The sequence below is a fragment of the Gavia stellata genome, chromosome Z, assembly GCF_030936135.1.
Source record: "Gavia stellata isolate bGavSte3 chromosome Z, bGavSte3.hap2, whole genome shotgun sequence".
NCBI classification, from domain to species: Eukaryota; Metazoa; Chordata; class Aves; order Gaviiformes; family Gaviidae; genus Gavia; species Gavia stellata.
This window is the reverse complement of record NC_082637.1, coordinates 27499743-27737591: the sequence shown is the minus strand read 5'-3', so window position 1 is coordinate 27737591 and position 237849 is coordinate 27499743. Positions and strand designations below refer to the sequence as shown.

Below are 237849 nucleotides of genomic sequence, written 5' to 3'. Positions count from 1 at the left end.
TTTAAAATGCAAACATTCATATTATTTAAAAATACATGCTAGATTTGGCCATGGCATTGTGAGCTTTTGTAACACTACAGACATGCAAGTCAATTACTTAGCAGTACTGGTGCAGAGAATGTTAGTATTACATGTATCAATGCATGCAGCATTAATTGGGAAACGCTACAGACCGCATCAGTCCTGAGAATACTGACCTACTGCGGGTGTGTTTAGATGATAAATACTTGTGGCAATGCAGCTTCCTTGGGAAACCTTTTTAGGTAGATTCAACCTAAAGTAAAGTTTAACAACCACATTCCATATTTAGTGAGGAGAAGGCAACAGCTCTGCAGGGAGATGAAGAGCCCATATAGGTGAGCAGCAAAGAGAGTAACAAAATAAACACTTTCACTCTTTGCTGCTGATGCTCCAGAAAAAAATTGTTTTCTTCTCACTTGTGGTATCTGGAATATTTTTGCCATTTTAAAACAATGAGTTTGTCTTAATCCAGGGGTGAATCAATGCAAATATTTATGTTGTTATAAGTATGAATAAAGGAAAAATCAGGCCAGTGAACTATATGAAAAGTAAGATGCTTTCAGAAAATTTGTTTGGTATTTACATTTCTAATACATTTTTCTTTTTCATAGAATGGTTGTAACAATATGTGGCTGCAGAATGCCACCTAGTAAATTTAGTCAGGTCATAACTTCAATATAGACTATAATGTAATTAAAACATCTCAAAAGATTTTTTTTTTTTTAAATAATATCAAAACAAAGAAAAGCAATAATAAAAAACACCTTAATTATTTTCACAGCTTATACACTTCTTTATATAACCATTTTCTCAGCTGATTTTTAATCATTCTAGAGATATCTCACCATTTAACACTTTCAAATATCTCTTTGAAAGGCCATTAAGAAAGAAGCCTTGGCAAGGCTGCAGGGAGTTGTTATGTCTTTATTAGACCAAGTGCAAGGATGGAGAGTAAATGGTAGTAAATATATTCCTTCTAAGCCATATGCTGTGGACTGTTCTGGATTACAGTAAAGAGTTCCGCACCAGTCCTACTGCTCTGCAAAAGGCTATGGGATCTCTTTAAAATGTTAGCATTAAAAATTACATAGAAATACATCTATAAAATTAGCAGACAAAAGGGGCAGATCCTTTGATGACAGAAACTGGCATTGCTTTCAGTGGAGTCAGCTGATGAACTATCTGCAGTTTCAAGTTTCAAAGAACAAATTGGGTATAAAACATAAGGGAAAATTTATCAGTATTTTTTCTAATTACGTCTGACAGTTTTTAGGTGGTTGAATCATTGCCAAAGAAATTAGCCTTTCCATCATGTAGTAGGATAGATTTTTTTTTTCGTTAATTTTTCTCTTGCTTATATATGTGAACTTAGCTTGGGTAGTAATATCTCTGACTGCATTCTATGTCAGTCATGATCTTAGAAGTATTGAAAGAGTCAGTAAAGTCCACATAAGAAGATAATTCATTACTTCTAAAGTTCACTGTTTAATTTACTATTTCTAGAAGTAACATTTTTTCAGTTATTAACATATGCCTGTGCTGCACATTGCAGCACCAAAATGTTAGCCCAAGATGTGGGTTTCTGCTATTAACAAATGAGAAAAGTGTCTGAATTAAAAAGAGCATGAGTATAGAAAACTAGTGGACATTTTCTTATGTTGATAATTTAAATATGATATAGGAAGAAACAAAGTTTAGAAAGTGTGTTTATTTTGCAATATAAACTGTCAAGATATTTGAGATGAAATATTTTATATTTAAAACTGACTTAAACATGTCTTTCAAATTTCTAAACTATGTTAAAAAAAGGAGGAAGAATTATTTTCCACCAAGTTCCAGATTAAGAACAAAATGCTGGCCTTAGTTTTGCATCTGTGGCTTTTGTCCACAGATATAATTTCAAGGCTGTTTTCTACAATGAAAATTATATTTGAGCCCTGTTTCTCTGTGCCATTCATTAGTAGCGTGTGTCTACCTCCTTGTACTTACTGCACAACTTATTCTGAAATCTGAAGCCTCTGTCCATGTTTGGAGTAAACATCAACAGCAATGGTAAAATATTACATTGTCTTGCTATGCACTGTCTACTTAAAAGTACTATATTCTGTCCATGTCTGTATGTAATTCTGAAGAACATCCAGATCCAACAGTTCATGCAACCTGACCAGCATGGAGGAAATGGGCCAGAGGAAAATAAGGTTCAACTTTCGAGGGCTACAGTTCAAGGCTAACACACTAAAACCTCATTACATGTAATATTATGCTGATTTCAATGCTGGTTCTTATCCTAAGTCCTGACTATATTGTAAGTATATGATTAAGTCTGGATGAAGTGGAATATAGCAGCAACAGGAATTAGTAAAGACGAACAAAATTCCCAACTACATGGACCTTGCACAGTCTGGGATTAGAGTGAAAGTTCTAAGGCAGGAAAAGGAAAAAAGAAGAATAGTGGGTAGGAAAGGGGAGAAAAAGTAAATGGAAGAGATGAATGAAGAAAAAAATGCACAAAAGTTTCCAACATATTGACCAAAACCTAAAGCTAGAATCGCCCTAGCTGGTGAGCCAGTTGGCTCAACAGATTTGAACTAGTAAACAAGCCAGTATCAAAGCTCTTTGAACAGTCGGTTGTTTGGGCTTTAGTGCAGTAAAGATTTATGTCATAAGGACAAAAGAAGCAAATGCAATTTCAAGCTATAAATAGTTGGTTAGATAGGTACAATCCACAGGCTGGAACAGAAATACTTAATCTATGGAGATTCGGACACAAATGTTACTTATGTTATAAGCAAAGTAAGTTGGCTGGTCTTTGGTGAATGTGTCTTATTTTGCAGCTTCCAAAGCAATCTCAGGTAATAAATATTGGATGGTAGGAATTGCACTTCCTTTCTGTGTCTATTCACTTATATATCACACACAGAGTCACTTAGTGGCCTATTTAGAACACTGATATACCACAGAGAACCGAACTCGATAACATTTGTCTATCAGAGCTATCAAACACGTATAATCAAAACTGATTATTTGCCTGGTTTGGTCACTGAACTGACTGAACAATAATTGGAAACTCTTTTCAGTCTAAATTGAAGTAGGATATAAGGTCTAGTGCTCTTCCCCTGTAAAGCTGAAAGGCTCATCCCAACGACAGCAATGACAAAAAGTACAATGGCCCCTGAAGACAGAGAAGACTGACAGCATTTAGAATAGTATTAACCATGATGGTCAACTACTTTAAAATTTGAAAACTGTCTACAACAGAGACCACATGTTTTCATTTTTGGCAAAGAAATTTTATTTTAATTAATTTTACTCCTTACAGGTTGTCTGATAACACAGCTTGACTTAGCAGACTCTTATTTCTTGAAAGCACCTTATTCATTGTGTTTGTAAGTTTTAACCAGATTGGCTACATTCATGTTAGTACCTTGTTGGTTGGAAGCATGCACTACAACATTTGGTATGCATTGCATTGATTGCTGAGTATGGACTCCTAGCAAGGGAACCAGGACCATGGTTTCTGGATTGCTGAAGGGGGTTGCTAATGAATGATATATTAGGAAATCTTCCTCCATGCTTCATTTTAGCCAGTGCCCTTCCAGAGGTGTATACTACAAAACTTTGGCACAGGTGAAAAAAGTGTTAGCCCTCCTTCCTGATGGCTCCAGTAGTCTAATCTTTGTTCATCATCTTAGAAAAGTGGGGCAAAGTAAGATTACTAACTCGAGCTCTGCTCTTTTTCTCTTCATGCCACTCCATTAATTGCATCCCAAATTGCTTTTCTTACCAGAAGGCCAATCTTAAAGAAAGTCAAAACTCACTGCTCCTGCTCTCCCTTGCTTCTGACTTCATAGTAACATTCAGTAAGAAGGTTTGCCACATATCTTCTGCAATTTGGCCATCCCTTTTTAAACCGAGATGGAAAGCAAACTCAGAAGTCCTTCAGACAATCTCACCCTTTTAAGGCAGCCAGACTCCACATTTCCCTACATATCCAGAAGGCTGAACTAATGCAAGGAGCCATCTCCTGTCAGAACAGCCCTTGTTGGGTTCCTTCTGCTGTGGGTGCAGATATGAGGGAATCTTCTTGTCTGCACCTAGCTCAGCTCCATTTGGAGGAAATTCTCTGTTCTGGTTTTCTTTTTCTACAACTATGGAGCCTTATCTTCATGTAACTGCTTTTGAGGCATAACTGCTGATTCCAATTCTTAGCAATATAATACACTTCTCAGCCCCACATATGGACAGCTTCTGTGTGCTGGGCTTTAGCTCTCTTCCCCATTGTGAGTTTTAAAATGATCTTCATTAGTCAGAGAAAGATGTTTACATCTAGTCACACCTCTTTACCTAAACAAGATAATATCATGCTAATACAACCGACAAGCCATGTTTCCTGTTTAATAACCTGGAAATGCAATTGAAATTTCAATCACAATGTTAAAAAATGAATCCTTGCACTCAGGGGGTCAAAGACACAAGAAGTGAAAACAGAAATGCGCCACTTCCTTTGGAGCCTTGAAAGAAAACATATGTTTGGTAATCATATTCCAGAAGAAAACATGTCTGAGAGACTGCTTTTCTTCTGTGTTTCCTGCCTTCTTGTTCATTAAACTCAGAGTAAAATACTAGGTATTTGTCTGAATTAGTACTTTCCAATGCTGCTAGTTCAGGAAACGCAGCATGAAAAGACAGACTTTTGCCTGCAGTTTGGCGGCAAGACAGGGATCAGGCAGTTATGTGGAATTAGCAGAGACATGTCAACCAGAAAATCTGGAACTCAGTTCAGAACCTGAATTCAACAGAAAGCATCAATTTATAATGCTACTTGCAGATGTCTCTTACCTTCACTTACGCTCATCCAGTCTACAACCAGTCCATATGCTGAAATCAGCCTCATTTGCTTTCTTCTAACTTTGATGATTTCAGAAAACCAAGTGATGCAAAATATTTTTGGAGGCATTATCATTACCTGCATTCTTTATTGCAGTGGTGAATAACATACTTCTTCCTGCAAATGAAGGATCCTTCAGTATTTAGTACAAGTCTAGATGTGCAAGATTATTATATGGAACTTCATTCACATTTAGGACCTTTCTTTGATGCAGTGACTTAGCATGTCAGAAACAGGAAAAAGACAAAGTGAGCCTGATTGATTTGCTTTTCTTATTTGATAGTATGTTGAATTATCTCCAGAGACGCTGGCCTGTAGCCATGCTTTCTAGCCCTTGAAGTATATCCTGTCCAATTAAAAATGAATAAAGCAGTAATTATTGGCAGTATCCTCCCACAACATACACACAAGCTACATTTACTAGGACCAAAACACTTAGGAAAAAAGTGGGGACAAATACAGGTGTAATTGCTTTCTGGCATAAGCAATCTTCCCTGCTTGACAAAGGTCTAGAACGTATTGCTTGCTTCTGACCAGTACACAGTTCTATAACTAAATATTGGAGATGACTGAACAACAAAAATATTAGGATGAGGATGACCTGATACAAAAGTATTGTCCTTTCCACCCAGGATATACATGAATATATACTTTAATGCCACATAACCAAAAAGATCTTGTCCCTCCTCTGGCCATCAACACTTCTGAGCTGTAGCCAGGCACATCAGACTGCAAGTGAGAGAGAGAAATCGCTGGCAGGCTGGCTTTCATCACTCTCTCCACAGCTAGCCACCTAAGCTCGTTTCTCTTGGATCCTAAGGGTCTGCTTTTTTGCTTAGCGTCCTACTTTCTAATTTTGGACATCTACCACCTGCCACTCAGTTTTCACCAGTAGTCCTGACCAAGCAAGTTGAAGCTACTTGCTGCTAATGGACAGCACTCATACCTCATCGCAAGCACAGTAGTCTGCAAGAGTCCAATGTCTTATGTGTTCTAGTTTCATCCGTTGTCCAGAGCTAGAGTTGTCACCTAGCATTTCTCTCTGATAATACTGCATGTTTTCTAACTTACAATAGATGTCTTCTATCCTGTTATTGTCTGCCTTGTAACTATATGCCTGTCCCCCATTGGCTATGTGATAAAAGTAATTTGTGAATCTCATGTAGGCCTGTCTTACCCACTTGAAAGGTGATCCTTCAAAAGAAGAGGGTCAGAAAAAAAAGAATCAAATGGAATCAAATTAAATGCAAACCATGAAGAGTAAGATTTCAAGGCCTAGGTTTCAATTACTTTTATTTTTTTCAGCTGTTTTCCTTAAATCCTAGCCTGCAGCTATATAATACTGTATATTTTAAAGAAGTATTACAGAGTTAGAGGTGAATATGTATACAGACACACATGTGGGTGAGTATACACACATATATACACACACAGCTCCCTATAACACAGGTGGATGTAAGACTTACAAACCATATTCTCAACTCATTCTCAATCGTACTGTTACTTTCTGCATTATGCATTATGCCTTGAACACACATAACATCCTGCTCCATTCCTTGTGCAGAACCCTTTATTTATTCATGTGCAAAATCGTTTAGATGCCAAGATTCATCTTAGCTGGCCATTAGCTTTTAATCGTTGGAAGGGTACTCCTGAAATGGTCTGAAAAATGAGCTCTGACTTAGATGTAGCCTTCCCCCCACTGCTGCACTGTGCCAAGCAGCCAAACAGCACACCGTGCAAAGGCACTGGTCATGTTCCAGTGGCTAGGAGGCATAACACTCTCGGATACATAAAATCCTAAAAGCTATGAATTTTGTCTTATTCAACTAGAAGTCCTTCAAAATGTTCCATGTGGATCTCAACATGTTAACTTCTGTGTAACGTGTGAGAAAATGTCTGTGTCTTGCTATGTTGCATGTTTTTCATTGTTTCTGCATACACAGCTGCTGTCATTGTAGTAACGAGGCTAAGCAATAGTTTGCTGCTGTTCTTATCAGCAATCTTTGACCAGCCTGAAACAGAGCCATTGCCAGGGTGTCTTTCAATTAATGATTAACATCCACAAAGATCTTCTACAGTAATTAGTCCTGTATGAAGTAATTGCGGCTACAATTTGAGCAAATCCAGGCTGAAAATAGCAGCACATGCACATAGAGCAGTGAGGGTGGAGAGAGTTCTTTCAAAAGCTCTGGTATCCACTACATTTAACCTTCCCTCTTTGCAGGACGGCCACTCTTTCCAGTGTGCTTCCTCGGGTGAGGGACATGCGCACATGCTACAGATCTAAGAAATCAGCAGAAGAAAAAGCGTATTCCTTCCACAGGACTTAATAATGTATATTTGCTATAGTAAAGCCAACTCTATACTAAGACTAAAACAAACAAACACACAAACCCAAACAGCCTGCTGTTCTTTTTTTTCCCCCATGTGTTCCGTGAGTTGATAAACTGAATACCAGTCTATACCAAACCTTTGGGAGCAGACTATGAAAGGGTAGCAATGCTCACATAATAGTACTTTTGGAAAGTAGTGGGTCTTTCCAAAAGGAAAACATACTCACAGAGTGAGACTGTAGCATATAGTTACTAATTGTGATCATGAATAGAGAGTTTAAAGCAGAAAACTGCCGCTCAGATTCAAAGTATCAGTAGATAATACTATCTTCTATTTTGAAATTTGTAAACATAGGTTAAAACCAATAGTTTAGAAGGAAAAAGAGAATACTAAAATTTGGAGAGTGATCTTACAAAACACAACCTCCCACCATCATTTTTGGACAAACCTTACAGCTCTCTCCTGTTTCTTCCTACCACAGGTCCCTTCTGATATGGTGACTGATTTCATTAGGGCTTCACTACTTAAATGGAAGTTTTTACTGACATTTGCAACAAAAATGAGAGCAGGCATGAAATTAGCTCTGTAGGAAAGCTGGTTCGTTTATAAAGACTGAAAAAAAAATGCACCAGGCTGCTAGTGACTGCATTTATTGTCTTGTTAACGGTTTAGGATCCTACAAAGTTTTACATGAAACTAGTATTGTATGCGTAAACTGATCCCTGTTTAAATCACTGAAGCAATTTGCAGGATAGGGATCTTAGCTTTCTCTCCCAAAAAATATTAAATACATGATTATGTATACTGTCATGCTGGAATTGCTGGTGTGAGAGAAATATGTTCATTTAGCCCTTCTTTTTAACACGAATAATTTTAGCCTGGCTTTTTCCTATGAATGTAACGTTTCCCAAACAATACAAGGATTTTTAATAGCATCATATGCTGCAAGCCTAATGAATCAACTGACAGCGTATTTTAGCTATTTCTATAGAATATTGTATTAAAAAAAACTATTAAAAATTTAAAAAAAATTGCTGTACTACCCTCAGCTGCATAACATTGTGACAACTAAATTGCATCTCATACTTGGCCTCAAATATATGTAACAATGTACTTTACATAATTAGATTTTTTTTTAAAGTGAGCAGTTTCCTTTGCAGTGTAATGACATATGTGCAGAAGTCAGGCATCAAGGATGAGGTACTGAAAGTAGAGCTCTTTGCCTTCACTGTAATTTATTGGCATTGTCAGGTCACTGATTTTCTTAAAAACTTATTAGCATTTTCTAATGTTGAGCAACAGAAGGAAAACATGTATTCTTCCCTAGTTTTCAGTGAGCTATTTTCTGTTCCTGGTTTCGCCTACTAAACTTCCACTTAAATTGCCAACTGCTCTGAGCCAACTGGCAGTACAATTTTTCAAACTGTCTTTAGTGTACAAAAGCGCAGGTGTGTTAGTGTGCATATGTTGTCAAGAAAATCATAACCATTTCTGACAGTCTCCATTTCCTGATGCGAGGAAACATGTACAAATTGTATATACGGTAATGAGCTACTTTGAAGTCAAATTCCCATTTATACATGTTTACTTCCAGATCTGCTAATCTGCAACAAGATCTTGGCAATGGTCCTGACCTCTCTGTTTCTTTCTTTGTTTGTTTTCTTTACTGCTGTGTGTGATCTCCTGTAAGGCAGGTTACAGTCATCACTATTGTATATATGTGTTTGCATGTGTGTGCCTTGATAAATTCTCTCTTTTGGAGTTCTGAATTTTTCATTTCAAGTCCAGCTGGTACAATTGTGAACTCATCTTTCCAGTATGCTCCTCCGTGTCAGATTGCCAACTTCCAAAATGTTTGACCAAGTGTTTTGATTAAGTCCCCTGAGGAAAGCTGTCTGTATACTTGTGAAAGGGCATGCTCTGTGTAGGATGACTGTGTACAGTATAAATCTATAAAACGTGGAAGTGTTTATAAATTTATCTGCCAAATATTTATCATCTATGTAACAAATGCAAAGTTACTTAGTGTACATCAGATTAATAAAGGGGCATTTTTTGCTCCACTATATTAAAATAAAGATTTGTTCTCTGCAATGAATACATATCAGGTGTGATGCTAGCCAGAACATCATTCTTTGCTACCCACAGAATACTGAAAACAGTTCTTTTACCTTAATTAATTCTTTTACAAATGCTCTCTATGTCTCCCATCTTTAGTGCCTGTAAGAGAGGTTGAACATGTATTAAAATAAAACATGGAACAAGTTAATAAAGTTAAAGAAATGTAAATAACCATAAAAAAAGACAGAGTAAATGTTGGTATGGTTGCAAGAGACAGAGTTCTTCAGTTAACCATCTGGGATTCATATTTTTATGGTACATAATTGCACAAAATAGATATCTGGCCTTTCACAATGTAACTGCACTGCAGGGGTGTGTTATCACCCAAAGGGTCTAATCTAACTCTGTGTGAAAAGCATATTGCTGCAAGGTATGATGATCCATGCATCCAAAAGGCCAATGGGAATTTATACAATAGACTGTAGTTCCACAAGAACTTCGTATTCACAAAAAAAAAAAAAAACCCACACCAAACCCCCAAAACTGAAGCAGCACTGCAACAACATCAGTTCTTCATTGCATTTGTGCACTAAGGGCCTCCGAAAATCTTCAACAGATCAAATGTGGTAGCTTTAAAATAACAAAAACCTGAGTTATTTATATTCTGCCATCTCCATGGCTGGGTTGGAAATACATTTCCAAATACAGGTTATTCCAAGCAGACGAGGGACTAACCAAAACACATGAGCCTCTTCAGCTGTGTCACCAACAGGGAAAAGTTAAGCTACATGTGAATTGAAGAGTTTTTCAGCTCATGCAAGAGCACTGTCTGCAAAACCCAACAACCAAGGACATGTATGATTTTGTGACTGTCCTTTGGCAACTGGAGTTTTATGTGGTACAGTACAGAAAAAACTTTCTCTGTTTATTAAGTACAACCAACAGAAGTACTAACCCATATTTTAAGTCTCCTTAGATGTACACCCTCATTGACCTGAATTTGAAGGGCATTGGTAGTATAACTACACTGCCCTCATCCTCTAGTGGAGATGAAGCTTTTGTGCTTGTGTCTCCTAGTCCCATTCTGGGAAGAAATCAATCATCTCTTTTGTGCAGAAGATAAGATAAGAATCCAAAGGGAGCATGGGAGAAGATTTGCACATATTCTTCATAGCTACCTTTCAGAAACTTCACCTAATCTCTAGAAAACCTTCAGTAGCAGGGAATCTTGTGTTGGAGAACATCAACCTGCAAAAAGGACACCAGCTTGTAGGACTGCATTTCTCCAAAGAATTTTGCAAGCATATGTGTATATACTCCTGGCTGACACAGTAATGCTAGCAAAAACGTGATTCTTAATTCAGAGCACTGTGTGTGTGTATATGTGTCTATATATTGTGTGAGACAAGACAAGTACATGGAGACTGTGGATGCAAATGTAAGAGGAAGAGGCATTTTGTGGTATCTGGCACTGGGTATACCTGAGACCAAATGTTAAAATAGATCATGTGCATCCTCCATATGCTTTGCTTTCCCCTAGGATACCACCTAGGCTATGACTATTATTTAATCCATTGCAATTGTAAAGTTACACGAGATATATTAGGCTGATGTGAGACCAGTATCTACCTGAACCGCTCCCCACCCTGTTTAGTCATCTCTGGAACTTTTTTATAGCGCTTTACATTGACAGCAGAGAAAAGAAACATTGGCTTAAAGTTCCTCATAGACTTTCCTGGAAGTATGAAGCTGAACTGGAAATCACCATTCTATATGTTTTCTGGTGGCACCATACGGAAACTTGCACAGTATACAGGTGAATCCACTCTTTCTGCAGAAATCATACAGATGCATTTCACATCATGTTACTTCTGGCTTTCAGAGTGGACCTAACTGGTCTGATTAGGACTGCAGTAATGATTTTTGTATTACTACAGCAGACTAAAGTTGTATGTGCAAAATAGCTTAGGAAGACACCAAAAGCCATATTACAGAGAATTCCTGGGAGGATAGAGCTTGGAGTAAGAGCCTGACCACATCAGTTGCTGAATTATGCAAACACAAAGGTCTGTCAGCTGTCATCTGTGTACCACTGTTGACTGCACTAGGGTACACCGCGCTCTTCAAAGTGCTGTATGACTTCTGCTCCGAAAGCCAAAAGCTGTCCCTACGTTTAGACCTAGAGGCAGGAGCTGCAGCTGCTGCCATCAATGGTAATGCCTGAAAAACTGCATCTGGAAATGCTTACACTAGTCAATCCAGGCAATATTTCCAGCTTTGAAAATGAGAAGACAAACCAGTGTCAGCCTTATCAATACCTGAGTAACTTTTGTTATCCTTCAGAAAAGCCAAACTGTGGCACTACTAGCCACAGAATGGGAAATTGTCAAAGTATTCCTCAAACACACTGTCCAATGCTGAAAAAAAATAGGTACTTAAGAATTGTTAGCTACAAGAACGAAGTGTGAAATGCCTACTGTAACCACTTAAAACATTGGTTGGATAGCCAGATAGTTTGGCTGAATTCTGATCAGACACAGCCTAGGCTACAAATTTAATCTCAATTCTCCCACAGGCAAATGGCACTTTAATTAAAAAAGTTTCATGATGATGCACAGACTTGGATTATTGCAGAACAACAGTGGTTTTGTCAGTGGTTACAATAGCTCTGAACTGTGCATTTTATAACAGGATGTATCATAATGTATTTAATTGTGTTGTGTGCCCATACAGACTGCAAACCACTTAACCCCAAGAATCTCAGGGGGTTCCTGACTTTAAATAAAAACATCCTTTGCTTTGCAGTCAGACTGGACTTCACAGAGACTAGGAATGAGAAATCAGATAAAACTAAGAGTAATCCACCTTCTCCAGCACCCTGGAAGTGAAGCCATTAGTGGACTCACATTTGCTACATCATTTATCTTTGAGTGATTGTCCTTGCACACAGTCGCCCAAGGACTCTCTTGCAAACTCCAGGTTCTGCTTACAAACAGCGTTGCAGCATTGGTGGTAGAGCTAGATTATCTAAAAGGCAAACCTCGTGGTATGTAGGATTACATAGCAGTTAGAATCTTTTTTCCCAGGTTTATTTCCCATCCAGCAGGTCTGGGCCCTTGGTGAACAGCTGCCTATGAATATGTTCCACCCTCCCTCCCATTCTGCCCATAAGGAGTTATAGAAATGATTGTTTTGTTACTGTCTGGTAAAATTATATGGAAAATAAGTTCAGGCTACTTGAGAACAATTACTCAGCAGCCCAATTCTCAGTATGCAGGAGGAGTTTGACTTCGTCCTTTCAGTCTTTAGCTAAAATCAGAGCTTTTTGAATTTGAATAAAATGGTGAATCTGTTCAGAATAAAAGAGTTTGCTAGCTATTAGTAAATATATTGGAGTAGGACCAAGTAACAGTAAGATATTGCTATACTCTTGAGTTACAGCATTATCAGTATTACACTGCTAGCGTGAACTCCAGACAGTCTTTGGTAGTGCTGTCATACCATGTGTTGTGAGCGAAAATACGTATAAAATTCATAGTTGTTAAAGACCGGAATACATGGGCAATACAGAGCCCAATTTGCAGAGAAAAACTCTGGATTTTGCCTGGCAAAAGCATATCAGAACTACTGACTGATCATAAACCAAAAGAAAAAAAGGTGGATAAGAGCATACATCTGTTTAAGAAGTCATCTGTAATTAAAGATGTTACTTTGCATTGTTATTGTTACAGGAATGTTGAAACCAAGGAAAAAAATCTGTTCACTACGACACAGGACCCTTCATACATGGAAACATTAATGCTGGCCATGTCAGGGGAGCATATTCTACTGCCCTAATCTGGTTATACAAAATAAACAGGTCCACGTTGAAACAGTGCAATTGCCAATCTGACCTACAGGTGGGGTAGGAAAAATAGCTAATGGAAAGGATCAGGAAAGACCTTATTAATATAAAGCTCACCCAGAGTTTCAGCTGTCACTGCCCAGCAGCAGTCTGAGATCCTTCGCTTGCGGGTAAACCCACTGCCCAGGTACCGCGCGCCTCGTGAGATGGGTGAGCAAAGTGTCCTGAGCCGGGGACTGGCTCACATCTGCCACTGGTTTTCGTGAGACAAGTCTCAAGAGGAGGGCAGCTCTGGGCCTCTCTGCAAGTGGTGCTGCTATAACCCAATGAACCAGTGTCCGGATCCCAGCGCTCCCCAACCTACGCAGGCTTCTGATTCAGTTTTACCTGGAATTTCACATACTGATTTTAATGCTACAGCCATAACAGATTTGGTATCTGGTTATCTGAGGAATACCATTTTTCCCTTAGAAAAACAGCAAAGCCGCTTCCAAGGAGTGTAATTCAAACTGAAGCCATTTTGATTTAAGTAAGAGGAGGCTGCTGACACTGTGTTCCCTGGGAAGGGTCCTGGATGCTGGAATTAGCTCTCCTCGCCAAGCCTCCCGGAGCCTGAATTTGTCAGTCTTTTAGACACATTCTTCATTTTTTTACACTAATGTGAATAATGAGGAGCTTTTCAAAAGGCTGGAGCCGTGCCAGTGAAAAAGTAGTGGAAATAAGAAGGCCAGAATTAGTCTAGTGGAAATCCATGGGAGTTCAGCCTGTGCTTTATCTGTGGGGCAACTGTTGGCAGGCAAGAAATAGTTGTAGGGTTGCCTTAGCTGTCACTCGGTACACTGTAAATGTAAAGTTCCTAGCGCTCTGCCTTGAGAGTAAGAAATAAATAATACATTAATGAGTGAATAATGCATAGACTTTTAGCAGAGTGGAAACATTGCTAAGCACATGCAATCACAAGGAAGCACACAGATGCTGTATTACAAAACCAAAAATACCCCATCCCAATTCCCGCCCCCCCCCCCCAAAAAAAAAAAAAAAAAAAAAAACTCGAAAAAGAAACAGTGCCACAAGCAGGCTACTTATAGATTGTGGATAACATATAAGGGAACAATCAAGATTTTACTTTTGCTACATCCAACTCGATAAAGCATGCCTCTTTGCAGAATCTGCAAGCTGCAGCCGGGCACAGATGTTGCCTGCTTTCAAACAGTTCTGAATTCATTTTTATGGTCATTCATTATGTCTAGGCAAGGAGGATCACTCCACTCTGAAGCACTCTGTTAAATGAATAAATATTTATTCCAGCAGACAAATGGAAAAAGCTCTTTTCTGGCAGAGTTCTTGCAGAAAGATTTCCACCTCTGTCTTGCTAAACTCTTGCCACTTTTACAGGAACCAGGGCATTTGTCCAAGACATTTTGAACAAATACTTTTTTTTTAAACCTGTTCAAGCAGAGAAACTGGTTTCTTAGGTACCTTGGCAAGCAGAATTTAACCAAGTGTTGCCAGGAAGGGAAAAGTGGAGGGACCCCTCACCTGATAGGAAAGGACATACAAAAGTACACCTTAGAAATGCACCTTTGGTAAGGCTAGGATGCATAACATGAAGCAACTAGAGGTAGACACAGCAAGGTATAGTATATCTTGGTATTCCAACCCCACCACTGCTTCTCACTTTCAGCACAAGACACATCACTCACCCCTTTTTTTATAACTAAGCAGCTCTTCGGGAGCTGAGCTGGCTTCTGAAAAAAAAATCACAGCTTTTGGGCAGGGAAGAGGAACGTTAAGTCAGCTCAGTCCCATGACTGACGTAACGGTGTGACCCTACAGATAGCCCCACGAGCACAACAGCTTTTCCCTCAAAACACAAGGTCTAGTAGAGCTCTCCTCCTCAGAACAACTTCAGTGAAGGTGTTTAAGCATTCTTACTTTGGTAGCTGCACCTTTAAGGTGAACAACATGAGATTTGCAAGCGGTAGAAAGGTGACAGGTTTCTGACACTGAAGTAATTTTTCTAATTATGTTCTTCTTCAGGTGTCAGTGCTATACAAATCCACTCTTCCATGCGCATTTTAACACACATCTTCTGGTTTCTTTCTCTGAAAGCTTGGCTCAAAGTTACCCATGTTTGTTTTCCCTTCATCCCACAAACTGTTTCTTTTGTTTTTAAAAACCAGCGTTTCAATTTCAAGATAAATAACAACATAATTATTATTTTTTATTTAGGTTAATGCCCAACAGAACTCATTTAGGTGTATTTCCGATTATCTTAGCTCGCTCTAGCAGTCGTTATAAAATCTGAGGAATGTGTTCCTCTAAATACTGAGTTTTGGTATTCTGTGTTGCCTCTGACTGTATGCCAGGACAGTTCAGAAGCTAAAATCACTTCCTCAATGAGAAGGAACTGTTGCTGCTGAGAGAGAAAAGCACTTCAGCATTTCTGTTCCGGGTGTCTGTTTTACCCACCCATTCAGTTTGCCACGGTACTTTGAATTTGTGAAATCTCACATTTCTTTAGGATGCTTTGACTGACATAGCTCCGGTCTAGCTTGAGCTTAATATACTTTTTTAATTAGAGTTTCTGCTGTGACCACAGGCCATTGCTCATTGGAAGAGAAGAGCTGAGAGGGGAATCAGGGAAGGGGAGTGCGGGGTTGTGCCATCGCCTCTCCCCTCTGGGAGCACAAGGCAGGGAGCAGAGGCAAGTGATGTCTCCCACTTGCTTTTCCTGAGCAGGGGAGTTACAGCCTCCCCACTGATGCTAGCTGTATTTTTTTCAGAGATCCCTGTGGCCAATTATGTGATGACATATTTGTTTACTTACCTCACGACAATAAATAATGCATAACGTGAATACCATGCAGAAGGGGAGGCTGTAACTCAGCCTGGTTCCCAGTGTTGATCCCAGCAGCTGATCCCCTTCCCTGTGGAGGCACCCGCTTGCAGGACCCACGGCAGACGGTAGAAGCAGCTGCACTGGGAGGGCACTTCCAGATTTTGTGTTTCCTAATGATGCCTTGAGTATCTCTTAACCTTTGGGTTGGATTCATAAATACAGCAGTCATGGCCTTTTCACTGCAATTTATGCAAAATTATTAATCTGGGTTCACCTGGCATTCCCGCTGAAATCCTTGCTACCATACAGGGGGACCAGCTCTGCCACCATGGCCCCTGTAAGTCACCATCCCTTTGGCCACCCCTTATGCCCAGCAGGGCTGAGGGGGCCCTCCCACCATGCTGAGACACCCAGGGTCCATTCCACTGGTCAGGGAAAGATCTGATGGCCACACAGGGAGTGTAAAGGATGACTGGACATTTTTGGTCACAACACACTGTTACTGGGTCTGCACAAGCACCAGTGTGGCAAGTCCAGCTTAAGCTTGTCAGTCTTTAATCAGCTGTGTGAAGGAAACAATCAGAAAGGTCCTTGACGTAACTGGGAGCCTGCCTGGAGCTAATCTCCTTCCGTATTGTGCTGCAGAGATTCAAGCTGACCCACCCAAGGAGCAGCTGCTCCTGCTTGCCAGGGTCATCTCTCCAGCCCAGGCTTTCTCTCCTATGAAAATAAAATGGAGAAGGTCTTTCTCTGCAATACCTAACAGAAAAAAAAAAAACAAACCCCAAACCTCTTTTAAGTTAGCAAATGCAGTTTTCCTTTTTTCTGTAGAGAAACGCAGCCAGCCAAGGCATACTATTTACCAATAAAATAAAGGTATTGTCACAGAAAAAGTGACATTAAAGCTGCTGTTCCCAACAAAAAGCCTAGTGTCTCTAATTACCTGCATGTACTTGCGTCACTGCTACATAAGCCACCCAAGAATTTCAAATATCAATATCCTTCACCATATAAAATCCCTTTGCACACAACAGGACTGTCAGGAAACATGAAGTAACAGAGGCCTTTGCAGTATTTTTGATCCAAGTGCAGGCAGTGAGATGTAGGAAGGGTACATTTTCATTCCACCCTCCCTTCAGTTTTCTGTCAGCTTGTTTACCTGTTAGATCTGGAGCAGTCCGTAGCTGCCTCTGGAAATACAGTCAGTGTATTTAAATATAGCCTGTTCACCCTAAGCTTGCTCCCATGTTCACTCCCTATGGGGGTGCACTGCTTCGCTCATGGGCAGGTGCGGAGGCTGGAGCTGGACTGTTGGCAAGAATGCAATGGGAAACGTGTTATCCAAAGAACAATGTCCTTGATAATATGGTGAGGACATTGATCTTAAGCTCCATTAAAGTACCCAGAGTGCAAAGCAGGAAATGATCACATTCAAACATTTACTCTAGATAGCTGACTACACTGATTTCTTAAGCGTGTGCTTCTTAGTAACTATAAAAGCGGAGCGCTTGAGTACTTAAAAGAGAATATGGTCCCCAGTCTTAGGTCTGCTGTAGGCTGACTAAAAGTCTGTGGTTGATTTTACATCATTTACTGCAATCAGGTTCCTGTAAGATGGTGGGAGAACGCATGGTGTGTTGCTTTTCTTGCAGGGAAACTTTCCAGCCAGCTGAGCGGGTGCTGGGTGCAGCTGTGGCAGCGCTTCGGAATGGGGAGAAGGAGGAAGGAGAGGAGGGAGGTGCAGAGGGGCTGGTCCCTCACCTGACGTGGAGCACCCAGCAGCTTGCAGGGACAGGCTGCCACCCCTCAGCCTGGTTCCTGCCAGAGGTGTCTGAATCTTCTTGTCACGAACAGCTGATGGAGCTTGCCTTTCAAGGCAAGGGATTAACAAATCTAATGCAAAAGGTCGTGAGCAGACCCACGTGGCTGCTGCTTATTACTCCAATATTCTTTTACCTGTCTCATCTCCCGCTGAGAGCATTTGGTTCCTGTCATTCCTGTTGTTCTGCAAGCATTACGGAGATTACCACTGCCAAAAAAACACTCTCACTTCTCCCTACCCTGGCCTTTCATTCCTCCCCCCAGGCTGCCCCCTGCTCTGTGCTGGCACTCGCATTTGAGAGGCAGCTGGGTGAAAGTGATGGAGGAACTGCTGGCCTGAGAAATAACCCTACCAAAAGAAAAATTTAGATTTTCATCTGGGTCAGTTAGCTGAGTCCCCATGCAGTGACAAAAACGCTGGTGCCAGTCCAGGGCAAGGAGACCCATGGGGGAGAGGAGGGAGAGAACATGGTGCAGGTACAGGGTCTGAGAGATGAGGATGAACATTTTCCTAGCACCGGTGTCAATGTGTGTGCATGTGACACCACGGCTGCACACACCCTTGTCTTTCCAGCCACAGAGAGTGAGGGAGCAAGAAAACACAGCAGAGACTGGCACCATCTCACAGAGACCAGCACCATCTTGCAGAGACCCTCCAGGGCTTTGCCAGGTGGTTCTGCCAGGAGAGAGACCCCCCCTGCCACCATGTCACACCAGATCTAAGCACCTGCAGACCAGGCTGAGTGCTTTTCAAGAGGCAAGTGTTATTTAAAATGTGATCCAGCTCTGTCAAAAATAAGCTTTTCAGGGGCACAAGGCCACTCGATTTTAGGCAGGAAAAATATTTTAAAGAAAACTTTGAAGTGTCTGCTTTTTACTAAAGAATAAAAGAAATGGAGGGAGAAAGTGTTCTTCACTATTTTCTTGACTTAGGCTAAGTATAACAGTATAAAGGCAGTAAAAATGGTCATTTAAGCAAATGTAATGTTTTCAATCAACTCAAATGCACTTTAAACTGTGGAAGCTAATTTCTTAATTTCCATGTTGGGTTTGGTCGCCCACTTTCTTTCTTTTATAAGAGGAGAAACAAGTAAATGAGTGATTGTTTCAAATTCAGGAAAGCATTTAGAAAGCCAAGTGTGGGCTGCGGCTCTACCAGTGCTTGCATGACACACCTTTACAGTAGGTCATCATCCATGGGCCCTAGGGTTGGAGGAAAAGGGAACAGAGAAAATCAAAATGACCTCAAGAAAAGTTAGGCGTCATTTTTCTCCTGTACCCTTTCAGTTGTTTCCTCCTGAATAATCCATGTTTTAATTACTATGAGGAGTGTCTTCCCCCCCCCCCCCCCCCAGCACGTTTTCAACCCGTGAGCCATACCCACCACAGCCAGAGACAGGGAATGAGCAAAATGAAGGCCTTGTAAACAATCTACAGACATCCTCCAACTTGTGGAAAACCACAGAGGAGGCTCTATAGATCCAGCACTATTTTATTTTGAAACAGAAATGACTGAAATCTTCCAGACAATCTGCAAACACCCAACAAGAGTCACCTGGCACCTGGCTATGCATTAAACCACAAGCATGTTCAGGTGCGTCGTGTCCCACGGGCTCTGCGAGGCAGGTTGTGGCTGTGCACAGACATTGTTTCACACTCTGTTTTCCAGCAAACTTCATGTCAGGGGCTTGGAGACTGCCAGGAAGATACAGTGCTGCCCTATAATACACCTCCATTTGAACAAACCCTGCCCCTGCCCATCTCCAGGTGCCTTTCAGATGTCACCTGGGAGCCCGTGGCCGCAAAACATGAACCTTTGATCCACGGATTTGTTGCTCTGCTGTCTGAAATCAAGCCCTCTCTGAGGATACCAGGGACACCCTGCAGGGAAGGCACAAATGTAGGCACACCCCCCACTCCCTCACAAACCCCCTTGGAAAGGGGCACCAACATGGGACAGGCCTGCGTGGGCGCACCTCACTCCAAAGGTGCCCCGCAGATTGCAGCGGTGGCTTCCCGGCCCAGCAAAAACGCTGCTTGTGGAGGGTGAGAGTTTTTCAAAAGAGCAAAATTGCAGGTGGGAGTCCTGGGCTTGGTTTTTCAGTCCTCTTCACAACCTTGCACTGCCAGAATGCCAGAGGGGAGGCGTCTTGGCCTTTCCCATTGTGGGGCTGGGGTTTTTTTTGTTGCTTTGGGTTTTTTACTTCTTTGGGGGGAGGGGTGTCTCTTTTTTTTTCTTTTCGGTTTTAGGGGTTTTGCTCTTTAGATTTTTTTTTTTTTTGCTTTTCTTTGTTATTTTTGCCCTCTTTTTCGGCTGTTTGGTCGTAGGGTTTTTTGCTCTTTATTGCCTTTTTTTTCCTCCTCCTCCTCCTTTTGCCTCCTTCCTTTCTTTTCTTTCTTCCTTCCCTTTTTCTTTGTTTTCCTCCCTTTCTTTTTCTGTTCCCGCCGGCCGCGCCGCGCCTCGCCGCGCCTCGCCTCGCCCGCGGCACACGCGCGTCTCCCGGTCGGCGTTGCCCCGCGGCCCTGCGCGGAGCCGCCCCGGGTGGCCTCGGCCCCGCGCGGGGCGGTCGCGGCCGCGGGCGGCAGCAAATCAGCGGGGCCCGGGCCGCGCATAAGAAGGGCGGGCGGCAGCCGGCGCCGTCCCTCCCGGCGGCGGCAGGATGCACCATGAGGAGCTGGCGCCCCTGCAGCGGCCCCGCTACGGCTGTGAGTGGGGTCGGGGGGAGCGGGGGGCGCTTCAGGCCTTCTCTTTTCCCCTGTGTCCCCCTCCCGTGCCGGCTTTCTTCGGTTTAACGTTAAAAGCGGGGCTGGAGGGAAAATACAACCCGCCCAGCAGACTCCGTGGCAGCGCGCAGCGCTCCGGCTTGTTTTAGGCTAGCTGGCAGCGCGCTGCGGCTGGGTTTTGAACAGGTTTTCGTGGGGCTGGGTTTTGTTCCGAAAGCGTCCGAAGGGATCGCAGCTGTAATTCTGCGTTGCAGCGTGGGAGTTTTAGGTCAGTTTAGTTTAAAGGTTTTAACTTCATAACTTGGTGTTACAGGTATCGCTGTGGGTTGTAACTTTATAACTTGAGATTGTGGCTATAGCTTCGGGTTGTAACTCTGTAACCTTTGGATGATCGCCTCGGAATTTCGGATTAGAAAATTAAAACTTTGCTTTCCAGTTCTATAACTTCGGCTTAGAACTTTGTAACTTTAAATAATAACTGGGGTGAGGCGAGAAGGAGTGCAGGTACCAGGCATCTCTTTTCAGAGGACGAGTATTTGCTTCCCAAACCCGTGTTTCAGAAAAGCCCTGAAGCACCTTCCCTCCTCCTGCCGCAGGGCTCTTTCAGCCTTGCTGTGCCGTGCTGGGATCCTGCACCGGGCTGAGCTTTCTCCGGGTTCCTGTGGGCAGAGCAGCACGAGCCCTCGGCTTTGCCAGCCCTGTAAGAAATGCCTCTGATATTTCAGACATCGCAAAATGTGAACATGCAAATTATTTGCAAAGCTCACAACAACCCTGGCATCCTGTGGTCTGAGGAGCAGCTTCCCAGCTCTTAGCACAGCAGCTTTGTTTAAAACCGGTTCTGAAACCTCTTTTTTGAAAGAAGCACAAAAACCCTTGACAATGTTAGTGGTCACCTCGCTTCCACCCAGGGCAGGCAGAAAGGGTGGCGCTTGGCAGCGAGACCTTCAGCTTGGAGGATGCTGTGCCCTCCTAAGCATTTTCTTCCACCGATGCCTGCCAGTTTGGGCAGTCTATGGACCCTGCCTGTAGGTTTCGTTTTTCATTTGCACTACCTAGTAGGTGGATGAGAGACTTCTGGTGGTGTTTTCATGGTTGCCAGTACTGATAAAATTTTTTGGTGTGGTTACTAGAGACGTAGGCTGTGTGCCCATGCTAGCAAAGGTGAATATTTTGCCTGTGAAGCCAACCTCCCAGTCATTTCAGTTTGCTGTGCCATTGGTAGGGCTGTGTCCAGGCATTGTGCCACATCGTCATCCAGACTCAGGTTGGCGCTTTGTCCGCTTGCCTAATATGCAGAAACTCCTCAAACATACGTGGTGTGCCCATCAGGGCCCCAGCAACAGGGGCTTTTTTGTGCAGATCTGGTCTGGCTGGTATCAGAACATGTGGTTCTGGGCATGTGGCACTTGCTAGTCTGCCGTAAAGTCCAATATGATCCCAGACGAGGATTTGACTCAAAGCAAAAGTCTCAGCCTTTGTGCCTTGATTCCTGCTTGGGCACTGAGGATGATTTACCTTATTGCCAGAGGTGCTCAGAGTATGTTAAGAATCTCAGGCCTTTTTTGTTGTGGGGAAAGAATGACCACATTAAGGATGCTGAATATAGTTTGAAGACATGGTCTGTCCTCTCAGTATTTATGCTTTCCTATGATAGTTCAGAGCTTTTTGCTGCAGTGACCAGGCAGAAGTTGGTGTTTTGAGTTGTAGCAACTCTCCTGGTGTTTGGCCTTCTGTCCCAGGGACAGGGGTAGAGGAGAACGTCCTTCTTGGTTGATGCCGACTGCTTGCTCAGGCTCCAGTGGCTATTCTGGCCCACCCTGAGTGAGAGGTTGTAGCTGCTGTACCACACTGCATCCTTTTTTTTAGGACGGATTTTTTTGCTGCAGGAACCTTTGAGATAACACCCCTTTCAAGCGACTGGGCAAAGGCCCCTCAAATATGCCACGCTGATGCATATATTTCTAAAAAGTTAGACCAAAAAACTCCTTAGAGAACTCCATACACCAAGGAACAAACAATATCCTGTCTGTAGTGATATCACAAGTACGGGTGCATATTTGGTTTTTTAGTCTGTCTAGAAAACCAAATATGCTTTATCTACACTGTATTTGCCTGCCATTTTGGGTGGAGGAGAGAAGCAGTATCTTAAAAAGACAGAGAAAGAAAAGGGTCCCTAACTAGAAAACTTACACCAGCATTATCTGAGTTCTTATGAAGCCCATCGTAAGTTGTAGTTTCTCTGTATAACTAAAACTGCACTTTGGATCACTAGCAAACAGTTCTCTATGTTGAACACCACATCTATGCTGGATTTCCTAGAAGAGTTAATAAGTTCATCACATTGCTAAGACTCCTTGCTTTAGTAACCAAGCACTGTTTTAAACATTTAACTTGGACTTTTGACTTTGGCTTCAAGCTCCTGGCAGAGTTTCTGTGTTGCTTTGAAGAAGGTTAGCATTTTTCTATGATAATTCTCTGCTAGGAAATATATGAACTGTGTGTGGTTATCAGTAGCAATTCATTTTGACAACTAGAGAGGAAGATGTATGCAAAACTTGGCCACGTTCTGTAGCCTGATGGATACCACTGGGGTAAAAAAGTGTCCCTGGGCATAAGATCTTGTAGCACAAAGTGAGTAACTGGGAAGGCATATCCCTAACTTAAAAACTAGCTTTGTGTTACAGGTTTTGCTGATGTAGTAACCCAGAGATATACATCTAGAAAAAATTCTTAGAGATGATCATTTTCACCTTTAAAGTCAGGAAATAGCTGAATGAAACAAAACAAGAGGATGACTTTCTGGGTGGGTGCTAGTTCAGGATGAACATGGTTCATAGGAGAAATAGGAGCTCAGAGCAAAGTCTTTGAGCCTTCTCTTAGCCTGTTGGGCCCAAAGCCTTGTGGCTTTCATGGACCGCTTATTGAAAGGTGCCTCCAACTCTGCGTGCTGTCAATAGCTTAAAAAAGATGCAGAAGAGATTTCTCTTGGTGCTCCATCAAGTCTTTCAGATATTAGTCTCCAGCACCAACTCAAGTGAGATCGTACAAGTACAAGGAAGCAGTTTATACAGCAGAAACCACATTAACAGGCACACTGCAACTGAACTTAGGTAGCTGGTTTCCAGTCTGGCTACAGCTGTTGCCTGGTTTATTTCTCAATCCCAGCACAATCAGATGCAGAATTACAGAGAAATTGGGACTTGTATCACAACTCGAGGTATGACCCATTTTTATGACCCAAATGCTTGGTGCTGTTGAAGATTACGAAGAGAAAAACTATAAATCTTGGATGTGCCTCACAGATTAAATATGAAGCTTTGAACATAGGAAGATAGTGAATCAGGCAGCAGTGTATCTTTGAGAATGCCTTTTTCCTAACGCTCTCAGGTCCTTTATAGCTAGGTCTCCCTGAAACCCGTGTGCAGAAATGAATACTTAAGTTTTGTACAAAATGTCTGAATGGCCTCACCACACTTCCAGGAATGTAATAAAGCTACAGTGAGTGAGGCCATGAGTGTCTGGATTTGCAAAGGATTTCAGGCATTTCCATGCTCAGAGAAGCTGAATTAATGTACGCCCCAGGTCCCTGTATACAGAGTGGGAGAGAAACTAGATTCTTCAGCATCATCAAACACATCCCTTGGAGACAAGCAGCTAAAGAAGTCTTCATCTTCCCTGCAGAAGCTGGAAGGCTAGCTTCCCTGGGCATAGATGGGTAAATATGGGGGAAACTTGACTTCCGAATCCAGTGATGAGGGTGCTGCTTGTGCTTCTGGTCCTGGCTCCCAGGACTGCTTCTGTTTGGCACTAGGAGTTAGGAGACGAGAGAAATAAGCAGCATGAAGCTTTGTAAAGGAGAGCTGCCCTGCCTGTGCAGGCACACAGGGCAAACCTAAAGTGAAACACAGCCTACGCCTCTCTATGAAACTGCACCTAGTTTCTTTCTTTGCCAGGATATGAAAGCTTGCAAACCAATGGCTTTTCAAAGAGCGTTTAACTTCAGAAACTATAAATTTGTCTGCATGTCCATTAAGTGTAGGGAAACAAATGGCTATTTTTCAGTTGAAGAGGGGAAAAAAATGTTTTGGTAAAAGTTTCATAGGATTTTTCTAAGTGAAAACAGGTGGAGTTTTTAAAGCTAAAAAAAAAAAAGCTTAACTGTATCCTATGCATATATATTCTTTTGGGTGTATACTTTTTTGTCGTACTTGTGGCTTATGAGAACGCTTTTCTTCTTTATTGATGGGTGTAATTTGGCAACCAAATACACTGTTTATCTCTTCCACCCTTTTGTAGGTTGCTAATAATTAAACTGCTGAATGAGAACTTGAAAAGTTTAACTGCTTTGTTTAACCAAGTGCACATCATTCATTTGGTAGGAGTGGTGCTCTGTGTGCTTTTTGTACAAAGCAGGCTCATCTCCCCTAAAGTCTCTTGATAAAGGACAGAGCTATGTTACAGCATGCTTAAAGCTACTTGAACATTGTTGAAACAGGAAATATTAATACAGTGCTGGAAATGGGATTTATAGCACATGTGAGTGTGCTAGATCAAGTCCAATACTCAAGGCAGGGAATAGGAAGTATGCAGATTTGCAGCTCGCCTCTTCTGTTAAGTGGTGTTTCAGCTACGTAGTTGTTCTAACTCAAGATTTGCTTGATACTGCTGCTGATTCAAGCTGACTATGATTTACTAGGAATAATCTTACATGTACGGTGGAAAAAAAAAATGCCTGGCAGTGACAGGCAGGACTGGTGGGTCATATTTCAGTGGGATGATAAGCGAGTGTGCTCTCCTGTGCTCCACTCCTTGCAGGAAATTATTAACCTGCTGTGTTTGCTTCACTTGTTCAGGCTGTTTTGGTGATTTTTTGGAACAGGTATCCTTGAACTGCTGCGTATTGTGGAATGAAAGCGCAGGTGCTGGACAGGGGAGGACCAATGCCCACCCTGTCCAGGGGAGCAGGATCAGGGAGGGCAGGGGCCGGGTGCCCACACCGTGGGGAGGGGAGGCAATGCCTGCTGCCGGCATTGCGTTTGCCAGTCCTTGGTGAGATGGGCTGGGACACGAACTGTGCCCTGCAGAGCTCATTCGTGGGTCAGCATTTCCTGCACCTCCACACTTGAGTTCACCTTCAGAAAACAACAATGTCCTCTTCAGCCTCGTGCCAGCTGGGCTTTGAAGAGGGTTGTCTGCAAGACACGTACTGCCTTATCTTCACAGCTGGGGGGGACAAGGGGCCTGCTGAGCGCTTGGCACAAGGGTAGGTTTGTGCTGGTGACCAACACCTTGCTGCTGGCACTGCTCCAGTTGTGTGTTGCCAGCTGCTATGGCACTGGCCAAGGATACCCTAGTCCGTGGCGGTGGTAGGCTGGTGGGGGGGCAGGCAGTGCATGCAGTGTACTGTGTGGTGGCCAAGGGGCTTGGTAGGGTGTCGAGGTGGGCCACGTGGCAGGAGAGGGAGGGAATGGGGCCATGGTCCTTGCATGGGGGTCTTTGGAGAGGAGAAAAAGGATGTTTTGGCTTGGAGATCAACTTCCCTGCTACCCATCAAGGGAGATTCTGAATCAGGTGGTGTTCATACAAACTCTGCAGGGCTCCTAAATACCTTTTGAAATGCATAAGCAAATAAACAGCCATTAAGAACCTGTGCTGGTGGCCGATTTCACTGTTAAATTACTGTTTTGTTCAAATGAGTATGCAGTAGCAAGAAACACTTACCTGGAGGAATTATGTCAGTCTTTGTTATCATTTATTGCCCAAGTTAAGAGGTCGTCCAGGTACAAATTCTTCAGGAGTCAGATTCAAGTTGCACCTTACAGCTCTGACTCACAACTGCTGGCAAACCGCTGCCAGCCCCTAAGGACCTGCTGCCTCAGGTGTGGTGCCCACCCTGCCTGCCAGCCAGGCTCCAGAGCTGGCAGAAACTACTGTCCTCATCCTAGGTGCTTCCTTTGGCTGGGTGTACCAGGCTAAGCAGTTTGCGGTTTCAGCTAAAATGGATGATGAATTTGTGGTATCTGCCAGTCCTTCCCTGTGGACTCTCACCCACTTCTTTCAAAGTGTGGTAAAAGCTCTCATGGCATCTAGCAAGGTGTTTAAACTGATTCTTACCAGGCTCCAAAGTCTGCTGGGAAACATGTAGTCATGCATGCTATCCATCCTCTACTGACTGTTCCTCCTGAAAATTAAGGGTATCCTCCTGCATTTGTGCTTGATTTGTAAAGCTGCTCTGTATACCAGTTATATTTGCAGGATCAGAGCCTCAAAGCTTCTAGGAGCACAGCACAGATTAATTCAGGGGCAGTTGAAACGGGAAATGCCCAAACTCTGTACAGAAATGTGCTTCATTAAGGCAACCACTCTTTCACAGTGTTGTAATACCAAACTATAGGCCAGTAAATATTTCACTTGTGTTTTTAAAGGGGTTTTTCAAAGGTGTTTTGGGGAATCATAGGTAAGTACAGGGGATATCTGTGTCTAATAGTCTGGTTGAAGTGATTAGGAACAAGGTAAAAAGCTTAAAAACTAAACAAGGACACAGGTTTGCTTTGCTGAAAATGTGATCCTCTATCTAGGGTCATCTTCTTTCATGAGAGAAGCTGCTGTTTTTAACTGGTGTTAATTACACTGGGATCCCAGCTCCCACCTTGCTGCAGACTGTTGCAACTGGTGAGGTTTCAGGAGCTTGAACTTACCGAGGTGACTTCAGCTGCTCTGTCAGGCTGCTCTGGTCTTCACCTCTCGCCAATGTTCGTATGATGGCACCGAAGACCTAATCTGCCAGGAAGCTAATCTCTCCTTGCAGAGCTGATTTGCATTGCTGGATCTGCAGTGACCTCAGGCAGGGGCTGGCTGCAGATCTCACAGCTGTGCCTGCTGGCCCGAGGCAGGGGGGGCTTTCTGGCCAGGTGGAACAGTGGCAGCCAGAATTTAAATGTGTTTAAATTGCTCTGGAACAGCACCCTGAAGCTGTGGTTTCGCATGTGCTTTCAGTCAGCTCTGCTGGTGGAAGAAGCAACTTCAGCTCCTTCCATAGGATTATTTTTGGCTGGATTAGGTCCCTGGGCTGGCTCACAGCATGAGCCCACAGGCAGGTTTACCAACATGATGTAGTAGCTGGAGCAGGGATGAGCACAAGCAGTTGGGGGAATGGCAGGTCGAGCTGATTTAAGTTGTGTTACTGCTACACATATAGATCTGGAAAGCATATGTGTGGTAGGGCAGCAAAAATGTGCAGGCAGCACACAAGTGTGGACTGGGGCACACAGGAAGGAGCAGTGTGTGTCACCGTGGTGTCCCCCCTGGTGCCTCTGCTGCAGTGCCACTACCACCCCAGTGCCCTGCTGCCTGCCAGGGCTGGGGCTCCTCTCAGCTCCCCTGCCGCCCAGGGGGTTTTGAGTTACAGAAATTATTTTGAGGGAATTTTGTTTCTAGTGCTGCTGTAGTTTCACAAAGCCGTAAGTGTCTGTAAAGGCACTGCAGTGTTCGCCAGGCAATGCCGCCGTGGTAAGAAAATTCTAAGAAACTGTCTAAATATTAGACTACTTGAACAAGAAAGAAAAATAAATGCTTTTTTGTACATAAACTAAGATTCAAGATGCTTTTCCAACCCTTTTCTGCTGGTAAAATTACTCCTCATTTGCAGGGCCTCAGAACTATAAGGATGAGATGTGACTTGCAGTATGTGCTGCTCATTTCTAGGATTTTCAGTTTTTCAAGCCCAACTGATTTATCCAATCAATAGCTGACTGGCCTCTGTTCAGTGGTAAACAAGTCTTAAATGCCATATGTTCTCAATACAGTATAGCAGAATAATAATGCATTGAAATATCAGCATGGTTATGTGGTGGTGTAAGTGAAAAGAAACACGAAGGAGTCCTGGGGAGAGCAGGGATTATGTTTACATGAATTTGGGACAGAGCTTTTACCAAGGAAAAAAGGTCAGCTGTTTTTACAAAACCAGGCACACAGTAAATGTGATTTCACCGAATCTGAGCTCAGAGTTGTTTTGAATACTGCTTTTTGGACCACAGCAGAGCACAGATTTCTTCACTGTGATTTAGTGGAGGCTGGGAGATGCACCAGCCTTGGTTTGGCATTTGAAGTTGCATGGCAGCTGACTACTGAAGGTGGTTAGACAGCTTACCTGCAAGGATTGGACATGACTGCCTGCCACTTTGAATTTATATCACCTCTGACTATGGTAATGATGTTGAAAAAATGGGTTAGAATGCTCCAGAAAATATAGGGGTTTTGTCACATGTAAATCAAGTTCCTTGCTTGTGCTCCAATTTCTATCTTCATACAGATCACAAGAAGTAAGACCACATGGTTTTGCTGAAGATTTCACTGATGTGAGTTATTTTAGAACAAAATGAATCAAATTTCTTAGTATTGTTGGTAGTAACAGACAAAACAAGGGCTGGTGTTTCCTATAACACTGAACTATGGCAATAACACTCAGCAGTTTCCCCTTTTTTTGCCACACTTAAGCAAAATTAAATATCTCCATATATGTTTACAGAGGCTTCTGATAAAAATAGAGGTGGATTTCTGTAACATTCATTTGTATCTTTTTCCTAAAACTATGGTGGGAGGGTGCTGACTGGTAGGCTGCTTCTGTCCAGGCTGCAAATGCTGCCCATTGACAGGCTTATCTGGACTCCCCAAAAGCACGAAGAAATGACAGCTGAGATTTTGGGGCTCCTATATCAGTAGCAGAATTGGTCTGCACTAGCTTCTTGGGCACATTTGAGATGCAAATTTACATCTGATTAAGTTATTTCAATTTAATTTCCTCAAGTTATACGGCATAGACTGTCTTGGAAGTTGACCATTTGCGTGAAAACTGTTACCAATTAGGTAGAGTATTTTACTTGTGCTCACTCTTGACAGCCTTTAGTGTGCAGGCCAGGAGAAGCGGAAATACTGCTGATGAACAAGGCTTGTTGCGACACTGGGTCTCTACAGAAATGGTTCCAATATAGAACAGGAATGGCAGACACTCACCTGGACAAGGTACGGCTGATGGAATAGCTATTTTTTCAGACTTCTCTGCTCCTGTAGCAGCTGTAAATGCCTTATAATAAGGAGGCTGACCATAAGGCATGAGCTGGAAACCAGGGCAAAGCTTGGAGGAAGAACCATTACAAGTCCTAGCAGAAGTCTTGATTTTTGAAGTAGTGCTTCAACAAAGGAAACAGACTGCGGCTACGCAAAAGACGATAAAAGTCAGTGCTCAGCCCTTGAGGATGTGAAATTCCTTGTTGATTAGAGACTTCAAAACTTGCAAACACATAGCTTAATTTGATGTTAGGTTTATGTGCGTTGCTTGTACTATGGTTGCCATAACAGTGATTGAAAGCTAGTTACACTTCCTTTATTTTAGTGGTCTTGGTATTGCTATCTCAAGCAGAACGCTTGTTTTAAGGTGTTTACGCAATGCTTCTGATATGCTCCTGGTATTTTATTCACAATTGATATTTAGTGTTGTCACTGTGGTGCTTTCATTAGTGAAAATTAATTCAAGGCAGCAAGGAGGCTGTTCTGTGGTCAGTACTTGCTGCATTAATCCAAACTTACTTTTTGGAGTGGGCTATGGAGTAGACAGAAGCAACTAACCTGAAAAATTAAAGTTCTTCAAGATGAGATTGACAAAGTTTTGTGTCAGTTTAAAGGAAATATAAATTTAGTAGAACTAGTACAGTCATACTTAGAAACTTGTGAGTGTATTATTTGGGTGAAAACTTATCTTGTGAGTGCAGCTTTCAGTGACTTATTCTGGAAATGGAAGTACTTGTTTTTTTGATAAGTTAGGAGGAACATCTGGCTCACTCCGTATCTGATGATTTTGCAGTGATATGCACAATGGTAGATGTGTCATTGTCACTCAGAGCCGTTTTGACTCTCAATATTTCGGTACTGAATGTACTGAGTGAAAGGGTGGGGTTTTGTCTGTTCTTTACAAGCCTTGCTCAAAGGTCTTGTGATTAGACACTTAATCTTTTGTGCTTTTGTTCTCTCCTACAGTTCTAACTCCTGATGATGAAGGAAAAAATAATTCTTATTACTGGGTATGTATGTAAATGAGAAATAAGGATCAGAGTTGTCCACAAGCAGTGTGGGCAATTTCCTCACAAGCAACATCTGCCTGTCTGTGCGGTGTGCTCCCAAAGTGACCTAGCAGGGAGCACCGGATGAGGTTACCCTGGAGCCAGTGGTGCCAGCTCCAAAAACTCTGCAAGCACTTGCTTGCCTACTGTGGAGTAGAGGCAGCCAAGCAGGCTTTAAGGGATAACTGAGGTCATTGCTGACATGGAACCACCTCTGAACTGGTTACCTGCATGGACACACTGAGTTTGCCTTCTTCCTGCAAGAATATATCATCTTGCCCATGAAGCAGGAACGAAGAAGGTGCACCTCCATCCCCTGTGTCTTTCTGCACCTGTGTGGACCAGCAAGGTCAAGAGGTTGTAGGGTGAGATCCTAGCTTGTGAGCCTGGTGCTGCACTTCCATCCTTTTTTGTGGTTCTGGCTTGTGCTGGGCCATCTAGGCTGAAGAAACAGCTGCTGAGTGCACAGCAGTTGTGGTAGTTGTTTCACAACCAGCTGAGCTGCCTTCCCAGGGGAGCTGGGAATGTCAGAGGGAAGGCAGGAACTGCCATGGCTCTGTTCAGTCTCTGCCTCTGGGTGCCCAGGCATCCTGCTCATCACCTAAAATTACCATACCTACATGTTGATGTTCTGCATCATGTAGCATTTCTTGACATTCTTGTGAATTTTAAGCTGTTTTTTGTATTAAAATTGTTCAGTCTCATTCTATGAGATTGCATCTGTAGATGCAAACTAAATTTTCAGATGTATTATCCCTAATGCTTAAGTTTTTTTCTTCCCACTAAGATTAAAAAAAGCCATTGTGCCTGTAAATCAATGAATTTTAATTATAAACCTCAGAGATATTGTGACTGTAATAATTATTTAGGCATTAAAAGCAAGGCAGTCTGAGGGAAAACTGTTCTCCAAGTTTAAGGGTGCAAACCTCATGGCATACATAGTTGTCTTTTTTATTCACATGCTTGTGTTTGTTACTTGAGGGGAAAAATGTGCTGCAACATTTCAGGTGTTTTCTGGAGCTCCTTTCAGAGTATGGAGAGACTGAAGCAGGTGATTTGTTTGAACATGTTGGTAGAAGAAGGATTCTGCAACAGACTGGCTGGGGAAGGAGCAGGGGATGATGAATTGTCGAAGAATTAAGACCAGATGTCAGGGCTGAAGGTTTCCACACTGTATTCTTTCTCATGGTGATTTCAAGTTTACTCAGTGCTTAAGTGATGCTCTTGCTTATGGCTTTTCCTAGACAGGTGTTTCAGCTCTCCTGAGTCTTACGGTTCAGACCCTGAGACTCATGTAGCTCTTTTCTGAGTTACTCAGTGGCACTCAGACACAGCTTTGTCATCAGGTTCTCATTGCCTTTTACTCCAGTTTTGCTGCTTGTCATCCTCCTTTTCCGTTCTTTAAGCTATACTTTACCACATTTCTTCCAGCTGGTTACTGTACTGTGAGTTTGCTGGTAGGAAGCTTTTTGATGTCAGCCTCCCAATGACCTGAATATTGAATCCATTTGGCAACTGTTCCTTCCCAAACAGAATACTCTGCTGGACTTCTTTCAGGAAGTGTGAGGGGCTCTTCCCTTCCCCTCTGTCTCACTCCCCCTGTCCCTGTTGTTCTTGTCTTCCTCCTTTCTCACAGCCAACAGTAGACTCCAGGTACTAGGGGTTTACTACAAGTCTATCTATATATCACTGTTCTGGTCTCAGACTATAATGCAGATGAGTTTTTTTGACCCTTTCAAGGTTGAAAAAGAAATTGGACAAGGTTCTGATTTAGCCAAAAATCCTGTGCAGCATTTGCAGGTTGTTATCTTAATTGGTTACTGTTTAAATGGCCACCAGTCTTTTGAATTTCTACCAAAGAATGACAGTGACTGAAAACCTTAGTGTTATGCTCTTCCCTGCGGACTTCAACTAGTTTGCCTTTTGGTGAAGCATCAGTGGCTCTTGTGAGACATACTCAGCTTCTTCAGTCCCTAGGGTTGCCTTTTGCCACAGTAAGCCTCATACTTTATTCTGATCCTGCATGTTGGCTAAGATGTCTCAAACAACTTATTTAGGGTGACCTCAGCTGCTGTTTGCACAGCAGAGCATCTGAACTAGCAGCAGTAGGAGTGCAATAGAGCCATGGGTCAACACAAACGTGTGTGAACAAATGAGGGGTGGACAAACATGAATTTGGGTTTCCTGCTGCCCTGTGGTGAGTTCAGCCTGTGCCCTGCCCTTCCTCCTGATGGTCTCCAGCCCCTCTTTCCTGTTCTTCCACTCCACTTCTGCAGTGGCTTTCTGCCCTACTTGATCCACAAATGTTTATGGGTGGGGTTGTGGCCACAGGCAGTGGTGGTGTGACTACATGTAATGAAAGTTGCATTTGGGGTTCAGCAGAAGGCTGCAGGCTCGTCTCCTTTTGCTGTTTGTTAACTTGTTGTGCCTCTGCTTCCAGCTCCTCATGCAGAGATGAATGCGTTTCAGATGAGCTTTTCACCCTTTTTGGGTAATCATCAAAGTATTTTACCCTCCACAAGTCACTCCCCTCCTTTTATGTGTGTATGCATTTGACTTATTGATATACCTGCAATTTGTTTCAGAGAAAAATGAAGTATAAACTTTACAATGCTAGAGATAAACTTGATGGCATTTGTAGGCAAGAGACTTAGCATTTTTCTTCTGACTAAACCCAAGTACAGGGTTGATACTGAGGCGGGCTGCAGATGCTAACTTTTTTCTATGTGTTTCATAGTTGAGTAGTGTATTTTACTAGCCTGGCAATATTGAACTGTCCTTTTCATTATTTCATTTACATTCTGCTTGTGTTAAGTTGAACTGAGGTCACAGTAGGTAAAGTGTAAGGGAATGGAATCCATATGGCAAGATTTTGGCTCTTTTATTGAAGATTGTTAATGTATATTGCTAATAAAAAGCAAACAGGTTAAAGTAATTCCAGTGAAATGAACAGAGCAAATGGTAAAAGTGTCAAAATACACAGAATTCAAATGACAAGTCCTTTATTTAAGAAAGCAGTGAACATATAAAGCTGACAGAGGAACCTTTCACGCTTTACTGTTTGTTTCCTCATGAATTAACCTCTGGAGAAGGAAAGCCTGTTGGAAATTCCTGCTGGAATGTGCAATATTATTTTGAATGCCTCAAGCTTCCAGTGATGTGCTAATCTGACCAATCAGCTTTTTTAAAAAATTGCTTTTCTTAAAGCCCACATGAAAAATGTTATTCTTGCTGTAAGCATGTAGAAACGAAGCAAACCTTCCAAACAGAGGGACTACTTACCTGTGTAGCCTTTTTCAAGCTGTCTTCAAGCTTGACCATGTTAATGGCTTTTGGACTAGGCAAGTGAGGATAGGATGGCCTGTAAGGGAAAGAAATAACTTGTAATTGGTGTTCACTGCCTCTTCAGGATCCTTCAGTCTGAGTGCTTCCTTAAGCTTGCAACTTTTTCAGGAACATAGACTGAGGCCTTATTAGCAAGGAGTTTTAAGGTCAGCTGGGGAGTTTGTAGAAAGGAGTTAGAATTTTCAAGGTGTGCTTTGAGCACCTGAACAGGGAAACCTGTTGTGCCTTGAGGTGACCAGCTAGCTCAGTATACAAAGATAAACAGTTACAATTTTATTAAGGAGTTACATGAAATATTGCTGGAAACAGTGAGACTGGCAGTTAAATGTAGGTGGAAGTGGTTGGGCAATAGGCTGATAAATTGCATTTCGTGTATGTAATTGTAGATGGCAACACTTGAAGCTAATGGAAATTGTTTGGAGTAGGATTTTCATATGCTTCCTGCAACTCATTGCTCTGTCTCCTTGTTCTTCCAAATATACAGAACGATTACACTGAAGTTAAGATGAAATGATCCATGTTATTTTTCTCCACCAGGTTAAAGGACTCTGTTAGAAAAGAGATGGCCATGCTCTGGTATCATTATACAATAAGATAATGTCAGAACTACTTAATGTCTTTTAATGTATTGCCTCTACTGAAGTCTCACTTGATGCTACTGTAGAAAGCCTGAGGTTTAAAGTAGAGTAAAGGATGTGTATACCTATAAGCAGAAAAATAAATGTTAAATGTTCTGGCAGCTCATGTGGTTACTTGCTGAATGCCAAAGCTATCTTGTGTCTGTGTGGTTAAACCAGAATTTCTTATAAACTTTGTGGGAATTCAGATATCTTGAGGAGTCCTACAGCCTTCTGCCAGTGTTGACACTTGACAGACTGTGAAATCAAGTAGTTTTGACACTTGGCTCCAGGAGTACGGGTTGTGGTTGCTGTTGCATCACCGTCCCCTTGGTATGATAGTTGCAAGGTCCATGCATTGTAATAGTGCTCAGTCTCTGTAAATGGATGTGGTTGGACTTGTGGTAGCAGATACGTAAGACTGAAATAAGACCTTTTTCAAGGAAATGGGGGGAGAAGAACATGGGAGAGTGAATATACAGGAATGAGGCTCTATGAGAAACCTCATGGGAAAGACTGGTTTAGCAAATGTCTTTAACTTTACATCAGGATGTCTTTTTACTGGACTTCTGTTGTCAACACTCCCATGCTAATGGTGTTTGGTTTTTTCCCTGTTAGTGCAGTGTCTGGTAGTGAGATCTGGTCCAGAACAGTGGCCCTTTAGATCCTGTGTGATCCTTGTGAGAATGGATAATGTCTGTCCAGAAGATGCGTGTGTATTTCTGTATGAAAATCTGAGCCTGCATGCTTTGGACAATGTAATAATTAGATTAGGAGATACATAGCCATTTTTAAGGGAGGGGGAGAGTAGTTCAATGTTGGAAAGATTTGAAAAATGCCATATTGACGAGCCTCATAATTTAATAAAGTGTATTAGACTACTGTCTCAAGTGAATATGCCCTCCAAGTTCAGAGCTATGGTAGGTTTTTGAGTACTTACAGTGTTTGCCTTTGTTCAGAGCCCTTTCCTGGAGCACATGTTCAGGGAATGGACTAAATTCCCTTAACTGGAGCTGTAGAAAAAGGCTCAGGCCATCTGGTTTTATTGTTGTGGGACATGTGCTAGCTGCTTGTGACTGTGCTCTTTGACAGAGGAAGTCTATAGAAACCTGTTTTGATGGAAGCCTTAAATTTTTCACCCAAAGATAAATGTCTTCCAGCCTAACAATAGACCTGTACTAAATACCTTAATAACAGAACACGTATAATAAGCGTTTGATGCTGTAATGCCATTTTTTCTTAGTAGCCTATTGAATTATTTCTGTTAACATAGTTGAAGTTGGCACGATTTCTTCTGCATATTCAATAAACTGTTGCATTAGACACCTGTGGGTCAATATCGGGAGTGGAGGCTCAGGAGGGAACTCCTTCTGCCTCTGCAGCTTTGAGCAGTGTTTTTCTGATATCTGTACACGTAATCCTGCCCATATATTTTTTTAGCTGCCTGGCAGCGCCATAAGCTCCTGTCCCACTGCAGTGAGGGTAGCAGTGAGCCTGCTGGTGCTGTGTTGGTGCAGTAGCAGCAGCTGAATTGCCAACTTAGGAGTGACCACAGAGGTCAACTGCCCTGGGCAGGCACTTCTGGTGTGCTGGGTACCTGAACATGCAAATTTTATCAGGGATAAAATATGACACTGAATTTATTGGCCTCTTTCACACTAGGACAAAATAGTTATATGCTCTCTTATAACCTAAGGTTTTAAGTACCTTTACCATCTAAAATGCAACTAGCTTTTTCTTGAAACTACAGCACTGAAGTTTGATGGCAAATGCTTCATGTTTGCAGCTTGTCCTCATGGTACAGGCAGACATAAATGGGATGCTGCCTGCAGCCTGTTGTACTGGGCTCAGCTTTCACCAGGGCTGGCTATGGCCAGCAAAGTGTCAGTCAGGAGTTTTTGTGCAAGAGGGGCTCAGCTTTTGTTTTTGTGTTTTCAGCTGTTGCAGCATGGCTCTGTTAAATGCTTTTCAGTGTGCTAATACTGGGGATGTGGGGATGGGCTTTGGTGGAGGAGGCAGGAAGGTGTGAAGGGGGAGATGCAGAATTTGCAGAATTTCTCACCAGCGGACTGGAGCACTGCCTTGCCTTGCCTACTGCGTGGCCAGGGTGGCACACATCTGGGACTGCCCAATGTGGTTTAGCTAATGTTTAATTCAAATACTCTGTCAAAAACTTTTATTTCAGCATTTTACAGTATTCGCTCATGTATCTCTCTTCCTCTCCCTCAATCCTGACTTTACAAATTCTATTCTGTCACCATAAGAGGATTTTCTTCTCTCTGTCCTCTGTTATGTCCTGTGTATTGAGCTTCCCTGTTGTGGTGCCAAAAGAGCTGCCTTCCTCCTTGCTCACGTCTCACTTTCCGTGGGAAAAAGTCTCTGGTGGCAGGAAATTGAGGGGGATTGGCCCCGGGGAAATAAAAGCCTCTGTTCCTTTCTTTGCCTTCTTCAGTATAAGAAGTCTTTTGGTATGTCTGTGGCAAATGCCTTCTTAAAGGGTCTGCCTGCTAGAAGCAGCCACGTGCTGTTCTTGAGCTATTGCAGATAGTCATATGTCTGAGTGCAAACAAATAACTAGGAAGCCTTAAATGCTGCTATAGGTTTTGCAGGGTTTTCTCCAGCCTTAGTTTTTTAAGATAACAAAACTGTCTGTTTGGGGAATTGTTATCCCTGAATAAGTTGGAATTATGCCTTGTAAAGTGTTCCATAAATTCGCATTCAGGAATTAAAACAAATGTTACTTTTTTCTTGCATGCTCTTAGGTATTATAGAAGTTTCAAGTTTAGCTTCATTTAAAAATACAATCCACGGATCCATGGGCTCAGATGAAAACTGTTGCAAATTAGACCTGTAAAACTCCTCTTACTTAATGTCATCTCAAGTATAAACATATTAATGGGAGAGATCCAGCAAGCTCAGTGTTGATGTGGATTATCTCTGTGACCCTGGGACCTCCAAAATCCTTGCCATGGTTGTGATAAGAGGGTTAACTCTGAACTTGGGCAACATTTACACAGCCAGCACTTGTTCTTAAAATTCTTGTGTAAACTGAGCATATCTTATGTGAACCTGAAGTTTTGAATCTCTTTCCAGACACTGTTAGTAAGGTCAAGGGTCCAGTGGCTCTTGCACACCTGGGCCGATTACTAGTTTCAGTAATTATATTGCAGCTTCAGAAGTGGTGGCCCTATTTCTGAAAACTTACTCAAATCCAGAAGGTTGAAATGCTTTTATGTTGTCTACTAGTGCTGAATCAGACTCAGTAAATGCTGCTTGTGCCATGCTAACTGTAAGCGCATGGAGTGCCTTGGATTGCGTTGGCAGCCCTGTGGTCAGCAGCTGACAGAGCTCCAAGTATTTGCCAACAACTGGCATGGCTGTCTTGGATCAGGGTACATCAGAAATTTTTTGCAATCCATAACCAAACGTAAACATCCACTAGTTCCAGCTACTGCCTTGCCTGTTCTTCTGCTTCTTCCGTGATGGTGGTACACAGGACAAATATTTCAGACAAAGATGAGGGTGGATGTAAGCGCAATACTGACGGAAGTCAGCTGATGGAAGATGCTCAAGTCTCTCAATTTATGAACACTCCCTGGGAAACAAATATTTTTGTGAGAAATATGTGGAATGAGAATATGTAGGAAGTTGCTAGTAGAATGTGACTTGACAATTGAATCAATTGTGGGAAGAATTTACTTAGACAATTGTTGGACCACACTGAGTGCCAGAATAAGTCTGTTCTTGTGTTTGTTCAAAATTAGGTGTGGCAATTTAAGCTTTAGTACCGCTCACTGTTCCATGCAGTGTTTCTTACACACTCTTCCTTCAGTGTTTTTCCATGAAGGAATATCTATAATGAGGGAACTTGCCTTAGCATACATGCTTTGTATGTATTGACTGTTGGCTAACAGGGAGGCAACGTCTAAAATGAATTGAAATTGAGAACTTTTAGGATAGCTACACTGGCATTTTTATTAGTTCTTGTCAGTAGTCCAGACACACTCTTAACCTTCTCGTTTTGAGGGAATGTTTGATATTTTTCCTCTTAATTCTAAATCAAAAGTAAAAAAATTGATGAATTGAATCATAAGATGTTATTTTAGATGCCTTTTGTTTTTCCTGTATAGCTTCTATGTAGTGTGCATATGCCCTGTTCTTTGGCATTTGGATCTTTTCAGCTGCAACATTTTGTGTCTGCCTGGATCCTACTTGGCCTTACTAGTGGGCTGGAGGTGTTCAGGTGAAGCCCAGCCCTGCTTACTCTGACCTGTAACATCCTTTATCGCAGCATTCTCTTCCCTTGTGAGCTGAGCACTATCAAGAAGTTACTGACACAGCAGAGATGTGTTTATTCTTTCATCCATCTCCCAGTCTTCTGACTAACACTTGCCCTGTTAAGCAGAAAGACTGAGCTTTCTGTCTTCAGACGAAGCTCGTTTGTGTGTTGAACTTGGTGCGGCTGGATTGATGGATGCACTTATAGGGTGTTTGTCTGAAGTTGTGGAAAGCTATATGCAGAGCTCTAGTCAAAGACTAATGCCTTTGCCAAAATATATTATACTAGACTAGACTTTAAGGACCCAAGTCTTCAAAGTAGTTTCCTCTGCAGCTCAGTCCTGGGGCCACCTCTATCCTGTAGGTTGCCATTGCTGTTTCTAAAAGTGTCTGTAGCTGCTTATTTGATGTGATAGCACTGTCGCTTTGAAGCCAGTATGTGCTGGAGGGGTAAAGCGTGTAATCAGCCTCATCAGAAGCCAGTGTTGCAAGAAACTCCTCCCAGCATAAGCAGTGTAATAGTTGGCACTCCCTGTGCTCTGCCTTTTTGGTGCTCAGATATTCACCCCAGAAACAGCTGCTTTGGCCCTGGCAGGAAAGAAGCCTAATTTCCTACCTATGAACTGCTGATACAGTATCTCTTCTAGAAAGGATCTGGGTTTTCCATTTTTCGGTGTCTGCAGGTTACTTGTTCTTGCCTCTTGCCCTTTTCCTTCATCATTGGAGGGCTTCCTAAACAGAACAACTATTACAATCCCACAATATCCATCAGTGCCTTCATCCACCCTCTGAATCAATCTTTGCAAATAATTTTAATGAGGGATTTGAGGCTGGCCAGGGCTGCTCGATCTGGGATGTCCTTGTTGAGAATGGGAGGGACCTGTGGATGTGTAGATCGAGGACTAGATTGTAAAGCATTAGTGTTATTCAGGTAAATGCCTAGGCTGATACTTATCAAATAGGTTGTGAGGTTTTCTTACTCCTACTTTCACACAAGCTGCCTTTCTTGCTGCTTCGCTTATGGCTGTGGTCAGTTTGGAAGGCAGGAGTAAATGGATGTTTAATGAGCTAAGAGGAGCAGGACATGGGAGATGTGTTGTGGGGGATGAAGGCTTGGTCTGTTACTGGCTGTCCCATCCTGGCTGACCGGGCCATAGCCCACTAGGATGGTCAGCTGGGCTCCTCTTACGGCACTTGTCTTCATCTGTGGGGCTCTCATAGCTGAGGGAGAACTATGACGTTTGAAAAGTGGCCCTAGAGCTCAATGTCACAAGTAATAAAGCGAAATATTAAATTTCAGTGTGGTGGCTCATCAATACTTCTTCCTTGCTCTGGGGAGCCAGGACCCCTCCACAGCAGAGGAGCTGTGTCAGGGAGTGGGAGAAGCCTGTCCTGGAGATGCTGATGGTGGCATGGACTAGAGCAGCCTCCACAGTCATTTTGCCAGTCTGAGTGTTTTACCACCTGCATCTCATGTTTGCCTCCAAATGAACGTTTTGGTTCATAGCAAGTGATGACCTGATTATAGTATCTGAGAGCTCATTTTAGAGTGAGTCACAGTTATTGGAGCTACCAGACTTAAAAGGGGCTCAGAGCAAGACATGTATTTGTTTTATTGGTGTATGAAACTTCTGGGCAATTAGGTAGAGCAATCTCAAAAGCAAAGGAAGACGAGAGATATCAATTCTTGTGGTGATTAAAACTGAAACTACAAAGCTTAAAGCAGCTATATGATATGTTAACAAGTGTGTGGTAGCATCAGTCCAAAACGTGGGTGAGTAGTGTAATTTCTTTTGTGTCCTCAGTAAATGCATGTAGGATCATTTCTGTGTTGTTTGTTTTTGAGGTACAGCCTTCAAAGTACGTATGTTCTTGTAAAGCCCAGCTTCTTGCTTTATTATAGTGCCTTTTACTTGAGTTGCCTGTGTCAGCTACTGGAAGGTGTTTACCCACTTCATGAGGCAGCTGTGTCAGGGAAATGCTGAAAACTTGCTTGTGGCATGTGCAATCTGTGTGGCAGTTGAACTAAAAAAGCATCTCACAGTGCATTTGAGGAGGAGAGGGGCCTGTGTTTTTTTACCAAGGATGCATCTTGATGTTCTCAGCTAACCAGCTTGTGGGCTGCCGCAGAAAGTGGCTGGCCCAGCCCTGCGTTTCCTCCCCTCCCTTGTGCCTGCACCAGTGTGCCCGCAGGTGTGCGGTGGCTCAGATCCAGGACCTGATCCTCCTAGAAAGGGGTCTCTTCATAGCCGTCGCTCTGCAGCGAGGGCTGCCCCTTGTTCTGGTTCACTGACACAGCCGCAGGAGGTGACGGGAGTATGTGGCTGAGAAACACAGGGGAGGGCAGGGCCAGCTCTTTTGGCAGCTGCTAGCACAATAGGGTGTCATTTTGGTAATTGGTTTGTGCTGAAGGTTGTTTCCAAAAGCCTCACATGCTGTGATTGAAACTCAGCCAGAAGTTAGCACTAGTGTATGGTCTTTCAGAGTCATTGTTAGAAACATTTGGAAGAATTGCAGGTTTGCTTGCAGAGGCCCTCTGTACCCTGCAAAGAGAGGGAGACCGGTCATGGGGCAGTAGCTGTTAATAATCAGGGTCATTTGCCGCTGGAGATGTGCACAGTGTCATCCTTAATAGGCTGGGAGTGTGCTTGCATGGGAGGTAATGTGGTTGCAGCAGTAAGTTGGGGTGTGAATACCACAGCTTGTTCATTTGATTAAAGCTCTCATCAGCCCCATCAGTGGGAGGCAGCTCCGTCTGTTGCAGTCTCACAGGTTGTTGAAGCTGCAGCTGGTTCCCAAGTTGTCCTTGAGACAGGTTTGCAGTGCGTTTTTTGTCCTCATCTCTACTGCTGAGGCTCTGCTTAGCACGGGGCTGCTCCGTCCACTGCTTGCTTTGAGCTTCCACATGGGAGTCCTTAGACTCCCCTGAGGATGTGTAAGCTGAAACTCTGCTGGTTTCCAGCCCCACATGTTTGAGTGCTCCATCCTGCCCCCAAACCAGGCGATGGACAAAGAGCAATACATCCTTGGTTTTGAACAAGTGAAACTTGAGAAACTCACTGTACAGAGAACAGCATCTTCTTGGTGATCTAAATATCTTTGTGCACCATGCTATAAAAGGCCTCTTTTTAAGGAGGAAGGATGACTATTTTAATTTCTCTTCTGCAGTAATTCGCTTAGGTTCTCGGTAAAATTGCTCTAAGAATCACCCCTGACTCATATGTAACTTGATATGGGTTTCTGTTTGCAGCTATTGTGGACGATGAAAGGCTTTCAGCAGAGGAAATGGATGAGAGGAGGCGTCAGAACATTGCTTATGAGTATCTGTGCCACTTAGAAGAAGCAAAAAGGTAAGTAAATGAAAGCATACTTATACCTGGCCTTTAAATACAGAAGTTCAGGCCTGGTGTGTTCTTGAGCATTGTAACTTTTAATTCAACTTCTTGAATTACTTGGCTTAACTTAATGTTGGAATTTTATAGCATTCAGTATGAGAAAATAATGTGAAAAGTTTAATTCAAAGAAGCATTTAGAAATAAGACAATCTCCTGAGTTACTGTGGTGACCGTCTTCAATGAAAGCAGGGGCTGAGTACTAAAACCTAAGGCTGTGGTTTTTGAGAAGCTGACTCAGATTTATGTGACTAACTGGGGAAAGTCTTTTGTTTCTGGCTTCACGGTCATGCTCCCTTCTTGGTGCTAGTGATTGTGGAGCGACTCAGATTGCTAAGATGGCAGAAAATCACCTGGGCTCTTACTGGGTTAATGATCCATATCATCTCAGTGTTTCAACAGTAAGTGCAGGCAGGGCAATAAGATAACCTGGAATCTGCTCTTCCTTTAGTTCGTCTAACCCATTGATCGGGGTACTCATCTCTTGAAGCAACGGCTTGTGATGAAGCACTGATCTGCAAGTGTACGGGGATTTTATCACCCTTGTGCAAATGTACTGTGCTATGTACACTTCATTGTCAAAACAAATATTCAACAGTATTTTTATAATACTGAGCAAGGAAACAAGGTGCAATATCCTTGTGCTTTTGGAGTAGCTTGAAGTGCTGCTGTTACCATATGTAAAAGCATATTTTACATTCAGTCTGGTTGGAATTTTCAAAGATGCTTGTTGTACTCAATTTATTGCCCTGGGCACCACTGGTAAGTGTCTTGCTTCTGCTCTGTATTTGTTGGTAATGGTGTTTTTAGTACTAAAGTTTAGTTGGATGACTTTCCTTTTCTCTACAGAAATTCCTAGGAAACTCTGATTAGTAGTGCAAGCTGGGAAACATCAATGCGATGACAAAATATAAGATCTTTAGAATGAGTAACCCAGCATACTTTAGTCAGGAATCAACCATAAAACAGTGCCCTGGGCTTTGTTTCTGCACCATTCCCCTCTCTATCACTGCGTGGCACTGACTGTTACCTATGTAGCAGCCACAGGCCAGCTAGCTGCCAACGATCTTGTCCTGGGGGCCTTGTTACAAAAATTGGCCGTTCTTATTTCCTATTCCCTATGCTGTCCCATTTGCTGTAGCAAACATTGCCTCCTTTGCTCTTTCTTCCTCTTTCCACTGCAGAGCGGTTCCCCATTCACATATTTAAGATGGCAAGTGTCTTACTGCTGCCAGAGGACTGTCCTGCTTTGCACGCTCCTGTTGCCTCCATCGGGCAGTTGCAGGAGATTGCTCTTGGTCAGCTGAGTCAGCTCACTATGCTGGCAGAAAATTCATAGTTCTTTTGCTGAGTTAGTTTTCTAGTGGTTTAGTGAGCTGACTAGTCTGATCAAGGGGTCAGAGGAGAATCAGTGCTGGCAAGAGGAAGGGGAATGGGGTGCAGCAGCACACTTGAGAGAAGGGAGGGAGCAGGTCTCCACAGTGGTTGCTGAGAGGTTAGATCAGCTCCACCATGTCAGGAAACCTCAGAGTCAAGCTTTGATTTTAGTCAAGGTTCCTCCTTGGTTTGTTGCAACTTGCCTACCTGCTGGCTTCTGGCAAGCTAGGAATAACAATTAGTCTCCAAATCCAGCCTTTTCTCTTCTATTACTATTGTTACTAATTTATCACCTTTGTTTTTTTCACACTCCCCCCTTCCCATGGCTACTTGTCACTTTGAACTCAAGTCCTCTAGTTTGTTTGAAGCATCTCCCTTGATATTTCACAAGGAAATGTGAAGTTATTTTTACAATTAATGACTTAAATTAGCATCTGCTATGAGCAGCCCTCTTCTCTTCCTTCTATTTATTTTCATACGGGTTCATGCCATTAGCAGCTTTCTAGAAGAAACACTTCTTTAGCTCTGCCAGCAGGTGATGGGACTTTGCAGACAGAACAGTCACTCCTAGGGCTGTTAGGTACCTGGAAGCATTTCTGGATCTCAGTTCGGAAAATTGGAATTTACTGGCAATGTTCATGGCCAATGCTTGCTACTGCGTGAGGTGGGGATGAGTGCTTCTGGTGTAAGGAGCCTTGTGCTTTCCCCGCCAAGGGGTTGGGTTGTCATGGGTGGAACTAACGCAGCAGCCCAATGCTGCTGAATGCCCTCCTCCTGTGCCTTAGTGCACGGGCCCCAGTGGAGGGGAGAAGAGGGTAGTGGTGGTGGTGGTGAAGGCTCTGGGGGTGCTCTTGGGTGGACAGAGCTGCTGTGGGGAAAAGAGGGTGAGGAAAACTTCTCCCTTCACAGCAAACTGTTAGGATAATTCAGTTGCATCATGAGACTTTGCCCCAAGATGGACTCTTACTAATGTGAAAACAACCTGGCAAGGAACGTGTACAAAAAACTTGCAGAAACAAGCAGAAATGCCCATGTCTCACAGCTGTGCCGCCTCTATCCCTGCTTCCTCAGGAGGCAAGTAATGCCATCCGGGGAGGCCGGGCTGGTGGCAGGGACAGGCTGGGGTGGAGAAAGTACGCAGTCATGTTCTCCCCAGCCCCAACCTGGCAAAACAGCAGCATGAGAAAACGCCGTATCTCTTCTCACTGCACAGTTATCGCCCTCTCTGTATACTTGATTAGGGGTGAAACATGTTGATGTGCGGTCTCTGTTCTGTACTTGCACAGTTATAGCATTTTCTTTGTCACAACAGAGCCTGAACAAAACTGGGGATTCTGAAAAGCGAGATTAGCAGCCTCAGAGGGAGCAACAGGGTTGCAATTCAAACTGCAGCAAAACGAGACCAGCGCAAGCTTGGGAGGCTTGGGTGTAGGGCGCAGGCAGCACATGGCGGGTCCTGCCCTTCAGTCGTGCTGGGGGTGCAGTTTTGTGGGTGGCACCAGCTGATTGATCAGCTTTTGCTGCTGCTGAGTGGTGGGGTCCAAGCTGGGTGCTCGCCCCTGCTCCCCAGCGATGGAGCAGCCCCCTTGGGTTGCACAGGGCCCCCTCCCCAGCTGTGTGCTTATGGTGGTGGGGCTGGGTTGGAGGAGGCAGGATGGTGCCTTCGGCCCCAGGTACTGCAGCTGGTTGTGAAACCGCGTGGAGCTGTGGCTGCTGCCTGCTTGCTCCCAGCAGTGCTCTCCTGGGCGAAACCTGGGAGTGGGATCTGCCTCTCTGGCTGACATATTTGATTTCTGTTTACTGTTGCAAGCTTTTTTGCTTCTATAAAACCTGAATGCATGGAGAGGATTTCTTTTTTTAGTACTCGTGACACTATAGATAGCAATGACAATAAATAGACTGAAATGCGTAAAGCAAGGTGAGTTTTTCTATTCAGTCGGCAGCTGCTGAAATGACAGCAAATACTGTTTCAGCTAATCAGCAGTGTGCACACACAATGTGTTTTAGCCCATACTGAAGACTAAGAAATACTGAAATAAGCAATAAATAGCAAAAGATTGGGGCAGAGCATGGCTTTATATGCAGTACTATGGCAGGAGTTACGTTTTTTCTCACCATACTTGTAATCAAAATATTATTTTATAGCAGCTCTGCATTTTGAAATGCCAGACTTAATTAAAAGGGTGAAGAATGTGTACTTTCAGCTGCTTTTCAGATCACTGTTTGTACACTTACTTCCTGTAGCCCAGCTTTAATAAAAACTTTCCAAGTTTAACATGAAAGAAGAATCCTGTCGTTGGTAGCTGATGCTTCTGCAAATACCTTCTGTGCTAGGCACAGTGTCTGTTATATGTATACAGCACAGGGAATTATTTTTTAAACACTCTGAGTGGGCTTGTAATATCTGCAGAGGTCAATAATGTTTGAATAGGGTGTTATATTTAATAATAAAGAAAACCCGTTTTGTTCTGTTAAATTGCTGGTCCCTTTCTCCCCAAAATCACACACCTGATAAATCAAGATTTTGTTGCTTATATGACATTTGGTTTATCACTTTTGTCTTTAAGGAAAGTTTATTGCATACTAAAAAAAGTAGAGAAAAAAGGTAGTGTCCAGTATCCTTGAACTTCTGAGAAGAATAAAATCAAGAATAAGCAATTAGGAGTATGGATTTACTAACTTCAAGCAATGTAACCACAGGTGCCTTGAACAGAAGCTCTCCAGAGATTACACGAATAAATTTCCAGTATCACTTGAGAAATTCTTCTGTTAAATAACAAAGGCTTAAGGTGGGCATGAACAGCTGTGTCACAAGCCCTAATGTCTTATTGGATTAGGTTAATTTTATCTGTTAAAATTTACCACAAAATCCTCCTTTCCAAAGATTATCTTTAATACCCAGAACATTAGATTCTGCCTTGAATTTTGCTCTTGCTGTCTCTTTGCAGATGTGCAATTAGCTCACTGTAAATGATAATACAGATTTGAGGGGTTTTAAACAGTGATTGAAGCTTTGGCATATAATGCAAATCAAGTTTACAGTAAATCTGCTGTGGCTGGCTAGGGTTATAATCATCCATAATTAAGCAGGTACTATTTCTCTTTGCTTCTTGGAAATTATACTTTCTTATGCTAAGCTTGAATTTGAACCATGGGAGGCCTCATTTTTACTAACCTTGTCTCTCTCTGCATGAAAAGGAATACACTGTGTTTCAGAGTATATATGCTGCATATATATGCTATATAACCAGAACTGCCAGCATTTGTCTTATTTCTTTTTACTTTTCTTACTCAGCTGTTCAATAAGATAGGAACTTATGTGAAACACTGAAGCTTTAGCTTCAATGTTTGGACAATGAAGACACAGTGAGGGAAAACTATGCAGGAAATTTCTTTTGAGAAGCCATTTTTTACTTTGAAAATGTAAAACCTCATTCTTTTCCAATTTATTTACAATAGAAAATCAAATAATCCATTTTAGGTTCTTAATACAATGTAGGAGTCAGGGTTTGGGTTTTATTAAATTGGTTTGCAATGGCTAGTTGCAGTATTGGTCACTGAGATCACAGTTGGGAGCTGCTGTGCAAAAACGCACATGCAGTTTAATATACTTTAAAAGGTCAAGCCCTGAAGTGCTTAATTGGGTTCAGTTAAAGCTAAGACTTTTGCAGTACCATAGCGCCATAGAAAGCTCAAGTTGTGCCAGTTGTCAGGACTGTGGAACCATGGAGGGTTGCTTTGGAGCCCACCCCATTCCCGGGGGGGCACTGAGGTCCTACAAAGACTTGGTAAAAATGAATTCTGCAAGGCTGTGTGCTGCCCTTTCTCCGTGAGCAAAGTTGTGGTAACCATGCAGCCCTGCCAGCTCATGGGTGAATTAATGCTACTCAAATGCTCTATTTTAAGTCCATTTCTTTCAGACTACAGGACATCTTTAATGCATTGTGCTTAGAGGTAAATACATGAAATTGTAATACAGCTATACAACTAGCTGACTGTAAGCAGAAAATGTTAAGATACTTCTTGGTAACCTGTTTTGTATGGGTTTGTCAAGAAAATCATTCTTCTGGGAATGGAGTCTGCTGACACATTGTAGACTATGAACTGTGGCTCATTTCTCCCCGGTCTGCCTTAAGCCTAATAAAGCACCAGTGAACAGGGCTGGCAGCAGCTCTGTAAAGGCCAAATGTTTGAAATTAACATGCTTCAAGAGATAAAATTCTTGGAAGAATCCTACTTTGACAGGATATACCCGTCTCTGATGTAGCTCAGTCCACACAGGTATTCATCAGCAAGTGATCCTCAAGGGTACTTACCTAGTAGACAGACTGCCAGCTATTGAGTTGAAAAGGGTTTTTTTTGTTCCAGAGAGTTATACAATTGTGCAGGTATGCCAGAGTTTTCATATGCAAGTGTCAGTGATATCAATCAATCCAATAATTGCTTGGATAGTGATATTTGCATATGAAAAGTCTTACTATTAAGATCTGAAGGAGAGAGAAACCTTTGTGCTACTATGAGAGAACTCCCATTTCTGTACAGGATGCATTGACCTGCTCACTGGGATGTTGAGGTAATTCAAGCACATGTTATGGGTCATTGCTCAGTGTGTATAGTTGCTGGATAATGCTGCTGAGTAATGATGGATGTGACCTTTGTTTTTTGGAGACTAAACCATATGGCACTTATCCCATAGCATGCACTGAAGGTAACAGTACAGTCACTTCAGAACTGTTCTCTTTCCCAAAGTTTTCCACCTTTGTTTTAGGCACCACCCTCTTGTAAAAGGACTTGCAATTTTTTTTTGTAATGGAAGGGTGACAAATGTGAAGCTAATTCATGCTCTGATGCCCTCATATTAGTGTAGTTCATAGGTTCAGCTTCACCAAGAGAGCACATGGCATTTTCATTTCTTCTTCACTTTCCCCTTTGCAACTTGGATTAACTGTGGTGCAACTTGAAAGCCTGTTTGACTTTATGCTCCTCTTATAAGACTAGCTGCTTGTCAGATCAAACTGATGGCTTAATTTTGCACCTTGTGTAGCTCCTAGTTAATATAAACTGTAATGTGAGGTGGCCTCACTAAGGTATCACTAGTAGCTGAGTCATTACAGTACTGTATGGATTACACCAAGGAGTAGGGAAGTGAGCTGCCACGGGAGGCTGGCACGGATTCTTGTATAACACTGACCAAAACTTCCACATCTTGAAGGATGGTAAAGGGAAGCTTGAGGCTGAGTTGTGCAGGGAGGAACACAGCTGTGGGTATTAGACATAGCAGATGAACTTGAAGTTTGCACCTTGCCTAAGACATTCGTATGAAGCTGCCCTTGGGAAGAACCTGTGGCAGTAACCGTGGGATGGAGGAGCACTGTTTTATCCTTTGCTTAGCATTGAAGGGCTTAACTGTTGCTGTTAACCTTTGGGTAGGTCCTTCTGCACTGTTTGGACTCTGCTCAGTAAGTCAGGGCGTAGTTCCTGTTCATCTGAGAGCAGCCAAGGCCTTTGCTTCCCTGCATGTTCATGATGGAATAAAACGCAGCACGTGTGCCAGGGCACGCCTGTGCCACCCATGCTGGACTGTGGGCTGTGACAGTTGCATGCTGCACTGCTGGTGTAGCTGACCAGCAAGTGGTGAGTTCTGCCTGGCATGTATCTCATCATGCTGTAACCCTAGTGTAGCATTCAAAAAGCTTTGTTACGTGTTGTGTGTCTGTTTGCTTTGGAACAGAGGAAGAAATTACCTGGGCTGATGGAATCTGCTTTTTAACAGCTCCCTTGCAGGAGCATACTTTTCACATGCTGAGATTCTCCTTTCCCAGCTGCCATGTCCTGGAGAGCTGTTGATCTTTGGAAGACATCTTTATTCAGGCTCTTGTAGAAACTGATGTGGGGAGATGTGAATGACTCTTCATAGATCAGAAGAGGTGAGGCAGCAACTTACTTGGTGACCTTTATAGCACTACTTTGAGTAGACTACTGTGGCTGGTGCGGAGCTGACTGGTATGTGCTGGTGGGATCTCATTGTATTGGAAACAAGAAATTGAGTGTTCGCAAGAAACATTCTTCTAGAGCAGGAGGGTTTTGCTATAGTGTTGTGGATGCTAGAAATCCAGGTCCCTACAACTTGCTTAGCTACAGCTTTGGGACTGGAGATTCTAAAATTGATCCAGCAATTGTCGAGATCTGCAAAAGCACCAGTATGCCACTATACCTCCAGTTCTGAATTAGAAAAACAACGCAGGGAGTGGAGAAGTCAGTCCTCACTGCATGTGTAGGTATGACTTTGCACCTGGCTTTTGCCTTTTAGCTACTGCAGGCAAACACTTCATGGGATAAGGCAGCTGCTGAGGGATATAGGTCTGGGTTACCTTTAAAAATCACTTTTGGTGCAAATACCTCAACAAGTCATTGACTGGAGAAGGAGCACTGTGACAGCCTGTACCTACTATTTTAGGTATGGTATAATGCTAGAAAGTACTTTGGCTGTTTATGCTGCTCACTATAGACCATGTGATTCCCGTGTTAGTAGATACAGCTATTGCAAACCCCACAGTGTTCCCCACTACAAGATGAGTGGCAGTGCTCTGTGAGGGACTAGGTTGCTGACAGTTATGACTTGGGAAGATGCTTTTTAAAGCAACACGTGGTCAGACTTATAATCAAGTTGGTTAAGTAGTGTGGCTTGCTGTGTGTACTGTCTGGTGCTTTTGATTGCTGTTGGTCTCAGTGTTTCACATGGTTTAAGAAAGACGGCTTTCCACTCCCCTCCATTTAAATTCAAGGATCTGTTAAGAGATGGGGTATAGCAGTGTCCCAGGGTTGCTAAGAGCACGTATGCACCTTGCAGGAGCTCGGATATTTGAGACCTTCTCTTCTTGATGTGGAGCCACTGCCATTTGAAGCTGATAGTCTGGCAGCCTCTATAATTGCTTTTGCTATGTTTGTTGATAGGTGTGCCATTTTTGTTGATAGGCATGTGCCTATCTCTCTGTGGGGCCAAGTAAAACCCTCAAGTTCTCCCCGCCTCACTTGAGCTAGGGAGGGCTGTGAAGATGGCTCTTGGTGCTTCATTGTTGGCTTGTTTTCCAGCTGCCTGCACTTCTTCCAATCGCTTATGTACTTTCTATAGAGCACATGAGGAGATATTTCAGGGTAATCTCTTCAATCCCAGTTTTAACACTGACAAAGGAAAAGGTTCTTTAAGCCAAGCCACTCTGGAAAATGTAAGTGATGTATCTGTTTTTCAAGCAAGTTCAGGAACTGGCATGCATTCTTGAATTCTACAACTTACTCAATCGCGTGTGCAAAGGAATGTTTTCTTTAAAACCCAAACAAAAAATATTCCTTGCCAAGGTACTTTATTTTGCAGTTCATGAGGTGGTCAGAGCACCTCCTAAATACCAGTGAATATGCAGACGAGAAAACAATCCATGGAGTTACCTATTTCCCTTTGTTAAAGGAAAAATGGTGGCCCAAAACATCCTTGCTGTAATTGCCCACAGTGTATGTGTTCAGAATTAGCCTTGTGTTAGCTGCAAGATAAAGAAGTGAGATAGTGGTTGTCTGTTTCTGCAGTGGCAGCAGGACATGGCCTTGAACACTTAATATATTCCACTGTTTCTACTGCATGCTAGCACCATTCTTGACAACTAAGGCCTGGAATCCGTTTCAGAAGTAGAGACTGAAAGCTGTGAATGGTTTTTGAGCCTGATAAATTGGAGTCTGGATGAAGGACTGTGAATGAATCTTCTCAAGTGAATGAATGGAGCTGCTCTCAAGCCTGAAGTGCTAGGAAGGATTTCACAAGGCTTCCTATGACTATAAATGCTAGGCAGGTCCTGGCTTGGAAGCAGAGACCTCCACTAGTTGCAAGGGTAATAGCTCTACCAGCTTGAAGGGGAAAGAATCTTGCAGGTTTTTGTTTTTACTCGAGTTGAGAAGTGTTGACAAGTGAGTTGTTATTGTGGCACTGAGTACAGATTTATTCTGGCAGGATGACGGTTAACTGCATGCATAATTTTACAGCTCCCCGGAGGACAAACAGCTAGCCTGTCCTGGGATGAGACCTCATAGATTTGCAGTTGTAAAGATGTGCTGTAAATGCCTTCAGTGCAGGAGTACCCTACTTCTTTTGTGGCAGCAGAGAAGAGAGCCTGGGTTCTGATTCTGGCTCTTACTGCTTCCACCTGGGTTGTTAAAGCTTTTGAGTTATCAGTGGTGCATTGGCCCTGCAAGGGCAGTCATAAAGCTAGTCTGACAACTTGAGCTCTTCTGCCATCTATAGTGAGTTAACTATTTTTAAAACTTTGTTACCATCAAAGGAAATGGAAGTATTATAAAATTTCGTGCAGTAAGTAAGAGTCTAAGAGGAACTCTTGTAATGAATGAAATTTGCCTTAAAACCAATGCTTTTCATGACCTGTATCGTTCTGCTCCCTAACAGTCTGCCAGTTGTAGGGCCAAAGGCAGAATTTGAGCATGAAGGTAATAAAAGCCACAGTGGTTCCTGCAGCCAAGCAGCCCTCACTGCACAGGAATTGCCCTGCCACGGCTTAGTTACGCTCACGGCACCAGTGTATTTGTTTCCCAGTGGGGGAATAGGAAGAAGCAGTGGGAGCAAGGAAAGGGGGATGGTGCACTGGAGCTGTGCAAAAAGTACCCCAGACTGGAGGCTTAAAAGTGGGAGGAATTTGTGGAGGGCCACTGAATGCAGGGTACAGGGTACAGGTACACTGAATGCTGCTCCTGGACTGTGAGGCTAGGTGGGTACATGGAGAATGCCGCTGAGTGCCAGCCGCACTCACCCGCAGGGCATTCTGTCACCAGTCTTACGGAAAGCGTCAAAGTATCAAATGCATCGTAAGTCATGCTCTGCGGCTGGAGTGTCTTTAAAGCCTGGCTGTCAAACAGGCTCCTCTAAGATAGGTAAAGAGCATGATTTACACCAAACATCTATCTATACATTGTGCCAAACCTCTTTTTCTCTGTTAAAGAAATAAAGCAATAAAATAATGCAGCATCGGTGAATGTTAAGCTGGAACATCTTCCTTTCCTGACAGATTCCAAGCTGCAGATTGCATCACCTCCCTTGTCATGGCTCAAGGAAAGCTCTGCGTTTTACTTGAGCACACCTGGGTTTACCTGATATACAGACTTGGACATGTAGGATTTGCTTTGCAGCATGTTTGAGGGAGTGCCAGCCCTTGGTCTCAGCTGCATTCTCTTTGCTGGAACAAAGTTCAATGGGATTCGTGACTGAAGTCTGGTTTTAGGGCTTCCCGTTTTTCTGATGAACATCTACAGAATAGGAAAGAGTCAGCTTGATACATCCAGTAACTCTTGAGTTGCACTTTCTTTGGCTGCTTTCAAAAACAGAAATCAAAACTCTTCACTTCTTTATGTTGAACGTGAGCTGTTGGGAGCGGGGGAAAAAGTGGTTTTTTTATGAAGTGTAGATGGCACTGAAAGAGCTGTGTGTTTGCAGGTTTTCGGATTTTAAATAGCATGCTTTTACAGTGTATTCACATCTCCTGTTCATGTCCCTTTCCCTAGTTTTCTTCCCCAAGAGCACTGATCTAACCTTGTGATTGACTTAACACCTTATGCTGGGATGGGTACTATCTTTTTTTGGGAGAGCTTATACTTTAGTTAAGTCTTGGTAAATGCAAGAGTATAGTATTGAATGGTATTGGCATATTTCTCTGTTCAGTTTATAAAGCTGGTGGATGCTTTTTTAATATTCCTGCTGCTTTCTGTCCCCACAGAGAGAGACCTTGATCTGCTGCTGCTAAATAAATATGCTTCTGTTGTGATTCCAATTTCAACATTTTCTCTATTTCCTCAAGGTCAAAGTGATATCACGTGATGGTTAGTATACATATTGTTTTCCTTGGTGTAAAGTAATAGGAGATAAGGTGTTATTTACTCGTGGGCTTATGCACTCTTAGTATGTTAAGGAGAAACTGGGAGTACAGAGAGACTTCTTGACATTTTTCTAGCATCTTGTGTTCTTTTTAAAAGCTGTTTATCATCAGCAAAGACTATAAGTGAGAAAGATGGGGTCTGCTTGAGTTTTCAGTGCCTGAAACAGGGAGGGACGAACCCATTTGCTGTGGTGGTTACTGGCTGAGATTGCAACAGTATTTTGAATGTCAACAGCAATCATTTTGCTTCTTAGAAAAACGTGTTAAACAGCATTTTCAGACCTTTGTAAAGATGCCTAACAAAGGATTGAACCTGTCCATTGCAGTGCAGAAAAAGACTAGGGAAGTAGGGGTAACTGGAGGATTTAACAAGACTGACCTTTAATAATCTGAGATACCAAGGAATAGGCAATAGACTGCAGCTGCTGAATTGACACCTCCTCTGAAATCTGGAAAATGCTCCTGATGTACTGAGCATTCATGGGGGTCATCAAAGCTGTTACTTGTATTTACTCGGCTTTCTGAAAGTGTGGCCAAAATCTTTATGTTGGCAAAAGATTGTATTTGGTGCAGTTTTTGTTTGGATTCTGATTTAGTGCAGAAAGAATTGGATTTGTCCATCTCGAAGGACTTTTCCTTTCTTGTGGTTTGTCATTAGATTTAAAAATATATGTCTGAACTCTGCTTCACAGGCTTCCTAAAACTTTGACACCTACATTGCAGTGCAGAATTTTTGTTAATTCTTTAGTTTCTGGCAAGTTCAGAGACGAAACATGCATGCAGTACTTCTGATTTGAACCAATGTCGAGATCCATGTGTCGCAAAAGAGGAGCCATTTTCTCAGGGCAGAGTTCACAGGGTTCTCCAGTTATTCTGTTTCTGTGCTGTCTGTGAACTGGGTGTCACTGGAGGAATTGTATCTTCTGTGAAGATCCTGCTTAGCTGGTACTTTGATAATGTGATTAGATTAATAATTAATGCTGAGTGTGCTGTGTGTAATGTCACCCAGGATGTGAATAAGTAGGTGACAATTATTAAAAATTGTCTCTGTTTGCAGCATATCAAAGGCTTTGGTTCATCAGCAACAAAAAAGGCATATCAAGAAATTTGTAGAATGTTTTGTTTTTACCTGAGTCTTTAACTTTCTCTTGCTTACAGGAATGGCAGGGAGTAGGGCTTAGAGAAACTGTGAGGACCACATGGTAGTTGTTTGCAAGGAAGAACAAATTCCTTTTGGCACCTCTTTTTTTTTTTCTTTTCTTTTTTCTGGTGGCCCTGTGATTGATGAAAATAAAACCGGTGTGAAAATGGCTTTCTGGCCTTCCAGAAGCCTTTAAGAACAATACAACAAAATAGCTCTTCTTAAAAAAATTTTTTTAACTGAGAGAGTGACAGAATAAGATGAAACAAACATTTAGTTTTTGTAAACTAAATGCTTTGACAGCTTCTTGTGCTTTTGGGAGGCATGAAAAGCAGTCCAGTTCCTTGAAGAACAAAATTTTGAGCTCTTGGCTGATGTCTGTGCTAAGAAGACACCAAAGGAATGACTTCCCCTTTTTGGTTTTAGGTCTCCCACTTCTCACTTCCATTTTAAGAGGCAGGTGAACAAAGTTCCTCACCTTTCTCTGCCGGTCACTTTCTTTTGGTTTTTAGCCATTTGTTTCAGGCCAGAAAATTGTGCTGGGACATGTGGCAGTAAAATGGAGCGGGCATCTTGCAGGGGTGGCATTGGCTTTCTTGAGCATCTGTATGTAGCAGAGCAGTGGAAGCAGAATACAGGAGAAGAAGCTGCAGCTGAGGCTTTCCTCCTCCTGCTACAGAAAAGGAACATCTGATCTTCTCAAGACTGGCCAAGCAAGGATTCGGGCAAAGGATGTGCAAATTTTTTAGCTGAACTAGGTGTCCAAATATTCAACATGAGGCATTCAGCTTCTTGAGTGCCACTATTAAAATAAGCATGTGTCTAGTGTAAAATGGCTATCACCTTGAAGCAGTGAATCCTTTTACATGGCTGCCTACTAGTACAACTTCTGTCTGAGGAGCATTAAGACATGCAAATAAAACAAGAAAACTGCTTTGTTTAGAAGTACAGCTTTGGTAATATCTGATAAAGCACTTTCTAAAATAACAGTTGTTAGAGCTTTTGCACAATACCACTTTCATCCACATCTGACATTTAAATGTTGAAATACTATTGAGTCAGTGTTACAGAATGTTATTGTGATGACCATATTACTCTGAGGAGACTGATCAAGTAGCCAAAAAACTGAATAACCTCAGGCATTTTCCTCCTGCTGCATCATCTATTGAAAACTTTCTCTCAAGGCGCATATTCAGAAATCGTGATGAAGTACCCTGACATAGTAAGGAAAGACTAGAAAGTGACTTAATGAGTTTAGAGTGGAATCCTGACTTGAATAGAGGTCAAGTTTTAAAGGTCAAAAGTGATCAAGCTGGTGATAAAAATGAGCCTTTGTTGTAATTCACTTCTGTTTGCTACGCTGGCTTACGATGCTCCAAGCAAACTGTACTGGGTTTTCTTAGAGGTAAGGCTTCAAACTGCGATTTATTAATTGATGTAAACCTGTCAAGACAGATTAGAGATTTATTACTTGATCTGTGGAAGTGGTTTTTTTAATGGCTGCAAATAACAGGTGAAATAGCTTGAGTCCCATGGTGGATTTTCAAGGTTGGAGACTGGAAGAAGTGTTTTGAATTATAAACTCGGCATACCTGCGCGGGAGTTGAAGATGGACTCCTGCCACTTTCCTGAGAGAAACCGTGTGAGAAACACTCAGTAAGTGCTTTGTAGTGCACCCGACCTGTTCTTCCTGTCACCCTGGGAAAGCGCTGGGAGACATGAGAGGGGACTGATAGCTTTGTTCTGTTTGACTTGTTCATGTATTCAGCGGGCTTGACAGTTTTCCATGATGTGAATGGTAAAGAAACACACCCAAGCTGCTAAGGAGCCTGTTAGTAGCTTTTTGCCCAAAACTCCGAAAATGCAATCTCTTAGGTTCTTTGCATGTTCATCTCTGTGCCTGTCCTGTTGAAGTCAGCAGCAGCTCTGTTCTTCTGGTGTGGAAGAATTACAGCTGGCAAATCTTTACCCCGATCATATGTGTCGGAGAGACTAAAATGCTTTTAAGGGTACAGACCTGATGCTAGCTGTCAAAGTATATCATGAGCTTTTTTTCTGCCACTTCTTTCCTTCCACTCCCATTAGGCCTCATTAGAAGCGCTTCACTAATATGGTATTACAACTGAAGATATAATTCTACAGATCAGGAGGGTTAAAGGTTCAGACTTTGACATATTTATTGCATTGCTTAAATTTGGTTTTTTTACAGGTAGTCACATTGATTGAGGCTTGTCTTTGTCATGCTTTTTCTGAGTACTCAAGAAAACAGTGTATTCTAGATACCCTGTCTGGCAGTGGTGTGTGCAACACTGAACTTTGAGTCACTGAATTGAACAGATTAGGGATGAATACAGCGAATATCCTGTCTCAGTATCTATAAAAGACATTGCACAGTAAGTATGGTGCTGCTGTAACGCATATGGATTTCTGCTAGGCAGGTGGAGAATGAAAACTTTTAAACACTGCAGTGCAGATAGTTTACTGCTATCATTGTGTGTGTCAAAGCATAAGATTTGGAGAAGGAAATAGCAATACTAATACAGGATGTGCATTGGTAAAAGAAACAGGTGAAACATGTTCAGATGTTCCCTCTGATGATATTGCAACCAAATGGTTTTGTCAACAGTGAAGGAGGGAAGAGAAAGATGAGGTACTCTGTTCTGGTATGAGGTTCGATTGGGCACTTTTGTCCCATCGGCTGGATCTGAGGGTCAGGGACAGAGTCAGGGGTTGCAGTTCCCTAGCCACTGCTGATAAAGTCTGTTCCTGATTTTGAAGAAAGTTTGTCTTGCTGTTCATCTGCATTAGCCTCAGAGTATATCCTGGGAAAATCAGCTGGCAAAGTCGTGAATGGTCTTTATGGCAGAAGTTGAACTAGGATGATGTCAAACAAACTGAAGTGTGAGCTTGAAGGAAAGGAAACAGATGAAGAGCAGAGGCAAACATGTGGCCTGATGGTGTGCGGGAGTAGGGGTGGCCCATGCAGGGAGCAGAGGAACAGCACCGGCAAACTCCGCAAGCCTCTCCAAAGAGCCTGTCCCAACAGGATCATAGTCAAGCAGTCCAAGAAGCTGGAAAAGCAGTGAAGGAGGGGCTGGGACCCTGAGGATGGCTTTTTGGATGAGGTGAGAAGCTGCCTCAGAGGATTAAAAGAGATTGTTCCTTCTCTGCCTTAAAAAGGTAAGTGGGAGGGGGATAGACAGGAGTGCAAGGCTGTGCTGTTGAGGAGTGGGCAGAAAGGGTTGGTGTTTAGTATGATGAGACTTGTCATTGTTCTCCACCTGGTCTGGTTGGACCTGCCATGAAAGGATGGATAAGGACTCAGGGTAACATGGTGTGCAGGGAGATGGTAGCCTGGAGGACCACCAGGTGAAGCAGGCTTGCTCCATGGTGGGCTTCGGCTGCCAACACGTAATCTCACTGGAACCTTCTCTCTGTTTAGCAGGTGGGGTGGGAATATTTCATGTAACGCTATGAACAGTGATATTAGTCTTGATTGTTTTTTTAAAAATTCTTTCCAATTTTGGAAATTCTAAATTGATACAGTTCAAACACTCTCCTCCCTCAGAACAAGTGCTAATGAGTGCTCACTTCTCTAAAGATAAGAAGGTCTTTGTTCTAAACTTTGCCTACTCACACTGTAAACAAAGATTTGCATCTAATGATGAACTGGTAAAACCCACTGTGTTCCTTGCTTTTTAAAAGTACCTTAGATGTGCTTTAACTATCAACATAACTATGCTGGCTATGTAGTTGTTAGGGGACCTAGCTACAGAGAGGGGAACAAGGTGGGCCCATCCTTGGCAGGGGGTGTCTAGCTTGCATCTCTTTGAGTGTGTAAGACCTGATAGTCACTGACCGCTAGATTAAACAACATCTGAACATGTCAGATTAAAGACTTACTATAACCAAGATACCTGAAATCAAATGGTAATTTGCTATAGTAATTATGAATGTTAAAAACATGGTGTTAATATACTTAATGTAAATGTGTTTTCTGGCAGTGTTTTTTGTTTTGAAGATGTGCGTTATACTTACAGTCAAGGACTGAATAGCCGAGACACTTAAAGCGAGCAAAACATTTACCAAAATAGCACTTGAAAGACAAGAGACTTGTGCTGCTTATAGAAGCACAGTTAGAAAGTCATCAAACCAATTAAGTAATCTGGGAATGGAGAGAAGGCAAAACCTAAGGAGTAATCAAAATTTGGGCTGAGGATCATTCTTGGGATGAATGGAGTCTGCTTGGCCAGTATTTTATACTGTCCTGGTAAAATCTGTGACCTGTGAATTGTCTAAAAAGAAAACTCAGCCAGCCAAAGCCTCATGTGGTGTATTCCCTGGATCAGCTGTTCGGGATCACTCACTGGCTCTTGCTTAATTTTGAATCTGCTCCTGACTTGCTATTTGTCATCTCTGAGAAGTGAATGTAAAACTTATGCTCCAGTTCTTGTACTGTGGGTTTTGTCTTCTCATATTTTGACTTTGCATGGGAGGAAACTTTTAAGCATTTGGCTTACTGCAGATGTATCTTGTGCAAACTCAAGCAATATTTCCTGAGTAAAACATAAGAATTGTGTGCCTGCTTTCTGATTATAGCAGTTATTCCTAACACTGAGAACCAGAAGTATAATCTGTGTAAGAACATTGAGCATTTCTTTATGCTGTTTCTATTTCTCTGTTTTAATTTTTTAAGAAATTCTAAAACCCAAGAGCTCTGTTTCTAACTTGCCCTCTACTAACTGATGCAGAGTATTACTTCCCTGTGAGCACAGCATTGCCTGCTGTATCCCTACTTCAAAGCTTTTCCTAGCTGCTGTCTTTCCCGTCTGCGTCAAATTGGTATGCCTCATTTCAAGTAAGCTGAAAATTCTTGACTATTTGGGTAGTCTGAGCAACACTTAAAGGTGCTTGCTAGCCAGTGGCAAGCATGAAAATTAAAGTGTGCTCAGGGAAGCATCCTTAGAAGCATACGTCCTCAAGTGGGAAGGAAGGTGTTGGGGGTGAGATCTTGTAATTTTCAGCAGGTCTTGTTCCCGACCCTACTTGAAACCTAGCTAGTGTATTTCTATTTTTTTTTGAGGGGGAAAAAAAAAGTAAAATCCAAGCCTCCTGAAGTTTTATGAATCCTGTTCTGCCTCCTCATCTTTGGTTTAAGAAAGAAGAGGTTTTCTTCTGGCTCTCCTCCTCCTTACAGCCAAACCCAGTTCTTCCTGCTGTTGCATTTTCCTCAGCCTTCGCATTTGGGGTGGTTGAGGGACTTGCTACCTCTATATAACTGACAGTTAGCCTCTACCCTTTACTGGTGTTCCCTGCTTTGCCTCAAACAGGTATGGGTCTTTCTTTATCCTGAATACCAGGAGCAAAAGTGTACACAATCAATATAATCTTCCTGGTTTTGTAAAGACAGTAAGTGACGATTAAAGCACTGTAGTAGTCAGTTTGCACGCTCAGAAAGTTGGTGATACTTCTAAGTTACGTTGCCTTCACATTCTAATCTTTTTGCTCTAATGAGAAACAGTAACTATATATTTTAATGAGATCTTAAATTCTAGGGAAGTTCATTCCCCCAGGTCAAACTTCTTGTTTGCAAGGGATGGAGGTTTGCCAATATGCTGTGCTTGAAAGGAATCATTGTGCAATATTTGTCCTTTTAAGCCATCCTACCCCATGTTTGCATGCTATCAAGTTGAGAATGCAGCTTTTTACATGAGCACAAGCATAATGACATGGAAAACAGATCTGCATCTGTTGATTCTTACTTGATGTTCAGACTGCAGCTTAATAGGTGCAAAATTTGCCAAAATAAATCACCTAGACGTTCGGTTTATTTATTAATAAGCATGTGTCTACACCTTGGTGTAGCCTGTTTGCATGAGGCTTCTTTTTCATGCAAATCATGTTTGCTACAGCCTAAGCCTCCCCGGCCTGAGTAGCTTTCCTCCTCTTTCAGAGTTGAACCCCAGGAGCTGCGATGCAGCCTGGGAGAGATTTTCTCCTCCCAGCTCCAACCACTGGGTCCCAGGGAAGGAAGCAGCTGCCGTAGTGCTGCTGCGGCTCCTCTGCCATGCTCCTTGCTGGCTGACATTGTTTATCCCTGGAAAAGAGAATCAATTTGACTTCAGTACAGCCGTTTGCTATTTTGTGCAAGGCAGATACTATTGCTGTGGTGGTAGCAATATATTCTGGCAAGGAAAACCCTTGCTGAAGCGAAGGTGTAAGCCATATGTAGGCCTCCTTAGAATAGAGATGCACACGAGGTTCACTTCTGTTTGCGCAATTCCTGTTTCCCCCATTCCTGCTGCAGGCAGCTTTGTCAAGGAAGGTTAACAGATCTGTTGCTAGTTACCTGGAATTTATTTTTAGCTAGAAAGTCATCCTGAAATGGAAATCCAGAGTCAAATTACATCTGCTCTTTGCTCCAATGCTCCTTTATGTCTGTCCTGTGGATTATTAATCTGTTCAACACCTTTTGGCCCTACTGTGGAGAGCAGAAGGGAAGTTTTATTGATGACTGGTTTTTCCAATTGCTGTACTTGAAGGTAGAAACACCAGATACTTTTGGTTCAGCTAGTGCTCTCCTCTGATCCTCAAAGGATGATTTGATGGTAGCCAAATGTTAGTCATTGTTAATCTTCATCCCACACATTCCAGACATTAAAACAATGATTGCCTTTTATCCTTGAATTTGGAAGCTATTGCAATTCACTTGGTATTTCAGTTTAGCATTTGATGTAGGAATAGTGAATGGTGCAATACAGTCAGTGTGCTGGGCAGTAAAGAAAAATAATATGGGCTGTAGCTTTCATTTCATCTAGAAATCTAATTAACATTCAATATTTCTAGGTTGTAGTCCCATCTCATTCTCCCCACAAGTGCATGTACACTTAAGTCTACATACCCATCACTGACTTGCTGATAAGACATTGACACAATTAAGTAGGAAGTGTCTAAATAAATCCCAGTATTTGTGGCCTAACTATTCTTACTCGTAAGTGTTATCTCAAATATTGAAAGGAGATGTTTGGCTTCCCTTTTACTGGGGAACTCTCTGGTACAGTGGAGACCAGTACTAGAAATGACAGTAGTGAGTCAAAGGCTTGTTATAATATGTGGAAAAGTAATAATGAAGCTTTATGAAAATAGCTTTCTGCTGGATGCCAAGGTTTCTCCCTAGGTACTAATCACTTGTTCGATGTTATTGCTGCTTCCATCAGCGTACTTGTGGAGATATGGCGGTATCTCAGCAATTGTAGTGGCCTGTTCTTGATCAGAATGGGTTAGGCTTAGTTTCTTTAGTTTCATTGAGTAACCACACTTAGAGACAGTTGCCAGGCTCCTTTCTAGCCAAGATTCATTTCCTCTGATGAAATGGATATATTAGAGAAGACCCCTGTGTAAGCACTATTGAGCAGAAAAAAATTTATCATGAAGGGGTTGTTTGGGGCTTTGAAAGGAAGCAAAAAAACCCCCACCCATATTCTCCTTTTCAATCTTAAATAATTCCAAAACATGAGCTTTGCATTCTTAAGAAAATAATTCTTGTTGTTTTAAAATTGTTCCCATCCTGCCGTTAAATACCACTTAGTTACAAGAAGAAAGGTTTAAATAGAGGTTAAGCATAAAAAGAGCAATATATGTGGTGTGTTCAGTGACAGTGCTGAGGGTTTTTATTGGAAAGCAGCCTTTGCAGGTCAGTGTGCTTGTCACTTGAAGGGGTAGTGACAGGGACACACAGCATCTCTGCACTTGTTCTCCCTGCCAAAGGTAGATGGCTTACACAGCTCTGGCATCTAGCTTGCTGTGTCCAGATGGTCAACTTCAGATGCTGTGTATGTGGCATCACTTTTCTGTTAAAAATCCAGGTATGGCTCATAAATCCCAGGCTAAGAATTCAAGCAAGAATGTAAACTTACCTTGAGCTGCACAACAGCTTAGCTGGCTCTGGCCATTTTGGCTTGAGGGCAGAGCAAAGCATTTCCAGAAGATACCACTGTCCTCAGACTCATGGCAATGCCTCGGTTTGTAGAGGAGATGCTAATAGCAAGCATACACAGAACAAGTATTCAAATCAGGTAAAACAGCTTACTTGTGAATCTATCTCCTAAGGAAACACACTGATCTCTTCAACAAAGAGAAAGCATGTAAATCTTCTTTAAGATATTGGGGTAATGACCTATAATTTGGTGACAGCCTTTGTTTTGCATGGAGCTGAGGAGTTCTCATCTGCTGCACTAGCCAAAAAAATTGAGCAGCAGCTGAGGAGAGCAACTAAACTCACCTAAGGGTAATCATACTAGTCCCTCTTAGTCATTTGTCTGTTCCATGTAAATACACAGAAAAATGTCTAGATGTATTTATAAAAAAAGTATTGATTGAATTTCAGCCTGAAGTGGCTCTGTAAGTGCTGTATTTCAATGCCTTTGGAAGCAACCGAGTAACTTTGAGCCTTCAGTCCTTGGGAATGCTGTTTTTCTTGTGCACCATCTGCACACACCTGTGTGTTCTCAGAGTGCAACTGCTGGAATAAATGACTGTGCTCTCTTAACAGCTGTTTGAATATTGTCTGATGCTGTTTGTTTGCAAAGAAGCCTGCATTGTTGTACCTTAAATTTAGGGCTAATGGTACTCAGAACTGAAGCTAGCTACAAACCTGCTGCATTTCTTCAGGCTCTGGTTATGCCTGCATCCACAAGTTGTCAATAGGTCTTATGAGCTGATCCTCTGAAGTAGGTAGTTCAGACAAATGACATGCTTAAAAAATTGCTCTGTTAAGTTCTGAGAAATTGAGACTCAAAGGATTTTGAGACTAATTGGTAAACATATTTGCACATCTTTGTGTTGAACGTGCTGGGGAGCAAAGTATAGAGCTATGGGACCTGTTACCCAGCCTGTGTAACTGTCTCTCCAACCTATATTCTTTGGTGTGCTTTTGATATTCAGGCTCTTTTTCATAATGAAGTTTGAAATTAACACAAACATATCTGATTCAGAAGGCAACCTTTTAGATACAGGGCTAGAATTGTCTTAAATGATTTGCTTTGAGTCTCGTGACAGTGTACCTGTCTTGTCCTTGTGGCAGAACACAGCAGGCAACAGATCTGGCTAGTCCAGTGGTTTGACTTGAGTACTGGCTTTTGAGTGTAAGGATGAACAGTACATACAAAACTGTGCAATATTTTATTCTGGTTGACAAAACCCAAAATCGTGCTGCTGACTAGCTTTTCTAGACCTCTGATTTTTCATCAGAAATACAGTCATTTCCTCTTGTGGTTTTAACTTGCACGTAGGTATGATAATTTGACTGATTAGACTCAACTCACCCAGGTAGGCGCACTGGTTACTACTCCTTCTTCAGCTAGCAAGCAACCTGCAGAGCAGTTGCTTTTTAATCAAAGACATGATCTGCATAGTAAAAGCAGGAGTGATTGCTGCACCCAGATTCAGGGAGCACATGAGTTAGACAAAGCCTTTCCTCCACTTCTTAGAAAGCCATGGTCTCCTCTCATCTTCTACCACCTTCACAGGTGTGGAGAAGACTCATTTTATCACCTTTCTGAGAAGTTATAAGGTCTATCTGACTGTGCTTTTAGCTTACCATGTAATTTTAGTGTGTTGGTGTCTAGCCACAGGCAGTGATGTTCCATTTTAGAAAAGCAGAGAGAAAACGAACCCTGAATTTGTCTGTCTTGAAGCATAGTACTCTCCTGGACAAGCTGGTGGCTCAGGGCTTAGACAGGTGCACTCTTTGGGTAAAAAACTGTCTGGACAGCCGAGCCCAGAGAGTGGTGGTGAATGAAGTCAAATCCAGTTGTCGGCCGGTCACAAGCGGGGTCCCCCAGGGCTCAGTTTTGGGACTGGTCTTGTTTAATATATTTATCGATGATCTGGATGAGGGGATTGAGTGCTCCCTCAGCAAGTTTGCAGATGACACGAAGTTGGGTGGGAGTGTTGATCTGCTTGAGGGTAGGAAGGCTCTGCAGAGGGATCTGGACAGGCTGGATCGATGGGCCCAGGCCAATTGGATAAGGTTCAACAAGGCCAAGTGCCGGGTCCTGCACTTGGGTCACAACAACCCCATGCAACACTACAGGCTTGGGGAAGAGTGGCTGGAAAGCTGCCCTGCAGAAAAGGACCTGGGGGTGTTGATTGACAGCCGGCTGAAGATGAGCCAGCAGTGTGCCCAGGTGGCCAAGAAGGCCAACAGCATCCTGGCCTGTATCAGAAATAGTGTGGCCAGCAGGACTAGGGAGGTGATCGTGCCCCTGTACTCGGCTCTGGTGAGGCCGCACCTCGAATCCTGTGTTCAGTTTTGGGCCCCTCACTACAAGAAGGACATGGAGGTGCTGGAGCGCATCCAGAGAAGGGCGACGAAGCTGGTGAGGGGTCTGGAGCACAAGTCTTAGGAGGAGTGGCTGAGGGAACTGGGGTTGTTCAGTCTGCAGAAGAGGAGGCTGAAGGGAGACTCAAGCCTCAAGTTGTGCCAGGGGAGGTTTAGGCTGGATATTAGGAAAAAGTTCTTTACTGAGAGAGCAGTGAAACATTGGAATAGGCTGCCCAGGGAGGTGGTAGAGTCACCCTCCCTGGAGGTATTCAAGGAGTGTGTGGATGTGGCATTGTGGGATGTAGCTTGATGGGCATGGTGCTGTGTGGTGTTGGGTGGGTTGGTTTTTTGGTGTGTTGTGGTTTGTTGTTGTTGTGAGTTTTTTTGTTTGTTTGTTTGGGTTTTTTTTGGTTGGACTTGATGATCTTACAGGTCTTTTCCAACCTTAGTGATTCTGTGAGACCTTATCTCTCTCTACAATTACCTGAAAGGAGGTTGCAGAGAGGTGGATGTTGGTCTCTTCTCCCAAGTGACTAGCGACAGGACAAGAGGAAATGGCCTCAAGTTGCACCAGGGGAGGTTTAGCCTGGATATTAGGAAAAATTTCTTTACTGAGAGAGTGGTGAAGCACTGGAACAGGCTGCCCAGGGAAGCAGTGGAGTCACCATCCCGGGAGGTGTTCAAGGAATGTATGGACAAGGCATTGTGGGGCATGGTTTAAATGGGCATGGTGGTGTTGGCTGATGGTTGGACTTGATGATCTTACAGGTCTTCTCCAGCCTTAGTGGTTTTGTGATTCTGTGATTTTGCTTTGAATAATTGGATATAAAATGCAGGAATCAGTAGGGTTTCCTGGCATTAAAATGATTTATGTTCAGAAATCCTGATTTACACTTTCATTAAAAGGCAAACTGTGCGTTGATAAGCCTGTTCCACCCTTGCATGAAAACACACCATCATGCTTTGATGGAATAACTTCTTTCTAACATTCAGAAACAGCTTTAAAAGCACCTAAATGTAGAACAGCTTAGCTCAGGGAGCCTTCCTAGTGACTATTTTTTAAAAGAAATGTACTGTTAATATAGCATTCCACAACAGTAGCAAAAACCAAGAGGTGGAACCAAGCGGTTTTTTTGGTAGTTGAACACAATACAAAAATCAAAACATAATGAAGGCCTCTGCGCTTTCAGTGACTAAACGTGAAGTGGTGTTATTAGCCAGTGGGGGACATTGGGCTGATGGTCCTGTTGCGACCTGGTAGCTTTGCACTTCTGCAGAGTGGTTCTGCAGTTGATGTAACAACTTAGCACATGCAAGTTTTCTCTTGTATATAGGTCTAAAGGCACAGATGATGAAGTCCCTCCACTGCTCTTCTGCTGTCAGAGGCACAGCTGCAGTGGCGTGGAGAGGCTGAGACCATCTGGATGATGTCTTGGTGACTGGTGTGGACTGACTCAGGGTAGGGTGGAGATGGGACAGGCCAGAGCTTGCTTAGCACTAGCTTTGTTCTGTACCCTTTTTCTGCTGAGAACTTCTTGGCCCATGGACGGGATCTGGTACATGTGTCTGAATACAGATCTAGCATTGTCTGTCTAGGAGAAATCAGTGTGCTCCATGACTGGAGCCCAAAATACTTCAGGATGCTGTGCCTTCTGCTAGAGTTGAAGGAATATAGTGTAGCTTTGGCGTCTTCTTGACTAGAGGTCAGAAAGGTGAAGTAGCAGATGACTTAAAAGAACGTAGAGCGCACTATACAATATTGTAATATCGGGGCAGCCTTTTAATGGTAATTGTGTTGGTTTGTTAATCTCTTGAAGAGCAGAGCCATGTGCAAAGCACATAAGTTGGATATAAAAGGTCAAAATGATGGTTAATTTTAAACAGTCATTATTACCTGAGTGACCAGAGGTAGCAACTTCTGGAAAATGTCTGAGTTTTTGGTGTCACGTGAAGGAGATGTACACATGCAGCAAACTCAGTCATAGCGTATCTGGTGTTTTCAGGTATCCCCATTACCTGGGAGGGGAAAAGTGGTGGTTTGAGTCTGAAGAGGGGAGACATCAGTACAGCAAACCTGTATCTTGCTCCTGTATGCAACACTGCCTTCAATGAGCAGTGCTTGTTCTTTTCTGGAGTAGCGGTCTCCTAAGCTTCCCAAACTTAAGCAATTAATAAATCTTTCATTTGCATAGCTTAGCATTTGAAGTGACTGATTCAGTGTGCAGTTAGCCTCCCTGGTTAATAAATACTTTAAATGAGACTCTGCAGTTTGCAAGATCAGATGCTTCCAATATACTGCGAAAAGAGTTAGTGTCAAAGCTACAAAACAAAAGCAAAAACGAAAATAACATATGTTAATGTGCCCCATCTTTTTATGTATGGACAATGTTTCTAGTGTCTTTGTCAGCTGTGGAAAGGCATTTTAATCTTCTGCCCGCATAGTACCCTGGTCCCCAAACTGTGGCAGACTTTGAAACAGAGATTGGCTTTACAAACAAGATCCAGTTAGTGGCTAAAGAGGAAACATTCTTCTCAAGGTGCGTAAGTATGTGGATTTGGTGAAGAACTGAAACACTTCTGTGATAATTAGCATTATTCCTCAAGACAGTCTGTAAGGAGAAATTGTTTCCATAGTCTTTTGGGTATCTTTCCATCTATTTCTCAGATTGATTAATTGAAGGGTTGTACAGGGTTGAGTAGAGAAGGCTTGTTGTAATCCTGTTGCCCTGCTTTGTGCACAGTGTTAGTGAAACTGCTGCTTACCCCTGTGGAAACTCTCAGCTGGCAAATGCAGGTAAAATAACTTGCAGCTCAGTGTGTGCTTGCATACCTGCTATGCATCGACCATTAATAAACCAATACATGCAAGCATGTGATCACATAGCTCCAGTTTTTGGGACTGTACAATTGTATCTGCCTGTTTGCTTCTTTAAGATGATCCTTGTCATTTAAATCAATAGTGAGATTTTTAGCTGCTCTTCTGTACTGAGCAGTGACTGAACTTGCGTGGACCCCACAGGCCACTAGAACAATACAAATCTTTGAATCGCAAGTTCTTCCCTAGTGTGGCTCTCCCCTCATTTTGGAAAGTGACTCACAGGCTAGGCCTGCCATAGTTGCCAGAAAATGATGTAATTTGGATAATGTAATATCCCACGTACAAACCAAAGGCTATTTAGAAATTGGGCTGACAAGAACAAAAAGGAAATAGCTGCATATCAGATGCATATCTCAATTTTTAAATCAGTATAATTGTGCGCTTATTAAATACAGAGGTAGTGCAAAAGGCATAAAGAAAAGCTGCAGTGTTCCTTGAACTGTGTTTTCAGACGACTGCAGGGTGGGTAATCCTGTTTTTCTGCTGTTTGCCAGCAGTAGTTCACACAGCCAAGCTGTGTCAGACCAGGGAGTTGATCTGGTCAAGCTCTAACATGTGTATCTTGCTGTGTTGCATTAGTTCTCAGCAGGATCAGTTCCCTGGTCCCACTCTCCCCACAGCCCCTGGGGGGCACTGGTGCCGCCAAAAAGTGGAGGGAAAATGCAGACAAAAATGAGCAGTGGAGAATGGGAAGGGAAGGGGGAAGAGGCATGTTAACGTGTCCAGTGGCCATCTCTCTGTACCTTAAAGCAGTGCTGAGGCTTAGCCTCACTAGAGTGGCTTTGACATAATTTCAGATGCAAATGTCTAACGTATTGACATGAGGTACTCTTTGTGTCCCTTTCCCCACCCTGCCACATGGTCTGAAAAGCTGATGTTTGCTGATGGCCCTTGCGCTGTTGGTGGGAGCAGGGGAAGGGCTGCCCTGGGGACTAACTTGCCATGCCCAGGACTCCTTTGCCACAGTGGCTCAGGGTAGTCTAACCCTGACACAGTGGTTAGGGGATGGGGCTCCTGGCCAGTGCCAGTGCCTGGCACGGGCAGGTGAAATTCTGTGAACCTGCAGCAAATAAGACTGGGGCCAAAGTCTCTTCCTTTATAAAATGGCAAAGGCAAAAGAGGCCAACAGGTAAGATTTGGTGGGAAAATAAGCAGTCTTATAAGCTCTATTTTTTTCCCTCTCTTGTTCTTCTGTTCCTGGCAGATGTATCAACTTGAATTCTGCTGCTTTGGGAATGTATGTGGAATTTCATTTGCTACTAACCATCACGCTTTCAGATGTCTGACCTTGGCCTGAAAGCAGAGTATACAGTGTATCCCCAAGATAAATGAACTGAGCAGCATGTTTCTTATTACTTCATCTCTGTTTCTGTGTTCTGTATTAAAAACTAAACAGTGAATAAAACCTGCCATGTAAACTGACCCACCTGTATTAAGCACAGGACTAAGCAAGATAAGTCTACATGTCGAGCCTGTGCACTTCATTTCCCTGTGTGATATAGTGCTGGCTCAGCCTCTTAGAGCAGCGCGCTTTGCTGCTCCTGCTGCTCCTGATTATTGCAACCTGAATACAAACAGATGTTCCTGGTAGGACCATTAAATATAGCACTGAACTCAAATTCATCAGAATTTAAAACTCTTTCAGAAAGAGGTCTTTACCCTTCGACTGTCCCTAACTCAGATCACATCTTGGACCTCTAACTTAAAAGGAGTTAGAGGGGGTCATTGTTTGACTGTCTTCCACTTCTGGAGTGGGATTTCCCATTTACACGCTGACAGGTACCATCAGAAAAGAGTACTCTTTCACCAGTCTGTAACTAAACAGCATTGAACATCAGCTATCGTTCATCCCGATGCAGATAATTGTTCTTCAGAGGTCAGAAATGCATTGCCCAAGAGATGTCCACGGTGCATCATTTTAAATGGGTGTAAAAAACCCCAAAACAACCCATGAATCAAATGTGTTAGGCATTAGGAGGGCAAAGTACTGAACTACTTGATACAATTTCAGCTAAACTAAAATGGGTTGCAATGCATTCTTCTTCTCAGTCGTTTATTTCAAATCCTGACCTTGAGCTGCATCCCCATTACTTCAATATTTCTAGATGCTTTTGAGTGTCAGTAAACACTCTGCTTTCCCTTGACATGTATAGTCTCCCCTCTGAAAACTCTGGCAATGCAAACTCACATGTGTTGAACAGAGCTGAAACAATTCCAATGCTTAGACTGGAGTTTCACTGTGACAAGATTTGCCGATCCAAAATTGGGTAACTGCAGGGCTATTGGGCAGCCTTATGAATGCACTTGTAAGTGTACATGCTACTGATGGAAGTTACTGCAATAATACAAATTTATTTTTAGTTTTGGTAAAATAGCAATAAACTGAGTCAAAAATTCTGTTAAAAAAAACCACAAAACCCAAACAAACCACCACAACAACAAAAAAACCCCAAACCCCATTTTTCGAGCTTTTTGAGAAGATGCAAGATGAAGCTGGTTGCAGTTGCTGAAAACTAAGAAAACAGATAAGATTAAAATTTGTCGTGCAGGTATTTTGTCATAGAAAATTAAGTCACTTTGACAGAGGACCAAGGAGAGACTGAAAGACTTCCTTAAACCGAAGACCTACCATTCTTTACAGATTAGTTTTTGTTCTTACATACAGTGCTGCTGTTTCATCTAAATAGCAGAAATGGATACAATACAAATAATGCAAAGGCAGTGTTTGAGTTCTGGCCACTGTTGAATGGTGGTAATCGGCAATATAAAGACAGTGTTTCAGTTCTGCTCACCAAAATTTTCTAATAAAAGTCCTCAAAGTAAGGCAGATGTGTGGTTACTGTTATATAGCAATTACTGTAAAGTATAGTGCTGCCCCTTAAGTAAGCAAATATCCTCATTTTAATAAAAAAAAATTGTGCATGTAAAGTTTGTTTGATTAGGAGTCCCATAGAAATGCTGCAAAAATTTGCATATAGGAATGTCTAGTTAACCGTAACACCCAACATGAGAGAGATTGGGAGTTGATTATTTGCCAGTAAGCACTGCCAGTAGTAGAATATACATCTACTGAAATTAGTTTAAAAATGCAATGCATGAAAAAAAAAACTGAAAACTTTCCAAAAAATCTAAGGTTAGTTTCCCTTTAAATCTAGAGTTTCCTTCACTCTGTTTCTTGCTCCACACAGTTGGTGTTTCTCTGTCCAGTTGTAAATACTTCAGCCTGAGATGTGATGTGCTTGTTATACACTACTGCAGTGACAGGAGAGTGTTTTTGTTTTCAAAGGAAGCCATAATGGAGTAGAGAGGCAGTGTTTATGTAAAGTAAGCTGTGTGAAAGGAGCGTGCTATAATTCAAGAATAACATATATATTTATAAATGTAGAATTAAGTTATTCAGGATTTTGCTAACAAGCTGTTCGTGTCTTAAGACTACATCTTCCACCAGAGTGGTATCGAAAAGAACAGCTTATCTCTCACTTAACATGTTTGTAAAAGAATCAATTAGCAAAGAAAAACTTATTTCTGAAGGATAAATGCTTACACTCTTTCCCTGGCCAGCCATACTGAACACAAAGTACTTTTGTGCAGATATTTAGAAAAGAATAATTTCCAGCTCTTTGTCTGAGCAAGGGAGATACCTTTGAGCTAGGACATTATGCTGTGTGTATGCTGGGCATGTTCTGCTATTTTTCAGTAGAGCTAAGAGAAGTAAAGACTATGTATTTGCAGCGATCAGTTGATGGACAAAAGAATTAGTCTGGAATTTCTGTCAATGCCATGTTCACTGTCTGTTATTGTGCTTAAACATAATTTATGCTTATTGAATAACAATATAAGCTATAAGAGTATTAGTGGAAAAACAGTTGCTGTTAGCTACTGGAAACCAAAGTATTTGTCAAGTGAGTTCATCGAACTTGCTGCTCAGGTAGGAGCTGTGCACATCTCATCCAGTCCACTTATTTCCCATCCCCGTTTGGCTCATTAGGTTGGATGTATGTTTTGTTCTACTTTCATAGGCTTCCCCTGCCCCCCACCTTAAACTGCCACCTTGATGTCCTTGCAGATTGCCTGCTCCTCACAGCAGTGCCCAGCAGAGGTATATTATGAGTGATAGATGTTAGTCAGATGTTGAGTCACTGGAGGGGCAACACTTGGGGTTTGCTCTGCTCTTGAATGCCCTTTGCCCAGCCACTTGCTTTGCTTGACTGCTGTGCCTCAGATACTTGTCTTTTATGTTGGCATCAAAATTCCTCAAACGTTTACATGTGTATACCTATAAACATCCTTCCCACCTAGATACTGGATTTTCAGGTTACCTTGGAGTTTGTAGTGCTGTTTTTGGTTTCTTCTATATGAATGCTTATTAATTCCCTTCACGAGAAGCCTACTTGTCACAGATCCATAAAAGCTGAAATGTGGTTTTGATTTTTTTTTTTTTGAATGAAGCTTTTAGCATGCTACTGCATACTCTCAGTAGGGCTTAATCTATGTGTGGTGTTGGGGCGGGGGGGTACCAGGAAGGTATCTTCTGAATGCAGTTCTTGAATTTCAAGGAACCGGACAATTGATACTAGGATAAACTTACAGTCCTCTGATAGCAAATATGTTGAAAGTAGTTGAATGCTTAATTGTAAGTTTGGATTCTGTTTGCAAAGGTTTGGTTTGTTTGAGAGCTTGATGCCATGGGAGATGGGGTCACTTTGCCTTTGGGTGAGATACTACTTGGCAACGAGATGGAGATCTGCTTTTCCACTTTGGAGAAACTCCCCTCATTGTAGTGTGGTGATGAAAACACACCACCAATCCAGGCAACTTGGAAATGACTGTCTCCAGAAATGTCTCCTGTTTGTAAGCTGGTACTGAAAGCAGCTGTAGTTTTAGTGGCTGACTGTTATGAGGGAGAGAGAATAGCAAGAGGACTATGCTTATTCCCTTTTTTCCATTTGAAGCAGAGGAAAGTTGTTGTGCAAGTCTTTGGGCATTTTTGCAGCCTAGTGAGAAAAAATTATTTGCATCTCTGCACAGGAAAAATCTGCATCTGTGGACATGGGACTTCAGCTGGGCTTTTCATTTCACTGCAAGAACATTTGCACTCCTGAAATGCAGTCTTAGAGTGTAACACTCATGTTCAAAATTAGGAGCAACTGGGCTGTTAAGTTTCTTTGAATATACATACTAGTTTTCCTGAGGAGGAAGAGAAGAGTATGGGGACATTTTGATTATGTTGCATCTTCATATGGAAAGATGAAGTGAAATATGCTGTTTAAGGATTTGGCTGGGTATCAAAGGAAGTGTGCAGAAGTTCTGTAAGACATACTTTTAAAATCTTAGATGAAGGCAAGTGACTAAGGATGAAGGCGCTCTGTGTCAGCGTTAGAACTGTGTATTCCTTAGTTTCAAGTTGTATCTGTTAGTGCAATTGTGCACACACTCCAATGTTCCTTCGGGCTCTTCCTTCTTTTTTTCATAAGAATTTCTTGAGCAATTTTAGATTCAGTATTTCAGCAAAATCTACTGTGACCACAGGCAGCTCCCCTCCCTTGGTCAAGCACCTGTTCCAGTGCTCATGTCCAGGCTTCTGACAATACCAGTTGAGCTGATCTGACTGTATGGATCTTGTGCATTCCTTATAGTTGGGCAAATCTTCCTCTTGCTGGGGTACTGCTGCATCTTGTTCTTGACCTGGGCTATGGGACACCACTCCTCCACACCCCCCTTTCAGACTTCTGTCAACACTGTCTACCGGGCTTTCTCTTCCCCACTGTAAATCTTGCTGTCCTGGTGTCCATCCTGCTGGTCCCCCTTATCTGGCTGCTGCTGCGGTCGGCTCTTCCTGCCTATTTCTCTTGTTGACAGGAACTGTGTGGCACAGTGACGGTTGCACTCCTTTTCCTTTCCCGTGTGGCAGTTGCTTTCCCAGCACTGGTGGATGACTAGTGTCTCCACACTCTCCATCGCCGCCTTGCCTGCCACCCCTCAGACTGGTCGATTAGTTATTGTTTTTTTTAATATTCTCAGCTAAACTTTCAGCATGTTGCAGGAGAGATTGCCATGAAAGCTAGTGGCGTCTCTGTGGCCCTCTTTTACAGGAGGACTTGTAATAACCACAATGGTCAGGCTCTGCAGGCTGCAACTACCAGTAGCTCAAAATACACATGCCCTCCTAAAACCATACAAAAACATGACCTACAAATGATAGGGGGAAGTGGGGAATCCAGTTTTAGGGTTGTGTGGATTCTGGCTGTAACTGCAGCAGCATCTTCCCAGCCTCCGTGACCAGCACTGTGCAGGTGCTGTACTCACGTGGGATAAAGTGTGGAGAAATGGGAACAGAAAAAGGAAGAACAAGTGTACAGGTCAAAATAGCAACCTAAGTCACTTAGGTCTTGTGCAGGGCTCAGAGTTAACAAGCTGTGATGGTTTGCTGATTAACTTGATCAAAGTATCTAGGTCATTAATAGGCTTGGCAGTGAGGTAAATTGACTTAAAATACTTTTTGGTTCAAGTTCATGAGTGTAGGGGATTTTTTTTTGCTGTGTTAGGTTGTTGGCTGACTGCTGTTCATAGACCCTGAGCTAACTGCTGTTTATTAAGAAAATCAAGTGAGTGCTCCTGTAAAGCATTTTAATGTTTGTTCTCTCTTGTCCTATTAATTTCCACTTCAGTAAACACAGTTGTACTAAGTCACTTTGGAGGAGTCTCAGTATGATAGTAATATGTCATCTTTTTAACATGAAATTGCATGGCAACCCCTTATGCCTTTTTAAGATGGAGTAATCTTTTTATAGCGATAATAAAGTGAGCTTTACCAGCCTAAAAAATTAGTTGCCTAATGAAAGGGGACTGATCAGGATGCCCTGGTGCGTGTCCTACTTTTCACTTTGATTTCAAAATAAAAATGACTGATACTACTTCCATCTTCTAATATGGAGGTTTTTACATTAATTCCTGTGCCTGAAAGCATTTGGAGATCTTGGGAGAGGTGGTATAGGAGTATTTCCAAATAGGGCACTGTGTTGGTTGAAGCAGTTTGCACCAGACCAGCTTTGTTTCCATTGAGTGTCTCTGTAGTTTTTGTTTTTCAGAGAAATGACTTCTATGGAAATAACTGAGCAAGCCATTCCCCAGGGTTTGTGCAACTAAAGGTTTGCTAGAGGGTTAGAGCAAGCTGAAATCTCTCTGGAAGCACAGTACAAAAGTTCCATAACTAGTTTAAAATAGTCTCCAAAACTTGTCAAGTTTTTCCTTCTGATTTTAAATTTATTCCATTTTTATTTCCTCTTCATGCATGAACAAGGAAACAAAGGAGTACTTTGATTTACATTTGCTACTTCATGTAAACCACTGAAGTTTCTCATAAGTACTCTTAAACATCCAAAAGTGGGTTTAATATGACTTTTCAGGCATATGGCATCTTGTGTTTAAATGGGGTGACCAGTAATGGCTATAGCATTCTGGCTGGGGTTGTGCAGCTGCTATGTGCAACACTGTTGGCTTGGGGTACCACTGGCAAGGAGTCACCTGCCTTTTTGATTTTCTGCTGGTGGTTGACATGATGACACTGAATATCCAGAGGCATTCACGGCTTGCCCTGAGTGGTAGCCACAGTGGGAATGGTGTTACAGGGCAGCAGAGCCTGGGTCAGCTGTGGACAAGTGATGGTTGTGTTACAGGATGAGTTAGCGAGAGCATGTGGGCTGGCTGGGGGGAGTCAGCTGATGAAGTAGATGCTGATAGCTGCTTTGCCCATTCAAATTATTGAAAAACACTTTTTTTGGCAGGATAGAAGAAAATATTTTCATGCACTGGTACTTTGTCAGTGGCAGTGGGGTTCCTGGTTGGTGCTAGGTGCCATAAGCCAGACTTGATATACCATTGGCCTGTTTGATGCCTTAGAATCAAGTGGTGTCCCGGTAGCTCACTTTTGCCAGTGTCTAATATCCTGTTTGCTGACTGGCAGGCCCTTGGCTGATTAAGTATTTCTTGGACCTCTCTTACTGTCTTGAGTAACCTGAATACTGGGGCTTAAATGGTAGATTTTTATAACTTGGTGATTACTCAGATTGATAGGGATATTTCACTGTTTGTTCTTGGAGATGAGATTGTCTTGTGTGTGCAGATGTTGGGACTGGTGATCTCAAAACCCTTAAACTGAAATGCTGTCACCAGACACTTGGGTATATATGTATGTTGCATGAGATACTACCAACTACACTGTTAAATTTTTACCATCTTGACTGCTAGTTTTTTCTTCCTAGCCTAGTCTTTGAACTGCAACTTCACTTTCACTCTGTCATATGGCTACCTAAGTGCATTAATATAAGCTGTTCTAAGGGAAGATTTTAGAGCTTTGCAGCTAAATCAGCTTGTTCCAACGCTTAGTTTCTCTGGTCCATTTTCTTAAAGGAATGGTTTTATTCCTGACTCTTCAATACTGTCTAAAAAGAAGTGCTTTAGATGCCCATGACTATTTTATGCAGCTTTTAGTTATATGTCCTCAATAAAAATTCCAACTTGCACTGACAAAATTGTAGCCAGGTCTTCACCAAGAGCTCGTATCTACGTATTGTATAGAGATTTTGGATATCAACCTTGGTGTAAATTGGTGTTAACTTGCTGCCTCAGCTTTCTGTAGAGAACACTACGTAGTTTTGAAAGTGGAATAATGATATGGTCCTGGAGGATCCAAAGTTTTGCTCAACAGTTCTTAGTTTATCTTCTGATGATAAAGGTCGGGCTGCAGAGCACTCATGAATTTTTTTGTTGTTTTTGTTATAGAAAGGCTGCTTATCTTTACCAGTATAAAGCAATACCATGAATTTCTTAGGTCTTCATTTCTTTGTGGATTATTAAATGCTGTTATACTGCTGCCTACATTTTTCTCATCTACTGCAGGCCTGATTTGTATGCATATGCTTCTCAAAATTTTATGGACTGTTATTGAGTAGGTAGGGGAGTACTGTCTCTCCAGCTGCTGAAAGTGAAAATGATGGAGGGAGAACATTACTTGCATAACCATCGGAAGAGGAAAACAGAAAAAGGTAACTGTAGGTGCTGTGCATGGAGTTTGTCACCTAAATGCCTTGGTTTTAATGTTGTTCCTCTGTCTTCTGTTTCTTTTTGACATGGGACAAAGTTTAAACTTTGCAAACTCCCTCTTGTTGCTCTTTTGCAGTGTTTACATAACACTAAATGCTTTTAACAACAGTTCAGCCTTTCACAAGGGGGCTCTTTCAGGCTTTTCACTTCTTTAACATCTTGTTCTCTCAACCGTGTCTTTTAATTCTTACTTGGCTGCTGTCCTTACTTTAAGAGTCCCAGCTGCCTGTCTAGCAGCTGTACTTCTTGGGTCCTTTTTGTGGTTTCTGTACCTGCGTACTTGCTGCTAGTTGCTTTCACAAAAGTAACCTTTGTCAGACGTTAGAGAGTAAAATATAAATACCTGAATCTGATTCAGTGGATTTGAACTGGTCAAGGAGTCAGAACAGCATGCTGCATCCTGCCATGCTTGAGTTTGGTTTCTTGCTCTGCCATAGGTCTCCTGTGTGGCTTTGACACACTCTTTAGTCTGCTTCTCCTTTGGGGGTTTCTGCTTACCCAGCTGCATTAGTCACCAAGTGAATACACAGGTCTGCAGGTGAAGCTGTGTCTTTCTGTTGCTGGTCTTGAATCACGGACTTGGCTTTAACACCCGCACGATGTACGAGCTTTTATGCTGAATCTACACTGGAAGTACTTCCCTGGGTCACTTTTCTACCCTAGCAAAGTGTGTTGATCATAGACATGGTGGTACTGTTTATGCCTGTCATCTTACTTGCAAAGAAAGGTAATAGCAAATCCCTCTGGACAGCTGAGGATTAATACTTGCATGGAAGGCACTGTGCAGTGCTAACAGACAAACACAAAATACCAGATCTCGATGTAAAATGTCTGTGTTGTTTTGATGTTTCTTTAGCTGTCCTTCCATGTGTGGCTAGCTTGACAGCTGCTATAAACAGCACATCTGGTGATCCACTGGAGTTTGGGAGAGGATGAACAAAAGATGCAGGTTCCCTGATGGACATTTGGTTTAGTTTTAGTAGTAGCCTCATCAAAGTCGCTGCTGGATAGATCACTTTCTAGAGGCTACAGCTCTGTTTTCTATGGATTTGGATAGTAATTACTGGTGTGGCGGTGTGTAGACTTTGGGTAAAGACTTACTGTAACTGTGACTTTAGATCAGTAGGGCTATTGTGTGGTGGAAGTCTGAAGGACCCATTATCGGTTATTTTACTGTAACTTTTTTGTGGCTTGCCAAGGCTATGTATCTTCTGCTACTCTTCTGCTCAAGTGGGTTGCTTGGAGAACTATTAGATTATGCCACACCAGAACCTTTTAAATTGGTAAATCTGAAATGCCATATGCTGGGATTTTTGAGAGGGTGCCTTAAACTGTATTACCATACTGCAGCTGTAGAAGACATAATAGAGCAAAGCAAACTGCAGTAGCATGTGGCAAGACAGTATAACGTGCAAGTCTAAACTATGCTCTTGGAGTCTGCAATCACAGTGTTTTTCTAAAGCAAACATTGTGTGTTTGGGGAAATAACTTGTTTTGTAACATTTCCACACCAACAAATGCTGAACTGTATAAAAAAGCTTTTATTGCCGTGTCTGCTTCTGTTTATCAAATTAGTGTCTATACAGACTGGTGAGATACTAAGTTTATCTAAATTCACATGCCAAATTCATCTTCTCTCCTTTTCAGATAAAAGCATTATTTGATTTGTAGGGTTGGAGGGAGATCCTTTGTGTTTGCATATGGGACTTGCTATGGAGCTCATGTCTGCACTACCTGAAATTTCATTAGTGGTTTTAGTCTGTCATCTGTCTGAAATTATGCTTTCCAGAGGCCACTGAGCCACTACTGCCAGACTAACACAGGAAAGACGTGTTTCTGCTGCTGTGGTCTCTGCTGCCTGTTGGAGATAGGACTATTAAAACAGGTCTAGACTCTGCAGGCGGGTGTTGCACATCAGTCTGAATTGTGTTAACTTAGTTGCACAGAGTTTCCAAGGTTTTTAGGAGAAGACTGATCTGTTTCGTTCTTTTTTCCTCTTTTCATCCAAATGAAAAAACAATTCCTCATGTAAAAAGGGACTTCAGCCCAAACCTTCCCCAGACACCTTTTTTCCCCTTGAGACATTCGAACACTGACTTACTATTTCCACCTCATTTGCTCAGGTAACCTGTTGGGTACTGCTCTTTCTGCTGAGAAGAATTAGGTGAGGTTTCTTAGGGAGAAATACTCGCTGTGGCTGTTCAGCCTCCACCGGTGTGGCGAGCTCCCTTCCCAGCACCACCTTCTCTCCTGCCTCTTCAGCGTTTGTCCCCAGCTCCTGGCAGCTTGGAGCCAGGCCAAGAGCAGGGGGATAAGATGAGGCATCCCTGTGACCATCAGCCTGGGCCTTGTTAGTGTTGGCCCCTGCTCAGTGCGTTATCTCTCAGAGCAGTTGTCGAGTTTGTGGTTGATACTTGGTGCTAAATCTTCATGTCTCTGCAAACAGAGAAGACAGCAAAACAAAGCCAGTTCTGATTGCAAAGGTTGGGGACTTGTCGCGAAATGCAGGTGCTGTTGCCTGTAGGGATGTTGCTGGAGAGCCTCTAACTATTTTTTCCCCCCACCTTAGAAGTGCTGAGTAAACAGGACTTGGCTGCTGCCGGGTGCCCAGCAGCCTGAGACGGCCGTGGGGCCATGCCGGGGCTCCAGAACAGGTTTCCTGAGCAGCACCTTGCCATGTGGACTCTAATCACTGATTAACCCACATAAGGGACAGCTGGAATAAAACAGATTAAAACAACAAATAGTATCTGTGCTGCCATCTTGTGAACCAGAATTTTATAACACCTTTAAGGTTATTTTGTAAATATGGCAGTGTTGCCATGGCAGCAGAAATCTGATTTGGAAAAATGTTGCTGAAATGATTTATTGCTGGATTAGTGCGCTGTTATGGGGTGGGCAAGTCGTCACTGCTGCTCACTTCTACTCATCTAAATTGAATATGAATTGCATCAGAAGGGCTTTGATCAGGGAAATGAATGTTGCAGCAAACTTCACACAGGTGTGCGTAACTCGACAAAATGCAGTAAATGTGCAGCGAGATCCACGTTATTTTAACAGTTATGCATGAAGAACCCATACATAAATGTTTCATAGTTTTCAGTGTAGCTCTTACTGAAAGTCAGTATCCTCCCTGGTGAAACCATAAAAATAAGTTGAGATGCTGCTAAATCTAACACTAGCTGGATACCCAGAGATCTGCAACTTCGAATTTGAATTGACTTATGGAAGGGTAAAAAATTAGAGCACTACAAGTTAATCCAAAATCTCTTGCTAAAGGATTTGACGGTCATTTTACATGCTGAAGTTCTGAGATCTTGTGTAGCCGAGTGAGTCACGATGTCCTCCTCAATGCTACCTTCGTGTTACTTCTTGTATGCAACATAAGAGAAGTGGTGACTGGAACGACCTGCATCATGCCTTCCTTCCCCACACTGCTTCAGTGACCCACAATCACAAAACATTGTCTGCTTTCAGGCAAAGTATATTTTCAGAGTGTATAAAACTTGGGATTCAGTAGAGACTGTTACTGCAGCATGAATCCAGAGCCTCAGATTTAGAAGACAATGCTTCCAGGGTGTCAGGCTCCAGGAGTAAGTTGGCAGCCGAGGGCTGTAGCTCTAACTTGAGCCAAGACTCCCAACTGTAGGAATATTTTGGGCTAAATGCACCAGAATGTGAGAAAAAAGGTCTGAAGAAAGTAGTTTTCTGTTCTGTCACTGCTCTCCACAGCCTCTAAGTGGAGCCTCCAAGCTTGTGAAGTTTTTTTATACAACTCATACTTCTTGCCGTGATGATATTCAAATTGTCTGCGCCTATTTTCATGGAATGGCTGGAAGGTTTGCATGCTTTTGCTCTGGAAATAACAAGTGGCTGGTTGTGAAACAACCTTTTTCTAATGTTTCTTGCTTAGGAAATGTATTATGCTAAAGCTTGCAGTCTAATGAGAACAAATTCCAAAGTTAACACACAGTCTTTCCTTATAAACAAATCAATGCCATAACCACCACTCCTGCTCAGCCAAGCGATACACCTAGCTTGTTTCTGCTGCTCTCACCCTCCTTTTTAAAGCAATATTTATGGGACTGTTGGTGGAAAATTATATCTTTTTTGTATTAAAAAACAAAAGCAAAAGAAGAGTTAAGAGTTGAGATTTCTTAAAAAATCTTTAGATTCAGAAACTAGAGACATAATAATGTGGAACTCTAAATGATGAGTTCTCATACTTCAGACTATTGTATATTTCTAAGTATCTTCAAATAAGGGTTTTGACTTAAATAACCCTACCACCTTACAGACATTTAAAGTTAAAATCTAACATTTTGCTTTGGGACTGATTGTTGTTACTCTTATTTTCTGGCAACAAGATTTTTTCAGCCTTTGTTTGGAGTGAGATGGCTGTATTGTAATCTCTAGGTCAACGGACTGTTTCACTTCCTCGCAGCATGTGTGTGCTGAACCAGACCGAAAGGCTGTGGTTGTGAGCCAGGGAAGTAGTAAATGGGTGGTAACTTATCTTTACTCTGTCTTCACCATACCTCTTTCATAGCAGTATCCAGTGTTCTGAGTTTTGCATATGGAGTCCCATCTTTGCTTCTCCAAAGGTCTGCTTCCCAGGAGGTAAAAACCTGGTGCCCTTGGATCCACATCTTGCAGCATAAATCTGAAAGGGCAGGGCAGTGCAGGTATAAATTTTGCTGCAATATCCAGGGAGTGCCAAATGTGATGGGCTTTGGGTGGGTTATACAACGTATTCTCTCTTCTCTGCTGAACATTGGCTCCAGCATTTCCAATCCCTTAGCCAGCAGTGTGTACTTTGCTGACCACACAGACTGTCAATGACAACTTCATAACTGGTTAAGTTCACAGTGCAGCGCTGGTGCTTCCAGTTCCCTTGACCCTTGCCTTGAATGAGATTCAGGGTTGGTTTTTTTTGCTTTTAAAGTGCAAGCCTGAGCTCATTATACTGCTGCTGGTTTGCGTGGTCAAATGTGGAAACTGGAATCTCTTGGTGAGCAGCGTGATGTTTACTGCTTGTGGGTCTGGCACAGAAGTCATCATTGTTATCTTGCCAGAAATTCACTGCTGAACTGCTCTGCCTCGGATTGTCGAGTCAAAAAAAGAATTGAGCAAAGCAAAAGGAAACCGTACCTCAATATTCGCTCCTGGCAGGCTTTCCACTACTACATATTGGAATTAAAGTTTTGGAGATTTATTTGCATTGATCAGGTTTGGGTTTTTGTCTAAGGCAAATCAAAAAGCAGTTTCTGTGCTGGCAAGTACTGCAGTATTATGAAAATAAAAGCAGGCTGTATTTATGCCTACTGGTGTATGATCCCAAGTATTTCTCTTCAGGAAAATATCCGTTTACGCATGTTTGAACCCAAACGATAAGACTAAAACAGGCATGGGAACCTCTGCAGGGCTGTTCTAATGATAGCTAATTTTTGATGGTGCTACCCAGGACTTCAGGGACATTGCATGTTTTGGTCTGCTTTCTGAGATTGGCTTTTGTTCCTGCACCATGGAGTGGGGTTTGGGTTTAGCTCTAATGAGTGACCAAGTCAACCATTGTGTTCAACACTGTGGCAGTTTTTCATGGCATACATCTGTCAGTAAGTTAAGGTTGTTAAAAACATAGTATTACTTATGGGATTGCATTGTAGAAAAAAGAAATGGCAGAAATGCACGTGCACGTTTGATAGCTATAATAGTCTTATTCCACAAGCTTCATACTGAAGAAAAACATACTGTCTAACGTTGAGTTATAGGCCCTTGCTCTTCTATAGCCACAGTATTAACTGGTTTTTGTGGGGAACAGTTTCTGCAACAGACTTAAATCTGATGCTGATGCTGCAGTACTGTGTGCTCAGGAAAACAGTGGGTGAGCCAAAGGCAATGCTGCTTTTTAGCTCCGAAGAAAAATAAATTGCTCCAAAGGTACCTATAAATCCTTATTGTCAGGTGGATAGTCTCTGTTTCACTTAAAGAAACAGAAGATTTCTGTTTTTTTCAGTCCAGTCTACTCCCGCTGTTGGCATCATGTCATATAATAACTTTCATAAACTCACTGAACTGTGTCTTAAAAAGCAGAACCTCACAACCTTAAAGTAATGCTCCTTTCTGTTTAAAACCACAATTCCCTTTTAACTGAATCAGTGTAAAGGGAACAAAACTACTGTAATTGCAAGCATTGGGGAGAAAAGTGCTACAGATGTCTCAATAAATACTAGGAGTCTCAATAAATACTAGGAGAGAGAGTAAGAGTTGGGCAGCTGTTTGCATAATTAAAACTTAGAAGGTTGGTTGTATATTTGCAGGGTTTCATGCAAATCCTGAGGCTTTTCCTTCCTCTGATTAAACATGCGCAAAATAGAGTAAATCCTTTCACAGTAGATCTTGTTGTAGCTAAGTTCTGCAACTTCCCTACAGTGGTAAAACCTGTCTTATATGTAATACAGATGTAGCTGTGTTCTCAGTCTTGGAGACTGATTCCCAAAAGCTGTAAGTTACAGTTGCCCTATTGCAGATCTGTGAGTTTTTCTAGAATGGATACCACTTACAGATTTTTAGCTATAAATGGAAAGAAACTCTTAGCATCTTTCAGGTCTGCTCCATTTACTTCTATTTTTTCCTTTTTTCCGCTGAGTTACTAACATTCTCCTTTGAAAAGAGACTTGTTTTCTTGTATGTTTATCTGGACTTGTTGGATTGACAACTGTATTCTTCATTACCCCTTTTCTTTTTTCTTTTTTTTTGTCTGGTTTCTTTGCTTCCTCATACTGTTTCCTGTTTGCTCCTCAGTGTATTGCTTTTACCCACTAGACAGGGTAGCCTCCCTGTCCAGAATAGGATGGTTCCAGATTAATCTTGAAGGCTCTTCACCATGCTGGAAACAAATCCAAAACAGTTTTGCTGTTGTTGAATAACAGGAGGTGTGAAAAGCTGAGGAGTAACTTTCACCTCGGATCAGCATCCAATTTAGAGCTTGGGGAATGACTCAATTTTATATGGACCTTTTTATAAAACCAGACTCAACTCACCTAGATGCATCCTTTCCTCTGCCTCCCCAAACCAGCAGCAGGTTATGAATAGCAAGCTCTTTGTGTCACAAGGACAGGAATTTGGAGGATTATAAATTATAACCTAGACCTGCTCTGAAGGCTGCCACTCTCTCCTAGTGTCGTGCCCAGGTTGCTATTAGCCCTCCCTTCTTAGCACTAAGCGATGCCTTGCTGATGGACACTCAGCTATAAGGCTGTTAAATGTAATACCTGGGCTGGTGCTGACACATGCTGCTTTTTCTGCTGGTGAACCTCAGTTGTATGGTGAAGGAAAGCCTGAGGAAGAGCTGCTTGTGATGGAAGGGCAAATAGCAGGGTCTGGCTGGCTTTTAGGGGGAGCTGCTGCACCAGCTCGTTTTGGGCCAGGGGAAAGTTGCCTCTAAGTATCAAACTTTTGTACCAGAAGGGACAAGCAATTTTGCGGTGCATATGTGTGTATCTTCAAAGACTGTTCCAACGTAATATTTTTTGGTGCCCTGGACTGAAGCTGTCAGAAAAATGTTTTCATAAGAAAACTGAGAATTAGAAGTGTTAAAGGATCCAGTGCAAGGTACCAAACACTGCTCCGGGGGCATATGGTTCATCTCACTGGAGATGGTCCATTGGACAACAGGGCCAGCTTCAGCTCATGGTGAGTACCTCCTGTGGCTCAGCAAACTCCTCCTGTTATCCGTACAAAACTTTTTTTAGAAGACACATTTTAGGAATTAAATTCTATAGAAAGAGTTAACTGGCTCAGGTGAAACCCACATTTGCTGGGAGTACACATTCTTTGTTTCTTCTTCCTTGCCCTCTGTTTTGGAGAAGACAAATGTTGTGACATTTTGCCGAAGTGTGTCTATCTATTTAGTTTATAAAATGTCATTAGTAAGGACGACTTTTGGGACCCCTGGCATGGACCCATAACACGTGAACACCCAACACAGGACAGAGCAGGGAAGCTTGTCAGGGACACAGTTCTCCTCACCGCAGCAGCTTTTATACTGCAAACTACAGTTCTCCTACTGACACTTGCTCCATGCAGCTTTGTGTGATATTGTCCCAGATTTATGGCTGGTGGTTTCCTGAAGAGCTATTTGGGTAGTCTGTGCTTCAGTGAAACAACTTTCTTATGTCTTGTAACAAATCCAAAAGTGTAATGAAGTAGGTCATTTGTCTCGAGTTTTAATGTGAAAAAAAATGATGTAGTGAGCTTTTTTTCTTCCACATGGTGGGGGAAAAACTGGCTCATTTCCAACTTGGATCCCAGCTTTCTGGTTTCTGAAGTCACCCCTGTGGAGGTGATGTTAGATTTGTAATGATGTCTCACGCAGCATACAGCAACACTGCCCTAGTGACAACAAGTAAAGCGAACTAATATCTTCAGCTTTGTTCTTGTCCATTTGTAATGGTATTAATGTCTTTCTAACAACAGCAGAGATTGCCTAAGCAAAAAAAAAAAAAAATTGGGAAAGCACTAACCAGATTTATAGCTCTTGTAATGTGATTTAGCTGCTAGAAATAAGAATAATATCACAGGGCCAAAACACTTAGACCACCAATGTAAGGAACTTCTGGTCCAGTGATTAGGATGCTAACCTTTTTCAGGAGTGCTTTGGTAGCAGTTTCATTTGGCTATTCAATATAAACATACCGGATAATATAGTTTTATGGCTGTCACTGGCCTTCTGAACTGGTTATGTATTTAATAATTACTGTTTTCTATCTAGTACCATATCTATCACATCCAAGACTCAAAAACTGAGCTAGTTTGCCACCTTGAAGGATTTAGTCACTGTTTGACGAGAAGCCATCCCACCTGATGGGCAGTGGAAATGTGTCAGCCAACTCACTGCCAGGCAGACCTCAAATGCATAAAGTACCTTGGGCTGTTTCAACAAAAAGCTTCACTCCTTCCTGCAGCACTGGCACCACGTGTTTCACGGGTGAACATGGAGAGCACCTTGGCTGCAGGAACCAGCCTCGCCCAGCACGTTGCTGGCCTTGACGCTCTGGGGGTTCAGCCCTGGCATAGCTATCACAGAGATTTTTAAATGTCAACATCAATAATACACAGCACTCTGTGTTCTCTTCTGGTTTCACCTTAAATTACTGTCTATTTAAAAGCCTAATGCTGTTCAAAAGATCTGAACATTTTCACACAGCAGTGTGAAAACACAAAATAAATTAGACACCTTAAAGGACGTATACTTCAAAGCATGTTGTCTGGTTATTGATGGGTCATGATTGCATGGTGCAGATATGATTCTTTAGTCATTTTGATCTGCTATGTGAATGAATAAGAGAATTTTCTGCTTAGCCTGCGCCCTTTTCTCTTACTGATTACAATTATGTTGTGGTAATGACATTAAAAGTACGACGTTTGGGGGTGAAAGATGTCACTTCTATTAAAATAACAAATAACAATGTTTCTCAAATGATGTGTCTGTAGGTGGATGGAGGTCTGCTTGGAAGAAGAGCTGCCCCCAACTACGGAGCTGGAGGAAGGTTTAAGAAATGGTGTTTACCTTGCCAAGCTTGCGAAATTCTTTGCCCCTAACGTGGTGTCAGACAAAAAGATCTACGATGTGGAGCAGGCCCGCTATAAGGTAATAACTTTTTCAGTTCTCTCACCGACAGGACAAAAAAACCCATAGTGTCTGTCTTCCACCTCTTAAAGATAGCCAAGTGTGGTTGGTTAACTTTCTGCATCTCTTTCATAAGGCTGTCAGGACTAGATGGAAGACACACAGCACTAAGAAGCCAGCGTGATAAGTTAGAAATGTTTTACCCTTAGAAAAACTACGTTAGTGTCACTTAATGTTTTTAAAGCTGAACAAATTGCACTTCTGGCTCCAGGGAGAACATGAGCTTTACCATTTATACAATTTTTTTCTCAGTAGGCATAGGAACCAGAAGCAATTCAGTAGTTAAACTTGATAACTGTTCTGAATCTTCCTCATTTTGTACAGGAGGACATTCACTTCATTAGATCTTTGTGTTTATTTTACCAAATTTAACACTGAGAAGCAAAAAACAAACAACCAGTAATTAATTAGCTTGCTACCTGCATGAGCTGCTTAAGTCCAAGATCCTCAATAATATAGAAATATATATATGCATATGCAGTAGTCCCACTATGGAATACATTATCTCAACATGTAGAGGGGGACAGAAAAAATTTTCAATGGACGTTTTTAAGGTGTTATCACTGGCTGTTGTTTGAGAATTTAGAAATTAAGCTGTTCAAGGTCCCATGTGGTTAACAGAAGCATGGTTAAGAATCCCGGTTACATTTAAATGCTTCCCTTGAAAATCTCCAAAACTTGAGTTCAGGTTTCTTTTCCCCCTTTATCCTGACTCTTTAAAAATTCTTAAAAAAAATTAAAATACTTTCCCACTTTGCTCTTTTAACTGCTGCTTGCGCAGGCTATAGGGACGGTCAGGTATTCAGGTAGATCTGAAGAGTGGCTAAGAGCTTCTTATCTGTTCTCCTTCACGGTAGTGCTGAGCTGAGTGACCACCTTGGTATTTTGGAGGTAGAGGTTCCTGGTATTTGACAGCCAGTCTTTTATTCCCAAAGACTGCTGAAGGGCTGTACAAATGGCCACTTCAGTCACAGTCCACCCAGATGCGTACAAATCTGGCTTATGTTACATAAAAGAATGAGCTGGACAGCGTGAGGCTCTTGGTTTGCTAGGATGCTTCATTAGCTGGATTGTGGCTGTGACACTTTGGTCTCCAGGTTCAAATAAGGGAAAATTCCCTGAAGTCGACTTCAGGATATTAAACTGAGAAGCAACAGAAGGATCAATAATTAGATAACTTGCTTTATATGATTTTTATCACCTTTTCATTTTATGTTTCCAATAGAGATCTGGCCTTCATTTTCGGCACACCGACAACACCGTGCAGTGGTTAAGAGCAATGGAGTCCATTGGCCTGCCTAAGGTAAGCCTTTAAATTTTAGCAAAGAAGCCGGCTCAAGGCACTGACTCACTGAGATCCCCTGTCATCTGCTTGAGCATAAATGGTTGTTTACTGTAAGTCTACTGGAAAGGGGTAACTCAAGAAACAAATCTGAAGTGAAGGTAACGCTGAAGGCAGTGGGAATGTCAGTTATGTGCTACTGCTGCTGGTGTGCATGGGCTGAGGCTGCTGTGGACGAGTGCTGTGGGTGGAAATGCTCAGGATGCCTCTCCCATGGGAAGACAATCAGGGACACTAGCCGTGTTTTAGCTATATCTTATTGCTAGTACAGTCTCTGTGGGGGCCTGAAAGGAAGGAATATGCTTTAAAACAGAAAACTTAAATATTTGCTTCCTTTAGGTTACTACCTGTCATTGTATCTCTTGCTGCGTCTTCCTCTTAATGTACATCCCAGCTTTTCTGCCTCTACCCTGTTTCCAGACTGTCCTTGCCAGTGCATCTGCGTGGCTATGCTGCTGCTCCTCTTCTGCCAGCTGCTTTCTTGGGTCGCTTCTCATATTTATCTTCTTCCTTGCGGGTCTTCACTTGTCATCTCCCCCCTCTGCTGCTGTTTCTGGGCACCAGTGAGTCTTTTTCAGATGAAAATCCTTTAAGAAAGGGCTGTGTGGAAACACCTATGCTGCTTGTTTGGACACTTCGGCACCTGCATACAGCCTGGGGCAAGTACTCCCTCCTGCCCAGCAGCTGCCCCGGGGCACCTGAGCCACCTGAGCCCCATGTGCTGTGGTCGGGCACAGTGGGGATGCTCAGACGGCTGCCTGTAGGGCTGTAGGGACTAATAGCCAGTCACTGTGGGCAAACTCACTGCAGGTGTCCGTAAGCAGAAAAGGGCACCCATGACTGCCACCAGAAATGCCATAGAGATGGAGAGGGTCTTGCCTTTCCCAGGGCAGGCTTTTTTTTAGTCTAACTTGAGTCCTCCTTTCAGCTGCTGATTTCCACCCTGCCATCCCTCCTCTGAAAGGTTTCATTTCTGTTGCGGAGGATGGACATGGCCAAAAGCTTTCCTGAGTCTCCCTCCCAGAGCTGTTGTAAGCAAATGATGAAGAGGGCACTGTGTTCCTGACTTACTCGGTCTTGTGCTATTAACCATGGGACAGCGTAGCCCCGAGTGCCCGGCCTGGGCTGGAAGCACGCTGCCAACTCTCACGGTTAGCTAAGTCTTTTATTTCATTTTTGTGGAGAAACAGTGTTTAGTGACTGGGACCAAGGCCAGGAACAAATTAGTGGCAGAACCAGAACTGGAACTTATGATGTGGCTTTTTGGCTAAATTGCTTAATATTTCTCTCTCTGAATATCTTTCTCTGTAAATGATGTATTCACAAAGTTAGGGGTGCTGACAATAAGAATTTTGCATTTTTAAACCATGCTCGATAGGTTTGGTTTGTAATGAGGCTTTGCAAATTGTAACTGTAGGAGGACAAGCCCTACTGGCTGAGCTTGTGCCAAAGAACCTTTTCTAAAAATCTTGCTGAAATGCTATCTGCTTATCTTCCTTTTTTCCCCTCCTATTAAGTAGCTTTTATGCTTTATTAAATTCTTCTTTAAGAAAACTACTGATAAAGTTAAAATAATATCAGAAGAGACTTGATTCATAACTGTGTAGAAGTAACAGCTGAAATTCTGTAAGTTTAAGGTATGGCTCTACAGAGAGCTCATTTTAGCTACTTTACTGCTCAGTAATATGTCTTCTCCTTTAACTCTGTGCTCTTTGTTTTTCAGATCTTTTATCCGGAGACTACAGATGTCTACGATAGGAAAAACATCCCTAGGATGATATATTGCATTCATGCTCTAAGGTAACTAGTGATGGGAGTAAAAGTTTAAGTAACTGTCAAATCTAGGAGTGTAAGTCTTGAAATGGCTTTAGGGTAACCAGTATATCAAAATCTGTCAGAATTTACAAGTTCATTAATTTAAAGTTGGAGATAAAAGTCCAACTTTGCCAGGACTATTGGCCAAATTATTTTCAAAATAGAAATGAAGGACTATTGAATTTAGCGCAGACATCCCTCTCTCAATGAGTACACCCCCTCACAAACTGTACATACCATTTCAAAACACATACTGCAACAGAAACCAAATAAATTAACAAAACCTTAGCAAAATATCAGCATAACCATGGGGCAGACATGCTGATGAGAGTGAAAATGATGATGAAATGATAACTTTCTGTCCCAAAAGAGGAGCAAATAATTACTATATTCTGAGGTCATTCATGTAAAAATTAACATTTTCCAAGATTTTAAAGTTCTGAGCAACTTGATTTTGAATGTAAAGTCTGGAAGGCTTTGACCACACCACTGAAGGTAGAGCTTAAAATTTTTTATGTCCTGCTTTAAGGATTTTCTTGATGTTTAGCACTAAAAGTAGCGAACATCTGCCTCGTGCCATCCCTGGTGTGAGGGGTGGTGGTGTAGGCAGACGGCTCCTCCCTCTTGTAGCTCTCCCAGCTCATTTCCTGCACATGAAGACCTTTTCCTTTCATTACTTCCTTGCATACTAGGCTTGCAGAGGACATAATTACTTTACGCCCCAAACTCTCTTCTATGTTCCTAATGGTGTTCAAAGGCACATCAGCTGCTCCAGGGCTATAGGTCAGAAACTATTCAATACAGGCTGTAACTGAAATTTTTTAAGGTCTAACCATTGAAATGATGTGCCCACTCTTGCATTCTCCTGTGTGCACTCACTGCCAATAAATAGGACATACCAGCAAAGTTCATTATATTTCTGTCGAATGCTAGGTGTTCAGAGTTGACAGCTCTGGTATTTTTTTTTGTCATCTTTGACAAATGTTGCCACTTGAAATTATTGTGCCTGGTGTAATATTAACTGGACAGTCTCACCAGGACTGTTTGAGGGTACGTCTCGCCTAAAACTTGATAGTGTGGTCTGTTCTGTCAGCAAGTGTCTTGTGTAAGCTTGAAGCAATTTCCTGAAGTGGATGCATGGGACTCTGTTAACCAACTCAGGCTGACACAGTGGGCTGCATGCCCTTCTGGCCATGTTATGGACCGGCTCAGATGTTTTGTAGGAGGTGGAAGAACACAATGACGTTTTCTGATATTTGCTTCCTGATGTATGGAGGAGGACTTTATCAACCGTGGATTTAAATGCTACATGAACAATAAGGCCAGCCGTTAGATACCTTCTTAAGACGTGCCTAATGTTTGCAATAACAATAACCCTTTTCATCTTGAACTGAATTTTGCAATGGGTTGACCTTTGGTAGAAGTTTTCCTTTCTCCATCTTGACATGCCCCAAGATTTATGCCAGTATCAGAACTGGTCTGTGTTGTCTCAGCTTTCACTTTTAAGTTTGTGTTGTTTAAATTACTTTTCCTTGCTGCATATGAACACAAGGCTATAACTCTGTACTTACAAGTTACTGTTTTAGAAATGGACTTCATATCAAATGTGTCATGCCACACTGAAGGGGAAAATGCACATTGTAAGTCCTAAAATGCATGTTGTAAGTCCTTCACTGGAGTCTTTCAAATCAAACTCCAGTGTCAGCACACAGCCTACATTGAAAGCAGTCTGGGAAACAATAGAATTAAGGACAGGGCCCTTGCTTGGCCAGCAGTGTTCCCAGTTCGGTTGGCGTCAGAGCAACACTGAGCTGTAGGGGTCCAGTTCTGTTCCCCTTCTGTTGTTGTAACTACTGAGCTGCTGGTGTCTGTCCCCCTGGCTCCATGCAGCGCACCCCACCCGCTCTTCTTCTGGGTTTGTCACAGTATCCTCTCCAGGGAATCAGTACAGGGTTCACCAGCCCTGGAAAAGTCCATGTCCCTGTTGTTCTCAGGGTCCAGCACCACAGCATCTAGAAATAGCAATAGCAAGCAGGCTTTTCACCTTTGCAGCTATAGCATATGCACATGACCACTATATGAGGAATCACCATTGGGTTTAAATGCTAAATTTTAATGCATCTTGGAGCACGTGCTCAAATTTGAAAGGCTTATAACTTGGGAAAACTGAGCACTTTCTCAGAGAGGTGAGGGGTTGACCTACTTCCTATTCTTTGTTACTTGTTATCAAGTCGTTACTCCGAAGCAACATGATTCTTGAACTTTCCAACAGAACTATGTAAATTTAACACAGACAGGCTATTTTCTTATTCCTGTTCTTGGAAATCCTGAAGATATCTTTAGTTGAGAATTTTCCTACATGAGTTCATTTACGTACAGTCAGTGTGCATAATTTAAGTGCTTAAAGTTGATAAGATTATTTTTAATTGCTCCTCTAAGAAGCATGAAATAGCCTTAACTGTAAGTAGTAGGAGCAAAAAGCTCCATCCATCCAAAGAGTCTATTTGACATCTGAAATGTTAACATTTCACAGGGAAAGTCTTTGGTTATTTGAGGTTTTGCTGATCTCTGAGCTGCTAGAGGGGCTGAAGATAGATAGACAATGACTCTAAGCAAAATGGTTTAAATATAATTTTAGGATATGTCCTGGTTCAAGACTGAAATGAAGATAATTGTACTTACAGTACATGGAAAAACTTCACTGTCAAATAAGCACTGCTCTGCCCAGGAAGGAGTGACTTAGCAAACGCTTCCTAGACTCCTGTTGAATATAATTACCCTTGTGCCTTTCTCCTGTTGAAACATCAATGCTTAAAGCCAGACGTGACAATTACAAAGGCATAGTTCTCATTTCTTGCACATTTTTCTTGTGAAAGCCAATTTATATTTCGTCCTGGACTAAATGAGGTTAAGAATTGCTTCATTTAAATTAAGTTGCTAACAGTGATTCTTTTTCCTAAACAGCAGTGTTTATGAGATTCCATGCCCCCCCACCCCGCAAAATTTAGTTTTCAAATGATCTTTGCAAGCAGATTGCTGCTGCATCCTGGACAAACTATCCCTCTGAAGTTGAACAGCTTCAAAACATTGTTTTCCTAGGAAGCACTAGAATAACAAGCATATGTTTTAAAAAAAGCGCACTATTTTCAGATCTGTTTTTTACAGCATGTTATACATGAACTAAGCTTAAAACAAGACCCAGGAACCACTGGCTGACATGAACTGCAGTTCTGTGTTGGCGATGCAAAGGGAACTTCACCTGGGAACTGCCTTTTCCCCTTTGTTTCTCCCCTGCTCCTGATGCCTCATATCCAGCTTTCTCAACCCAAGACCCCCTGCTTTTGATTTTATGTGGGTTCCCTAAGGTTCAAGTTACATTATAAAAGCATTAAGTGAGCTGTTCAAAGTGAAATTATACCTTAATACAGAGTAGAAGCATCTTTGTGCTCCCTGCAAGTCTCGAAGCACATTGTCAGCACCACCTGGTGGTTAATGAGCTCATCCAAACAAAGGAGCACATGAAGTAATGCACGTGGCTCAATATCCACCTGGAAGTGTTGAACAGCAAAAATATGAATCTGTAATGTCCATACCACTTTTGTACCCCTCTGTCTTTTTTATCGTGGTGACAAAAAAAACGCCAGCGTAGCCATTTGATGCTGCTGATTTCCATAATTGTTTGTATGACACCCAGTGCTTCAGCCAGGTCTGTGTCCCTGTCTCAAACTTAAAGTAAAATCTCTTTAAAAGCCTGCAAGGAAAGACTGGCAGGCAGATCAGGGTAATAGAGGAACCTGGTTCATTACTATAGTCATGTGTTTTTTCCTGCTACAGCTAGCTTGCATTTAAGACTGTTTTGAAAGGTGACAATGGCAACAGCAATGACTTTGAGGGGCTGCAGCAGTCAGTGTCGACCTACATGAGATATGCTGTTGTGTCCATCCAGGTAGTGACAGAGGTGTAGCTGTAGTAGCATGGAAGATGAAATGCTGATTCGTGTGCTTTGAAATAAATGTGACAGTTACAAATGCTTGCTTTTAAATCTCATCCTGTAATTTGTTAATCGCAAAAAAACAAAACAAAACAAAAAAAAAACAAAACACCACGAAATGTGCCCCTCTAGAAACAAAAACCCCAAGCCACATCTGCAATGTATGAAGTTGGTGTGAAGTAATTTAAAAAAGAGGTGCAAAATAATGCTTTTGGAGGAATCCATTACTTAAGTCTTTGTTTTAAAATCTGTATTTTTGCCTGCTTGCAAAACTCACTTGTTTATTGAATTTCACTCATAAATTATAGAAACACTAGTCTTTTGTAGATAAATACATGCCTTATGTTTGGAAGATATTGAGAAAATATGGATGTACTCAGTGGTTTTTTTTTTAGGTAGCACTGCAGAGCTCTAGGAATAATGAGGATAGATATTTTTCATGCTATATTGAAACAAAAATATTAGTGCCTGGACAGCACTTCAAATTCAGCTTTCTTAATTTTCCAAAAGCTAAATAGCTAATGACACAAATGTATCTGAGACAGGCTTGGATGGACTTGCAAGTCTTTGTTCTTCTACACTTAGTAATAAGGGCGTCCGTGATTTGTGTGTCTTCAGCTACCAATTACAGGGGTGTAATAATGCAAGTCAAAACAGTACATAGATCCTAAGCTATAAGCTGTACTAAAGTGCATTCACATCTTGATATTTTTTCCCAATACTAGCTTTTGAATTTCTTTAACTGTCTTCCACTAAGGTTTTCTACTTGTTTACACATCCCCTCTGATGTGAGATACAATGACAGTGCCTCTCTCTTAGAGATGCTGCTTTGAAGCATCAAGTCAAAAAAGACTTCTCTTTCTGTAAGACTTAAAAACACAGCACAAAGAAAACTGTGGCATTAATTTATTCCATATTGGCCTATGAAAGTCAAGGGTTAAAGGACAAGCTTTATAAAAGCACTTTTCTCTTGTACAGAAAGCAAACATCTCAACCACATGCAGGACTTTAAATTCTAATTTTCTTCTTTGCAGTTTATACCTCTTCAAACTAGGATTAGCACCACAGATCCAGGACCTACTGGGAAAAGTAGACTTCACAGGTAATAAACTGCTTAGCTAATCATATGTTAGGTGGTTTCTTCACCCAGTAAATCTGCTAACATTGTACATATTTTCTATTATGGTCTTCTCCTCCTACAAGGTTGTTCTGAACACATCCTAATTAAATAGGCAGGAGGCTGCTATTTTTAATGAATGTCAGTCTCCAAAGGACAGAAGGGAGTGAATTTGCATGGAATACTTGTCATATCTCAAATTCCTTCAAAAAGGGGAGGAAAAACTGCTAAGAAGCCCTGTCCACAAGTGTTTTCAAAAACATTGCACCTGTATTTGTAGGTGTGGTGATTCATAATTAAATTCTTATGCTTTTGTTCTGATAATATTTCTTTTCTTTATGTGAACAGAGGAAGAAATCAGCAACATGCGAAAGGAGCTAGAAAAGTACGGTATACAGATGCCATCTTTCAGTAAAATTGGTGGGATTCTGGCCAGTGAATTATCAGTGGATGAAGCTGCATGTAAGTGTGGCTCTTGTTCCGTTTTCTAGTGGATAACCTGGCAGAACACTAACAAAGTATTTTCTGTGTTTTAATTCACCCAGTTTGCCACCTCTTCATCAATAACAAGAAAAGCAAGCAAGTTTTCACTATCACACTGCATCATTGTTACAAGACCTCTTGCAATTTTTCACTCTGCATTTTTGAGCATCTTCGTTGAACCATAGGAAGTGCTACCAGAAGCAAAGATTTTGTATAATCTTTTGCATGGGTTTAACATTTTGGTAGCTAGTGCTCCTCTAGAATGATGAATTGAGCTCTGCATGTGCCTCTGCACTGTAGGGGGCACAATAGAGACGGCCATGGGAATAAGGTGTCTACTCTGTGCCTCCTTCCTGTGTTGGGCTCTTGCAGTTTTCCTCACCCGATCAGGTGGCTGTGAGAATAACGCACTGTTCCAGATAGACAACTCTCACGTATGGTGGTGCACACATGGAGGAACCACTTGCCTGCATGGGCAGCTTTTGATCTGCCTGAGCACTGGCATGTGACTCGCAGCATGGTAGAACCGTGCTGGACAGCACGTTCTGCTGGTGCATCCAAAATAAGCTTTTCCTTTTCAGGGGGATTGATGCACAGTTATGGTCCTTTTGAGTCTGTCTTGAACAGCTTCCACACAAAATAAAAATTAAATGGCTTTTTGCTGCCTGAGTCTATCCATCTATAAGTCTGTTTTTCTTCATTTCAGTTTTTTGTGGAATGAAGTGTTTTTAAAATGTTTAAAAAAAAAAGAAACAAACCACAAAACAATTGCTTGAACTTATGAGGCATGAAATGAAGTATGTCCACTTAAATCCACACTTGAGCTCTAGTTATTTTGTTCAAAATCCTAGACCTATTCAGAGGGGCAAACTGAAGAACAGAAGGGCTGGTTTGAGTATGTTCAATGGCATAGTGGGTCATTGATACAAACCAGTAACAGTACTGCAGACTGTACACAGGGAGGTGGGGGGAATAAAGGCTGAATTAAGTTCCATTGCAACTTTGTTAAACCCTGCAGAGTAGCATAATTAAAACAAGCCTCATGATGTTACTGTGCTGAAATTTCCAGACCTTAACTTAAAACACATTTCCTCATGTTGATTCACATTGTCTGTGTTGTATATTTTGGAGCCTGCTATAGCTTAATATGTGCATGCCTATGGAAAGCTAGCTCTTAAAATACTGCCTTTGAAATTGGGCATGGTTTGTCTCCTTTTTTAGCAAGTTTTCAGAGATTTAGTGACTACCAAGCACTTTTCAAGGGAGCTTCCTTCCTTCCCTGAAGATGAAAGGGCTGCAACTTCCTTCTCTGAAAGCTTATAGTGTGTGTAGGGTTTCCTTTAACTTCTGAAGTTTTTTCATTCTTCCATAGAAAAGCAGGGTTTCCTGATGCTGGTTCTGTCCCTTTGGGCAAGGAGTGTCCTGTAGATAACATGCCCTCCCCCAGAACAGGAAACATCTGCTATAGGAACCCTCACACACTAGTGAGGTTGGACGTGGAGATCCTGCTGGAGGAAAGGGTCTACCACCCTGCTTCTGAAATGGAGTAAGCAAAAGGAGATATGAAATGAAACGAAACAAACGCTGATGACTCCTTCTGTGCTGTCAGCAATAGTAGAAATCAGCGTACAAAGAGTAAGCTTAAGTGCTTTCAAAGTGATCTTATTCTGCAAGTAACCCTCTCTGTTATTCCATGCCTCCAGACTACTCTTTCAAGCCCAGTCAGGCTTCTCACTGTTTCTCATGGTAGATGGGTTCACAACATCCACCAGTATCTGTTCACATCTCTCCTAACCTTGAACCTATCTTTTGACTACTTTTTGCTATCTCCACTTAAATCAGTAAGGCCTCTTACACAACTGTGGAAGAGATTGCATCCTTCCTATGTGCTTTGTTATATGAGGATGTGGGGGTGATATGTGTGTCTAAGAACACCAGTCTTCTCTTAGCCCCTTGAAGTTGATCTGGATGTTCATAAAATCTCAAGCTGGAAGGGACCCATAAGGATCATTGAGTCTAACTCCCCGCTCCTCACAGGATGATCTAAAACTAAACCATATGACGAAGAGTGTCATCTAGACGGTCCTTGAACTCTGACAGGGTTGGTGCCATGATCACTTCCCTGGGGTGCCTGTTCCAGTGACTGACCACCCTCTCAGTAAAGAACCTTTTCCTATTGTCCAGTCTAAACTTCCCCTGTTCCTGAAGTTCAATGTCAAAGGAACCAGTGTGTCTCTCTGCTTGCTTCTCCTCCACCATGCTGGCTGATCATGCTTCCCATCTGATGCTGTGCTGAACTGAGCTAGAGCAAAATAATTTCAGAACAACTTTCTAGCATGAATTTAATGCTAAGCAATGGACTATCCACCATCAGCTAGGCAAGTTGTTCCAGTAACCGCCCTCTCTCAGAATGTATAACTTCACTTCATGCTTCATTTGCCCATGTTAAGTTTCCAACCGCCTGCTCTTTTGTTCTACTTTCCTAAATTTGTATACACCTTTGTTTTCCTAAAAACTCACATTTCCTAATCATTGACAAGCATCTTTCATTTCTTTCATACACTGACAAAAACTGAACACTCTAAAGTCAGATGTATAGACCCTCAGTTGAACTTAATCCAAAAAAAGTGCTTTTTACTGAACGGTTTTCTCCAGTTTAGCAAAACCATGCAAGGCCATGTAGCAAGTAAGTACTGATAGAATAAGGAAGGATGGCATTCGTATTTTCCCTTCCACATCTTATTGGTGGCATGAAAGTAAATCCTAGAAAAGCTGCTGGGCTGATAAATGGGGAGCTGCTGTGTTCCTCCTTTGTGATAAGTTCTAGACAAACATTTTTCATTAATTACATTTTATATAGTAATGTCTGTAAAATCTTTGAGATGAATGTGCCACCAGACAGTAGTTAGGGTCTCTTTGTGGCATGAAGGTCCAGATAAACTGTAGCTCTAGTGAAAGTCCTTCAGCTAGACTGACCTCAGGGCCAAACATGTGCAGGGAATACCTGGAGGGGTGTGTCAGCCATTACTCTACACCTAATTCAGCTGCAAGTGGTTTTGGTTTTGTACATTCATGTAAATTTGCTGTGTGGAAAACCAAGAGCATTTCTGACTCTTAAAATCTTGGAGTTAAGCATTTGTTTAGGAATTGAAGTTTTCTTGTGTTCTCAAAGGAAATGTTTAACACTGAAGCTGGTCAACGGCTATAGTGAGTCCTATGGCACTTTTTCCCCTTTTCCTGTGCAATAACATTTTGGGAACCCTGCCAAGCCCTTTGCGTGTTCTTTCTCCCTGTTTGAAGTTTGCTGTCTATGGCTTTGCAGATGACAGAAATAGGGACCATTACATCACTGTGTCTCTGGTTCCCCAGCTGCTCATGGCAATCCTCAGTTAGGAAAGGTGCCAGTTCATTCCAGGCAGGCTTAGATGTGGTGTGTAGGGCTGCACCCTGCCTGGGGAGTATTAACTACGTTTTCTGGAGGACAAGTTTCACAGAGTTTGAACTTTCTTATTCTTGTGTAGTATCTTTCAGATATAGTTAGTTTAGACAATACTTTCCTATGTCTTTCTTGTACCTTTATGAACATGAAAGCCACTTTAAGAGGAAAACCTACTAAAAATGCTTTAATTCCTGCATATAATTGCCTTCTAAATGACATAGGACTTGAACAATAAAATGTAACTGATGTTTTATTTTCTGTCAGTAAAATAGTAACCCCTAGTTGGGAGAAGGGCAAACATGGAACAGAGAGCAATGTGCCACCTTTGAGCAAACATGGAGTGCTTTTGTTGCTGCAGTCTAGGGGAAACATTAGGAGTGGGATGTTTGAAGGGGAATATGTAAATTGTTGAACATATATTAATATATATTAATTTCAAATAAATCAGAAGAAACAGGGAGAGTTTTTAATATCTTTTGCTTCCTGAAATTTAGGATTGTGCTTTTAATTTTAGTGCATGCAGCAGTAATAGCAATTAATGAAGCTATTGAGAAGGGAATAGCTGAGAAAACCATTGCGACTCTGAGGAACCCAAATGCAATGTTGCTAAACGTGGATGAAGAACTTGCACAGGACTATCAGAATGAACTCTTTGAAGCTAAAAGGAGAAAAGAATCAAACGCAAGACTTAAGGTAGCGGTATTTTATTAGCCCTCCTAGTATACATATTTCTTCATGTTGCTTCTCATGCTGTAGTATTACTGTTTTAAAAAGTAACTTAAATTAATTTTTAAAATTAGTGTAATTAAGAAAAAACTGCTTTTAAGCTAAATAAGATAAATAATGGTAATGCAACAAGCTGACAGCGAATTTTATAAGAATAAGATTACTATGAGTATGATGTAGCTTAACTTCAACAAAAGGATAAAATATTATAAGACTAAAAACAAAATTAGACTGGTTTTCCTCTATCAGCTGCTTTAGAAAAAACACATTTTCTGTTTAAAAAGTTATGAAAAGAATGATACCTTTTTTGAGCATAAAGTATAACCTCTGCCACAGATCTTTAATGTCAAACTACTTGCTATGTTTTTTACATGACAGCTAATGCTTTCTGTAATTGAAAAATGTTACAATATATTTACATGGCTCTTTAACAGGAAGCAGAAAATGCTTTAAATATTGCTTAGCCAGTTACCATGAAGTGCTGATTTCTTTAGTTCATGTGGTCAACAAATTCCATTACAAATACATCCAGCAAATATTTCAGCTGATGCAGTTTAAATTACTCCTGATAATAGCTTTTCTCTCTGCAAAGTTTTTGTGTGTGCTAGCAACAATTTTGTTTTCTTAGAACGGCACAATCTCTGAAGAAGAGAGAGACGTCTATGAGGAGCTGCTGACACAAGCTGAGATTCAAGGCAATATCAATAAGATAAACAGTAAGCCATTCTGGATCCTTATGGAAGTGTGCACAGAACACGTGATCTCCCAGATTCCAGCTCAACATGACTTGAATCCACATAAACAAACAAAATATTTCTGTGGAAACTTATAAAATATGCAGAAGTAGCTAATATCTGTCTACAACAGTTTTTTCTTGCTGCTCCTTCTCTACTAATCTTTTGGGGGGCTAATGTCTGTGTTTGTGGTTTTTGCTGTAAGGATTCCTCAGTTCAGAATCAAATCATTTATTGCCTGCTCTGTTTCCTTATGTTTGAGTTCCTTTTGTGTGCAGAATGCTGTAAATTTTGACCCCCTCTTCTATATAGAGCTGAAATTCACTCATAAGCTTCCAGTTGGCTGTGGTTGAACCGCTCCCACACAGGCTCACACAGAGCCGGAGACTCCCTTTGTAGGATTGGTCTTGAAATAGATAATCCTCTGCTGGATAAAGATTGCCATCCTAGCTGGCTTTTACAAAAAGTGAGATGCTGACAGGAATGGACGACTTCTACTCCGCCCCCCCCCCCCCCCAAAAAAAAAAAAAAAAAAGTGTATTTGCTGTTTATAAGCATTGTTTTCATTTCAGTTCACATAGCTTTAGTCGAAGTGAATGAGGCTATTGACCGGCAAGATGAAGTGGCACTGATGGCAGGTTTGAACCGTCCTGCTTTGAGCCTACTTGAAGTTCTGCCACAAAATTCCTCATGCTATCTATTGCAATTGTGTGATTCTAAAGAACAGAAAATGCAGGTAATTGAATGAAACAGGTACTATGCATCAGTTTGCATTTTTTTAGCTGATTTTAATCTAGAGAGAAATTGCCTTTACGCTGCCTACAGCATCACTTATGAAACAGTTTTATAAAGGTTTTAGAATAATTGATGTACTAATTGACACCAAAGTAGCTGCATTTGCTCTAAAGAGCATGATGCCCTTATAAGTAGTTACTAACTAAGAAGAAAATTTGAGATAGAGCATGCAGCCCCTAATACTATGTTGCTTTGAAAATGAGTTATAACTTGAGTACAACAAAAGGAAATACTGAATAATTAACAGCAAATGAAAGAGTCAATTGGGTTTTAAGGAGAAAATCCATCATTTTGAGTGAGATGAAAATCACAGGGAAAAATTAATGCTGTGTTTACTGTGACATTGTATTTGGTGCACACGGGATAGTACAATCAAATCCTAGTGTCCCATCAAGGGGTTTTATCCCTTATCTCCCACCAAACTTAAAAGCATAATTAAATCTCTTTTTTCCTGATCTGTTAGATAGCAGAGGTTCCAAATATGCTGGACAAAAGTGAAATACAGAAAGAAGTTAGTGTTGCCAATGCAGAAGCTGAGGCTCACAAGCTTAGTGAGTAACTGTTTTAATACTCATTTTTTACCATCACCGTTTAATTATGTTAAGATGATTAACTGAATCCATGATTTCTTGCATGTAAACAAGGTTTCTCAAACTGAAACCATAAGCGTTGCATTTTGGTTTTGTAACTGTTCTCAGTGTCACAATTGCCAAGTCACCAATCTGTGCTGCATCGGATATACTCTTATCTGAGGTAGCTAACACTTTTTTTCTTTGAATAACTTGAGCCACTGGTAAACACATTGGCTAAAACTGAAGACAATGCATGGCTTGATGGCTTGAACAAATATTTATCAGTGTAGTATTAATCCTCACTTGGGAGCGATGACCATCCTTGTAGAATTAAAATAGAGTGATCACATGGAAGAACATTTTGCAATCACATTGCAGAGGAAAATTATTCTTACTTTCAGACACATGTATCTAAATCCAACCTGTTCTCAGCCTGCTAAGAATGTCCCAAGGCACAAGTTATAGCTTGTAAAAAATATAGTTAAAGGGGATCTAAATTTGCAGTGCATGTATTGCTGCTTTTGACTGGAAACTTCTTTGCTAGGAAGTTCAGCTTTGGTTAAACTGCTGTCATTTCATGCTATATCTGGGCATGGCTTAGTGGCTGTTTTGTCTCTGGTATTATTTCCAATGCTTTGAATCCAGGCTGATTGCTTTTGTAATGTGACTAAAGGCTGTACTGTGAGGTCAGCTTAAGCCAGAAGTTAAGTCTAACTTCCTACCTCAAACGTTAGCCTATGTTAGATTGGTTAGGCACAGTGAGCAGTACTTACTCTAGAAGAGTTGCTCCTTGGTAAAGAAAATGAGAAGGAAAAATGTGATTTATGAAAAGCAGTAACAGCAATCTGGAGAGCAACTTACTACTTATGTTTTGTTTGAAAAGGAAAAAAATAGTGGGTTTTGTTATTGGAATGTGAACAATGTAAAGTGTGTTTTGCAAGTTGCATGCTCAGTTGCTGAATGAGAAATCAGTAGCTTGGTTATAGACTACAGAGCTAGTCTAGTCCCTTTGTTGACTCTGACTCTTTTCCTCTTTGCTCTTTTCTCTAAAAAAGTGTGCATGCTGTAGCTTCTCCTTTTCCTAACCTCAGGAATAGTCAATAGAGAGAGCCTTGAAGAACAACATGGCCCCATATGACCGTGCCTCAGAGCAATTGAAATGAGAGACGAGGGGCTTTTTAGGTGGGCCTGGTTACTTAGGTTTTCAACGTCTTTGTGTTGTATAATAACATCTGAGTGCTGCTGCATACATGAACTGTGGATGGTGTCTGCTGTACAAGCAGTCTTGTATAGACTTGAGCAGTCAGTGGTGACTAAAAACGTTCCCTGTATAATAGTATGGAGAAAAGCCATAGGATAAGGTGGAGGAGATGGGGGTTATTTTGCTGACGGAAATTACATTTACATAATTGCCCTTCTTTACTCTGCCACATGCACTCTAACCTTCAAGGTTGTTTCCCTTTGCACAAGATCAGAGCGGTCCCTTGTACAATGCGTTCCTGGGTGTGTCCTGGCCTGAGTTTCTTCAGACTTGGCTCCTCCAGGTGTGCAATTACAGTGGCTGTGACTAAGCTAAGAGGTGTTGTAAGGTTTCTGCAGCTGCCCAGGTGGGAAGCGTGTTTCAGCATTTTTCTGCTGGGGTTCAAACCTCTGCTGAATTCAGTTCAGCAAAAAGCAAAATAGGCGAGTTGTTCAAGTACCGAAAAGGGTTGCACTCATACTCCTCTATGGTGGTCTGTTTAATTTGAAATTTGAGCTGTAGAGAAGGGGATAATCTATATGGCAGTGCTTTGAGGACTGATCTTCCACACTGTTAGATGAACAAACAGGTGATGGCAGGCCGACAAGTCCTAGAAGATGTAGCATGTGGTTTTCCATCAGTTCAGCTACTGAAAGTCCCAACCCCTGAATGTATTTGGATGATTTCTACCAGGCCTCCTGAAACAGACAATAAAAATGTCATTGGTGTTGCAGGACAGTCTTGTTCTAGCTAGCTGAGTTAGGTCCTGCTGAAAGGAGGAGGCGAGGGAGGAAACTTGCTGCAGAAGGAGCATTTGCAGTGAAAAAAGACTGAGGTGCTGGAGCTGACATACCCAGCAGTACCTGCAAAGAGCAAACCCCGGAGGGATGTTAGGTCTTTCTCTGGGCTAGGATCAGTCAGCTCCTTGTTTTGAGTTACAGGTACAATAAGCAGTGGCTAATATCTAAAAGTCCAGAAACGCTAAAGTTCTCCAGTCAATTATTGCATACATTTGCATAGACACTGTTTTTGCAACGTTCAGCAGTTGTGTCTTGAAGAATCTCACACAAATATGGTTTTTTTCTCTAATGACAACAAATTATATTCTTTGGAATAGCCTAATTGTAGATGGCAATCTACATGGCATAAAGAGCGAATGGCATGTGAAAATTAATAGGCTTTTCTTTCCCTGATGTTCTCTAGAACTTATAGCAGTTGACAATGTCAATACTGCAATTCGTAACTGTGATCCTAGTAAAACACTGGTTGCACTGATGAAACCGGAGGCGCAGCTGCCTGTTGTTCACTCATTTGCTGCTGCTGTCTATCAGACTGAGCTGTTCAACCTCCAACAACAGAATGCTGTGGTAAGAGTGAAAAAGCTTACAACCTGCTCGCTGATGTTATGTAGTCAAACCATGAAAGAGCATAAACATAGCATGTTGTTGTGTAAAATCAGACTTAATTCTCTTGCCGTGGTGCTGTATATTGCATGGATGATTTTGGTTGAATAGGCAATATTGAAACACAGAATTTGTGTCTTGACACACTTTGCTCTGGCTGAGCTCTTGTGTTTCAACAAATCAACTGATGTTTTTTAACTCTGCATGCTCTTAATGAGGACTAACTCTGGGTTATATATTGTGTAGAAAAGCAATCCCCTGCTACGAGGGTAAGACCAGAGTAGGTGGGGTTGAGGGGCAAAAGAAGGAAAGGCTGAAGGGATGTGTAGCAAACCCATAAGCTCTACCACCAGTGTTGTGTTAATCTGACATGCCTGTGACTAAGAAATTTGCCAGGCTTTTTAAATCAAGTCCATCTCCTTGATGGTATCTAGACTGTGTAACTCAAATTCGTTACACTGCTTATTTACCTTCCTGACTGTGGCACATTATTGTCCTACAGAACTACCTGGCACATGATGAACTGTCTATTGCAGTAGGAATGTTGTCAGCTGTTGTGTTGCTAAACCAGGTCTTGGAAAATAAGGACATCCTAACGATAAAGAATCATCTCAGAAACCCATGCATTGGCTTCAATAATCTGGAAGAGGAAAACTTTCAACGGTAAAGGTTCATTGTGTCTTGTTTGGATGAGATTTGGCAACTTCTGTAAAGGATAAGTAGGCATTTTACTAGGTGGGCTGTCCTGTGTTGTGGCTATGAAGTTGAAAGAGATGCAAGATAAACATCTGTGTTGTAAGTTAATAAGGGATAATGTGATAATTGCTGAACTAGTTGTGTATCTGTAAATATAAGCAATCACACAACCTCAGATGTTTGAGGGCAGAGGATGTGTGAGGTGCAGGCAAAATACCCTTGGAAAGCAAACATTAAGATCTGACAAGAATTTTGCAGACTCTAAAACATGAACCAACTGTAGCTGGAAACTGTTAATCAGTAACCTCTCTGCAACATTTAAAAGAAGATCTTTGGAATGAGGTAGTGTTTCATGCCTTAAGGCCCAGGAGGTCCCTTAAACCACAGCTGACCCCTTTTTTGCTTGAGAATTGCAAAGGTCTGAAAAATGTAGCACAGTCCTGCTTGCTAAAAAGCTGAGTACAATGCTGTGGCACAGTGCATGTTCAACATTAAATTACAGCTTTCACTCAGCTACCAGCTGCTTGCACTGCCACGTGCCTGACTTGTCACAGCTATGTGCTGCTACCTCTGCGCTCTTTTGTGTATCTGCAAAAAATATCAGGCAACACTATGACTTGTGTGAGAGCTGAGGCCCCGGTGTGTGGAGGAGAGCATGGGGGCATTGGCTGCTTCTTGCCTCTTGGTCATGGGTGGTGGAAACCTCCGTGTGCTGCTGGAAGGCATTACTAGACAAAAGGGACAGCAGTGGCTAAAGATATTCACCAGCCTGCCAGGGGACATGAATCTGAGAGCAGCCCTTGTTAGGTGTCTCAAAGTTGGAAGGAGGGCAGTCAGAATAGGAATAAGTGGCTAGTGTCTTAGAGGGAGCAGAATGCCTTAAGGTGGAAGAAAATTAATCTGTCACTTGGCCTCTGCTAATGTGAGGTGGTGCTTGTGGTCGAGAGAAGCAATGTTATAACTATACAGAAACGGACCCCAAAGTGTCCAAGTGCAGCATTTTTGGCTGGTGTTACTGTGACCTGATCTTTAGATTAAGCTGCCAGTCAATAAAAATGAAACTCTAGGAATTAGTTAGTGTAGAGAATAAAATAAAATTTTATTATGCCACTATGTAAATCTGTGCTGCCAACCGTATGTTGAATATTGCAGGAAGCTTTGATTGCACAATACCAGAAGGAAATACAGTAGAGCTAAAAAAAGTTCAGTGAGGGCAATGGTGTTCAATGGCTTTCTACTGTAAGAAATAAACTTGTTAGGAATGTGTTTCCTAGAAAAGAGAACTTAGGGGAAATATGGCCTAGGTCTACAAAAGTGTGCGTGTTGTGGGAAAGGTTAATAAATGTTGCTAGCTTCTCTTATAACTTTAGTTTTTATTTTCTTATGAGAATTGGAACAAGAACATTGGACACTATGAAATATCAAGGTTAAAATTTACATGAGGAACTGCCATCTCACAAAACACTTAAATTGGACTCATTCCTCAAGAATATATAAGATTTCAAATTAGAATTGATAAATTAATGGAGCACAGCATTGTTTGCAACTGTTAAAGTGATATGCAGCCTCCAGCTCAGAAAGGCCTTAAATGCAGGCTGCTGAATGCTGGAAGGGCAAATCAGAGCAGGATATGATGAGTCTGTCTTGTATTTTTTCTGGCAACCATTCATTTCTCAGGTTTCTGCTGGAAATAGAAGATAGGAATTTGATCTGACATATTGTGGCAGTTGTATACTTGATTCAGAAATATGAAAATTATTTAACTTATGTATACATGAGTTTACTGTAGAGGTTTCCAGCTCATCTTGATCTGTGATCCTTCTAAGAGTAGACATAGGCTACAGAGCCTGTGCTTGGAAGACCTTGAGTTGTGGGGAGAGAAGCATAACTTTTTATTCCCTGCCCATGGCCCATCATCGCTCACATGGAGGGAGCATGGACATAGCAGGAGGTGCTGCTACCTGATGCTAAGGCAGAAATTCTGGTCTTTGACTTAATGTAGCAAGAAGCTACACTAAGAAACAAGAATTTTCTCCAAAATTTATCTGTAGTGCCATACAGCAAAGTGCATGTCCAGTGTATGTATTACCATCATCCCATGTTGCCAAGAAAAGTGCTCTGAATTAGTGTACAGGGGCATTTTTTTTCAGATTCCGAAATGCATGCATAGAACCAGCAAGGCAGCTTGCATGTCTGTATAATTTCTGGCAAGAGATGAGTTTGTCTGAAATTCATTGAAAAAAATACTAGGCACTAAATGGTGGATGATACATCTGACTAATTCTTTATGGGAGTTTATCTTGTATATGAAATACACTTATGTATTTTATATCTTCTTATAGTTATGCTGATACACTATTGTCTATTAAGTCAGAGGCTTCATCTCAAGGCCAAGATTATTTAAGCTGGAATGATATCCAGAACTGCATTGACATGGTTAATATGCAAATTCAAGAAGAAAATGAAAGTAAGTAATTCTTCCTCTACGTCGCCCGCAGAGATGATAGTCCGGTCCTTGGTACAGAAATTTCTGTGCTGTATGGCCTTGTACAGACACTCTTCAAGAGAGAAGAGCGTTTAATTTTGAACGCCTGTTGGTCTTCAAATGTCCTTGAGGTATTCCTGGTTGTGTTTTGGCTGGCTGAAGGATATCGTAGGGTGCCTGCCTTCTGCAGTCTTACAAATGCTGTGGTTCTGCCCACTTGGCAGTATCTTTCAGTATTTTCACTGGATAGTCTCGATTTGGGGATTTTGCAGAAATTGTAAGCAAAGAGCATATTTGAGGGATAGGGGAAGAAATTACAGGCAGTGTGCTGTGGAAAAGTTTTTTAACATTAAATAATTTCCAAGACCTTGTTTTTCATAAGGGAGTTGGTAAGAAGTTACGCTGTGCAGTTATCTGACTTAGTCTCCTTTTAGGTAACTTGATTTCCTATTTGAAAGTAGCTTCTTATGCCCACTTTTTCTAATATAAATGGATTTAGGATTTTTCGAAGCTGAATGTAACTACATTGCCCAAAAGGGTGGTGTTATAGTAAATGTGAGAGCCGGTCATTTAGGCTTCAAAAATGCTAAAAGACCTATTTTCTCTACTGAATATAGAAGTACGATTTTTTTTTTTCTAAAATTTGAGGCTACCAAGTTATTCCCAATTTTCTGGAGCAAGGAAAGGAGAGGGCAGCTTTCAGAACGCTTGCCATTTGGGAAGCAGTCTGGAATACAGTTCTGAGAGCCTTCATAAGGCGCAGGCTTTCCTGGGTGGCACTGACACACGGTGCGTGTCCCTTTCCCACACTGCCACCAGTGTCATGTGTGCTACTGCTTCATACTGGTAAGAGAAGCTTTATATTATGGAAATACTAAAACTGACAGGACTGTTGCTTCCTAAATCTAGTCAAGTGGTTGCTGTGGACCCTCGTGGCTTACTTGAAATGTGTGCCCAGCAGGGTGGGATGCTGAGCAGTTCATTTGACTGAAATAATCACTTTTTTCTGAATCTCTACAGTCACTAGGAGTTGAAACAAGCCTTAAGAAAGGTGGTCTTACATTAGGAGAGTCAGTCTTCAGTACTAAAATAGCTGCACTTGGTTTCAGTGACACTGGCCTCTGCCCAGGGATGGTTATTTGGGGCAGAGAGGGGAGGAAGAAAGGTGGCCTCTGTTTCCATAAGCAAACCTGCATGACTGCACAGTCCCTCTGTAGTAGCACCCCAGAAAAAACTGCTGATTCCCAAAGCTTTGAGGGCATGGATCTGTGACCCTGTCAGCTGTGCCGTGGTGGGTCTGGGAGCGACTTGGTGAGAGACAATCCACTGCAGACAGGAATGCCATCCCTCACAGGTGATGGGGAAGCCCTTGGCTGGTGCCCTTCTGGGGTGGCTTTAGGGAGAAAGTACCCTGAGCAGCGCATTTCAGCACCGTTTGGGGGTAGGAGGAAATTGATTTTAAAATGTTGAGACCAGTCTGAAGAAAATAAGTTAGAGGTTTTATTAAATACACTGGCCCATGTTACTTGCTGACTGAAGTCCTGAGTGCCACTGGTCTGAACAATCAAGTGATTTCTCCTAAGGTCAACATTATTGAGTTGGTTATTTAAGGTGAAATTTAAAGAAATTAGGTTAAGTTCCTATGTAACGTTGTAGCTGGGAGGTCAGTATGTACGTATTTGTCCAAATCAGGGTTTCAAGTAATCTGGTCTGAAATCACTTGAAAATAGGTCTTTCAGCACTGTGAGTCAATACGTAGGTGAACATATTTAGATGTGACGTCCAGCTTTTCCTTAAGTTTCGTGTAGATACTCCTGCCCTGAAAGTAGGGAAGTCTGTTTTCCTTTTTTTGGCAAGCATAAAATTCATTTTTATGAAGAGGTAGATTCAGATGAATCAATAACTGTGGCAGAAAGGAAACTGTACAACTTAATAGCTTCACGTGAATAGTTGAGCAAAAATAATTTTGAATCGGCTGCTGTTGCTGCCTCTGCTTCTTGTTACTTGATTTTTCCATTCTTCACGTTACTGCTTGCTTGGTATCTGATGTCAGATAAGTTTTATCTTTCTTTTGATAACTACATCTATAATAACTTTTCTGTTTCATAGGAATCATTGCAATTGGCCACATTAATGAAGCAATTGACCAAGGAAATCCTGAGAAAACTCTAGAAACCCTACTGTTGCCTACAGCCAAGCTGCAAGATGTGAGACCAGTAAATGCAAAGCATTATCAGGATCTTCTGCACCACACCAAAGCACAGAAATGCAAGGTTAGAGCTTTGACTGTTGCTGTTTGTCAGAACTGAAATGCCTATTCTTTCCACTTGCACTTGTGACCCTGTCCTATTCCCCCAATGTTTGGATTAGGTGTGCCAATAGGGTTGTAAATAAGCCAATGACAACAAACTGGCATTAAGTAATTTTCCACTACAACTTATTCTGACTGGCAAAGGGGATTAATTCTCAATGTATTAATACTAAGATATATTCTGTGTGTTTGTCACTACTGACTTGATGTAACCTTGCTTATTTTTAATTCTACTAGGTTGCTGCAGCTATTACAAAATGTGGGCAGCAGCAGTCCTGACACAGTTATGAATTTGTGCAAGGATCTAGTTACTAGACTGTGTCAGGCGGGTAGTTACAATATGGATGGGAATTCAGGTTTTTGCCAGAAAGGAGTCATAGTCATGCTGAAGGAGCCATGGTGTTCTTTAACAAACCTCTGGGAAGTACTTTGAGGAGTCTCAAATCCGGTGTTTTATAATAGTGGAGTTTTGCAAGTATTTCTGTTCTGGCTTTATCATGCAACAAGCTGGCCGTCTTGTATGTGCCTTCAATTTAAACCTGTATCAGCAGGATATTGCTATCTGCTTCCCCAAAAGTAGTGCCCTGGTTAGCATCACAGCTCAGGGAAGCATAAACAAAGATCAGCCTAAGAGCTTGCAGGATGTGACTGAACACGACACTAGCTAAGGCTACTAGTACAGCACTTAAAATGTCCAGTGTTTGGAAAAGACACTTAAAATTCACAAAATGCATTCCTAAAGTAATATGCTCAGCTGGAGGAAGTCCCTGAACTTTGGCTGGTAGAAACACTGCAATAAGCTGCCCAGGAAAGTGGTGGAGTCACCCTCACTGGAGGTGTTCAAGGAACGTGTGGACGAGGCATTGTGGGACATGGTTTAATGGGCATGGTGGTGTTGGTTGATGGTTGGACTTGATGATCTTACAGGTCTTTTCCAACCTTAGTGATTCTGTCATTCTGTGAAATATCTTCCATTTATCTTGCCACCTCAGCTGTGGTACCTGCTATGAAACTGTTTCCACAATCCACTGTCAGAGCTTTCAGAAGGTATTTGCACACCTCAATTTCTTGCTTGGGTTCCCAGGTAAGGGCTGGTTTCACTGAGCCCTGGATCCTGAAAAGCTTCCTCCCTTTCTGTGTGTGCTGGGAAGGGTTCGGTGCATCCTGACTACTTTACCTGTCCTGGAAGGGCCAGGGTTGGTTTTTGTGTGCGGAGAGAGTCCGTGCAGGTGGTGGCTGTGCAGTGCTGGCCCCGGACATGGCAGACCCTTAGTGCATGCACAGCAAGCCAGGATGTCCCCAGGGCAGACACCTACAGCCCACAGGCACCCAGGTGCCTGCACACAGCAGCCCTGCCCTGGCTTGTTCCTGACGGCTGCTGCTGCGCTCCCCCGGTGCAAACCTGGTGCCTAATCCTGTCCCTGTGTGAATGTGCTGATAGGAAACAAATGGGCATCTCCAAGTTTTGGAACAAAAATTGTGCAATCTCTTTGAAATGTCTTCATTCAAAAATTTGTGATGTTCCTAGAGACTTCTGCTGGCCTTTCTCTCCTGAGGTATTTTGTTTTTGCAGTCCTTTGACAACTACTTAAAACATCTCCTCTGTAAACAGGAGCATTGTTCCTGTTTAGGAAGAAAGGAAGACACTGTACTATATAGGTGCTCGCAAAAGAAATACTCAGATGCATTAATCTGACTTATACTCTATGCTGCTCAATCACATGGACATCACCATTCTTTAGGTAAAGACACGATTTAGGTTGAACTTTCCTTAAAAAAAAAATAAAAAAAATAAAACCAACATCCAAACAGAATTGAAAAGAGAGTGCAATGTCTAAAGTTTGTCTGTTCCCTACTTTTTACTTTTTCTGAGCCATGTTTATAAAGCAGATCTGCCTTTAATTGTATTTAGCATGTTTTAAGAGTGAGTGTGGTAAAAGGAAGTATTTGATTTACAAGGATCAGATAGGTCTGCCTGTGAACTTCCTGTGTTCCCCAGCATCTGGAAAAACATACGGGTCAAACCTGCTCGTTTATTCTATCGAGCCTGCTGTCACGTCCCTGTAGCTGTGATGGCTTTGGATAGTAGAGTCTGCACTGAAATCTCCCAGTACCCGTTACAGTTCTTAATCTCAGATCACACCTACTTGTTCCTTGCTTGAAATTGAAAATGCAAACCTGGAATATATTTATTCCTGTAATCTTAAACCACACCTTCTAACAATTCTTGAGGCCATTTCAAACCAAGTGTATTCAGGTCCCAGTGAAGAGAAATCCTGTGTTTAGGGAGCGTGTTATGGATACCTGAAAATTTAAACAGATGTGCCAAGCTCTGAAATGGTTCCTGTGTTACTTTATTTCTTGAGTGATAGGCACACAGGTTTTACAGTTAGGTTCAGGTTTTTTATATTTGCAATAGTTGTATAACACCTGGATTATTTTAAAGTTATCTTTAAAATCTGTTCTTGTGCATGTTGAGGGAATGGCATGATTAAAACTAACTTAAATTAGGAGCCAGCACAAATTGAAGAGGGGGAATCTTACCAGGCTGCAAATTCCTTGAAGATGTTTTCCAGTGCAAATGATTTTAAGTAAAGTTTTTGACAATACTATTATCAAACTGATGTGAAACTTTTTTTCTCATCACTGTCTCACACGCTGCGGGTACAGATATAAACACCAACCACTGAGCTCATTTTGTAGGAACTTAGTATATATGTAGCTTCTGAGTTTCTGTAAATGTAAAAGCTGACCGTTTGCTTTATTAACATGGACAAGCAATCATAACTAGCTTCAGTATTTGTAACACTGTAGGTATTTCCTGTGAGGATGTGGAAATACAGAATACTACAAAAGAGCTTCCCTGTTTTGCTTACCAAGCAAGAATAATGCATGCCTGGATTCACACTGATAAGGGTTAGCTCCCAGCAATCCTCATGGGATAGAGGAGTGCAGGCGCTGACGAAGTGGAAGAACAAGTCTCCAGTGCAAAGCTGGTTAAGCAGCCTCATAGGAAATGCTGCCTTGGAAGTGTCAGGCTCTGTGTGTACGGCTGTAGATTTACTGCGCCTTGAACCTATGGGGATTCTGGCTCTTTATTTCCAACATCCAGGGCACTATTTGCTCTTGGCTATGTGACAGGGAGCTTCTGCAAAGCTCAACAGCTCCCGGACATGTGGAAAGTGCTTTTACTTGTTCCCATTTCCACTGGGTCAAAAACTTGTTTTCACATCACTGTTCCTGCAGTGATTGTGGGCTGAGAGCTAATTTGAAGTATTCAGAAATCAAGAATGGGCCTAAAAGTGCTGTTCCGATATTGATTCTTCTTCTGGTGTTGAGAAGCTGTGGTAACTGATATTCTGGTTTCTCCTCTGTGGCCATGAAAGTGATTTTTCTCAGAAGGAAATGGAGGTGCGGAACGACTTCCCTGAATCTAGGTACACCAGATGTTGCAATATGTGTGATAAAATTATAGAGCTGGAGAAGTGTATTTCTGAAGATATTCCTTGTGTGGTGTACAGAAAGAAGTAAATTTTACTGAGATTGTGTTTTTTAACACTTTTTAATTTTTTAAGTTTAACTGTTGCACCTGAGGTTTGTTGCTACCTGGGTTAATACTATTAAAAAATCATAATTCCAATAATATAAATATAGAACTAAATTCATTTTTCCCTGGATATTTTAACCATTGTTAGATAAATATTGGATTGACTTCTAATTTTTGACATCAGAAAATAAAGGAAAGGATCAAGACAACTGTTTAAGCTGCTAAGGCATAAAGCAATTAGATAGAAAGAATACAACCCATCTGTGTTGTAATAGTAATAGTTGATGTGATGGATAATAAGGATAATATTGCTTGGCACAAAGCAAATAGCAAAGATAGTAAGGATCAAAAGACTGACTTTGACGTACCAGAACCATTCATGAGTCTTGAGTGTTCTTATAATTGAGACATAGCAGAAAATGATAGTTGCAAGAGGTATTAAAAACCCAAAGGTAGCTAAAGAAACATAGTAATAGAACTGGAAAGAAGATATTGTTTCACAGGTGTTGTGCACATCATGGCAGGTATAAATGTCCAGTTGTTTCACGTAATAGCTTTGCTGCATTATGCAAAGCGGGAGCATGTACAAGAAGACGATTGTCCACACGGTAGCGCAGACCGCGATGGCATAGGCACGTTTTGGCAGGCTCTTGTAGGTGAAGGGGTGAACAATGGCCACGTAGCGGCTGACGCTGATGCATGTGAGCAGCAGAATGGAGCAGTACATGTTGCCGTAAAACACTGCAGTGGTAGTTCGACACAGCATTTCCCCAAAAATCCAGTTGTTCCCGTTGATGTGGTACACTATTTTAAAGGGCAGCATGATGCAGAAGAGCAGATCTGAAACTGCCAAGTTTGTGTAGAGGATGGCAGTGCACACTGACCGGATCCTGAAGAGCAGCATCCACAAAATGATGGCATTAGATGGTACACCCAGTAAAACAGCACTGAGGTAGACAGTGGGTATTAGCTTGGTACTCAAAGAACTGGTTAGGTACTCCAGCGTGGTGGTGTTCACTTCTATTAAAGTGGAGTCGTTTGACTTTTTTGAAGAGCATTTGTGTTCTCTGATATGGATAGTCGTTGTCTCCCCTTCTATAGCATAAGGGGGGATGTAATCATAGTCTCTTGCTGAAATTCCACGGAAAGTCTTGATAAGAGACACAGTTTTAATTGCAGAGCCATTCAGTGAAAATTCTGAAGCTTAAAAAAAAAAGTTAAAATTGTTTAAAAGGGCAAAATACTAGATTAGCAATATAATTCACCTTCAGGTATGGAGAAAGGTGAACATCTCCATGTGAAAAGCAATATATGTTTAAAAGATTTGGTGGCATTCTCCTGTGTTTTGGGTGTTCATATCAAATGTACTCAGGGACAATCTTCACTCTGTCATCTCACACCCAAACTTGAAAATTTAGGATTAATTTTGTGTTAAGCAGATCTTTCTGCATTTTGCATGTTTTTAGTAAACTTTGGCAAAAAATATCAGACACTTGTGTAATGTTTATCACTTGTAGAGTGTTTTTCCCAGTAGTAGCCATGTTGGTAATTCATCACATGAACAGCAGCCTTGGTCTAGGCTGGAGCGGAATTTCCAAACAAACATGCTTGTTACTTCATGGATGAAATGCATGACTATGAAAGATGCAAAAAGCACTGTCTTACCTAACACAGGCTGAAATTTCCAAATTGGAAAATTTAAATAATCCTCAATTTTTTGGTCTCACATATCAAATTAATGTTATTCTTCAGCTTCTGACTAAAGCAAACCAGATCTTTTCAGCTTCTCATACATAAGGAAGGGCAGTTAGTCTTGAACTGAAAACAAATGCTTGGACTGATAGTAGATCAAATTTATTGGTAAGTGAATAAAACTTTTCATACAGCAGAAAAATTTTCAGTGAGTAAATATCATTAGCATGTGGGCAAAGCCAATGATACCACTTTATTAATGCTTGTTCCTCAGTCTTTAGTAGAGAATTTTGTAGACACATTGACATTTCCAGACAAAGCACAAATGTGTTCAAAATACTTTCTAAAACCATGTGTTGTGAAATAGGTTTTGCAGAATAAACAGCTGTGTAATTAATTTTGTCACTTAAAAATTTTCTTAGCTATGTTTAATGCAAAAAGGCTTAGTGTAAAGCTTAAAGCATGCATTTTGAAACTGAATTCAGAAGCAAGCTGAAATTTGGATGAAAACCTATGGGTTTTTCTTTTGCCTTTCCACATTGGAATAAAATATGGAAAAGAGTTTTATCAATGCTCCCTGAAAGATTTATGGTAGAATGTTTTGAAATGATAATGAGTAGACTGCATCCCTTTTAGTGATTTTGCTGGATGGTTAATTCAGAAAATGAATTTTAGTCACTCTTTAAAAGACATATATGCACACGCAGGCACATATATATATTGTATATATACGAAACAGCTTTTAAAAATGAGCTTGGTTTGAAAACAGCTTCAATTCTGCTGAGAAAAAAGAAGAGATTATTATTTCATCATTTCCTTTCGTTATTTTTGTCACAATAGTTATCTGAGCATTTCCTTCTAATAGCACCATCTGTGAAACTGTAATTCAGTTGAATGTTTTAAAGCAGAAGGAACAAGACTCTACAGATTTAAGATTGTCATATGACTACAGAAATAGTAGAGAGAAGATGCATCCAGTCAGCGCAGAAAGATCGCTTAAATAAAAGTCCTTATAGCAAGTGACTGGGGGGGAGGTAAGGTGTCACTGAAATGGAAGAATAAAAATCTGTCTTAAGTGAGACTTCCTAGAGTGTAGTTTTCTGTAATGATGCATGTACAACCCATTTAACCTGGTGAAGTGCCAACATTATCAAAAAGCCCATGTTATTGACTAAATATGGAATAGATACAGAAAGGGGGACTCACCTGTTGTGAAAAGACTGGAGGTAAGAGAGAGCAGTCCAGTGAAAACCAGTATCTTCATTGTAGTATATGAAATCCAGCTAGCCAAACAACGATGCTGTTCTAGTTCATCTCAAGAGGCATTTTGTGGGGGATTTTTTTTCCCCTCTGTAAGGGACTAAAGAATGATTGATCTGTCCTCCAGAAGCATCCTGTAGGCATGAGGTTTATGGTAAGGAGCTAGTTTGTTCTTTGTCTACCACAGCAAGAGGGTGTGACGTATCCAAATATGCACACATGACTCAGTTTCAGCCTCTGCCCAACACAGAGATAAAATTGCTTTACAGCAGCAATTTAACTCCTAATTTACCACGAGCCTGAAGCTGACGTGGAGGGTTCTGCTGGAATTTGTACATACAGATGTTTGGGGTAAAAAGGTGTTTCCTGGGAAAACCAAAGGCTGTGTTTAGTAAATCCTCAAGGGTCTCATCCACAGACCAAAATGCCATGTTGCTGAACTCTGTACCCTTCTCGAGGAAGAAGCCAGGCTTGGAGAAGAGTGTGGTGACCTCGGTTTAGCAAATGCAAAGGTGAAAGCAAGCCACGCATACAAACATGCCTTAAGAAAACTGTGCTCTGCTTTGCCTTCTACCTCCCTACCCACTGTTAGCTGTCTGTGCTCCTTCGACCCGGCTGCCGGCTCCACTCAGACAGTTCCCACCCCTCTACAGCCTGCAGCCTCTAAAACCTTTCCCCTATTTTCATCTGCTGTTTTGTTGATCCCTTCCTTTTTCTCTGCCTGGCTTTTTTTTTTTTTTTTTTTCCCCCCCCTCCTTGAATGCCAAATAACAACAGTTTGCTTCAGCAGACAAAATTAGCCAAAGTCTTGGTCTGGCTTCCAAGCTAGCAGCAAGGCTTGGTGTAAGCTGTACTTGGCTCCAGAGCAGTATTTGGGTCTGTTCTTGTATTCAGTGTGTAAAAGCTGGACACCAGATAAGGAATTCTTTTCAGTTTCTCAATCCTTTTCTAAAAATTGTCACCTGTACTTTGCGAATTTAGTATACACTCTCTCAAGTGTTAACTCTAACTTTCTTGTTAGAAAAACTTACAGTGATGTCCACTGTCATGCGATTGCCTGACACCACTTGATTTTATTTAGATATTCTGCTACCTTGTTTACATATATGATGCTAACTGAATAGTCTGTCTCTAAGGTTTTTTACCCAGTTTTCTTTCTGTAATTTCTGCAGATAACAGATTTATTGGATTTTTGGCCTGGAGCTGCGTGCAAAACCAGGGGTATTCATTGCGAAGCTGGTTCTTTGTCCACAGTGGTTTAGCTTTAGAGAGTTTCTGGAGTTTTTTTCCTGAAATATTTGTGTGTATATACTCCTAGATCTTTATCGAATCAGTACATTCCAGTTTCTCTTATCATTAGTCTATTATAGACTTGGTACTCCTATTTCCTCTTTCAAATGACTTTTGTTCCCCCACCCACTGGATTAGATTTTAAATGTCACTTTAGCTCAGAAACCTTATTCTTCTCAGCTGAAGTGTTGGTTCACCTGTGAACCTGGGCAGCCGGAGCAGGGCTGGCTAGTGAGCCCACTTTCCTGCACCTTCTATTTTAACCTGGGTTTAATGGCATGTACTGTTAGCCAGTAGGAAGAGTGAGACCTGCTCTGCTGCTTAATTCCTGAAACATTTGCCACTTGAGCTAAGTCATCATTACTAAACCTGAGCTGTCTTTCTGTGTCAGTTTACACTGTTATTTTCTAACATAATGTGTACCGGTGTACACATGGATCCTTTCCAAATAAGGGATTCTGAAAGAAAGCCAACTTCCTCTAGTCTTCTGCTTTGTGCTCTCTATACCACTACCACAGTGCTGCCTCATAGTGTGCGGTTTTATTTAACATCCAGATTACTCTGCCTATGTATCGTGGAAATGAAAACGTTTCTAGCTTCACTCAAAATTTTTATTGGTCTTTAGCAGGATGGTGTCTTCTATACATGAAATCTTTCAGAGCTTTGTACTTGCACAAAAGTTTATTCAAGTCAGTAAATAAATATGAATGTGTTTTAGTGCTGATTTTAAACAGTCGAATTCTTTTTACTGCCCAAGGGCTTCGCAAGAGGAGATTGTGTATTGGAGCTCTATAAGTATGTTCAGACAACTTTTGTTATAATTTAGTTTTTTCAAGGCTTTTCTTTATCCTTTTTCCAGGAATCCCAAGATGAATCAGCGCTTCTGTGGCTGGATGAAATACAAAAAGGAATCAGTGACGCCAATAACAATATAAAAGAAGCAGCTACCTGTAAGCATTAACCTGCATCTGCATTGCTCTTGTTTTTCTTAGTCTTTAAAAACTGAAACTCGTAAATTTTTTTTTCCCCATTTCAAGGAAGTGTGGAAGCCCTTTAAATATATCAAAAGAAATGAGTGCATGTTCTTTGTCATACTGAAATTAGGGTGACTTAGATCTCCAGGGGTGGTGTTGGTTTTATCTAAAGTGGTAATCCTTAGGGCTTGGCTAATAACTTAGTGGATTTGGCTTTATAGGTCAACATCATGACCAAGACTTCTAGTGTCAGTGTATCTTCACATAGCTGGTGAAACAGAAGGATATGTGAATGAGAAGGGATATACTGTTCAGGGGCTTATTTTGCTTATAAATAAATGAACCAAAATCTTGATGCATGTTGTAAGAGCAAATTCTTATATGTTTACAAATTTGCTTATTCCTATTTCATTATAATGCCTTTATTAAGTGCTAACAAACAAAAATTAGGAACATGTTAACTTTAAAAGTAGTGTAAAAAGAGCACTCAGGCTTTTTGGAAAAGTGCATGATCTTCCAATCTGTAAAGAGGAGGAGATCTGCAGGAAAAATGCTGGCGCTTATCCTGTCAGAGCATTGTGTATTGGATGCACTCAACACCTTCCATCAAAGCTTGGCTTGAATGTAATAATTTTAGAAAAAATACTGACAATACCTAATAAAGTTTGGCAAGTAATGTAGAAGCAAGTGTAGCTGGGTGTATGGGGCACACTGGAGAGCATGGTATAGCATCCCTACCTGTTCCTGCCTGGGGCCAGCACAGACCAGCTGAGGCTGTTAGCTTGGCATTGGGTATTGGTTCACCTTCTGCTTGACTTGGCTTCGGGTGAGTCAGCGTCGCCTCCTTTTGCACCCTAAGAGCTTGTGAATACAACTGCTGAAGTCGGTGCATTCCTGCAGCGCTGCATTCAGCCTTTTGTTAGTGCAGTGCGGTAGCCTGTTTACTTATAGGCAGGCTACGCCAGTAGTTAGTGCTTGGGAAGTTGTGGGTGGAAGAAAACAAATGCAGCTAGCTATTACAAAATCTTCTATCCCTGCTACAGAAACATTGCACTTAGCGTTACTGCTACTTTAGAATTGATTTAATTAATACAATCTTAATGTAACCAGTCAGAAACACTGAAGACACTTGAAGTGTTTTCGTAGGTCACGCATCTGTAGTGAAAAGCACCTGGCTTGTGTTTTCTGAGGCAGGGTCAGATGCACACACATCGTCCCAACCAAGCTCTTGTACTCAGGAGTGCTGATACCTTCTTTTATGGACAGAAATGTCTTCCCATCAAGGCCACCCAGAGGCATGAGGAAACATCTGAGCACAGAGAAGGGAAGGAAATGCATAGCTTATAAACAGATGTAAGTTCAAGCTAAGGAGCAACTTGAAAACATCCTTGTTTGTGTCCACTGATGTAAAAGCATTAAGAATATATCTCATAAATGGCCTGCAGAAATTAGCACAGCGTTATCCATACACCAATACCATACAGTTTTGATAATGATAGGTCCCCTGCACCATCTACTAGTTGTTGTAGTAAAATTTTTCATATAATCTGTGTTTGTAGTAAATGCGCAACCTTTCACAATCAAGTATGATCAATAGAACTGTTTTAATAAGTCACTTGTGGAAATAACTACTAATCTCCTGTACTCTGCCCTCTGGGTTGAAAGGAAGCAGAGTCAGCACAGCACATTCTTCAGAAGAGCTCTAAGGTTTTGCAGCTAAAAACTGAGATTTAAAATTTCCCCACGGCACAGAACTGATACTTCCTATAACAAACACATCCTGTCTCGGGAAGTTAGCATGTGGTGTTCACGTAGTCTAAACTTAAAGCTCAGCTTGCTCACAACTTGGAAATGAACATTTATTTTGATCTGTCTCAGAGACACTATTTTTGAAAAGCAAACAACTCCCCACTTCCCACTCCAAAACTTTTGCAAAGGAGTCAAAGATTTATTTTTCAGTCAGAACAAAGTGTATTTTTGAGATTGCTGCAGTAATGGCAATAAAAAAAGGCAGTAAAATAAGAGAAGGTACTGACAGTTGTACTGAAATAGTCTTGACCCCTTCCAAACTAATTTTTATGCCTTATATAAATATTAAAAACTACAGTATTAAAATTTTAAAAGGCTTTTACAAACTGGCTTCCCTGTCAGTAAAGGACTCTATATCTTGTATCTCCATTTAGGAAGATGTGTCCAGTAAATGCTGGTGCGCTTCCTAATTCTTTGTGTGTTTGCTGTGCAGTTTGCATCACCTTGCTTCACTTCTTGAATCAGTTCAACCATTGTACTCCTTATGTAAAATGAGATTGGCCAAGTATCAGCTGTACAGCCTTCAGAAATAGACACCAATACTGACCTTAGTCTTGCACAGGAAGAGTCCGTCTGTCAAAGCAGGATCTGTCATGAGAGAGTCCATGTTATAGGAAAAAGCTGATCTTTAGCCCTGTTGAGAGTTCAGGCTTGTAACACCAGACAGCTGCATCTTTCGATATCATAGCTCTTTGAAGGGAGGATGGGTGTGGAAAAGAGCCATTCACAGTGTCGATCTGGTACTGGCATCCCATCTGCTGCAGGAGCAGACTGGAGCCCACAGTTCTCCTGTAGCTGGGGATGGCTAAGCTCCGTTTAGCTCACAATTTTACAGGGTTCATGTGGCCCTTCTTTAGAGCCACCGCCATAGTATTAATTGCTAGCACTTAAATGGAAAGGAATAATTTCTGTTGAATTGGGTGTTTTCCCTACTAAACATTTTTCTTACATTTTCCTTCAAAAATAAAGGCATAATTAATTAAAAGATGAGAAATAGCAAGGCAGCAGGGGACCTATGGAAACAATCCTTAGCTAGATTGTGTGCCTTTTTTTCTTTATAACAACAGCTTCCAGCACCTGTAACTATAGGATGAAAAGGGGTAAGAAAAGCATTCAAATACTAGTGACCAGAGTTGATGAGGCACATGGGACTGTGCAAGAGTAGGGCTGAGCCCCCAGAGCCACCTGGGCCAGCAGCAGCAAGCTGGTAATTGTAGCTTCCCAGTTTTCCCTGCTTCCTCACTGCTGAGGCTGGATGCCTGGGCACCACGATACCACAGCTGTGGTATAAAGTCATCTCCAGTCTTGTGGGGAGCATGTGTGTGCTTGGTAAGGGTCTGTTTCAAAGCACGGAAAAACAGCAGGATGCTATCTGGTAGAAATCCAGATGGTGGTGGTGTGGTTTTGTGCATTCACTTTGTTTCTTAGCTGGCTGCCAATGTATTTGGAGATCAATCTGTTGCTGTCTAGCCAAAGCTACCCATTCCACTTTAGTCAAACCAATCATGAAGAAAAACTGGTCCTCTTGCTGAAATGCTCTCCTGCTAGTTCAATCTCACGCAGTGCCTCCCGTATGTAGGCTGCTGATACTGAGCACCTTTTGGGTCAGCTCTGTGTAGGCAGAGCGCTGAGTGTGGGGATGGACCTCTCTTGTGTTGATCTGGATATACACAAGATAAGGAAAAGCGTTTGGTGTTGCAGTGTGAAGCGCAGCAGTGGAATGCAAAGGTAGCCAGGTTCACTTAAGCCAGTATATAACATATATGTTCTAGCCATATGTCTATTCATTTGTTCTTCTGTGCATGGATCTTGAATTTAGATGTGAAGGAACACCATTACAGACCAGAGCAGCAGTTTCTAAAGCAGCATATACCTCTAGTGTCTAAGGCACTCTGAAGTGGCGTGTGCTGCTACATGCTGTCAGGTGTGGTGGTATCAGCTCCTTCGGTGATGGTGGGACCTGCACAAAGCAAAAGACACTTTTGCTTTGTATGGGTAATGTTGTATAAGCTCAAAGTTTGAATATGCTTCACAGCATCACCTCTCAGGGCACTTTTATGTGCCCTGGAAGCAAAAGCTGCATCTCTGGCAAACTAAAGGGCATGAATTTGCTGCATCAGCTTTAAACAAGCTCCCAGGGGGTGAGGACAAGAAAGGGTCACTTCAGGATCCTGACTAGGATTCTGTTACTCTTGCCAGACTTTGCTCAAGGCAATCAGTTTTTATTCCCATTTTGTAGAGTAAAAGTGAACGTTAAGGTTTACAGCTTGTAACCTAATGACTTCATGCATCTCTAGAAGGCTCCCAAGTGATCAGCAGATGATGGCCTGTCTGTTAGGGCAGGCTGAGTGGGGGGCTACCTGCCATCCTCAACCCATCTGATGTGTCACTTGATGGGGGAGCAGCCATGCCCTTAGACCGCTCTCAGTTGTGCTATGGCTGCATCCCAGCCTGGGCAGAGTGCACGCTTTCTATCTAACAAGCTTGCTGTTCTCTGAAATACTTGTCCTTACAAGCATGAAGGAGGCTGCAAATGGGTGAAGCACTGAATTGCTGTGTATGTCATGCTGTCTGTGTGTGCCAGCCTTAGAAGACCATTATCAAAGTTGCTGGAGGCTAGAGTTGTGGGTACATAGAGTATAAACCACTTAATTTTCTATGTCATTATTTTACCCTAGTGGCCGTTGGAACATCAGTGATTAATAAGAGCTTGGAGAAGGGTGATTCACAGCCAATCCTGATGATACTGCAGTCCAAGTTTGGATCACGAGTCATTCCTGAGTGTGCTGAAACCTACTTCAGGAATCTCTCTGAAGCCAAGAACCTGAAAACTAGAGAAGGTAAAAACCTTCCTGAATAGGACAGTTCCATGTGTCCGTATCACTGAGGCAACTGGAAAACTAGCACAGAAGGCTTACTTAAAATCACTGTAAACCGAGGAAGACAGTTCCTGGTTTAAAATCTTTTGAGAAAAGTTATACTTGCCCAAGTGCTTTCTACATAATGTTGAACCAGCACACATCATCCAGACCACAGTACACGCTGAGAAACAAGTCTAGCTATTTCCAGAGTCTAGCTAAGACCTTCTAGAGTCTCAAACTAGCCTCTGAGTAAATTTAGGGCAGTTTCTCTGTGTCAATAGACTAATCCATCCTCTCAGAAAACCATATTACTCTCTGATTTTTCTTTTTCTGTTAGCAGATGCAGAGAAGAAGGGTTAGGCTGCACACTTCAGCTTTGCAGGTTACTGTCAAAGATCAAGCTAGGCTATGTCAGAATGTCCATGGCTCTTTTATGGCCCCTGCGCATTGAGAGAGCAGCAGGTGTCAGCAAAAGCTGGGGCTGGAATCTGCCCATAGCAAGACAATGGGGTGTTTTGTCATGTTAGAGTTGCAAGCTGGTTGTAGCTAATGCAGCCAAGTTTAGCTAACAATTAAAAAAATGTTACCATCAATGTAGTACACTTTCTTGCAGTAGATGGGCATGTTTCATCCTGCAACATGAGTTTTGAGAGGGCATTTTGCACAACTGACCTTATCAGCTTTACCTTGGGGCCTTTTGTCCATGAGGAAATGAGGTTTTTCCTGCCTGTCAGGATACAGCCTTGTTTACCAAAGCACTAAACAAGACAATGATGTGGATATAGGAAGTGTCACGCGTGAGCTAAGTGTCAATAAGGCCAGCATTTAGCCAGAAGACAAGAACAATTTTTTTTATAAGTGGAACTGAGACCGTGTTTATGTGAGTGATGATGGAAGACGTAGCACACAGTTTCAGGAGCAAGCACTAACTTGGCACATTGAGGTTTGGAGAAGTTGGCAGTGGATCTGTACTAACCTCATAGCTGTTTTGTTCTAGAAGAATGATCCTGATCCACCTAACAGGGTATTTTGAAAACATCTTTACCATGAACTGGCCCAAGATATATAGTGACTTTGCATATAAAATGGCTTTGTAGCAAATGTAGAGATGGGAAATGGGTAGGGAGAGCTGTAATTTATCAGTGTAACAGGGCACAAATGTGTACTAATGGTATGTAATGCTTTTAGAGTCTAATGAAAGTCCATGGATTAAACTTGTAATGAAACACATGTATGATTACTATTACAACGTGGAAACTGAGGAAGGTACCTGTGTTGCCCCTGAAGGAGTTGTACCAAAAACTTCATGGTTAACTGATGAAGAAATCCAGGTAGGTGGCTGAAATGTTTGCTTTCATTGCAAATGCAGCACAAACATTTGAGAGAGCAAGCAAGACATGGCAATATCAAGGGAAGAGGCTGTGCTGGGTGAGACTGAAGATCACTTTAGTTTAGTATCTGCTTCTGACAACAGCATCAACTTAAGTCTAAGTGGACAGTGATAGCACAGCCTCCTGTCTGGTATCTGACGATGATTCAGGGACATCCTAACTGGAAGTTACAGCATTCTTTTGAATGGCCACCAGCAGACACCTATGGAGGAAAGTCTGTTTGCTTTCATATGCTTTTATATTTTTTTGATTTCTCATTAGCCTGTGACAAGGAATTTCACGATGTATTTCAAGGCAGGTGGAACCATTTTATGTTTAAATCTGATCATCTGACAGCATTCTTGTATCTCCAAGTTCAATAGGATGAGCACGATACTTAAACTCCCTTACTGTAGAGGTTTTGTGTTAGCACAGAATATAGCTTAGAACAAAGTAGATCACGCAGGCTTCTCTGCAATATTTTTTTATTCTGATGCAGCCCATCTAGGTTACAGGTTTACTCTGCTGCAGAAACAGCTCAAGTCACAGTGTAGGTCCTTCTGAAATTCTGAATGCAGCAATACTTGAGTGTGCTTCTCTATAGAGAGCTCCCGAATTAGAGTTTCTAGATGTCTGTCCTCTTCAAAAAACTTTTAAGTATTAGGAAAGCAGAACTCTCCTAAAGTATAAAAAGAAACCTCTCTCAAAATAGCATATCCAGCTGAGTAACTGAGGCTTGAAAGGAGTTCAGTTACCCTTCATGTAAAATTCAGTAGTAGCAAAGTATGTCTTCCTTCATACTGATTAAAATCTAGGAGTAAATCAGAGGGGCTTGGATAGAATGAACATAAGCTGTACAGATGATGGAGAGAATACAGAGCCAATTTCAGGATGGTTTTGGCTTGAGGTTTTTTTGCTTCTAAATGACCTTTTTCCATGATCTCTTAACAGAGCATTGTTGGGCAAGTTACAGCAGATTACAATCGAGAGCAGCTGTGGCTTGCAAATGAAAATCTGATTGTTCAGCTGCAAGCCCAAGCAAGGGGATTCTTAGTCAGAAAAAATTATCAGGAGAGAAAAGCATACCTTCAAAACCAGGAGCCATCTGCTATCAAAATACAGGTATTGTTCTAAAACAAGAAGGTAACATGGCTTGGGCAACTTCCTGCATATGACAGGTGATGTGGCTGATTACTACCACTGATAAAATTCTCAAGTAGGTCTGTCTCCCTGTTTTCATTAGCAGCAGTTCAAACTTTTACATCTGCGAATATGTTCTTGTCCTCGTTGGAGTAATTGTGTTTTTAAATAGCAAATATCCAGTTTTAAAAGAATGGATCATACCCACCTGCAGTCTAAGTTACTTCAGTGGGACAAGCTCAGAAAGACATAGCCCTGGCTTTATTCTGAGGTGCTTAGGTTTTGCGTGGTACACCTAACTATGCACTGTACAAGATCAGAAGACATTTGTTGAGTATTGAAGCAAAAATTCCTTGGCAAAGCATGACTTAAATACATTCCTTTCTAGACTATCCCCACTTGGAAGTGGTTTGCCTCTGCTCCATGAAGTCATAGCTGGGTAGGGAGCGGCAGCTGCACTGATGTTCTCAGGCTTTGGCAGTATTTCTTGGATGTCTTCAGTTTGCTGAACTCCAAAAGGAGTATAAAGGAAACATTCTGCTGAGGGTGTGAACACTGACAAATGCATGCACGCTGGTTTTAAATGGTGAAATAGCCACCTCCTCTTAGACGAAATTTATTTCAGTCTTGAAAAACAATCAATCAACCCCTGTCCCCCAAAATTACAGAAAAATGTACCACTGGGTTTTTTAATCTATAGTAACTTAATTTAACAATTCACGATGATAAATACCTTTACCACTAGCAGCTGTTATTGGGATTGCCTTTTCATTTTCTGGCACAGTGTCTGAACCCAGTAAAGGACTGTACTGTCCTTTGAATTCAGGGTCTATGAACAGGTTCAAAAATATGGAGAAATGTAGGTAAATAAAGTTGTTCTATGTTTTCTATGGGCATAATAGAAATGACGTGTGAAAAAACAACAAGTAGAGGACAAGGCTGGTGTCACTGGCTGGATAGAGATGAAAAGCAAAGTATGGTAAAGTGGTGAAAGTATCTGTGTTATCCCTACTATTGGGTTCCATGCCAAGAGTTTGGTTCTGAGCTAGCAAAGGGAGAGCCAAGTGGGGAATTGAGGCGATGTTATCTGTGGTACAAGATGATCCTGAGTGACACTGGAAGACCAGAAACCTGGGAAGGGAGGCCAGACCAAGAACAATGAGGGTCCAGCTAAGTAAGGGACAACTTTTTGATGTAATGGGCAAAAGCAGGTAGAGTCTTCCCTGTGCGGGGTGAAGCCAGTGACTGGGAGGTTAAAGGATGTGGGTGTACTGGTGATAAGAGTAAGGATGGCTTCAGGGGAGGGAAGGAAATGGCATTGGACAACAAAGTGTGCTGAGATTGGCCAACATTAACATGAAATGTATCACGGCACCTTAAAAATACGGAGGCAAGCTTATTTACACCCTAGTTATCTTTTTACCACAACGGCAGTTTTTCTTTACAACGCTGATAATGATTTTAGTGTATATATGTAGATGTTAATAAATATTAGTTTCTTATTAGTAATAATGGTCTCCTGCCTTTTAAAAATAGGCTTTCTGGAAAGGATTCAAACAAAGGAAAAGCTATGTTGACAGATTAAAGGTGCTTCAAGGCAATGTTGCTGCTATTGTTAAGGTAAGATCTCACTGTGTTTTGGGGCCTGAGTATGCTTTATCCCTTGGCTTGGTCCTCCACCACCTGGGAATCAGAGACTAGGAACACAAACTGCAGGGACTTCTGCTCCAGAAATTTGCATAGTGTTGAAAGTTGTTTAACTGACAGCTTAAGTAAATTGCTTCTTGAAAGCTCTGTGTTTGACAGCTAGCAAGCTTTGCTGAACTTGAGTGGGTCATAATAGAGATTTTCTTATGCTTCCCTTTCCATAATACTAAACTAGAAAATATTTAAGCTGACAGTGCGTTATCATTTCATTAAAAGCTGTCAAATCTGTCTGTCTGAAAAGTATTCAATTTTCTGGGATGCTAATGGGTTACTATGTCATGAGTAGACTGTAGATCGCAGATGGGATATTGATCTCCTGTCTTGAATGAGACTGGTTTACAACTGAGAGCTGAGACTTGAAGGTAGAAATTACTTCCAAAGATAATGCTACACATGGGTAGTAGAGCCTTGAACTCAACTTGCTATTTCAGTTGAAGCCTAGTAATCTGGTCACTGGACTGTAGAAGCCCAATGGTACAGTCATCTATGGCCCTGAGCATGTGAGAACAGCATGCCTGCAGAAGAGGACTGTCAGAAGCGAGTTTAAAACACACACACAAAACAGTTTGTGCAGTGTCTGCTCAGTTTTTATTTAATTTTCAGATTCAGTCATGGGTCAAAATGTGGCTAGCAAAGAGAGCTTACAGGAAACGGCTGCAATACTTCAAGGATCATGTAAGTCCTTTTTCTCCATTTTGAACATGAAACATTAAAATAGGGTAATATGACTGCACAGGCAGTTTTGGGAATCTCAGGAAAAAGGGTGCAGGTTCTGCAGTGTGTTTCTGAGCAGAAATGTGTCATAACTAGATTCTTTACCTAATCTTGGTCCCTTCCAGAATGACAAAATTGTGAAGATACAAGCATTTCTCAGAGCAAACAAAGCCAGGGAGGACTACAGAACACTAAGTAAGTGGTAACAGTTGAATGATATATATTTTGGGAGAAGTGTGTTGCTGTGTTCAGACATCTTTTTTTCAAAATTTCACCTGGGATTTCTCAGTCTCCTATTCTTCAAAAGCAGGTGCAAGTGTTTGTACACCAATTGTTTTACAGCTGAAAGCATTTTGGATAGCTGTACTTACACAGTATGACAAAAATATTGCTCTAACTGGCATAAACTTCTCTCTGCAGTTCCAAAATTTTCTGCACAGTGATCGGTTTCCTGAGGGTTTTAGGGATGTTCAGTATATGTCAACTAACAAGCCTATTTACTTCAACTATAGTTGGTGCTGAAAATCCACCCTTGACTGTCCTGCGCAAATTTGCCTACCTCTTGGACCAAAGTGACTTAGACTTTCAAGAAGAACTAGAAGTAACAAGGTTAAGGGAAGAAGTGGTTACAAAAATTCGATCCAATCAACAGCTGGAGAAGGACTTGAACATAATGGATATAAAGATTGGACTGCTGGTGAAAAACAGAATCACTCTTCAGGTCAGCATGCTCTGTTCAGGCTCCCTTGGTAGCACGCACCGAGCACTTCTGTGTGTTGAAGGAGCTCAGGATTGCACAATCACAGCACAGTTGAGCTTGGAAGGGACCTCTAGAGGTCATCTGGTCCAACCCCCCCTGCTCAAGCAGGGCCAGCCAGAGCAGGTTGCCCAGGACCATGTCCAGCCAACTTTTGAGTACCTCCAAGGACGGAGACTCCACAACCTCTCCGAGCAACCTGTGACAGTGCTTGGTCACCCTCAATTAGTTAAAATACTCTTCATAAATTAAGCACTTTCTTCGCGTGCCTTAAGTCATTCTTGTCAAAATACCTTGTGGTAGAGGTTGTTCTGCTGTCCTGAGTGGTATGTCAGTTTGCTACTGAATGTCACTCTTCGTTTTGCTACTTGTGGACAACAGTAATTGCTTGGCAGGTTTTAAGCATCTTTTCTGTGGTAGAATGGAGTAGACTTCTGATCATACTTGAAAGCTTTTTCATTGTTAACTAAATGATGAATGGGTCTGTACATGAGATCAGGTTTCCCAGATGGTCATTGTCAGCAAGCCATACTGGTGACAAGATAAAGATGTTCAAATGACTGGTTAGTGAATAGAGCAGCAAAATATACAAAATTGTTAATAAAGGCCCTTGGAGGAATATCGCATTTAACATGGTTGGGAAAATATTAATTTTTCCAATTTGCCTTTTTTGTGAATATATAATCTAGACTTTTGATCATCTGTCTGCAGGATGTGGTACTGCACAGTAAGAAACTTAACAAAAAGAGCAAAAGTCAGCTGGAAGAGATGGTTATGGTTGACAAACAGGGTATCAAAGGTTTGAGTAAAGAAAGAAGAAAAAAACTGGAGGCTTATCAACATTTATTCTACCTTTTACAGGTAAATCTTAATGTAAAAATTAACATGTCAGCAAACTGCTAAAGAAAAACTAGAAATATATTGCTTGTTTTCTTTTAGCGATTGTAGTAGCGATTATGAAAAGATTTCTGAAGTAGTATGCAGACTACTAGGACCAATTTCTAATATTTCCTGTAACTGAGAAAATCCTTGCTGTCCTTAAACTGTGCAAGAAATATAGCTGTTTTTCTCTTGAGAATAACTTCAGTCCATACTGAAGCAAAAGAGAAATATATCCTCCACGTATCTTTTAGTCCCTGTAAATTACTATCACTATTGCTGTGCATTATATGTGGTGGAAAGGAAGCTGTCTGCTATGCAGCTGACAGAATAGAATGCATCTGTTCTTGTGCTATTTTTATCTCACCTCAGAAGAATTTTAGATCTTCCCAGGGCAGATGCCCTCTAATACTTAAGAGGACATGTAGTATGCAATGTCATCTTGGTAGATAGCCATTGTCATTTGGTAAATTGTCATTGTCATCGGATACATAGACCTCGTGCACAGAGGTACTGTTTAGAGACTACAAATAAAATCCCTACTGGTACTATTCACAGCGATTTAATTGTGCAGTATTCAGTGTTTCTTATGCATTAGGATTTCAAAAAAAGTAAAGCCAGTGGAAAAGTGACATATACAGGAATCAACATAAATACTTTTGGTGTTAATGGAAATGGAGAGAGAGCTGCCCCCCAAGTGGGGGTAGTTTTTTATGGACAATAGTATTTAAGTCATTTGTTTGTTTTGTAGACTAATCCCACGTATTTGGCAAAGCTGATTTTCCAGATGCCACAAAACAAATCAACGAAATTTATGGATACGGTCATCTTCACACTATACAACTATGCCTCCAATCAACGAGAAGAGTATCTGCTTCTCAAACTCTTCAAAACTGCTCTAGAAGAGGAAATAAAGTATGTGCACGGTTAATTTCTGTTGCAGACAGTTCAATGAATACTTCATACCTAAAAGATTTTGATGGCTAATCTTTAAAATTGTATACATATTTTTGCTACTAGGGAAATTTGTTTTCAGGGTAACTTATTTGTTAACTCAAGCTATTTCCAGTTCAGGAAAAAATCTTTCTATGGTGGACAATATTTTTGTATGAAAAAATTGCTTGAAAAAAATAGACACTAGGGTTTCTTGCTTTTGTGTTTGAGTATTTAAGGGTGGAGAAAGTCTTTTCTTTCTCTATGTGAATGTATGCTCTGTAAGTGGAGAGTGGTGGCTTCTCCTGGAACAATAAAATCTTATTTTATGCCCTTCATAGGTATTTGCAGAACAGGTATTTGGGCCTGAATCAGGTATATCTTAGCTGCCACTAACTACGTTATGTTCCAGGGACGTTATTATAATACGTATAGAATTCAGGTAGTAGTTTCTATAGTCTTGTTTTGTATGAAAGCCTAAGGAATAGACTATATAAATATGTTTCAACTCAGAAATAGGATGGGTTTTGAAAACATGGATAACTGCATACATAAGTCAGATCTGAGAACTATTCTATTCTTGATACAGCTCTAAGGTAGACCAGATACAGGATATCGTCACTGGAAACCCCACTGTCATCAAGATGGTCGTCAGCTTCAATAGAGGTGCTCGTGGACAGAACACTCTGCGCCAGCTCCTGGCCCCAGTGGTGAAGGAGATCATGGAGGACAAGTCTCTCATAATCAACACTAGTCCTGTGGATGTGTACAAGTCATGGGTAAACCAGCTAGAAATGCAGACTGGTGAGGCCAGGTAAGTGAGGAAGCTGGACAATACTGTAGCATTTAAATACTTGAGGAATCCTTCCAGTTCTCCTCTCCCTTTCCTTCCCTGACAAATTGTACTTGTGGCCATGCACCCCTTCCCCACCTTCCTGCAGCACAATGAGAGTTTTTGGGCAGAGGTGCTTGAAAAACAGGTATTTTAACCTGTTCTGAACAACAAAGGCATCGCTTTCCTGGTCATGTGTTTTAAAAGTCAATTACTTAATCTTTACAAATGTAGCAGACTGCCATGGAAGAACTTACAGCCTTTTTCCCTGTTTTATAACAGCATGCTAGTAGTGTCCCAGGCTTTTGAGGAACTATGCTGGGACTGGAATGTGGAGATGCATGCCTTAAATTCGGATTCCCTTTTTGTAATTAAGGGAAGGTACATGATGGCGTGTGCACCCCCACCTAAACAAACTGCCCCCCTCTAAAAAAAGGAAGGTAATGCGTCTGAGACTTTTGTTATTAGCCAACTTCAACTGTATTTGTTTGACTTTTTTCTGTTCACTGATAGCCCTTATGAAGAAAAAAAAATATTTTACTCTCAAATACATTTAGCCTGGTTTAATATCTGTTTGCTTTGCAGCAAATTGCCATATGATGTAACCACAGAACAAGCATTAACACACACAGAAGTGGTCAGTAAACTGGAATCATCAATTCAGAGTTTGCGAGCAGTAACTGACAAAGTTCTCACATCCATATTCTCTTCTCTCAATATGATGCCGTAAGTGCCAATTTAGGACTCTCTAAGCTGCAGTTCATATGCACAGTGAATCTTCACTTGAAACTCAGCAATGGAGATCGTTTCAAGTTACATGGCTTGTGATACGTGCCTCCCGAATGACTTCCCCAGCAGAGGGAGTGGTTTCTCCACTTCTCCTATCCTGCTTTAGCAGACACCTGAATGTCTCCCTGTACTTGAAATTTTTTGTATTTTCCGTTTTTATTGTCTCGTTTTGTGTTTTAAGTGGCTGGGGAAAAAGCCAATAACTTGGCTGACTAGAATGATTGTTTTATGTTTCATCTAAGTCTTTCCAATATTCTTCCTTTTTATCTGTTCTACGTGTAGTTATGGAATGAGATATATAGCCAAAGTTCTGAAGAGCTCACTCCACGAGAAATTCCCAGATGCAACAGAAGATGAACTATTAAAGGTAGACTTCTGAGAGCAAACTGCAGCAGCTTGTTCTTTTCATGCCAAAGTGGATTTTTATTGACACTAAGCATTCTAAGGAACTGAAACACCAGCATTTACTGAAGGAATTTGGCACTTCTTGGGTTGCAAAGGAGTGGTGGAAGGGGGGAGGAGAAGGGAACTCTGTTGCCACAACCTAGCTGTCTTAATCTGGGTGCTCAGCAATTCTTATGGAAGACAGTGCCCAACCTGTTTCGGATAGTAACTGTTCTGAGAAAGTTGGAGTTTATCTGAATCATCTTGGGTTTTGGTTTTGTACTGTGGTCCTTACCACCAGCAATTCTTTCATGGAGAACACTGTGGTCTTATTTTACCTCCCACACACCTTAAGTTGTTAACATATTAAAAAATAACTTATTTTAAAAATTGCATTAATATTGTAATTTAAATACAACAAGGAAGGGCTCTAAAAAAGAATTGCAAGTAAATCATTACATTACACCTATTTAAGATGCTTGTAAAAGTTGTAGGAATGGCATTTGTACGGATTGAAAAGTAAAGTGTGAGTGATATGCATGGTACCGGCACACTGGCCATCACTAACCTATCACAGCCATGGTGCTTATTCAGAGGTCTTAGAGGAATTGCCCCAGGAGCCTTCTAGCCAGCTGACAGACTGACAACTCTCTCAAATTAGAACTATTTGCACTTCAGTAAACATGCTTTCATTAGTGTTTAATGAAATGGTTCTTAAATTACAAGGTATTCATTTCAATAGGACTTCCCTATTAGGCTTCAAAAAGATACTGTTCAGTGTTTAAAAAAAAAAAATCTCTATATATACCCTGGTGCCTAGAGGACTTCAAACTCCTCAGCTGAAAAACTAATTCTGCTTTTGTGTGTTTTAACAATGCATTGGAAATCCTTGCAAGCAGCATTTATGGGGTACTTCTGTCCTTCACTCCAGCAATACAGATTAAAGCATTGCTCAACTTCTGGGGGAAAAAAAAAAAAAAAGTAGAAAACGGAGCACAAGGCACCCAAGTGAAAGCCTTTAAATGTGTAAGTTGGAAGTTCTGCAGGTGACTACGCATAAGGTGAGGCAAATTGCAGAAAGAAGTCCTGCCTGTTTCTGAGATCAGGAATGATTTGAAGCCACCAGCTGCATAATACAAGTTACTGTAACATCTTTACAGAAATTGCAGTTTGGAAAATCTGTTCTCTAGTCTTTTAGGGCTGCATGCAGTCCTTATGAGAAACAGTGGGTCCCTTGTCAATGAATGCAGTAAATGCTGACAGATATCTGTAGCACTTCAGAGAATGAGCCTCTGGAGCTGAACCTTGCAAAATCTAGAAGAAAGAATAATTGTATTTGCCTTTGTGTTCAACTCGATGCCATGCATTAGCTGACCTAAAGCCAGAACAAAATTGAAATGTCGTTGTAAAAGTCCATAACTCATGTTCACAGAGGTGTTAAGAGGCACATCTTATAAAAGACCACAGGCTCTTTCAGTTAGCCACATAAGCAACACGTATGTCTTAGGGCTTCTTCTACCACCGGTTCCTATTGTCTAATTCAGAAGTATAAATGATTGATCATGTTTTGTAAAATGTAATTACTGTATGCAAAGGGACGATCTCTTAATTTTTTCTTTTAGATTGTTGGCAACCTCCTGTACTATCGCTACATGAACCCTGCCATTGTTGCTCCTGATGGTTTTGATATAATTGATATGACAGCTGGGGGCCAGATACACCCTGACCAGAGGAGGAACCTAGGTTGTGTGGCAAAAGTCCTTCAGCACGCTGCTTCTAACAAACTCTTTGAAGGAGAAAGCGAACATCTATCATCTATGAACACTTACCTCTCACAGACATACCAGAAGTTCAGGTATGTAAAGCCCTCGCAAATACCTACACAGTAAGAGCTCTCCTCTAGGATGAGTAAGGCAGGTGGACTCCTCATTTATAGGAATTCCCTGCTCAAAGTTAAAAATGTTGAGTTATCTGCCATAAAGAAATCCTCACTGGTGAGGAACTTGAAGCAGGGAGTAACGGCTTGTATTTCAGCTTGAGCATTACTTTGAGAACTGATCATGTCTGCTGGCTTGGTTGCAGTAAGGCTTCCTTACTGCAAGTACAGATTGTGAGAGCAGTGTGAGGTGATTCATTACCCAGCAGAAATAATGTGTTCTCTGGGTCAGGAGGACAGCTGAATGTTTTGTCTGAGGAAAAAACTTATTGGTCAGGAAAAAGTTGTGGGTTTTGTTTTTATTCTTTCATCTTTGAGAGATTCCACACAGATTTTATTCTTTCGTCTTGCACAGTCATAGGAAATTGTGTGTTTTGCTACACTCTGGGACACAAGTTCTTTGGGATTATTGTCCATCTTTTTGGGTGATTGCTATTATTATCTTGAAGTGTTGAGTCTTGCAACAAACTCACTTTCAAACCTTCTATCTTTAGCATCTGCCCTTCATGAAAGTAAATGCACTGTTCATATAATGGCTTTCCTTGAGAGATCAGCCATGAACACAAATATACTTAAACTTAGCCATTCTGTTTATTGAAGTATTTAAGGGCATGACAAACATGAAGAAACAGTAGGGTAGAAAGTGTTCTAGCAAGAATAACAAACACTAATGAGAGAGAGAGAGAGTCTACTCTGGTTGGCCCTTTGATCACGACAAAAGGAAGCTAGCTTTAAGCTAGCTTTATATAAAACTGAGTCTCTGGGTGACTGCTCTCTGTATTTTAACTAAACAAAGCAATATTAGCTATGTTAAAAGCTACCAGCCCTGCCTATATCTTTAACTGTGCATTTATGAACTTGAGCAGGAATTTGTCCAAACCCTTCTTAAACCTTTGAGATCATCTGCCTTCACAACCTCCTCCTGTAGCAATATTCAGAAGTTTGCTACCTGTTGGTTAAAACAGTGTTTCCTTTCATTTATTTGAAATTAATATTTTCCTTCTAGTTTCATTGCATATCCCCTTGTCCCATCATTGTGGGATTTGATGAATGAATTCTGCACCCATCTCCTGCAACACCACTGTGATTTTGTACAACTTGATCATATCCCTCAGCTTTTCCTCTGCAAACTGAGGAATCACAGCCCTTTTCTTTCTTTTTTCTAATACCAACTTTAAAGGTGCTCTGGGCCTGAAACGTGCATCCTCCTCAATAGTGCAGGGCTGGCACAGTGAAGGCAGGACAGCTCCTGCAGCATCCTTGTAGGCCTCATCTAAAACCCTGTTTCTCCTAGCTGCTCCATTTCAGGTCCTCTCACTTTGGAAACAAAGTGGTCCTCTGACAGGATGACCTTGCTGTTTCTTGGTTGTCTGTGCACATCCCGGAAGCTGTCGGTAGCTTGGAGAGACACCCATGGTTGTCTTGGGAAGCAGGTCTCAGCTCTCCGTGTACATCCTCGTCATGTTGAAGTAACACTTGGACCATACTTCGCATTTTTTCCTCTCAAGATTTTTGCATTTATAAACAATACCACATTCTGTCATTTCGAGCAGCTCAATTTCTGAGTAACCACGATTTAAACATTTGTAGGCCAAGTGCTAATTTTGTGCAGCTATTTCAAATAACTTCTTCTCAGCACACTTTGTAGTACAAAGTGCCTTCATAAAATCAGAGGGTCTTTAAGTGGAAATTCTTTTGTAACTTCTAAAGCATTAAATACAGACTTCTCTAAGTGTTTAAAATTTACCAAGTTATCACTCCTTGTTGAAATAAGGAGAAGAAAAATTTACCTTTAAAACATTCTTCCACCAGCTGTCTAGAAAAGATGGAACGCTTTGTCATTTGTATTGATGTGTAAATGCATTGCCTCCAAAAGGTTCCTTCAAACACTAAGTGTAGATTGCAGATTATAAGAGAAATATAATGTATGTCAAAAACTTGATTGTGATTATTTTATACAGGCTAACTAAAGTGAGTTTATAGGGGGCAATTATTGAAATCTTTCTCATTTTCTTTTAGGAATTTCTTTCAAGCAGCATGTGATGTTCCTGAACCAGAGGAGAAATTCAATATCGATGAATACTCTGACATGGTGACCCTTAGCAAACCTGTCATATATATCTCCATTGAAGAAATTATCAATACCCATTCAGTAAGTCAATGAAAACACACTAGCCAACAGACTAAAGTGTATAGATTGTGAAACGCTTGCAACAGTCTCTGGGGAAGACTTGGTATTCGTTCTTCCTTCTGAAATAACTTCTTCAGTTCATCTCTGAAATGGTCTGGAATTGAGTACTAGATTGCATTTTTCCTAGAAGATTGCTTCCATGTAAAATCATCATCTTGAATAACAATTAGAATATAACATTTGCTGATAGGAGGGAGGAATTTTTTTTGTTCTAATCTAGTGTGACATTGTTAACTTATTTATACTTAGAAATACTTTCCTGTCTTGGCTAAGAAAGTGACACCAATTTGAAGCAGCTCCTTTGACTCTGGGAACAGAGGAAAATTCAGTGTATTTCATGACTCTGGCATTCTGTCATATGTTTTGTTGGAAGCAGATGCAAACGTCTGATTTAGGACTGAAGCTGTGGCATCCTGCCAGTTCTTGTGGGTAAAGAACAGATTAACTGCAGTCTGTAGCATGACTCATTAGGGTGTAAGTTAAATGCTTACCACATGGTCCTCCTAAAGCTGGGATATTACTATCTGTTTCCTGGCTTGGAAACTGTCCCCTGCCTGCCCCGCACCCCCCACCCCCCCAAAGAAAAAAGCCCCAAAAAACACCAACACCCCCCGCCCCAAAAAGCCCACAAACCCCACAAAGAACCTCACACAAATATTGTCAGACACACTATGGAACAGGTAGAATACTCAACTCCCAGTACACAGCATTACAAGTTAGTTTTATTCAAGTGAAAACTAATAGCCTAGTCTGCTAAAAACATATTTGCTGGATTGTCTTTATGCCTGTTCTTTCTTTTAATTTTTTAAGTCATAGACCTATGCCTGCATGTTTATAATCAGTGGTTACATTTAAACACTAGTCTTGGTCCAATATTCCTTTTAGTGGGTCTGTTGCATGTCTAATATGTTATTTGATCCTAATGTGACAAAGTATTACTATGAAATTTTATATTAGCTGATAAAATACTCTACAAAATATAAATTAATTTATTGAAAGTAAATTGCCAAATAAAGGAGGTCAAGGAGATGGTGTTTTTTGATAACACAACTATGTGCACTTGCCTGCCTAGAGAAAGCAATCAATTAGGTCTGAAGACTGTACATTATCTACGTGCAGTACATTTACCCGATGATCCTCCTTGTCCCATGCCAACTCTTCCACAAAACCTACTCTTGAGAGCCTGAGCCTTCATCTGAGTTGTCTTCTCCCACTGCACCTTCCCTACAAGTGTAAATTAAACTTTCCATTCCGGTCATACAGCTCTAAAAAAATTAGTTTGAATAACAGGAGATGCATAAACATTTTGTCTGTCATGTGTAGCTCAGCTTCAGAAAAAGTTCTCAGATCTGCCCTGTCATCATCTCCCATGGCGCTTGCCTAAGCTTAATTTTCATTGCACACTTCTGTAGGATGTAACTGGAATGAGGGATCGGTTGCATTCATTGGGTTTGGTGCTTCCCCATGTATTTCTTGTCTTCACCCAAAGAATTTGTCCTGACAATGTCTTTCATTCTGTGCTTGTATAGCATCAAGCATGGTGGAGTTTTAATCAGTACACATAGTGTTTCTCAGCGGTTTTCACAGCATGGGGCAGCAGCTGCACGTAAGAGAGAAACTTGTTTAAAACAAGTTAATGGTTACGGGCTTATGCTCACCTCTGTCTTGTATGTCTGAAATGCCTTTCTTTTCCACTCATAGGCAGTACAGTTTCTAGTAACCAGTAACTTTTGACTGACTATAACTTGCAGTGTTTAAAATACTTAAAATACTGGAATTTTTGCCTACTGCGAATGCTTTGCTGTAGCTAAATGTCAGTGAAGCTTGGTGACGCTGTGTCTTTTCATCAGTCCTCCAAGTAAGGAGTATTGCTTCTAGGGGAGTGGACTGTTGAATCTAGTGGTCACTAATGCTGCTGGCTTTAGCTAGCTCAGCATAAGGTTACTTTTCTCACAGATAACAGGAGTTTGCTTTCAGGAAAATGTTACTGCCCTGTTCATGCTCTTTATTAAGCTGGTTTCTCACCTACCTTTCAGAAATGACTATATTTTGTATTACTGATGCTATTGTAAGCTACTGGAATTGATATACAGAAAATAGGTATCTTTCTGTGGGTGACCAATCCTGTCTTCATTCCTTTGTGTGCTTAGTTCAGGATGCAGCACTGAAATGCTCTCCTTGGGACTATCATCCTTTACTCTGTGATACTTTGTTAGTCCTAAAGGCAAATCTTTAAACTTCTGCTCAGCTATGATGTTTAGCATTCCAGAGACGATTGCCAGAGAAGCACGGCAAGCTCTCTTACAGCAAGAAAAATTCTAAACTCATAATCCAGAACTGAGCATGCTTCCCTGGTTGGGTCCTCCATAATCCTGATCACACTAGCTCTGTGTTTTTAAGCATTTAGTCTCCAGATTTATTTACAAGTACAAAGACATTGGGAATGTTTTGGGTTATTTGGAAGATGACTTCATTTACATTTGTTTATAGCTACTATTGGAACACCAGGATGCCATTGCCACTGAGCCAAATGACCTGCTGAATGAATTGCTGGAAGGGCTGGGACCTGTTCCTGATGTAGAGTCTTTCCTTGGTATGCTGGTCTTCGTCTTTACGGTTAATTTCACTCTAGGGGCAGAATTAAATGGAGGCTTGATTTAAATACTCTAGCGTCTCTCATAGTGACAGCTTCCTCATTTATTATAGAATTCTTTTCTGAACACTTTTTGTAACATCGCTCCTTATAGTTGAACCTTCTTCTAACTGCAATATTCATTCTAATAATTAATGATGTGATTCCAAAACCCAAATATTAATAATGTTTCAAGTAGAATGATCCAGTTATGCTCAAATTGCAGATAGAAAACAAGTGATTTTTTAATAACCTGATGGTAAGATTTGCTAGTGTTGTCTATAAACTTACAAGAAAGTGCACAGAGAATTCTTAAAACAGCCATTTTTTATTTTGACACTTAATTATCCAAATAAAAATGACGTTTTAAAAATTATGTAAATTTATTAGTAAGTTATGAGGAATAAATGCGACTGATACTTAGTTTGCCTTAATTATAGCAAGATGTGAACTGTTTAGAAAGTAGCTGGGATGTCATGGATAATACCAGCTTCCAAGTGAATAGCCTTTTAACACAGCTGCTACTCTTTCATTTTTCACTATCACTGCATGTTAGGACAAAGGATGTTAAATTGTTTGTATTCTTCTTTGAGAAGAAGACACGTGAGTCTCTTTCACATCAGTAGCTTGAGAAGGAAGAATTGGTGGCATTTCCAAAATATTCTGAATGGGCTTATAAATAGCTGGTTTATGGTTTTGATTGTTCGATGTCCAAAAAACACTGCTTCTAAATGGTAGGAATGGGTGTGCTATTTAATAAACTTAGTATTTCTGTTTTATGGTGATTTATCTAGGTTTTTGTTCACTTCATGCATTGAATCACGGGAAAGCTGGCAAACTTGAAGTAAAAGATGTTTTCTTACAGGGGAAGGAGCTGTTGATCCCAATGATGCCAACAGGGAAAGCACACTGAATCAACTTGCAAAAACAGAGATTTCACTGTCTCTAACAAGCAAATATGAGCTACGAGAAGGTGAAGATCAGGATCTCAAAAGCCTGATGATAAAGTAAGTTTTGCTCAAAAACCTGTATTTTGGTGATGCTTTTTGTTTTTGTGGGTTTTTTTAAAAAGGAGTTGCCTCCACCCTGCTGCCCTGCCTAAGTGCATTTTTTGAGGTACTGAGCGCACTCAGTTTTCAAAAGCCAGTTTGTGTTCAGTCCCACACAAACTTTTGCACAAGTCAGAGGAACTGTCACTGCTTACAGAAAGTTTACAGAAAGATAAACATACTGCCACTTGTGTTTTGGACCATGGCTGGATCATTATCTAACCTACTAAGTGCTCTTCCATGAAGCTGTAAGAGCATTCTGCTTTAGAACACCACAGCCTTGGGAAAGCAGAGATAAAAAGCTGTCTAGCCTTGTAAGAGATGGACAGTATCATACTGTCCTCTCCTCCCCCTCAAAGGAAAACACTTCCCTGACGTACTGCCATCAGGCATTTGAACAGGATGCAACTGTCACTTCAGCAGGAAGAGTGCAAGCTTTTATCCAGGGAAAGAAAATTATGTTTATTCTATTTGGTGAGCAAATTAAGAAATGGCTACTGGGATACCCTGGGATATAGGCTACTTTATAACTGAAAATATTTTTATAAAAGCACATAGTATCAAATTATTGGCACCTCTCTTCTGAATTTATTTCAAGCTGTCCAGAATAACGATTGGCTTATTTAAGATCCAGGGTGCTTCCTGAACAAGGGGGAGAACGGGATGCTGCCCTCCTCTATGACTATGCTTATTTTACCCCACAAGCATGAAGATTAGAAGTTCGCTTTAAAAAGAAATACAGCATAAGGATTTTACACCTTTGCAAGCACTAGGAGTGTGGATACAGGCTGTAATTAAACTCTAATTTGTTAGTATATTTTTTTCCAAATCAAAAATCAGTAAACTGTATTTATTAGGTAAATTTTACTTCTGAAGAAAGTTCTTAGCTGTAATGTCTGTAGTAAGTGGTGCAATTTCTATAAAAGCCATAAATGCCCATTTAAAGTCTGGAAAAAAAAATCTGATTTTAAGTCAAGAAAACTCTTACTATTTATCCTAAAGTGAAGAGGAGTTTTTCCACTGTAATTGTGCATATTTGATCTGAATCTTAAACAAGAAAACACTGATGTTTTTCTGTAACTTGTTATCAAATGTAGTTTGAGATCTAAAGTAAAGGGACTGCAATGACAATGTCAAATCAAAACTGTGTTAGTCACTTGGTATCCCAGAGACCAAGGCTCTAGAGCTGTTCCCAAGCTGGTTTTGTAATGAGGGTATGCCGGTTGCTGTCCCTTAAAAAAAAAAAATTGTGCTTCCTATCTTTTTTCCTCTGTGTAGGAGTAAAATGCTACTCCTTAATGGAATCCCTAAAAATATGCAAATTCAAGGCTAACAGAAGTGTCTTTAGTCCTCTACACTGTGTGGAAATATGTTGAAACAATAGCATGAGAATTAACAAAAGAATTTAACTTCTCTATTGCATAAGTGCTTTCAAGTAGTATTTCTCACATTTTTAGGAAATTTAGTAAATAATCTGACAGAAGAATAATTAACAACTTATGTTAACTTTAAATATTGCTGCAATTAAAAATACTCATTGCTACCTTTTACACAAGAGATGTGTAAATAGAGATGCTTAGCTTTCCTACCTTAGCTGCAGAGAAGTCTTTCACTGCAACTGCGAAATGTTAGGCACCTGGCTAAAATTCATGTTGCAGCTGATTCACTGAATGTTCCTTCTTTCTCTGTAAGTGGCATGCCTCTTCTATAGAAATATTTATATACTTGCTATTTAAATGGTTTTGTTAGGGCTTTTGTGAAGAATTCTAGTATCTGCTGGTACCACTACCTAGAGGACTCTATGTAAGGTGCCTGGTCCGCATGGTTTGAGTGCACAGGTGCCACATGCCGAGTTGCAGGTGAAGGGGAAAGCGTCCAGCCCCAAGTGGGGTGTTTATGAAAAACAGCAGAGACGAGTACGTGTGGTACGTGGTGAGAGGAACAGGAAATAAGCCTTGTGTCTTATCAGTCATATCAGCACCTGTTTCTAAGCCACTGCATGAAACAATAACGCTGTCCCACGTACGTTAATGTAGACAGTGGTGGTGACCACCAAAGACTGACGAAGGTTGTGTCAGGCGGAGAAAGCCAGCAATGTGTTGACATAGCCCAAGTGAACCAACTTTAGGGAACCTTTCTAGTTTTGTTTTGTTCTGTTTTATTTCCTGGCAAACTGGAGGGGATTACAAGAGTTTGTGAAGGAAAAATACATTTAACAGTAGTCCTTCAGAAGCCGTTGAATGTGCTAGAACTGCTCAGTGCAGTTAACAGCAGCTCTGGGTGAGCAAACTAGTTCCCAGGAGGTTTAGCAGGTTGCCTTCTAACATGGAAGGAGCAGTGCTTCAGATCTGCCTGTGCTGTCAGCCATTCCTGCCTTGCTGCCCCTTCTGTGGAAGCTTGGATCATACCCAAATACTTGGTGGTTTTGGATAATGTTGCCTGTATATGAGTAAATCTTTTGTCCCTTTTCATTGCATTTTTATGATAAGTTCTAGTTCTGAAAACACCAACAAAACCCCCAACTTCACATAGGTAAACTATCATTTTAAACCGAGTCATGAGGTTTCACCACAGAAGCCCTGATCGTTTTTAGACATTTTCCTGGGAAACTTAAGCCGCATCTTCAAGTTTCTTTTCATTTTTAAGAATAATGAGCTATATCTCATTTGTAACCATGTTCTCTAAATTAACAGAATTCTGTACCAGGATGCTCTTGGAAGTATTATGGATGAAGAGGCAGCAGGAACGAGATAAATTCTTACCAAAAAAAGAACTGGTTTACATATCAGGGTGTAGCAGCTTCCCTTTTTTAGCAAGGAGATGCCCCTTTTCTGTTGCCACTAGAGAAATATCTGCCCTTAAGTGGTGTGCATAAATGCACTGAGTCAGGTGTAAAATTCCTTCAGAAGTTCAGCAGTTTTGAGTGCATTTCCACTTTATTCAGTAAACGTGACCCTTAATGGAGCCATGCATTGCTCAGACTTTGCAAAGTTTACATTCCTATCTGCTGTTTTGTCATGATGATAATTAAAATCCATATGTAAGTTCTTGCCTGGATTTTTATTATGTTAATGGTAACTGTTTTACTGTGCTAGTTGGTTAACTGTTTTCTAAAACAAAAGGGGGAAAAGTATGCATGTATTTCTTTATTCAGGCCTGTGTAGAAGCCAGACATTCAACATTATTAAGGGAAGCTCTGAAAAATAAAAAGCTAGGAAACATAAACTTTACCAAGTATCCATAATAAAGGGGGAGCTTGCTAGTTTTACTGTTGAAGAAATGAAACGCACAAGTGATCCAGTGACAACTGTTTTGTAATATCCGTATATCCTTTTTAAAAGGACCAAAAGACTTATTGTGGATGTGATACGAACACAGCCAGGGGATACACTCTTAGAAATATTAGAAACACCAGCCACTGCACAACAGGTAAGTGCTATACTGTGTCTGAATAGGGAAGAAAGTACATATTCTATTATAGCTATTTGAAAGCCTTAATAGATCTCTGTCAGCTTTCGCCACCGCTTTATAACAGTAAAATCTTTGTTGCTGGTTTTGCACTATTCAGATCTAGAGCCTTCAAAATGTGAGACCTGGAAATTTTCATTTACTGTATAATAGGTAACAGTTTCAGAGGAAACGAAAAATTAAGTCTTGCCGTCAACTAGCACAGCTAGAATAATATTTTTTTTTCTTTACATTTTTTTGTAAACAGGGTCTTTTCTCTCCTATGTTATAATACAGTCAAATAGCCTGAGGTGAATCTTCCTGATAGATTTCTTTTTTTCTCATGAACTTCAGTGTCTTAACTCAAGCTCCCTGACACATAGTTTATTTGCTTAAGCAGTACAAGCAAACATCTGCCTGGGGAACTACTGCTATACTTGGTGTGGGAACTGAGTGGGAAAGGCTCCCAGTTGAAGACTTCCCTGTAGATACCGACACACAAAGCTACATCTCAATAATGTGCATATTTTAGCTTACCTCAGTGTGTGCATATGTAGGTGACACCTGTGAGATCTGGAGAGTCTTGCCACAACTAAGTGAAGTCATTGAGTTATCTCGCTGATTTTAGACACGTTTTGATTAATTGAAATATATGTCTAGGTGTTGTGATTAGTTACTTAAGGTCTATCAAAAGGCATAGCAAATGGAGCACTTTCAGACCATGTGGTAAGAGGATATAAGTAAAGCCTGCACCTTGATTATTGATAATGTCCTTTGAGAATTCAATGTACCTGAATACTTAACTGTTATCATAAGCTAGAAAATAACTTTTCTGGATTTATTTATTTTTTTACCCAGGAAACTGAGCACTTGAAACTTGTAGAAAAACGTGCCATCTTAGATTCCAAAACTCCAGAGAAAATTAAGCACAGTCAGTCTATTTTTGAAGATGGGCAGCTACCAGTAGAACAAAAGAAAAGGAAAATTCAGAGAAATCTCAGGACATTGGAACAAGCAGGACTAGTGTCTTCAGCAACTAAGTACCAGGAAATTATAAATGAGATCGCTAAGGTAAATGGGACATGCTTCCCTGTATACTGATGGTTTTTAGGCATCTAATATAAATCCATTCCAGCTACAGAGGTACAGTATATGTTTTCCAGAGAATGCTACTCTAAATCACTTGAAGTATCCACATAAGAAACAAATCATCTTTGTTTGCTGACAAAATAAGTGAAAGACAGTACTCTCACGCATAACTACCTGAACTGAGTAACATACAACCGTAGACTTTGTTATCCAGATTTTATACTGATGCTGTTTCAACTTTTCCAGTACAATGTGTTTCAATATAGCTTTTTATATTTTAAAAGGAATCAGACTTACGCATAAGTGTTTCAATTAATAATTAATGTAGTCTTGGTAAGTTTTAAAAAGACTTAAAAAACCTAAAACATTCTCTGGTTTGTATTAACATTGATCTGCAGTGGTTGGGCAGGACACAAGGAGAATAGTGGGCCAATGCGGTGCCCATCCTGGGGTTGATAAAGCACCGGGCCTTGTTGTGTACAAATTGGTAAATCCTGTTCCAAATCCACACCCAACACTGGCTATAAGAATTTTAGTGTATTGGTTTATCTTTAATTACTCATGAGTAAATTACTCATAGCTCACATGAGTGATTTACGTATTATAAATATGTGTTTTTAAAGTTGTGAATATATTTGCATATATAAATGAGTAAATTACTCGTGTGAGCTAAGTCTCTAATATAATTAAGTATGTCATGTTACACCTACTCTGAAGTGCCTTTTTAAAGACCTGCTCGATTCAGGTGTCTGCATCTGCTTCTACCTGAGACAAAACCATGCCACATGTGTATTCAGTGCCCTATTCTTTTTATCTCTTATCTGTAAACCCAGATGCTTTGTTTTGAGCCGTTAAGGCAATCTGAAGATTGGGATGAACCGTAGGACTGGAAATTGCTTTTGTTTTACTCTCAACTACCTCAACTCAACCATTACCTTCAACCCAAGCTCTAGTTCAGCAGTAGCTAGTTCTTACCTAGTAGAAGCCCAAGCTCTCATTTCTTATGCTCCTCACCAGAAACCAGCTGTGAGAAGGCTTCCATTTATAGCATGAAGATGAACTCTTCCTTATGACTTTTGTGTCTGTCATGCCCTAGAGACCATAGCAGAGTTCAAGATACCACCACTTGTATACATGAGTAGCAACGTGATTGTTGTCTTACGTAGTCACCTAAACTGAAGTACTAGCTACTGGTACCGTGCTTGTGAGAACTAACATGACAGTTCACGCTTTCTCCCAGTAATTAGTCAGGTTGTGTAATTGCAGATTTGAATGGTAATAAGCTGACACTTTTTATAAAATCATGTTCATAAACCAATTACATTAATAAATGTATTTAGGATATCCGGAATCAAAGAAGATACAGACATCATCGAAAAGCTGAATTGGTGAAACTCCAGCAGACTTTGAATGCACTTAACTCCAAGACAGAATTTTATGAAGAACAAATTAATTACTACAATACCTATATAAAAACTTGTTTAGACAACTTAACGAGAAAGTGAGTTGAGTCTTTTTGCCTTTTAATATTTCAGTGTGTTTTATCAGGAGGGAGAGCAGGTATTAACCTGTAGTTTGATTCCAACAGATTGAAAATCCATGGATTAAAAAGTCCATGGGAGTTGTCACTTTGACCTGAGTCAAAACCTAGAAAGTAAAGTCTTGCATTTATTTAAAGCTGCCTTACAGAAAGAGGGCTAAGATGTATAAGTGTTTTCAGTATAGCTAATTGGTGCTACTTTGCAGATCCATTGGCATGCTTTGAAGTCATGCAGCTTTGGGAAGTCATTATTGATTTTCTTCCTTAATTAAAAGGATTGGGTTTTGTCTTTAGAAATTAAAAGGGGGAAATAAACGCTTAAAAATTTTACATTTCAGGTATGATATGGTTACTCAAGAGCAAACCCCCCCTGCCAATGCTACTGAAGTGTCAAAATTAAAACATTTTACTGATGTGAACAGGGGCTTTCTCAGTGCATACCTCATTGATTCAAAAATGAACCCTAATGGCCAATGTTATCTAACACCTGTGCCACTGTATGCTTACAAATTGCTATTCTAAAGTGATGATCGTGGACTCTTTTGGATCAGGGTTGAATTTAACAATAGAGTTTAAACAAGTGCTAAAAAATGTTAATTCAAAATCATTGCCAAAATGTTTAGGCTCTTCACTGTGTGCTAAAAATCCCTCCAACTCTTAGATTTGTTTTGAATGTTAATTCTGTTCATTAATAGGAGTTTAAAAAGGCAAAGAGTGAAGGAAAGCTAAGTATGGCTAGAAGAGTAGTTGAAGTATAAAAGACCTGGCAGATAAATCAAGAGCCATTTTTCTTGTTCTCTTCCCAGAAATTCACGGAGGTCAATTAAACTAGATGGAAAAGAGGAGGTGAAAGGAAGCAAAAAGCTGAAGCAGGCCTCATTAAAGTACACAGCTGCAAGACTGCATGAAAAAGGAGTCATCCTAGAAATTGAAGATCTTCAAACCAACCAGTAAGTGTGGTATAAAACAACTCAGAGCTTTTTCTAATCAACAGCTTCCTAAGAGGCCTGGCTTTTGTTAAAAGAAATCTTCGAAATTTCCTGTGCCACACCTAAAATTACCTCACTTTTACATTCAGAGGAATGATAAAGCCTAATTGTCACACTTCATTTTTCTTTTCCTTGTACCTTGCTATGTGATTACCTTGAGAAAATATTTGAATAAGCCTACTTTGGCATTAGCTTAGATGGAACCAGTACAAGTCCAGCAGCACAGTCACTGCTAATGACTGACTTGTTAAGCAGTGGTAGCAGTTATTTTTTTCATTTACTGACAAATCACTTTCATATAACTGAGTAAATACCTGGTTTTCTGCACTTCCTCACTATGGCAAGGTGAATGCATGTGGTGGTTTAACATCCCTTTTGTATCCATCCATTTTGAGGCCACTGTAGTGAAAATCCTGCATCCTCTGCACCCTTCCAACCGTCTTCTGCATGGAAAAAAGTTTTCCAGGTTGCATTTTTTCCAAGTGGGCTCATCAGGCAGAGGAAGCCACATGAGACAAACTGAAAACAGAGAAGAATGTGTACACACCTGCAAGGAGACACTCAGGTGTGACAGAATGAAAATCTGGCTGCCCTGTTCCTATGCTGTGGACGCTTGGTAATCTTTGTTCTCTGAACTTTCCACAGCCCTTTTTTTCTCCAATATAAAAGATGTGAGAGCTCTGTATTCCATACTATATGTACACCAGAAAGTCTCCAAGAAGACATGGCAGTAGGGATGGAGTGGTTCATTTGACACCACTTATACTGCTTAAGGTCAAAGTTCTTTTGTGTTCTGCAGGCTTTTTCCCCAAAACTGTCTCTGGACTATATAAAACTGCACAGCATACATAATGACTTACTCTTCTTTTTGTTTCCAGGTTTAAGAATGTGATGTTTGATATCACACCTGGGGAAGAAGTGGGCGACTTTGAAATCAAAGCAAAATTTCTGGGGGTTGAGATGGAAAAAGTGCAGCTCCATTTCCAGGTAAATTACTGTTACTTTGCTATATAGTCACAGTTGCATTTCCTCTAATAAATTATTAATAATATATCTAAATATAAACTATTGCAGATTTTTTTAATATGTATTCATGAACTATTCAATCAGCACAGAGCAGCAGATCATGTGGGGAATAACCATATAACTTCTGTAGGATGCTGGGCACGGAGTTGGGTTAATGTTTATATTAGGGCAACTTCGTGAAACCAAATGCCACATTACTTCAGTGACCAGCAGAAAATACCAAGGGAAAACGAAAATACACAGAAAACAGTATTACTTCTGGTTTGCTGTTACTGACACTCTACAATTTGGGATCTAGAGGACACGTAATGTTTTCTACACCTATCCAATAGTTCCTTATAATTGTTTAATTTGTGAAGGACCTGGAGTTTGAGATGGTTATCACATGATGAAAATGACCCCATCTTGTTGCTGTAAGGTACGGATTCAGAGACTAATGATTTGATTTCTGATTACAGGATTTGCTTCAGATGCAGTATGAAGGTGTGGCTGTAATGAAAATGTTTGATAAAGCTAAAGTGAATGTGAATTTGCTCATATTCTTGTTGAATAAGAAGTTCTATGGAAAATGAGTGTCTCCAGATACCATGGACCGCATCCATCAGTGGGAAGCCTATTCAGTATTTTTTTTCCTTTTAAACATTTGTTTGAAGTTTGTCATTGGACGCTTTTTAACTTTAAGAAAACCCTAAAACACCAAATGTTCAGAGGAATGTACACAGTGCCTTTTCAGCATTGATAATGAAGCAGAAAAATAGGAAATAGATTAATTTAAACAGTTCCAGATTTCATTAGTATTGGTACTTTCAAATCAAAATATTGTTTAGGACACTCAGCTATTGTGGTTGTACGGATTTTAAGGTAGGCAGAATTTAATTTAGTTGAATATATAAACCTCTTCCTATTAAAACATTTTTAAATGACCTCAGATAAATAATATAGTTCTTATTAGACTTTAAGTATTTACCAAAAGAAATCCTAATTTGTTTCTAAAGGATAGTTTGGGCAAATATTTAGTTACATACTAAGCCTATTTTCTGGCAGTTGTCAACTGTAAAACAAACTTATTGTGCAATTCAAAAATTTTTATAGGTAATTATAAAGTGACAGTAATGTCTCACTGTACAAAAATATATTTTGTGATTCATTCCTACTAAATGCACTACTGCCTCGTGTAAAATGACATTTTCTACTTTCACAGCCTTTGGAGTGGCATTGGGGAAATCTAAATAGTGAACAGTTGTTGTTCAGTTTGAAGTATTTGAATAAGTAAATTGTGCCTGTTTGTCTTTTTTGTAAGAAAATAAATGCAATAAAATCAGTATTTAGATTGTTTTTTTAAATATTCTTTGGAGATTGTTCTATGTAAAATAAACATTACCTAATTAAACTGGCTTGGTTCCTAAATTTCATTTAAGAAAGTCATTAAAGCAGCAATCCAGATGGTAGTGAAAGAACTTCTTTCTGTGCTTTTACGAAATTGAACCTAAGCTTGATTATCCTCACAGTACACTTTGGGAGGGTTGCTCAGCAGTGAAGAGTTCATGGCCTTTATGACATTGAATGTGACGATGATTTTGCTGATGAACTACCAATTATATCTACAAAGCAAAAGTGTGTACAGTAGCTAATGTGATAAATACATAAACCAAGAGAAAATATTTCCTACTCTCATTTTCTTCATGACAAACATTTTAAAAGATGGACAGTGAGGCATTCTGGAATGCATTGTAAAAGCAAATATTAAACAAGTATTAATTCTGAAGGTGGAATAAAACAGTGTAAAGTCAGTGGCAGATATATATAGACTACAAGTTTAGTTGGTCTACTGACCTGTGGTATTATACAAGATGAAAAAATGATTACACTTACTAGAGATATTCATTTATGCATTAAACTTGAACACTTGACTACTTTAAAACAGCTAATATCTCTAATTAAAAGACAAACAGCTCCTATGTGCTTCCATTTTTCTTCTAGCTAGCTATGTATAAGCCATTTTAACATGACATAAATGCTGCAGTAGTAATAGTCTGGTTCACTTAACAGAGCTGGATGGGAAGGTAAAAGCAGCACTTTAGTTTTACTTCCAAAGGTGAGAAGTGAATTGTACTTGAATATGAATTAAACTCACAATCTTTTGTTTCCCTTTTTATTTGTAACAGACTCAGTAATCCCTACATACTTTTGACAAATTCCAGCTGAGCCAGGTAAGTCTGCACAGCTGGGATGTTAATCCTAAGACCAGAACTTCCAGGTAACATGTCAAAAGCCTGGAGTTCTCCTGGTGAGACATAATAGAGCCCCACAGCCTTTGCAGGAGTAAGTCACACCTGGGTATGTTGCTTTGTGTAACGCACTTGACAGGTCTAGTGACTGCTTACTTCTAATGCGAACAGCATTTTCCTTAGTTATTACCTGATGTATGCAAGCTTAGGAAAGCTTATTTGGTTCTTAGGTAATGACACATATGAAAGGGTACAGTCTGTGTGCTAGCACTCACATTTTCCAACTGTGTCTTGGGTTTCCTGCTCTTCGAGTGCACATCAAAGAGTAATTTCCATTTAATTTCTTTAAACTCATTTAGAAGATTTTTCTTAATTAACTAGCTCAGTTTAGGGCCTTGTCACTGAACAAATAATGAACCTTGCTAAACAGGACCGACCACAAGGATTCCTACCTCAATATAAGATTGACAGTAGTACCAAATACCATGCAACTGAGTAAAGTAATTCTGTGCCTGCCTACTGCTGTCCTATGCTGTACGGGACTTGATGAAACCAGTTTCATTCATTAAACAGTCTTGTGGAAAGACTTGCATTCTGAGGAAAAAGCGAATACAGCTGAATAGAGCCTATGCATCAGTTGTCACCATAAGAGAAAATGCATCTTTCCTTGAAAGACTTGCCTATCCCTCAACTTTGTAGTCTTTAACGGGTGGTAGTGAAAAAAGATTATAATAGCCAATAGCCTTACCCTGTTAGCCCCACAGTTTGCATTTTTCTACCGTGTGTCTTTAGAGTTGACTGAGACTGCTTGGCAGTTTATTTTGCAACTTACCCATTCTGATTGGGCTCTGAAACTATCCGCAAAAATTGCAGAACATTATCTTTCTTGTTTGGCCAAGGAGACAGAAACACCATCACAAGCGATAGCTTTGTTCTGTTTCACTTTGTGCTTATCTGCAAACCTTCTTCTTTAGATGTCTTTTTTTTGAAAGAATACAGGAGCAACACATCAAACTTCCCTCTAACAGCAAATCCAAAGAGTGACAGTCATATCTGATTTCAAACAGTTCATAACTAGATAGACAACCCTCTTCCTGGAGGACTGATTTTTTGCCTCTGAGAGATGCTTCTAACCTCATCCTCTCTGAAAAATAACTACCCCAGGCACACACCAGGGTAATCCATGTACTAAAGAGCTGAAAGAAGGCTCCTTCCCCAAACAGTAATGATGTAGCAACCTTACTTAGATAGTTGTAAGCTTTTTTGGTAGACCTAGTGTGTTTAACAGGAATGAATTTTTGTCCTGTAACATGTTTCTGCCACAAACCAAAGCTCTGAAAAAGGTGTAAGAAGTAGAATTAAAAAGTGGTAACAGGTAAAAGCTTTAAAAGTCATGACCTCTTCACCTCCATTACAATCAGTTTATCTAGGGAAAAAGTAGCAAGCTGACTTGCTTAACTACAGGATACAAAAATTAACTTAAATTTGGTTCCCATATGCAGACACAAAATTTAACAAACACAGGGTGGTTTTTTAATTCACTCGCATGATTTATACTAATCTAATTTACGAAGGTGAAAGGACATAGCCCTATGACTGTTCCTTATATCTGCAACTAAGGTACTCCCTGCAGATACTATCTGAGTTTCCCCTCATATCTCACAAAATCTGTAGACTGGTTTATCCCTCAAGCACTGGACCACTGGTTAAGGCTTCTTGAAACTTAGGAAATACAAATACTGAAAATGTATGTCTTTTCTAAAGTCTGGTATAAGACTTACAAATACATATTTATTTTAAGAAACACTGGTATTTAGTTCACTTCTATTTTGGGCTTAGAAATTTTTGTTACCTTTGGGTATGTTTACAGAGCTGTGAGACCACAGGAATGCCCCAGAACAGCTTCACTTTCTCTTCCCAAATACATGAAAAGAAATTATCTCTGATGCAGGTATTTTCTAAATAGATGAAAAAGCATAGTTCACAATGAAGTATAAGGTGTTTTGTGTGGGTTCCCTAATGTGTTTGGGATGACAGAGCTGTAGCAAGGCTGACCAGCTATAAAACTTGTACTTACTACTCACCCTTGCTCTACACAAATTGGAGTCAGCCTTAATAGTACTATAACGTGTAGCAGGTGGTAGGACTGTGGGAAGAACATCGTAGAGCAAGCGAAGATTAGAACTTAGTGGGAACCAGTACTTTCGTTCATGAGTATTTATTTCCCATTGTTTTTACTCTCAGTTAAGAGCAAAGGTCAGTGCTTCTGTACTAACAAAGGCACTTCATAAAGATGAACAAGTTCTACATGGAGCTTCCTCGCCCCTTTTTCAGTCTGTATTGCTGTAAACAGAAGGATACACAGTTGAGGACGGGACAGCATACCCTAGCAAACCGAAGAGTGTACGCTTGTAAAGCTTTTTACTGTGTCACAGGCCTAAGAAATACAAAGCACTGAAACCACCAGTGGAATAAGTATTTTCAAAGAAAAGAGCCCAAATAAAAGCTGCAAAGTTACCAAAGTATTTTCCTTTATAGCTTTTGTATAGGTTTCAGTTTATCCAGCTCTTGATTCATGAGCAGCTCTGAAGGACAGACCAAGCTTTCCCGCCCAAGGCACGTGCTACTGGAGTTCAGGAGTGGCACCACTTCTTCCTCAGAGGTCTTGCACGAACACACACGAGGGCTGCAAAGCGGGGTAATGAATCGCTTTTAGGTTGTGCTGTATTTGTAGAGCAGTCAGCTTACTGAACCCACGCAATACAAGCAAGCTTGGCGTTGTCTACTTTATACAAAGCAGATCTCCGTATTAAGGAGCTTTTCTGAATGAGCATAATCTTTCGATTATGAGTAATGCAGATATTTCAACCGGCCCCGTAGCCGCGCTCCTGGGGGGCATCAGCCCGTTGGACTGCACAAACAAAATGTGGCAAACGTAGCTTAGAACACTTCCGTGAGAATAACCCTGTGCTCCGCACCGCCCGCCTTCTCTTCCTGCCCGAGCCCACGACCCCTTCCCATTTCTCAGCCGAGCGCCACCGCTTCCCGCTGCCGCCTTCGCAGGGCGGGGGGCCTGGCGGGGCTGCTGTGCTGCGGCACGCCCCGCCCTGCGCTCCCGCTGCCGCCGAGGCCCGGCTCTCCTCTCCGGCCCCGCGGCGGGCGGTGGGGGGCCGGCGCGCAGCCCCCCCCGCGCTCCGCCGGGCCGGCGCGGCAGGAAGGGCCCCCCCGCCCGGCCCCCCCGCCTCCCCTGCCGCCGGAGGAAGCGTCGGCGGCCCCGGGGCGGCCCTCGCCCAGCCCCAGCCTGCCGGCGGTGGCCAGCCGCCGCGCCTCGGCTGCGCTCGCGTCCCCCGGTGCTGGACGCACGCACGGACGGAGGGAGCGGAGGGAGCCCCCGCGGCCCGGACCCACCCGGCGCGGCGGCCATGGGGCCGCGGGCGCTGCCCGCGCTGCTCTGCGCCCTGGCGGCCCTCGGCTTCCCGCGCCCGCCGCCCGCCGCCGGGGACCGCGTCGGTGAGTCGCCGCCCCCGCCCCGCGCCGGGGGGCTGCCGGGGAACGGGACGGGAGGGGAGGGGAGGGGCGCCCCCAGCCCTGCCTGGCCTGAGCGCTCCCGTCCCCGGTGGGGTCCCCCGGGAAGCGGCGGGCGCCGGGCGGGGAGCCCGGCCGTCCGGCGAGCATCGGGCGTCGGCGGCGCCGCTTGGCTTGGCAGCGGGGCCGGAGCCGTGCGCTTTGGAAGCGAAAAATACCCAAAACGCGTTAGGGCACGGCGGTGTCGGCCTGCGCGTGGAGAAGGCGAGGGTCTCCCGCTGTGCAGTTTTAACTGGAGCTTAGGATCGCGTTTCCTTTGGCGTCGTGAAATGCTGCTCTAGGTTTGTCCTCGTAGCAGCGGCGAGAGAACAGGCTAAACCCTGAAGTTAGCCTGGGTAAAGCAATGTCGGACAGATACTTTCTGAAAACTGGTTTTCTGGATAACGGAAATGTCATAGATCTGAAATAGATAGACCTGAGAAGGATGCAACGCCACAGGCAAGGTGGTGAAGAATGGTTTACGGTTTTCCCATGGCTAGGGAGGCAGCCACACGATAGCAAGCTATGATGGAAAGAAGTGACCAGGCTGCCGAGACGTGCTGGTGGACTTTCTTAAAAAACTGGCTATGCCTTTCGTTAACAACTTCAGAAGATAGAGTGCCAGCTGAATTTATATGCAGCACGAAGTTTGGGAGATCTACCAACACAAAAGAGTTCAGAATATCCACCCCAAGTAGAGGACCTTCATGGTTATTCAATTAGAAATAGCACTAATAGCAACATCAGTGCTGTAACTGGTGAGATGGTGGATCTGTCTAGCTCAGAGCATGTCTAACAGTGCACATGCTGAGGGAAGGAAGGTAAGAAAAGATGTGCACACGTGTAACCTCCCAGTTTCTGGTAGAGGTACAGTGGTACAAAGGACAAGGTTATGCATTTAGAGATCAGCAACGATTTTTTCGGTAAAATTCAGTTTAACATTTCTGTCAATCCCGTAGTTATCATAGTGCTGCTGTACAAATAACTTAGCCCCTTGAGATGCCTGCTGGGAAGACTCAGTTCAAGCTCTAGGTACAGTAAAGGGCTGATTAGAGGAACAGCCAAGGGGAAATTTCGGAGCGTGGCATACTTTGACTAGTAAAATGAAGGCTGAAAGGGGACAGAGCTACTGTTTGTAATTATGCTGGGAGGGAAGTATCAGAGAGGGCAAATAATTTTGGCTAAACAACTTTTTGGCACAAGAACAAGTGGGGCTGAAGAGACTACAACCATGTCCATACTGGAAGTCTAAGGAAGATGTACTTATAAAGAAAAGAGAGGGAGAGGGGTAAAAGACAAACTGTAATGTTAATGCTAGAAAAAAAGATTGTACTGTTGGATGCTATTCTTCCAGTTTATGGAAACGTTGCAAACTTGTTTTCCTACCTTTTGCAATTACAGTCTTCATTAAAGAGCACCCTGGATTGCACCATTTATTTGCTGCTTCATAAGGAAATAATGATCAAAATAGTTACTGTATTACATCACTAAGAAAAGAAAAATTCAAAACAATTTACTTCATGCATGGTAGAACTAGTTAAAGCCTGGCCATCTGAGCATGTCTTCTGCTCCCCTTGTGCTCACTCCCACTGTAATAATGTAATTTCCCCACTGTCCCAGATAGGCTTCCCTGTTTCCAACACAATGTACTTAATTCCCATCACCTGTGCACTGCTGTATCCCCAGGTCTGCTCTGCCCTTGCACATACGGCTTCTCCCCCGCTTTTCCCTTGGTCCTTCAACATCCACAGTTCTCACCTTACTGACCTACGCTGGTCCTGTGGGTGGGTGAAAAAAGCAATGGCTTGACAGCGGGTTGGCACTCGGTGCTTGCAGATTATCTGACCAGGCGCTGGCGAGGTGGCTGACTGAGGTCTGAACCAGCCTGGACTTTTCTGTGTTGGGACACTGATGGCTGGATAGAGAGAGGTTATCATTGCTTGAAGCCAGCACCTGTGGTGAAAGTGATTGAGAAAGGAAAGCAAAAAGGAGCGGACATCTGGTTGCAAGAAAACAGTACTTTAGGGAAATGTGTTCAAATTGTTACTACATCACTCGTGTAATACAGTAACGAATTCTGTATAAATGGAGATGTAGGCTAAAGAATATTTTTTAAAGACAATACAGTGTTTATTTTTACAAAAGCAAGTAATTGTCATCGGTCCTACAAGATTGTTTCTTACCTTGTTTATAAACATGTCTGGCATGCACTTAACATTCTGCCTGTGAGTACCTAATTTATGGGCCCCTGAGTAATTTGGATTCTGGATGCTTATCACTGAGGATTATACAAAGGGGAGATAAAAAGAACTGACTTCTTTGTTGTAAGCCAGCAGTATAGGTGCAGCTGTCATCAGTAATGCCCAGAAATCGGTATTAATAGTTGTCCGGCAGCACATCGGGAACATATTTAATTGGCTTGAGTAGGAACCTAATGTTCAGTTTTCAACCTCACAAAAATATCCCTTGGGACATGAGCATGGCCAGTTTGTAACATCCTGTCCAGATTTATGGAACCAGAAATACTTTGAAATTTTCTTTTGGAGCTCAAGAGTGCTTTTTGAGATTGGTTGAAGCCATTATATTTTTTGCTCTCTACTTCTCCCTTCACAGAACAGTATGCGCAGCAGCCCCTTGCATATGAAAGTAGACATGAAAGGAAATTACAAAATAGCTCTGTGTGCCTTTCAGGGTAAGCAGAATATGTGTATGCTGATCGTGAGACCAACATTATGTAGTACTTGATGGAAAACAACACAGTACAGATTGTTAAAATCAAACAATCCCAAGCTTACTGAGCTTTCTACATCATTTCTCTATGTCCTTGTTGGAGAATCAGTGCAAAGACCAGAGGCAGTAAAAGAAAACTTCAGGCAGTTTCAGTATCGTACTGATTCTACGTAATTTTTGCCTTTCAAGGTCCTTTATTGGAAGAAAAGGGAAAGACTGTATATATATTGTTCAATGTCTTTACTGTACACCATGAGGATAAAACCTCAGTGCTTTATCCAGCTCTTTCTTTCTTCTTAGTTTCTTAGTCCTGTTCTTTCATACCTATTTATATTATACAAGTGCTTTGATATAGCTGTTAACTCTGCCATATCAGCAATGAGAATACTATTAGTCATAAAAATAGTAATCCACCAGGTTTTACCTCTTCCAAACAGATCAGGTGACAACCTAGCAAAAATAGGATGATTGTTTGAACATTTATGATCATTATACAAGCTTTACCTCTGTTCTCCTAACATTATTTGTATTACTAAAAATTACTTAAGCTGTAGTGTTTTTAGAGACAAATGATCCCCACAGTTTTAAATAAGCTAGAAAGGAACATCTGACAGATTCTGATATACCTGTAGCTACATAAGAGTATTTTTAAAATCTTTTCTGTAGAGCTACTGTATTGGCTGTCTTGTATTATCCCAGCTTATAGGTAATGCCTGTTTCCTTTTACTGACCTTTACATTTATTGTCAAGGTTCATTAAGATCTTTTGAAATAATATGGTATCATTTCATCCTCTTCCCTTCTGTGTATAAATTTCTGATCATTGGCTTTTTCAAATAAACACTGACACAAAAGGAATCCAAAGCCTCAGGGCAGTAACTATCTTCCTTTCTGTTTCAGAAAGCATGAAGTGCACTGCTGTTTTTTCTAGTAATGCACAGATGTTGTGTTGTACAAACATACAAGCAGCTTTGCAAAGGAAAAGAACTGATATGTGGCTATCAATCTTTTAAATTAAAATTAAACTGAATTTCACCAGCAGCAAAGAAATAGCAAGTTTGAGGTCTCATTGCATTATTCCATAGAGCTGGTTTTCAAGTAGTACCTCATGTCATCTACATTCAAGGTGGAGACATGGACTGAGCACAGGACACAGCATGGAGGTGGTGTTAACAGCATCAAGGTTGAGTTCAACTCTGAACGTAGAAAGTCTTTGCTTATACAAAGAACTTGTAGTTTTCACCAAGTTAAAGTATTATTCCAGGGAATTTTAACTAAACTAAAATTATTTATGGAATGTCCTGAATTATTGTAATAGGATTCTACTTTTAGAAAAGTTTGATAATGGAGTAATGCAGACTCTAAATCCTTTCATCTGAGAAAGCTGTAAATAAGTTAGCTCCAAGAATTCAGGATATAATTAAAATTATTAGCAATGTTTGAGTAACGATAAGCAATAGCTAAGACAAAGGTCAGTAGTCAGTAAAAGAAAACTGGCCCAATCATCATTTTTTTCCTTTAGCATATTTTCATACTGTTCTAAGTCAGGAGTCACTGATGGGAAATGGAGTAGGTTACCACCAAGCGCTTCCCCATTAAGTGACTTAACCTCAGTCATTAAGGGTCAGTGGGTCTGGCTGGTTTGCTTGCTAGTCCTCAAAATGCGAGGCACTGCAGCACTTCCTCTGTGGCTTCACTGCAGCACTGCTAGCTCAGGTGAGGCAGCACAGGCGAAGACCTTCCAAGTTCAGGGATACTGGGATGAGAGAGGTGCTTGCTGGAAGCACCTCACTTACCACATCATGCAGAGGTCATCTTGGCAATATAGTTCCTGACTCCAGACACAGGTTTACCCTCCCTCTCATCAAGTCCATTTATGTCTGTGTTCCTAAAAACATGCCTCACATGAAAGCATGTCACGTCTTCATTTGGTTCTCCACACTGTTCTTCAGTGGTGGAGAAACCAAGAAGGACATGTAGACCTTCGGGGACTAGGATTGTCATTACCTCCAATTTCAGAAATTTTCCATTTTAGAAATGTCAGTGGAAGAAATATATATTCACAGCATTCGAAGTCTTGAATTCACAAAACTTGTATATACTGGCAGAACCAGAGGTACTGTTAAAGCTTTTTTGTCACTCTTACTGATGTCTTTACCGTGGAGAAATGCCTCTGGGCATGAGAAATTAGGTTTTTTTCATTCAAGTACAATTATGATCCTCCCAAAAGAGATGAATACCAATGGTGTCAGTAGTGAGAGATTCCTATTGCAGTGATCATCTGTTACTGGAAATCACCTAACTATTTGATGTCAGCCACAGGCTGAAGTTAGAGGTGTCAAATATAACTTGTGCTGCACCTGAACTGCTGAACTAGGAGCTGACTCCTTGAGCCATCCAACTGCTTGGACTAAATTTTTGAAGTAAAGTCGAAGATTAAGGATCTATAGTTTTGCGTTTTGTTAGCATTCTTTTTTAGATGGCAGAACAGACCCTTGTATAAATTGGTTTAGTGCCCTTCTGTGCGAACACCAAATCTCACACACTTACCTGCATTTGTGTTTCAGTCTAAGTACGCGATTATTCCCACTTCAGTCTATGCAACAAGCTCCCAGGCTCAAATTCGCATCCAGCATCTTTTTTTCTGGCCTGAAGAGGTTGCAATCTAGTCACTTTGCATAGGAAAATCATTATCTCCAACACTTCCCCTCTTTTGTCCCCTCTGCCCCCAGCATGCTGCTGTGACACAGCATGATACATGCAGCACAGCAGCTTTAAAAAATCCCCAAATTTCCCTAACACTTCTGTGATCTCCCCCCACATTCAAGTCTGAATTTCACCAAAATTCAAGCTGGGCAGGGCCCTTGTCGCACAGCCTGCGCACAAAGGGAGGTAACTGCGTGCTTAAAGCTGCAGCCATTCCGCTCTTTGCCATCTTCCTCCTTCAGATGCTTTTGTTCTCATCCGCATAAAAAAATGGTTTGAATTACTGTACAGTAAATAATTGCTTCTAACAAATAGCATCTTAGATGAGTGAATCATGTGTACGTACTTCCATCTCACTGATTTAAGCTAACACACCTTCTTCTTTATTTTAGTTGTGTAGGTTTCAACAAAGGATCAGTTGCACAGCTAAGTAGATGAATGATTACTTAAGTACTAGTAATTCTGTCGCTTCTGTCTGCCCATAATATGTTTGCATTATCCTACGCCTAGCTAGTTTAAGCCAAAGCTCAAAACAACATGCCTCCCTACAAACAACTTCTCTGAAATCGTGTCTAAAATAGTTATTTTGATTGATTGTGGGGGTTTTCTTACATAAATAAACCCATACCGCACATTCAACACTTTGTAACACTAAATTCCTAACTCATTACAGCTACATTCAAAAAGCAGAGATACCCTGTCCTGACACTTCTCAGTCACAGCCACCGAACCATGCTGCCGAAGACCGTGCTGTAGAGGCAACACTAGTGGCAGGTTTCAGACATGCCCCGAGGGCACACTGGACACATGCTGTCCTCAGTGATGCACACTGTGGGGTAATATAAGTAGAATTGGGGAAATGTTTCATTGAAATCTGTGGCTACCTGTCTGATGCCAGCAAAAGGTGGATCCACGTCTGCCTTGAAAACTTCATGCAGACTTCTGCCGTCTGTCTTGACAGGGGCCATCGGGTTGAGTAGGATGTCTCCAGAGCACAGAGAAGTATCTCAGTAACTTGATGTTTTAATTGCACTTTAGCTTTTGTTACTTTGGTGATGAGTACTTCTAATGGGAATTTTGTGTATGAATACCAGTATTTCTCCCAGCACCTCATTTCTTACAAACTGTATGAAGGTTCTGGCAAAGAAAGTTCAAGGGTGGCAAATTTACTGTTGTATTTGTGTTAAAGTAGCCCAAAGAGAACATAGATTCAAGGCCCAGACTGCTCAGATGTTAGTCCAGCCCTTTTTGGTTTAGTTCCTGTTACAACTTTGGGTAAGATGTCCTCCTTCGTCTTCCATCTCTTAGTTTGGAAGCTTTTTATGATAGGGACTCCACCTGTGCTTAAGGACTCATCTGTGTTCTCTTTGGGCTACTTTAACACAAATACAACAGTAAATTTGCCATGCCTTGAATCAGGAATTAACCTTATTATTTTGTGTTGCTAATATGATCTTCGCTTTCCTTTTTGAAAGACGTTTTTGCTTCCCCATAGCATTTAAGTATTTGCTTATTAATCTTTATACTTCCTTATTTTTCAGCCTTCCCATATAACAGCAGCATACCACGGGTCAGAAGTTTTCTATTCTCTTTTGTAAATCATGAGGATGACCCTATACCTATTGAAGGTGATACTAAAAATGACTCGGAAGTTGGATCAGGAGGCACCAATTGGACTGGATCGTTCCGACATGGACAACGAACAGTGTCAGTGCAAACAGCAAGATACCTCACTAGTCCATGGCTGACACGTTTCGTTCCTTCAGTTTACACCTTAGTGCTTGTGCTGAGTCTCCCTCTGAACATTACAGCGATACTTGTGTTTCTGAAAAAAATGAAAATTGAAAAGCCAGCTGTAGTATACATGCTGAATTTGGCCCTTGCGGATGTCTTGTTTGTAAGCGTGCTTCCTTTTAAGATTGCTTATCACTTTTCTGGAAATGACTGGCGTTTTGGACCTCAAATGTGCCGTTTCATCACTGCTGCCTTCTACTGTAACATGTACTGTTCAATAATGCTTATGACGAGTATAAGCTTTGATCGCTTCTTAGCAGTGGTGTATCCCATGCAGTCCCTTGGGTGGCGTACATTAACACGTGCCTCGCTGATCTGTTTCATCATATGGCTTGTAGCAATAACTGGGGTTATACCTTTTCTCGTCAGAGAACAAACGATGGAAATACCCAAGTTAAATATAACTACTTGTCATGATGTGCTAAGCGAATCTGAACTTCACGGCTATTACCTCCACTTCTTCTCCATCTTCTCTTCTGTGTTTTTTGTAGTGCCGTTTATAATTTCTACTGTCTGTTACATGTGTATCATTCGATGTCTTAGTTCTTCTACTATTGTTGCAAAACAAAATAAGAAGACACGTGCCTTGCTCTTGTGTGTGGCTGTTTTTTCTGTTTTTGTTATTTGCTTTGGACCAACAAATGTCCTCCTATTAATTCATTATATCCATTTTTTTTATGACAACAGCTTAGAGTATCTCTACTTTGCCTATCTACTCTGTGTTTGTATCAGCAGCGTTAGCTGTTGCATTGATCCCTTTATTTACTACTATGCTTCTTCTCAGTATCAGAGACAACTTTTCAGTCTCTTCCATTGTAAAGAGGCTTTCAGTCCTAACAGCAGTAACAGCAGTGGCCAGTCAGTGTCTACTACTAGTAGAAGGGCTACGTGCTCTACTAATGTGAATAGCAGTGTCTACAGGAAATTACTAGTAATGCATTGAGATAATGTGTCTTACCCATGCTTAATTTTTAGACAATTTCAGACAAAAAAAAAAGACTGTATTATAGCCAAGAAATGGAAAACCTTAAACCGAGTTGTTCTACAATACATAGTGCTATGGAGTCATTATAGTAATGCACAATTCAAATTATAACTCTGTATGTGTATATATATAGTATGTGTAAATAGGTTAATGTAGAGGGGAAAAGTAATTTCTCAATAGTTTCTGAGTGTTTTTCAAATAAACTTTTTTTCAGACAAATCCTTTGCATTGTTAGTTCAGCTTATTGCAGGGGTTTTATGACACCCCATTTTAGGATTTTGAACTGTATCAGGTTGATTAAATTCTTACTTATGGAACCACTCCACCTATGCAGTACTTCCTGAAAAAAGTGAAAATACCTTTCAAGCCTTTTTTTTTTTTCCTATTTGTCATTATTTCTGGAACTATCTGTAAACTTTTTCTTAGCATTACTTTGTATCTTGGACCCTGAAACTGTTTATTTTACATTTTTATATATTCCACTTCAAAACAGTATGGTTTTAGGAATGTGAGCAAATGTAAACCAGCTATCGATTGGTGTAATATGTCAGCAAAGATAATTCTCAGCAGCTGGAACTAGCTTTTCTTTTGGCGTTCCTACCATTAGTGTATGCTAGGCATCTTGGTTAGGAATGTGGTATTTTTCACAATTTCACTAAAAATTGTGAAATCTTATTTCACAATAAAACAATGTTGAATGGCTCTCCAGAAAATATACTGAAAAAGCCATATTCGTCATCTGGTTACGCAGTTTGCAAACGTGTGCTTTCTTGCACATGATTAATCTTCATGCACATGTTTGGGACTTGGAAACATCCTTTATTCCTGCCAAGTCTGGATGTTTTTTATAGTTTACATTATGTCCACATCTACTAAAATTGTTGTGGTGTAGAGCCCAATAGCTAACTTTGTAGTATTCTTTTGCTACAAGGGACGCTAAAGTCAAAAAACAGGAAATCAGTTTTGGAAATGACCGTGTAGGTAATAGGATTGTGTATGAAAATGGAAACTAAATTAAGCAGGAATTTGGTTAATGTAGGATTTGCCATAGGAATCTGCCTAGAAGTACAACAATAGATAAAAGCTGTCTTCAGTCCACAAGTGATAAGAAACCTAATCCTTCTGCGTACAGTGTGACAGTGAGAAACTTCTTTGTAACCATGATCTCTTGTTGGTTTGTGTCTGTTCCTTAATGGACTTAAGCATAATTAAATATTGCATTACCAGGGTCTCTTTAGATTTTTATTCTCAAGTATCTGCCACTTTCTAAGTACATGAGCGCTAAAAATGTATGTATATATAGTTTGGAAGGCTAAAACCCCACAAATGTTTATGAGACATACTCAGTTACATTCTAATTATGTTTAATATCATATTGGGGGGGGGGTTGGTTTCCAGCAAAATCTAAATGCATCTTAAAACTATTGACATCCACTTCTTGCCAGCAGGAAAAATTACTGTTGTGCTTCCTGCAGTTACAGGCTGGCAGACTGCTTTCTAGATCTATTATGTAGTTGGTATTTGTTTCAATGTTGTGATATTTTGTTTCACAATAGTGGTTTATGCTTAGGTAGCCAAAAGAGACTGTCTAGTCTGCTTTGCAAGGAGCAGTATTACGTGCTAGGCGGGAAGGAAAGGTACGTGGAAAACACCTTACCAGTCATAGCATGTATTTACTTCGCTTTGCCCTGTGGTTGGGTGGTTTCACTTGTAACATCTGTGTGCTTGAGAACGTTTACACATGAGCAACTTCTTCCTACCTTGTAGGGTGAAAAAAGGAGAGGGGTGAACACAACTGTCTGTCCTCATGGCTAAGAGCGTCAACAAAGACTCTGAACAAGAAGGACTAAAAAATATTTTTTGCATGTTTGTAAACCAGTATCCCAGCTCTGCCACGCACACTGCTGAAGTTGGGTTTGCTGACGATTCTGGCTCGCACACAAATGAAAGAAAAAAAAAAAAAAAGAAGTAGTAAAACAGAAAAGGCTATTACAGCACAGAACCCTTAAATAAAAACAATTTACAAATCTAACTAGATTTCTTGGCTTCTTGCTAACTAGCTAAAATGCTGAAGTTGCCTTTAGAAAGTATTTTTGTGTTGCGTAAGCGTGTTGGAAAACACAGACCCTGACAAACCTGAGAAATGGGCCCATGTGAACCTCAGGAAGTTCAATAAGGCCAAGTGCAAGGTCCTGCTCATGGGTCAGGGCAACCCCTGATATCAATACAGACTGGGGGATGAAGTGATTGAGAGCAGCCCTGTGGAGAAGGACTTGGGGCTACTGGTGTATGATAAATTAGCTGTGTGCGCTCACAGTCCGCAAAGCCAACCGCATCCTGGGCTGCATCAAAAGAAGTGTGACCAGCAGGTCGAGAAAGGTGGTTCTGCTCCTCTACTACTCTCTCCTGAGACCCCACCTGCAGTATTGCATCCAGCTCTGGCATCCTCAGCACAGGAAAGACACGGACCTGTTGGAGCAGGTGCAGAGGAGGGCCACAAAAATTACCGGAGGGCTGGAACACCTCTCCTATGAGGACAGGCTGAGAGAGTTGGGCTTGTTGAGCCTGAGGAAGAAAAGGTTCCAGGGAGAACTTATTGTGGCCTTTCAATACTTAAAGGGGGCTTATGAGAAAGGCAGAGGGAGACTTTTTACTAGGGCCTGTAGTGACAGGACAAGGGGTAATAATTTTGAACTGAAAGAGGGCAGATTTAGATCAGGAAGAAATTTTTTATGCTGAGGGTGCTGAGACACTGGAACAGGTTGCCGAAAGAAGTTGTGGATGCCCCATCCCTGGAAGTGTTCAAGGTCAGGTTGGATAGGGCTTTGAGTAACCTGATCTAGTGAAAGATGTCTCTGCCCATGGCAGGGGAGTTGGACTAGATAATCTTTAAAGGTCACTTCCAACCCAAACCATTCAATGATACATGCGTAGGCATCCTCCTTATAGTGATGCTCTGCAAGTGCTTCTAGCAAGCTTCCTGCTAGCCTGCAAATGCGTATTTCTGCTACATATGGAGAGATGATTAACAAGTCAATCATCACACAACATAATACTTGCTAAAACATACAGCAAATATCACCTTTTCATAGCAAATGAAGGATTAATAATCATTCCCGCTTTTAAGCTCCCACAGCTAGTGTCACACCTCTGCTTTCTGTTTGTATTTTGTTGAGGCTTCAGCCTGATTGGATTGCAAAAATAAGCAAATAGCTACATGACTGGTGGGTCTCATACCGAGGCAATGGCAGCTCAAGTCTTACTGAATTTGGCATTTCTGTGTGACTGGTTAATTGAAACATGCCACAGTTCTCAGTGTCTGCTTATACTGCTGTATTTGATGGCAAGATGAAGGGCGGGACCTGCTCGAGCAGCAGCAGTTTGTGGAGCCAGACTCAGGCACAAACAGCATTTGCAAAACAGGTTGTAACCACTGAGCATGGCCATGCAGCAAAGCACAATGTGGTAGCCTTTCGAGGAAGCTGAACCAGAAGAGTACTGCAATTTAGACCAACATGCTTAAGCTAACGGGAAAAGCTAGCCATCTCTTCATGCTTCATGCACCCTTGCACTGCTAGCTGGGAAAGAAAATGAACGGCTTGTTTCAGGGGGAAGGGGAAAGAGTGAAAATCTGACCAAAAGAAATGAAATGCGTCAATGTTACATGCTGTTTCACCCATACTTTCTCTTCCTCCTTCTTTCTTTTTTTTCATAATGTTGGGGTTAAGCTGCATCATTTTCATATGAAGGAAGGTAACAAACTTGTGCCAAATAACATTTGTAGTTGAGGAGCTGTCAGGCGCTAAACATGTATAAGAAAGCTTGCTAATGTTCCAGATATGCCAGCTTCATGTGTAGCAATATCGGCAGGGGCAAGATTTGTAATCAGTGTGGTTTCTGTGGGCAAAACACCTCATATAGCGGCTGTCACTGGTATAACTTATTTCAGAGGGGAGGGTTGCTTAATTTAGCATGGCAAGGATTTTGCAGGGATTGGTGCATTCACACCAGAAGCATTTTATCAGTCAATGCCAAGCATGCATCTGCCTTATAACCTGCTCCTTGCAGCTTGACTGCAGACAAAGAATGGTCTGCTGGCTGTTAGCTGTTTCCCTATTTAGTTGAATCCTAGCCAGAAATGTGAGCATGGCTGCAAAGCGTGTTCCTGATATTTTGCATCAGGCCAACTGGATCAGGCCACTGGATCTCTCCCTACTTAAGATGGGATCCAGAATTGGAAAGAGAGTACGAGCTGGCTGCTAGATTACCAGCAATGGCTCCGCACTGGAGTTCTCCGAGAGCTGAGGGAGGAAAGAGAAGGGCCTGGTGTGCCAGGTGCAACATGTAAGTAAATTCCGAGGTAAGGTCTTTTTTTATTGACCATTTTCATCTTTTTTTGATCTGATCACAGTTTGACTTTGCAAGATGCTAAGCAAATTAAAAAATGAACAAGACCTCTCACATGTTTAAAATTAATGACCCACATGAGTGATTTTTCATGGCATTTTGCATTTTGCAAGTGCTATAGAAATGATTCAGTGATAGCTAATACAGCTGGAGAAGCTGAACAATATGCTACAATCCAATTCAACACTAGGGAGCATTAAAATAACTAGGTATGGCTGTTGTAGTTTGGCTTGTTGGGGAGGAGACCATTAAGAACCAGATTTGAACATCATGCTGAACTGCAAAATGCTCTAAACAAACACATGGATTTGGAAAGGTGAAAAAGTACTGGAATTGTATTGGAAAAGTGGGGGACTTTATTTTAAACAGAACCTGTAAAAACGTTCAGCAAAGTTTTGGGGAATAATTTTTCTTATCTTTGTGCTACCAGCTTTGTAATAGTGGTGCCTGTAGCACCACAAGAAAAGCCTCTCTCCTCAAAAGCAAGGCCTGACATTTAAAGCATGGCACTAAGCTCAAATGCGTTGCACACAGCAACGTAACTCCATCAAGGTCAGAGCTGATAAAGTCAACCTACAATGAAAATCTGTCTCAGTGTCCCCTCACCAAAATAAAAACGAATGACATATTGAGTCAAATTCATCTCCATTCCGTAGTAAGCCTGGAAAAGTCACTGTTCTTGCCATTGTTTGATCAGTTTTGGGGTTTGTGTTAGGAATTTGGGGTCTTTGGGGTTTTTTTGTGCCGCAGTATTACGTACCAGAGGCAGCAATCCTTGTGAAGGTCTTACATAGGTTTTTTAATCCTCGTGGATGGGGCAGCGTGTGCCCAGGTAGCGGCGAAGACAGTGCCGCAGGGCCTGGGCACAGGGGTCTCCCAGCTCATCCTCCCACAGGGCTCGCAGGCTGCTCTCACTGGCTTGCCGTATTTCTCCCACCAACCCAGCTAGAGGTGGCAGGCAGGACACTGTTGCTTCTCTCAGAAGCCGGAACACAGAAAAGGAAAATAATTGAATAGACTTTCAGGGCCAGATTATCTATATATATTTTATCACTATCGGTTCCTTACAGTGTTCTTTTTTTTTTCCCAGATATATGTTTAAATAATTCAATTTTTTGGCTTTTAAACAGGAAAAACTAATCACCATCAGCAATACAGGAAGCAGGTTAGGATCCTAAGACCAAAACTTTCAAATCTTTGTTTCAGCCAGACACCAAAATCCATCTGCTCAGCTTATACTCCAGCAGGTGTGGAGCCCCCATTGGACCCTGTGCACCTGCTATAAGGGGATACAGTGGTACAGAAGCCGGTGGTACCACTGACGGGAAATGATGCTGCTGAACACATGCCGTGCGAGTCTGCTTCCTTTTCTGCAGAACAACACTGAATTGGAAACAGGCATCCAGCTCCAGTGGGTGTGTTTTGTCACTGCCACCTCCTACTATAACGTCCTGTTTACTGATACCTCCCTAAACACTGTTTCTTGTCCAAGACAATATCCTACACAGTCCTCCTCACCATTTGCACGGCAAGGTGCCTTGGAGATCTACTTTCAAATCATACAGGTTTTATTGTCAACTAGTTAGTCTTTACTCATTACAACTTAACACAGTGATTTAAATGTTTCTTTTCTGAGATGGTCACTTCTGTAATTTTCCTCTTCTCTTTCTCTTTTACAATGAACAATTTTTACTGCCTATTTCAATCTTCCATTGCTCATCAATATTATTGCAAATCCAAATAAAAGAAGATGTGTTCTTGCCTGCAGCAAACTTGTGGATTTGCAAAATGATACCACTCCCATGTGACATGTTTTCCAGGAACCATAAAATGTGAGAAATTTGTTAAGTTCAAAAACCCAGTCAGCTAGCATAACTGGAATAATTGCATAGCATGTATGCAGATAAAGCTTTACAGCTGCCTAAACCACATAGTACTGAGAACTCAGACCGGGATGGGGAAGAACAGAGAGAGGGAGGGAGAAAACTTTGCTACCCAAACTTTTACAGTGTTTTTTCTGCCTGTTCAAGTGCTAATAAATCTCCCTCCTTCAGAACAATATTTTAACTGTATTTCCAAGAATATTTTTCTTGCATGCTTTTCCTGTAGGTCACATAAGGAATAAACCTGTATATCAGTGCCACTTGTAGAATTTCTTTCCATTTATTTTCACACTTTTTTTTGTCTCCACCTTTGCCGTCTCTGAGAGGTACAGGCAATTCTACCCAGCAAAGAATATAATACATCTAGTTAGTTATCACAGATTTGGTGTCCAAGGAAATGAAAAATACGCTGAAGATTTCTGCTTTCTGTCACTCAAACACAAGCTAGGGGTGACAAAGAAAATAGTACCCCTGCCACTGAGAATTATATTTACAGAAGCTCTGAAATTCAGCTTAGATCTCTTACTTTGCTTTAACAATTTTTCCTATTTTTATTGGCATATTACCCTTAGTAAAAATTTTTGAAAGGAGGGACTTATTGCACTTCACTCACTAGATGAAACGTATTTGGAAATTTGCTGTGAACTATACGGACGTTTTTCATTAAGTGGTTAAGTTAAAATATTTCTATCTCTGCATCAGAGATACTGAGTTTTAATACTGAAAAATCTTTTAAATTTAAATTTAAAATATTAAGACTGTTTAAGAGAGAGGCTTGTCTAAAGGTATATTATCTTTCGTTAGCCCAACTAATACATTGTGGCGGGAAAAAAACCCAAACAATGTTTTGAGTACTTTAAACCACTTTGCGTAGCTTTCCAAGTCCGTATTTTGTTATCTTAGTTTCTAAACTAAGATCAGTAGTGCAGCAGACTCTGTACAACTACTGACATGTTCTGTTAAAGCAATGACAGTATTTCCTAACCTGAAAACCAGTCATCAAGAGCTATTGCTATTTTGAGCAAAATATTTTATCTTTGCTTGATCACAGTATCTGCTGTTTGCACTCTAATGAAGCAAGGTGGGTTGGTTTTTTTTCTCCTCACCCCCTACTTTTGTACCAGTACATAAAACCCGAACTGAGCAAAGAACAGCGTCAAGGAGAAGCCACTTCTCCATTCAGTGTTATTTTTTGACACTGGGGGTAAACTGAAGTTTGTAGAAGCATTGTCCAGAGACGAGGGTTACATGAATATATGGGAAACTCTACAAAGATATTAACAGTGGCTTCTTTTAAACTTTTGTGTGCTTAAGGGAGAGAGGTACCTGTAGTGGCTAGATAGTGATACTGGAATCTAAAGGGGATTTTAAATTTTCTTTAATTGTCATGATTTTCAAAGCTATTAAAGAAAGGGCGATCTATTCTTGCAAAACTAGTGAGACGCTTGTCAGCAGAGCCGGCAGACAATTTGCAGCTATGTTGAGAGCTTTGTGTACCCAGCCCAGCATCACCTCCCCAAGCTCTGGCTGGGCACAAGCAGCCCCCAGATCTCTGGGGACAGCTGGGGTGGCAGCGGGTGCCCCTGCAGCTGTGGCTCAGCTGTCCTGGCCTTCCTGGCCCTTCAATCGTCCACCTGCCCAACTCTCATGAGCACAGTCACACACCCAAACTGAGGAGGAGGGGCAGGCAGGATGAAGGCAGCCTCCACCTTCCTCCATTCCCATGGCTGAAGCTCTCTGCTGCAGCCTGGGCTCTCACATGCAGCAGCATACAAGCTCCAGGGTGCACAGCAGCAAGCCTATATCTCACATGTTTCTGGGGCTCAGGAGCTTGCCCAGCCTTTGGCCACAAGCACAGGGACAGCGATGCCTGAGGGCGTTTCGGCCAGGCAGAGCCTGGGCTTCCTCTAGCATATGCAGGGCGAGGATTTTTGCTGCCCCCATTAATAGGCAGGTGCCACAAACTAGGCACAGCTCTTGAGTTTTACAAGCCTTCATTCAGATTTATCCACTTCTGGTGACAAGAAACAGGACTTGGCTTAACGAGACAGAAAATGAGCTTCTCCTGCCTGAAATAGTGTGGGTTTGCCCATGTAAGTTACCTTGGACAGGCTAATTTAAGACTTCCCATTGACTGAGGATAACCTCCCTTTGTCACAGTGCCAAAGAAAAAATCCTAGCTGCCTCCAGCTTTCCTTCAGCATCTCGTCTTCCTGTGCAAGCCCAGGTTTACTCCTCTCCTAAGAGGAACAACCTGCATCAGGCCTTAAAATGGGGGATGAGGAGGAAGGAACTACGTGAGGAGGGTGGGACCATAGAGCTAGGGGTGTCAACACCCTGGGGTTCGTGAACTGGCACAGCCTTTCTGCTGCCCTGGGACCTGCGGGCACATGGGGTTACAGATCAATCTTACCAAATGCTTCTGATGCCCAAGATGCAGCCGCTCTGGAACGTATGCAAGATGGGAACCCAACCTGACAGCCCTGTGCCCAGCATGTATGTGTGGATGTATTAGTAACTTATCAGAGTTTTATTTTAATCCATTGCTGTAACTGTGACAGCATCACTATCAAGCAGGCGTTTCCTGTCTTTCTTTCTTGAACACAGAAACCAGATGTTTTATGAGCCATAACCAGAGTCAGTCGTTTTTTATAATGACAATGATAAAGACATCCAGGCCCATAGACTAAAACCAGGGCTTCTCTAGTAAACCACGAGTTACATTCTGCAGCAATGAGACTGCACACAGCAGAAGGAAGACATTTTTAAGGATGATCTTCCAATACAGTTCACTGGGAACAAATGTCACATGGAAAAGCATCTGGAGTTCACTTTTATAAGCAAAATTGTACTATCATGTGTGAGGGTCCTTGCAGGTGGTGGTAGCTCCTTCAACTCATCAAACAAATGCTTTGGGACAATAGTATGGACAAACAGCATTGCTGTCCTTTATGTAAGAATTTGCTCAGAGAGTTTTTTACTCTTGCTTGTTGCATTGGACAAGAACCTGCTATAATTGTAACATGTTTTGACTGGAGCATAGTAAGGACAGCTTGATTTGTGCTATGAACAGTGCAGCTTGTTATCACAGCCCTGGTTTTATAACCAGCTGTCAGCATATAGTACACCTGCTGCTTATTCTAAGACCCTACTGAGTGCCGTGAGCAGTTCATCTGGAAAGGTACAAATTATGAAGTTGGATGTTTACAGAGGCAATTCTCTTCATTGCATTAAAAATTTCAATTGCAAAAAGATTGACAGTATTAGCTAAAGACTAGCAGGCCTCTCTTTCTCTGCTCACAACTCTTGTGTGGTCAGTGTTCAATCCAAAAAAGCTTTCTAGGCTTTGTTGCTGAGGTTTCTGTTGGAGTCACCACAGACATGTTTTGCACATATCTTGGTTTTGGTATCATGGGTTTGTGTGTAGTGTGTAGCAGCCAGTTCTATCAAGTATAACTGTTTCTTTAATTAAAGGCAAGTTGTTACACCCTGCAATTTCAGTGAGATTCAGCACAACCCAGACCAGCATTGCCAAGTGTGTCAGAAATGTTCACTCCATAATAGCTGCTGTAAAATTCACTGCCAGGTAGAAAGCATGAATTCATAACCATCCAAACACTAAGCTGTTTTGCAGTTTACTTCCTTCCACGTGTTACTCTTGCTGTGTTTCTTGTCATTGCATTATGACTTCACAAATAAGCATGCCTGGGGAAAGTTGATAGTAGAGAAACTCTCTATCAGTTCATAAAATAAATTTATCTTTTGATCTAAATAGAGGATATGGTAATCATCAATAACCATGAGACTGCCACCCTTTCACTAGCTTTCACTATTGCATTCGAGGGATTTTCCCTTCTTTTCCCCAGTCTTGGGCAGAACTGCAGAGCCTTTTACCTGCTGAAGGTCTGCTCTGCTTTTAACCATGTGCTCAGTTGTAGCTCTTGCAGGTTTCTGAGTTGGTACCACAAATAGACTCTCCTCCTACTTAAACGGACAGACCCTGGGAGGCCTCTCCCCAAGTCGGAGCCCAGCTTAGCACTCTGCACACATCTCAAAGTCCCTCCATAGTCAGGGTAGAAGGAAAAAAGCAAGTGTGCCTCTGCTGATGGGAAAGGTTTAATGACTTAGCCCATTCCCACTGAAGTTTCTGGAAGCAACCAAGATGCCTAAACTGAAGAGGATAGCTCTTAGGGCTCCTGTCCAAAAGAGGAGCCTCTTCTCAACTGTTACCATACACTGGTTATGAGGACTCCTGTTCTCTCTCTTCTCTTTCACCATGCACTCACGAGGCACACAGGAGTGTAATTTCTTAAGAAGCCCCCCTGCTTTCAAATGCTGTAGGACCAAGTCCGCATTCACAATTCTGTCCTTATTTTATCATCTAGCCAAATATCAATGAACTTACCTGTTCTAATAGTGTTGTTACCCAGAACACGTCCAAAATAAGTGGCTTACTCAGACTATGGTGTAATGGCAGTTGTCCTAATGAGTCAGAAAAGCTATCACTCACATATATGGTAACACAACAAAGTTAATAGCCGTGAAAACCTTTTCCTCTAATAAATGCTTAGTCACCCCAGTTCTACCCGCATTGATTCCTGGTTCTGTAGCCCAGCTGTTTTAGAATGCCTAATTGCCTACAAGAAAATAAATGAATCTGTATCTAGATATGTGCTTTGACCAGGATCAGGAGTTACTCAGTCCTGCTATAGCCAAGGTATAGGTTCAGCTATTCCATTTCTGTAGTCTGTATGGCAACAAGAAGCACAGAGGAACTAAGCTAGGAGACAGATAGAGCTTACAAAGTCCATCCTGGCATCTCATGGCAATATGCCCATCTCAGCAATTATGGACTGTAAAGGAACAGTAATATTCATGTGCTAGGGTCACTGAAAACAGGATAGAAGGAAGGCTCTTCAGGAAAACATTTGTCTATCAGCTTGCCACAAGACAGGATCAGCCGTCCCTACGTCACTCCTCATCGATGCTTGTCTGACCTGTTTACAAAAATCTTCAGTGATAGAGACTCCACAACCTCCCTCAGCATCTGATGCTAGCCTGTTTATTTCCCTTTCTTTTTTGGTGTGTGGGGTTTTGGGGTTGTTTGTTTTTTCAATTATCCTTTGTGTATTTAAAGATTTCTACTGGTCTTCTCATTACTAGTTTAAACAATTCCCATCCTTTCAAACTGCCTTTAACAGATTGTTCTCCAGATCTTGCACTCTCCTTCCCTGGCCTCTGTTCTGTCCGTAACTTTCCTGAGACACTGTGCTGACACCATACTCCAGCTGAGGCTTTGTTGATGCTGAATACATTGATGTGGTTCATTTTCCAGTTTGTTCTTTTCTTTCTACATGTAGTATGGTGTCTGTCCTGACTGATAGTCAGCTTTTGTTCCTCTGCATTCCACTCTGGAGATGATGCTAAATGGGACTTGGAAGTTCAGTGGGGGAAGAACTGGTTTAGTACAGACAGCCCTTTTGATAAGCAACTCTGTAGCCTAACCAAGTTTCTTATGTACAAGCATCAGTGTGGGAAATCCAGATGTAGTAGGATCCAAACCCAAACTAACCATCAGTTCCACAGATTTTCTTAATTCATCTGCCTTAAAAAGAAGCTGATAGATAGTAATTTGCAACAGCCTTTTTGTGTGTTGTCAGTGATCGAACAGAGGAACCAAACTATGCTGATCTCTTTTGACACTTGTCTACCAGCAAAAACTAGTTATTTAATTTCTCTGTCTTGCCATTCTACTTGTTCTAACAACAGTGAATAGTGTTATTGGGACGAAGACATTTTCACCACTGTGACTGTATTGTAGCTTCTTCTTACAACACAGCTACTTCCAGTGGCCACTACACTAATCAGACTGAACACACCACAGGGTTGAAAATAGTTGTGGGAAAAAAATGGTGGGAAAACTTCCAGTTTATCTTAACTGACTAATTAAAATATTTTAATCTTTATGTTTGGATTTAACATTTCACAAGCATTAAATCAACTGCATTAAAAAAACATATGCTGAAAGATAGAGATCTGTCCCTTTGAAATTCTGGGAGGACAACAGACTGTTCAGGATCTGGATGCATAAACTGGAGGTACTGTTCATGCTTTTCCTTTTTTTTGTTCTGTAAGTATCATATTCAGGCTTATGTTTCCCAGTCAAATTCAAAAGTCTGTACTTTTTGTTTAAAAGAAAAACAGTTCTAGTCATAACTGGTTACTCTGATAAAGCACATGATGAAATGCGATCCATTTAATCCCCCAAAATATCTCATCACAATTTATATCATGTTATATATCAGAATTTAGTAATGCAAGGTTTTTCTCAATTATCTGGAAGTCAGTATTTTTATTTTGTGAAGCGCTTTGAGACAACTGTCTTCCAATTTAAGCACAACAAAATATCCTTTTCAAGCCCCTTGAACGCAATTAATAGATACAAAGTGTGCCACTTGATCCATAAGCCTCAGTTCTTTGGAAGCTAACCCCACTAAAAGATCAAGTGTGGTATTTTCATCCCTTGAAAGTTAGAGGAAAAACTCCCATTAGCCAGGTTCTCAATCCTTATTTCAAACATAGTTATGATGAATTGAGAATATATTGTCCACAGAAAATGCAGGTGATGGAAACTCTGCATTAACATCTACTGGAACCTTACATTTGTTATGGCAAAAACTGAGATAATAAACTAACTACAGTTAGATAACTAAATACAAAAGATTGTTCTTTTAAAACTAAGAATTTGCAAATATAAATAAAAGAACTGCCTATCATAGAATCATAGAATCATTTAAGTTGGAAAAGACCCCTAAGATCATTGAGTCAAACCATAAACCTAACACTGCCAGGTCCACCACTAAACCATGTCCCTAAGCGTCACGTCTACACGTCTTTTAAATACGTCCAGGGATAGTGACTCAACCACTTCCCTGGGCAGCCTGTGCCAATGCTTGATAACCCTTTCAGTGAAGAAATTATTCCTAAAATCCAATCTAAACCTCCCCTGGCACAACTTGAGGCCATTTCCTCCCATCTTGTTGCTTGTTACTTGGGAAAAGAGACCAACACCCACCCCCTACAACCAACTTTCAGGTTGTTGTAGAGAGTGATAAAGTCTCCCCTCAGCCTCTTTTTCTCCAGACAAAACTACCAAAGTTACCTCAACTGCTCCTCATAAGACTTGTGCTCCAGACCCCTCACCAGCTTCATCGCCCTTCTCTGGACACGCTCCAGCACCTCAATGTCCTTCTTGTAGTGAGGGGCCCAAAACTGAACACAGGATTCGAGGTGCGGCCTCACCAGTGCCGAGTACAGGGGCGCGATCACCTCCCTACTCCTGCTGGCCACACTATTTCTGATACAAGCCAGGATGCCATTGGCCTTCTTGGCCACCTGGGCACACTGCTGGCTCATATTCAGGCAGCTGTCAATCAACACCCCCAGGTCCTTTTCTGCAGGGCAGCTTTCCAGCCACTCTTCCCCAAGCCTGTAGCGTTGCATGGGGTTGTTGTGACCCAAGTGCAGGAGCCGGCACTTGGCCTTGTTGAACCTTATACAATTGGCCTTGGCCTATCGATCCAGCCTGTCCAGATCCCTCTGCAGAGCCTTACGACCCTCAAGAAGATCAACTCACCCAACCAACTTGGCGTCGTCTACAAACTTAGTCAGGTGCACTCAATCTCCTAATCCAGATCACTGATAAAGATATTAAAGAAAACTGGCCCAAATACTGAGCCCTGGGGAACACCACTTGTGACCAGCTGGATTTAACTCCATTCACCACAACTCTTTGGGCCTGGTCATCCAGCCAGTTTTTTACACAGCAAAGAGTACACCCAGCCAAGCCATGAGCAGCCAGTTTCTCTAGGACAATGCTGTAGAAAATGGCATCAAAGGCTTTACTAATGTCCAGGTAAACAACATCCACAGCCTTTCCCTCATCCACTAAGTGGGTCATCCTGTCACAGAAGGAGATCAGGTTAGTCAGGCAGGACCTGCCTTTCATAAACCCATGCTGACTGAGCCTGGTCACCTGGTTCTCCTGTACGTGCCGCATGATGGCACTCAAGATGATCTGCTCCATAACCTTCCCTGGCACCAAGGTCATAGTGACAGGCCTGTAGTTGCCTAGATCCTCTTTATGTCCCTTCTTGAAGATGGGCATCATATTTGCTAACCTCCAGTCCACTGGGACCTCCACGGTTAGCCAGGACTGCTGATAAATGATGGAGAGTGGCTTGGTGGGCACTTCTGCCAGCTCCCTCAGTGCCCTTGGGTGGATCCCATCCAGCCCCATAGACTTGTGTGTGTCTAAGTGGTGTAGCAGATGGCTAACCATGGATTGTGGGGGCTTCATTCCGCTCCTCGTCCCTGTATTCCAGCTCAGGGGGCCGGAAGCCCCAAGAACAACTGGTCTTACTATTAAAGACTGAGGCAAAGAAGGCATTAAGTGCCTCAGCCTCTTCCTCATCCTTTGTCACCTTGTTTCCCCCCGCATCCAATAAATGATGGAGATTCTCTTTAGCCTACCTTTTGGTGTGAATATATTTATAGAAACATTTTTACTGTCTTTTACTGCGGTAGACAAATTAAGTTCTAGCTAGGCTTTGGCCCTTCTAATTTTCTCTCTGCATAACCTCATGGTATCTTTGTAGTCCTCTTGAGTTGCCTGCCCCTTCTTCCAAAGGTCATAAACTCTCTTTTTTTTCCAGCTGAGTTCCAGCCAAAGCTCTCTGTTCAGCCAAGTCGGTTTTCTTCCCCACCAGCTAGTCTTTCACCATATATCACTTAATCGTATTTGACTGCTGAAAATCATCAGAAGGCGCAGATAACGTTCTCAGGCACAGGCTTACCTGGCAAACTGAGAGACCTCAGGTCCTGTGTTTTAGCACTGTCCAGTGGGGAAGGGATCCTGTATCCTGTGGAAGGGAAGATATGGCATAGTATCATCTGACTTATTTTACTGTAACAGGAATACTTATGTATGGGTGGGGAAGAGAAAACAGAAAAGAGAAAGGTATATGGAGCAACATGTACCCCATTTGCCTTCCCTGCACACTGAGCTCTTGTGCCAACAGCTCAAGGTTGGCATCAGCACACACTGGCATCACTCCAGGCTACCTTCTCATTTCTTCACTTCAGGCTGGGTTTTTCCTTATAAGTGAGCTGAATGTATATTTTGATAGCACCTAGAAAACTCAAGCAAAAACAGTGCACCCACTGACTAAGACACTACATAATCCTTGCCCTGAAGAGCTGATAATTACCATCCATGAGGTTTTATTACAAAGATGATAACAATTACTGCTTTTTTCTTAGAGTTTTAATGCTAAACTTAGTTACATGAGAATCTAGCTTTTGCTTAAAATAAGTAAGTCCTGACTTTCCCAGAAGAAATAAAAATCCTTTAAAAATGCAACTTGTGTATATTCTAATGGTTCAAGCTACAGACAATAAATGAAAAGCTGATGCTTATTTCTTGCAAAAGTAATATGAACCCGGGTGGAGACTGTCAACACCTTCTTTTTAACACTTGACTACAGACACACTGTTACCACTGTCTAGTTTTCAACAGATGTGATTTTTTTTCCAATCGCCTGGTATGTGGTAGTGTTTTGTGAACTAAAGAGAGAGGCTTAAAAAGGGAAAATACATACTAGTTAAAAAGCCATAAACTATCAAGCTCAAATGAAATGCTAGCATTATTTTACAGCTCCACAACCAAGCACACTAAGAAAGGCTGGTCCTGTGTGGGCATGTCATGTTTGCCATTATCTTATTAAGTCAGTGATGAAATAGGGGAATCCATTGCTCTTGGGGATGAACCTGAAAATTTTGCAAAGTTTTGCTGCATGTTAATTGTTCATTTCATTGTTGTAGGCACTGAGAATGTGGAAAGCAATGCAGAGATCATTCCTTCGTGTTTTTATTTCACATTAGGTCACATCCTACCTGGTCACTGTTAATAAACAGGATGCAAGATGCCACTGTGCCAATGAACACCTAAATGTTTCAACCAAAGTGGAATAGTTTCACTAGGAGAAAAGGCAAATGTCCAAGCACTACAGTGTCTTAACCTGGAGGTAGGAGCTCTGTCTTAGGATAAGGAGATAAGTGAGCTGAAATCCCGTTTACACATTGATCCTAGATCTTCACAAGCCTTCAGGTAATGGGTAAAAAAAGAGCACTGCTCCTCTTCCTTCTCTTTCTCTGTAGATTTTCTTTTCAGTAGAAGAAAGTTGAAAGCAAGGAATAACTTTGTTTTGCCACATCCAGTGGCAAAGCTGAAACAGGATTAGACACCTGATGCTTCTTAGGCATGGGGCAGGCTGCCCTCTTCCCCTTAGCAGTTTCCACCTGAGCCCTTAGGCACCGAGAGCCCTAGCTCAGTGCCTGCAGGAATCACGCTCCAAAGCACAAGTGTTCTTCCTGCTGGTTTTTTTTTGGCAGTCAGGGTGTTTACTCTGGTGTCAGGCCCTTACAGAGCAGAAAAAGCAGGACATATTGTCCCCTGGCTCCACCTATACAAATCATCTTGACCTCTCTTCCATAAGAGGGTAGAGATAACTTCCAATAAGGCCAAAGGAAGCTGGTTTTCTCCAGCAGGGACAGCCTGCGCCTGCAGTTCATCCAGAGGTTTCCAGTGCTCATGTCCAAGCTCGCTGGGACTGTCTCCTTCTGCCCTGCCCAGCATGAGAGGCTGGCAGGAGCAAGGCAACACTCTTTGCAGGGGGTCAGAAGCCACACACCACTAGTTTTAGCTCTTCGGAACCACCTAATTACTTTTCGTAATTCCTTTTAATCTTCATACAATACTTCACTGTAGTCTCCTATGACCTTTACTGAGTATTTAATTACGTATTTTAAATGCAATTTATCTCTATAAGTAGAGGTAATTTAATCATATTTCAATTATTTTCATGTGTAGGCCACAATATACATGTTATTAAAAAAAGAGATCTTTCACCAGGTCAGGAAAGATAATACAGTGATGTCTACACCCTAGAAAAACCAGATCAACAAGCTTTTCTGCCAAAGCATAAACAAACCTAAATACAGTGGGGAGAATAAAATCCAACATTTTATTTGTTTCAGATCCCTGGTACCACAGTAGAGAAAAATAGGTAGAAAAGCATCACATTTCATTTTGCAGAAAATACACAGCAATAAGGCTAGTGTTGAAGCTGTCATCATCAAGTGATATGTTGAATTATATATGGAGAATTAACCTTTGCAACCCTAGGAAGGTAATTTTCACCAAGGAAACATTTGTGGAATATTTAGACTTTCTTAATTTTCATGCCCACACTCCCAGTTAATTTGCCATCAAACCCAGCAATGATAGCTAATACACTGAGTACCTGTAACAACCACGCAGAATCTTTATGCAATTAAAAGGCAAGTACTGCTGCTCTTGCCCTTCAGCCTTCTATATTGTTTTGCAAAAAGACATTCCTTGACTGCTAGAAGACTATACAGAGGTAACATTACATTGTTTAAATGTAAAATTATTAACTGTAGTGTAAAAGGATTTACTTGGATTTAGCAAAGGAAGCTGGTGGGTGTGAGTTCATGAGGAAGCCTGAGGAAGCTGCCCCCAGCCATGGAGGAATCTGGCGGGAGATCTCTGACCTCACCCTGCCAGAGCAATGCTCGACTGGGAGGGAGGGAGAGAAAGGGGAAAACAGCTTCTCACTCAGCAAGAGCAGAATCGTAGGCTTAGATGCCTTAAATGTAGCAGAAAGAGGGTCCCAGGAGGAGCTGTGCCTGTGGAAGCCAAGCACAGGCTTACAGTGGACACCGAGCCAGGACCTCAGCAGGAGCAGGGACCTGGAACCTCCATAAGAGACCCTGGCTGTTGCCAAGTACACCACCGCCTGGGAACCAGGAACAACTGGCCAGCACAAAAAGAGAATTATCCCTCACAAGAAGCAGGTGAAGGACGAGATTTTACTGAGCATTGTTATGCCTGTGGCTTGGGGTGAAGCATCTCACTGCAAGGAACAGTCACCTGGCCACCAAAGGGTTGAAAATTGCCTGGAGCTGGTGCAATCCAGCATAACTGGAATAAGCACAACTGTCAGAAGAAAACATTTCACGCCTCCTGCAGGAATTAACTGCTCGTTCTTCACATTAGGGGCTGATTACTAATCCAAATCCTGCTTCCACCTTGTGCATCCCCCAAAGCCACTGAATGGTTTTAGGCAGAAAGAGGGGAAAAGGAAAGGTTTCCTGATTCTGTGTCTTGCAGCAATAGCCCCACATTTGCGATGGGCTCCTGTACTGCCATGCTGTGCTCGGGAGATCAGGGTAGGGCTGCTGGGGTACAGTATCATGTGGAATCACTTTCCCCTGCCACCCTTAAAGGAAGCCTGGGCAGGAGCAGGGACAACGTGGCATCTGAGGTCACAGCGAAGTTCCTACATGGCCCTGCAGCAAGGCAGAGGGAAGCACCTTTTTGTGTCCATCCCATCCTCTCACTTCCACCTCTTTAAAGGAAAGTGGATGCAGTGCATGTGCAGCAAATAACTTACAAATCCTAACAGCACTGTTCACTTCACTTCTAGATCTGCATTGACTAAGCATTTTCGTAGTCAGCATCTAGATCATAAGAGACTGTTATGTATCCGGAGTTTAAATGTTTGACAAGTTTTATCTAAGTAGAAATAAAAATATTTTTCTAAATGTGAATAATAATTACAGCTATGTTGTTGATTAAACTTGAAAAGAAATTAAACATTCAATTGCAAATTAAATAATTCAATCACAAATAGTTCTTTTACAATAACAGAACTCCCTCCTCAAAACGTAATGATGGAATAATGAAATAATTTTTGGTCATAATGCTAGCTTTTTTTGATGGTGTGGTAGTCCTCAATTTTGGGCCAAACAACAGCATTGGATCTGATAAAGTGCTTGTGGTTTTCCCCTGGTTGTGCAGACAGTGGGAGGTGGGCTGAGACACTGGGAGGGGACGACATTGGATCCTGCCACACTGAATAAACACTGTGAGAACAGGCAGGATGGCTGTGTGGAAAGCGTGTGACTCAGCACGGCTGCGTGGATCTCCTCCTCACGTCCTTTCTTAGCATGGGGAGTTTCCAAATAATTTTCTGGAGTCCTGGCCAACCCACACACGTTTTCCGTTAAACTAATTTCTTTGTGGACACTGGGCTCTGCCTCTAGGTATCCATCCCACTGATAAAATAATTACATAAATGGTTCCAGTCTCTGTGCTTTTTAACATAATCCCTAAATAGGACAAAAGCGGTCCCCTTTCACCTCAATGACAATGATGGCAGGAATTCCCAAAAAAGCAATTTGCAAAACACTTGAACTATGCTAAAACAGCATTTATTAGAGCTAGAGGGAGTGGTGACGTTGAAACTATGAAAAGACCATATATGCTCAAAACCAGAGAGACACATCCCTTCCATGTTAGAGAGCTGAGAGATGCCCAGTTACTAATACAGATATCTTTTCTCCTTCAACTTTTCTAATTCTCCCATCCCCAAGCCACAACTAACAGTATCTGTTCTCAAACCAGTGGTAAAGTATGTCACAAGGTAGCATGGACAGACCTGCCCTATCCTTCCTCAGATAACTTATGATGCAAGGATCTCTGCAAAGGCAGGTTAAGAAGTGCCAGCACCTCCCTCGAATTGTGAGCTTTACTGTAGTCCGCTGCTGCGGGATTCAGCTGTGCTCACCCAGCCGGGCCCTCAGATCCTGCCGATGCATGACACAGTTGTTCTCCCTGGAGAGCACGGAACTGCTCCAGGAGTCCTCTCCATCAGCAAACTCTGCCTCTGCCAAGGCACGCAGAAGGAAACACAGAAAAGCACTGGATAACATCAGGATGCCTAATGACATCCATAATGCCACATGGACATACTAGCAGCTGACGAACTGGCTAACTCAAGTTTAACCTACATCTCAGAAGAGCCTCAGAACTAGGGCAAATGACCACACTATTCATAGGAAAGCCCACTGTCCTGGATACCAACCACAACAGTGATCATAAGCAGATGCACAGAAAAGAAAAAGAGGAGGACAAACATAAATGGTATTTTCCCAATTACTCTCTCACTCTTCCACTACATTCTGCTCAGGGAAATTCCCAAGTCAGTGATGGTTTGTCTCTTTAGTAATCCTCAATGGATGTCCCTTGCAAGTGTTGCCCTGTCTTCCCGAGAACTTATGGAAACCTCTTGTATACCCACCATACTTTGGCAAGGAGCTCCACAGGTCTCCTACCTGCTGGGTGTCCTTTGTGCAATGTTTTTAATGTTTGAACCTGGCTCACGGTATTTGAGTGGATGGCCCCAGCCCCTAGTTGTGTAGTAGAGGATGTGAACAGACAGACTGAAGTGTTCTCAGCTGCTTAGTCTAGTCTCACACAGAAGTTATTCAATACTTTCCATCATGTGCCATAAATATTATTGGACTCTATCAGAGCCTAAATTGTTAATTTGACTGGATCACCATATTGTCTATTATTCCCAGCTGCAGAAGTTAACTTAAATCCTGTTCAATCTAGCTTCTAAGAGATATTCATGTGTCTGTTGCTTAACTTCCTTCATTTTGATTTATCAGCATAAAACTGCTATAGGAAAGATAGTAGTCCCTGCCAAACCAGGCAGCGCCAAACCAACAATTCCTTCTACTTGCCATGTTGCCTTTTGAACTCTAATGCCGTGTACTATTTAAATGTCATAAGCCAGGACTGCTGCCACATGAACTGCCCGACCCACTCAGTGCCCTTGGACTTTTGTGCATGTCTCTGAAACACTTCCGTTTTTACATCCACACAGGTATGCCATCAACTAGACTGGAGAACTGATCCTGTTAAAATTCTGCCTCTTTTTGGATGAGTATCCCATGATCCTTGTGTGGTTGTACCAATCTATGGGCCAGCACACAGGGGTGGAGTGGAATAGTGCAGGTCCATGCACATGGTGAAAAAAAAAAAAAGCTACGGCCTTAGAAGTATTTCTCTTTTCCCCCATACTCCTACCAGATAGCTGTTGCAATATTTCACTGTCACGATGACTGGAAAAGTTATAATTTTTCATATCTTATTTAGATCATTGATAAATTAGGAACATATGGATATAACACGGATGAGCCTCCAGAACACACAACAGATAGCGACAGATCAGCTAAACAGTCAGGTCAAATGCTCGAAATGGAATTCATCGTCAGAAGTTAATAAATGAATGATTCTGTTAAAATTTCCACAATTAGTCAGGAAATGTGGTCAAAATACCATTTACAGAGCAATTCCGACTAGCAGCATATCATAAATTTCCAAAGACTGCAGAAAAAAAAACAGGGTAGATGGATTGATACTGCACAAGTCTTACATTAAGTTCACTTTCCATTTAGGAAAATAATATTGTGATTCAACAAATCATATTTTCTTATCTATTAAAGCAGTTACAACTTTTCTTGTTCATTACAAGTATCAATTTTCAAGGAAGTGTAAGAGACAGGTCCTAAAAATATAAATTTGATTAAGCAATCACAAAATCACAAAGGCAAATACTATTTAGAGTAAGAGGGTTTTCAGATCTAGAAATTTTGTTCTCAAGTCCTCCTTTACTTTACAATGCTGGAATTCTTCATATCATTTTTACATCAGTTGGCACTGTTGTGAATTAATGTCATGTCTACCTGTTCAACTGAACTAAAAGCTTGGCATAGAAACCTTCTGTGAAATTCTGAGAATTCATTTCCATATTGTTTTTTGCAAACATCAACTGGAATCTAAAAAGACACTCTGATTAGACAGATCCCAGCATTAGCAAGTGCTTAATGGTGCAGACAGGATCTCATTGTTGCCATTAAATAACTTCCTGGATGCTGACTCTTGGCATCCATTCACATATAGCATTACTGCTTGGGCAAATCCTAAGTTCCTCAGGAGCCATCAACAATTCTCAGCCAGAGTTCATGCATCCCTACAGCTGTCCCAGGCCTTATCTACACCAAGATGTTTACATAATCTCAATAAAACTGAGGTAATCGAAACCAACACCTTCTGAAACTGAGACAGGCAGAACGCACTGGCCAAATCACAGCTCAAATTCTATTGCCTGTTCACTTCAGCAGTTCCGCATGTATGAAAGCACCACCTGCCTTTTATTCACTATGGTTACGTTAGAGCAAGCCTACAGCTTTAACTTGGTGTACATTTCATGAGACTGTTCTTCCTTTCACACAACTCTTCCTCCACCCACCTCTACCTCTTGACATACACTTTTCTCCTCTGTCGATTTGCCATGGATTTACTTAAACATTGCACACTGCGTTGTAATTCTTGCAAGACCTCAACAGATGAAGGGGTCTTGAGGGGGAAAGAAAAAAAAGTATTTCCAGGTCACCACTCATAAATTATTGCTTTTTCCCTTGATTTGTAGATTCCTTTTCCATAGGCATCCCCTAGACGTGAGCTAGAAGATGGAGGAAAAAATCCTCTTCTGAGAGCGTTCTGGAAACTGTGGTGTGAGGAGTGGTAACTGCAGAACACTAGAAAAATATGCACGCTTCTACTAAACTGGGAAACATGGAAGGGCTGGTGAAAGCAGATGTATGAGGTAGGCAATCCCATTCTGCAGGTGGCAGAAGCAGGAGAAATTATGCAAATGAACAAGGGCAATAGGGAAGCCAACAGTCATGCTAGTAACTGCACTAGCATATCTGTAGGTTATTTCTACTGTGGGTTACTCTTATTACAGATTGCTAATAATCTGAGACGTATGCCCACAAGGTAGAGAAGGAATCAGTTCTAAAAGGTCATGATAAAACCAGGAAACTGTGTCATACTCCAGTTTGCTTGTATGGTGTTCTCCCAACCGGGAGTAGCTCAACATAGTCAAAAGGACCGATCCTTAGAGATGGTTCTGGAATTGCATTGCTTAACTGAAGAATTATTTATTCATTTAATCTTACTGCCCAGAAAGAGAGGGGAGAGGTAACAGTATCCCTTAGGTGTCCTAATAACCACTTTTGTTTTTAGACATTTTTGTGTTTTAAATGCAAAAGGAGTAAAATAAATAAACACTGAATTTTTTTTTTTTAAATATTTAAAAAACGCCTCACCATATACTGCTTATCCCTCTGGGGAAATAGTAAGTCATACATGAATATGATCACATCTGTTTTGTACATAGGATTAATCTCTTATAAAGCTCTTTCTTGACAGAGGACTACTGAAATGTCTGGCATACTGACCGCCCATGGCCCTCTATCCAGATTTTGGTTTGTGTCTCTGCAATTTCCAAAATCTGGCTATGATTTAGTCAAGTCCCGAGTCTCTGAGACCATGTCTTGATGCTGCTCTTTGAAGGTGACCAGGTATGTAGTTCAATGTCACTCTCTTTGTGCTCTTTATCTCAGACTCACAAAGCACAGTTCTCCCTGGTGTCCACCAAACTTTGTGGTTCATGACCAGCATTTTTCCACACCTGTTGTCTAGCTCTTCAAAATGGGTACAGGTCCCCTGGGGTTTCCCAGAGGTCTACTGCCACCATGAAACCTAGCTGGTAGTGTTCTGCCTCAGTGCACCACTTGGATGCTTCTCCCTCTGAACCACTGGTCCTTCACCTAGTTGGAAAACTGCTGTCATCTGTGTGGTGGGGAAGCAAGAATACAGAGGGGCTTGAACAAACTCCTCTCCCCAGAGGCAAAAATATGATAGATCTCAGCAGGAGACCTTGCTGTTGCCTGAGTCATGATTGCTCAGTAATGATGAGCATGACCTAAGGGTCTGAATCCTTCCTAGCTAAAATCAGATAAGACAGGGCCTAGATAGTATTTCAGTAGCATTTGGTTTTGAACAGAGTTACATGAGTCTAAAACCACTGAGGTTGATTCACAATGTAGAACACCATGTCAAATCTTATAGTATTCCAATCCCAAACAAGAAGATGATCACTGAGGTCAGTGTAATAAAGGACTGGGTTCATATTCTGCTAGGTACATTGTTGTACAGTCACTAACAGCTGGGCTGGAAGCATTACTCAAGACATCACCTACTTCTCCTGCGAGGATGAAGTATACATACCTACATAATTTCTGTTTATATAAAACACTTTAAAACTGCCAGTGATGGAGATCCTACAGATTGCCTAGAAAGTGAGAGGTCAATAAACCAGTGCCAATTGTTAGAATCTTTTTCCTAATATCTAATTTTGCTAACATTTCAGCCTACTCAGTGAGCATGGAAAACATGCTGCAGCCTTGTACATACTTTAAGGATGTCATCACATCTCTCCACTCACTATCTTCTTTAGACCAAGCAAAATTAATTGCTCCAAACATTCTCCAGGTTGTTTCAATTGTTCACATCTTCTCTGGACTTTGCCCAGTTTTCTTTCAGGAAGATATGGACTGAGTTAAAAATATCCTCTAACAAATAACTTACTGGTGCTGAATGAAGGAAGGACTTCTTCATATATGTTACAGACAACAACCTTCTTTGCTGCAAGACGATACTGTTGACTCCCATTGCGTTTGTGATTCACTGTAATGATTCAGATTACCATAAGAGGAGTTGTTATTTTATACACTCCACCCTATATTCCTTCCAGTGCAGGTGTAGAAACGTTAGACAAGAATTGTAATGGACCCATCCTGAAAATAACTTTCAAGTCCCTTCAAAACAGTTTTACAAACCAGTACATACAAATAGTAGCTCAACTGAAATGGAAGGAAAAAAAGGAAAAACATATCCCTCCTCAGTTTGGTCAACGTATCCCAATATTCATTTATTTAATCTCCAGAAGGCAAACCTGTTTACCTCTTCTCACTGACTAGGATTAACGTTTCACTATACTCGTCAGACTTTGCAATCTTTTCCTGACCTCAGAAGGGTTTTGTTGTAAAATTTAAGTTAAATCATTCCTTGGAACTGGTGTGGTTTAGTTATATTACTAAAGCGAGTACGGAGAGTAGATATTATCTAAGAAACATTATGGGCTTTTAAGATGTTTCAGAATGCTTTCAACCTTTTCAGTTATCACTTTTAATGGTTACCTAACAAAGATGCATTCTTAAAAGAAATTTAGTGTTTGGATAGTCCCATAGTGTTAGTACAAACTGAGTTATCTCCATGATAAGCCATCAATAAACTTCTTATGTGAGATGGACCAACAGGATTCTGAAAGAGAAAGACGTGGAAAATCCTTATCCAGTTCATCACAACTAATAATGTGATTAATTTTCCATCAAAACCTTCCCTACTATTTCTACTGCAAATAGACTGCCTATCTAAGCGTACAGCTCTTTAATAATCTTGTTTCCACTGTTGTAATGCTGACCTTATTTTAAACTCCATACGTTTATGCAAGCTCCCATTTATCATTGTCCGCTTGCAAGTGGTTTGCTCTGGAGACTAGCTGGTTCTTACAAAGGACACAGTAACACCCACTCTACCAAACATGCCAACACATAACAATGTTTCATTTTGATGTGCTATTACATATTTTATCCGAGCTTCATAATGATACATTGTTTCATGTCCTGGGCACAGGTAACAAAATAGCGCTATGTACATCAGCCTAAACTAGTGGTTGCAGCGAGCAGTTGCAAGCAATCTGCGCACCTCTTTCTCTGCATTCCTGGCTATGCAGAAAGAGTACTTCTGCAGTTTACAACAGTAGCGGGATAAGAAGTCAGTACTAGCAAAACGGTGGTATCTTGAGTATACCTATACATGTAAGTAGAAGTGTAAGTACAAGATCATTTATTCAAGAGCACGCTCCATGCAGTGCACCATGGAAAGATTGGATATGACGTCATAACTAAACCCCTTTCAAAATGCATATGCACAAGCATGCTGAATTAAGATTGCACAAGAAGCCCAAATTATAGCATTTCCTAATTTTCAATTGCTTGATTCTGGCACCTTAACATGCCTTTTTTCATGTAGCTGTAGGCACACATGAAGACAGACGTACCACAGGTTAAGCAACTGTCAACACAAGTGCAGAAGTACTGCTTTATACTCTGCTTAGACCAAGCTGTTTTTTTAAATTTGCACGTCCTCTATTAATGCAAGGTCATGGTGAACAGGAGTCGCAGCTGCACTGCATGTCAGTGTGAAGTCAGGTTTGGGCCATCTATGTTTCTACCCCCCCAGGCATACCTAACATTTTGTTCTAGACCATTTGCCACTTCTCTTTGTCATGGCTCCAGCCTAAGCCCTGGATCTCCTTGCTTTTGAGAAACGTGAAAATACAGGAAGAGTTCAAGGCCAAACACCAGGAACAAACACAGGACACTGCTGACAGAAAGTCAGAAAAATCAGGATGACACCCAATAACCATTAAGGCACCACCTTAAACAACCCATACTACCTATCCCTTCCCCCAGCACAGTGACCCCAAAATGCCATGAATTAATATGCTACCGGCACCGGCACCCCAAGTAGTAACAACACAATAGCACATCAGTAGGACATGCTCATAAAGCACGTATTTGCCATGGCCAGAATTGCCAAAAACTGCAAAAATCTTGGGGTCGATGGGGTAAGAGTGGGAATGGAAGTGCCTTCCTAAATACAAAGTGAAATAAAATGGATCTTTTCTGTCGGAGAAACAGAACAATAAACAGCTGCTGTCTGTAACCCCTCTTGTTTCCTAGGATCCTTGGTGGATACACATAAAGCATCGAGGACATTAGTGACAACAATTACGTGGTACCTAACAAGCCTGCCAGCAAGGCCAGCAAGAACTGAGCAGGAAATACGCAGACCTGTTCAAAGGCTCAAGAAAACAAGTGAGAGACACTGCTTAAGATGGCATAGGGGCTTTTATGAATGAGAAACACAAGGAGGAAGCGTAGAGGGCTTCGTTGTGTTGAAATGAGTTCTCAAAAATGTTTATTATACCTGGTCTTGCACTGCGAAAGCAGAGCCTTGGAGTAACTTAGTACCCAGGTACTCTCCTAGTTTCTAAGGTGCCAGGTGGCTAGCCTGAGGACAGGCTAAAGTACCAAGAGATGATGCATCAGCTTCTTCTGAATCAAAAACTAAATTAGTTTTTTAAATGAAATGATTCACATTGTTTCATTTGAACCAAACTTCACCCTCCCTCCTTGAACCCTTGCACTAACTGCATGGTTTGAAGGGTATTTTAAGTGCTTCTGCCATCCCTACAAGACATGTTGATTTTTGAAGTTAGGAGACATTTATTTTCTCTCCCTTACAAAAGAAAGATCTTCTTGCACCTTAAAAAAAAAAAATCCGTATCTTTGGGTAAGACATATGACACAAACAGCCATCCCTTACCTTCTCCCCGAACAGACATCTGGTATGATTACAGTAAGCCACACACTGAAAACACATTTGCCATCTGAACTCAGAAATTCCCAGGCAGACACGAAGCACACAAAACAAGCTCTGTATATTGAAAATGCTCCCACCCATTTGTCCTAGCACAAACTGCATGAGTACTGACAAGTGCCTTGCAATGAAACCACATGCATTTCCCATTTAATAAAGGAGTACCAAGTAGCTTTGACAGTCACACATCTTCATGATTACATCACATCATTATGCTGTTAAAAATTAATCAAGCCCCAAGGGGTACACCCCTTCAGAGCCCTTGCGCTAAACTGTGTTAATGCCACCACACCCACCAGCTACTCAAAGTGCAAGGGAGAGCACATTTCCAATGATACCCTTTGCCCAAAGGTGCACGATACTTCCTGATAACATGCCCCAGACAAACATTGCTAAAGCAGGGAATTATGAGCCAATGCTCACTAATCTTTTTTTCACTTTGGGTATGCTTTGATAATCAATAACCAATGATATGCAAGTTCAAAGTTCCCTTCAAGCCACTGTATAAATGTGCAAGATGATTCTTCCCAACTCATTATAGTATAATATAGCAGTATGTATATATATACACACACACATATATATATGTATTTGTAGCAGAAAAAAATGTGTAGCAGAAAAAAATTTATAGCAGAAAACCCAAGAAATTACCAATTTGTAATGAAGAATTGAGGTTTAATAAGCATCTATAGTCATGTACTTATTCTTTCTGTGGCAGTTGTAGTTACTGCAATTATTTTCCAATTATAAACAAGTGTGAACAAGAACCTAATTGTTTTATGTTTATTCACAAATTGTTAAATTTTCTTTCCAAACTGTTTGATAAATGTCACACTAGAACTGTAAATAGGTTTGACAAATTAGTTGTCTTCAATAAAGACAACTAAAAATCGCAAAGGCTTGACATTGCTCCGTACAGAGGTCCCAGTGATTTCAACAGGGGCAAGACCATTTCTAGTTTCTATTAAACATTTTTTAAGTCAAGAGGCACAGGTCATTTGTAGACTATAAATGGGGAAACTTCCTAACAAATAATATCCCTGCTGAAGATGTTAGCTAGGAACACCAACTTCTCGATAAAAGTAAATAGAACAAAACCAGAACAAAAGCCTTGTTAATAAGGCACAGACGGAGCACCAGGTACTACTGCTTACAAGTGCCAAAGACTATTAGTTTGTTATAGAATCGTAGAGTGGTTTATGTTGGAAGGGACCTTTAAAGACCATCTATAGTCCAACACCATTCCATGGGCAGGGACACCTTTCACTAGGTCAGGTTGCTCAAAGCCCCATCCAACCTGACCTTGAATGATTCCACACAACTTCTCTGGGCAACCTGTTCCAGTGTATCACCACCTTCACAGTAAAGAATTTCTTCCTTACATCTTATCTAAAGCTACCCTCTTTTAATTTAAACATGCTACCCCCTGTCCTATCACTACAGGCCCTGCTAAAAAGTCTCTTCCTGTCTTTCTCATAAGCCCCCTTTAAATACTGAAAGGCCACAATAAGGTCTCATTTATAAGGTAGGCTGATAGAGTTCTCTGGTCTTAAAGGTGCCTGACACTCCCTCTTACAAGCTCCATTTTTAATTGCTTGGGAATCTAACAAATTATTTATAAGATTTCGAAGGGAGATGATCTTCACATCAATTACATGTTTCTGACATTCCTATGAAAACCTAGCCATATTATAAAGCTCTGTTAACATGGTTTCCTTACACTCAACAGAGGCTAAGTCCAGAGCTGCATTTCCAGAAAATGCACCTGCAGTGACACTTCCTTCTACACACAGCCACAGGACTTGTCCAGGTGCACGTCTGACCTGTCGTGGGACAGCCTAGAGCAGATTTTGTTTAGTGACAGCAATGAATCCTTTTCCCTTGTGTTCTCAGTCCCTTCCACTGTTGCTGGCTCCAGCCAGAAGAGGAAGGAGCTGTCTGCTTTGAATGTAAAGGGGACAAAAAGACAGACTGGATGGAATAAATCAACAGAAAACAAACAGTGAAAACTGGGACTGAGTGCTGGCAGGAGAGCACCAGCTGCAGCAGAACCGGATGAGAGAAGGACTTACCACTCCTTAGTACTAGAGATTTGAGAAGGAAAACACTGTAGAGACTGGTACCCAGCACATATGTACATGCCTGTTTGAAAGGGAGATTAGATAAAAGCCAGATGAGAAGACTACAACTCACTGGACAAGGTGATTAAGAGCAGGAGATTAAGAACCCATGAAGCGGTTTGTACTGGTAAGGTAAAGTAAAGTAAACAAAACAGCACTGCAAGTGAGACAGAAGGAGACAGGGAGGGAGTCTGGAGGGATGGGCTATGACTTTCCCGGTACTTGGCAAGGAGGCTGAGATTATGAGAAATCTGTAAACAGTCCTAGCTGGGTGGATGACGAACAGGAACCATGCTTTGAGTATGGAGTAACTTACAACAAAGAACTCAAAAAAGAGAGGCCCTTGATGTCAGCTCTGACACCCAAACTTCCAAGTGCATATACCTTCATCTCTCTGTACTCAGTTTTCCATCTGTGAAATGGGAACAATGCAGACCTCCTCAACTCACAGCCATATTTCATGACCAACACAGAAAGCCCACAAAAAGAACAATTTTTTCTTCAGAACAACATAGAACAGAGTATATTCATAACATATTCATTTAAAAAAGGAAAAAAAAAAAGCAACAATTTTATCACCAACTGTCAAGCATTTTGCAGACTCACTGGGGCAGAGGGAGCATTACTGATGTAACTGGAGAACTGGTATAGAGGTGTGAGCCGGGCTTGAACACGTAGATTTAATTGTGGAATTTGGTAAGTTGTGTGCTTGATTTTACAAACCTAAAAACATTTATTAAATTCCTATTTGTGTGGCTAAATGGAAACACTGGTGGCATTGGGTTGTGCTTAATTTTGTTTGTGAAATCCCCCTTTGCAAAAAAGCTGGTGTACTCCCAAGTTTAAGCAAGGCTGAGAAGTGAAAACACCTCTTTCTTACCCTGGGTCACGCCAGTGCAGTACCACAAATAGATTCAGGTTAAGCAGCCGTTACACATTTTCCTGCCCGTCCGTCATACGACAACATAACAAAGAAGAGTAAGAAACCTGGTACATGCAAAGCAATGCATTACACGCCAGCAGGAGTTACGCTGTCCCACGGAACGTCCTTCCAGCCCCCCTCCTTGCCACCTTGCCCCCGGCCCCTGCCCGCATGTCCCAGAACGAGCCTGCTCCGCTCCAGCAACAGCTCGGCGTGAACCACGACCACCTCCAAACGCGTGGCAGCTCAAACAGTTCGCCTCACCTTTGCGGAGCTACAAGCTCCTAACAGAGCACCTGCCGCGGGCAAGAGCCGTCCCCGCCCCGCGGCCGGGCTCCCACCGGCGGGCTTAGAGCCGGGTGGCCGCCGGAAGACCGGCTTGAGAGGGAGGGAGAGCCGAGACCAGCGGCACCTGCTCAGCCCCAGCAGCCACGGAGCGAGACCACAGGGCGTGAGGCGAGGCCCCGGGGGTGGAGGGGGCGCCCCCGCCATTTTGAGGCGGGCGCAACGGACCCGCTGGTGAGGCTCACCCCGCCATTTTAGGGGCAGCCCCACAGCCCTTAGGGGATGAGGGACGTGGCCTGGCCCGGGTCGGCTCCGCCCGCCGCCAGGCTGGTACCGGCCTAGACCGCGCCCTCCGCCCCCTCCTAGCTCAGGTATCAGGTGAAACTGGTCGGGCGTGCGGGAGAGGCAGTGGTGGCTGCAGCACGGCGGGAGGATGGCTGGGCACCGTGGACTGTGCCTCCTGCTGCTGCTGCTGCTGCTCTGTGCGCTGCTGGGAGCCGCCACCCCCGCAGGTGAGAGGAGGAGTGCGAGCTGCCGCCGCCGACCGCTAGAGCCGCTGGCTCGGCTAGGATCAGCTGGGGACGGCTAAGCCCTCCCAGGGTTCCGCGGGCGCTGCGCTGGCTGCCCGGCACCCTTCGGCTGTGGGTTGGGCTGCGGGCGGTGGCGCTTCAGGCGGGGAGGGGTGCGGGGGGCACAGCTGGGTTCTCGGCGGGCGAGGCGCAGCGGCGGCAGGGCTGGGCCGCGCCGCAGAGCAGGTTTCTGGCCCCCGGCTGGGGTGCGGGGAGCCCGGAGCGGACTGGGCGAGGTTTCCGCGGCGTCGAACGGGTTCCGAAAACTCGGGCCGGTGGCTGTGGAGCTGCCGGGACCCGCGGGGAGGGTGCTGCCGGCCGGCCTCTCCGCCAGGTGCGGGAAAGCAGCTTGACGGGCAAGCAGCGGGGCTCGGCTTCCAGCACCCTTTGGACTTCTGGGGCGCACGGAGCCGGCGGAGAGGGCTGTGGCACTGCAGGTCCTGCGCGGGCTTTCCGCGGGAGCTGCCTGGCACGCGTGGCCTGGCTTCACCCGCATCGGTGCTGTACCTAGTCTGCTTCTCGGCTAGCAACCTGCCTAAAAGCTGTATATAAACACAAAAAAACCTCAAAGACCATCTTCTTCCTTTTTTCCCAACTCTGAAAAGCTAGGATTTTTCTTTTTTAATCCTGATTCTTATTTTTGTTAGTTTATGTTATTGCTTATTAAACATAAGTGCCGTTTGGGGAAAAAACCCAGTCATTCATATTAATATTTGAGAGCCTTAGGGTTCGTGTTTCAGTATCTTTTCTAATAAACCCCATTGCCATATCTATGCATGCCTTTGCACTGTGTCCTTCTGTATTTGTTCATCCTGGGCTTATTTACACAATAAAAGTATATGCAGAAAGACTGTGTAAATACTGAAGCCAAGCTTATGGTAGGTCCTATTTTCTTAACAAATAGATACTAGACAGGTGCAAAGTTTGTTGTTCAGAGCAGAGTTTCTAATGTTAGACTGCCTTTTCATACCATAGGATCATAGAATGGTTTGGGTTGGACCTTAAAGATCATCTAGTTCCAAGCCCCCTGCCATGGGCAGGGACACCTTCCACTAGACCAGGTTGCTCAAAGCCCCATCCAACCTGACCTTGAACACTTCCAGGGATGGGGCATCGACAACTTCTTTGGGCAACCTGTTCCAGTGCCTCACCACCCTCACAGTGAAGAATTTCTTCCTTGTATCTAATCTAAATCTACTCTCAGTTTAAAGCAATTATCCCTTGTCCTATCACCATATGGCCTTGCAAAAAGTCCCTCTCCAGCTTTCTTGTAGGCTCCCTTTAGGTACTGGCAGGGTGCAATAAGATCTCCTTAGAGCCTTCTCTTCTCTAGGCTAAACAACCCCAACTCTTTCAGCCTGTCTTCACAGGAGAGGTGCTCAGCCTGCTGATCGTCTTTGTGGCCCTCCTCTGGACATGCCCCAACAGGTCCTTGTCCTTCTTATGTTGGGGCCCCCAGAGCTGGATGGAGTACTGCAGGTGGTGTCTCAGGAGAGAGTAGTAGAGGGGCAGAATCACCTTTTTCGACCTGCTGGTCACACTTCTTTTGATGCAGCCTAGGATACAGTTGGCTTTCTGGGCTGCAAGCACATGTTGCTGGGTCATGTCCAGCTTTTCATCCACCAGTACTTCCAAGTCCTTCTCTTCAGGGCTGTTCTCAATCCATTCTCAACCCAGCCTGTATTTGTGCTTGGGGTTGCCCTGACCCATAAGCAGGACCTTGCACTTGGCCTTGTGGAACTTGCTAAGGTTCACATGGGCCCACCTCTCTAGCCTGCCAAGGTCTCTCCGGATGGCATCCCTTCCCTCCAGCATGTCGACTGCACCACACGACTTGGTGTTGTCGGCAAACTTGCTGAGGGTGCGCTCAATCTCACTCTCCATCTCGCCGACAAAGATGTTAAACAGCACCAGTCCCAATACCAACCCCTGAGTAATACCGCTCGTCACTGGTGTCCACTTCGACATCAACCTGCTGCCTGCAACTTTTTGAGTATGGCCATCTAGCCAATTCCTTGTTATCTTACCTGGGGGGCAGGGGGGGATTTGGAATCATCTGGGGGGGCAGGGGGGAAGTAGTCTGCTTAAAGGTTTTACCTGGGTGCTTGATCTTCTGGAGTAGAGAGGTGAAATGAGCTGGAAGTGTGATCCCATCCCAACCAAAGGAGATGGACTATAAGCCAGGGGACGTGATTGTGCTGGTTTTGAACAGACTAATGCCATTATGGGGTTGTGGTGAATCTGAGCTGCAGATCCAAAAACCCAGGTAATCTTAACCTTAGTCCTGTGTGGTTATTACTACCATGACCCAAGCTAGTTAATTTGGATACTCTGTGCTGCTGTCACTTTTGTGTCTGCAGGGTAAGCATAAACCTCCTTTTGATATGCAGTGGGTTATATCTTCTGGACAAATGGCAAAGTGTTGAAACAAGTCTTTTGTTGTGGGAGGAGAGTAGGTTTTCCTCATGATGCCAAGGAAGCTCTCCCCCCCCCTCCCCGCCCCGGGCAGATTAACAAGTCAACTGCATTCTCTGTATGTGAGTCAGGCAGGGTGAAACTCAGCTTGGAAAAGAACTCAATTGTTATGGAAAACTGCAAGCACAGAAAAGAGTAAGAAAATGCACATACCTGACAAAGGATTGGTTGCTCAGTGAGGGAGTGTTAACTGTGAAGAGAAAGAGGACACTGAACTGTTTCCCCATATAGGTGGTGTTTGGGCTAACAAAAGCTGACCAGCGTCTGCAGTCAGAACTTTTGAGGCTGGAACTACTTAAAGTCAGCATAAAAGCAAGACTTGTTCTCTGAAATCACCCCTTTAGCTTGACTATATCTTCAAAAATAGAATAAAACAAACCTTTATCTCTATTCTGTCACTTTTGTAATACTAGGTCCTGTCTGTGGGTCATGTGTCCGTCAATCCACTTTATTACAGCTCTTACTCTTTTGTGTCACACTAACACTTTAGGCCTTTTTGGTGAGCATTTTTAATTACTTTTTTCAACCCAACCTATGAACATCAATTGCAAAGCTTTGCTTTCTATCTGATCACAAAACATTAATAAGAATAAAGTGGTAGTATTTGCTCTACCAATTTTCTACAATAATTTAAGTCTTTGGAATGGACTACAAATAGCATGACTGCAATTTCATAATATCAGTTACTTACTGATGGACAGGCTGCTTAACATAGCACTGTACGCTGCACTTTAATATGGTACTCCATGAACCGCTGTCAGCTTACAATAAAGGGTCTGCTTCCAAGCATCTCCAGGATCTCTCTCAGCTAAATTGTAAGCCTGCTTAGCTAATTATCATTTATGTTATCTGATGTCTGTGTAAGCTATGTTCTTCCAGCTGGTTTTATGGCTTCTAATATTCACAGCTTGGGTTAGGGACCTGGGATTTCTGTATTATACAAGTAAATTTTGCAATCTTTAGCAGTATTGCTGACATAATCATGTGGCTTGAAGATCTGAGAGCAGGATTTGTATAATTCTGCCCTGTTGTAATTATACCACATATAGGCCAAAATGACTGTTTGGCATTTTAATTAATTTTCTTTAGGGCTGTTGGTTTGTTGGTATAATTTAGACTTAAGTCTTCAAGCAGTCCACTGCAAAGATTTGCCCATGTCGTTGTACTGGCAAAAAATTTTCTTACACCTCAGTTTTTCAGTGAAGTGCGCCTGCGCCTGGAGCTTGTCAAATCCTTGTTAAATGGAGTTAGGGTAACTTAATTCAAAACTTTAAAGAACACCAATATATGCTGTATTTCTGTACACGTCTTTAGGAGGTCACAAGTCTAGACAGGATGCTAATGCTGTACATCTGACTTCTGCAGTAGTAACTTGAAAGCAACAGCTACCTAAAGTTGTGCTACTTTCGAGAAACTATACTGAAAAACATGCATACTTATGTATTTACTTCTTGTGTGAGAATGCTTTTCTTATACTTTAAAATGTAAGGTATAAGCATTTTTTATTCTGGAACTGTATCAAAACTACTGTTTATTGAATAACAAAGGGGCCATCCTTCAATACTGTTCATGGCTTGTTGTACACAAACCTGCTTGCTCAAGAAGACTCTCCTTTATACTCCAGTTGGGATTTTCTGTGGCTAAAATAATCCACAAATATTAATAGAAATTGAAATAAGGTTAAAAGTACTCCTCCCACAGACAGTCAAGTTCCATGTCCTTACAGTTTAGCTTGGCAGATGTCTGACTTTCTGGAACAGGGGGAGTTCATGGACAATCTTTGCTTGTGCAGTTTAACTTGTTACCGTGAGAGGACTGTGTTGGGTCTGGAGGCTGTCATGGTGAGTTCTGGACTGAGCCATCTGAAGGCTGTCATGTAAGACAGCGCAGTCAGGAATGGCTGGCTTGCCCATAGGGTTTGTAAGTCCCTGTGGCATTCAAAGAGGCAGAGCAAAACTTGGAAGTGATAGCTGTCTGGTGTATGAAGCAACCACAGCTGTCAGCTTTACCACCTAGCACTTTGAGTAGAAACTGCACAGATTGTCTGACCATCTTGGCTGTGAATTGGAAGGAGATCCCAGATGGCTGGCCCTGTTGCATCTTCATACACGAAGTTAGTCTGTTCAAGTTTCAATTCAGACACAGCGTAACACGCATCTTTCTTTCTGTGGACATCGCTTGTGCATAGCTCTTGGCATTACATTCTGACAGTTTCAGTACTAGCTTGTCTGAGGACAGTATGCTCTTTACTGCATACCTGATTTTCAGGCCCTCTAAAACTGAGGAGACTTCTACTGCAGCTATGTTAGCCTGCTGCAAAGTTTTGTGAGTCCCAGCACTTGGGTAATCTGGCACTGCCGTGTGAAAGGATAATGGTGCCCTGGGGTAGTTGGAGCGGTTTCTATTGTAACTGTTCAGATGGTAGGAGCACCTGACAGCCATTTTAATAAGGTATTTTTAATATCACTGGTGATGTGGAAAAGCATTTTGGTTGCTGATACAATCCTTGAATAGGGATATAGGTTGTCTTTTGGATAATAAACTTAAAACAAAGGGAAAAAAAATTGTCAAGTGTTTGAAAACCAGTCTTAATTTTTCTGTTGATGAGGCCCTCTTTAATTCTTCAAAGTTCAAAGTAAATCATGATGTGTAGTTTATTTTTAAAAAGGACAAAAAGTCTGTACTTCAGTAACAGCAACTTCTTAATTTTTTTTTTTATTTTATTTTATTTTATTTTTAGAGACTAGCAGAAACAGCAGTTCAAAAGGAAGAAGTTTTGCTGGCCGGAAAGTTCCAAATACAAATAATGCCTCTGAAGAGTTATATGAAGTGGATGAATTTGTGACCAAAGCCCTCACAGGAAAGCTGACTACAGTTTTTCTTCCCATTGTCTATATCATTGTCTTTATAATTGGTTTGCCAAGCAATGCTGTGGCCCTCTGGGTCTTTTTTTTCAGAACAAAGAAGAAGCATCCAGCTGTGATTTATATGGTTAATTTGGCGTTGGCAGACCTTCTTTTTGTTGTCTGGTTCCCACTGAAGATTGCTTACCATGTAAATGGTAATAATTGGCTATTTGGTGAAGGTCTCTGCAAAGTACTTGTTGGATTTTTCTATGGAAATATGTACTGTTCCATTCTCTTTATGACATGTCTCAGTGTGCAACGGTATTGGGTTGTAGTGAACCCCATAGTGCATTCAAAAAAGAAATCTGAAATTGCCTTGGGCATCTCCCTTGCTATCTGGACATTGATTTTGTTGGGCACCATTCCATTGTATCTTGTTAATCAGACAGCATACATTTCAAATCTTAACATCACTACCTGCCATGATGTGTTGCCTGAAAATGTTTTGGCTCATGACATGTTCAATTATTTCCTCTCACTTGCAGTTGTACTCTTCTTAATCCCAGCTCTCCTCACTGCTGTTGCTTACATACTAATGATTAAGATTCTGAATGCTTCCATCTCAGATATAAGCACTGGAAAGAAACGAAGAAGAGCGATCAAACTCATTATCACTGTCCTGTCTATGTATCTCATCTGTTTTACACCTAGCAATGTGCTGCTTGTTGTGCACTATTTGCTCCTTAAAACCTACAGCCAGAGCTATCTGTATGTGTCATACATAACTGCTCTGTGTCTTTCTACTTTGAACAGTTGTATTGATCCATTCATCTATTACTATATTTCAAAAGACTTCAGAGACAACCTTAAAAATGCTCTTCTTTGCCGAAGTGTGCGAACTACGCGGAGGATGCAAGTGTCTCTCTCATCGGGCAGATACCCCAAGAAATCAAATTCTTATTCTTCAAACTCAAATGGGACCACTAAATCAACCTACTGAGTTTAATCCTAGAAGTGAACTTTTATTACTGCTGCTGAAAGGATATAAGTGACAAGAGAGTGATTTTGTACAAGAGAGTCTGAAGAAACGTCTTTGTTTTTTACAGAATCATTAAGGTTGAAAAAGACCTTTAAGATCATCAAGTCCAACCATCAACCCAACACCACCATGCCCACTAAACCATGTCCCAAAGTGCTATGTCTACACGTTTTTTCAACATCTCCAGTGCTGGTGACTCCACCACCTCTATGGGCAGCCTGTTCCAATGTTTGACCACTCGCTCAGTAAAGAAATTTTTCCTAATATCCAGTCTAAACCTCCCCTGGCGCAACTTGAGGCCATTTCCTCTCATTCTATCACTAGTTACACGGGAGAAGAGACTAACACCCACCTCACCACAAAGTCTGGATTTTGGAACCGGCAGCTGCTTACCCTGTGTAGAAATCATAAGAAGATAAATCTTCCCACCAGACTGGAAAAAAATAATGACATTTCTGATGCTCTGTAGAAATGCTGCTGACTTGGAAATGAGTCATGGTTGAAGACATTTTTGTTCAATATTGAAGTTGTTAAAAAGCAAAATGTCAATGGAATGTTATGTAGTGTTGCTAGTATATTTAATTAACAGAGAAATCTGTTTTGTTTGGCTTTAACTGTAATATATTAAACAGTTGAACAGATTGTGTATGTAGGACCTTGCTCTCTGTACCTGCTTACGCTGAACATTATTTGAAACCATAGAGAGAAGGAAAGGAGAATCCATTTCACCATCTTAGTGTGGATCCAGCAATGTGACTGCTTATTATCTTTAGTATAATGTAGTTTTATATTGTTTTCCAAGTTTCCATGTTGTAAATACTAACAGAAGCCTGTAAGGTCATCCTATTGAGTTGACAAGCTTAACTTGTTATCGGCTAGCACTGAAATAAAACGTTATTTGAGATTATACACTGTTACATAACACTTGCTCGTACATGATCTTAAATGGGACTATTTAACAAAGTTTTGATGAATAGCTATTTGATTTTTATATAACATGCCCTGTATTTTTTAAGATATCTAAATAAGATTTTTTTTTTATAACATATCTGAGTTGGGTGCTTTCTTTTGTGCTTTTACATGCTCTTCAAAATGCTGAGTAGTTCAACTTGCCTGGTTTCAGGTAACAAAGATATTATCGCTGATAGTGAATTAGAAGTCTGACAACTGTAGCTGTAATGTCTAAATGGGTTAAGGAAAATTTACCTAATGATGCATTTCATTATAGCAAAACTGTTCCCTTATCTTATTAGCAGATAACTAAAACCAAACAGTTCAGAACTGTGGGGGAATAATGAAATATAAACAAACACATTAACAAGATAGCAAACTTCAGCCCCAGTGGATTTCTAAAATATCTTAAATCCTCTTCGCTCACCCAGAATATTTGTAACAACTCAGGAATATGGAATCACATGTACTTTTCATCTGAAAAGCTGATGGGTATGTGTTTAGTCATAGGATTTAAAGGCATTTTTTCAGATCTTGCAGTCCTGATAAATGTCACCAAGGTGTACATTGAACTCGCGTCCAAGTGACCTATCTGAGACTTAGGCATAGCTCAAACACAAGCAAATGGAAAAGCCCCCAGTCCAAAACGTACTCTAAGACAACTGGTATGTAGATAGGAAATATTCACCATTTCAAATACAGAGAGTAAGGAAGGAGGTAGATACAACTGTAGCAAGAATTTGAGCAGTCTTGTACAGCTTAAAGGCCGTAAGTATTTATATAATAATTTTTTTCTGTTCCTTCTGCTTGTCTGTTCCTTCCCGTGTCTTGTTCTTTGATTTCCACGTTCTCCACCTACTTTGGTAACAAGGTTTTTTTCCTCATAGATAATAAAGACTAAAAGGTTTGTTTAATGCATTTGATCTCTCATCTCAAGCATTAATTAAGCTCTAGCTCTCCTTTTGTCTGCTGCAGTCTTGTCTACCAACTCTTAGCAGGTTCTTAGTTTGAAAGTAGGATGTTGGGTGGTGGTTTTTCAGAGGTTTAAGCTAAAATAGCAACTTATATTAACAAATATCTCATTGAGGAGCAGAGTTTACAGCTCTTTAGATGACGTGGAATACAAATGCTTCTCAGACATAAACAGTTTGCTCTTCCTGTTTCCTGACAAAAATGCAGGGAAATAATTGCTTGTTTATTACTGCACTGAAGAAGCAATGCAGCATCCTTACTGGAAAATAACTGTACTTTAGAGGCCATAGTTCACTGAAAGGATTTGGGAAGAAGGGAGTTGCACTATCTTCACAAACTGCCCTCTGAACTCTTCCCTTAGCCTGTGTGTGATAAACAGAATATGAGAGTCCTTTATCTTGCTGAACAGCCTACTGTGCTTCCTGCTCTGTATATGGTAGTGCGTGCCACAAAGGAAGGGCATCCGGTTCATGTGATTACAGCACTACTTGTGTTCTGCCAGGAGTCCAAGGGTTACATGTTGTATGTTGTAAAGATGATGAATTGTCTCTGTGTGTCTATATAATACCACAAAGATATCGCTCATGATTCATGGATCACTGTTAAATTGCTGAAAAAGATTATGCTTAATATAGCCAGTCTTTTGGGCGACAAGATTTATTTCTTGTCGTTATTTAATCAGAAGTATACCAAATAATGCTTGTATCTATACCCTTGCTCTTTGTTCTTCCTTCCCCTTCATCGATGGGGTCAGAGTTGGGGACTCTCAAGCAATCAGTCAGACCACTCCACTGCAGCTCATGCCAGGGGGAGTCCTGATCCCCTTGACCACTTCTCCCTTCTAGCCGCCTTCATCTGTGGCTTGACAAAGCAGGTTGCAAGGAAGAATCTTTCATTTCTTACCTGCAGCAACAGAAGAGGTCTGCCAATGACACACAGAAGAGTTAAACGTTACTGCAGTGTTGTTGAAAGCTTTTTGAGAAAAAGTTTTGATTAGTAGAGTGATTTATTTTAAAAGGAGGTTGTAATCCGTGTGACAAACTTTGGAGGGTACTATTCAAGGGGCCCACAGTCATCTAGGTGAGTCTTGTTCCTTCAAACTATGCTCACTGGGGGCTGAAAAGATCTTTTAAGTCTATGATAGAGACTACTAATACCCATTTTGCTTTTCCTTTGCTGTTTTAGTAATACTGTCTGGGTTTGTGTTTTTTGGGGGGTAGGGAGGGGCATCTTCCTCTGCATCTAACTGTTGTGTGGTTAGGAGGGGAAGAAGAGAACTGGTACGGAAAATTTAATCAAGTACCAGACTGCTTTCATGATCCATATCTTCTAGATATACAGTGCTGCAAGTGTGTCTTCCTTTGCTGCAACCCAAGCGCAATGAAAATTAAACTAATCTCCAGATAAAGAGGGGGAACCTTTATAAGAATTGTTTTGCTTTCTTGTTCTATTTGTCCTTGAAACAAGGACAAATTGTGGGAAATTTTTCCCATCTGTAGCTGCATTGCAAATCTTCATTCTGCATTTAGTGTGAATTATTTTGTTCCAATTAACAGAGCAGGTAGACCAGGCTGGTTGTTCAGTTTGAATCAATTTCTTGAATTGGCAGTTGTGTGCCTGTGCAGCCAGGTAGCAACGGGGCGAGAATGTGTATACCAGGAGTAATTTATGGGCACAGTGTCGTGCTTTCACAAACAGCTCAAGCACGTGCTACAGCTAAAAGAGGTAAACTAGTCTTTACCCTACCCCAACTGCTTGATCCCACTGTTCCCTCATACTGTCACAAGCATGTGAGACCCTGGGGCAGATCAGATCAGTCCTGGGTTAAAGTTAAACCAGGAGGAGGAAGGAGAGTTTACTTTTGACTTGGAACAGCGTTTGGCTGGTTTGCTGGATGAGGTCTTGGCTCAGCACAAGGGAGAGGGTGAGACCACATCTTTCACCACCAACGCCTGCTTGCACTGTGCAACTACAAGGCAAGTTGAAGCACAGGAGCTGTGAAGCCTCTGCCTAACCTAAAAAGCAGGGAGCAAGCCTCCACCCATGACTACAGGAATGGCTCTGCTGGCTCAGACCAAGGGTCCATCCAGCTCAGCCAGGGTAATCTGCTCACCCATGTCTTTGGAGGTCAACAAGACAGCAAGGTGTCAAGGGACGTGTCAAAAAACCGTAGGACTGCTGCACAAGGCAGCTGGCCGACATGCCAGATGCACATAAGATGCGGCCAAGGAAGTTTGTTGCTTTGCACGGTGTGAGTGCTGTGCTATGTGGCTGCTGAAATGTGCTCTGAAGTTCAGAAAAAAAGGAGACAAATGAAAGCTGGGGGAGCTAAGCTCATTGGCATCTGTGAGGAAAGCTGCTGCTGAGAAGGATTAATCTGTAACTCAAAAAGCATGCATAACAGCAACAACAAGTACTTACAGGCAGGTACCCAGGGAGGAGTAAAAACAGCGCAGGCGCATATCATAGCCCCCACAGCACTCTCCCAACATCCAGCTATTTTCAGAATGGAGTTTCCTTAAGTCTGATTTGGCTGGTCTAATTAGAAACACCTGTTGGGTGACTCGCTGAGAAAATCAACATAATTTCATTTGCTTTGAACCAGGATCCACTATGCTCAGTTGGTGGACCCTGGTTCTTCAGGAGAAGAGGATGTGAACGAGTCCCTAACTGTCTTGTCCAGCCACTTGCAATTTTGTAGGCCAGTATCATATTCCCACTCTCTGAGCTACTTTCCGGGTTGAGGAGTCCTAGCCAATTCAGTCCTTCCAGTACAGCCACTATTCAACACGTGGTAATCCTGTTGCCTTTCTCTGAGACCTTCCCATTCCCATACACAGCACACAGTATTCAAGCCACGGATGGTACAGTGATGGCTTCTGTTTTGCTCCCTTCCCAGTAGCCCCTAACATTCAATTTTATTTTATTTTTTTCCTGCTCCTGAGCATTGAGTTGATGTTTTCGTGCAGCTGCTTGTAACTACATCTCTCTCCTGAATGGCTACAGTCATTTCGCAAGCCATAGTTCTCTATGTCAAGCTAGGATGTTTTTCCCTCATGAACCTCACTTTACAGTTATTTATACTCAATTCATCCACCAATTCATTGCTCAGTCAGTCTTACAAGGTTCTTCTGCAATTTTTTGCAGCCTGCCTAAGTCCTTACTGTCTTGACTAACTTCATGTTATCAGCAAAATTTTGTTACTCACTGCTCAACGCTCTTCAGACCATTTATGAATATGCAGAACAGTACAGGTCCGGCACTACACTGGTGAGTAACTGGCATTATGAAAACTGACCATTTTTCTGCTACCCTACGTTTCTTTTCTTGTAACCAGTTAGTTTTCCATGAGAGGACCTTCCCTCTTATTCCATGGCTGCCAGGAATTTTGCCAAAAGCCTTTTGGAAATCCAGGTAGACTGGATCTGCTGGATCCCCCTTACCTCCACGTGCATCTGGCCTCTTCCAAGAACTCCACAAGGTTGTTAAGCCCAGACTTCTCTTTACAAAAGCCATGGTGGCTTTTCCCAGAAAGGTCCAGAAGTTCCTTAGTGATGTCCTTTCTTAGACTCTTCACTAATTGCTCAGTACAGATATTGGGGTCACAGGACCGTATTTCCCTGGACACCTCAGAAACTTCTTTTAATTATTGATTACAGCATTGGCTCCCAGTATTCAAGTATAACTTTGTCAGGAGGTAACACATCTCTGTTACTAATTCAGCTATTTTGTCCCTGAGTTTTCTCAGAACTCCTCGATGAATACCATCTGGGCCCACCAAGTTCAGCATTCATTTTGTCTAACTAACTGTGGTGTGATGACTGAAGACATGTCTAGACGTGTAGCTGTCCTGGGAATCAAGCAGCATAATGCCTACCTACCACAACAGCCCTTTGGGACCCGGGTTTAATTACGGATGTGTTTGTTCTGTCATGGGCACTTTGAACGTGGTTAATATACTGCATCAATGTTAAATTTAGCATGAACACAGTAGTCATGGTCATTTTGATTCAAAAACAGCCAGGAAAGTATGTGTTACGTACATTTTTTCTCAGGAGTGATAACCTTCTGTAGGCTTGCAGATAAACATTCTCCAGGCACTGTTTGCAGAACCAGTAAAACAGGCTGACTACATAGTCAGCTGTCTGTCATCTAGGCCAAAGGAAGTGGAGATGCTTCAGAGAGTGGAAAAAAGACTAGTGATTGTGAAGGATGCATTGAGTGCTGTGCAGAGACACTGTGACGAGTCCCTTGGATCCATCAGGACTAACTGATTCAGTGCTAGCTTGTGTGACTTGGGCTTCACAGTCATTTAACCGTGTCTGCCCCCTTCCCTGGTGGCCCAGCTGACTCTTTGGTGGCCAGGGAAAGGGGGAAAGCCATGTCTGTCTATGTGTACATGGAGGTAGGTAGATTTGTAGCTGCACTGGAGTTCATAAACCACCTGGGATTGCTCATGTGGTGCAAACACCACAACAGAGCCAGCTCAAGGGTACCAAGGTCTACCTGGAATTACCTCTGCCGTAACTGAGCTACGAGATTCTGTCAGAGCCAAGCTCCAATGTCTATGCTTCCATATAGAGGCTGCATTCTGAAATGCAAAGATAATTAAAATGCGTCCACTCCCATCTCTCTGGGTACCCTGATTCCCTGTCACACTTGCTGCCAGCTGTTGAATGCTGAGTGCTACCTGTGTCGGCTTAATGCTCACCTGGGCATTGCATTTTGCCACAGCATAGGGCACCCACAGGAGAGAATTGGTGCAACCTCTGATCTCCAGAACCATGTCAGCAAGAGCCCTAATGTAGCTGTAACTCAGAGACTGCACCTTTGCAGGTCAAACTTGCTCCATCTGGTCTCCACGGTATTACTACACTAGTTGTAAAGCACAGTCCTGCTGCTATGTCTGCGTTTGGAGTGCTTTACCAGTGCAGTCTGCTGGTAGCACACTCATCACATGGACTAAGCCTTGTTCCTTTGTTTGTTTTGAAGGTATTAATAAATGCAGTAATGAGCATTAATGAGCTCTGTGGAAACAGTGACAAGAGGGATGTTGTCTGCATTTTATGGCAGTTCTAAAAATCAACATATAGTAATTCTTAAGGTTGGTGGGATTTTAATTGCCAAACCTTGCATGCCAAACCTTGCATTCATCAAGTGACAAGTGCCCTGGCTGAGAACGAGCATGAGCTGACACGAGTGGATGTCTCTCTGTTGCAGTTAACAGCTACGTTTGGTTCAGCAACTGCACTCCAGCTTTGTGCCTCACCTTCAAGAAGCAAACTGCTGGGAACTGAGTGTTCAGCATCTATGAGATTGAAACCTTAGTGCAGTTTATTTGATTTCCACCCCCACCTGAAAGGAATTGATGCACGGACGTGATGCAGCGGGGAACACCACTAGCATTCATGCTTTCTCCACATTGAGTCTGAATTCAGGACGGTATGTACTCCTGGTGCTATGGTTTAGCAGCTGGGTTCGTGCTTCCCCCGGCTGAATGTCTGTGATGGGGACTGCGCTGTCACATAATCCTATGGACTGCGGGATGCGGGGAAGTAGAGCCCGTCTGCTTGGGGCCTGCGTCTGTATTTCTGAGCACTTGGGAAAATGGAGTAATTTAACATGGGACAACAAAGGATATGCTGCTGCTTTGGGGAGGCTGACCCACTGAATAAGATGAAACTTGCAGAACATAAATTAAAAAAATAAGATGCAATGGGTAGCGGGAGTTTCCTGAAAGTCCTGAAGAGTCTCCTGTGTCATGGATTTACAAAAGCCAGGGGGATATGAAGAAAGCACAAGAAGCAATTGATGAGTCAAAACAGCAGTGTCGGCAGGGGAGGGAACACCATGTTCTGGTGCTCGCTGGATTTAGCTGGCAGTGACTCAGGACTAGTGCATACTTCCAGTTTGACACATCATGACCCCTTGACATTTCATCTTCAAATCCCAGTCAGGCAAACCCGTCTGGCTTTCTGTGAGCAGATGAACTGAGCGACATGGTTCACAGTGTAAAAATATGGAGAGCGAGCCCTTAGCACGAATTCAGGACATGTTAGAGGCAAGTGTTGCTGTACCACATTCAGATGAAGTTGCCTGCTTTTGGTCAAAATCACTAATGTCTCTCCATTAACTTCAGGAGTAGAACTGGAAATGCTGGAGGTGGCTGTAGTGTGGTCATGCTATTTGCGAGCTGGGGTGGAGGGTGCTGTTGCTGTGAAGAGTGATTTGATGGTAAAATGCAATGCTGAAAGGAAATTACGGAACTGCTCTGTCATAATTTATGAATGTGCGTGTTAGGCTGATTGCCTGGAAGCTCCCCGCATCACTACGTGTGGTTAAATTGGTAGAGTCTTGAATACTACAATAGTAGCCAGTAAGACAATCCTCAGTAAATGTCTGAGTTGCTGCCAGACCCTGGGTGAGTAGCCGAGACTGAGGAGTCTCGCTCAACGGCCGGAGTCCACCGGCGTGAGTTTTTGGTTAGCAGGGCTAGTGATGGAGAGCACAAAGGAGCTCTCTAAAGGTGATGGCTGGTAAACTGTTCGTCAGAGGGCTGTTTGGTCTGATGTCTCTGAAGAGCGCAGATGGCTTTGTTTGGGTTTGCTACTGAAGGATGTAGAGCTGGCTCCAACATCAACAAAACTCAGGCCAGGGTGAGCTCTGCAGAACTAAATTTTGTGGCAGGTGCCGAGAAGGGGCTGGAGAAGGAGAGATGGCAGGAGAGAGGGGAAGGAGAGAGTCCTCCCACAGCTGCCTTCACTTTGGTAACTGTGTTATGGCAGGGTATGGACAGGCGGATAGGGAAGGTCCTGGCTGTAGCACATGGGACAGCACGGAGTGGAGATTTCCTCTGCCAGAAGTGGGGAAATGGCAGTGCCTGACTCTGCTGCTAAGGTCGCGGCTTTCACTGCCTACACCTCAAATCAAGATAGCAGGGCTTTAGATAAGAGAGATGTCAGCAGCCCTGTTGTTTCAAGATCCTTTTGTCTTCCATGTGCGGTTTAAGTTTAAACGAATACCAACCCTAGAGTCACTGCTGGTCACAGGCGCCCAAAGACACTGAACCAGACCTGTCAGACATGGTCAGGAAGAACAAGGGCTCCACAGGGCACTGTGGCCTGAGGACCATTCAGGGGGCTTGTCCACTTAGTGGGGTCACTGTATTGTGCACATGGCACGTATCCTATGCCAGCTAATGCACAGTTTCCCTTAGCACGAACTCATGGTGCCTTTGTGCTGGGTAGTTCATTCCCTCTTCAAATGAGAGTGAGCTCCTCACAGTTAGTTTGCACTTGGGAGGGGATTCAAGACACACATCTCTGCGGGTAGGTAGACATCTGCGGAAGGTAGTTCAGCATGTCTAACCTAGCAGCCTTCCTCCCAGAGCATCCACTTCTCCACCACTTACATGAGGAGCCAAAGCCACTGCATTGAAGTCAGAGATGCAAACATCTCCTTGGCTCTTGGTGTTTCCATGGAGTAAAGCATCTACCTTAAATTCACATCCTCACTTTTGCATATTAACCTCCTAGCTTCAGGAGACTTGCAGTACTGGAAAAGGGTACCATCTCAGCGGACAAAGGGCACAGAGCTTGACATGGGAGTGTGGCTTCTCCGCCACGGGGCAGATGGCACGTACCATCCAAGCTGTCTGCCCAAGCCCAGGGAGATCGGTGGTATTCAGGAGCTGGCTGAGGACTCTAGTCATCAGCTGGGGAAAGAATTTTACACACAAAATCATGTTTTATTTCATTTTCTGAAAAACTGCAAGAAGAGCTGATACCGTGATTAAAGGCTCCCTCTTCTGTTTCTAGCTGCTATTGCACATTTTATTTAACAAACAAATGTGAAAGACTTGAGACAGGTTTCCCTGTGCTGTGCAAATAGTTTTGTAATTCCCCATTTCAAAACACACACATGTATCTGATGCTGGAGAAGAAGAAAGACTTAACAGATGATATTAAATATCCCTGCTAAGCTTGGGATCAGGGAAGCAGATTGCTAAGGAGAGATACAGGGCTCCTGGAGAGTATCTTTTGAAGCAGGATATTCTCACGGTATCTTCCAGTCTCCCTCATTTTTCTTGGATTGAAAACATTGTTAGAATAAAGTCTTCCAAGCATAATCTTACCGAACAAGAAGAGGTGGTGGTGTTTATCTCCTGTAATCCACAGGCTTCTGAAATAGTATGACATGCAGAAGTTTATTGTCAGCAAGAGCTGATTTTTTTCTTTATTTTTGCAGCATCTGAGCCCACGTGAAGTTTGCTGTCATGGAAATGTTGTTTCACCTGCAAATGTCTGGCTGTAACTTAATGCATATTTACCACGGCCATTGTAGCTACAAATAACTTTGTGTTGGTGAGCGTGGTGACTCAGCCCACTTCACAAGAGTGAACTCAGCTAAGAAATAAATGTATTTCTTAAGTAAGGAATGAATCTTCTCCACCCTTTGAGCAAAGGCAGAGTCCCATTTGTACCATTTTTTTACCAGCCTTTCATCTTCCTCAGTGAAGAATTGTAATACTCTTGCGAGATGCTGCAAGTGCACTTCTGTTCGGTATCAAAGGCAGGACTGAAGCTGGGATGCAGCTCTTGAGCTGCAACCCATCATGTCAGGTGAGTCAGGGACAGCTGGGAGTGCTGGACCTGTCCCATCAGTGGGGCTGCATCGTAAGAGTAGATGGTGAGAGCATTTGCCTTTCATTTTACTGCAAACTTTTCTTGACAGTGAAATGAAGAATGAAGAATGGGGAATGCTTGGACTCAGTCCCCTGACAAAAAAATATAGATACTTTGTAATATCATTTAGGAGTTTTCCATGGGTCAGCAACATCTGTAAGTTTAGTTGTTGAAAAGTAATTGTTCATTTGCTCTGTGAGTGGCATAATTTTACTTAGATAACCCTTAGAATAAAAGACATCAATACCTGTTATACTTGTTATTTCAATGACCACTAGAAGACAGAGCATGTCGTGTAATAAAGGTACCATAATTAGAGGGCTATACAGTTAAGGCAGCAATCACAGTTATATGATACTGGTTGCTGCCATATTTCTGCCACAGCATGACTCCAAGGAGTCTCAACAGCCTCAGACATTTGAGATTGCTTCTTTCTATCTGAAAACAAAAATGCTTACACTTTTGTACCAAAATGAACACAGTTGAACACTCAACAGAATGGAAACAAGGTGGTAGCATGTACTTGCTCTTGAGAACCTGCCAGCCTTTTCTGTTTGCCAAGTACCCCAAGAAATAGAAATTCTCTAGAAAAAGAGAGCAAGGAAGAATGGTGGTATCATCATAATGCTTTTTAGTTGAGGGATGGCAATGCTCTGTATTATCAAAAGTACATCTGAAATCTCGTTTAATACGTCTCAGCATTTGTAACAGTGTATTGTCCTGCTTTCTCTGGAAATACCAGAGGGATGATGAACTTTTAAACAACCTTTAAACAATGCAAAAGAGTTAGTTAGGAAAAGACTTTCCGTAAAGAAAAAATCTGATTTCACTCTGAAATCACTGCAAAAAAAAAAAGGCAGAAAAATACTTGCAGAGGAAATAAAAGCTTAAATTAAAAAATGTTTCACATGATATCAGTCACTGACATTCTCCTTTTCATAGCTCAGGGTCTTTGGTCAAATATCCGAAAAGCAGATAACAGAAATTAATATAGTTCTGATTATGAAGGAATTTGTTTTCACAGAGATACACGCGTCTTAGAAGGTACCATATAAATGTTATTAAACTCTTAGGGATAATGGGTGTAGAAAGCTCACCAGAATCAGAGAGCTTGAATGCAACCTGCGCAACATTCTGTGGCTGAGAAAGGGTTTAAACAGTGTTATGTGGCTCTTTGAAGTAAAGAGGAGACCCGCTGATCAAAGGTAGGATATTGTTCGGCATGGCAGGGAAAAGATGAGAAGGAAGCTGTGTGAATGTAACACCAGCTCTTTCAAGGCTTTGTTATAGGGGTACTTGGAAAATGGGGTAGGAGCAATAAAACATTACTCATCCTTTTAGAAAGCAACAGAGCAGTAAATTTCTAAGTGGATTTGTGCACGATTGCTCTTTTTTCCACAGCACACATGATGACTATTTTTAGTGGCACATAGACAAAGTAGATAATTGCTCTGTGGGATTTCTATCTGTCAAAACTTTTACTCACCCATTTTAACTTACTTCAGTGATTTTATTCCAGTTTATATCCAGATTTTGATAATCTATTTTAACCATGATGTGTATTGGTTGAGTAACAGTTCTGCAGTCACTTGTGTCTACTTCCTCTCTTCCAACATCTATCTCATGTCTTTGTTTTTACACACTAGAGGTGTTCGCTGAAACCAGTTCCATTCAGACTACTTCTGTGCATCTAATATAGCAGGCTTGAAAGTGAGCTAACTGATCAGCCACAAAGAGCAGGTTTCCCATAGCAAGATCGTGGGAAATTATGCACAACCTTGTAAGAGAACCTCATGCTGCAGAAGAAGACATGATGAGGTCTGCTGGAGCTGAGGGAGGCCCTTCCTGCAAACGCAGGGGCTGAAAGACTGCATGAGTGTTATGCTTGGGAGGTGCAGAAGCAAGGATAAAAGCAGCAAGGAGAAGTGAAACAGAGGGGTCAGAACAACGCTCCATGGCAAGTGCTGGCAAAGGCCGGAGAATGGGTTTTGCCATTGGTTGAGGTGTGTCCAGGGACAAACAATTGCAAGTGCATTCTCTGTCACCATGCCAGGCTTACTTCCTACCTCTCAGAGTCTGACGTGCCAGGTGACATAGGACTGTGGTATGAGATAGGAGAGTGTGTGACTGTGGTGTGAGCCAGGAGACCAATATGAAGCCCATGGGATCATCATGTTGTTTGACACGAAGGAACCCCACCGCTGGCCAGTGGCTTGGACGAGGTACCTGACGGGGCTGGTGGAGCCAGGAGCTCCTGCTACTGCCCTGCAAAGGTGAGGGATGGAGGCACCACAGGAGGGTGGTGTATCTTGCTGATACGCATGAGTGTATCTGCGCAGCGCAGTGTATTCTTAGTTTCTCCTCCAAACAGAGAGAAAACATGCAGTCCCAAATTCTAAATAAACTTTAAGGTGTGAAGAGGAAGTTATGCCTGTTGGCTTTCTCTGTTCCTCCCACCGTCTCAGCTGTTTCTGGTGTGCACATGCGTGCAGCATGTCTCTGGGCCATTTATGGTGTTCATTAAACTTGGAACAACCACCTAATTTCCTTGTCTTTTAAAGACGATTAAACCAATTGTACCTTACAAATGTACATCTCTGGCTCTTAATTTACGTCAGCTTTTAACACTCCAGCTGGCTCCTGCTGAGACATGCATTGCTCCTGTAGTGTTGGTCCAGCTGCATTCCTAGTACCATCAAAAATTCACTTTTCTAGAGCAGACCCCCCAGAGCAACTGCAGCTGTAATAGCCATGAGAACATCCAGGGAGAACTGCAAGCACTTTCTGCTTTCAGAGTTTTGCCTTCTTATAACCTTGTCCTGGAAATTAATGTTTTGTGTACCTTGGACTTTTTAATTAATTTTCTCCCTATTCCAGTCTTACTGGGACAGCCATTTAAACCAGAGTCCTCTAGGAAAGCAGAGACTGTTTGTCACTACTAGTGCTGGTCCCACATTATTGTTGGGACTTTTTTTTTTTCAGACAACATAAGAATATAACTGGCTTTTCATGTCAGGCAAAAGCTAGTTCTCGCCTAGTAACCTGCTAGGAACAGTGGCTGATGCACGTATGTAAGAAAGAGGACTAGAGTGGGGCCAGGCTGGTACATCCCCAGAATACTAACCCAGTCTCCTGTGATTGTGTTTGGAGATGTCTTGGTGACATAAGCTTTTGTATTTAGTAGCTCTCAATAAGTATTTCCCAGGAATTTCTCACAGCAAGCCGTTAAGCAGCTTAAAAACATTCTTCCGTTTGTTTTGAACTAGGGTGGGTTTCTTTTGTTTCTCCTTATTTTTGTATTAGAAAATACCATGAATAATTACTTCTTACTCACCTTCTCCATGCCACTCTCGAATGTACAGACTTCTTTCATATCCCAGTTATGTCCTTCTGCAGACTGAGGTGCCTTGTGTATTCAGCTGTTTCTAATACAGAAGCTGTTTCTTTGCTGCCTTTCTCCTTATCAGTTCTAATCCCACATTTGTAAGATGCATTTGTAAGATGAAGGTAGGAGGACCACCATGATATTGAAGAAGTAGGCTTCCCTTGGACTTATTTAGTGGCAGAAAAACACTTCTGTTTTTCTGTTTTCTATTTCTTTCCTAATCCTGTTTGTTTTCAGATTCTTACTAGACAAACATGTTTGCTTGCAGTAACCCCAAGATCTCATTCATGAATCCTAATAGTCAACTCAAAGCTCATAGCTGTGTACAAAAAACTGGTTTTCCCCACATCACTTTGTGTTTATCTATCTATGCTGAATTTATCTGACACTATATCACTCAGTTCCATGAGGTTCTTCTGCGTTCTTCACAGCTGGACTTTAACTTTCTCTCTTTGCATAGCTTTATATCAACAAAAAAACCTTTATCCCTTGATTATTCATTCCCTTTCCCAGATCACCGATGAATACGTTGAACAGCGGTGGCCCCAGGTCAGATTCCTGTGGGACCCCATCGATGGTGTCAGTTCACTTGTAAAACCCAATAATTTATTCTTTATTTCCTGTGTAAGTCTTTTCCTTGTATCCCATGGCAGCCTAGTTTCTTTAAGAGTGAGGAATGCTTTCTGGGAACAAGGTGGACAGTAATCAGGGAGGTCACCCATCATGGACTCTCAGGGAACACCAGTCGATTTGTGTTATGACTCCTCTTTACTTTTCCGCAGTGTACTGTGTTTAGTCATGTTTCCACTCCTCTGGTTTTCAGGCTGGTGTCTACCTGTTTACCCAATATGGACAGCAGACTTGAGGTTCAGCAGCTCTCTGGATATTGCCCAGCACCTCTCCACTTGGCATTGTACCTGCCAGGTTTCTGTGCTGTGGTCCTGAGGCAGATTTCAGCCAGTGGCTCCCATTGTTCATCCACCTCAGGTTCCACTAGAGCTCCGGGGTGGATACCATCTAGTCCTGGCTTGTTACGGCTTGTTTTGAGGATCTGCCTTACGACATCTTCTACTTACACTTCAGTTCATTCAGTTCAGATCATTCAGCATGTCCCTTTCTCCATCCTGTGGGAACATCCCCAAGCTCTACTATAGTGAAAACACTTGCAAAATACTTATTTAGGTTTTCTGCTGTGGCCTTATCTTCTTTAAGCAATCCTTCTATAGCCTCACCATCTACTGGCCCTCAATGCCCTCTTCAGGCTTCTTGATCCCATTGCATTTGGGCAAGAATTCATGGCTATTTGCAGATTGTAACAGCTCTGGGGAGACTACATTACTCTGCTCTTTTCTTCCATTTACTCTCCAAACAGAGGCATTGGCCTTAAGTGCTTCTGAACTTTCTTTTTCCCATAGCAGGTGGTAAGTTTGGGATGCTTTATTAAGGGCCATTAGTGGAATATACGGCCTAAATTCAGCAAAGCATGTGCCTAAATCCCATTATTTTAACACTGACCTGTGTTAAGCACTTGAATTCTCTGCAGAGTTTATAGCTCTAGCTAACAAGCTGTGGGCAATGGCTATTTCTTTTCTCTGTAATTTTTAATTATATTACTTCTTGTTTGGTTTGTTGATAATTTAGACCCTTATGCAGAGCTTGCTGTAGTAATGCAGTGGTGAAACACCTGTGTGTGTCCTGGAGCAGTCAGGTGGGAGTATGTCTCCCTTGGGCCCTGCAGCTTGTGTCTTGGTAGTCGTTGCTAGCGTGAGATCTGGAAGCAGCAGTTCTTCAGCAGTACACTAAGGGGCAGCCCCAGACCAAAAGAAGTTTTCCTCATTTTTTTATATACATACAAACTAAGAGAAAACTTTATTTGCCTCATTTTTCTGTATTGATTTAACATCAACAGTGCCCAGGACTATTGAATCAAGTCCGTCTGGAGTGTTTTTTTTCCGTTGCATCTTTTGGTACATATTTGTTTTGGTGCTGGTGATAAGGAAGGTGAGTTTATTTGCCAGTTACCTCAAGACAGGCCCACTTGAGCACATGGCTTGCAAACAGAGCAGAGAGGATGGAAAAGATGCAGTGAGTTCTGCATCTGGAGCCTTGGCAGCCACCTGCACATCATGGCATGGCCAAGAGCATGTATAAGCATGTAGCTGTATGATCCAGGGGCCTTTGCTGTTCAGAGGTGCTCCTTGCCACCAGAGAGCTAGTCACACCAGCCCTAGGAAACCCATTCCCAAACTAATAGCTGCTGTGTGGATAGTTGGGAGACCAGGAAGGAGGAACTGAGGCAGGACTCACTCAACAGCCCACCAGGGTCAGGGTAAACCTATGGAAGGTTTTCCTACTGCCACAACCTGGTAGGTGACTTGATCACCATCCTGTGACACAGGATCACCCCCTGCAAGCAGGGGGTCCCGATAGTTATGAAGCATAACCTGAACATAGCTGTAAAAATCTTGTGGAAGAAACTGGGCATTGAAGTGAATTAGGATGAAGGCTACTGCATGTTGATACAAGTTCGAACTGGGAAGAAACATGAGTCGGTCAGAACCAGCATGTCTCAAAAGGGTGGATTTTCCTTATTGATCAGGGGATTTAATACAAAGGGAATTACTGTCTTGGCTTTGTTCAGAAGGGGATGTATTGCCAAATACTAGTTGTAACGTGAGCTACCAAAGCCAGCTGGCGCTGGGTGCGTGTTCTCTTACGGGGAGGGGAGAGTTGCTCTGTAATGGGACCCCTGCCACTACCTGAGACAAAGCTGACTCTGACTCTGTGCCTACACCAGGGTCTTTTACAACATTTTGGTGTCTTTCCTTGATGTAGATAAACTGCATTAATGTAATAAATGGCTTGGCTAATACATGGCTGGATAGATACATCTGCTTCAGAGGCTTATGAGGAAGAAAGGATTGTATAGCCAGAATATCACTTCAAAACTCCAGTTTAGGGTTAATGAAGGCTTTCTAGGCTATTTTCCAGATAGCAATACATTACTGTACAACTTGATGTTGCCTTCACAGGCTGGTAATGGGGGGTTGCTCACAGAGGGATGAAATGGTGGCTGATTTTCTGGGAGGAGAAGAAGGCAGCAGAAGGTGGTAACCCAAGTCAGTACCTCAAGGACAGAGAATGCTCCAATTCCTGTCCTAAACGAGTATCACAAGAGAAATGGTCACTACGGGAACAAGCAGGGTTCAATGATCTGGACATTTCAATGAAAATTCATTTACATATTTGGAAAAGAAGTGTACATTCTTGTCCAAAACAGGACTCAACAGAGAATGAGATCAGGACACACTTCAGTTGGGCAGCCCTTGAAGTGTAACCCATTAAAAAAGATGCCTACAAAGTAAACCATCAAATTTAGGTGATAAAAGCTATTAGCAAGAGCTTTAATAGGTCTTTGCTATTCTGCTGCCTGTGGGATCACAGCAGTTAAAACAGTCTTGAAGATGTGAACCAGAACCTGAGGGGAAGGGAGACGTGCCTGATGTAAAGGGATAAATCAATCAACCACCCAGATGTGGAAAGACAACAAATAAAAATGCTAAAAATCCTAAAAATGTAAAAATGCTCATTATAACTTAACAACAAATACTGATTCAAATGTAAGTCTCTTATAAGCTCTTTAGTCTATGTTAGTAAGCTCTTTAGTCTAATCTAGGGTCTCATCTAATGTAAGCTTTTTAGTGTATATCTGTCCTGAGCCTTGCAGTGTTCCCTGTTGCTTCCCATCACACCTTTTGCCACTTTGGGGGTACAACATAGATTCAAAACACGTGCATCCCAAGAACAGTGTGAGTTTGGGAAAAATAAATAATGACAGGATGTGGGTGGGAGGCTGACTTGCCTTTCCCAGTGCAATAATTATTTGTGAGAAAATATTCCCCACGTGCATTCTGGCAAATGTTGAAAACCAGATGCCCTATATATGAGATCCTCCCACTTAAGCTGAGCAGTATTTTACTGTGGCTTAGACTGTCACTTTACAAGCTGCTCTGGCTTAAGGGCAGCCGGTGTTATGTTGTCTCAAGAAGAGACCAATGGAAAAATCCTGGTGAAGAAGCCAAAACTTCTCCTTCCCAGCTGTGGAGGAAGAAGGCTGCTGACCTATGTCAAGGGCTTACTGCTCTCATGCAGGACAGAACTCTGCTCAGTTTTTGAAGAGCAGAGACCAGCAATAAGATTTTCTGCCTGTGGTCTGACTGCCCCATCTCCATGGAGGAGGGGAGGAGCAGTGCCACAGAGCCTCCCAGCTGGGTGTACCTCTATATTACCCCAAATAAAATTAAAGGAAGCACTCATAGCTGGTTAGGTCCTTTCTTAGGTTTACAGGGCAAGGAGCAACCTCTCTCAGCAGCCTCCAGTGAAATCAGATGATTGACTCATTCTGTAAACCTATTACTGCTTAAGAAAAGATGGCAGAATTCAGCCCTATAGACTATTTGTGCCATGCCATGTGAAAAATCTGCCCTTCTGCTTCTGACAGCCGTTGATTTTGCAGTGTGCACTTTAATATTGAAATACGCATTAGGAGAAGGGCACAGCTGGAGCAGTCTGCAAGGGGCAAACATGTAGCGTGAAGGGGGCACATGAAAATAGATTGGGTGAGTCAGGGGACAGGCTGCTTTCAAGTTTTTTTTTTTTTGAGTTTGAGTAAGGAGCCACGATTATTTGAAGGGAATTTATAAAGTCCACGAAGTAAAACTCTTTGTGGTAGTGTTAGGCGGTGCAAAAGGGGCCAATGACCACAACTGCAGCTTGGGGTGCTCAGACTGGGTATTAGGATAAACATCTTCCCCAGAGAGATAGTGCAGCAATAGAGCAGGTTACCCAAGAACCTGTGAAAACTCCATCCTTGGAGGTTTTCAACATTTAACTAGACAAAGCCATGGCTGACCTGGTCTGGCATTGGTGATCATCCGGCTTTGAGCAGGAGGTGGGACTAGGCACCTCCAGAGGTGCCTTCCCACCAACACTGCCGTGATTTGGCAGGTTGTGACAGACAAAGTTTGGTCATGAATGAGGAAGGCATGAATCTTCACCAAGTCTGCAGTCATGCTGCAGTCCTACTCCCTCTGTCAACCATGCCTGGTGCTGCTCCTGTGCTTAGCCTGGTGGAAACCAGAGCGTAGGGGAGGATTGATGCGGGAATGGTGATTGCTGACACGGAGTGGGGTCTTGCGCTGATACAGAAGTGCTCACAAGCTGTGTTGATTTTAATTATCTTCAGTGCCTATCAGATATCATGCAAAACCAGATTGTGCTGGAGTTTTGGATGAAGGATTAACAACAGTTGATTGATAATCATGAATTTTGAGTAGCCTCTGGGACCTGCCCTCACAGGAGTTAGGAGATCTCTGCTGTCACTGGAGCCACTGGCAGGATTTCACTAGCCAGGGAGGAAAGGGATGGACACAGCAAATTGGATGGACCTCTTAACAAACAAGCTCAGCGCAGCCATTCCCCGCGTACATGTAATACACTAGCATGGCATAGAGAATTTATTACACAATTAGCTGGAGTGAAAGTAGCTATTGAGAGTGACTGCACAGATTATATTACTGTATAAATTATTGAGCTGATGTCCTGGAGATGATAGGGGAAACCCTTCTTTCTTCTGTCCTGAAGATGGCAGCTCTGAAAGTTTATACCTGCTTCCTGGAAGCTGTACCTCCTGTAGACTCTGCTTAGATAATTAATTTGCAATAGTCACCCGCCAGAGGACCAATGCAATATATAGACAAAGAGGAGGATTTTATACTTATGTATTGACTCAGACGTGTTTTTTTTCTGGTTGTGGGTGAAACTGTTGTTGAATAAATGGCAAAAAAACCCCAGTATTTTGATGTTTATCTGGTTAAAATTTCTAAGCAATATTTATAAGCGCTAGTGAATCACAGGCAAGACATAGCCCTGTATCACTGTAGCTACATAAGAGACTCCATGCTTTTTCTTAGCATCTGCAAAGACACAGAGGATGCCTAGGATCTGAACAGGAGAGCTGTGCTGCACCTGATGTCACCCATGTTCTTCTCCCATGTGCTGCATATGGTCCAGCTAGATCCCTGTGCTTGCTGGAGCACCTGTACAAAACTGGGCACCCATTAGCTATCCCCAAATACAGAAGAGGTATGGAGAGCAACTCTCCTCCCCAACTCTCCTCTGCCTGCAGGAGGGGTTAGGTTCCTTTTATTGCATATCAGCATTTCCAGGCTGGTTTCCACCTGGGCCTTTTCTAAAATTTACCTGAGCTTTGGCTCCCCCCATCCCTGGTGAGCACTCACGACCGCAACGATGGGAGCTGAAGGTGTATGCCATGCATGCAGTATTGTGCATGTGTGCAGGGACCTCTAACGAGAAAAGCCTGCCTACAGTTTCAGAAACAATGCTTTACACACGGTCACCTCCCATACCGCGGGGATCCAGCATTTTTATGTGGCCCCCCCTTCCCTCCCCCTTCTCCCAGAGGCACAGCCAAGACCCCTCAGGTTGTGGAGACTTGTCACAATGGCACAGACGGAAGAAGCATCGTGTCTGGAGGCAAAGGAGGCAGGCAGAGGTGTGGGCTGAGATCCACTGTGGCACTCAAAAGTACGAGTGCCTGGAGGCTTTCAGAGCTAAAAACAATGCCCATCTCATTCTCTTTCCCCCTGGCTGGAATAAAAGAGAGAAAGAGCTGCAGCTGTGTGTTCTCTTGCTGATTATCTGCACAGTTGTGCTCGCTGGAGACGCGTGTGCAGCAGGCGGAAGGCATTATTGAGGGAAAGCAAACCCGAAGCAAGCAGTTTTCCGTTTCATGTGGCTGTCGTGAAAACTGTGGTTATTTGGTATTTTGGGTGGGAAGTAGGCCCTTAGGCTCTACCATGGTGAAGCTGCTGCTTCTTGCATCCCCCAGCCACCACCCCTGGGGCTGGTGAGTCCCTGGGGTCGGGGCAGGGGAAGCCCTCCTGCGGGAAGATCACTTATTAAAAGAGAGATGCTGAACTGTAGTTGTTACGCAGGGGTGATAAAAATGAAGTCAAGCCTGTTGATCAGTGCACACTGTGATTTCAGGTACGCCTTCCCCTGAAACTGGTTTCCTCATTTCCTTCTAAGGACATGTGTACCACAGCAAGAATTTCATTCAGCAAGAGCCAACATTTTAGGCTTACAGAGACATCTGACAATAAACATAGAAGTCTCATGGGATTTGTGGCAAACTTGCCTACAAACTCACCCTAGGTACCCAAGTATTTTTGAACACTGTCTGCCAGCGCTGAGGCATTTAGACTTTCAGCTGTAGAAGTGCAGAGAGACAGATTAGAAAGAGTTCTTTTGAAAATGGGGGAAAGTTGTTTTATACTGACTTGGTGATGGTTAGCATTTTCTAATTTTGACCTTAAGGCCCCCGGATGGTCATATTTGTAAAAGGTCAAATGATACTACCCACTGTTGGTTTTGCACGTTGGCGGCAATGAGGTTGCGCAAAGCAGCCTAAAAGTGATCAAGAGGGACTTCAGGGCACCGGGGAGACTGGTTGAGGGATCGGGAGCGCAGGTAGTGTTCTCCTCAATCCCTTCAGTGGCAGGGAGGAACACTGAAAGGAACGGAAAAGCGAACCTGGTTAACACAGAGGCTGGTGCCGTCGGAGGAATTTTGGTTTTTCTGACCATGGGGCGGTCTACATGGCACTGGGCCTGCTGGCAACAGATGGAGTTAAACTATACTCAAGGGGGAAAAGGATCCTTGTTCATGAGTTGGCGAGCCTCATCGAGAGGGCTCGAGGGGGAAAGGGCTGAAACCAGGCGCCCTAGAGATGAGCCTAGGGGTGGCGTGCCAATGTTGGGGGCGAAATTGATAGCCCAGCTCAAGTGCATCTACTCCAATGCACGCACCATGGGCAGCACACAGGAGGAGTTGGAAGCCATTGTGCAGCAGGACAGCTATGATGTGGTTGCCATCACAGAAACATGGTGGGATGACTCGCATGACTGGAGTGCTGCGATGGAGGGCTATAAGCTCTTCAGGAGGGATAGGCAAGGAAGGAGAGGCGGTGGGGTAGCTCTGTATGTTAGGGAGTGTTTTGATTCTATAGAGCTCAAAGATTGTGACAACAAGGTTCAGTGCTTATGGGTAAGGATGAGGGGGAAGGCTAACAAGGCAGATATCCTGCTGGGTGTCTGTTATAGACCACCCAGCCAGGGCAAAGAAGCCGATGAAGTGTTCTACAAGTGACTGGCACAAGTCTTACATTCACGAACCCTTGTTCTTGTAGGGGACTTCAACTTACCGGACATCTGCTGGAAATATAACACAGCAGAGAGGAAACTGTCCCAGAGGTTCTTGGAGTGTGTGGAAGATAACATCCTGACACAGCTGGTAAGGGAGCCTACCAGGGGAGGTGCCCTGCTTGACCTGCTGTTTACAAACAGAGAAGGTCTGGTGGGAGAAGTGAAGGTCAGAGGCTGTCTTGGGCTTAGCAACCATGAAATGATAGAGTTCTCAATTCTTGGCCAAGTAAGGAGGGGGGTCAGCAAAACCACTATGATGGACTTCTGGAGGGCAGACTTCAGCCTGTTCAGGGCACTGGTTGAGAGGGTCCCTTGGGAGATGGTCCTGAAGAGCAAAGGGGTCCAGGAAGGCTGGACCTTCTTCAAGAAGGAAATCTGAAAGGCGCAGGAGCAGGCAGTCCCCATGTGCCGTAAGACAAGCTGACGGGGAAGATGACCGACTGGCCTGGCTGAACAGGGAGCTTTTGCTGGGACTCAGGAAAAAGAGGAGAGTTTATTACCTTTGGAAGAAGGGGCAGGCAACTGAAGAAGAGTACAAGGAACTCATTAGGTCCTGCAGAGAGAGAATTAGAAAGGCAAAAGCCCAGCTAGAGCTCAAGCTGGCCACGTCATAAGGGATAACAAAAAGTGTTTTTACAAATACATTAACAACAAAAAGAGAGCCAAGAAGAGTCTCCATCCTTTACTGGATGTGGGAGTGAACTTTGTCACCAAGGATAAGGAAAAGGCTGAGGTACTTAATGCCTTCTTTGCCTCAGTCTTTAATAGCCAGACCAGGTATCCCCCGAGCTGGAAGACAAGGATGGAGAGCAAAATAAACTCCCCATGATCCAGGAGGAAGCAATTAGCGACCTGCTATGCCACCTGGACATTCACAAGTCTATGGGACTGATGGCATCCACCCAAGGGTACTGAGGGAGCTGGCGGAGGAGCTTGCCAAGCCACTCTCCATCATTTATCAACAGTCCTGCTTAACAGGGGAGGTCCTAGAGGACTGGAGGCTTGCCAAAATGATGCCCATCTACAAGAAGGGCCAGAAGGAGGATCCGGGGAACTACAGTCCTGTCAGCCTGTCCTCAGTGCTGGGGAAGATTATGGAGAGGTTCATCTTGAGGGCGCTCACAGGGCACGTGCAGGATAACCAAGGGATCAGGCCCAGCCAGCACGGGTTCAGGAAAGGCAGGTCCTGCTTGACCAACCTGATCTCCTTCTATGACCAGGTGACCCACCAGGAGGATGAGGGAAAGGCTGTGGATGTTGTCTGTCTGGACTTTAGTAAAACCTTCGACACTCCCACAGTATTCTCCTGGAGAAACTGGCGGCTCATGGCTTAGACAGGTGCACACTTCGCTGGGTAAAAACTGTCTGGTTGGCCGAGCCCAGAGAGTCGTGGTGAATGGAGTCAAATCCAGTTGGTGGCCGGTCACAAGCGGAGTCCCCCAGGGCTCAGTTTTGGCGTCGGTCTTGTTTAATATATTTATCAATGATCTGGATGAGGGGATTGAGTGCTCCCTCAAAAAGTTTGCAGACGACACCAGGTTGGGTGAGAGTGTTGATCTGCTTGAGGGTAGGAAGGCTCTGCAGAGGGATCTGGACAGGCTGCATCGATGGGCCCAGGCCAATTGTAGGAGGTTCAACAAGGCCAAGTGCCGGGTCCTGCACTTTGGCCACAACAACCCCATGCAACGCTACAGGCTTGGGGACGAGTGGCTGGAAAGCTGCCCCACAAAAAAGGACCTGGGGGTGTTGATTGACAGCCGGCTGAATATGAGCCAGCAGTGTGCCCAGGTGGCCAAGAAGGCCAACGGCATCCTGGCCTGTATCAGAAATAGTGTGGCCAGCAGGAGCAGGGAGGTGATTGTGCCCCTGTACTCGGCACTGGTGAGGCCGCACCTCAAATCCTGTGTTCAGTTTTGGGCCCCTCACTACAAGAAGGACATTGAGGTGCTGGAGCGTGTCCAGAGAAGGGCAACGAAGCTGGTGAGGGGTCTGGAGCACAAGTCTTATAAGGAGTGGCTGAGGGAACTGGCGTTGTTCAGTCTGCAGAAGAGGAGGCTGAGGGGAGACCTCATCGCTCTCTACAATTACCTGAAAGGGGGTTGCAGAGAGGTGGGTGTTGGTCTCTTCTCCCAAGTGACCAGCGACAGGACAAGAGGAAATGGCCTCAAGTTGCGCCAGGGGAGGTTCAGGCTGGATATTAGGGAAAATTTCTTTACTGAGAGAGTGGTGAAGCACTGGAACAGGCTGCCCAGGGAAGCGGTGGAGTCACCATCCCTGGAGGTGTTCAAGGAATGTGTGGATGAGGCACTGTGGGACATGGTTTAATGGGCATGGTGGTGTTGGGTTGATGGTTGGACTTGATGATCTTACAGGTCTTTTCCAACCGTAGTGATTCTGTCATTCTGTGATAACAAATATCTGCTATGTTCCACACACAGCGCTCTTGCTTGGCCTAGTGAATATTTTGGTGACCCATTTACAGCAAGCAGCTTTTATTGAACAGAGTAGGCAAATGCAGAGGGAAACAGAAACCCTATCATCCTTGTGACAATTATGTATCTGACTCTATTTGTGTAATCCACCCTCTCAGCCTGATAAACAAAACCTTGTGCGCAGGTTTTGAAAGGAAGGTGACCGTCACCTTCTGTGATCTGAGTATTTTCTTGCATACACTTCAGCTAGCCTGTAAAGCAGGTAAGTTTTAGCCTTTGCACGGTGATATTGTTCAGGACTCCACTCCTACCTTGAATTTCATTCTGGCTTTTTAATCTCTGTCCTGGGGCTTAATCGACATAATGTTTCCCTTTCACCTGATTTCTATTTTCAGTTATTTTTTGAGTCAGCTACTCAGCAACTAATTGCATTTCTATCTTTTTTTCTTGGTGGTGCTTCCCTGTGTACCTTCTTACTGCATGCTCAATGAAGCAAACCCTCAGGGGTGCCTAGCTCATATTTGTTTACTCCACGTAATTTACAGCAAAAAAGGTCAGCCCAAGAAAACACGACCAAATAAATTGAAAGCTGATGCTTCTATCCTTATTGCTAGTGACTTTCCTCTAACCACCTAAGAAACTGATGTGGAGCCTTCTGTACAAATGCACATCCACTTTGGCCACTGTTATTTGTTGATCTCATTTTCTTGAGAAAATTTTTGAGTGAACAGGTAGGAGGATGTGCCTTCATTTTCCCTGTGTTGTTAGCTATGGGTAAGAGAGATTTCCTTTTACAGTAGCTTTGCAAAAAGAATGCATAGTAGATAATTTTCTTAAATAAAGGCCTTCCTTTCCATTTACCTTTTTGAAGTAATTGCTAGTGAGTTCAGGACAATGTTTTCTAATAGTCTAGCCTTGCTCACACACAGTTGACAGGATGGATGGACCAACTGTAAACACATTTTTTCGGTACTGGTAACAATTTTTCTCTTCAGCTAGTGCTCCATCTCTTCCCTGAGATGGGCCTTTGGTTTGGCTCCTGTGCAATGTCACTGTCGCTGGATTTTTGCCCCGCAGCTATCCCGCTCACTGCTATGTCCGCACCGCTGGAGGATGCAATGGACACCTTGATCAAGATTTTCCATCACTACTCTGGCAAAGAAGGAGACAGACAGAAGCTTAGTAAAGGAGCACTCAAGGAGCTCCTCACCAGTGAGCTCACTGACTTCTTTTCGGTAAGATGCAGCTCCTGAACCTGTTGAGTTACTGTTTCATGGGTGGGATAAGCAGCTATACAAGTGTTCAGGAAGAGCATCTCCTTCTGCAAGGCAAATCCTGCCACAGCGTCTCAGATGACAGTTGTCTTTGTGGAGCCAGAGAGACCAAATGTCCCGTTTAAGAAGTGTGTTTTCAGAGGGTGATCCAGCCCCGGTGCCCTGCCTTGTGCCACCAGCAGCAGAGCTGGGTACCTGTGCTCTGCTTACTCCTCTGCACTTTTGAGCAGGAGGGCAAGGGCAGCCCAGAAGCAGTAGGAAAACTGATGCTAAATCAGGCTTTAATAATTTTTTTGTTTGTTCATTTTTAATAACAAGACATAGATAAGTCCTTCGAAGTATTAAATCCAGCAACCAGTTCTGATGAGACAAGAAAGTAGCTCATGCACAATGGTCACAAACACAGTACAGCTGCTTCTGTGCCCTGCAGAGAGATGCTAAGAAAATCCTTTCAGCGCTAAGCTGCTGATCTGAATATCTTTTTGCGCGTTTGTTATGTTCTGCATTACACAGCATGAACGCTTTCTATGGAATAATAACCAGATTCATAGTTGTTTTTCTGTATCCTCTTAATCGTAAAAATCGTTAAAATTGTTGTGGACCTTATCACCACCAGCAGGATTTTTTTTTTACATTGTATCCATTTCCCTGAATTGGATTTTCTTTTAATCTTGGCTATTGATTTATTATTATGGGATTCACTGTTCTTACTTCTACTGAATGGGATGTCTTGTTGGCTAAGTAGAGATCTTCTGAATGTGATGAATGGACATATAATGCAACCACTTATGAATAGCCTTTTGAAAATCTAAGCACTGTTTGTTAACAGATGATACAGAGAAATGCACATTATAGATCCATCTTGTCAAAAGAAATCAGTGCTCAGCAGGTTCTAAAATCTGATTAATTTCAAGGCCTATTTAGTACCTGTATTCCTTCTAAAGAGCTGCACTGTCTTCAGTTTCTGTTGCTGTGCACTTCTGGGACTCCAGACCTATGGTTTTCATGCTGTAGCTAGAGGTACATTACTCTTCAGGTGCATATTTCATGCAGCCTTTTACTTGATAGCACCGGGGCTTGTGGCATAGCAGTAGGTTGCACCGCCGGGTGTGTCAGAAGTGTGCATTCAAGACCTGCACAGCTAAGTCACTTTTCTTTCACTTTAGGGCCAAAAGGACCCCCTTCTGGTTGATAAGATTATGAAAGATCTGGACTCCATAAAGACAATGAAGTGGATTTTAATGAATTTGTCATTCAAGTTGCTGCTTTGACTGTAGCATGTAATGATTTCTTCGAGGAATAGCTAAAGAAAGAGGGATTTTAAAAATGCTCAATACAATCTATCTTCTGGCCACAAATGCGAGCAAAGCACACCTAGTTAGGTAGTCCTCATCAGCTTTTAGTGAATGCAAATAGTCATCCCTCCCGCTGCCACTGCTGTAAGGCACTTACGGACCAGATCAGCAGCTAGTGTAAGCTGAGCCAAAGCCAATTTACCCTACTTGAGTTCTGGCTTTTAATATTTTCAGTCTTTGCACTGCATGCATCTGTACCGTGGATTCATCAGTTGCCCAGGTCAAGGGCTTGGGTTGACAGATTGTTTGGAGGGAGTTGAGACTTCTATTTCTTAAATGCCAGGGGGAAGTAAAAGGCACAGGAATGTTAATTATATACTTTCTGAATTGGAAAATTTGGAATGAGACACAAAACTTGCAATTTAGTTTTTAGTCGTTCTGTAACAACCACATTTTTGCAGCTTAAAAAGAGCAGCTTGTTTTTTGCTGAGCTCTGCTTATTCTAAAGCCCTTTTTAGGTGCTGCTCCATACATCCCCACACCCTCATATTTCAGATGTGGTCACAGCTGTCTCCTGCCGCCTGAGCAGACTGTACCTCTTGCCATTGTTACGGGTTCATTTCCCCCACCTCCCCAGCTTCAATTTTGTTGTGTTGGCATTACTGCATCCCAGTAGTCCACCTCTTCATTCAGCATAAATGAATTTATTCACACGATAAATTATTCAAATACGTAGAAGATTTAGTCAGCAAACTGCTCTGAGGGCTGGCAGAAGGACTGGGTCTTCAGGGGGAAATGTAAATGCCTTCTGCTTTCACTATTCTGGCACCCCTAAGAGAAGAGCTTTTAGGGGACACTTGTGGGGAATTTAATGACAGGATCCCAGGATACAGCTTTGTAATGTGAGTCATCTTATGGAACAACGATTTCATCTCACGCTGATCCAACCCACTGCATGGAAGTGGTGCAAAAGGAGTAGTGGGACCCTGTGGCCAGGTGTGGAGAGAGTAGGACAATCCCTTTCAGTGTTAACCTGCTCTTAGGTTGAATTAAGAGTACTTCTAGACTCCTGTTTGAATTAAGCATACTTCCAAAGCCCTGTGAATCCTCAGCGACAGTGTGTCATGGCATTTTTCTTGCACAGAGAGCTGTCTTTGTTCCTTCTTATTTTGTTGGTAACTTCCAACTATAATAAAAAGTGTCTGAATTAAAGGAAGATTGTCTGCTTGTGTAAGAGGTTAATAAAAAAACATCCCCCAATGAAGATGTGACCTTCTAGGCAACATTTGAAGAATGCATTCCACTTGTCTCTCCTCCCCAGACCCCGGGACATCTTTCACTAAAGATAGTAACAACTGTATAAAATCATGTACCATTAAGAAGATGTCGTTTATGATAAGAAGGGGATTCTACAGGGTCTAATAAGGATAACAAGGGGCAGACATCATCCTAAGAAAAGGGCAACCACCAAATTATGTTACCCCGGTAAAAAGGAGACTGCCATGGTGGCAGAGCCACAATGTGCTGCCTTTCTAACTCTTTGATGACAGAAGTTATCTAGGATTCACAGAAGATCTTCTAGGGGAACATGGCAAAAACTATTAAAGTAAAACTGACAATTGAACAACTTTTTGCCCCCTGCAATGTCATGCACCTCAATATCATTGCAGCTGTTGGACCAGGATGGCAGAAGTATCAGTCAGAAAAAGTAAGACTGCTTTTATGGTTCCCCATAGGTCCTGCAGACTGTTGCTAGTCTCCAAGACTTTCCCCATCCTCCAAGGGGAAGGGAGAGGAGAGCGGCTTAAAGCTTCAACCCCAAGCTAAAAGGAGTAAAATTGTCCCAGTAGGGACCAGTTTCTTCATTATGAGTTTTGAGCAAGGAGTTTTTTGGAAACAAGCTCCAGAAAGTTCATAAACCCTCTGCTCATCCCTGCTGATCCCCTGGACACGTAGCAGCCCGTATGCTGAGCAGAATTATGCTAAGTCACAGCTGGCAGCAACAGTGTGTCCCAGGGTCAGGAAGGGAGAGCTGCTGCTGTGATGGAGAGAGTCAGTGGAGCCATCTCATCAGCTGAATTTACTAGGAATTGAGTGCAGCCTAATTCCTCTGCGGAAGGGGCTTGTTTGCACACAAGCTATGGGTGAATCAGAGGAGAATGACTCAAATGATCTTTATTCCAACAGAAGTTTTATAAAATCTCATAAATCACCCTTTTTGGCTTGGCTGGTTACGTTTTTCTTGTTGCTGTTTCAACTGCAAGGACAACTGTTAAACTCTATCAGCTTTAAAAAAGAATCTTTTTTGCACAAAGACTGGAGACCAAGCAGAAAAGGAAGAAAATGCTACAAAGCGCATTCAGATGCTCAAAAACACAAAGCCTTGGCAGAATTTGGGGTCCTTGGTTAAGGAACTTGCCATCTTAATCTTGGATTAACCATGGGCTGACCCACTGCACCAGTGGGTCATTCCTCTGCCATTCCTCTCCCACAGGAGCCAACTAGGAAGATACCTGAAGGTCAGCTGAAAGTTTTGAATTGCCTCCTAACCAAAACAAGCTGTGAGCAATCATCTTTTCTGTAAGTAATCCTCAGGAAGGAGAACTGCATTGAAGCCACTCATGCTGGCTGTGCAAGATGATGCTTGCATGACCAATCTCGCTATGGCCACTTTGTCCTGCAGATGTGAACATTTTGTTTTTAGCTTCTCTCAGAAGGGAAAAATGCCTCCTTCAAACATGAAGGCAGTATTTTTTTCTCATTGTTTACTGACACTTTTCCTGCCAACTTCAAGTTTGCCTGTAGTTCATGAATCTAGGAAGCACTTTGAAGTTTTACATGCAGAGGAAGCTTGCTGTGTGGCTTTCTCCAAAGTCCCTCAGCTTTAGGAATTATGTCCAATTTTTTCATTTGTGTTATCAGACTGTCTGGAAAATCAATAGAAAATTGAACACCACAATATGGCCTAATATTTTCAAGTTACATTAAAGAACAATAAAAATACAGCAATGCCAGGCAAGATCTTTTCTAGTTATTGTGAAATTGTTTTGCCTGACATCTAAAAAGCAGATTTTCAGAAGATAAATTGTATTATCTTGAAAGCCTCAGCCTCTGTCATGTGCTTTTATTTCAGTTCAAAAGAGACTCGAAGTGCCAGTGCAACTGGGTACATGAAGCTTGATGCACTATCAGTAAATAAATTTATAACCTCTTCAGATTCAGTATCCAACTACAGATCTCAAAGAGCTGCATATGACACCAACGTGATGACAAGTGCTTTGCAATGGAGCGGTCCCTCCAAGCTCTGACTTACCAGTCAAGTCCACTAGGAAGGCACCACCTTTTTTGCTCTACAGCACTGTAGAGGGTGTCAAGCCCAATGGGATAATCATCATCCTATAACATGAGAAACAAATGTACAGATGAGAAACAAATCTGTGTCAGGTTGTGGGAAGGGAGAGAGAAGTGACACTAGGACACCCCAACAGAACAAATCATGTTTCCAGCAGCCAGAAATGTCATTAAATGCTTTCCACCAAATGCCATGCAAGTAAGAATTGAAAGTTACTGCCAGTGACAATTTTATATTTACTAATACGAACCCGGTGCTGCACTTGCAGGGACACCTTGAATACATGGAGTATCTATGTCAACCTGCACTCACGAGCAAAGGAAATCTAGTATCTTCAAAGCCTGTCACAACTGCTGGGCAAGCGCAGAGCAGTGCATGGAGCAGGTGCAACACAGCCCAGAGCTGCTCAGGGCGGCACAACAGTACAGCAGTTTGACATGCCTGCCTGTTTGGTCTGGGAAATCTGGACAGGGCTGTCTTTCAAATCCTGGTGGTTATTAATACATTTACTTCTCCCCCTTGGCATCCCAGCACATAGGCTGTCAAACTCCCTGGGCTGTCAGCACAGTGCCTGCTCTGTTCGGGCACACACACCTTTCCCTTAGCAAAGCAGATATTTCCTCCTGGGGCAAAGGCTCCAGCATCTCCCCCAGCACAGCAATCACTGTCATGGGTGCATCGCCACAGCAACGCAGTGGGCGCACACAGTGTGCATGGAATGAACTGTATCATCTCAAAACCTGGTGCAGTTATCTCAGTGAAGCATGGCCTCGTGATATCCTAAGCAGCCAGGGAATTAATACTGTGGTACAGACAGGCCAGAAGAAGGGGGAGAAGAGCTCTCCTGTAGCAATGCAGATCCACTCCAGGTCACTCAGCCATCCAATCCTTTCCAGGCTCCATGCCACAGCACAAAGCAGAGCATGGCCAGGAGGGAAACTCTTAGAGACAGCCCAGAGACCACTCTCCCAGCTCGGCAGCATACAGAAAACATTCAGCACCTCTCTGATTTCAGCTCCAAAGAAGTTGGCTAAAAGGTCAAACTCAAAACTTGCCTCTGAAATGAGATTAATCTATATAAAGGTTTTTGACTGGCAGGAAGATTTGCTAGACTGTGATGTGACGTCATGTGCATGTCTAACAAGGGTTTTGATTGACAGGCCAACAATTAATAGATGTGTCTTTAGGGATAATTAAGTCTGTTGAACAGCACTGTATTATTTGAAGAAAAAAGAGGTCACATTTTCAACTTTATCTTTCTCCTGCCATGTGATACGGCATGAGAGATAATGTTTCATTTATGATCTGATAATCTGTTTTCTAAGATAGCTCCATCCACGTCCTTTCCTCTCAGTTGGGATATGGTAGGTTAATGGCCCTGGGCAGCCATCAGAGAAATCACATGAATGAATTTTACCAGATACATTAAAAAAACCCAAAACACAAAAAAAAAAAAAAAAACCAAAAAACCAAAACTTGTCCTTTTTAAATACCAACTCTCAGCCACCTGCGATCAGTTGTATATGAGGGACAACTCCCAAGGAAGAGAACTGCAGCTGCATCCACTTATTTTGCCCTCACAAGTAGATTCTCAGCTGATGTAAAAGGACAGAGTCTATTGCACTTAGTGGCATAATTTTGCAACAGCTGAGGACATGTGCTTGAGACTTTAAATTAGCCTTCAATGGAAAACTGTGTTTCTGTTAGCTGGTTGGCTAAATAAGGACATGTCTGCAAAATTGCAAATGTTGCAACAAGGCAGCTAAGAGGAAGACAGGAGGAGCAGTTGCTCAGAGCACAGGTATTTGGGGGAGAGTTAGTGGAAAGTGCTCCTCTGATATATCTGCTTTAAATTCTAAGCTGTCCTCTGAGGTCCTGGTTGACTTCATGGGTTTCAGAGCAAATTGTCATAGCGTAACTCTCACATACCTGTCTGTGGAGTCTGCCTTAAAACACTGTGTATTGTCCTGACTCTGCGTTCCCAGCCATTGCACAAACACAGAAAAGCGCTGTGTGGAAACGCAGGATAAAGCTACAGCAGGAAAAACACGGTGGTTAGAACATGTTGCAAAGAGCAGAAAAGCAACTGAACCACTCAGAGCTTTAGTTAAGGTTGTGTTTTGGGAGCTGAGGAATGGTAAGAAGTTGAGAATGTCAAGAAAGATGCAGATTCCCCAGCTCTGGCTGGGGACATCGTGTGGCAGGAGCAAATAGGTCCTTGTGGCTGAGCAAAGGGTGGCTGGACAAGATGCAGGTTTGGAGAGCTCTGTCCCAGTAAACAATTAATGCCTTGGCTAGGTGGAACCAAAGCTCTTTTTGCCCTTGCACTAATGACCTAATTCAGCAGTTTTCACTCGGGAAATTTTTTTTTGTAATTTTTGGTGCCCCAGGAATAATATTACTTGAGGGAGAATCATCAGCCTTTGAAAGCCAAGTACAGTTTCTGTTTGAAATTAAAAAGCCTGTTCGCACACCGGAGGTAAAGGTGGTCTGTGACATTGTTATCAAAGATGAAGCTGTCTTTAGGTTTCAGGAGTTTGAAAAATGCTGACCAGGTGATCTCAAAGTCCTTCAATGTTTATCATTTTTACACTGACACAAAATATTCCAGTACTTTCACCTAAAAGTGTTTGGAGTCTAACTGATCAAAGTGTTTGATACACTGCAGCCTGTATGGTACTAAGGATAACTGGTAAGGAATCACATGCATGAGAAAAATAAAGGACTAAGTGGTAGGAGCCATTGAAAGGATAAATATACCATTACGGTGGGTATGCTGGCACCTCTTATCTGACTCATATTGACTAGTGAATTGTGTAACACTCCACAGTGTTTCTGAAATGGGCCCATTACTGTGATGCCTAACACTACTAGAAACGATCGTGTTGAATCACAGTTTTTTCTCAGATGAGAGAGACTCAATCAAGGAGATAGTCACTTCAGCTGAGAAATACTTGTCCTTGGATAGGAAAAATATCTTAAAGTATCACTTATCGAAGTGGTGCTTTGTCAAAGATGAAGTTTGTTCTTCATAGTGACCCAGATCTAACAAATTTTGGAACGTGACGTATATAAATACTAAGATTTCTCAATACATCTGAAAAATATATTCTGTATAATAAAGTGATCTCAGCATTGAAAATAAAGTGACAAATGTTCTAGTAACTCAGAGTTGAACAGGAAATTTGGGAGAGGAGGAACGGGAGCTGTTGCTTGGGGCAGGGTCACTGGGAGAAGGCTGCAGTGGTAGAAGAGGTTGCAGCACCATGTCCACTACAGATCCGGCACAGGGCCTGACCTGGACCACGAGGGGTATGCCTGCAAGTGAAGTCCAACTGCAATAACTGTGCCGTGTTTTGGAAAGGAGATTGTTCTTCTGCAAGGACGCTAGGACTGATCAGAGCAGCTGCTGCCACTGGCAAAGGCAAACATGGCCCACTGTGGTCCACAGACATGGACTGAAGAAGGCATCTATCAAGGTCCCTTGCCTGGGATCCATGCTGGCACCTGCGTGCGGCTCTGGTGTTGAGGTCTTCCTGCACGAGCCCTCAAGATGGGAAGGTACCACGTGGGGGATCCACAGAGGAGGCAGGCCCAGGCTAAAATTAAACAGCTCAGTGAATGTCCTGTGCCCCTCCTAACACCAACGCTATGGCACGCGCCTTCACTGGTTGCCCCCCCCACATCTCTTCTCTCCTTCCTGGGAGAAAACTTTTCTCTGCTCCCACTTCTTGGCCCTGACTGCTTTGTGTAGATGCTGGGTTGAGTCACAGGCAGAGCTGGTAGTGATAACCGCCCTCAGGGTAATCTCAGTGTCTGAATATAATGTTTGCTTGATTATTTGTAACCCGCTAAACTGCGAGCTTCACAGTCCTTGCTCTTATTCAATGCCATAAATAGTGTTAATGCAACACTTATCATCAAGCCTGCATGATGCTGATAGGCTTCCAGTTCATAAATCACATGCGTTTGTCATTTCTCTAAACCACTAAACATGACAAATCACACATCTCTTGTGTCAAACTGCCCAGAGTTAACAAGCTACGCTTACTTCACCTTACGGAAAGTTCAGCTCTATTTAAAGCCAGTTTAGACGCACACAACGAAGTAATAGAAGTGTTACAGAGAGATGTATGGCAAGGCTCGGAAGAGGCTTGCCAAACCCAGCACAGAGCTGGGGCAGACGGATAGCAACAGAGGTCAGTGATGGAGATGCCTGCTGACCGCCGAGGAGAGGGTCCTGGGCTCAGGCTGGATCATGGACTGTTGGAAACCCACCTGACACTGAAACAAACACAACAGTAAAGGAATGAAGCACAAAATATGATCTCAGACTTGGTGTTTCTGCTGCTGGAAATGTTCTCCTTCAGTTGTCATTGCAACTCTGATTGGATTCCTGTAAAAGGAACATATCAAACCATTGACAGGGCCAATTTAGTTACTTTAGTTGTGTTGAACTCTACCTTTCCTATCATATGTCCATAGCCTAGCTGCTTAAACTGTGTTTCCAGTAGTTAGTTGATGCGTCTTGTAGAATGGGCAGTCACCCATTGATAACCACCATTACAACAATCAAACTCATTTCTCATATGCCACAAACAGTCTCCAAATGTAGTCATGATCACAGCCACAGTTACAGTCCCGAGAGATCTGGCAGTTGCAGTTTGGGTCTTCCAAGTGGGATCTTTGGAGATGTTAATAAGTTCCACATTTATTTGTCTGGGTCTGCGCTATGGGTTGCCTTCTGGCTGGGTCTGGGGCACGGCAATGACCCATTGCAATGGGATGTGGTGGTGAGTGTGTGTGCTGGATACACAGGGTGATTTGGCAGCAGGTATCTTGATAATAAATTTGCCCTTATCAGCAGTGGTAACACAAAGCATGGTGTAACCTCTTAGTGGAGAGGGAACCTGATGGTTACTGTCAGGATGTGGCTGCAAAATCCCTCAGGACTGACGTGAAGTATTCAGTAACTGTGAGCACTGAGTATGGGTTTAGTTACCCCCGTGTTTTCTGTGGTGACTTATGGGATGAGGGAATGGGACCAGAAGCAGGAGCTCCATACACATTTGGCTCTAGCTTCTCAAGCTCTCAGATGGTTTTTGAAGCAAAGTCTTGTGTGAGTCTGTATCGAGGATATGGTTTCCTAATGATCTCCAGGGCTATGATTTGCCTCCCCTTTGCTTCCTTTTCTGTGGTGTTATTTCAGAGCAATAATTGATTGCTAGCATGCAATTTAGCAAGGATGGGACCAAAAATTTAGCCCTCACTGTAGCATTTGTGACACTTTAGAGCCACTAGATTTCTCTCTTGCCTTAACTGGGCTAACTGATCCCACTGGTCAGGAATAATACACTGAAGGATTTGCAACCGGTTGAATGGCATATGCGTATAATAAAATACAAGTGATGTGCAGCAATCCCCTACTCTGCAAACACATGGACATCAGTGTGAGACCTGCAGCCACATGATAAACAGCAAGGACTGGCTAGTACTACATCTCCCATACACCATGGGAGAAAGTAAAAGCCACCCCCTGAATTAATTCTGAGTTACAGTGGGGATGAACATAAGGGAAATAAAAGTAGCTCAGCACAATGTTTAGCAGCTGACACGATAGGAAGTTTAAAGTCCAGCCAGACCTCTCACACTGTGCGTCACCCCACACCGCATCTCTTCAGCCAGTGCTGAGCAGCAGTGAGAGATCAGCATCAAAAGCTGAGGATGGAGTGCCCGAGGCAGGAGAAATCCTCTTCACTTGAGCAGTCAGTGGTGTAGCACTGCGGACTCGCTGCTGCTCCCATCAGTTCAAAAAACCACCAGGCACAGACAAGCAGAGGGATCCCCGTGGGATGTGCAGCAGCCGGGCTGCTCCCTGTGGAGTCGGAACCTACATGGGGTTATGTCTACGCAGGAAAGTTAACTCTTGTTTAAGGTTCCGGTGATGGAGGGGGGTTTGGTCAGCTCCGGCTGCTTGTGCCAGCAGTCACACTGCAGCTGAGGAGGGAGGTGCTCCAGGGGGGAAGAAATGGTGGGTTTAAAATATGGCCAAAACCAGAAGATTGCAGTTTTCAACAAATAGCTGGTAGGAAGTCCAGGAGCTGTGGTTTGTACAAGCTCTCCAGAGTCAGCAATCCTCAAGGTTCATCCTTTTATCTGGGTGCCAGGTGAGATGTGCTGCAGGTGAAATTTCCACATTGAGTGGAGGGAATGGGGGCCGCAGCCTGCAGTGTGTTTGTGGTGAAGCGAGTGCTGAAATAAAATTATCTTTTGCAGGAGTCAAAGCATGGCAGGGTGCTGTGTTAGTGAGCTGGGGACTCAAAGGACCCTTCTGGAGAGCAGAAAGGGTTTATAACACCTGGCCCCTCTTCACATGAGGGAGGGATCCCTAAGGAATGTCTGTAGCTCAAGCATCGCTCACTAAGAAATCTCAATACCACGAGCATCATCCACAATTTTCCTGTACCAACTACCTTACCTCTGAGAAGAAGAAACTGCATTTACCACCTGTATTATGGCACAGAGCATCGCTTGGTCACCATGGGGGAGGGTAAACAGCGTTTATTTCACTACTCTCTTTATTCAGCTGTATTTTCTCCACCTCT

At 42.1% G+C, this 237849-nt stretch overlaps 5 protein-coding genes across 6 annotated transcripts; 4 read left to right on the top strand and 1 right to left on the bottom strand.

Annotated features, from left to right (window-relative positions):
• Positions 1 to 42202: 42202 nt before the first annotated feature.
• Positions 42203 to 149296, top strand: IQGAP2 (IQ motif containing GTPase activating protein 2). Its single transcript, XM_059833487.1, has 35 exons — positions 42203 to 42246; positions 86532 to 86688; positions 87953 to 88030; positions 89793 to 89869; positions 94910 to 94977; positions 95341 to 95454; positions 99429 to 99607; positions 100269 to 100356; positions 104185 to 104348; positions 104887 to 105047; positions 107423 to 107547; positions 109675 to 109838; positions 118525 to 118615; positions 123127 to 123288; positions 124498 to 124640; positions 125631 to 125801; positions 127356 to 127439; positions 128130 to 128201; positions 128366 to 128435; positions 128753 to 128961; positions 129709 to 129858; positions 130628 to 130791; positions 131399 to 131623; positions 132227 to 132367; positions 132713 to 132797; positions 134437 to 134669; positions 136770 to 136902; positions 139432 to 139534; positions 140439 to 140580; positions 143964 to 144051; positions 144928 to 145140; positions 146499 to 146659; positions 147505 to 147648; positions 148566 to 148674; positions 149172 to 149296. Exons 2-35 carry the CDS (start codon positions 86536 to 86538, stop codon positions 149283 to 149285), a joined length of 4578 nt encoding a protein of 1525 aa, XP_059689470.1. The 5' UTR covers positions 42203 to 42246; positions 86532 to 86535; the 3' UTR covers positions 149286 to 149296.
• Positions 113433 to 116516, bottom strand: F2RL2 (coagulation factor II thrombin receptor like 2). Of its 2 annotated transcripts, none has more exons than XM_059834328.1 (2): positions 116322 to 116516; positions 113433 to 114626 (listed from the first exon to the last, which is right to left on the bottom strand). In XM_059834328.1, exons 1-2 carry the CDS (start codon positions 116377 to 116379, stop codon positions 113539 to 113541), a joined length of 1146 nt encoding a protein of 381 aa, XP_059690311.1. In that variant the 5' UTR covers positions 116380 to 116516; the 3' UTR covers positions 113433 to 113538. The 2 variants fall into 2 exon arrangements, with proteins under 2 accessions (XP_059690311.1, XP_009813722.1); XM_009815420.2 differs by having other exon boundaries at positions 113433 to 114620.
• A 5067-nt stretch (positions 149297 to 154363) lies between the features above and the next one.
• Positions 154364 to 163016, top strand: F2R (coagulation factor II thrombin receptor). Its single transcript, XM_059833485.1, has 2 exons — positions 154364 to 154451; positions 161482 to 163016. The coding sequence occupies exons 1-2, from the start codon at positions 154364 to 154366 to the stop codon at positions 162675 to 162677; spliced, it is 1284 nt and encodes a 427-aa protein (XP_059689468.1). The 3' UTR covers positions 162678 to 163016.
• A 31102-nt stretch (positions 163017 to 194118) lies between these two features.
• F2RL1 (F2R like trypsin receptor 1) lies at positions 194119 to 200575 on the top strand. The gene is made up of 2 exons (XM_059834316.1): positions 194119 to 194197; positions 199470 to 200575. Exons 1-2 carry the CDS (start codon positions 194119 to 194121, stop codon positions 200573 to 200575), a joined length of 1185 nt encoding a protein of 394 aa, XP_059690299.1.
• Positions 200576 to 213393: 12818 nt separating this feature from the next.
• On the top strand, positions 213394 to 227921 carry S100Z (S100 calcium binding protein Z). Its single transcript, XM_059833484.1, is given in 5 exon segments — positions 213394 to 213494; positions 225482 to 225585; positions 226401 to 226558; positions 227764 to 227812; positions 227815 to 227921. Coding segments are annotated over 5 exon segments (519 nt in total).
• Positions 227922 to 237849: the final 9928 nt, after the last annotated feature.

Coding starts and splice junctions, on each gene's coding strand:
- F2RL1 (XM_059834316.1), top strand. CDS start 194,119: ATGGCTGGGCACCGTGGACTGTGCCTCCTGCTGCTGCTGCTGCTGCTC. Junction 194,198..199,469: donor GGGAGCCGCCACCCCCGCAG/GTGAGAGGAGGA, acceptor TTTTATTTTTAG/AGACTAGCAGAAACAGCAGT.
- IQGAP2 (XM_059833487.1), top strand. CDS start 86,536: ATGGAGGTCTGCTTGGAAGAAGAGCTGCCCCCAACTACGGAGCTGGAG. Junction 123,289..124,497: donor GAACCTGAAAACTAGAGAAG/GTAAAAACCTTC, acceptor TAATGCTTTTAG/AGTCTAATGAAAGTCCATGG. Junction 140,581..143,963: donor CTCAAAAGCCTGATGATAAA/GTAAGTTTTGCT, acceptor CCTTTTTAAAAG/GACCAAAAGACTTATTGTGG.
- F2RL2 (XM_059834328.1), bottom strand. CDS start 116,379: ATGAAGATACTGGTTTTCACTGGACTGCTCTCTCTTACCTCCAGTCTT. Junction 114,627..116,321: donor CTCCAGTCTTTTCACAACAG/GTGAGTCCCCCT, acceptor TTTTTTTTTAAG/CTTCAGAATTTTCACTGAAT.
- F2R (XM_059833485.1), top strand. CDS start 154,364: ATGGGGCCGCGGGCGCTGCCCGCGCTGCTCTGCGCCCTGGCGGCCCTC. Junction 154,452..161,481: donor CGCCGCCGGGGACCGCGTCG/GTGAGTCGCCGC, acceptor CTTATTTTTCAG/CCTTCCCATATAACAGCAGC.